Source organism: Elephas maximus, chromosome 3, assembly GCF_024166365.1.
Source record: "Elephas maximus indicus isolate mEleMax1 chromosome 3, mEleMax1 primary haplotype, whole genome shotgun sequence".
Taxonomy (NCBI): Eukaryota; Metazoa; Chordata; class Mammalia; order Proboscidea; family Elephantidae; genus Elephas; species Elephas maximus.
In genome coordinates this window covers 145,626,880-145,868,711 of record NC_064821.1, presented here as the reverse complement: position 1 = coordinate 145,868,711, position 241,832 = coordinate 145,626,880, and the positions used below count along the sequence as shown (strand labels likewise).

Here is a 241,832-nt window from a genome sequence, read left to right as displayed (position 1 = left end):
TTCTTAAATTATGCTTCAATACCTGGTAGTAAGTTGAAAATTGAATTTCATTATTTCATGGACTAGTCTATGTTATGAAAAATAGTAGTTATGTTTTACCATCCCTAAAGGTCACTTTGATATACGCTTTGATATTGGGATGACCCAATAATGCCTTTAAGATCTAGTAAAAACTGCCTAGTTTATAGGTATTTGAGTCAAATTCTTTTCTAAAATTTAACAATCCGTTTGAGTCAAGTCAAATTTTCGCTGAAGTATCTGTTTTTAAATTGTACTCTGAGGTGCACTGGGCATTTGGAGACCAGTTCTTCACGGACGAGAAAGCCAGATTTCCTGTTCTCATGCATGGAGAAACATGTTCTCATGGAGACAGAGGGGCAGGTACTGCTGTAGTATGCGGGTTTCTTCTGTTTTCTTTGCAAGGGAAATAAACGTATTCCAAAAGCATTAAATAAGTGTTTGAACAAATTCCAGTTTCTAGGTTGCCCTTAACTCCAAATATATAAATATGCATTTGCATTTGAGTGGTTTAGTCTATTGGAGGAAATTGACAACTCCAAGCAATGGTTGGCATCATCTATTATAATTCACAGGAGACCGTAATTTTGTGTGTTCTAAATGCCATAAGAAGCAAACAGGTGTAGCGTCATCAGAAGAGTGGCACAGTATTTCCCACAGGTATTGGCCAGCACAGCAGTGAGACCCTCCTGTGTCGAGAGACCCTGGACACACACACCTTTGCAGCCTTAACCACAGTGGGTTGATGACAAACACAGTAAAGCTACTGAAATGAGTTCTGATGCAAAACACACGAGATGTGCGCAAGACCCATGAAAAGTCTGTTGGACTTGGAGTTGGAGGACACACAGTGACTGCTATTCCCTTAAAATCCTCCCTGGATCTACGAAGTTTTCTCTCTGAATCCTTTCAGCCCTTCCATCTCTTCAACAACACCCCAAGGACTTTATCAGCACCCCCTCCCTCACACCACCTTTCTATGTCAACTTTTGAGACCCCCATATACCTGGATGCTTCCCAATCTATTGTGACAAATTTAAAAGTTTACAAGTATGTTATTTCATTGGAAAAAAGCATTGCAGTAAGTTTCAGTAGAGGTCAAACAAACATTTATTAGGAGGCTAGGGGAAGCCAGCAGTTAGTCACTAATACCTGTTTATGAGGCAAAAGTAATCATAATATGGTTTTATGGAAAAACATCTGTAGTATATATTTTTCAAGTGGTTTTACAGCAAGTGCTTTATAATATGTTCCGGCTGGGAATCTGTTGTAGGCATGTCAGTTATCTAAATGTTCTTCCTTAGACCCCATGTCAAGAGAGGGGGAGCTCTGTTGTGAGAGGAGCCCTGGCCTGTGGCAGAATTATTTTAGAGTCTTGCTCTTTAATAGAGCAAACTTTGTTGTTGAGTACCGCTGAATTATTCCAACTCATAGCAACCCCCATGTGGCAGAGTAGAACTTCCCTGTAGGGTTTCCTAGGTTGTAATCTTTAAGGGAGCAGATTGTCAGGTCTTCCTCGCACAGAGCCATTGAGTGGGTTCGAATCGCCGATCTTTTGGTTAGAAGCAGATTGCTTAACTGTTGTGCCACCAGGGCTCCTTGGAGCAAACTTAGTCATGGTAATGTGGTAATGTTTCTTTTAAAAACAACCTTACCAGCAAATGGGTTACTCAGAGTGTTTTCCAAAGTACAACACTCAAGGACTTGAGGCCTTTCTCTTTCTAGCTTATAATTTAAACAGCTGCTGCTTGCTTTGATGAAGTTGGACCTTCATTAAGAGATAATTTGGATTGCAATGAAGAACTGAAGAAAGCTATTAAAGATTGGTTTGTTTGCATTGAAAATGTTTACACTGAGCAGTAGACAGTTTTGATATCAGGCTCTATACGTAAGACAAAAACAATGAGAAGGATTTCTAAATCTCAAAGGTATTATCTCATAGAAGTACAATACCTCTAGCTGAAAACTCCTTAAGCATCAACTGCATATTTTTCTTTATATCTTTCTGTAATTAAGTGTGCATTAGGGTTATTTGCTTCTTCTTGGTTAATGAAGCCTGAAAATATAGCTGTAAATAAAATGTTATGTGCTATATATTTTTTTGGTTCTTGCTTGGTTTGCTACTGGTATGATTTATGTCTACTTTTTATTTAAGGAGTTTTTGCATAGATAATAACCTCTTACTAACTTGTAGGTAGGGTAAGTTATGAGATTTTTTTTGGTAATTATTAGTATTTGTAATAATACTGACTTTTAGACATTATGGACTTTATTTGAAAAAGAACTTTAAAACTGCAGTAAATGTGATAGCCGTTGTGATGTACACGCTTTTTTTTTCTGAGAACATATTAACATTTAATTGATGTAAAGATTTTTATCTTAATTTCTCTTTGGAAGTCTTTCAAAGTACACTTAATATTTTGAAAACACACCTTCGAATTTAGATCCACGAGGCTGAAGACCTTTTATTTACAAAATATTAGAGTAGGCAATTTATGATTCAGTGTTACTCAGATTTCTTAGTAATGAAAACAGCAACTTACTGTTCTTTATTTTGGTTTCTGGTTGTGCATTTTATGGATGGAAAATAAATGTCCTTAGGTATTTCACTTAAAAGTTTGAAATGTTTGTAGACTTTATTTGTATGTATGTCATCTTAAAGTATATGCAAGTTCTAAGCAATAATCTGCATGATATATACAAGGTTGACATACTTTGACATGACAATTTTGTTTAATATCACTGATTTTAAGAATGCGTATAAAATCAACATGCTATAAATTATGTCCCAATGAAAATCTTGGGATTTTTCTCATGCAAGAACTCTACTATAATGTGGTGCAAAGCTTTGTATTTTGTGAGGAAAAAAGTTAATAAAATCACAATTATTTAGTGCAAAAGTTTGAGTCTGAAAGGTGTACACTTCAATAGTAATTAGTGAATAAATTGGTGATAAAAACTACTTTCCTCAAATCAAATCATCTCTCCTAGCACCTGATTCCTAAACGGAAGTTAATGTTTATTTCTCAACGTGCTTGTGGAGCTTGCTTATCCCCCTCCCCCATTTCTCTCTCCCTGTTGAAGTTCGTAGCCTTGTAGCAAACCAGAATGAGTTCCAAACATTTTAGTCATGCTTGCTAATGGAAGGAATGGAGCTATCTAATCAATAGGCTCTTTTAGATTAAGTAAAACTTTGGCAGTTATGTTTTTAAATCTCCTTCCCTTTGTCCCTGAGGCCTCTCATGTGGTGGCTAGTTTTTTTTTTTTTCAAATGTCTTGGCTGGAATTCCTACCTCCTCAAATTGCCTGTGGTCTTAACCTTGCATCTTGGTCCTAGAATAACCAAGAGACCATGAAGCAGAGCACTAATTGAATAGAATGCAGAAGTGGTTTGGCCTTTGGAGTATGTTGAGTCATGCTCCTGAATATGTTTAAAATGTTGTGTCAAGACTGGTAAAGGAACAGCTCAATTTCAAAATTAAAATCGGCACAGCTATCAGTTGAGATAGACCAAGTGTAAATGGCTTCCCCCCTTCACCTCAGGCTGTCTCAAAAATGATTCACCCTTTATTCTCCCATTCCCTAGTCTCTACCAAAGTCTACTGACTGCTTCCCCACCCTTTTGATGTTCCTTAAGCATGTACAAAGTAAACGATATGGCAATTTTACAACTCTTTCCCATGCTAGTAATTTATAATCTGGTAGGTGTTCCTGGATGCTGCTCCCAAATTAGACAATGTGAGGATTGTACCACCACCATCTGCTTGAGTGGCTGTGTCTGTTGTCATTTATGACTTGGAGCTCCTAGGTTCTCCCTGTCATTGCTAAAGAGCCCCCTTCCTCTTCTCATCTACCTCCAGCTAAATTCTGCCACATCTAGTCTTGTCATCTTACAAAGTCATGGATTATACTACTCCAGAAATGACCTGAGCAAAATTTTTTGAAGAAGACTTATAGGGAGAAATGAAAGGTAATACGGATGATGGACTGCATTCCTGTTGAAGGTAAAAATCAAGGATAGATGGAGTTGGGAAAGAATGACACAGAAAAGGAAGGAGGAAAGGACTACAGACAACAGGAAAAATAATAAAATTTAAAAATGCTACGTATGGCTACTAACCGAAAGATTGGCAGTTCAAATCCACGAGCCACTCCTTAGAAACCCTATGGAGCAGTTCTACTCTGTCCTGTAGGGTCACTATGAGCCAGAACCGACTCAATGGCAATAGGTTTGGTTTAGTTTTTATGTATATAAACATTGCATTCTGATACAGGAACTCAGAAAAATATAGGAAATTCCTATACATGGTATCAAGGTATAAGAGTTTTATGACTTTTCTGTGTTAAAATGTAATATATACATTACACTATTCATTATATATACATATATATCTCATGCAGGTATACGTGTGTGTATATATTAGTGATATAAATATTTATACGTACAAATCTGAGAGAGACACACACTCCCAAGTAGGGGATATGGTGTTACTTGCAGTCTAAAAATCATTTATATACGAGAGAGCGCATACCTTATCTGTGTTTCACCCACTACTGGTGATCAGATGCCCCCTTGCAGAGCCAGGAGTGAGGAGGCAGAGCTGTTGGAGCAGTGGTCCTGGTGGGCTGCAGGAGAACTCAAGTCATGACCTGACGGTAGTTACCAAGAACCAAACTATGCCCAACAACTAAGCTCCCTGGAATGATCTGTGTTGTCAGGCAGCCTAAGCGTGAGAGGTGTTAGAAGATGAAATGAGCCCTTATAGATAGAAAGGATGTATGACTGCGTTAGGCACCAGAGGGTAGGATTTTGCTTCAACTCAAAGTTGGAAATGAGCAATTTGGAAGCAGCAAGGTGCCCAGAAGCCTAAGGTAACCATGAAGAAGCATGTTAACCTCTTTAATTCTTAGTTTTGTTATCTGTAGAATAACGTTTGAAGTATCTCTGATGCTCCTTCCAAGTCTCCCATCCTATTAGCAAGAGCTTTAATTTGAAACAAGGCAACCAGGAAGGAGCAAGTGTAGCTTTGAGGGCTTAGTAATGGGATTAAAATGACATCTGAGGAAGATTTTCAGTGTCAAGTTAGATGAAGGGGATACAGAAATAGGTTAATGATGGAGAAACCGGCTGACAGACTGCAAAGTGAAGCCTGGTGCTTGGCCTAAGACAGGAAAATAAATAAAAGGGCTGGATCTGGTAAGTATTGCGGAATGGGAGCCAAAAGGACTTAGAAAAATTGAACATAATTCTCGAATAGGGCTGAGAGGTGACATGCCACAGGTTATGTCAGAATGTAGAGAACCACAGACTCAGCGGGAGGTCAGTGAGCAGGCTGGTGGCAGCATCTCCTATGGATGGGAGAGAAAAGAAGGAACTTAGGGTCTGAGGCATTTTACCAAGAATGAGGAGAGAAAAAGCTTAGTAGAAGAGTGGCGCTCATGACAGAGTTAAAACGATGGCAATATTGTGCAGAAGTCAATCCAAAGGAAAGAAAAATATCTCTCAAAGTGCCTCATTGCTGTGGTTTTGATTCCTTTTCTGATTTCTGACCTACAGTCTTGCCTTGACCCCTAGGGCCTATGTGAGTATTCCAGGTTCCCAACTGGTCACTGACCCATGGTTACTTCGCAATGACTCACTGCTCCCCGTGGTGTCAGCACAGCCTTATCAAGTCAAGGCCTAAGGATGACAGTAAGAGGTCCAAAGTGGTCCATGGCAGAATTCACACCTTCCACATAGGAGTCCCAGCCAATGCACCTCATGTGCAGCCACTGCACATCTCTCAGTGGAGGCTTGTGTGTTGCTATGATGCTGGACAGTTTTCAGCTGAGCTCCCAGACTAAGACCAACTGGGTAGAAAGCCCTGGTGATCTACTTCTGAAAATCAGCCAGTGAAAACTCTATGGATCACGGTAGTCTGATCCTCAACTGATCATGGAGATGGTGCAGGATCAGGCAGCATCTTGTTCTGTTGTACACGGGGCTGCATGAGTTGGAATCCTCTGCGCTGCAGCTGACAACAACAGTGGAGCTTCAGGCTGCAAGCCCAGTACCTGGAGGTGGCTGTGCACGGGGAGACCTGCAGCTTGGCAATGGGATTAGCACTCTAGGTGGACCTTGGGATGATGAGAGGAGTAGCAAAATTTCAAGGAGGGGAGAAGAAGAAACTGTGTCCTGGAGCAGGAGCAAAGGCTGCAGTGATGGTGTTATGTCTCTAGTTTCTGTTTATAAATTGTTAAAAAGTGAAATGGAGAGGCACTCTTAAAAATGTTCAGCCTTAGACTATCTACAGTGTCCTAATTGGCTTCTCTGACTCCACTCTCTCTCTCGCTGCCCATCCGTCACATACCACTGATCGGTTCGTCATTGGGAAACGCTACATTCATTTTTGTCACAGCCCTGCTTGAAAGCTCCCATTGGTACTCCACTCTCAAGTTTTGACAAATTAACTTTTTTTTTTTTTTTTTATCTATTCGGTTATACCTTCCATATGAAAATTCTATCAGGAGACTTCCACTGTCTGCCACGTGCTCATCCAACTCCCAGCGCTTGCACTTGCTGTTCCTCTAGCTTGAGATCTTTTCCTTTCTCACTGATTGGTAGCCTACTCATCCTCAAGACCAAATGTTAAGGGAATTGGTTTATTTTTTCCCCCACTAAAAACAAAACAGGAAAACAAATGTTCAAGCAAAGTTGAAAGAAATGAGCTTATTAAATTTTCTCAGTGTTCATCGAGCACCTGCTAGATTGCCAAGGTGTTTCTGGAACACCAGGATAAATAAACTCATTCTTGCTTGACAGCCTGAATCTCAGAACTTCCTGTCCTGAATAAGCTTTTACAGTCACAACTGAGCTGCTATGTCTTCTTTCAATCTGTTGTTGCTGAGGGCCGTCCAGTCAATTCCTAATCAAGGTCACAAAAGTTAGTTCTTCTACCTTACTGATTGTGGCAAGTACTAAAGTGGTGGGATCCTAGCCCTCTTCAGGCTCTAGCTCAGATTTTGATATTTTTGAGTGGCATCGTCTTATGGGTTGAATTGTGCCTCCCCCCCAAAAGATATGTTGAAATTCTAAGCCCTGGTACCTGTGAATGTGACCATGTTTGGAAATAGGATCTTTGAAGATGTTATTAGTTAAGTTAGCATGAGGTCATACTGGAGTAGAGTGGGCCCTATAAAAAGAAGACACAGATGCAGAGGGAAGACGGCTCTGTGAAGGCAGACAGAGATGGAAGTGACACATCTACAAGCTAAGGGATGCTGAGGATTGCCAGCAGCACCAGAAGCTAAGAGAAAGACATGGAACAGATTCTCCCCTAGAGCCTTCAGAGAGAGCATGGCTTGCCAACACCTTGATCTCAGATGCCAAGCCTCCACACTGTGAAAAAAGAATACATTTCCGTCGTTTTAAACCACCTAGTTTGAGTTACTTTGTTACAGAAGCCCTAAGACAACTAGACCCTTTTCCTCTCAAATTTCATCATTCTGTGATTATGGTGATTAGAATCAAGGATCTGATACTGAATAGGCTATGAGCATAATTCCTGCCAGACAGGAATTCTAGAATATTGGTTTCAGTTGTATAAATTGTTAGGTGTGGCCCCCAAAGGAGACCTAAATCCTAATTCAGATTGTCCCTGTATGTCCTTGAGTGAGGCCACTTGTTTTATGATGTCATCTTCTTCACTTTCAAGAGCAGACGGTATCACTTGCAATCAATAAACCTTGCCAAAAAGTCTGAATATTATATTTGCTGAGTGCTTCAACATTCTTAGGGGAAAGAGATAAAGTTTTAATGATGTGTTTTCCCACTATACTTGAAGCCAAGCTGATTTTTTTTTATACTCTGCCTAATGTTAACCTTTTGAAGATGTAAACATCTTGGTCGTGGACTCCAAATATGGAACTGTTTTCTTTGTTTCCCACAATAAAATATAATCAGTGAGAAAAATAAATGACTAATGAAAATGTAGATAGTAAGTTACTTATTCCTCCCTCATCAAAACAAAAAAATCTGATCCTCCAATTATCTTGAGGAGCCAGTCTGCCACTAGAGGGTCAATTACCTTGGTTAACTCAATATTGGGTAATGAGGACTTTCCGGAAATTTTTTGTATTCTTGGCTGACCTAAACATAGGCTTCTGCGGTTACTTGGTGTGCTTTGTGGAGGGTCAAGAACAGGATAAATTGGAATGAGTGAATTGTTCTGGCAATGTATATTTTTTGTGACTTGGTTGAGTAGTACACTCATTTGTTTCTTGCAACTTTGTTGGTCTTTAGCTGACCGGTGATGGAATTATCCATTCCAAATTTTTACAGTCAATAGATGGACACTCTAAAAGACACTATAACATGAAGGAAAATAATGTAAGAAGTAAATCTGCATTGCTCTAGGGAAAATGTGAATGATTTCTTAGCTTTGTAATGAGCAAAAATGACACTAATTAGGATTTATGTTCTAAAGAATGGAGTGAGAAAAATACTATAGATGTGCCAGGATTTTATTTATTTATTTTTTTTAAATATGACTACACTAAAAGCAAAACTTTCATAACTTTGGACCAACATTTTTAAAAATGGATGTAAGCTGGTTATTAAAAAAACGTGAAGCCAGAAGTCTACAATTTATAGCCCATCACTGTTGTGACTCTCCAACCATAGCATCAACTCTTACATATTTTTATCCTGAATCAACACAAATGTTTACATTTTCTAAGCTTAACGCAGTCTTCAGAGACCTGCTGGAAAATTATTCAACCCTGTTGTGATGGTTAATGTTATGTGTCCATTTAGCTAGGCTGTGATTCACAGTGGTTTGACAGACACTATTCAATCATCTTCCATTTTATGATCTGATGTGAACAACCAATCAGTTGAAAGGGGAGCTTCCTTGGAGGTGTGTCCTGCCTTCGGTATATAAATGGATATTCTGGCAAAGCTGACTCTCTTTCTTGACCTTGCACTCTTCTTGTTGCCTAACCTCTCATTTTGGGGATGGAAGCCTCTGGTCTGCCACCTGACCTGCAGATTTTTGATTCATCAGCCCCTGCTACCATGTGAGCCAGTGGAGGTCTTCAGCCTGTTTCCTGACCCACAGAGTTGGGACTTGCCAGCTGCCACAATTCTGTGACCCATTTCCTTGCAATTGCATGGGCCATTTCCTTGAAGTAAATTTCTTTCTGTATATACTTACATACACTTCACTGGTTTTGCTCCTCCTGGGAACCCAGACTAAGATACTGGTGTATTAGAGCCACGAAAAATTCAAGATCTTAATAATTCACTTAAAAAATATTCACCCCCTAAGTACTATGCAAACTCCCTGTGTGATGTAACTGGTTAGGTGCTTGACTACTAGTGAAAAAGTTGGCTATTTGAACCCACCCAGAGGCACCTCAGAAGACAGGCCTGGGCATCCACTTCCAAAAAGTCACAGCCTTGAAAATCCTGTGGAGCAGCTCTATTCTTCACACATAGGGTCACCATGAGTTGGAATTGACTCAACAGCAACTAACAACAAGTACAAGGCACATGCAACATAAAGGGTATAAGTGGTGAACAAAACTGGCAGGGTCCTTGCCCACATGGAGTTCAGAGTCTGGAAGAGTATGCAGAGCATGTTAAGTGACCCTGTGGGATGTGTCTTTCATCCCAGCATCTCTCATCGTGTTTCACATATAGGAAGTCAGTCAATTGACAAATGTTTACTGAGCACTTACTATATGCCAGCTTCTCTTTTAGGCTTTGGAGATATATCAGTGAATGAGGCAGACGAGGAAGGGTCTGCTGTCTTAGAACTTACATTTTAGCAAAGAGAGATGGATAGTAAAGTTTGAAAACCAGACATAAACATACAAGGTGATTTCAGATAGCATTCTAGAAAGGCCACTCTGTGGAGATGACACTTGCACTAAGACCTGGAGGAATCTGCAAGAGTTGTAAAGAATATCCCAAGCAGAGGAAATAGCAAGTGCAAATTCCTGAGGTAGTGGGGATAGGATAGTTGCATGTGTTCTGTGAACAGAGGCCAGTCTAAATGGAGCATGGTTAGTGAAGAGGATGAGAGATATAAGGTGGTTAGGCAAGTAAGTAGGCACCAGATTGTATCGTATCATAAGGTGTTTGGCTTCTCACTATGTTTAGAATAAACATTCCAGGTCTTAAGCAGTCCAGGTGAGAATACTGGGTCTTAAATCTAGGCTTTCAAACCTTTTTTTTTTTTTTTGCCACAATCTAAGAGAAGAAATATATTTCATGCCGTGACTCAGGACATAAAAAAAAAAACAGATATATATAAACAAAAATTTAATGAAATAACACCCTTACCATGAGTAATGCACCCTGGTGTTTTCTATTCTCTTTTACTGTAAAGGAAAAAAATGCTTGTTGGCACCCACTAAACGGATTTCATTACTCACCAATGGGTTACAACTCTTACAACTCACAGTTTGTAAAACGTTGCTTCAGACTAAAGTGGTGACAGTAGGGTTGGAGAGAAATGGACAGATTCAGAATATATTTTAGAAGTAGAGTTGACAGTAGTTGTTGATAACGATTTGTGAGAGGGTGAGGGAAAAAGTCAGATAAATGATTATTTCATAGTTTTTAGCTTGAATGAATGGGAGAATGGTGGTCCAACACTCTAAGATGGGAAGACCAAAAGAAGAGCCGATCTGAAGGGAGCAGACTCGTTGCCGTCGAGTTGATTTCGACTCATTGCGAACCTAGAGGACAGAGTAGAACTGACCCTTACCGTTTCCAGAGAGGAGCTGGTGGATTCAAACTGCCAACATTTTGGCTAGCAGCTGTAGCTCTTAACCACTGCGCCACCAGGGCTCCTTGAAGGGAGAAGGCGTGGGAAATTTAGGAATTCTTATCCAAACACTTCTGAAAAAAATCTGAGTATATATTTTAACACGCATAGAGATTTGTAATTAATTGCTCAAATTACAAGTCAACTATAAAACATCTTTTGACATGGATTCGTAAAATTTGAAATACATTTTAAATGTTAATTTTATTTTTAGTATAGAATATCCTTACTAAAAAAAAGTGGTCTAGCTACAAAAATGACCATGATTACTTCTTTATGTTTCCTTAATGTAACTTTTTCTACGCATATTTTTTCGTATTGCCTAAACTCTGGTAAAGATAATTGTTCAGGATTGGAAGTATATAAGCAGTGTAGGGATGATCACTAGATTTGCAGAAAGCAAAGGTCAGGACTATTGATTTTTAATGGGTAGCTTTCTTTTCTTGATAATAAGGTGGTTTTAAAGGGAAACACAATTAGTTAGTCTAATGTTTCTCAAACTTTAAATATCCATACACATCATGCTTTCCAACCAGTTTTGGATATGTGCTCAGATTTGGACATATACTCTACACATACACACCTTCAATATCCATCCTCTAGCCCTTATTAAGAATCACTAATTCACAGATTTTTTTTCACTTTTCAAATATAAAATTATAATTAAATATGCTCATCCAAGCTACACATGTCCTTTCTGACCCTTTTGACCTTTCCTTCTGATGTACATCTTTAAAAGCAACATAGTCCTCAACCAACTCCATGACTCCCATCTCTTGAATGACTAATTATTTCATCAAGCCCAGTCAGCATTTATATACAGCAAATGTAATTCCACAGCTGTGATAAGACCAGTAAACACTGCATCTGCAGTCATCAGCTCCTAAGGTTTTCAATGGCTATGACCTTTTGAAAGATGATCACCAAACCTTTCTTCAGAGGTGCCTGTGGGTGGGTTTGAACTGTCGACCTTTCAGTTACTAGCTGAGCACTGAACCGTTTGCACCACCCAGGCACTTGAATGTCGTCTGTAGTAGAATGGGAAAACAAAATATGATATATTCCCACAATGGAATACTACATAGCAATGAGACCGTATGAACTATAATTATAAGATCAATTATTAATAATTATTAACATGGATGAATCATAGGAACTTATGTTACTGTTGAGTGAAAGAAGCAAGATACAGAAGAGTTAATACCATATGATTCTATTTAATAAAATTCAAAAACAGGCAAAACTAATCTATGATGTTAAAAGCTACCTTGGAGTGAGGAGGGGAGCTGGTAATAACTGGGAGGGGCAAGATGGAGGCTTTTGGACATCTGTAATGTTCTGTTTTTTCATCTGAACGCTGGTTACATGAGTAGTTTCACTTTGTGAAAATTCACATAAGTTGTACAAACTTCTGTACGTTACAGAGTTCCTGGGTGGTGCAAACTGTTAACGCACTTGGCTGCTAACTGGAAGGTTGACCGTTTGAGTTCACCCAGATACGCCTTAGAAGAAAGACCTGGTGATCTATTTCTGAAAGGTCACAGCCATTGAAAACCCTGTGGAGCACAGTTCTACTCTGACACACACGGGGCTGCTATCAGCTGGAGCTCACTCCGTGGCAACTGGTTACTGGTCTTCTGTTATACGTCAAAAAAAAAAGATTGCTTAAAATAAAACTATATGAATATCTGGTCCCAGTGGGTTTTGTACCAGTAGCTGAATATAAAGAATTTGAACTTTTGGAGGGAAAACAATGGGCGAAATCTTCTGCTGAGCCCTTTCTTAATTCATTGCTGAAAAGGAGAATGATGAGCCACTCAACTCTAGAATATTAGACGTAAGATTTTGTCATAAAACAAATTCAAAACACTTGTTTATGTTCTACTTATTAAACTCTTTTTCCCCACCCCCAGGACACATTATATTAAGCTCGTGTTTAAAAATGTTATTTAATTGTGGGCAAGTAAAAATCTAGGATGGAAGGAATATCTTTAATAAGTTAAAAAGATAAATAACAATTGCTTAATTATGATTCTATGGAAAAATGAAGTTTTCTGGGATGTTTGGAATTTTATCTACTAGAGGCACCCTTTATTTTGAAGAGGCTGCAAGTTGAAAGCTAAGCCCAGGGTCTGACTAATGAGACCCTTCACACTAAGTATCATGAAGGGATCATTCGTACATGACTGGTGAGTTCATTTACAGAAATTGAACAAGTTAAATGGTAAGCATTTTGTGAATTGCATGATACAAATAATAAATATTAAAATTTAATAGCTATTTAAGTAGTAAACATTCTATAGGTTAAGTGAAAAATATAATTGCCTGAAACAAATGTTTTATAACATTTTTGTTTTTTTCTTTTTTAATTACCCATTTTTGTTGTTATTGTTTAAAATGTACATAGCAAAACACACACTGATTCAGTAATTTCTACAGGTACAATTCAGTGACATTGATTACATGCTTCAAATTGTGCAACCATTCTCACCCTCCTTTTCTGAATTTTTCTGCCTCCATTAACATAAACTTACTGCCCCCTTAGCTTCCTATTTAACCTTCCAAGCTACTTTTTTCACTTTGATCCCTTATACCCAACCCATTGCCCTCGAGTCCGTTCTAACTTATAACGACTTTATACCACAGAGTAGAACTGCCCCGTAGAGTTCCTGGGGCTGAAACCTTCATGGAAGCAGACTGCCACATCTTTCTCCCGCAGCACTTTGGGTGGGTTCAAACTATAGGACCTACAGTTCTTTAAAAGAGCCAATGCTCAAGGCAGACGTTCTTTACTAAATGATTTTACTTATTGATTGGTTTGAAGAAGATTTCAGGGGACATTTTTGGTTTAAGGTTTAAAGGTTAATCAGCAATATAATTTCCTATAACGAATATGTTTTATAATTTTTTAAATATGATTTTTGATTCCCTGGAAATACACTGAGAAACATTTAATTTTCCTGAAATCCAGATTTCTGCATCTATGGAGTTGGAGTGATCCACCCAGGCCATCTGTCCTTAGGTGTCCTTTTGAACCTTGAGCCTTTAAGGAACTGTTTTCCTAAAGCCGCCTTTAAGTCAAGGCAAAAAAAAAAAAAAACCCGTTGCCATCTAGTTGATGCCAACTCAAGTCAAACAATAGCCTAGCAAGCAGCTTAGCAAAGGTTGTTTTGCCTTAAGCATTGGGCTGTTTTGGAGAATTACGATGACCTTCAAGGAGCCCTCGTGGCCCAGTGGTTAAGCTCTCAGCTGCTAACTCAAAGGTCTGTGATTGAAACCCATCAGCCACTCCTCGGGACAAAGATGTGGCAGTCTACTTCTGTAAGGATTTACAGCCTTGGGAACCCTATGGGGCAATTCTACTCTGTGCTACAGGGTCAGTGTGACTTGGAATCAACTCCATGAAGTGGGTTTGGCTTTTTTTTTTTTTTGGTTCAGGAGATTACGCTGCCTGGACCCTTCGTATATAACCTGTTTTTACTATCTCCTACTCTGTCCTATAAGGAATTTTTTTTTTTTTACTCTGTCCTATAAGAGTCGCTGTGAGTCGGAATAGACTCGACGGCACTGGTATTCAGCACCTTCCCTGTTCCTTTGTGTTAACGATGCCACATTCAAATCATGTTTACTCACGATAAATATATTCTGTTACACCAATTTCTGGTGTTTCTCTGCACATTTAGTTTTTGATAAATAAAAAATTAGTAGTTAGCAGTTGAAAATCTCGGAGAACTTCTTGCTCCTCAGTGAACACTGAAGAGAAGAACAGCAATTAAACTTAAATAACTTCTTTACCCCTCCAGGATAGTGCTGTTTATTTACTGCACTTCCGGGTCACAGGAGTGTGAGCACTTGCCAACATTCTCGTCTTTGCTAAGAAGGATGGGAGCCAGCACAGTAATCAGGATTATCAGAGCACTTAAGTCAACAAGATTATCTCTGCTCAAGGTTCATTGTCAAATATCATGGTGACCTTTAGTTTTTCCTTAATTTTACCCTAGGCTGAAAAAAAAAAAAAATGAGGGGTGCTTATAATTTGATTTCACAACTTAAAGGAAGCCCAAATTATAAAGTTGAATAGTGACTTAAAATAGTTTGATTGCTGGCAACTTATTTCCCACCAAAACAAAATGGATGAAAGCTAGTGCTCAACTCTGGTGGGGAATGAACATCAGCAACAATAGCAAAGACAGCTTAAAAACATAAACATGTCGAATTGAAAATAATGTGTACAAATTGCCGTGCTATCTGGGTAGCTAATAAAGGGAAAATATTGGTGATCTTAACTTTAGGTCACAGCTGCCAGCATTTTAATGTAAAATTAATTAAAAAAGATGATTTCTTATACTGTTGTTTTTGTTTTTATATGCTCATAAAAGATCCTGACTCATAGTGACCCTATATGACAGAGTACAACTGCCTCATAGGGTTTTCTAGGCTGTAATTGGGTTTTTTTTTTTTTTTTGGTAATCTTTTACAGAGGCAGATCACCATGTCTTTCTCCCATGGAGCTACTAGGTGGGTTTGAACTTCCAACCTTTTGGTTAGCAGTGGAGTTCTTAACAATTGAATCACCAGGACTCTCTTTTCTTGTACAGCTTTGTCCACATTGTTGTTGTTAGGTGCCATCAAGTAAGTTCCAGCTCATAGTGACCCTGTGTACAACAGGACAAAACACTGTCCAGTCCTGTGCCATCCTCAGAATCATTGCTATGTTTGAGCCCATTGTTGCAGCCACCGTGTCAGTTAGTACTTAGGTTAAATTAGTTGGGAAAAATTTTGTGACGTGATACGAGATATTACAGAATAAAGGGAACAAATACAACGAGGATCATATCATGGACTACACTTAATTTTTTTAATTTAAAATTAAAAAAATATTTTCCTTATCTCATTTTTGAAGTCCTAATAGACCAATTTATTGGTAACCTGATTTTTCAGTGAAGCTTACTTCCTTCCCTCCCTCCTTCTTACCTTCCTATCCTCTCCTTCAACAGTAAATCAGGTGTAGTACTAGACTCACAGTGCTTTTCAATATGCATACAAAAAGCACCAAGGGATTTTATTCAAGTTCAGATTCTCATTCCATAGGTCTGGGGTGGATGCTGAGTGTCTGTTACTAATAAGCTCCCAAGTGTTGCTAATCAATGCTGTTGCACCTTGGACCACACTTTGAGTAGCAAGAATTAGGAAGAATAGTCCATCCTCAATGAGATCATAGTCTAATTACGGCCACTTCCATTCTCCACTTTACTTCAAAAACTTTCAGCTTGTTTTTCAGATTATGTGTACAACCCAGTTGTGAACAGGGGACTTCTTCTCAAGAGCTAGACGAGATTGGATCAAAACTTATCCCCAATTCTATAGCCTGTGAAATTACAGAGATTTTCCCACAATTTAGTGAATGAACCAGAGGTGAAATTTTGTCCTTCTCCAATTTCCACAAAAAACCCACCTGCACAAAGATGTGGTCCATTCATAGATTTTACTGAGAAGGGGGAAGACCCAGGAGTATACATAATGCCCATGTAGACAGCTCTGAGTGGAACCGTGGGCTCCTGCTTCCACAGTATCTGGATCTTCTCACTGTCTGAAGTGCTGTGTTCATCCTGCACTGCACACTGTAAATGTCATTGCTAGTGCTTCCCAGTGTGAGGGAGGGAGCCAGCGCTTGAGCTAAATCTGGTTCAGACATATATTTAGAGCTCTCTTTTAAAACAAACCAGCCAAAAACTTACTTCATCCAGGTAGATCCAGGAGAATGAGTTTCTTTAGTATGAATGTTTAATATGTAAATAAATTAATATTGAAATCGTGAAGACAGGATAATAGGCAACATAAATCAACACATAATTAGTTGGTGTACAAGTCAAACATCAGGTGTTCATGTGATGTCTTGTCAATGCAGTGATATGATTAGATCATCTTAAGATGATGTTAAGAAGTATCATTTTTTAAAGTCACGCCATCGAATAAGCAATAGTAGAAATGTGTTTAGTGTTTTACTTGCATACACGAGAAAATATTGTCAATGCCCTCCAGCCAAAGATGGTGGGGAACATAACTGGGATTGAACAAGTTGGATTTATTACTTCTGACAATGAGCACACTGTGAGAAACTGCAGGGCATCTCAGTAAAGATGGTTTGTGTTAAGTATTTGGGGGACGTAGGACTTTGTCTAGGATAGAAAGTGTCAGGAAGCTGGGATAATTCTATGATTGGATATCTTAACAAATCTTATCTAGGAAGAGAGATAACTAGATTGAGGCTAACATAATTGGTACTGAAATAGCAGTCACTCATGCTAGCTAGGATAGAGGGACATTGAGTCACTTTTGTGGCTTGGATAATGTTCACGTTTTGTCTGTGTTCAGATACAATTGCAAGTGGCCTTGTTTCTATCTTGATCTATCAATCACAGAGTGGCCTTGTCTGATGTCGATGTTCCGGGAAAGCGTTCTCCAGGAGAGCATGGAAGCCTAGCTGATAGTACTGAGCCACTTCCTGGGTGTCAAGACCTGCTTTTCTCTTTCTCAACACATTTTAGAAGAAAAAAATATCATTAGCATTATTTCCCTTTCTCAAATCTATGTAACTTGGAACACCATTTGGGAAATGCTGCTGTGAGCAAAGGGGAACAAATGATGAGTTTTAAGCTGTACAGTAAGGTGATTTATTTTAGAATTATGGGTGGAGAATGGATTGTGGAGAATGGGCTGAAGGGGGAGAGACTAAGAGGAAAGAGAAGTTTCATTTAGATTCATTTATCAATTCACCAAATAATTATTAAATGCCTACTATGTGCTGAACACTGTGCTAGACAATGGAGCTCCAATGATAAGTGAGACAGACATACTCTCCCTTCCAGAACCCAGAATCTAGCGAGAAAGGGAAACAAGAATCTAGGCGGTTGTGATGCAGTGTAATCAGTACTGTGATAAGGAAGTACAGGGTGCATGACAGGAGAGTTCTCTGGCCCAGACTGGGGGAGTGAAGAAGCCTGCTGGAGAAAGAGTGACCTCAGATATGAGTTGGAAAAGCTAGATGCAAGGAATGAGAGATGGGCAGCCTGCTTTGATTAGAGAGAACAGCTTGTTTGGGGAAATATAAGAAGTCAGGAGGCTGTGGCAATGTCCAAGCAAGAAGTAATGAGGGTCTGGAAAGGGACAACTAAGAGGACTCTCATATTTTTTGTCTTAGGTAACCCAGTAAACCCAACCCAACCCAACCCAGTGCCATTGTAGTGCCACTATTAAGGTTAGGAGAAAAGGTTTTTTGTGGGAATGGGGTATGCTTTGAGAAAATACAATCATTTTCAGACAGGTAGAGTTTGAGCTTCTGTGGGAGACCCAAATGAAGTTAAGAAGACAGTTGGAGACAATGGACTGGAGTTCAGAATTCTTTGCTCTAAATAGGAGACATCAAACTACAGAAGATAATAAAGCCACAAGATTGGATGAGATTATCTACAGAAGTAAAAATCTTCAACTATAGCAATATTAAGGACCAGGCAGAAGGAACAGAACTCCCGTGACTGGTGCAACCTTTACAAATTTTTTTTTATATGGTCACATCTTTGATTTCATCAATTGACTGAGTTCATGCTTGCCATAATAGCAAGGAGTTTCCATACTTTTCTTCCTCAAAGTTTTCTAAGAATGACAGGAACTGATTCAACTCAAGGATGAGGGTGTAGGGGGTCAGTCCTCTTCCAAGCATCAAGTGGAAAGAGCACTGAAGTCATTTTTTCTAGAGTCTAAAGGGTATCACCACTGAAGACTGGTTCTACACAGTTTGATGGATGATGATAGCATGCCCTTGGTGGTCCAGATAGATAGTTATGCTGACCACCTTATGGGTACTGAGTCATCTCCTGTCGGATGCCCAGCTCTGCACACCCAAGGGAGAGAGTTTTTGCTAAGACAAAAAGTCCCATGTTTCCAAAATGCCTACTGTTATGAATGAAACTTTGTCCTTGAAAAATAAGTGTTGTAAATCCTAACTTCTATGCCTGTGGTTATAATCCCATTTGGGAGTGTGCTGTCTTTGTTATGTTAATGAGACAGGATTGGTGTAAACTGTATCTGAGTCAACCTCTTACAAGATAAAAAAAAAAGAGCAGATTAGAGAAGCAGAGATGGGGGAAGAGAGATGCCAATCCACATGAAGACTGCCCAGGAGTAGAAGCTAAGAGAGACAAGGACCTTCCTCCAGAGGCAACAGAGAGAGAAAGCCTTCTGCTAGAGCCAGCACCCTGGTTCAGAATTCTCCTAAACTGTGAGAAAATAAGTTTATATTTGTTAAAGCCGTCTACTTATGTTATTTCTGTTAAAGATACCTACTCACCCTACATTTGTGTAATAAAGAAGTTTACCCAAGTGGCCCTTCTCCAGACCAAAAAGCTCAAGTTCTATCAATTTAAAAAAGAAAATAAAATAATTTTAAAAAGGCAAATAATAAGGAAAGTTAAGAGAAGAACAAGAGAGACTGTGATAAGGAAAGGAGTTTATAACCCTTCAGTGACCCAATTACTTTCTGCTTTGAATTTTCTTTGATGGCGTGTGTTTTCAGTATTGGAATGCATGCTTATGAACTGAGTGTGTTAAAATTTTTGCTTGGTAATATGGATTTTGAGAAATATTATGTGATCATGCATGTTGCCACGACACTCTGGGGGTATTCTAGTGCCATGATTGGTGGGGACCATCTGTCCCACCAGACCTGGGTGGCAGGATTTATTATGAGCACCTTCCATTTGATTACATTGGACACCTCTGGTTTTCCAAATATCACACACACACGCACACACACACACCCACCCAAACCCACCAGGGCTCCCTAACTATCACACTACCCATACTAAAGATAACTACCCATTGCTCTCCAGTTGATTCCGACTCATAGCAACCCTATAGGACAGAATAGAACTGCCTCTTAGGGTTTCCAAGTAGCAACTGATGAATTTGAACTGCTAACCTTTTGGTTAGCTGCTGAATGCTTAACCATCGTGCCACAAGGGCTACAATTATCACACAGGAAACCATAAATATACCTACAGTGCTTATCTCACTGTACAAAAGCCAGAAGAGAAAAAGTTTTACACAATCACACTTCCTGGATGCACTACCTCACATTTAAGCCTTCTACCCCAGCCATCTTGCACGACAAACATTTTGTTTTCCACCATTACACAAGTCCCGACTGGGGGGCAGCAAATATTTTTAGTAGGAAAAGTAGAGTCCCAAGAAACCTGAGAAGTGCAAAATATGGGTGAACACACATTGAGAAGTGAGTGGTCAGTGATTTCAATCTTCGTAAGGGTAAATAAAATGAAGACTAAGAATCCACTGGGTTTGGATTATGAGTCATTGTTGGGTAGACACATGACTGTTTTGAAGAGTGAATGAGAGGTGGGGTGAAGACTGTCTATACTTTTCTTACAAGACATTGATCATGAAAGAAAAGAGTTAGAGGGAACACCGTGGAGGTAGACTTTCTCAGAACAAGAAAATGTGGCTCCAACGAAGTCCAGCCTTATCCTTAACATTTGTTTGATTAGGAATTTTGAGTTAACTGACAGCGTGGTGTAGTATGATTAACTAGTGAAATGCTGAAATGATAAATGGATTTTTTTAAATAAACTTTTTTTTAGTACAGTTTTAGATTTACAGAAAATTATAAAGCTAATACAGAAATTTCCCATACACTTTTCATCCATTTTCCTCACTGTTAACATCTTATATTAGTGTGATACATTCCTTACAGTTAATGAACCAATATTGATTGATTATTATTATTATTAACAATATTATTATTATTAACTAAAGTTTATACTTTATTAAGATTTCCTTTTAAAAGTTTTTTTTTTTCTTTTTCCTGATCTCCTGTCCTGTTACAGGATCCCATCAAGGATACTATGTTAACTGTATTTACTCATCATGTCTTCTTAGTTTCCTCTTGGGTTTGACATTTTCTCAGACTTACCTTGTTTTTGATGACTTTCAGTTTTGAGGAGTATGGGTTAGGTGTTTTGTAGACTGTCCCTCAGTTGGGAATTGTCTGATATTTTTCTCAAGATAAGACTAGGTTTATGGGTTTTTGCAGTCCCTGGGTGGCGCAAATGTTTATGTACTTGATTACTAGCTGAAAGGCTCAGGGTTTAAATCCACCCAGAGGTGCCTTGGAAGTCAGGCCTGTACATCTACTTCTGAAAGGTCACAGTCTTAAAAACCCTATGGAGCACAGTTCTGCTTCGACACACATAAGATCACCATGAGTCAGAGTTGACTCGTCCACAACTGGTTTTATTTACCCAGGATAAATAGATTTTTAATCCTCCTGTAAAAGACTCAATGATTTCATGTCTTGCTTACTAACATTAAACATGTAGGATAAATTTCCTCCAGGAAGTTAACTATTTGGCTCATAATTTTCAATATCAATTAACATGCTGACATACCAGAAGTTGAGAGCAGCGAAGGGCCTCACAAAAATAATATTGAAAGTGTCTTATTCACTTTTTTATTTTTTGCTAGTTACTAACATTTCAGTAGGCCAAGAAAAAGTCCCTTAATGGAAATTATTTTTAACAGAATGATTTGAATAATATGAAGCTCAAGTACTGGACTAATATTTTTATTTGTCACCTTTCATTTTCTGATTTCTAAATAGGTAGCACAATTTTTAAAAAATTAGTGAGTTTTATGTCCTTATAATTAGCACTGGGGACTGAAGAGAAACCACAGAATAAAACAAATTGGATGTGTTGGACAGCCGTACTCCATCTAGGCTCTACCACTTATTAGTGTGACCTAGGGCAAATTACTTAACTTCGGTATGTCTCAATTTTCTCACCCACAGGATGAGAATAATAATAATAATGCCTATGTAGCAGAAATTTTTGAGAATTATACAAAATAATATACATTTTACAGTATTTGTAAACCATAAAGTTGCAGTGGTAGTTCTAATTCCTGGGGTTGCTAATCAGCTCGGGTGCACTGCTGTGGCTGGTATAGGTGTTTGTGTCTCATGTTTATAAGATTGATCAAGCCTGTATCAGCTCCTAGGGCTACCATCACAAAGCACCACAAAGTGAGTGGCTTTCAAGAACAGAAATTTATTGTCTCACAGTTCTGAAGACTGGGAGTCCAAAATCAGGGTATTGGCCATATTAATTCTTCTGAGGGCTCTAAGTAGAATCTATTCCATGCCTCTGTCCTAGTTTCTGGTGACAGCCAGCAATCTTTGTCATTCACTGTTTTGTAGATCATTCCAATCTCTTTTCCTGTCTTCACATGGCAGTCTTTCCTCTGGGTTTCCTTTCCTCATTTATAATAACACAACTCATCTTGTGTTAGGACCTATTCTACTGCAGTATGACTTCTTATTAACTGATAACCCCACCAATTCCAAACAAGCCACTGTTATGGATTAAATTGTGTCTGCTCAAAATAAGTGTCATCTTGGCTAGGCCACGCTAGCCAGTATTGTGTGATTGTCCACCATTTTGTCATGTAATGTGATTTTCCTATGTGTTGTAAATTTTACCTCTATGATGCTAATGAGGTGGGATTAGCAGCAGTTATGTTAATAAGGTAGGACTTAATCTACAAGGTAAGGTTGTTTTAAGTCGACCTCTTTTTTTTTTTTAATTTTTATTGTGCTTTAAGTGAAAGTTTGCAAATCAAGTCAGTCTCTCATACAAAAATTTGTATACACCTTGCTATATACTCCTAATTGCAATGAGTCAGCACACTCTTTCCCTCTGCTCTATCTTTTTGTGTCCATTTGGCCAGCTTTTGACCCCCCTCTGCCATCTTATCTCCCCTCCAGACAGGAGATGCCAACATAGTCTCATGTATCTACTTGATCCAAAAAGCTCGGTCTTCACCAGTATCATTTTCTATCCCGTTGTCCAGTCCAATCCCTGTCTGAAGAGTTGGCTTTGGGAATGGTTCCTGTCTTGGGCTAACAGAAGGTCTGGGGACCATGACCACCGGGGTCCTTCCAGTCTCAGTCAGACCATTAAATCTGGTCCTTTTTAAGAGAATTTAAGGTCTGCCTCCCACTGCTCTCCTACTCCCTCGAGGGTTCTCTGTTGTGTTCCCTGTCAGGGCAGTCATTGGTTGGAGCCGGGCACCATGTAGTTCTTCTAGCCTCAGGCTGATGTATGTAGTCTCTGTTGAATAAGAGTGGTGATAAAGGGCATCCTTGTCTGGTTCCTGACGTCAAGGGGAACGCTTTCAGACATTCTCCTTTTAGGATGACGTTGTCTATTGGCTTTGTGTAAATGCCTTTTATCATACTGAGGAATTTTCCTTCTATTCCTGTTTTGCTGAGAGTTTTTATCATGAATGGGTGTTGAACTTTCAAATTCCTTTTCTGTATCAGTTGGTAAAATCGTGTGATTCTTGTCTTTTGTTTTATTTATGTGATGGATTACATTGATTGTTTTTCTAATTTTGAACTATCCCTGCACACCTGGTATGAATCCCACTTGGTCATGATGAATTTTTTTTTTTTTACATGTTGTTGAATTCTATTGGCTGGAATTTTGTTGAGGATTTTTGCATCTAAGTTCATGAGGATATAGGTGTGTAATTTTCTTTTTTTGTGGTGTCTTTACCTGGTTTTGGTATCAGGGATATGCTGGCTTCATAGAATGAGGTTGCGAGTATTCCATCCTTTCCTATGCGCTGAAATACCTTTAGTAATAGTGGTGGTAACTCCTCTCTAAAAGTTTGGTAGAACTCTGCAGTGAAGCCATCTGAGCCAGGGCTTATTCTTTTTTTTTTTTTTTTTGCTGGGACTTTTCTTAAATTACCTTTTCAATCTCTCCTTTTGTTATGGGTCTATTTAGTTGTTCTATGTCTGTTTGTGTTAGTTTAGGCAGGTAGTGTGTTTCTAGGAATTCATCCATTTCTCCTAGGTTTTCGAATTTGTTAGAGTACAATTTTTCATAGTAATCTGATATGACTCTTTTAATTTCAGTTGGGTCTGTTGTAATATGACCCATCTCATTTCTTATTTGGGTTATTTGCTTCCTCTCCTGTTTTTTTTTTTTTTTTTAGTTTGGCAAATGTTTTATCAATTTTGTTAATTTTTTCAAAGAACCAGCTTTTGGTCTTGCTAATTCTTTCAATTGTTTTTCTGTGTTCTATTTCATTTAATTCTGCTCTAATTTTTATCATTTGCTTTCTTCTGGAGCCTGAGGATTTCTTTTGTTGCTCTCTTTCTATTTGTTCAAGTTGTAGGGATAGTTCTTTGATTTTGGCCCTTTCTTCTTTTTGTATGTGTGCATTTATTGATGTAAATTGACCTCTGAGCACTGATTTCAGTGTGTTCCAAAGGTTTTGATAGGAAGTGTTTTCATTCACATCAGATTCTCTGAATTTCTTTATTCCATCCTTAATGTCTTCTATAACCCAGCCTTTTTTGAGCAGGATATTGTTCAGTTTCCAAGTGTTTGATTTCTTTTCCCTGCTTTTTCTGTTATTGATTTCTACTTTTATGGTTTTATGGTCAGAGCAGATGCTTTGTAATATTTAAACATTTTGGATTCTGCTAAGGCTTGCTTTATAACCTAATATGTGCTCTATTCTAGGGAAGGTTTCATGTACACTAGAAAAGAAAGTATACTTGTCTGCTGTTGGGTGGTGTGTTCTGTATATGTCTATGAGGTCAAGTTGATTGATTGTGGCATTTAGATCTTGTGTGTCTTTACTGAGCTTCTTTCTGGATGTTCTGTCCTTCACTGAAAGTGGCAGGTTGAAGTCTCCTACTATTATTGTGGAGCTGTCTATCTCACTTTTCAATGCTGATAGAGTTTGTTTTATGTATCTTGCAGCTCTGTCATTGTGTGCATACATATTTAATATGGTTATATCCTCCTGATATATTATTCCTTTAATCATTATGTAGTGTCCTTCCTTATCCTTTGTGGTGGATTTAACTTTAAATTGTATTGCGTCAGAAATTAGTACTGCCAATCCTTCTCTTTTTTGATTGTTGTTTGCTTCATATGTTTTTTTCCATCCTTTGAGTTTTAGCTTGTTTGTGTCTCTAAGTATAAGGTGTGTCCTTTGGAGGCAACATATAGATAGATTGTGTTTTTTAATCCATTCTGCCACTCTCTGTCTCTTTATTGGTGCATTTAGTCCATTTACGCTCAGCGTAATTATGGATAGGTATGAGTTTAGTGGTGTCATTTTCATATCTTTTTTTGTATGTCGTTGACAGTTTCTTTTTCCCACTTAATTCTTTGTGCTGCTGAGTAGTTTTTCTTTATATATTGTCTTTTCCTCATATTTGTGTTTGTTGATTTTTTTTCTGCTGAGTCTCCATTTTTTTCTTGTATTTTATTTTGATGTGTAAGACAGTCTCCTTTGTGGTTACCTTAATATTTACCCCTATTTTTCTAAATTTAAAGCTAACTTTTCTTTCTTTGTATCATCTTGTCTTCCTCTCTATATGAAAGATCTATGATATTTCTTAGTACCTCTTTATTGTTTTAATGTTGTCCCCTTTTACATAATAACACTGCTTTTTCCCTGTTTTGAGCTTTTTTTAAATCATGATTTATTTTTGTGATTTCCCTGTCTGGGTTGACATCTGATTGCTCTGTCCTGTGTTCTAGTCTTGGGTTGATACCTGATACTATTGATTTCCTAACTGAAGAACTTTCTTTAGTATTTCTTGTAGTTTTGGTTTGGTTTTTACAAATTCCCTAAACTTCTATTTATGTGAAAATGTACTAATTTCACCTTCATATTTGAGAAACAGTTTTGCTGAATATATGATTCTTGGCTGGCAATTTTTTTTTCCTTTCAATACTTTATATAAGTCATCCCATTGCCTTCTTGCCTCTATGGTTTCTGCCGTGTAGTACTAGCTTATTCTTATTGACTCTCCTTTGTAGGTGAGTTTTCATTTATCCCTAGGGGCGCTTAAAGTTCTCTTTTTCTTTGTTTTGGCAAGTTTGATTATAATATGTCTTGGTGACTTTCTTTTAAAATCTACCTTATGTGAAGTTCGATGAGCATCTTGGATAGATATCTTCTCACCTTTCATGATATCAGGGAAGTTTTCTGCCAAGATATCTTCAGGAATTCTCTCTGTATTTTCTGTTATATCTTCCCATTCTGGCACTCCAATCACTCGTAGGTTATTTCTCTTTATACAGTCCCACATGATTCCTAAGGTTTCTTCAGTTTTTAAAATTCTTTTATCTGATTTTTCTTCAAATGTATTAGTGCCAAGTGCTTTTTCTTCAAGTTCACCAATTCTGCTTTCCACTTTCTAAATTCTGCTCCTCTGACTTTCTATTGAGTTGTCTACTTCTGTAATTTTATTGTTAATCTTCTGAATTTCTGATTGCTGTCTTTCTATGAATTCTTGCAGCTTATGAAATTTTTCATAATGTTCTTGAATAACCTTTTTAGTTTCTTCAACTACTTTATCTGTGTGTTCCTTGGCTTGTTGTGCGTATTGCCTGATCTCCTTCCTAATTTCGTTCCTCATGTCTTAAAGAGTTCTGTATATTAATCTTTTGAATTCAGCCTCTGGTAATTCCAGGAAGGCACTTCATCCAGAAGACCCAATGATTTTTTGTTTTCAGAGCTTTTTGAGGCAATCATACTCTGTTTCTTTATGTGACCTGATACTGACTGTTGTTTCCGAGCCACCTATAAGTTATTATATTAGCTTAGTTTATGTTTGCTTACTGTATCCTAGCTACTTGCTTTGTTTTGTTTTGATATGCCCAAATGGGTTGCTTGAGTGAGCTAGCTTGATTATTTTCACCTTCGGTGCTCTTGCGTCTGTCACCAGATTTCTTGAGCTATTATCAGGTATATCAGTTTAGGAATCCATTTGCTTTTCTTGCATGAATACAGCTCAGGTGTCCAGGCAGCTGATCATCAAGTGTGTGGTACAGGCTCTGTCCTACAGTCTTAAAGGGGCAGGGGTGATTGGTGTAGGTACCAGTATCTGGTTGCAGCAGCAGGTCATGCTCTGAACAAGTCTGGGGGCTTAGAATTGTCCCCCAAGTGTCTCTGAGGAAAGTGTGTCCCTCTTCCCTAGAGCATACAGGTGGGTGAATTCTTCAGATGGACTATGGGCACCCAATGTTTTTGTTTTAAGGACTGGGAGGTACCAGTTATCCTTGGACCCCTGTTGTGGGTGGCTGGGTGACCTGATTGGAGCCACCAGTCCTTAGGCCCCTGATGTGGGTTGGTGAGGACCCTGATTAATAGCCAAAGTAGTGTCAAATATAAAATACCCACCTCTCCACTGTACAGCTGAAACATTTGTACCCTGCCAACAAGAGCCTATTCTCCTGAAATAGGCCCACACAGGTCCATGCAGGGGAGACAGGTATATAAAGTCCATGGGCCATTTATGCCTGCACAGAGGCCGCTTCTGTCCTGAGCTCCCCAGGTTAGTGGAGCTGGCAAATTATCTTTACCCCAAATTGCAAATTTATTCCTTTTCCAGGACTGGGAAGTTGGCTCCAGGTACTCAACAGGGCCTATCTCAGGCCCAGGGAGATCAACAGTCACTCAAGCCAGCTTGGGATTTGGGGTGGGGGGCGTGGTAAAGTGTATGCAAGTACTTAGTGTTTCCCAAGAGTGCTGTTCTTCTCTGATTCTGGAGGTGTGAGTAGGCTGTGCAGCTGGTTGCCTCTCCCTGAGGAAACTGCAGCTGAATGCTACTACCAGCCGGCTGTAGCCACTCCCTGGAATGGTGCCTGAGGGATCTGGCAATTCAGGTCAGGCAACTCCTCCCCATTTCTGAACCATCTCTTTTTCCCCCTTCCACCCAGTCCATTTTCTAACTTTGCCTTTGATGTTCAGGGCTCCTAGCTTGTCATAAATATAATCATTTCACTTGTTTTTTTTTTTTGGTCTTTGTTGTACGAGGGTTCGTAAGAAGCATTTGGCTATTCCGTCATCTTGGCTCTGCCTCTTAAGTCAATCTATTTTGAGATAAAAAAGAGAGAAACAAACAGAGAGAGAGAGGTGGACCTAATACCACCAAGAAAGCAGTGCTGAAGCAGAGTGCGTTCTTTGGACCCAGGGTTCCTGTGTGCGGAAACTCCTAAGACCAGGGGAAGACTGATGACAAGGACCTTCCCCCAGAACCAACAGAGAGACAAAGACTTCTCCTAGAGCTGGCACCCTGAATTTGGACTTCCGGCCTACTGAACTATGAAGGAATAAATTTATCTTTGTTAACCACGCCCCCACTTGTGGTATTTCTGTTATAGCAGCACTAGATAAGTAAGACAGTTACACTCACAAATACAGTTAGGACTTTGTCTTAGTCACCTAGTGCTGCTGTAACAGGAATACCACAAGTGGATGGCTTTGACAAAGAGATTTATTCTCTCATAGTCTAGTAGGCTACAAGTCCAATTTCAGGTCATCTTCAGGGAATGACTTTCTCTCTCTGTCAGCTCTGGAGAAAGGTCCTTGTCGTCAGTCTTCCCATAGTTGAAGAACTTCTCAGCACAGGGACCCCGGGTCCAAAGGATGTGCTATGCTCCCCGTGCTTCTTTCTTGGTGGTGTGAGGTCCCTATGTCTCTCTGCTCACTTCTCTCTTTTATATCTCAAAAGAGATTGGCTTAAGACACTATCTAATCTTGTAGATCTCATCAATATAAATGCCACTAATTCATTGCATTACATCATAGTGATAAGATTAACAACACATAAGGAAATCACATCAGGTGACAAAATGGTGCACAATCATACAATACTGGGAATCATGACCTAGCCAAGTTGACAGATATTTTTTGAGGACACAATTCAATCCATGACAGACTTCAACAAATCTTTTTTGGGGCATACAGTTCAATTCATAATATGACCCAAGTTGCATTAGCTGTTAAATGTCTTTAAAATCACCGCTGCTAATAACTGATGAGCACACAGAGAGTTTGCTTCCTCCTGGCCCTCACAGCCTTCTCTGTACCGTTGGAAATAGCACTGAGACTGGCCTTCACTACATGGGAATAGTTAAGATGCTCTATTGCCTGGGCATCTGGGAGTGGGGTACCAGGGATTTACTTTGATAGATTTTGAGATGCAAGCTTTCCTTTTGCAGAAGTCATACTCATCACCCTGACTCAGCAGGCAGTGTTGGTCCAGCTCTGCATAGTGTAAGCACAGTCAGGTAGACATTCCCGCTCTCATACGTGTGGTTCTGTGGCCCCTCATCTGTTGGTGAGCACATTAATGCTGTGCACACAAGAAGCATTCAGTAGAGATAGTTTTGTTCCTTCTCTTGATTTCCTTTTATTAAAACGTTACTTAAAGTAATGGACACGCAAGGGAATGTATGCCCCTGAATAATTTCTTGAGTGTAAGAAAGATATCACTACAAAGGTATCAAAAAGCTCATGCCATAGTTATTACTGATTTTGTAAATAGTTGTCCCAGAGAATTACATGACACTATTAAATACTTTCTCCTCTAATGCCTTATGACTTAAAGGCAGTTTACTTAAGCAATTCAACTTTTGTTGGAAAAAATGCTCAGGGCCTTTGGAAGAAACACTTAATAATATAATTATCTTCTAATCACATTCCATGTTTTGGCTTTCCAAGTTGATATTTTTGGCCAAAGAGTTTAGTTTGCAATTTATGAAATTATCGATTGTCTAAGATTGCATACACAGATATTTTTTATAATTACAAATCACTTTAGATCACCATTTTGGAAAAAAGTAACCATATATTCAGTTTTGGTATTAAAGGTAGAGATCAATAGTCCGTAAGGAAAAACAGAATATTTTAGTCAACTCATTGCATAACTTTGAAGATGTGACTTCAGCTGCAAGAATGTATGAAGCCATTCTGAGGCAAGAAGAGAAACCCAGTGCACCCTTACAGAATGTGGTGATTTTCCTTCCCTCAGTCACAAGTCTTGTCATATGAAAACTGACTGAGATAGTTCCCGGAGATAAAAAAAAAAAAAAAAAGAAAATGTTTATACTATCAATTTATTCTTTTATTTCATCCTTTGGTATTTTAGTTTAGTTTTTTTTTTTAACCACTGAGCAGAACTTTTTTTTTACTTTCATTTATTTTTTTTTATTTTCTACATAATTTATTATTATCACATACTGTCATGTTATCATATGTCATATATTTATATAGGTTATCAATTTCAAATAAAATATTCATTTTCTTCACCTGCTTCTCTTCATCTGTCTTCATGACCAATTCTTCTTTTTTCCTTCCCAAACTGTTGCATGACACACTTGAGGCAATAAATTCTTAAATGCCATGGTTAAGGACGTGAATATTTATCCACAGCATACCTACAGGATGTAACTTTTGGTTCCACTTGTAACATGCAGTTGCGTGGTTCTGGTAGTTTTCTCAAGGCCATCACCTTTGACAAATTTTTGTAAAAACATTTATCATGATGACCCTTGCACATCTTCAAAACTCTTGAAGAGCCTGGCTACTTGGCCTGTGGCTCCTTTGCCAATGCCCAAACGCATGGCAGAAGATGCCTCATACATTCTCCTTGCTCAACAGCAGCGCAGGAAATCTTTCATTTTATATTAATTTTTATCACTTGATAATATAGAATTTGAATTCTATTAAGAAAAAATATATATATTATCAAAGAAACTAGGGGTGGAACAGGCCATGAAATCCACTGGATTTACTCACATGTAGTAGCTCAGGAAATGTCGGGATGGCTTTGATCAACAGGAGCCAAGAATTGTTCAGCCAGAAAGGTTCTAAGGAGGCATCTTGTAATTTGCATCTTTGTGCAGTCTTGTAGGAGGCTGAGTTCCATCAAAGTTCAGCATCTTGATCTAAAACAGAGCTGCTCAGAGGAAAACTGGGTCTTTTGGCCCACAGTCCAGTATTCTTTGGGCTGTATTTTACTGCTTCTTACCTGGTGCTGTTTGGGCCAAAGTTTAATCTCAAAGAGAATCAGGTGCTTCCAGGGCCACCAGCTGTAATTGAAACAGCCAGCTTCATTCATGGTACAGCTTAAGGAAGGGTACCAGCAGGGCTCAACTCTGGCTGTGTTAGTGGTATATAGGAAATAGTATTCACCATTAAGGCTGTGAACGATTACAGTAGCATGCTTTTGATTACAAGTGATAAAATTCCAACCAAATATAGCAAAGGTTAAAAAAAAAAAAAAAGAGCTGGTTTGATGTTAGGATTCTGGGGTATCTCCCTCAAGTAATTGAAAGAACTGCATTGCCACATCAAGGGAGAAGCTGGCCTCAAGAGCAACCTGAACATGGACTGGGCATTGAATGCTGCTGGAATTCTCATTCTCTCTCTCTCCCTGTCTCTCACAGCACCTTCTTTACACTTTCACTTTGAACTTCTGGCGATGGTGATAGTTGGGGGTGGGGGGCAGAGAAATTTACTACACAAAGATCAAGAGCCTTAGGGGCCAGTGAAGACTAGGTTCAAATCCAGCTTTGCAAACTTACCTTGGGCATGTTATTTAAGAACACTGAAGGGACAAAAGTCAAGTCAATAGTAACTTTCTCTCAGGATCTTTTGGGAGAATTGCATGCAATAGAATACACTAAGCACTCAGCATAGCGGTGGACCCATGGCAAGTACTCAAATGGTATTGTTATACATTTAAGACATTATTTAATTATAGTTTTCCCTCCCTGTTCTTCCACCATCTCCCTGGCTGAAAAGCCAACGTACTAAAAACCAACTGACAAAAGTTAGCTTTAATAGAATGTAAGATGCTGTTGTTTGAGATGAACCATTATTTTATGTATCATTACCAAAGAAAATATGCTGTCGATTTTACTGTCACTCACTTTCTTATCATTTGAACTTTTTATTTTATACTTCTTAAAAAAGCTGTTTTAGGCTTATTCATACATAAAAAAATATGTGTGATTAAATATTGCTCTTGTGCACACATTAAAAAAAGGAAGATATAAACAAAATAATTGCTTAAAGTATACCCCTTCACATTCCATGTCTGACTTCTCTGAATCACATTTCAACTCAGAAGCCCTGGTGTCTGTGTGTTTCCACATGTATTATCCTTTGTTGTATCAAAAGCATTGGGGATACACCATGTCTTAAAACAACAGCAGCAACAACAATGACAAAAATGCTCCACTAATATCTCTAGTTGCTAATATTCATTTTGCCATTCTGCAAATTTTGATGTTGGTACTTTTGTGATCTCACCAGAAAACAGGTCACCGAGGAAAGCAAAGAAGTGAACAAATGTGCAAGTAAGGTCAACTACACGTGTCTGCTGCCTGGTCAATGGCCAATGCAAGATGCCATAGATGGCCTGAAGCTTCTTGGTTTCAGAGATGTCAAAATGTGAAAAATATGTGTATCTAAGAATTGATAGACAGGTGGCACTGGACTGCCCGCATCACTATAGGTCTCTCCCTTTGCAAAAAATAAATAAAACAATAATAATAAATTAAAAATATACATAACAATAATTATAAAGCTGTTTCAAATAGCGAGCTCATTTGGTGTGTTACAAATTATTTGAATAAACATGCTTCAGTCTGTATAAGATGGCATGTACTTGATCAATCACATATATGTTTTTAACGCCAACAAACAATGGTAGGGTAATCTTTTAGGCTAAAAACAACCTAGCCTAAGTGAAGGAACAGCTTTCTTCAGTTCTATCCACATCCTACTCACGGAGACAAGTTGGTGCCATTTGAAGACATGAAACTTGCAGCTCTTTCTTGCCAAGATTTGTTGTTATAGCATAAAGATCAAGCAGTACCCACCAAAACCAAACCCGCTGCCGTCGAGTCGATTCCGACTCATAGCGACCCTATAGGACAGAGTAGAACTGCCCCATAAGTTTACAAGGAGCGCCTGGCGGATTCAAACTGCTGACCTCTTCATTAAGAGCCACAGCACTTAACCACTACGCCACCAGGGTTTCCAATAGCAAGGCTTAAAGATTTTTTAAAGAAGAAATTCTCCTCAGTTTTCAACCGGAGAGCTTACTCAGCTGAAATTCCGAAAAAACGGAATCTTATAAAAGCATTATGAATTTACTAACCTGTCTCTTTCCCCTAATACTCATCTTCTTAATCGAGATATGCTATTCATGAAAGTAAGTGCACAAATCTTATAAATGTACAGTCAAATGGTGTAAACTCATATAACCACCATCCCAATCAAGAAATAAGACACAAAGATTGGACTGGACTATAAAACATAAAATAATGCTCATGAAGAGTGTGCTTCTTAGTTCAAGCAGCTCACAAGACCAAATGGGCGGCTCCTGTCTGGAGGCAGGATGAGAAGGCAGGAAGGGACAGGAGCTGGTTGAATGGACACAAGAAACCCAGGGTGGAAAGGCAGAGTGTGTTGTTACATTATAGGGATTGCAACCAATGCCATCACGTAACAATATGTGTATAAATTTTTGTATGAGAAACTAACTTGAGCTGTAAACTTTCACCTAAAGCACAATTAAAAAAAAGAAAAAGAAATAGAGCATTTCCATTGGGTCCGCTTCCAGCAAATCCTCCTACTCCTTTCAGGATAATCTGGTCTTTTAATCTAAGTCACAGTCAACAACATATTGAAGTATTAGACAAAGAAGGGGGAGGGGGATAGGGAAAGAAAGGAAATTTCTAAAGTAATCTTGAATTACATAGTAAAAAACTCAAGAACCTCTTAACTTCTTAATTTTGATTATTATGGTTACTTTATTAAATACCACTACCCTACCTTCAGGAAACCTTGGTGGCGTAGTGGTTAAGTGCTATGGTTGCTAACCAAAAGGTTGGCAGTTCAAATCCAGGTGCTCCTTGGAAACTCTACGGGGCAGTTCTACTCTGTCTTATAAGGTCGCTGTGAGCTGGAATTGACTCGACAGCAATGGGTTTGGTTTACCCTACCTTCAAGTGACTTAGCCATTTTCTAAATGATTGATATTAACCCCACAAATGACAAAATATAATACCTTAGTCACGCATTTGGATGGAAATATATTTCTAGGCAGCCTGGATCAGGTAGCATGTGGTTTTCCGTTTCAATTTGGAACATATAGATCCTGCTACTGCATGACTGCCAGACTTAGCTCAGTAATGTCAAAACTTTATATTGTGAATTAGCTATGATAATTACTTTAAAATTCATTTTTTTTTTTTTTGTACATACTACAGTCAAGTCTTGGAATCTCAATGGGGCAGTTCTACTCTGTCCTATAGGGTCGCTATGAGTTGGAATCGACTCGAGGGCACTGGGTGGGTTACAGTCAAGTAGAGCAGCAACTGTGAGCAACTATTACTCAAATGTTAAAAGTCAATGTCAAGGTGACAATATTTCCCCGTTTTCACTCCCCTATGTGAAACTGTGAACCCTGGTGGCACAGTGGTTAAGAGCTCAGCTGTTAACCAACAGGTTGGCAGTTCGAATCCCCCAGCCACTCCTTGGAAACTCTGGGGGGCAGCTCTAGTTTGTCCTATAGGGTTACTATGAGTTGGAATCCACTTGACAGCAATGGGTGTCTGTGCGTGTATGAAACTGTGGGGCTTTGTTAGGAGTGATCCACTGTTTTCCTTGTCCACTCATATTTCCTTCATTACTCTGAATGTGATCCAAGAAAAGACGCAGGTAATTGTCTGCTTGCTTAACATAAATATGTGCCAACATGTTCAAGGGCATAACAAAAACTCAGCAGTAAGAAAAAAAAATTAAGAGAACTATAATTTACTTATATTCTATAACCATGCATTCATTCGTTATTCATTCATCTACAAATACTGACTACCTTTTATATGCCAGGCACTGTGCTAGGAGCTAGGCATACAACTGAAAATGGCATAGAAATGATCCCTCATTTCATGAAAATCATACTGTCCTGGGGATATAAACATGAAAGCGATTATAATATAGTCTGGCAAGTGGGCGAATAAGATGTGATAGGAAATACAGAAGGAATAGTAAACTCGGACTAAGAAGATGTGGTGGGATTCAGATCTGAAGAATAAATAAGCAAAGAGGTGGAAAAATACCTTACTAAACAGGGGAAGGAGGTAAGCATAAAGTATGTGGTAACACGACTCCAATAGCTGGAAACCTGACTGGGTTTCTTCTAGGACAATGTTCATTTAAAAGCTAAGAAAGCCATTAGTGTGAGAAGTTCCTGGCTAATCAATGACTCAAAGGGCAATGAGAATCACATATAGGATTTTATCTGAAACAACAATAAACAAAACAAAACAGATGCCTTTGAGTCTGTGTGTTAGGGTAGAACTGTGTTCCATAGAGTTTTCAATAGCCAGTGTTTTGGAAGCAGATAGCCAAGCCTTTCTTCTGAGGTACCTCTGTGTGACCTTGAACCTCTAACCTTTTGGTTATTAGCTACCACCCAAGGACTACTAAAACAATAATAGATGATGTATCTTAGCCTAGCCTTTTATTACAGAGAGCTAGGATTCTTAGTTTCTTTCTTTCTTTTTTTAATATCATTAAAAGTGACAAAGAAAGAGTGGAGGTCAGAGAGGAGAGGTGGGAGAAAGAGAGGAGGAATGATAGAGAACGAGAGTTAGAATTCCTTCTAGGTGGTAACATGCCACAAAGGAAATTTTTTCCCCATTTCCTTGACTTGATTTATTCCCCCTACTAAAAACAGAACAAAATGAAAAAGTGAAAAACAATAGGGAAACACAAACACCACCACAAAGGGACTATTGTTTTAATCCAGATTGTGTTAGAAAGACCGACAAAACAAAGCTTCTCTGTTTCAATTGCTGGGGAATACATCACCAACACTGCGAAATTCTTGAGATGCAGGCAGGTGATTTCTTCTACTCCCATGAGTTCAACAGGCTGCAGATTACCAATGTGTGTTCTTTCACAGTCTGTCTCCCCCGCTATACTATGACATCAAGAGGCCGTGTTGCTAACTGCAGTTTCCCCAGGACCTGGCATGATATTTGGCACATAGTAGGTGTCCAATAAATGCTGTCAAGGAATGAAGGCAGGAATCTATCTTTCCAGCCACCTTTTCCTCAAGCTTTCCCCCTTGTCCCCTTACTTCGTGATGGGGAACCTCTAACACAACTGCCAAATGGGGCTTCCCTCCCTTCACCTGGCAGGACACTCAGTATCCCATCTTAGGGGTGGCATTAGATTTTGAGCTCTTGGAGGGCAGTGACTGTGTTGTATTCGTTCATAATATGTGGAACACCTACTAAATTGCCTAGCACATAGTGGGTGCTTGATAACTCTTTGTTGCATAAGTAATTGCATGAAGAACTTGTAAACTTTGCCAACAGTTTGTCTCAACAAGTATCTGTTGAATTTTTGTTTTTGCCAGGCATTGTTTTCGGTGTGGAGAATATAGAGATGGCAAGGCTGATAAAAGTTCCCTGCTCTTGGAAACTTAAATTCTAGCAGAGAAGACAATAAACACATTGTAATAAATAATCTGACTCCATTTTTGATGTTTGACCACAGACAGCTTTCAAGTCCCATGCCTCCTCTCTCGCCCTCTTTCCACATCTGGGCAAGTTGTAAGAGAGTCTGGGTGTTCCCTTCCTTGGAACTGGCAAGGGTGCCACCAGTGGAGTGTGGGGAGACTCTCACCCTGGCCCTACCCTTTAACCACTACAAATACGAAAGCCCTTCCCTTCTTTGAAGCCAATTAGAATTGCCCTGCTCTTCCCAGTGCGAGAGTAATAAGCCACTGCATGCCCTCTTGGTGCAGTATGTTGTTGCCACTCTTGACATCCAAACCAGTTCTGTGGTGGTAGTGGAGGGGGTTTGATCCAGCTCTGTAGAACAACCACAAGACACAGGTAACCAAACAAGGTAATTCACACAGTGGTTATTAAAAATAAAACAGGACAATGAGGTAAAGAATAAGGAGTTGGAGGAGGGGACTAAAGGATGAGGGAAGGATGAGCTGGGAAGAGTTAACATGAGTGACAAATTTGTTGACTAAAGCTCAACTTTATATGGACTGCCAACTGTTCCTTAAAAGTGTTTTTTTCTTTCTTCAATCATAAGAAAGGAATAATAATCTAAATACTTCAGCTTTTCCTCCACTTGTAACTGGATACTTGGCCTCCTGGAATAAAAATGACATTTTCTGGCCCCCTTTTTAGCTGGGATGAAGATGTGGCAGCTGGCGCTCCAGTAGCCACCCTGGGCCACGACATGACCTTGGAAGCCAAAGCTGCACATGCCAAAAAACCAAACCCGTTGCTGTCAAGTTGATTCAGACTCATAGTGACCCTATAGGACAGAAGAGACCTGCCCCATAGGGCTTACAAGGAGCACCTGGTGGATTCAAACTGCCAACATTTTGGTTAGCAGTCGAACGCTTAAGCACTGTACCACCAGGCATAGCAAAACCATAACACGGAAGGGGCCTGGATCCTGACGCTGTGGAGCATCAAAACTCCCCAGCCTGGCTATCTCCAGACTTGAATGTGTATCTTGTACCTTGTTAAAGCCACTGAAGTTTTAGGGTCTATGCTTTTCACACCTGAACCTAATCCTAAATCATACATTTGTTTAACATATCACTCCAGAACCTGTTTCTTCTATCTTCTAACATCTTTCACTAACTCTATTCTATTTAGCCCTGGTTCTGTACTTCTTCTCTTTTCCTTTCTATGTTTTCCGTTTATTTCTGTCGTTTTTCCCCTTAATTGAGCATTATGCAAAACCCAAATATCTTCTTGTATTATTTACTGAATAATTTTAAAATTTAATTTAAAATTTTTATTATAAAGAATTTAAAATACACAAGTAGACAGAATAGGATACTGAACCCTTAGGTACTCATGTATCGGCCCCAAAAATCATTAACCCACAGCCAACCCTGCCCTGTCCGTACCGCCAGCCCCTTCCTCCTTCCTGTATAATTCTGAGAAAACAAACAGGCCTCATATTATTACTCAAAATTTCAGGTCTCATTATTATTTAAAAAGCAGGTAAATCAAACCTTCTTTATTTCTTTAAAGCCAAATTCCTAACTCATGGCTTCCTTCACCTCATAAAAACCATCCTTTCTTACTGTCTTCTGAAGTGTTTATCTTCCTATTTCCCTTCCATTTCCTCTTTCTCCTCCCTCCTTCTCCTTTTGTTCTTTCTTTCTCTCCCCACACCCCCTTCCTCCCTCTCTTTGTATCCAACACATCTTTCCGTATAGCCTCTCCCTCTCAAGAAAAAGACATCCGGGTCTAATTTTCCCAGTCATAGTCATGGCTCTTTGATATAACTCTCCCTATCAATTTTTGACCACTATGAATTGATTTTGCTAAAATGGCAGAGTTTACTCATTTATAGTCCCTTTATGAGTTTGGAGAAAGAGGTTTTTTTTTTTTTTTTTAAGTCACACAATCCTCAACTCCACCTCAATAAAAATTGGGCACACTAGTAACACACAGTGGAAAGTACAATAAATACAAATACTCCATTTACATTACTAACTAAAATGAAGTGTTGGGTGTTATTTTAACTAGACAAAATTTAAAACCCTAATGCTATCAAGGATTTATTTGTGTAACATTGATAAGTCATTAGAACTTCTAGGTCAATAGACCTGTGACAGGTGGATGGTTTCCCACAAATTAAGTTGGAACCGTTTTGATATTGCTCAAGCATAAAAATCAAGATGTCTCTCATAGGTGAAGTGCAGCTAATATTTTGTGGGGAGCATAGGGTCACTATGAGTCAGAATCGACTTGACAGCAACGGGTTTGTTTGTTTGTTTACAGATTACCTGGATGTGGTAGAGGCGAATCTTTCCACAAAAGGGTATGATGGCAGAGTCATGCTCAAATTCCCATGGATCTTATTTGCTTTTGCTTTGTTACCTTGGTGAAAAATACATCTGTGGCTTGTACACTGTAAAAGCACACAAAGAATTATGGCCACTTTCCATCACTGGTTTTATATCCTTTTGGAAGTCCTAGTATGTTCTTGAGTGTTACAAAAGTATTTCCCCTCTGGGAAGTTGTGGGGGGTACATGGTAATCCTCACCCCTTTCCCTCCCCCTGCACAATGATATTGAAATTCACCCCAATAAGAAAATGTGGCAATTCTTGTACCCTACCATACAGCTGTGGTGAAAGACTTCGTAATCGTTGCACATTGTGGTGGTGATTTGTCTAGATTAAGTTTTTGAGAGTGATGACTTGCCACTTTCATCTCTGTGTATTGTACATCCAGGTCAACAGTCTGTACCCAAGAACATTTGTGAAATAAGTAAACACAGAAACCCTTTAGACAGAACCAGTAGCACAGCTTCTTGGAGTTCAGGTTCATTGAACAAGCTGGCATTTAATGCCTCTCTTGTTGTTTATTCTTAGTGGTTCCTGAATGCAATTTTACTTTTCTCACAGTCTTATTATGATAGGTTTTTTTTTTTTTTTATCACACCCTGTCCCAGTTTATTATCATGATTCTCAGCTTTTAAATATATGGTAATGCTTCTCCTAATATTCTTAAAATTGTGTGTTCTCATTTCTATGCTCAAGTGGGTTTTGACTTAAATTTTCAGACTTAGAGTTGAGTAAGTCTATATACTACTCAATGCTTGGCTGCTAACCAAAAGGGCAGCTGTTCGAACCCACAAGCTGCTCCATGGAAGAAAACACCTGGTGGTCTGCTTCCGTAAAGATTACAGCCTAGAAACCCTATGGGGGCAGTTCTACTCTATAGGGCTGCTATGAGCCAGGATCTACTCCACAGCACACAGCAGTAACAACATCAGGAAATGAGAAGCGTGTTCCTAGAAAAGTTAGAAGAACTATCTCCTGGTCTGGTCTAGTGGTTTAAAATGGAGGCAAGAGATTTTAAACTTTAAATGGGGAAGGAACTGTTTAGAAAAGTTGTACATACAAATAACATTATTCTAGCAAATCATACAACGAGGGAGAGAAAGAGAGAGAGGCCATGCTCTAACCGTAGACATTGATTCCACATTTAAATATTTAGAATTTTCAGTAGGCTGTGAATACAAGAAAATTTATTACATTAAGGTAGACTTTAGATATTTGACATGTAGCTGATATTTTCCTAGTGTGAGAAATATCAAGCTGACATTATGCTGTCTCTGTGATCATTACTTCCAAATGTCAGAGTGCAGAAACATATTCATGGGACTTCAGTGTCTTATGATAGTGTCAATTTAAAAGACATTCACACCGACTTCTTTTTTATTTAAACATACTAAATGAAGTATAAAAAAGATGACAGTGGGTTTGGGGTTTAAATGAAGTATGAAAAGCAGTTTGAGAAATACAGGGAAAAAGGAAGAGCAAAGTAGAAATCTATTGACAAGAAAATTTTAAATAATAGATTGATGCATTCTTACATCAATTTCCCTGGACCCCTCGCTGACAGCAGGTTTCAGCGACTGCCTCCTGATATTTCTGACAGCTGGAGTCTTGCTGTTCATATTATTTCATGCATTCGTAACTAAAAGGCGGGACATATCACTTACCTTGAATTTGGGTAACAAAAATTAAGATAAGAACTATCTGATTATTTTGTAATTATCTTTAATAAATAAAATACCTAAATTTTTCAACACTTTTAATACTAATATCGGACTTCAAATGAAAATCAAATAACATAATATTTTAAATCAAAAATTCACTTTTTTTTGCTCACCAATCTTTTTAACAGTTAATTATGAACCGCTGCTATTTTGGAAATAACTCAAAGGAATTTTTTTTTTTTTAAACAAATCGGCCACATCAGAGATAATTATGGGTTTAAATAAACCTTTGTCTTTCCAATTATGTGCACAGCAGTGCTCCTAATTATTTGGGGTCACTGAAATACCATGGATCCTCTGAAAAGCATTCTCCCTGCAGTCCATCTTGTTAGATTTCCTTTCTGTTCTTGGAAGCCAGTGTCTTGTCCTTTTTCAAACCTCTTTTCAGCAACACTGGGACTCATGACGACGATGATCATCAGATCAGCCAAGTTCTTTCTGACTGCTATAGGTCAATGACTGTGCAGCCACCGAAATTCCCTGATTTATCTCATGAAATGTTATTTCTGATTACAAACAAAAGTGGTGGGACCTCTGTGAGCCAAATTCCTTTTGCCCTGTGTATCTCTAACCCCAGTAGCCCAAGGCCAACTCTAGGCAAAAAAAGGGTAGGGTAAATGTTCAAAATCTGGGGCTAATAAGTTAGAGGATTTCGGGCTTTCCTGGGTGGCTTCCCTTTGCTCAGGAAAGCAACAGCAGCTGGGTGGTCCCCTCTAAAAGAGACCCTGCGCGGGGCCTTTGTTGTCGTGAGCCTTAGAGTCATCCAACTCATTAAACTCACTCTAAAGGAAAAAGTAGAGCTGCCTCATAGGTTTTCCTAGTCTATTCTGTCCTGTAGGGTCACTATGAGTTGGAATCGACTGATGGCAGTGGGCTGGGTAGTCTTTATGGAAGCAGATCACCAGGTCTCCTCTCCCATAAAGAAGTTGGTGGGTTCGAACTGCCAACCTTTCGGTTAGTAGGCAGCACTTAAGCACTGCACCACTAAAAAAAAAACTCCAAATCAAACCCGTTGCCATCCAGTTGACTCGGAGTCATAGCGACCCCTATAGGACAGGGTAGAACTGCCCCATAGTTTCCAAACTGCTGATCTTTAGATTAGCACCTATATCACTTCACCACTATGCCACCAGGGTTTCCCTTGCACTAAACCCAAAACCAAACCATACCCGTTACTGCAAATTGCAGGTTTGAGCTGCCTGCCGCAAAGCCAATATTGAGACAGGAGGAGGTAAGCAGTAAGACTGTTTTATTGAATACTAGTATTCAAGAGACAGAGGGGGTTAAATTCCTCCCAAATTCTGTCTACCCTAAAGGGTTGATGCGAGAGTTTTATATGGGGAAGATCAGGGTTACCTAGTGTTTTGAGCACGTAGTCCACAGATGGTCTTATACATCACAAAACAACTACAAAAAACTCTTTATTAGACTAAAGATAAACATGTCAGGCATCCGGACTCTAATCAGTTTATTTGTAACAGGCTGAAAAACTCAAATAAGAATCTCTTGGCTAGTGGAGCTATTTTGCCAAGTCCACTGTGGCTGAGATAGGGAGCAAGAAAGAAAGCCTTCCTGTCAGTTTGCAGGCTGAAGGCCATTTCTCAAGAGAACATAGAAAGAAGAGACCAAGGCCACAGGAGCTGAGATAGCTCCGCACCCCTTTGGAAGAGACCAGTGCAGCTGGTGAAAAAAATGTTTAGGGATTACTTAGAGCATCATTATGGTGTTAATCATATCAAGCTCTCAATCACCTCTTTTGAAAAGGGGAAAACATGTTGTAAGGTATTAGGGTGTTTGTTATGTTTAAGAGTGGAACAGGCTCCTCAGCTATATTTTAAACAGAGCCTGCACCATTTTCCAAGGACTAGGGATTAATCACAGCTTACTAAAACAAATGAGAAAATATATTCTCTCTAATATTAAAACACTAAAAAAAATGCATTTTCGCTACTTCATCCACTGTCCTTGAGTGGATTCCAACTCATAACGACCCTACATTTAGGACCAAACAGAACTGCGCCAAAGAGTTTCCAAGAGGGGCCTGGTGGATTCGAACTGCTGACATTTTGGTTAGCAGCCATAGCACTTAACCACCATGTCACCAGGATTTCTAGGGCTCCTTAGGCCTTCAAAAAAAAAATTCCAAACGACGGACTGAGTCTTCTGTCGAGTTACTATGCAGGAGTTTGTGGGCCGCTGTGCTGCGGCAGGGAAGGATCCCTAGAGGGTCTCCATCCTGCTCCCTCCGGGTCCTGCGCCATTCCCTGCCCCGCCCCCTCCCGCCGGGACCTCAGCGCGCTGCGGAGGTGCCGGGCGCCCCCGGGTGGCCGCCTGGCCGTGCTGCTGCGGCCGGTGGAGACGGGGGCCCCGGCGGCGGAAGGGGCGGTGCTGAGGCGGGCGGCGCTTCGCGGCCATGGCGGAGCAGGTGGAGGAGGAACTCTCGGCCCTGGCCGCGATTTTCTGCGGGCAGGACGAGTGGGAGGTGCTGAGCCGCTCAGGTGACTATCCCCGCGCCGAGGGACTAGGCGCCCGCAGACCGCCGGCCGCCCGTGCTCTCCCCGGGGCCCTTTCTTCCAGCCTGGGCTCCCGGCCCAGGGCGGGGGTCCTCGCCGGCTCCTCCCCTCCGCGCGGGGCGGAAAGGAATGGGGCCCACACCCGGTAGCCGTTTTAGTTGAAGGATTGAAATGACACACGCCGGGACGGGAGTTTGAGGCGACCCCCTAAAACGTGGATAGAGTGTCGCGTTCCTGTATGCAAACCTGCAGTGAACCAAGAATAAAGTGCCGGCGTCTGCGTTGGCATTCAGCCCCCTCCGTCTCGCGGTGGTCCCGCTTCTGAACCCGCCCAAGTCCTTACCCCGCGCTTGAGCTGTTTGTGGCCTCCAGCGGGAATCTTCTATCCCCCACCCCCCGCTTTCCTTAACCAACATATATTTATCCTTCAGATTTCACCATGAAAAGAGGCCTCTCCTGACTTCCTAGGTTACATTCAGCTTCCCCAAATTGCATTATGTCCTTTAACTTCATAGCACTCACCACAGTTATAACTGTTGTTGTTAGGTGCCGTTTTGTCGGTTCTGACAAAACCGACTAAACGGCACCTAAAACACTGCAAAACACTGCAGGGTCCTGCGCCATCCTTATAATCGTTGTTATGCTTGAGATCATTGTCGCAGCCACTGTGTCAATCCACCTCATTGAGGGTCTTCCTCTTTTCCGTTGACCCTGTACTCTGCCAAGCATGATGTCCTTTTCTAGGGACTGATCCCTCCTGACAACATGTCCAAAGTATGTAAGATGCAGTTTTGCCATCCTTGCCCCTAAGGAGCATTCTGGCTGCACTTCTTCCAAGACAGATTTGTTCGTTCTTTTGGCAGTCCATGGTATAAATATTCTTCGCCAACACCACAATTCAAAGGTGTCAACTCTTCTCCCGGGCTTCCTTATTCATTGTCCAGCTTTCACATGCATATGATGTGATTGAAAATACCATGGCTTGGGTCAGGCGCACTTTAGTCTTCAGGGTGACATCTTTGCTCTTCAACCCTTTGAAGAGGTCCTTTGCAGCAGATTTACCCAATGCAGTGCGTCTTTTGATTTCTTGACTGCTGCTTCCATGGCTGTTGATTGTGGATCCAAGTAAAATGAAATACTTGCCAACTTCAATCTTTTCTCCGTTTATCATGATGTTGCTCATTGGTCCAGTTGTGAGGATTTTTGTTTTCTTTATGTTGAGGTGTAATCCATACTGAAGGCTGTGGTCTTTGATTTTCACTAGTAAGTGCTTCAAGTCCTCTTCACTTTCAGCAAGCAAGGTTGTGTCATCTGCATAACGCAGGGTGACCCTGCTGGTATCTGAATATCGGTGGCATAGCTTCCAGCATCACAGCAACACACAAGCCCCCGCAGTACGACAAACTGACAGACAGGTGGGGGGCAGTTTTAACCAGATGTGGGTATTTGGTTGTCTTAAATTGTATAGGAGTGAGGACCTGGTGTGTTTTGTAATCACAAAACTCCAGGCACCTAGAGCAGGCACATGGTAAAACCCAGGCACGTGGTAGGTAGTCAGTAAATATTGAATGAATTAAAGAATTAGACCGGTGTTCAGTAGTGGTAGAATTCTCACCTTCCAGGCAGGAGACCTCCTCGGCCAGTGCACCTCATGTGCAACCACCACCTGTTGGTGGAGGCTTGTGTGTTACTATGATACTGAACAGGTTTCAGTGGAGCTTCCAGACTGAGATGAACTAAGAAGAAAGGCCTGGTGGCCTACTTTTGAAAATCAGCCATTGAAAACCCTGTGGGTCGCAGGGCTCCAATCTGCAGTCTTCTTGGGGATAGCGCCGTTACCCTGGATCGTTGCCTGTGGATCAGCACTGTGTCTGGGTCACCATGAGTCAGTTGGGATTGAGTGGCAGGTAACAACAACTTGTTGAACCTTATGCTTCCAAGCGATGGCTTGTTTCTGCAGACCTTTTTTCGCCTGCTGAAATGTGGTTGCCAGTTAGAGGCTCTTCCCCCAAAAGAGCATTAATTCATTGGTTCCACATATTTTGAATCCCAACTGCTTGCAAACATTGACAGGGGTTCAGAGATGACAATGGCATTGCCCCATCCTCTAGCAGCTTTAACAGTCTAGAGAGGTTCTTTGGAATATTTTTTAGTAATAGCTAAAAGTTAGTCTGTCCCAGTCTGTGGCTTCTATTTAAACAAAACAAACTCAGTTTATGAAGAAGTGCAGGGATGTAGATAATTCTTGATTTTCACTAGCTTTCAAATGCTTTATGTACATTTTGGGGCATGAGATTTACCCTTCCGGTGTTCTTTCAGCTACTGTTAAAATTGGCTTTCTGATCATAAACTGGTTGACCTTTAAGAAGGTAGTCTAAAATGGGCTGGATGTTGTGAGAAAGCCGTCTAGAATTAAGATATTTTCACGGCATCCATGTGGTATGTTATTCACACTCACATCCAGAATTGGCTCCTTTTCAGTAATTTCTTCCGGCATCCACTCATCCACACATTCATTGAGCATGTTATATTTCAGGCACTTCGAACCTATTACTGTACTGTCGCTGCTTTCTTTTTAGTTTTTAGCCTGTGTTGTTTTTTTTTGAAACAATTGTTTAAAAGCTATATGAAAGGGTTTACTCTTTTTTAGTGTTTTCTTGTCATCCCCTCTTCTGATTGGCTAGCATTCCTAATTCTGCGCTATCATTTTCTGTCTGCATTGCTCTCTTTATTGATAATTATGTCTGCCTGAGGTGTCTAATTGAAAGGATCATCTGTTTTTTCCTAAATTCCTCTATTGCGGCTCAGTTGGGAATGTCCTGGAAAAGGGAACCTGTGTTTTTCCTATCACACCTTAAACAGGAGAGTGTGGCAGTAGTCTGGGTCGTGAGTACACTGCTGACTCGTCAGAGAAAACCCCCCAAAAATAAGCATAGAAAAAAAGCAGTTTTTTAAAAATATTGAGAACACTGTGGACCCTTTATCTGCTGTTAAATTGAGCGTGACTTTCAAGCCATGCCTCCTAATTAATTTAATTCAGTGTTCTGGCATCAATAAGTAATCGAATTATAAAAGAAGTCAGTGTAACAATGTAGGACATTTTGTTGCTGAAAGGTTCATTGGACACTAGAACAATTCAGTGACTGAAATAGGGATGTTTGATGTTGACAACTGGGAATTAAAGATAAGGTAAAGGACCCTGATGGTGTAGTGGTTAAGTGCTATGGCTGCTAACCAAAGGGTCGCCAGTTCGAATCTGCCAGGCGCTCCTTGGAAACTCTATGGGGCAGTTCTACTCTGTCCTGTAGGGTCTCTATGAGTCGGAATCGACTCGATGACACTGGGTTTTAAGGACGTCTTTACTGGAACAGAATAAAGGGCGGTAGGTAGGCTGCTGTCACTGTCAGGTTGAGTGGGAGGATATAAGCTTGATACCTGTTGTGGGTTGAATTGTGGCCCTCCAAAAGATACGATCAAGTCCTAACCCCTGGTACCTGTGAATGTGACCCTATTTGGAAATAGGATCTTTGCAAATGTTAAGCTGAGGTCAGACTGGGTGAGTTGTTTTTAGGAGCTGACTCAGCAAACCTTTGTGACAGAGTAGAATTGCTCCACAGGGTTTTCTAGGCTGTCTTTCATCCTTATGGAAGCAGATTGCCATGTCTTTCTCCCACAGAGCTGCTGGGTGGCTTTGAACCACCAGTCTTTTGGTTAGCAGCTGAATGCTTAACTGTTGTGCCACCAGGTGTCCTATACTGGATTAGAGTGGACCCTAATCCAGTACCTGGTGTTCTTATAAGAAGAGGGAAATTGGACACAGAGACACAGGGGGAGAAGGCCATGTGAAGAGGAAGGCAGAGAATCAAGTGATGTAGCTGTAAGCCAAGTAACACCAAGGATTGCTGGGCAACCACAAGAAGCTAAGAAAGAGGCAAGGGAGGATCATCCCCTGGCGCTTTCAGAGAGATCACGGCCCTGCTGACACCTTGATTTTAGACTTCTACCTCCAAGACTGAAAGAGTAAATTTCTCTTGTTTTAAGCCACCCAATTTGTGATACATTGTTACAGCAGCTTCAGCAAACTAATACAATACTAGGACACTCAGAATGCCTTCAGTTGCTTCCTGGCCTTCCCCAAATAAGCTCTCCCTGTTGCCACTGGAATCAGGAGAACGTTACAGAGGGATTGAGCTTCTGGTGATAAGATAGCCCAGGAAGGCTCAGGCTGCCAACCCAAGGGTCAACTATTAAGGCCATAAAATTGAAGAGACTGAATAATTGGGTTCAGTTTAGCTGGGTTAATTTATGCTGAGAATTTTAGAAGACTTCTCTATATTTTGGCCTCTTTACAATGGTTAGAAAAACCTGGTGGCATAGTGGTTAAGTGCTATGGCTGCTAACCAAAAGGTCAGCAGTTCGAATCCACCAAGCACTCCTTGGAAACTCTGTGGCGCCATTCTACTCTGTCCTACAGGGTCACTGTGAGTCAGAATTGACAGCAACAGGTTTGGTTTTGTTTTTGGTTACAACGGTTATAGTAAGGTCATAGTAAGAGGCACCAGGTGTAACTGTGTCTTATGGGTGCAAATTCTTTAAGCCACCGTCTACCAGGGAGGGCTGCCTGTGTGTCAGGTCAGAGATGTTCTCTCCCTCCCTGTGCAGTCCCATCACTCTAGGCACCAGGTTTAATGGTATCACCTACCGTGTACCTGATACTCCAACACATCTTAGACACGTACTCTTAGCCTTATTTTACAGAGAAGACAATATGCTCAGACTTTTTAAGTAACCACCAGGCTCCAGAGTGTATGAACCCTTGCACTGCATCATACATTAACCCATTGCTCCTTGATAGAGCTGGGGCTGCAGCTTCAGGAAACAATTCTTAGAGAGCAAGGATAACACTTGTTCATAGAGAGAGAGCAATAATGAGCACCCAGAGAAAAGACACCAGCATGACTCAAATTATGTTCAGAATAATTCTGAAGAGGGTGCATGTGTGTATGCACCTGTAACACAGGTGAGACTGGTATCGTTATTTATTTTCCTGATGCGGAAATTGAGGGTTACAGAGATTACATAGCCATAGTCAGTGTCCCCCCTGCCCCCCCACGTGTCTGTCAGTTTGTCGTACTGTGGGGGCTTGTGTGTTGCGGTGATGCTGGAAGCTATGCCACTGGTATTCAGATACCAGCAGGGTCACCCATGGAGGACAGGTTTCAGCTGAACTTCCAGACTAAGATACACTAGGAAGAAGGACCCGGCAGTCTACTTCTGAAAAGCATTAGCCAGTGAAAACCAGAACACTGTCTGATACAGTGCTGGAAGATGAGCCCCCCAGGTTGGAAGGCTCTCAAAAGATGACTGGGAAAGAACTGCCCCTCAAAGTGGAGTCAACCTAAATAACGTGGTTGGAGTAAAGCTTTTGGGACATTCATTCGCTGATGTGGCATAACTCAAAATGACAAGAAACAGCTGCAAACATCCGTTAATAATCAGAACCTAGAATGTACGAAGTATGAATCTTGGAAAATTGGAAATCATCAAAAATGAAATGGAGCACATAAACATTGATATCCTAGGCATTAGTGAACTGAAATGGACTGGCATTGGCCATTTTGAATCAGACAATCATATAATCTACTATGCTGGGAGTGACATCTTGAAGAGGGATGGTGTTGCGTTCATCGTCAAAAAGAACATGTCAAGATCTATCCTGAAGTACAGTGCTGTCAGTGATAGGATAATATCCATACACCTACAAGGAAGACCAGTTAATACAACTGTTATTCAAATATATGCCCCAACCACTAGGGCCAAAGATGAAGAAATAGAAGATTTTTATCAGCTGCTACAATCTGAAATTGATTGAACATGCAATCAAGATGCATTGATAATTACTGGTGATTTTAATGTGAAAGTTGGAAACAAAGAAGAAGGATCAGTAGTTGGAAAATAGGAGATCGAATGATAGAATTTTGCAAGACCAACGACTTCTTCATTGCAAATACCTTCTTTCACCAATATAAACGGCGACTGTACACATGGACCTCACCAGATGAAACACACAGAAATCAAATCGACTACATCAGTGGAAAGAGACGATGGAAAAGCTCAATATCATCAGTCGGAATAAGGCCAGGGGCTGACTGTAGAACAGATCATCAATTGCTCATATGCAAGTTCAAGCTGAAAATGAAGAAAATCAGAGCAAGTCCACGAGAGCCAAAATATGGCCTTGAGTATATCCCGTCTGAATTTAGAGACCATCTGAAGAATAGATTTGGCACATTGAACACTGGTGGCTGAAGACCGGACGAGTTGTGGAATGACGTCAAGGACATTATGCATGAAGAAAGCAAGAGGTCATTGAAAAGACAGGAAAGAAAGAAAAGACCAAGATGGATGTCAGAGGAGACTCTGAAACTTGCTCTTGAATGTTGAGCAGCTAAAGCAAAAGGAAGAATTAATGAAGTAAAAGAACTGAACAGAAGATTTCAAAGGGCGGCTCGAGAAGACAAAGTAGAGTGTTATAATGACACATGAAAAGAGCTGGAAATGGAAAACCAAAAGGGAAGAATGTGCTTGGTATTAAGCTGAAAGAACTGAAGAAAAAATTCAAGACTTGAGTTGCAATAGCGAAGGATTCTATGGGGAAAATATTAAATGATGCAGGAAGCATCAAAAGAAGATGAAAGGAATACACAGAGTCATTATACCAAAAAAATTAGTCGATGTTCAACCGTTTCAAGAGGTGGCATATGGTCAGGAACCGATGGTACTGAAGGAAGAAGTCCAAGCTTCTCTGAAGGCATTGGCAAAAAACAAGGCTCCAGGAATTGATGCAATATCAATTGAGATGTTTCAACAAACGGATGCAGCGCTGGAGGTGCTCACTCGTCTATGCCAAGAAATATGGAAGACAGTTTCCTGGCCAACTGACTGGAAGAGATGCATATTTATGCCTATTCCAAGAAAGGTGATCCAACCGAATGTGGAAATTATAGAACAATATCATTAATATCACACGCAAGCGAAATTCTGCTGAAGTTCATTCAAAAATGGCTGCAGCAGTATATCGACAGGGAACTGCCAGAAATTCAGGCTGGTTTCAGAAGAGGATGTGGAACCAGGGATATCATTGCTGATGTCAGATGGATCCTGGCTGAAAGTAGAGAATACCAGAAGGATGTTTACCTGTTTTTTATCGACGATGCAAAGGCATTCGACTGTGTGGATCATAACAAATTATGGATAACATTGCGAAGAATGGGAATTCCAGAACACTTAATTGTGCTCGTGAGGAACCTTTACATAGATCAAGAGGCAGTTGTTTGGATAGAACAAGGGGATACTGATTGGTTTAAAGTCAGGAAAGGTGTGCGCCAGGCTTGTATTCTTTCACCATACCTATTCAATTTGTATGCTGAGCAAATAGTCCGAGAAGGTGGACTATATGAAGAAGAACGGGGCATCAGGATTGGAGGAAGACTCGTTAACAATCTGCATTATGCAGATGACACAACCTTGCTTGCTGAAAGTGAAGAGGACTTGAAGCACTTACTAATGAAGATCAAAGACCACAGCCTTCAGTATGGATTTGTACCTCAACATAAAACAAAAATCCTTACAACCGGACCAATGAGCAACATGATAAACGGAGAAAAGACTGAAGTTGTCAAGGATTTCGTTTTACTTGGATCCAGAGTCAACAGCCATGGAAGCAGCAGTCAAATCGAAAAATGCATTGCATTGGGTAAATCTGCTGCAAAGGACCTCTTTAAAGTGTTGAAGAGCAAAGATGTCGCCTTGAAGACTAAGGTGCGCCTGACCCAATCCATGGTATTTTCAGTCGCATCATATGCATGTGAAAGCTGGACAATGAATAAGGAATACCGAATAAGAATCGATGGCTTTGAGTTGTGGTGTTGGCGAAGAATATTTGAATGTACCATGGACTGCCAGAAGAAGGAATAAATCTGTCTTGGAAGAAGTACAACCAGAATGCTCCTTGGAAGCAAGGATGGCGAGACTGTGTCTCACATACTTTGGACGTGTTGTCAGGAGGGATCAGTCCCTGGAGAAGGACATCATGCTTCGCAGAGCACAGGGTCAGTGGAAAAGAGGAAGACCCTCAACGAGGTGGATTGACACAGTGGTTGTAGCAATGGGCTCAAGCATAACAATTTTAAGGATGGCTCAGGACTGGGCAGTGTTTCGTTCTGTTGTGCGTAGGGACGCTATGAGTCGGAATCGACTCAACAGCGCCTAATAATAACAACGGTAAGTGCCCATTATATGTAGGAGTTGTGTTTCTGGAAATTTTACATTCCAAACTGGTAAAGCAGGAGATACATAAAACCCAACATCATGCATTGTTTGCACAGTAGCTACAGAATAAGGTTTCGTGTTCTTTGAACACTAGTTCTCTCACTGGATTGAGCCCTCTTGTGAAATGAGTCATAACTGTTACACATTGTCTGGTCAACTCTTGTTTCTTGTTGGGTGCTGAGCTCACCTTTGTAAAACTGGTTTAGCCTTGAACTTCAATTCCGAAGGTTGGGATTGCTGCCTTTAGCTTCATTTATTTTTAGTTGTTTGTTTTGTAACCGTATTTTAGGCTTATATCTAAAAGTCCAGCTGAAACATACCAGCAAGCACTAGTGTAAGGGTACTTGCAGTGAGCTGCCTAGGAAGAGGAGGAAAGACAATCTAGTGCACATGAAGTATGGTGGGTGTTGGGGTCTCCTGGTTGTTTTCTGCTGAAATCCTGCTTCGTTGTTGTTGTTCGGTATCGTTAGTCCTGCTTTAAGGATATATAAAATGGGGTGCGGGCGGGGGAGGAGAAAGGCAAGTATAGAGAAAATTAGGTGTATATGGTATGCACATTATTTTTTTGTTCTATTTATATTGTGCTTTAAGTGAAAATTTACAATTCAAGTCAGTTTCTCATAACAGAAACTTGTATACACATTATTATGTGACCCTAGTTGCTCTACCTTCAATGTGACAGCACACTCCTTCTCTCCACCCTGTTTCCCGTGTCCATTCAACCAGCTTCTCTCCCCCTCTGCCTTCTCATCTCACCTCCATACAGGAGCTGCCCACATAGTCTCATGTGTCTACCTGAGCTAAGAAGCATACTCTTCACCAGTATCATTTTATGTCTTACAGTCCAGTCTAATCTTTGTCTGAAGAGTTGGCTTCAAGAATGGTTTTAGTTTTGGGTTAACAGAGAGTGCAGGGGTTCATGACCTCTGGGGTCCCTCCAGTCTCACTCAGACCGTTAAGTCTGGTCTTTTTGTTTGAATTGGATGTCTGCATCCCGCTTTTCTCCTGCACCGTCAGGGATTCTCTTTTGTGTTCTGTGTCAGGGCAGTCATTGGTGGTAGCTGGGCGCTATCTAGTTCTTCTGGTCTCAGGCTGATGGAATCTCTGGTTTATGTGGCCCTTGCTGTCTCTTGGGCGTTGGTGTTCTTCATTCTCCTTTCTCCAGGTGGGTTGAGACCAACTGATGCATCTTAGATGGCCCGCTTCTAGTTTTTAAGACTCTAGACGCCACTCACCAAAGTAGGATGCAGAGCATTTTCTTAATACACTGTGTTATGCCATTTGACCTAAATGTCCCCAGAAACCATGGGTCACCATAGCCCTGGCCCTGCTACTCTGTCTCTTGAAGTGTTTGGTTATATTCAGGAAACTTCTTAGCTTTTGGATTAGTCCAGTTGCGCTGTCTTCCCCTGTATTGTGCATTGTCCTTCCCTTCACCTAAAATAATTCTTGTCTGCTATCTAATTAGTGAATACACCTCTCTCCCCCTCCCTCCCCACCCTCGTAACCATCAAAGACTATTTTCTTCTGTGTTTAAACCTTTTCTTGAGTTCTCATCATAGTGGTCTCATTCAATATTTGTCCTTTGCAAATGATTTATTGATGGGCGCTATATGAATCTTGAAGAACCCATTCTCTTTATTTGCATCTTCTCTTCCAGGGTCTTTTGTCATAGGACAGCATTTCTTGAGCTTGTATTGTGTGTTGTAGGCTATGAAGTAGAGCGAAACCTTAAAAATAACTTGTAGTGTGAAATTGGGAGTTCAGTCTTTCTAGTCAGGATCATAGTTTCTTTCATGTATTTGTACGAATAAGTTTTGAAGCCTATTTCAGTTTGTGTTTCAGTTATGAAATTGATACACTTATTATGAGTCAGAGTGACTTACTAAAAAAAACCCTGTTAAATGTATATGTGAACATTAACTAGGAGGCAAGACCTACATCTTTTGATAGGGTCTTTAGCACAGATGAAAATGGTCTATTCTTAGAACTTATAAGCATTTTCATTTCCTAGGACATTAGCTTGCTAGGATAAGGAGCCCTGGTGGTATAGTGGTTAAGCATGCAGCTGCTAACCAAAAGCCTGGCGATTTGAACCCACCAGCTGCTCTAGAGGAGAAAGATGTGGCAGTCTGCTTCTGTAAAGATTACAGCCTTGGAAACCCTATGGGGGCAGTTCTACTCTGTTTTATAGGGTCATTATGAGTTGGAATCGACTGGATGGCAATGAGGTTTTGGCTTAGCTTTCTAGGGAATAGGTGTTATTGAGTACGATGGGTTTGTGAATTAAAGTTTATGACTAGAGTTTTTGGAGGTCAGGGTGGGGCAGAGATTAGCATTAGAATTAGAGCCCAATCATTTTTCAGTTAATCCACTGTTTCTAAACTGTTAATAGTCTTACAGTAGATTGGGTCAACGTTGTTTTGTTTTTTTATTTTAGGTGAAAATTTACAGCACAAATTAGTTTTTCATTCAAAAATTGTGTATACAAATTGTTTTGTGACATTAGTTGTGTTTTCTTTTTTAGGAAAAAAAAGAAAAGAAAGCAGAAATCAAACTGTTCATACAGGTGTTACATAGAAGTTCTAAGAGAAGGAGCCAGTTCAATGGCAAGTACAAATAAAGGTGGAAGGGTAGGATATATGCTTCTAGAGTTTGCTCTCGAGTCCATTCCGACTCATAGCAACCCTGTAGGACAGTAGAACTGCCCCATAGGGTTTCAAAGGAGCAACTGGTGGATTTGAACTTCAGATCTTTGGGTTAGTAGCCAGCTCTTAACCACTTTGCCACTAGGGCTCTGTTTGCTGACTTGGACCAGGAAATAATTGAGAGAGAAAAATGAAAATTGGTAAGGATTTGAGTGGCCAGCTCGATAGCCTTTCAAGACTTACATCTCAGGACTGCCTGTTTTGGTCTGTTAGTTCATTGTGCCGGGGAGGAACAGGTGGGCATTTATACTGCAGAGAGTGGAGAGCAATGCTGGCCGCAGGGTGCTCATCAGAGAGGATTCTTGCTGCAGTAGAAAAGGTTGCTTTGTAGCCACAGATGCTGTATTAGTTTCCTGTGGCTGCTGTAACAGATTAGCCCAGCTCTTAACCACTGTGCCACTACGACTCCACCAAAAACTTAGTGACTTAAAACAGCACGCATTTATTCTCTTAAAATTCTGGAGGTCAGAATTCTGAAATCAGTTTCACTGAGCTGGAATCAAGGTGTCAGCAGGGCCGTGCTCCCTCTAGAGGCTCTTGGGAAGAATTCCTTTCCTTGCCTTTTCCAGCTTTCAGAGCTACATTACTTGCATTCCTGACTTGTGGTGCTTTCCTCCATCTTCAAAGCCAGCAGCGTAGCACCTTGCTTCAGTGGTTACATTGCCATCTTTTGCTGTGGTCAGAGCTCCCTCTGCTTCTCTTTTGTAACCCCATTTCTGATTAAAGCGATCGACTGCTAACCGAAAGATCAGTGGTTCGACACCACCAGCGGCTCCATAGGAGGGAGATGTGGCAGTCTGCTTCTGTAAAGATTTACAGCCTGGGGAAAACCCTTTGAGGTCACTATGAGCTGGAATTGACTCAACAGCAGTGGGTTTTGGGTTGGTGTGATTATATTTGGAGTCTTTTTTTTTTTTTTCAGATAGTCCCTGGATAATTTTCCCTTCTCAAGTCCTTCAGTTAATCACATCTGCGAATGTAATACAAAGTAATATTCACAGGAGGTTAGGACATGGATATCTTTGGGACCATTGTTTAGCCTACTGCAGGTACCAAGGACTTCTGTACCTGTGAGATTCATGCTTATAAGCTAGCTGGATAATTCTAAGAGATGTGTAATTGTAAAATTTAAAGTTTCTTATAACCCATTGTTTTTGGTCATTATTTAAAAAAGGATATTAAGATAGAGAAAATAGTGGGTGTGGTTCAACCCTAATAATTCTGGGTATGAAAATGCCATAAAAGAAGTTCAAAGTACCAGGGAAGTCATAAAGCAGGTTTTAGAAAGGTACCATCAAGTTTGGCAAAGATTCTGGTAGGTAGAAAGTGGAGAGTTAAGGTCCTTCTTGCCAAACAGATAACAGGAGCAAGGGCCTAGAGATGGGAAAACAGACTGTGTTCAAAGCACAATGTAAGTGTAAAGTGGGCTAGTTGAAGAAAAGAGTAAGGAGAAAAAGCTAGAATGGTAGGTGGCCTCTATGTTGTGGATGACATGAGATGTTGGATGGAGGAAATCATATTTTGTTTGCAGTGGGGAGTTGTTTTGAGCCTTCCATGGGCTCCATTGCTGGTACTGCATGGCCCAAGGCTTCAGGCATACAGAAACACTCTTTATCAGGCAGGATATTCCTAAGGCTTCTAACTCATCACCTAGGAGCTGGCCAAGGGCCGGTCCTGAAGACAAGACTTTTAAAAAAATTTTTGGTATATGCATAGTTTGAGCAATCCAGCCTGCTCAGTTAATCTTTCCTGTACTGTGGCAATTAGTAGGTCACTGGTAAAGTTTAAGAAAGGAGCTTCAGGGAAAAGTGATGGTAGAAGCTGCGGTATAGGTAGTTTAAGGAAAAGACTGATACGTGGGAAAATGGATGCAAGGTGTGAGAGTGGTATTTCAAGAAGACTGAGAATGAAAGGACAGAGAATGGTAATCTGTAGCTTGAGGGAATTAGTAGCATTAAGTTTTATTTTTTGGAACAAACCAAAAAACCAAAAACCAAACCGGTTGCCTTCAAGTTAATTCGGACTCATCGTGACCCTGTAGGACAGAGTAGAACTGCCCCATAGCGTTTCTGAAGAGCAGCTGGTAGATTTGAACTGCTGGCCTTTTGGTTAGCAGCTGAAATATTTTTGTGAGCAGAAGAGAAGGAAATAGTAGAGAGGGAGGGATAGAAAGTGTAAGCACAGGAGAAATGATGATGATTGGAACAATGTCTTAGAGGTGGTAGGGTTCACTTCGGGAAGGGTGGAAGGACGTCTTCCTCAGAAGAAAGAAGAGAGAGGGAGCTAGTGAAAAATATGTGTATTACTGTTAAGGAACAAGTAGCTCCTAGGCAGCAGGGGCTACTGCAGCTGCTGGTTGGCTAGTATACTTCCATGGATTTGACTGGTTAGGGAGACAGTGAGCCCAGGTGGATTTAGACAGTTTATTACTCACAACACAGCAGGCAGCCTGAGTTTCATGTTCGCATCAGCTTCCCTTGTCTCCCAAGTCCTTGAGGTGATGTGGAGGTGGCCCAAGTGGATACTGCACACTCAGTGGGTCTGTGTCTCAGCTGAGGAACCCTGAGCTAGGAAACCTCCAGTCTTATAAGGGAGCCCCTAGCAATACTGCCCATCCTTTGTCCTAGAGGAATAGGTTTTCGTTATCTTACTGATGAGGAAACAAATCTCCACTCTCACTATTGGAGACAACTTTGAAGGCTCCCTGTGTTACGCAAATATCCTTCAACAAAGCTGTCTGTGCCCTTTGCTCAGAAGATTCCTAAATGCCAGACCCATAGAGAATTATGACTCAGCTATGTGTGTGTGTGTATTTATAGGTATATACAATTAATTCTTGTTATTCGCAGTTTTTAGGTCTTATAAAGTCACTGCAAACACCAAATTAGTGAATACTGAACCATAAGGGAAACAAAGGGTTAGCTTGCCATGAGCCTCTTGGTGACAGTATTTTTTTTTTTATATGTAATTTTTATTGTGCTTAAAGTGAAAGTTTACAAATCAAGTCAGTCTATCACACAAAACCCCATATACACCTTGCTAAAAAAAAAAACAAAAAAAAAACCCAGTGCCGTCAAGTCAATTCTGACTCATAGCGACACCTTGCTACACACTCCATATTACTCTCCCTCTAATGAGACAGCCCGCTCTCTCCCTCCACTCTTTCTTTTCGTGTCCATTTCGCCAGCTTCTAACCCCCTCCACACTCTCATCTCCCCTCCATGCAGGAGATGCCAACATAGTCTCACGTGTCCACCTGATCCAGGAAGCTCACTCCTCACTTGCATCCCTCTCCAACTCATTGTCCTGTCCAATCCATGTCTGAAAAGTTGGCTTAGGGAATGGTTCCTGTCCTGGGGCAACAGAAGATCTGGGGGCCATGACCACCAGGGTCCTTACAGTCTCAGACCATTGTTGTTGTTGTTGGGTGCCGTTGAGTCGGTTCTGACCCATAGCGACCCTATGCACAACAGAATGAAATACTGCCCGGTCCTGCGCCATCCTTACAATCGTTGTTATGCTCAAGCTCATTGTTGCAGCCACTGTGTCAATCCACCTCGTTGAGGGTCTTCCTCTTTTCCGCTGACCCTGTACTCTGCCAACCATGATGTCCTTCTCCAGGGACCGATCCCTCCTGACAACATGTCCAAAGTATGTAAGACGCAGTCTCGCCATCCTTGCTTCTAAGGAGCATTCTGGCTGCACTTCTTCCAAGACAGATTTGTTTGTTCTTTTGGCAGTCCATGGTATATTCAATGTTCTTCGCCAACACCACAATTCAAAGGCGTCAACTCTCCTTTGGTCTTCCTTATTCATTGTCCAGCTTTCACATGCATATGATGTGATTGAAAATACCATGGCTTGGGTCAGGCGCACCTTAGTCTTCAGGGTGACGTCTTTGCTCTTCGACACTTAGAAGAGGTCCTTTGCAGCAGATTTACCCAGTGCAAAGTGTCTTTTCATTTCTTGACTGCTGCTTCCATGGCTGTTGATTGTGGATCCAAGTAAAATGAAATACTTGACAACTTCAGTCTTTTCTCCATTTATCATGATGTTTGCTCATTGGTCCACTTGTGAGCATTTCTGTTTTCTTTATGTTAAGGTGTAATCCATACTGAAGGCTGTGGTCTTTGATTTTCACTAGTAAGTGCTTCAAGTCCTCTTCACTTTCAGCAAGCAAGGTTGTGTCATCTGCATAATGCAGGTTGTTAATGAGTCTTCCTCCAATCCTGATGCCCCGTTCTTCTTCATATAGTCCAGGTTCTTGTATTATTTGTTCAGCATACAGATTAAATAGGTATGGTGAAAGAAAACAACCCTGACGCATACCTTTCCTGACTTTAAACTAATCAGTATCCCCTTGTTATGTCCGAAACAACTGCCTCTTGATCTATGTAAAGGTTCCTCATAAGCACAGTTAAGTGGGGTCTGCATCCCACTGCTCTCCTGCTCCCTCAGGGGTTCTCTGTTGTGTTGCCTCTCAGGGCAGTCATCGGTTGTAGCCAGGTACCATCTAGTTCTTCTGGTCTCAGGATGATATAGTCTCTGGTTCATGTGGCCTTTCTGTCTTTTGGGCTCGTAATCACCTTGTGTCCTTGGTGTTCTTTATTCTCCTTTGATCCAGGTGGGTTGAGACCAATTGATGCATCTTAGATGGCTGCTTGCTAGCATTTAAGATGCCAGACGCCACTCTTCAAAGTGGGATGCAGAATGTTTTCTTAATAGATTTTATTATGCCAGTTGACGTAGATGTCCCCTGAAACCGTGGTCCCCAGACCCCTGCCCCTGCTACACTGGCCTTCAAAGCGTTCAGTTTATTCAGGAAACTGCTTTGCTTTTGGTTTAGTCCAGTTGTGCTGACCTCCCCTGTATTGTGTGCTGTCTTTCCCTTCACCCAGAGTAGTTCTTATCTACTGTCTAATTAGTGAATGCCGTTCTGCCACTCTTCCTCCCTCCCCGCCTCATAACCACAAAAGAATGTTTTCTTCTCAGTTTAAACTATTTCTCAAGTTCTTATAATAGTGGTCTTATACAATATTAGTCCTTTTGCAACTGACTAATTTCACTCAGCATAATGCCTTCCAGGTTCCTCCATGTAATGAAGTGTTTCACAGATTCATCACTGTTCTGTATCGATGCCTAGTATTCCATTGTGTGAATATACCACAATTTATTTATCCATTCATCTGTTGATGGCCACCTTGGTTGCTTTCATCTTTTTGCTATTGTAACCAATGCTGCAATAAACATGGGTGTGCATATGTCTGTTCATGTAAAGGCTCTTATTTCTCTAGGATATATTCAAGGAGAGGGATTGTTGGATCATATGGTAGTTCTATTTCTAGCTTTTTAAGGAAGCACCAAATCGATTTCTAAGGTGCTTGTACCATTTTACATTCCCACCAGTAGTGTAGAAGTGTTCCAGTCTCTCCACAACCTCTCCAACATTGATTACTTTCTGTTTTTTGGATTAATGCCAGCCTTGTTGGAGTGAGATGGAATCTCATTGTAGTTTTGATTTGCATTTCTCTAATGGCTAATGATCATGAGCATTTCCTCATGTATCTGTTAGCTACCTGAATGTCTTCTTTAGTGAAGTGCCCGTTGATATCCTTTGCCCATTTTTTAATTGGGCTCTTTGTCTTTTTGTAGTTGAGTTTTTGCCGTATCATGTAGATTTTAGAGATAAGGTGCTGATCAGAAATGTCATAGCTAAAAACTTTTTCCCAGTCTGTAGGTAGTCTTTTTACTCTTTTGGTGAAGTCTTTGGATGAGCATAGGTGCTTGATTTTTAGGGGCCCCCAGTTGTCTAGTTTTTCTTCTGCATTGTTAGTAATGTTTTGTATACTGTTTATGCCATGTATTAGGGCTCCTAACATTGTCCCTATTTTTTCTTCCATGATCTTTATCGTTTTAGATTTTTATATTTAGGTCTTTGATCCATTTTGAGTTAGTTTTTGTGCATGGAGTGAGCTTTGGTTCTTGTTTCATTTTTTTGCAGATGGATATCCAGTCATGCCAGCACCATTTGTTAAAGAGACTGTTTTTTCCCCATTTAACTGTTTGGGACCTTTGTCAAATATCAACTGCTCATATGTGGATGGATATATGTCTGGATTCTCAATTCTGTTCCCTTGGTCCATGTATCTGTTGTTGTACCAGTACCAGGCTGTTTAGACTACTGTGGTGGTATAATAGGCTCTAAAATCAGGTAAAGTAAGGCCTCCCACTTTGTTCATCTTCTTCAGTAATGCCTTATTTATCCTGGGCCTCTTTCCCTTCCATATGAAGTTGGTGATTTGTTCCTCCATCTCATTAAAGAATGTCCTTGGGATTTGGATCAGAATTACATTAAATGTATATAGATTGCTTTTGGTAGAATAGACATTTTCACAAGCACGTTATGTTCTTCCACTTATGTAAGTCTCTTTTGGTTTCTTGCAGAAGTGTACTGTAGTTTTCTTTGTTTAAGTCTTTTATATCTGTGGTAAGATTTATTCCTAAGTATTTTATCTTCATGGGGGCTACTGTAAATGGCATTGATTTGGTGATTTCCTCTTTGATGTTCTTTTTGTTGGTGTAGAGGAATCTAACTGATTTTTGGATGTTTATCTTGTATCCTGATACTCTACTGAACTCTTCTATTAGTTTCAGTAGTTTTGTTGAGGATTCCTTAGGGTTTTCTGTGTATAAGATCATGTCATCTGCAAATAGAGATGCTTTTACTTCTTCCTTGCCAATCTGGATGCCCTTTATTTCTTTATCTAGCCTAATTGCTGTGGCTAGGACTTCCGGCACAATGTTGAATAAGAGTGGTGATAAAGGGCATCCTTGTCTGGTTCCTGATCTCAGTGGGAATGCTTTCAGGCTCTCTCCATTTACGGTGGTGTTGGCTGTTGCCTTTGTATAAATGCCTTTTATTATGTTGAGGAATTTTCCTTCTATTCCTATTTTGCTGAGAGTTTTTATCATGAATCAGTGATGAACTTTGTCAGATGCCTTTTCTGCATCAATTGATAAAATCATGTGATTCTTATCTTTTGTTTTACTTATGTGGTGGATTATATTAATTGTTTTTCTAATGTTGAACCATCCCTGCATGCCTGGTATGAATCCCACTTGGTAATGGTGAATTATTTTTTTGATATGTTGTTGAATTCTATTGGCTAGAATTTTGTTGAGGATTTTCGCATCTATATTCATGAGGGGTATAGGTGTATAATTTTCTTTTCTTGTGGTGTTTTTACCTGGTTTTGGTATCAGGATGTGGTGGCTTCATGGAATGAGTTTGGTAGTATTCCGTCCTTATCTATGCTCTGAAATACCTTTAGTAGCAGTGGTGTTAACTCTTCTCTGAAAGTTTGGTAGAACTCTGCAGTGAAGCCGTCCGGACCAGGGCTTTTTTTCTTGGGAGTTTTTTGATTACCTTTTCAATCTCTTCTTTTGTTATGGGTCTATTTAGTTGTTCTACCTCTGTTTGTGTTAGTTTAGGTAGGTACTGTGATTCTAGGAATTGATCCATTTCTTATAGGTTTTCAAATTTGACTGCAGTTTTTCATAGTAATCTGATATGATTCTTTTAATTTCAGTTGGGTCTGTTGTAATATCACTCATCTCATTTCTTATTTGGGTTATTTGCGTCCTCTCCTGTTTTCTTTTGTCAGTTTGGCCAGTGGTTTATCAATTTTGTTGATTTTTTTGAAAAAACCGGCTTTTGGTCTTGTTAATTCTTTCAATTGTTTTTCTGTTTCATTTAGTTCAGCTCTAATTTTTATTATTTGTTTTCCTTTGGTGTCTGTGGGTTTCTTTTGTTGCTCTCTTTCTGTTTGTTCAAATCGTAGGGATAATTCTTAATTTTGGCCCTTTCTTCTTTTTGTATGTGTACATTTACTGATATAAATTGGCCCCTGAGCACTGCTTTTGCTGTATCCCAAAGGTTCTCATAGGAAGTGTTTTCACTCGCATTGGATTCTCTGAATTTCTTTATTCTATCCTTAATTTTTTTTTTTTTTTATCCTTAATGTCTTCTAGAATCCAGTCTTTTTTGAGCAGGGTGTTATTCAGTTTCCAAGTGTTTGATTTCTTCTCGCTGTTATTGATTTCCACTTTTATGGCCTTATGGTCAGAGAAGATGCTTTGTAATATTTCAGTGTTTTGGATTCTGCTAAGGCTTGCTTTATGACCTAATATGTGGTCTCTTCTAGAGAATGTTCCATTTGCACTAGAAAAGAAAGTATACTTGGTTGCTGTCGGGTGGAGGGTTCTGTGTACGTCTGCGAGGTCAAGTTGGTTGATTGTGGCATATGGATTCCATGTCTTTATTGAGCTTCTTTCTGGATGTCCTGTCCTTCACCGAATGTGGTGTGTTGAAGTCTCCAGTATTATTGTGGAGCTCTCTATCTCACTTTTCAATGCTGATAGAGTTTGTTTTATGTATCTTGGAGCCCTGTCATTGGGTGCATAAATATTTATTATGGTTATATCTTCTTGGTGTATTGTCCCTTTAATCATTATGTAGTGTCCTTCCTTATCCTTTATGATGGATTTAACTTTAAAGTCTATTTTGTCAGAAATTAATATTGCCACTCCTGCTCTTTTTTGATTGTTGTTTGCTTGATATATTTCTTTCTATCCTTTGAGTTTTAGTTTGTGTCTCTAAGTCTAAGGTGTATCTCTTATAGGCAGCATATAGACGGATCATGTTTTTTAATCCAATCTGCCACTCTCTGTCTCTTTATTGGTGCATTTAGTCCATTTACATTCAGCGTACTTATGGATAGGTATGAATTTAGTGCTATCATTTCGATGTCTTTTTTTGTGTGTTTTTGACAGTTTCTTTTTCCCACTTGATTTTATGTGTGGAGTAGATTTTCTTTATATATTGTCCTTTCCTCATATTTGTTGTTGATTTTGTTTCTGCTGAGTCTGTATTTTTCCCTTGTATTTTATTTTGATGAATAGGATAGTTTATCTCCTTTGTGGTTACCTTATTTTTTACCCCTATTTCTCTAAATTTAAAACTAACTTTTATTTTTTTGTATTGCCATGTCTTCGTCTCCATATGTATATGATTACATTTCTTAGACCCTCTTTATTATTTTAATGTTGTCTTCTTTTCTATAGTCACATCGCTGTTACCCTGTTTTGGGCTTTTTTTTTTTTTTAATCTTGCTTAGTTTTTTTGGATTTTCCTGTCTGGGTTTATGTCTGGTTGCTCTGCCCAGTGTTCTAGTCCTGGGTTGATACCTGATATTATTGATTTTCTAACCAAAGAAATCCGTTTAGTATTTCTTGTAGTTTTGGTTTGGTTTTTACGAATTCTCTAAACTTGTGTTTATCTGGAAATGTCTTAATTTCACCTTCATATTGAAGAGACAGTTTTGCTGTATATACGATTCTTGGCAGGCAATTTTTTTCCTTTAATGTTTTTTTTAAATATGTCATTGCATGCCCTTCTTGCCTGCATGGTTTCTGCCGAGTAATCTGAGCTTATTCTTATTGGCTCTCCTTTGTAGGTGACTTTTCGTTTATTCCTCGCTGCTCTTATAATTCTGTCTTTATCTTTGGTTTTGGCAAGTCTGGGTATAATATGTCTTGGTGACTTTCTTTTAACATCTACCTGATGTGGAGTTCGATGAGCATCTTGGGTAGATATCTTCTCATCTTTCACAATATCAGGGAAGTTTTCTACCAACAAATCTTCAACAATTTTCTCTGTACTTTCTGTTATCCCTCCCTGTTCTGGTACTCCAATCACTCATAAGTTATTTCTCTTGATAGAGTCCCCCATGATTCTTAAGGTTTCTTCATTTTTTTAAATTCTTTTATCCGATTTTTCTTCAAACATATTAGTGCCAAGTGATTTATCTTCGAGTTCAGAAATTCTAGCTTCTTCTTGCTCAATTCTGCTCCTGTGACTTTCTATTGAGTTGTCTAATTCTGTAATTTTATTGTTAATCTTCTGAATTTCTGATTGCTGTCTATGGATTTTTCCAGCTTATTAAACTTTTCATTATGTTCCTGAATAATCTTTCTAATTCCTTCAGTTGCTTTATCTGTGTGTTCCTTGGCTTGTTCTGCGTATTGCCTCATTTCCTTCCTGATGTCTGGAAGGGTTCTGTATATTAAACTTTTTTATTCTGCATCTGGTAATTCCAGGAATGCACTTTTGTCTAGAATTTCCCTGTATTCTTCGCTTTGAGAGCCTGTTGAGGTGTTCATGGTTTGTTTCTTTATGTGACTTGATATTGACTGTTGTCTCTGAGCCATCTGTAAGTTATTGTATTAGTTTATGCTTGCTTACTGTGTCATAGCTGCTTGCCTTGTTTTGTTTTAGTATACCCCTATGGGTTGCTTGAATGAGCTAGCTTGATTATTTTAGCATTTGGAGCTCTGCTGTCCTGTCCTCAGCTGGCTAGAGCTGTTATCAGGTATAGCAGTCTAGGAATCCATTCAGTTCTCTTGTATGAATTCAGCTCAGGTTTCCAGGTAGCTAGCTGATCAAGTGTGTGGTACAGGCTCTGTCCTACAGTCTTAGAGGGGCAGGGGTGATTGGCGTATATACCAGTATTTGATTGCAGCAAAGGGTCACGCTCTGAACAGGGCAGGGGGCTGAGAGCTGACCCCCAAGTGTCTCTGAGGAAAATGCGTCTCTCTTCCCTAGAACGTGCTCATGGGTGGGTTCTACAGAGGGACCATGGGCACCCAAAGTTTTTGGTTTTAAGGACTGAGAGGTACTAGTTATCTTTGGACCCCTGTTGTGGGTGGCTTGGTGACCTGAGTAGAGCTACCAGTCCTTAGGGGTGGCAACATTTTTATCAGCTCTTCAATACATAACCTTGTTTTATGTGTATTTCTGTTTAAGGACACCTTATTTAATACGTAGTTTTGGTTCATTAACATTGAACTCATGGCCAACGGCACTATAACTCATGCCTGAACAAAGCTTGTCTAACATACCTGTATTCTTTGTAAGGCACGTCACAGCCTTCTTGTGCTTGGGAATACTAGACAGCACTTCAGAATTATGCTTGGGGGGTGTTTTGAACAGCAACATCACCAGCAAAAAGCACAAACATACACTATATAGACCACGAAAAGGCCACTTGTTTATAGTATGAGAGCTGAAACAAGAATCCAGAGCATTGTCTTGTTTGACCTCAGCTGGGTATGTACACATTGGGCGACTCAAAATTTTTACTGCTCTATGCATGTTTGCAAATGACTGGGAAAACACTGAGCGTATTGATTTTGGGGTTATAATATTAGTGAGTAGGCAAATTTGTGAATATGGCATCTGCAGATAATGAGGATCGGCTTAGTGTGTATATTTATAAAGAGATTTTATGGTGTAGAAAGAGCAGTTGAGGAAGATTACTTGGAATATATCCACCCTTTCATGTTATAACACTTTGGATTGTGTCAATATGGCAGGATCTCTGTCTTACCCAGGTGATGCAGTGGTTAAGTGCTACAGCTCCTAACCAAAAAGTCAGTAGTTCAGATCCACCAGGTGTTCCTTGAAAACTCTATGGGGCAGTTCTCCTCTGTCCTGTAGAGTCGCTATGAGTTGGAATCAATTCGACAGCAGTGGGTTTGGTTTTTGGTTTGGGTATCTTACCCATTGCCTTTCCTCAGAGCCTAGTACAGTGCTTTGGGCCTGGTAGGTGCTCAGTGAATGTTTACTGATTGACAGCCTTTAAAAATTATACCCCCCCTTTGAGAACTCCCTAGATGACTTATGGAGAGTTTATTCAGCCCAATGATCATATGTTATCTGCAGATTTATTTATAGCGTCCGTTTCATGTAACAAAAGATACTAATCTCATGAGTATATTTTGATAAAATATTTAAAAGTGTAAGTAAGTGTGCAGAAGAAGGGTTTTGAGAAACTAATGACAGACTGTAGAGAAACGTACTATGTTAGGTTTGGAAGATTTTTCTTTATACAGTACACATTTTACTTATATAATGCAAATTTACATTATATCATTTTAATATGGCATTTATAATAGCAGTCGCCTGTGTTTCAGGGCAGTGTGCTGAAATAGTAGTGCTTTGCAGTTGGTACTGCAGATTCCATTAAGGAAAAACTCTTGTGTAACAGATGTGTTTTGTCCTGTAGGACTCAATGGCTGTAACCGCGGCTTTTACATAAATGGAATCAGATGGCTAGGAAGCAGCGTTAACGTTCTGTTAGGTTCTTTAAAATGGGGATGAATTCAGGTTTCAGTTGTTGAAGCTGTTGAGCAGCAATTCAGGTATGAAAACGGGAAAGATTTGACTACCTCTCTTGTGAAGAAGAATAGAACAAGGGCATGTCGAGAAAGAAGTAGGGATAGAGAGAGGCAAGTTAGCTTCAAAGAGATTCATGTACACCCAGGTCTGTTCTGCACTGCTGTTTTGATATGTGTGCTTCCGCCCCCTGCAAAATGAATCAGCCTGACGTTTTATCAACTTTTTGAAAAGTGGGGTGAAATGGTGTGGAACCCATAAGAGGGGTGAAGCCAAGCAAATCTGAGAGAGCAGAGTATTTCATCTCATATCCTGTGTGTGCCTCCCCTGCCTTATGGAGCCAGCAGAGGCAGAATTGATGTCCACTCATTTTTAGTGTATCTTGCAACGTTCAGGTTACATTGATGTTACAGGCAGTGCCTGGATGATGAATGAGCTCTGTTCCTAAATCTGTCTTTAAGCTGAATTTGTACTTAAATTGGAACAGTTAGGTATGGTTCGTATCTAATGTCAGTCAAATATTTGTCTTAGTATATAGCATATAGTGTACCTTTCTATGCATAAAAAACATGGGTGAAACACTTCCAGATACACTAAAACATCTTTAACATAACAATACAGTAAAAATAATAGTGTTTTGATGTGTGTTGCAAAGTAGCGCCTGTTTGTTATTACGAACCATTGTATGTACCTTGAATTTTTAATATAATAGGCTTTACAGGGGTTGGTTTGTAACTACAGGTAAGCCGGACATTCGTAACCTGGGGGCTGCCTATGATAGATTTGAAGTAATAAAAAAGCTCACCAAGGCAATTGCTGCCCCATACGCAGTCATCAGTTTCTCTTCAACCCTCCAGTCTCGTGGGATTCCAGTGTTTGCCTGACTTGGACTTGGCACAAAATGACTTTGATTGGATTTAGTGGGTAGTTTGTTCAGTGATTGCTGGGTTGCTTATTTGATAGTTCATAAGAGTTATTAGGGCTTCCCAGAATTATCAGCTAGGTCCAGGTAGAAAAAAAACTGTGGGATAAAAAACCTTACTGGTAATTCTTAATAACGGTGAGGTAATGTTGTTGTTGTTAGGTGCCGTCGAGTTGGTTCTGACTGACAGCGATCCTATGTACCACAGAACAAAACCTTGCCCAGGCCTGTGCCATGCTCACAGTCATTGTTATGCTTGAGTCCGTTGTTGCAGCCACTGTGCCAGTCCATCTTGTCGAGGGTTGTCTTCTTTTCCACTGACCCTCTACCAAGCATGATGTCCTTTTCCAGGCACTGAGCCCTCCTGACAGCATGTCCAAAGTATGTAGGATGCTGTCTCGCCCTCCTTGCTTCTAAGGAGCATTCTGGTTGTACTTCTTCCAAGACAGACTTGTTCGTTCTTTTGGCAGTGCATGGTATATTCAGTATCCTTGGCCAATACCACAATTCAAAGGTGTCAGCTCTTCTTCGGTCTTTCTTATTTATTGTCCAACTTTCACATGCATGTGATGCGATTGAAAATACCATGACTTGGGTCAGGCACACCTTAGTCTTCAACGTGACATCTTTGCTTGTCAACACTTTAAAGAGGTCCTTTGCAGTAGATTTACCCAATGCAATGTGTCTTTTGATTTCTTCACTGCTGCTTCCATGGGTGTTGATTATGGATCCAAGTAAAACGAAATCCTTGACAACTTCAGTCTTTTCTCTGTTTATCATGATGTTTGCTCATTGGTCCAGTTGTGAGGGTCTTTGTTTTTGTTATGTTAGGGTTTAATCCATACTGAAGGCTGTGGTCTTTGCTTCTCATTAGTAAGTGCTTCAAGTCCTCTTCACTTTCAGCAAGCAAGGCTGTGTCATCTGCATAATGCAGGTTGTTAATGAGTCTTCCTCCAACCCTGATACCCTATTCTTCTTGTAGTCCAGCTTCTCGGATTATTTGCTCAGCATACAGATTGAATAAGTATGGTGAAAGGATACAATCCTGACATGTCTGTCAGTTTGTTGTACCGTGAGGGCTTGTGTGTTGCTATGATGCTGGAAGCTGTGCCACTGGTATTCAGATGCCAGTAGGGTCACTCATGGTGGACAGGTTTCATCTGAGCTTCCAGACTAAGACAGACTAGGAAGAAGGACCTAGCAGTCTACTTCTGAAAAGAATTAGCCAGTGAAAACTTAATGAGGTAATAGCAAATGTAAATGCCAGTTTAGTCCAGGGTGTTGGTGTGCATGAACCCATATGTATGGTTGAAGGAAATAATTGCAAAATCATGGCTTTCTTAGCATTTTGTGTTTCTGTACAAAATGACTCAAAGTTTTCACATGAGACATAAATTGACATTTGAAACAAAAATTTTATCGTTAGTATTCCGTTCAAATTGAATTATGTACAGCTAATGATTATTTTTGGATGCCTTCCAGAGACAGATGGCACCGTGTTCAGAATTTACACGAAAGCGGAAGGACTTACGGATGTGGATATACCCTTTGAACTGGTGTTTCATTTACCTGTCACTTATCCTTTGTGTCTGCCTGGTGTCTCGGTGAACTCTGAACGCCTGACCAGGGCCCAGTGTGTGACTGTGAAAGAGAAATTACTTGAGCAAGCAGAGAACCTCTTGTCGGAACCCATGGTTCATGAGCTTGTTCTCTGGGTTCAGCAGAATCTCAAACACATCCTCAACCAACCAGAAACTGGAAGTGGCAGTGAAAAGTGCACTTTTCCACCAAGCCTAAATGTGGACGATGGACTGTGGGTAACTCTTTTGCATTTGGATCACATGAGAGCAAAGACTAAATATGTCAAAACTGTGGAGAAGTGGGCTTCAGATTTAAGGCTGACTGGAAGACTGATGTTCATGGGTAAAATAATTCTGATTTTACTACAAGGAGACAGAAACAACATCAAGGTGCTAAAAAGTTGAATATGAATTTTACTATTTTCTGCTTAAAGTGGTATATTTGTGAGTGTGTTTTATAATGGTGGGGCAGATTAATCATTTAAGATGTTTCTGCTTTCACTATTTCCATGTTTCTTTTTTTCTTAAGAATGTCTTTATTAACTCCTAATTGCAACTACAAACTTGCAAAGCTTGAAGAATAAGATTATATTTTTAAAATCATGCCGTTTTATGAAAGTGACAGATTATTTAAAAAAAAAATCCCTGTGATAATAAACATGAGTGTTGTTTCTGTAATTAGCTGTAAACCTCAACTTTATAAATGTGCACTAAAAGTTAGTGCATGTTAATACTTCTTTCTGCAGTTAGACATGGCAAGGGTATATTTGTGGGTAGTCTATAAAAAATTTCACACTGTGGCAGTTAAAAATACATTCTGACATTTTAATTTAATATCTATAATCCCTAGAAAGAAAAGCTTGTCCCTTATAACCAAGATTTAGTGTTAATAGAAATAGAATCATTAGGGCTGGCAGCTTGTCACCACCTACCTGACTTTCGCTTTCCAGCTGACTTGTCCCGGCAGCTGCTTTCAAAATCATCTTCAGGTTTTTCAAGTTCTTGTTCTCAACTCATCTAAGCTGTTTTAAGTAGAACCAGATGAGGAAAACTGCTTATTATATTTTAGATCTTGGAAGAGCTACAAATCACTTAATAGAGTTTACACTTTTAGACAGGTTGGGTCAGGAATAATTACAGCTGAATTTGTTTAAAACAGATTTCGCTTGTACAAGCTATAATTTTACAGATTTGTAGAATAATGACCTGCATTTTTCATGATGGACTCTTTCCACAAAACTGGTTTAATATTTGATTAATCTGATCAGGGCTAGGTTGCCACATATAGGTACAACAAATAATTCAAATTTAATGTATATTCTGGGTTGGGGCCTGACAAATGAACCATGTATTTTAAGATTATTTATAGTGTATCTATAAAATCTGATCCTTTTGGGTAAAATACTGACTGGCAAAAATGAATACAGATTAATTTCCTTGCTCATATGTCCGCAAAAGGCTCAGATTTTTCTTTAAGCCAACTCAGGCATATTAGGCTAAATGCAGCTGTTTTGCAGATGTTGCTACCCAGATTGGATCAATTACTTAACAACTATTTATTCATATGACTTGAACCTTTTGCTGTAATTTAGAAATCAGACTTTTCCTAAGAGGTTTTTTTTTAATATCTCTAAAGTGGCATACAAATGTAAATATCTTACATTTGTATAAAGTTGTACATTAAGAATGAGAATGTACTGGTACGTATTACTAGACACCATCAATCTGAAGTGATAAGTGCTGTATGCCTGTTAACTTCATTCAGGTGCTCGTTAGTAATAATAACGGTAGGTATACTATTAAGTGCGCCCTAGCACTATATGCCAGGCACTGCTCTAGGTGCTTTGCATGTATTAACTCATTTAATCATCACAACTCCCCCATGAGGTAGACACTGTCAGGATTCTTGTTTTATGGAGGAAGTAACTGAGGCACACAGGGTTTAAGTAGCCAGCCCAGAGTCAGAGTGGTGGTCCAGTCCAGATTCATGAGTCAGAATCGATTTGAAGGCAGCTGGTTAGGTTTTTGGCTAGTCTGATTACCTCACACTTTCCTCGTGCATTCACCGGAACTTGAAGCTGCCAAGTATGTAAAAACGGCACGTAACTCTTACTGCTTGATTCAGTAAAGGGAGTTTTCTTTGTGCATGAAAATAAGCCTGCAGGTTTATGGCTCCTTTAAAACTTTGAGACTCAGAGTAAAATATGTATTTAATGTACTGCTTTATCATTTAGGAGTACCTGATTCTTCAGAAGACCTCCAAAGTAGATGTGGACTCAAGTGGAAAGAAATGCAAGGAGAAAATGATTAGTGTCCTGTTTGAAACAAAAGTACAGACAGAACACAAAAGGTATAATTTAGTACTATTGCAGACAGAAAAGCAACTGAATCGATAATTACACTCTGACAAATCTAGGCATATCCACGAATTTCTCTTGTATAATGCAGGTTCCCGGCATTTGAAGTCAAGGAGTATTCATCGTTGGATGAGTTACAAAAAGAATTTGAAACTGCAGGACTTAAGAAGCTATTCTCCGAATTTGTACTTGGGCTGGTGAAATGAAGTGGAAGACGGGAATCTTTTAGTAATGCAGCAGTGTTTTTGTTTTGTTACTTTTTGTTGTTTTTTGTGTTGGATTTTGAGAGTAGCTAATTGAAATACATGGGAGCAATTTTGAAGTTTCTGTGAAGCAAAATGATAGACACCATCCTCACTTCAGGAATAAAAACCAATTCTGTATTTTTTTTTTAAACTGATTTTTATTTTTTTAACTTTAGATGAAGGTTTACAGAGCAAACTAGCTTCTCATTAAGTAATTAGTATGCATATTGTTTTGTGACATTGGTCCCAACCCCACCACATGTCAACACTCTTCTTGACCTTGGGTTGCCTATTACCAGCTTTCCTGTCCCCTCCTGCCTTCTCATTCTTGTCCCTGCTCTGGTGTGCCCATTTAGTCTTGTTTTGTTTTACAGGCCTGTCTAATCTTTAACTGAAGGGTAAAGCTCAGGAGTGACTTCATTACTGAGCTATAAGGATGTCCGGGGGCCATACTCTCAGGGTTTCTCTAGTCTTTGTCAGACTAGTAAGTCTGGTGTTTTTTTTTTTAACGAGTTAGAATTTTGTTCTACATTTTTCTCCAACTCTGTCTGGGACCCTCTATTGTGATTCCTGTCAGAGCAGTAGGTGGTGGTAGCTGGGTACCATTTAGTTTTGTGGACTCACTCTGGTGGAGGCTGTAGCACTTGTGGTCTGTTAGTCATTTGGACTAATCTTTCCCTTATGTCTTTGGTTTTCTTTATTCTCCCTTGCTCCAATCGGGGTGAGACCAATGGAGTATCTTAGATGGCTACTTAAAAACTTCTAAGACCCCAGAAGTTGCTGACCCAAGAAGAATGTAGAACATTTTCTTTATATTATGACAGTGGAGCTAGATGTTCCCCAAGGCCATGGTCCCCATAGCCCTCAGCCCAATAATTAGGTCCCTCAGGGAGTTTGGATGTGTCTATGGAACTTCCGTGACCTTGCCCTGGACAAGTTATACTGAAAGCCAATTGTTTTATGGAAAAATAAAGATTCAAAAAAAAAAAACCTGTATGCTAATTTTTGCTGGGAAAAGCTAGGCCCAGCTTATCTGAAAGACAAATATAAAATGATTTTAAGTGAGCCTTTTGTTTTTATATACAGGATTTATTTGGGACTATGTAATTTTCTGGCTGATTTTCTTGTAATTAAATCATTTTGTAAATGAGATTTGTTTTCATGTGTACTTAAAAAAACATTTTTAGCATTTGATCGTAATTTTTTTCTTATTCAGCTTATTATATCTAATGATTTAAGTTGAATGTTAAGAAAAATACTACAGTGATTTCAGTGTGGGGTTGTATAAATTGTTATTTTGTTTAAATACAAACCAATGAAGTTGTATAGAACTGGATTTGCAGTTGCTTCTTTTGGGGTCCCAGAGTAGCATGGGACTAGCTATCTACAGGACTAGAGAGTCAATTGAAATCAATCCTTTTTTGAAAAATTCACCTGCTGGTTTTACAGGGAGAGAAATGTTTCATACAAGATGAACTTGGTCTGTTGGATAGATGAAATTATACAGAGATACTAGTTTTTATTTCTTATGAACTCTGTAAAAGCATGAGAATCTTAAAATATATATTTTATGACTTAAAGAGAAAAGCCATAATATAAAAGCTTGTGTTAAAGTTTATAACAAAAACGTAAGCAGGCATTTGTGTCTGAGAAAGGATATTTGTGTGCATGAGGTCGTTTGGGCTTCTGAAATAAGGGGCCAAGTGATGGAAGAAAGGCCAAGTGAACCCTTCTTACTGCAATCTATAAAGCCCACTGATGTCATCATAAAATTACAACGAAAGAGCTAAGTGAGGAAAACTTTGTGGCATGTTGGGTAGCATTTCCTGACAGTGCTGCTCTGTGACCATGGCATTTCAATCTGATGTCTTATTTTCAGACATCATTATAATTAAATTATACTTGCCCAGAGTCACCTCAGAAGACAGGCCTGGGAACCTGCTTCCGAAAGGTCACAGCCTTGAAAACCCTACGGAGCAGAGTTTACTCTGACACATATGAGGCTGCCACGAGTCAGAATTGACTGGCTGGTGACTAAGAACAACAACATTGATCATATTATGGGGCTCTGTTAATGAGAGGGGGATTTTTCAAGTTTATTTGATCTCCTTCCTGAATGTTTATGATTTTTCCTGGAGAACCGGTAAATGTATTTTGATTGTTCTTTGGGAAGAGTGTACATGGCAAAGAGAAGCTACCCCACTGGCAGGCAAAACAGAAAACAGGCTTGAAAGCTTTGGGATGGTCACTATTACCCCTTCATTTGATTTAAGGTAGTTTTAATGAAAATTAAAGTAGTGAAAAAAAGAGTAAGTTTGAAAATATTGACCATGTGGTTGGGACTGGTTGAGAGCAATCCAAAATAACATTAAAAATTATCACCATCAAGTCTTTAGCAGTAACCATAGCAGGAGGTTGGGTCTGAATTTTATCACAGCAGAACCTCTAGTCCGCTTTATTCTACCTTGGCTCTTTTCTGCTAAAGTGTCTTCCCACTCCATCTTTTGTGATACTTCTTCAAACTTTCATCTTCAAATTTGACTTTTTACCCCTAAACAAGAGCTAGAATCAGACCAAATTGGTAACGACTTTCTCCAACTTAATCGTGTTATATTTCCATCTGCTGAAATGTAAAAACAGTGTTGGTTTTGGTTACTGTCTTGCAGGTTTACATTTAAGCCTTTCACAAATATATACATATCAGAATGCAAAACTAAACCTTGACAGTGTTAAGAGATATACATAGATTAAATTTGACCTCTGAATAAAAGAAAATTTTATGTACCAAAAAGCTGTAAGAGTCTTTATTGGTATTTCTTTCATTTTAGTGTTAGAAGAAGAGAATCTTAATTATTTTCATTGATGTTTTTGCCTCAAACTCTTCTGCCATTCTTCTTTCAGCTTGAGGAACTTAAGAAAAAATTATTAGGATTTTTGCTTCAGTAATGAAATGGCACACCAGCTTCCCAAGGAAGAAAGTGAAAGGTGAAATATGAAAAACATCCTCTTAAATGTATCCAGAGTCAAGAAGATAGTGAGAACTGCTGAACTAAACCTGAGAGGGAAGAAGAATCCAGAGAGGTGAGCATAGCACTTGGGGCTATTTTTGCCCATAGCACATTTGCCAATCTGAAAGAAGTAGCTGAAAGGCTGAGTTAATTTATGGCAGCTTGAAGGTCTAGGGAGAAAAATTGTCATCTGGGGGAGTAGAGAAGGTGGGGGAGTGGAGTAGGTGGGGCCAAGAGCTGGGACACTGTAGGAGTAAGGGTGAATAGGAGATAAACCAGTCATCCCTGACCACAAACCAACTTTGAGTTATAGAACCAAAAAATTTTAAACCTTGAACTTGATTCTGATGCTCCCAGGCCCTGCAGATCTTTAGAGGAAGATAACATCATCCTAGGTTTCATATCTAAATAATTTTAAAATTTAATATCCAGCAAAAAAAAAAAAAAAAAACCAGCCAACCAAACCTGTTGCCGTAGAGTTGATTCTGATTCATAGCGACCCTCTAGGACAGAGTAGAATTGCCCCGTAGGGTTTCCAAGGAGCGCCTGGTGGATTCAAACTGCCGACCTTTTGGTTAGCAGTCGTAGCTCTTAACCAAATAGTCAGAGGTAATTGGACGAATGAGGAGACAAGATACTGTACATGAGAAGTGGCAGAAACAAAAGACACAGGGACTCTAAAAAACCCCTTGTCGTCGAGTTGATTCTGACTCATAGTGACCCTATAGGACAGAGTAGAACTGCTCCCCAGAAGGTTTCCAAGAGTGGCTGGTAGATTTGAACTGCCAACCTTTTGGTTAGCAGCCAGTCTCTTAACCACTGCACCACCAGAGCTCCACAGGGACTCTAGATCCTGGAATTATCAAGCATAGATCATGGAACAGTTACACTTACTACGCTCAAGGAGGTAAAAGCCAAGCTGAAACTGGAATAAGAAACCGTCAGAAGTGACATAGTTTATTTCCAAACAAAATAATCTAGAACTGAAAAATGCAAGAATTCAATGGATGGTTCATCAATTAAAGTCCAGTTGGATTAATCAACGGATGGTTAGTCAGTTAAATTTACTCTGTTTGAAATATCTAGATTAGAAATCAGAAACGAATCTAGGTATTTCAGAGTAAATTTAAAAAAGAAAAAAATATATTTTTTATTTTAAAAAAAAAGTGGTTAGAAATTAGAAAAGCTGGAAATAACAAAAGGGAGAAGGAACAACGCTGCATGAGAAAAAAGGGGAGGGGGAGGGCGATACCCTCAGAGTTCAGAAGCTGCTAAGAAGCTGCACCTGCTGCTGTACTATAGGAGACTTGTCACTGGTTCAAGATCTGCTCAAATGGTGCTGTGTGCACCAGAGGTAGAACTGCAGACAGATGGTCCCTGGTCTGTTGGAGTTCACAATCACCCCAGTTCTGCTGCCACTGCAGTAACTGCTCGTAACTACCCCAGTGCTAGAACCAGAAGCTGGTAGTTTTATCTTCTACCTTCTGATTTTCCAGTAGTGCCTCCTATTGACAACACATAACACAAAGAAGTCTCAGAAATGTAGTTTTCAGAATCCCAGCCCCAGCAGAACAGAACAGAGCATAGGAGGATGGGTGTGTGTGAATGAAGTTGGGGGAAAGGGAGCTGAGTGCCCACAGGAAACTAGCACAACCCTCCCTTTTAGCTTTTAAGCGTCCACACCCACCCTTCTCCAAAAAGCGCATTGCCATCCAGTCAATTCTGATTCATAGTGACCCTATAGGACAGAGTAGAACTGCCCCATAAGGTCTCTAAGGCTGTAATCGTTATGGAAACAGGCTGCCACATCTTTTTCTGGTGGAGTGGCTGGTAGATTTGAACCTCCGACCTTTCAGTTAGCAGCTGAGCACTTAACCATTACGCCCCCAGGGCTCCTCACATTATTTAAATTACTGTATAACAGTAACAACAGTTCATGTTTATGTGCAGATGTAACTATCTTACGGACAAATGAAGAAACTGTGTCCCTTCAGTTACCCTATCCTTGTTACCTTATTCTAGTTCAGTCACAGATCTGCCTGGTTATTCTGTAATGTCAAGATTAAATTGTAAAGTTTACTACCACCAATGATCCTTGTATAAAATAATAAAGGGGGAAGAAAACACTTCCATAGTTTTTTTTTCTATATCGTTAACATATGTAAATATGTTCCAAACAAGCAATGAAGCTAATTGCAAAACAACTTTGGTACTTGTTTCTATAACAGGTCTTGAGGCTGTAGTTGATACTTATAACTTCTTCTTGGTCTGTTCCATGTTTTCTTTGCTCCCAGCCAGCACTTCATTTGTTAGGGTTTTTTACCTAGCAGTGTGATCTAGATCTATATTCTGGAAGAGTCGGAGTGCTTAGTGCTGCCTTTATTGGGTTGCTTATTAACTTTCACTAGGAAGCAAAACTAATAACAGGCAACTCAGAGAATTTTGTGGATTCCTGTCGTAGTCCTCTCTGAACTCGTTGTGTAGCAGCAGTCCATTTTCCCTGTGATAATCTGGATCATTCACCCTAGCCAGCACAGGAGCCTTTTTCTTATTGGCTTAGTGCCATGAGGAGCCAAATGTATCTAGATGGTGTTCTTCCAGTTCATTTGAACCATTTTGTGTGTTGTGGTAGAAACACCCCTCTCTTGGAAACTAAGCCACCATAGCTCAAGTTTACAGGGTTTGGACTAAATACTCTGTGAGTGGGTTATTAAGTATAATAGTGAAGGAAACAGTCCTATTTCTACCCCTTGACTCCCGGACCCCTGTATTCTGGCAGTGGGAGAAACAGCATCACATATTAATCACTGGCTCAAAACATGTATACTGCATCTTGTAAAATAGAACCACAACCTCTTAGTGTCTTGTCTTCTACCTGGCATCATAACTGAGTCTTAGTAGGTCATTCCATCATTTTGTCAAGCCAGCTGCTTTTGGATGATTGGATATATGGCAACACCAGTGCATTTCATAGTCATGAGCCCGTTGCTGCATTTCTTTTGTTGTAAAATGAGTAATGAGTTTCTTGTCCAAAAGCTATATTTTGAGAGATACCGTGACTATAGGATCATGGTTGGTAGTACTGGCAGAGGCATTATAGGCAACAGAATAAATGTTTTGTTGCGGTTGTTAGTTGCTGTTGCATCAGATTTAGTGGGTATAAACTGATAGCCCTTCCATAGGGAAGGGATCCAATGTAATCAACTAGCCACCAGGTGGTTGGTGCCTCCCCCCCAGGTAGTGAGGCCTTATCGGCTCAGCATTGGTCTCGGTCCGTAGTAGGTTGGGCACTCAGCAGTGACAGTAGCAAGATCAGCATTGGTGAGGGGAAATTCATGTTGAGTGCATGCATAGTCTCCATCCCTATTGCCATATTTACTTTGTACACATGCACACTGAGCAAGTCCTGGGGTGCTAGGGAAAGAGATTTAGTGACATCTGTAGGAGGAGTCACCTTGTCCATTTGATTAATAGAGGATTTCTCTTCAGTGCTTACTCTTTTATAAACATTCTCATGGAACACAAATATCTTCACACTCTGTGTTCATCCTGAGAGGGCCATTTATATACCAGATCTACTTGTCATCAGTCTTCTCATCTTGTTCTTTCAAAGTCTCTGATCACCTGGCCAACTGCCAGTAAATTAGTAGAGATGTACACCTCAGGCTATCTCTTTACCTAGATAAAGTGGACAACCAGAAGTATGGCTCAAATTTCTGTACACAGAGAGGATTTCTCTTCACCTGTATAGATTTTTCAGAGACATTCCAGATGGCAGTGGTAATTGCTGAGCATATCGTAAAGAACCATTCATAAACCAGGCCTGAGTCCTTTCTTCCTCTGTCGACAAGTTATGAGTGCTCCCCATGAGATCATAAGTGTAGACTAAGGAAGAGGGAGCTGAATAGAAAGAGTGGGTGCTCTAGAAATCTGAGCCACTTGATCATGCAACTTGTGTCTTCAGGACCTGCTTGAAGGTATCTTGTACATATCACTTCATTTGTACATGCTCAACTTTATGATTTTATGGATGAGATAATACCCAATTCATAATAGGTAGCTCAGGTTACGTGGTCAGTTGGTATCCCAGGGTCAAGTGTTCAGTCTCATCTCAGATCCAGTAGCAAGCTAGGAGCTCTTTTTCAAAAGAAGGATAATCATCTGCAGAAAAGGGCATGGCTTTAATTTAAAATTCTGTAGATCTGTGGGCTTGCTAGGGGCTCCATACATCATTGCTACAGGCCATGACTATGTAATTGAGCACCTTTGGATCTTCTGCATAATAAGGCCCCAGTAGCAGGGCAGCATGAACTGCAGTTTATATATGTAGGTTTACTTGCTTTGGGGCCCAGAGTTGTTCAGGAAACTCTAAAGGCCATTCAGTAAGTGAGTCAGAGCATCACATTCCAATATGGAATCTATTGCTGTGGAATCCAAACATACCCAGGAAACATTATACCTTGACGGTAGAAGTACAAGGTGAAACAGCTTGTCTTTCACATTGAGATATCCTGTTATGCCCCAAGTTACTGGCCCCCCACAAACTTTACCAACTTGGTAGGTGTCTACATTTTTATGAATTTTCTCTTACCCCTTGTTAAATATGTGTCTTACTAAGGCATTTAGAGTACTTTTTCTTCTCCAGGTCCAGTCATCAGAATGTTCTGTTGGATGTCAAAATGAATGAAGTCCTTGATTTCTGAATTATAACACAGGACCAGAGAGCTGAAAATAGTCTTAAAGTAAGACATGGTCCTGAAGTAAATGTATACTGCTGTACTTGCTAGGTAAAAATTAACTGCTTCTAGTGCAGGGGCAAATTGATAATAGAGAAAAAAGCATTTGCCAGATCAAGAACTAGATTCCAAGTACCTAGAGCAATAGCAACCATGATTGAATACCTACTTACATTTGATAATCTACAATCATTGTCTAAAACCCATCTGCTTCTACATAAGCCAGCACTTGGAAAGTAGCCCTAGAACAATTGGGTGTCTGTGTGAAAAATAAATTTAAATTTTGCCCCTACTTCACATCGTACTCAAGTTTACTTCCAGGTAGATCAACTCAATGGCAACAGGTTATCCTTTCCATTCATTACCATTCATTTCATTACCAAGAAATGAAAAAAGTTAATGAATGGAATCTCCATTTTTATCACTTTGTCATTTCAGCTAATCTAATGCCTCAGTTTGCTTTCTACCATTTGGTTTTTTACTGTGTTGCTTTTGATCATGTAACCTGGATCCTAGCTTTCCATTTCTTCCGATTACCTGAAGGTATATGCTTTATTCCTCCCACCCCTCTTGAGAAATATCCCATTAATAGCTTTGCTTTTAGTCCCTGGGTGATACAAATGGCTAATACGCTCAGCTGCTAACTGAAACTTTGAAGGTTCAAGTCCACCCAGAGACACCTTGGAAGAAAGGTCTGGTGATCTATTTCCAAAAATCAGTCACCGAAAACCCTACTTGCAATCGCCATGAGTCAGGATTAATTCTACAGCAACTGGTCTGGTGTAGCTTTGCTTTTAGAGGCAGGAAACTTGGCTTTCGATCCATATCTTCATAATTCATTGCAGTCTCTTCTGTACCATGATTTCACTGCTACAAAACATTGAATATTGATGTAAATCTGTAGTAGAATCGGTAAGAACAATGCAGTTTTCAAAACAAGTTAACAGCTGGATGAGCTGTAGTTTACTGTTGCCTGAACTGCTGCTTCTGAGTCAGAACTGGCCACAGTAATAGATTCTACAAGAAGATACATAGCTACTAACCTATGAGTATGAAAAATGTGTACTCAGGGACATATATTGATTTTTTTTTTTTTACTTTTGAAGTGAACTCATCTGCTTTGGAGTATCTTTCCAGAGCTCTAAACTTGTGCTGAGTTCAGTGTTGGCAACAGTCACCCTGAAGTAGTTGTCAGGAGGGAATCCAGGAATTGTGCTCCTTCCTGTATGGCCCCAACCTGATGCATTTCTGCTGTGTCAGCTCCTCCACCATTAAGAGTATCTTGCCTCTGCTGATCTTCCACAATAGACGTTTCGTGTGATTAAGAAGGCAGTGTTCTAAAGTGCTAGTGATTTCTTAAAATTTCATATATGCATTCTTTCATTTCTTTATTCCTTGAGAATTTCATCCATTTCTATAGCACTCTTTATCTCCTCCATATAGTTGAACCTCAAATTTACTTCTGAGATCCTGACCTTTTTCCTGAACTCCAAATACAACATTTCTAATTCTCTCCCTGACATCACAACGTAGATGTCCTATTAAAAAAAAAAAACAAAAATCCATTGCCATCAAGTTGATTCTGACTCATGATGACCCTATAGGACAGAGTAGAACTGCCCCTGTAGGGTTTCCAAGGAGCGCCTGGTGGATTTGAACTGCCAACCTTTTGGTTAGCAGCTGTAGCTGTTAACCACTATGTCACCAGGGTTTCCAGATGTCCCATACGACACCTTAAATCCAACATGATTAACTTATTAATGATCCCATTTCTGTTATCGAAACTACCACTAGGCTCCCAGGATTAACGTTGGATTTTCTTTAGAGCACGTCTTCCTCACCCCTTACGTCCAGTTAGCTGCCAAGGCTACTTCCTAGTGATTCTCCTATTCACCTCGTCATTTCCATTTTCAAGCCCACCACTGTACTTATTTTTTTCTGGCCATGACTTCTGGAAGTCTCCTAACTGGACTTTTCACCTCTCTTCTCCCTTTTCTGTCCCGTCCTATACATGGCTACACTTAATCCCTCTAAAACTCTTGGGGTCAGATGTGTTTTACAATGCAGATTTTTCTTTTAATTCTTGCATATTTAGAAAGGTGACAATGCATTATATTACATTAATGTTACATGTAATGTTAATATATTACATTATTTCACATAATTCCCCCAGCGAAGACTGGGGCAGCATCCTGTAATAAAACACTCATTTCTGCAGCAAAATGTATGGATATTCACACTACGTAAGACAGCTAAAGAAGATAAATTGTCTTACATCAGTTCAGGCTAAACTTTGAGCCAAATGAGTTCAGATCAGATTAGCTTTGTCTCCAAGTAAATTATGAAAATAAAATTCTGTTTTGTTTTTAGAGCTTTTTGGATTTTGGAATTGTGGTAAGGAGTTGTAAACAGTACTAGATCAGTCTTCTGCAAGTAATCATGTCACTCCCGTTCCCTACTGGGTTAGGTGTAAACTTTACCTTGATATTCAAATTCCTTTTCAATCTGACCCCAAACCATTATTTTATGCTCATCCTCTATATACCTTCCCCTTTTTTTTATTGTGTCAAAAATATGTATAACAAAACATTTTCCATTTCAACATTTTCTACATGTACAATTCAGTGACATTAATTACGTTCATCATACATGGTACAACCATTGCCATCATACAATTGCAAGTTTTTCCATTGCCCTTAACAGAAACTCGATGCCCCCTAGGCAATGATCCCCCTTTTGCATCTTCTAACCACTAATAAGCTTCATTCTCTGCCTATTGTCTGCTGACATCTTTTCTGTTTCCAAATCTTTTTCCTCCATGAACTGCTTGATCCCTACTCTTGAAATAGTTGTTCCCTGGTCTGACTTCTTGTAACGAGTTTCAGTTTCTCCTATGTAAAGTGAGAATAATACCACTTTATTACTTCTTAGACTGGTTATTGGATTAAATAATGTACAAATGGACCTAGCACAGTGCCTGATACATAGTAGGAACCCAGTTGAGGTTAGTTCTTCCTTTTTCTTCTTCCTTCCCTATTCTTAATATATACTGTATCTTATAGTTTTAGACATACTTTTTTTGTCCCTACTACTAGATCAGAAGCTTATCGAAGGTTGAAGCTTCCTTATTTGAAGTTTAGTTAATATTGAGTTATATGAAATGAATACAAATGATGATGTTACTAGAAAAAACTTCAACTGCTTCTCTGGATTCTTCTAGGGATGGTACTAACTTGTATACATAAACCCACTGCCGTCGAGTTGATTCCGACTCATAGCAACCCTATACATAGGATACTTGTATACATAGGAATATATATTTAAAAACTAACATTAACAAGCATTAAAAACAGAACAAAAGCACTACCTATGGTTCAGTATTAAAAAATAAGTAAGTTCAGTATTCAAAATTAACATCAACAGCATTCTGAAAGCTTGAGATCATCCAATATGACCTCCTACATGTTCCTTCAGTTCAGATATTCTCTGTTCTGTTATTCCTTTCTCCTTCCTAACCTGGAGACAGAAAGGTTGTGTCTTTTTCAAGGTAAAAACTTTTATCTACACACTTGATTCTATCCTCTGCTTCCTTTGGAATTTTATAACATTAATCATTTCAATCTTGAGCAATGGGCATGCTCGAATCTTCCCTTTTTAAAATAACACCTCTCTAATTTGATTCCCACTTATTTACCAGCCAATCCTTGTTCTTGTTTTTATTGAATTAATATCATGTTATTATGTAGTCACCTCCCTTACCTCTTTAAACCACCACCTGTCTGTTTGTCGTACTGTGGTGGCTTCTGTGTTGCTCTAATGGTGGAAGCTATGCCACTGGTATTTGAAAAACGAGCAGGGTCACCCATGGTGGACAGGTTTCAGTGGAGCTTCCAGACTAAGACAGAGTAAGAGAAAGGTCTGGTGATCTACTTCCAAAAATTGGTCAGTGAAAACGCTGTGGATCATGTCTTAGTCATCTAGTGCTGCTATAACAAATAGCACAAGTGGATGGCTTTAACAAAGAGAAATTTACTTCTTCACAGTAAAGTAGGCTAAAAGTCCAAATTCAGGCCGTCAGTTCCAGGGGAAGGCTTTCTCTTTCTCTGTCAGCCTTTTCATCAATCTTGCCTCAGACTAGGTAGGGATCTGCTCAGGGATCCTGGGTGCAAAGGACGAGCTCTGTCCCTAGCACTGCTTTCTTGGTGGTATGAGGTCCCCAACCCTCTGCTTTCTTCCCTTTCCTTTTATCACTTGTAAGATAAAAGGTGGTGCCGGCCACACCTCAGGAAGACTCCCTTTACATTGGATCAGGGATGTGACCTTAATAAGGTTGTTATAATCCCACCCTCATCCTCTTTAACATAAAATTACAACCACAAAATGGAAGACAACCACACAATACTAGAAATCATGGCCCAGCCAAATGTTTACACACATCTTGAGGGGACATAATTCAATCCATGACAGATCGCAACAGAGTATTGTCAGACATAGTGCTGTAAGACGAGCCCTCTAGGTTGGAAGGCACTCAAAATACACAGCGACTGTAGCAATGGACTTCAGCATGCCTAAGACCATAAAGATGATGCAGGATCTGGCAGCATTTCCTTCTGTTGTACATGGAGTCGCAATGAATCAAGAGCTGATTTGACAAAAACTAACAAAAACAAAACCATTTAAAATTGTTTCTTTGGGCTGGGGAAAGACATATAAGTTGTTGTTGTTGTTGTTTAGGTGCCATCGAGTTGATTCCGACTCATAGTGATCCTGTGTAGAACAGAACAAAACACTGCTCAGTCCTGCACCATGCACATAATCGTTGTTTTGCTTAAGCCCATTGTTGCAGCCACTGTGTCAGTCCATCTCATTGAAGGTCTTTCTCTTTTCTGCTGACCCTCTACTTTACCAAGCATGATGTCCTTCTCCAGGGATTGATCCCTCCTGATAACATGTCCAAAGTATGTGAGACGTCTTGCCATACTTGCTTCTAAAGAGCATTCCTGTTGTACCTCTTCCAAGACAGATTCGTTCTTTTGGCAGTCCATGGTGTAGTCTGTATTCTTCACCTACACCATAATTCAAAGGTGTCAATTCTTCTTTGGTCTTCCTTATTCGTTGTCCAGCTTTCATGTGCATATGAGGCGATTGAAAACACCATGGCTTGGCTCAGGTGCAACTTAGTCTTCAAGGTGACATCTTTGCTTTTCAACACCTTAAAGAGGTCTTTTGCAGCAGATTTTCCGAGTGCAATACGTCATTTGATTTATTGACTGCTGCTTCCATGGGTGTTGACTGTGGATCCAAGTAAAATGAAATCCTTGACAACATCAGTCATTTCTCCATTTGTCATGATGTTGCTTATTGGTCCAGTTGTGAGGATTTTTGTTTTCTTTATGTTGGGGTGTAATCCATATTGAAGGCTGTAGTCTTTGATCTTCATCAGTAAGTGCTTCAAGACCTCTTTGATTTCAGCAAGCAAGGTTGTGTCATCTCTATACTGCAGGTTGTTAACGAGTCTTCCTCCAAACCTGATGCTTCGTTCTTCTTCATGTAGTCCAGCTTCTTGAATAGTTTGCTCAGCATACAGATTGAATAAGTATGGTGAAAGGATACAACCCTGATACACACTTTTTTTTACTTGAAACCACACAGTATTCCCTTGTTCTGTTCAAATGACTGCCTTTTTATCCATGTACAGGTTCCTCATGAGCACATTTAAGTGTGGAATTCCCATTGTTTGGCAATATTATCCATGATTTGTTATGATCTACACAGTCAAATTCCTTTGTATAGTTAATAAAACACAGGTAAACGTCTTTCTGGTATTCTCTGCTTTCAGCCACAATCTATTTGACATCAGTAGTAATATCCCTGGTTCCATGTCCTCTTCTGAATCCAGCTTGAATTTCTGGCAGTTCCTTGTCAATATACTGCAGCAGCCACTTTTGAATGATCTTTAACAAAATTTTACTTGTGTGTGATATTAATGATATTGTTTGATAATTTACACATTCGGTTGGATCACCTTTCTTGGGAATGGGCATAAATATGGATCTCTTCCAGCCAGTTGGCCAGGTAGCTGTCTTCCAAATTTCTGGGCACAGATGAGTGAGCACCTCCAGTGCAGCATCTGTTTGTTGAAACATCTCAACTGCTAGTCCATCACCTATAAGTGAACACATATAAGTTAGTATTTTTGAGTACAATACCATTGCATGTCCTATAGATAAATTTTTTTTTTTTTTTTTTACTATTTATAGAAAAATGTCACTTTAGCACACTCTTAGCATTTGTTCCCAATGTTTCTAATAAAGTACTGGTCAATTTGGTATTCTTTGGTTTGATTATAATCTTCGTTTCCCAGAATTATTACTAATTATTGGAAATTTGCATGGTGCTGAGCTAACCAGAGGTCTTAGAATGACACTATATGTTTTGCTTAGGATTCTCCGGAAGACGCACATTCCTATGAAAATAGCAGAAAAAAATAGAGATCTGTGAATTTAATTTCTGCTCATTTTCCTTAAGCCCACTGCTGAATTTACAATATCAGCACACACATATGTACATTCCCAAGAAATCTGAGCAGAAAGAGAATAGAGAAGGGAAGAATATATTTGATTTCTTCATACAGGAATCAGAGCTTTGTTCTAGGCCCTCAGGGATGAAGTTATTTATATCTGTTTGTAAGTCATCCATGTGTATGTGCATAAACCCACTCCAGGTATGAGGAAGCATCTCAATCATCTGACATGTTGGAGGATTGAGGTTTCTCATGAACCAAAAGTCAGTTCCTTAACAAGGCTCTTTTAGAAACATTTTGGAGATGAGAATAAGTTTAAAATGTTTTACACTCATAGGCAGAGTGGATTGAGCATAAACTAACCTCAGTGCATGGGTGTTGTCACTGTGGTACAAGGAAGCTGTCTCCAGGTCTGCTGATGTTCAGCCATTTCAGGAGGTAGCATTGGATCAAGAACCGATGATGTTGAAGGAATAAGTCCAAGCTGCCCTTGAAGCATTGGTGGAAAACAAGGCTCCAGGAATGCAGCCCTGGAAGTGCTCACTCATCTATGCCAAGAAATTTGGAAGACAGCTGCCTGGCTGGCTGACTGGAAGAGATCCAAATTTGTACCCATTCCAAAGAAAGGTGATCCAGCAGAATGCAGAATTCATTGAACAATATCACATGCAAGTAAAATTTCCTGAAGATCATTCAAAAGTGGTTATAGCAGTACATCGACAGGGAACTGCCAGAAATTCAAGCTGGATTCAGAAGAGGATGTGGAACCAGGGTTATCATTGCTGATGTCAGGTGCATCTTGGCTGAAAGTAGAGAATACCAGAAAGATGTTTACCAGTGTTTTATTGACTATGCGAAGGTGTTCAACTGTGTGAATCATAACAAATTATGGATAACATTGCAAGGAATGAGAATTCCGGAACTCTTAATTGTGTTCATGAGGAACCTGTACGTAGACCCAGAGGCAGCCGTTCAAACAGAGCAAGGGGTACTGCATAGTTGAAAGTCAGGAAAAGTGTACATCAGCGTTGTATCCTTTCACCATACTTAGTCTGTATGCTGAGTAAGTAATCTGAGAAGCTGGGCTGTATGAAGAAGAATGCAGCATCAGGATTGGAGGAAGACTCAATTTTCACCAATCTGCGATATGCACATGACACAACCTTGCTGGCTGAAGTCGAAGAGGACTTGAAGCACTTACTGATGAAGATCAAAGACCACAACCTTCAGTATGGATTACAGCTCAAAGTAAAGAAAACAAAAATCTTCACAAATGGGCCAATAAGCAACATCATGATAAACGGAGAAAAGATTGATGTTGTCAAGGATTTCATTTTATTTGGATCCACAATCAACACCTGTGGAAGCAGCAATCAAGAAATCAAATATGTATTGCATTGGACAAATCTGCAGAAAAGACCTTTAAAATGTTAAAAAGCAAAGATATCACTTTGAAGACTAAGGTGTACCTCGTCTAAGCCATGATACTGAAACAGGCTGCTCAGCCATATCTTGGACAGAACCTGTACCATTTTTCCTTTCTCTAGCCTGTCTCTGTCTCCAAGTATGATTTTGGTGTTAGCTCCCGTAAAAGTTAAATGTTAACTAGTGTTTCCCCTAAAACAAAACAAAACAAAAAACCATGGAAAACAAGCAATGTCAATCTAAGCCTGTCAAACAGGATGAAGGATGGTGCCAGCCACCCCCTGGGCTGATGGGATAATGACAGGAAAAGATCAACATGTTTGAGATACTACCACTGAAACCAAACAGAAGAAAGAGAATGCACATTTCACAAGTTCCTAAATCTTATGGCCCCTTTTCCCTTTAAAACCCTAGCTGGCCTGCAGTTCCTGGAGACAAACAGCTTTAGGAAGAGATCATTCCCCTCTGCCCATATACCAGTATATCTAATCAAGCTCTTGCTACCCACCTCACCCCTGTCTCAAGAGCTGGCTGTTTGCGGCAGGCAGCTCTAACTCTTGAAATTGTGGCGACAATATTTTCAATACCTCATATGCTTGTGAAAGCTGGACAATGAATAATGAAGACTGAAGACTGAAGAAGAATTGATGTCTTTGAATTATGGTGTTGGCAAAGAATATTGAATATACCATGGGCCACCAGAAGAATGAACAAGTCTGTCTGGGAAGAAATACAGAGTGCTCCTTGGAAGCAAGGATGGTGAGACTTCGTCTCACATGCTTTGGACATGTTATCAGGAGGGACCAGTCCCTGGAGAAGGACATCATGCACGGTAGAGGGCAAGTGAAAAAGAGGAAGACTCTTGATGAGATGGATTGACACAGTGGCTGCAATGAAGGGCTCAAGCATAACAGTTGTGAGGATGGTGCAGGACCAGGCAGTGTTTTGTTGTGTTATACAGAGGGTCGCTATGAGTCGGAACCAACTCGATGGTGCCTAACAGGGACAACTCTCTAGGTTTGAAGGGTGGATGAGCCTCAGCTTCCATGTCTGTTGAATGGCTCACCTAACTTTGATGTTCTAGGAGACGTTCTTTCCTTTTTCCTACTCCTGCTTCATTTTTCTCTGCTTTCCCCCTTCCTGGTCAGCATCCCTGATGCTTCTTTTAATCTCTGTCATTGCAGAGGTTGGCTACTTACTGATTTCTTCCTTCATTTTTGCTTTTTTCTCTTTGTTGCTCTCTCTTTTTTGCCACGTCTTTCAAGCTTTATGACTTGACGGCAGCAGGGCTTAGGTTTGATAGCCACCATCACCCAGCAAGAGTATACCTTCTTTCAATCAGTACGTCAGCTAATCACAATGTATCTTTTAAATTTCATCTCTTTTTCCTGTTTATTATGTCTGTCTTAGTTATCTAGTGCTGCTCTAAAAGAAATACCAGAAGTGGATGGCTTTAACAAAAAATTTATTTTCTAACAGTTTAGGAGGCTGGAAGTCCAAATTCAGGGTGCTGGCACTAGGGAAAGTATTTCTCTGTCAGCTCTGGAGGAAGGTCTTTGTTTCTTCTGAGCTTCTGCTCCTGGGCAGTCTTCATGTGGCTTGGCTTCTGTGCTTCTCTTGCTTGCTTTTTTAATCTTTTATATCTCAAAAGAGATTGACTTAAGACATACGTTATAATAATCTTGCCTCATTAACAAAACAAAGACAATCCATTCGCAAATGGGATTATATCTCCAGGTTTAGAGGTTAGGATTTACAGCACAAATTTCTGGGGACACAGTTCAATCCATAATAGTGCCCACTGGTATAATTACAGGCTTTAAAATTATTTCTCAGTTCACAGTTTGTTCTTAAAGGTTGATAGTACTTGACTGGATAAGTGAGTGATCATATATGTAGAAGTCATAGACCTTAGAACTAGAAAGAACTAAAGATTGTCTAATCCGACTGCATTGTCTTTCAAGTGGGTGATCATGAAGTAACTTACTTACCCAAGGCCACTCATACATCTGGTAGCAAAACTTACTGACCAAGACATAGATCTATAAAGCTACGTTTGAAAGAGAATCATATTAGCTCTTTAAGCCAAACAAAAAAACCAGTTGCTATCCAGTCAATTCTGGCTATGACCTTTCAGAAGCGGATTTCTGGGCCTTTCTTCTGAGGTGCCTCTGAGTGGGTTTGAATTGCCAACCTTTTGGTTAACTTTGTGCCAGCCTTTGCCCCTATTAGTCCTTTAATCCTATATATAATGCAGGGAGAACTCAAGGAGCTGAGCAAACAATTATTCAGTAGTTTTCAGCCTTCTAGGGAAAATATCTGCTCCATTCCAGAACATTAGAGAGGAGAAACAATTTCCTTTATTCTTGTGTTGTGGAATTGTCCCAAATTTATATGTACATAAATTCATAGGGTTTTCTCACAAAAGCTAATTCCTTATAATGGCACTTATTTATGTCTTATAGAACATACAGTATCCGATTCCCTGAAATTTGCTCTACTTATTGTTTCACACATGAGTGTTTTAAATGACCAAATGATCCTTTTTGCTGGGGAGTTAACACTCTGTATATCATAGAATCTTATATTTATTTTAAAAAACTGAATTAAAAATATTTTGCTGTTAAAGAAATAATCATAAAATTTCCTTTTGTGTGACACTTACGCATTTTATCTAGAAAAATAGAATCTGAGATTTAGAAAGAAATTTAGAGATTTTTAGTCCAACTCTCAACCCAGCACAGTGATTTTTTAAGATGATAACTTTGATAGACAACCAACTTCTGCTTGAAAACCTTCAGAGATGGGTACCACCCTCAGGAGGCAGCTGTTATAGTTGCTGGACAGCACAAGTAGATAGAGAGTTCTTTTTTGCATTGACTCAGAATCTGCTTTCCTTAACTTCTAGCCCTTTATCCTAGTTCTGGTCTCTGGAGCGACGCAGAATTAGTATGCTCTTCTCTCTATGACAGTCCTTCAGATATTTGAAAGCAGATATTATGCCTTCCCTTATTCTTTCCTTCCCCAGTTCCGTGAATAATGTATCAAAAATTATAGCTTCTCCCATTCACTTGGCCATTTGCCATTTTATTACATTCGAATTGGTCAATGTCCCTCTTAAAATGTGGCATCCAGAATTGAATTCGATATTATAGATGTGATTTAACTAGTCAGAAATACAATAGAACTGTCGAGGGTAGTGATCTGTGGATAGTAATTTCTCAGGGAAGCCTCATTCTTTAGATTGACTAAATCCCTTCCAAGAAGGTGACTTCTAAGAAAACACTTGGTAAACTGTAAAGTGCTTTATAAATGAAATACCTTGTTATAATCCACTTTAAGATTAAAAAGAAAAATACAACAGATAATCAAAGAATATATTTCTTCTGCCATGAACAATTCCAGCCTTTGGATCTTCAGAGTTGGCAGAAAGCCTAGTTGTATTTTTTTCCTCGGCAAATACATAGAAATACTTTAAATCTCAGCTATTATGCTTGGGCCTCGACTGCGTAGAGCTAGTTTTAAATAATTTAGTAATATTTGGAAAAGCTTTTTTTTTGGTGGGGGGAAGCAAATGATAAATGTCACTCTGGGTCTGTACATATATAATGAGACAATAATAGACAAGACTTTTAATAAGTAGTAGTTTTACATTTGAGGTAGAGTTTTAAGTATATAGTCTGTGTTTCTTCCATTTTAAAGTATACTTTTTTCCATTATTTATTTATTTTATTTATGGTAAAGATATACACAGCAAAATATACTCCCATTCATCTATTTCTGCACGTACAATTCCATGACATTGGTTACATTCTTCACGTTGTGTTAACCATTCTTGCTATCTGTTCCCAAAGTATTTCACCACCATTAATTTAGGCTCACAACCCCCTAAAATTGTCCTCTGTGCTACAGATTTCTTATTTTAACTTTTCAGTAGAGTAGAAACCTGGTTTGAATATGGTTTAATTTAATCATCTATCTTATTTATTCATTCATTCTCAGTTTATTGAATATTGATTATGTGTTAAGGACTTGAAAAAGATATTCATAAAGTTTTCTTTTTTCATTCATTATTCCCAGAGATTTTTGAATAGAATAACTCTTTTCTAATGTGCGTGACATGAAGTTATACCCTGAACATTCTCATTAAGGATTTAATCAGAATGCTACTTGCTGAAAGTGAAGAGGACCTGAAGCACTTAGTAATGAAAGTCAAAGACCACAGCCTTCAGTATGGATTACACCTCAACATAAAGAAACAAAAATCCTCACAACTGGACCAGTGAGCAACATCATGATAAATGGAGAAAAGACTGAAATTGTCAAAGATTTCGTTTTACTTGGATCCACAATCAACAGCCATGGAAGCAGCAGTCAGGAAATCAAAAGATGTATTGCATTGGGCAAATCTGCTGCAAAGGACCTCTTCAAAGTGTTGAAGAGCAAAGATGTCACCCTGAAGACTAAGGTGCGCCTGACCCAAGCCATGGTATTTTCAATCACATCATATACATGTGAAAGCTGGACAGTGAATAAGGAAGCCTGAAGAAGAGTTGACGCTCTTGAATTGTGGTATTGGCGAAGAATATTGAATATACCATGGACTGCCAAAAGAACGAACAAATCTGCCTTGGAAGAAGTACGGCCAGAATGCTCCTTAGAGGCAAGGATGGCGAGACTGTGTCTTACATACTTTGGACGTGTTGTCAGGAAGAATCAGTCCCTGGAGAAGGACATCATGGTTGGCAGAGTACAGGGTCAGCGGAAAAGAGGAAGACCCTCAATGAGGTGGACTGACACAGTGGCTGCAACAATGAGCTCAAGCATAACAATGATTATAAGGATGGCACAGGACTGGTTATTGTTGCATTCTGTTGTGCATAGGGTCGCTGTGAGTTGGAAGCGACTCGACAGCACCTAACAACAACATGGAATTATCTCAGGACCAACTATAGCCAGTTATAGTTGGTAAATATAAGTGTGTATAAATATAATTGTGAAATATCCCAAATTGGATGATGGTAAAGATAGGGAGCCCAGTACATTCCCTGGCAGATAATACATTCTTAATCAATATTTGCCATAAGAATACTGCATATTGTTGTTGTTGCATGCCATTGTGTTGATTCTGACTCATAATGACCCTATGGGACACAGTAGAACTGCCCTCTGGGATTTCTGAGGCTGTAAATCTTTATGGGAGCAGATTGCCACATCTTTCTCCCGTGTAGCTGCTGGGTGGGTTCCAACCCCCTACCTTTCAGTTAGCAGTTGAGTGCTTAACCACTCACCACCAGGACTCGTTGTTGTTGTTTTTAGATGCTGCCGAGTTGGTTCTGACTCGTAGCGACCCTATGTACCACAGAACAAAACACTGTCAGGTTCTGCACCATGCTCACAATAGTTATACTTGAGCCCATTATTGCAACCACTGTGTCAATCCATCTCATTGAGGGTCTTCCTCTTTTCCGCTGACCCTGTGCTTTACCAAGCATGATGTTCGTCTCCAGGTACTGATCCCTTCTAATAACATGTCAAAGTATGTAAGACACACTCTCGCCATCCTTGCCTCTAAGGAGCATTCTGGCCGCACTTCTTCCAAGACAGATTTGTTCGTTCTTTTGGCAGTCCATGGTATATTCAGTATTCTTGGCCAACACCACAATTCAAAGACGTCATTTCTTCTTCGGTCTTCCTTATTCACTGTCCAGCTTTCACATGCATATGATGCGATTGAAATACTACGGCTTGGGTCAGACGCAAAACAAGCTAGTTGCTAAAACCCCCGAAAGAAACCAGTTGCTGTTGAATCAGTTCAGATGCGTGGTGACCTTATGTGTTTCAAGGTAGAACTGTGCTCCGTAGGGTTTTCAATGGCTGTGATCTCAAAGGCAGCTGATTAGATGTGTTTATCATGATGTTACTTATTGGTCCAGTTGTGAGGATTTTTATTTTCTTTATGTTGAGGCGTAATCCATACTGATCTTCATCAGTAAGTGCTTCAAGTCCTCTTCACTTTCAGGAAGAAAGGTTTTGTCATCTGTGTAATAGGTTGTTAATGAGTCTTCCTCCAATCCTGATGCCCTGTTCTTCTTCATATGGTCCAGCTTCTCAGATTATTTGCTCAGCATACAGATTGAATAGGTATGGTGAAAGGATACAACCCTGACACACACCTTACTGCATATTAAAACCAGTCTAAACCAACCCCATTGTCATCAAGTCGATTCTGACTCGTAGTGACCCTAGAGGACAGAGTAGAACTGCCCCATAGGGTTTCCTAGGCTGTAATCTTTACAGAAGCAGACTGCCACATCTTTCTCCGGCAGCGTGGCTGTTGGGTTTCAACCCTGGCCGCTGCATGACCAGGGCTCCTTTGGCAATGAACCTGGTGTTAACAGCTGGAGGCTGAGTCCTATAGATTGATGTGCTGTTGTTCAAATGAGGTGGACACACTTGGGATGGCACTGTATTTTAAGACCTCCTATGTGGGTTTGGTTTTTTTTTTTTATGTCTTTTGGAGGAACATTAGTTCTTGGTCAATAAAAACGACTATATTTTCTAAAGCATGATAGTGTGGTGATTACAGTTTGATTTGTAACGTGTCAAATAGTCTAAAGAACATAAATAACTTTTAAATACATAAATATTCAAATAAAAAATCAGTTGTTTAGTACTGTCTACGCTGGAAAGAAATTCACCAAAGAATATAACCCAATAGATCATTTTTGAAGATGATATATTCTGATAGTCACTTAGAAAAATAAGGAAAGATTAAAATTCTGGAAACTCAGTCATCTATTGGGTTCCCCGGGGTTTTTTTTTTTTTTTTGAATTGTGAAATGTAAATTTTCTTTTTTTCTTGTTTAGAGTCCCTGGGTGGTACAAATGGGTAACGCGATTGTCTGCTAACCAAAAGGTTGGAGGTTTGAGTCTACCTTGAGGTGCCTTGGAAAAAAGACCTGGCAATCTACTTCCAAAAAAATCAGCCATTGAAAACCTTGTGGAACACAGTTCTACTCTGACACACGTGGGAATACCATGCATCCACAACTTCTATTTTATTATTACAAATTTTGATGACTGGGGCTGTGTAAGTTGGAGGGGCCTGCTTCATAAAATTAGATTTGGAGTCACATAATTTAAATTTATACAACTAGGTACAGAATTCTTTTAATACAGTGAGAGCTGAAACTCGACAGGACTGCCTTGTTTTTCTGGGTCTCTCAAGTTTTCTGCCTTTGACAGGGTGCAGTTTTTAACACTTTTCTATTGCTTGTTTTAGTGGAAAATTTTGAGTTTTCCTTCTCTGACAGGATTCTGTCTTATACAGGTTCTGATTTTCACAGGTTTTACTGAAATTTTTATTTAAAAAATTATCATCGAACTGGATAAACCTTTCTAGAGAAAGACTGAGCCTTCTTTTTTTATTTTGCAAGTTTAATCTTCTTAAGCTAGGTATTATTTGGTTAATTATACAATTCAGAGGCACACATAAACTGAAAAAATATAAATATTCTAATAGCATCTAGTTATTGTTTTTGGCTATATGGATATATGGGCTTTTATATCAATATTAGTGTTTTCTAATCTCATAGTATTTTCCTCCAGCAAAGAACTGTCTCTTTTCTGAAAAAAGGAAAGAAAAAACTTGCTTATAAATGAGACCATTTTGCATATTAATTAGGAGGCCTTTGAACTCTAAGAATAAAATCCGTTAATACTTTGGGTATGGAACAATTATGTATTCAAGGACTTTAATTTTATGCTAATAATGCGACAAGCTTTACATTTTTCTTTGTTTTGTTTGCATTTCCTAAAGGTAATTTAACGCAAATAATCCATCCGTGTACTGCACAGAGTGTGTCGGATGGTTTTCCTATAGTTAAGATTGTACCAGCACTCCCATTATAAATCTCTGTTACCCGTGGTTTATAATTTAATTGAGAAAACTTACTGCAGGCGGAAACTCAACACTTAGAGTTTCGAGCTAAAAGCAGTATTTCTCTTTTAAAAATGGCTTCCCCTATTTAATTTTATTGTTAATGGAAATATAAGAAGGATCATCTTGGAGCTGATTTTGAATAAAGCCAAATAATCATTGTCTCGACTTGATGGCACTGGGTTTTTGTTTTTTTCTTTATGACTAAAATAGTTTCTAAATAAAGCAGTTGATATCTTATCACTGGCCTAATACCACAACCTTTAACTGAATGAGAAGAGAGAGTAATGGAATCTGTTTATCCTTTCTCTACACAAAAAATACACACTTCCAAATAGAACGAGAAAATTGTGTAAGACCAGACATTTGTAAAATGTATAGCTGACAGTATTATCTGAGGAGTTACACTTTGTGTTTGATTTTAAAATGTGCACCTTACTCCTTTCGGCAGGTCTGGGTTAAGACTATAGAATCTGCTTTTTGTCAGTCTGAAATAGGGAAGAGGGCAGAGAATGGGGAGATGTGTGCTCTGGGATTCTTTACTTTATCTGCCATATAAATCTTCATCTTAGGTTTATGCTTCAATTACCTTGACAGGATCCAGGGGTTAATTAACAGGCATAGCAGTTTCAACCTGCTTACACAGTAGAATTGAGAAGATCAGTCTTTAGACACATGGTGGTTTTGTCATCAGCTTTTGAACTCAAATCGGTAGTGTAGAAAGGTTAACCTGCCAGGTAATATGCAATCTCAAATCAAGACTTCATCGTAGCTTTATCAAGCCCAATGAGACAAAGAAAATGTGAGCTAGTTAGAACAAGATCTACTCTATATCCCTCACCCCGTCAGCCTTTTTCTATTTAATTCTTACTTGTAATGCTGAATATGAAATATATGCCATGATTTCTTAACCCTAAAAGTCACTGGAAACTTGCTTTAAAATGGCCTGTCTCTAACTGTGAAATGTATTATGTTTCTAAATCAGTTGCCTTTGAGACCCTAAGGACAATTATTGAGGACAATCATAAAAACACATTTCTTACAGCACTTTGCAATAGAAAGGTTTTAGTGTGTATAATAAATACAGTGGCTCAGCAAGTAGGAGAAGCTGAAGCTAAGTACCTTGCTCATGCTCATGCAGGTCTCACATATTTGTCATCAGTTTAGTGCTCCTTCTTTGGTAGCCCAGTGGCTTCTTAGTTCTCTTAAAAAACAAAACAAAAAACAAGCTGGTTGCTAAAAACCCGGAAACAAACCAGTGGCTGTTGAGTCAGTTCGGATGCATGGTGACCTTACGTGTTTCAGGGTAGAACTGTGCTCCGTAGGGTTTTCAATGGCTGGGATCTTTTGTAAGTAGATTACCAGACTTTTCTTTCAAGGTGCCTCTGGGTGGATTTGAACTGCCAAACTTTCAGTTAGTAGCCAAGTGCTTAACTGTTTATACCACCCAGCGACTCATTTCCCTTAGGAGAACACATATTTTTAACTTTGAGAAATAGAGTCTAGTGATATTCTAATGAATGTGCCTTGTACTTATCTGACTTCTATTGCCAGAGACCATAAGGAAGTTCATAAAATTTCTAAGCTCATTTATTAAAATATTCCGTATTGGCTTAGATGCACAGGCGAAGGTCTTAGAGCGTAGATAAGATTTATATACGTCTGCCATAGTTATCTGTTGTTGTTGTTATGTGGGGCTGCTGTAATAGAAATACCACAAGTTGATGGCTTTAGCAAACAGAAATTTATTTTCTTGCAGTTTAGGAGGCTAGAAGTGTGAATTCAGGGTGCTGGCTCTAGGGGAAGGCTTCTCTGTCAGCTCTGGAGGAAGGACCTTGTCTTTTCTGAGCTCTGTTTCTGGGCAGTCTTCATGTGGCTTGGCATCTGTCTTCCCACATCTCTGCTTGCGGTTTAATCAAAAGAGATTGACTCAAGACACAGCCTACACTAATCCTGCCTAGTTAACATAACAAAAGACAATCCATTCCTAAATGGGGTTATAACCACATGCATAAAACCAAAAACCAAACCCAGTGCCTGTTGGGTTGATTGCAACTCATAGCGACCCTACAGTGAACCTATGCATAAAAAAAACACACATTTTTGAGGGAAATAATTCAATCCATAACAACATCTAGGTTACCCAATAAAAGAATATCATGGATTTACTATTCCAACTCTTTGACTAAAAATTATTCTTAATGTTGACATTTTGAGTATATCAGAAACATTGTTTAAATGTAAAGGTTTTGAGACAACAGAGTATGTGAACACTCAGTGTGATTGTGCAGTCTTAACAGGTTTTTGAGAAAACAGTAGATAATTATTTTCCAAGGATGATTTAAATATAACAAAGCAGGGAATAAACTAGAAAACTCCTTAGGGTTGCTTTGGATCTGGCAGTTCATATTCCTTACGAAGTGAAAAGCAGACTATCTTCTGATATTTACAAACTGATTAGAAGTTTTTTTTTTTTTTTTTTGGTTTCCATTTTAAGAATTTTAATAAATCATTCATTGACCCCACCCCTTCTTTCTTTGTTGCTTTTGAATAGTATAAATTTAGAATGTAATGAGGGTTTACTTCTGAAGTTTTTATTATGAAAATTAGTTTTTCTGGTCCACTGTTGTGAAGGATATGCGATTTTAGTTCAGGCAGCCAGTTTAGCGACATTTTGTGTAATTGAACAGTCAATGCATGGGCCACGTGAGACCAAATACCCTCTTTTCTCTTCTCCTGCTCATGCTGGGAAACCCTGGTGGCGTAGCGGTTAAGTGCTATGGCTGCTAACCAAAGGATCGGCAGTTCAAATCCGCCAGGTGCTCCTTGGAAACTCTATGGGGCAGTTCTACCCTGTCCTGTAGGGTCGCTATGAGTTGGAATCTACTCGACGGCACGGGGTTTGGTTTGATGTTTTTTTTACTCTGTGCTGAGCAGATGCCATCATTTGGTGCAATTTTACCACCTCCTCTGTCTCTCTTCATTCCTCCAGCTGAACTTGCTCACGCTCTCCTATTTTCTTGTCCCCAAATCCTCTTGCTCAGGCCAATGAAGACTTCCTAATGGCAGCATCCAATAGATAGATTAGTCTGGATCTGGTAAGATAGTGAGATGGACTGGAAAGCTAATGGTTTTGGATTTATACCAGAGTATGACCCTTTTTCTGTAAAGGACCGACCAAACAAAAAAATCCACCTGTCAAGTCAATTCCTACTCATAGTGTTCCTATAGGACAGGGTAGAACTGCCGCGTAGGGTTTCCAAGGCTGTAATCTTTATGGAAGATGTTTTCTTCCCAGAAGAAAATTTCTGTTTTGGGGGGATTATGCTTATTCCATCCTAAACATGTAGGTGTGGTGGTGGTGGTGGTTGTTGGGTCCCATCCAGTCAGTTGATTCATAGCGACCCTAGGTACAACAGAACGGAACACTGCCCAGTCCTGTACCATTCTCACAATTGTTGCTATGCTTGAGCCCTTTGTTGCAGCCACTGCATCAATCCATCTTGTTGAGAGTCTTCCCCTTTTTTTGCCGACCCTCTCCTTTACCAAGCATGACTCCTTTCTCCAGGGACTGGTCCCTCCTGATAACATGTCCAAAGTACATGAGACAAAGTCTTGTCATCCTTGCTTCTAAGGAGCATTCTGGCTGTACTTCTTCCAAGGCAGATTTGTTAATTCTTCTGGCAGTCCATCATATATTCAGTATTATTCATCAACACCATAATTCAAAGGTATCAATTTTTCTTTGGTCTTCCTTATTCATGGTCCACTTTTCACATGCATATAGGTGATTGAAAACACCCATGGCTTAGGTCAGGTGAAGCTAGTCCTCAAGGTGGCATCTTAAAGACTGGTAGTAGGGAGTAATTAAAAAAAAAATTCTTCTGTCTTTAGGCCACAGAATGGCCAATCATCATGCTAGTCCCCTAGCCATGTGATTTGTTCATGGTCGATCACATGATCCAGCTTGTCCAATTCGTGGCATTTGCTGGAAAACTTTTAATTGAAGTACCAGGGAAACCCTTTTATCTCTGGTCATGAAGCTTGAAGAAAATAAATTTAGTATTGCCTTTATGGCCATGGATTGAACTTGTGGGAATAGCTAGCCTGAGGGAAGGAAGCCAGCATGAGGATGCTGTCCTGACAGACTCTGGGAGGAGAAGAGAGACAGACATTGGGTGCAGAGAAGAGAGAGATCATGATGAAGTTTAAGTCCCTGCATCCAGACATTTCTGAAGACAGAGCTACCTCTGGCTTCCCCAAGGTCTGGTGATGGAAGCCTTGACTAAAACCTTTTCCCTAGGCCAGTTTGATTTTTTTCCCTGCCTTTTGCAGTCAAAAGAATATTAACTGAGCAGCTAGAATCAGGATGCAAACCCAGATCTGACTGACTCTAGAGCCTTGAGCTTCCCTCCTAGCCCTCTTCAGAGACAACCACTGCCATGTTATGTATGGATATTTAAACTTGTGATTGTTGTTGTTGCCAGGTGCCGAGGAGACAGTTCCGACTCATCGTGACCCTGTGTACAACAGAATGAAACATTGTCCAGTCCTGCACCATCCTCACTATCATTGTTATGCTTGAGCCCCTTTTTGGAGCCACTGTGTCAATCCGTCTCCTTGAGTGTCTTCCTGTTTTTTGCTAACCCTGTACCAAGCATGATGTCATTCCCCAGGGACTCATCCCTTGTGATAACACGTCCAATGATTAATGAATGTTTGCAGCCCTTTTTTCTCATTTTGGGTCTTGCCACATCGGCATGGACTCCATCCATGTCATTAAGGTTGACTCTACTTTGAGGAGGCAGCTCTTCCCCAGTCATATTTTGAGTGCATTCCAACCCGAGGGGCTCATCTTCCGGCACTGTATCAGACAGTGTTCTGCTGCTATTCATAAGGTTTTCATTGGCTAATTCCTTTCAGAAGTGGACTGCCAGGTCCTTCTTCCTAGTTTGTCTTAGACTGGAAGCTCAGCTGCAACCCTTCCACCATGGATGACCCTGCTCGTATTTGAATACTGGTGGCATAGCCTCCAGCATCACAGCAACATACAAGCCTCCACAGTACGACAAACTGACATATGGATGGGGGAAACTAGTGATATATATTGCCAAATGTCATCCAAGAACGCTTTACTAATTTGTACTTCCCCAGTACTTACATGCTGGATATCTTCTCTTGCCCTTCGGGGGTCTGTGCTCTGAGAAGTGGACCTGGGATTAGAGGTCCCTTGTTGTTGCTAGGTCCCTTACCCTCTGGCTCATGGTAGGGCTGTGTTGATAAGTAGCCTTGGCAGGAGATGCGAGGGAAGGAGAATTGTTAGGTTGAAGTATTGGTGGCGCAAATGGCTAAGTACTAGACTACTAGCTGAAAAGGTTGACAGTTTACATGTTCAAAAGTGCCTTGGAAAACAGGACTGGTGATCTCTTTCTGAAAGGTCACAGCCTTGAAAACACTATGGAGCAGTTCTACTCTGCTCGCATGGGGTGGCCATGAGTTGGAATTGACTGCAACCAACAACAATAATGGTTGCTTCTCCTGGCTTTCTCTCTGGGTTGCTGAGGGCTGGCTCTGTCACTTGACCCAAAGTCAGAGTTCCTGGTATGTGAGTCTCTCTGCTCAGCTCTGTCTCCCTGTTTCTAGCCCTGGGAGCTGCACTATCCCTTGTGGTTTCCTTCTTCTCTGCGCACATCCTTGTGAATAATCTTTTCATTAAAGGCTCTTCAGATTACCCAGTTTGAATGTGTTCTTTGTTTTCTCTCTCTGCTCTGAGTACTACCAGTTGTACGAAAATGTCTTTTCCTTCCACATTTCATGTCAAGATGGGGTTTTACCCACATTTTGAATCATTTTAGTTCTCATAAGGGTAAAAGGATATCTTGTTTTAATTTGTATTTTTTGACTGTTATTGAAGCCGAACATCTGTTCATATGTTAATTGGTTATTTGCATATTTCTGTTAATTGCTTGTTAATATTCTTTGCCCATTTTTCTTTTGGGTGATCTCTCTCTTTTTAAAATTCCTATTGTGAGGGGAATATTTTTTTCTTATTATATTTTCAAACTGGTTGTTGTTGGTATAAGTGAAAATTATTGGTTTTGTATGTTGTCATCCCTCAGAGCTCTTTAGTTTTAATAGATTTTAGTTGATTCTCTTGGATTTTCTCATATCATTTACAAAGAATAATGCCGTCGCTTCCTTTCTAATTTATCCCACGTTTCTTTGCCTTGTTTTACTGCACTGGCTAGATCTTCCAACACTGTTGGACAATAAGAGTATTGGTAGGAGTCTTCGTCTTATTCCTGAGTCTAACTCAGCTTTTCCCTGGTGTTTCACAGAGTGCTAACCCACAGAGATGCCCTTTGAGAACACCTCAGACTCATGTGGGAAAGCAGTGCACACTCTGGGAGAGTCCTAGTGCTCACAAGCATATTAAAGGCTCTGAGGGTTTTTTTTGTCCTTGCCTAATATAGCTCTTGTACTGAATTTTATGCGGTACATTATCAGCCCCATAATTTGCATAGCTCCTGGAGGGCCAAAATATAAACAAAATGTTTTGTAATATAGCTAAACCACTGTGGTTTTATGCAAAAAGTCAGACTGAATTATTCTAAGGTTTATTTATTATGCCTCTTTTCAACGTTTATTAGTGTAGAAACATAACACATTTTGTATCTAAGGGATCGTATGGATCATCTGCCACTTTGACGCTTTTTACCCTATAAAGAAATAACTGAGATGAAAAAAACTAACTTAAATGGAGGGATGGTTGTCAGGACATCATCTGTTCTCTCTCTCTCACACACACACAAACACAAATAAAAAACCCCACCAACCAACAGACCTCAAGATATCATCTTCTGACATGTACTGCCTTCATTCTAAATTCCCTTCTCCTTTCTCTCCTTCATTTCCTTTTTTCCTTCCTCCCTCCTTTTAGGTATCTCCAGAAAAATCTTTTTCAATCATTGCTACTTTTCCATCCCAGTTGTAAGTTAAAAAATTACTCTTATCATTTATCTTAGTTATCTGGTGCCGCTATAACAGAAATACCGTAAGTGGATGGCTTTAACAAACAGAAATTTATTCTCTCACAGTTTAGGAGGGTAGAAGTCTGAATTCAGTGTACCAGCTCCCAGGGAAGGCCTTCTCTTTCTGTCAGTTCTGGGGGAAGGTCCTTGTCATCAGTCTTCCCCTAGTCTAGGAGCTTCTCAACGCAGGGACCTTGGGTCCAAAGAATGCGCTCCACTCTTGGTGCTTCTACCTTGGTGATACGAGGTCCCTCTCTGGTCATTTCTCTCCTTTATATCTCAAAAGAGATCACTCAATCTAATCCTGTAGATTGAGTCCTGCCTCATTAATGTAACTTTCTCTAATCCTACCTCATTAACATCGTTAAAAACCCATTGCAGTCGAGTCAACTCATAGTGGCTCAATAGGACAGAGTAGAACTGCCCCATAGGGTTTCAAAGGAGTGGCTGGTGGATTCGAACTGACGACCTTTTGGTTAGCAGCTGAGCTCTTAACCACTGTGCCAGCAGGGCTCCATTAACATCATAGAGGTTAGATTTCCAGCACACAGGAAGATTACATCAGATCACAAAATGGCAGACAGCCACACAATACTGGGATTGTGGCCTAGCCAAGTTGACACACATTTTCTGGGGCCACAATTCAATCCATAGCATCATTGTTAATAAGAATAAAGTTAATGTTAGAGATATATAGAATCCCTGGTGGCAAAGAGGTTAAGAGCTCGGCTGCTAACAAAAAGGTTGGGAGTTTGAATCTGCCAGTCGCTTCTTGGAAACCCTTTGGGATAGTTCTACTCCATCCTATAAAGTCACTATGAGTCAGAATCTACTCCACAGCAATGGGTATGTATTGCAGCAAGGAAAGGAAAGGCATTTATTTTTAAACTTATCATAACTGCATAAGTAATATACATTGTTATGCATTCACATGAAATTATGCCCTAATATGGAATTGGTGGCAATCACCGCAAAGATCTTGAAATAGCTTGAAAGTCAACTTCAGAATTCTCATAAATGTCTCATTTACGCTTGTTTTCTGTTCCAATTAAACATATTACTCTTAAAGTACTTAAGAATAATAAAACTATCCTTTATTCAATTTAACTTTTCATTTTCTTTAATTACTAGTACTGGAAAAGTTTCACTCTCTGCTGTATTTCATTGCAAGTATTTCAGCTATGCTATTTTTTTTTTATAAGGCTAAATTAAACTTTTATAGATTTTCTTTTTCTAAGGATAAACCTAATCCCCACTTACTGTTTCTAGGGTAATATTCATCTTAAGTTTCAAAAAACTGACGTGTAAATAAACTTTTGGAAAACAACTTATCAATTGACAATTTGCTGTGTGGTGAATAAACAAAATGATGCCAAAAGATGGACTCCTCCATTGTTACAGAATTTGTATGTATGAATTTGAATAATATTTCTAGGTGAATATAGATTTTCAGAAATCCAGTAGTACCTCAACTTAATTGTTATCCCATTATATTAGTCAAAACAAACAAACAAAAAGAACCAAAGCTGTCGCCATCAAGTCGATTCCTACTCATAGTGACCCGATAATACAGAGTAGAACTACCCCATAGGGTTTCCAAGGAATGGTGGATTGATTTGAACTACCAACCTTTTAGTTAGCAGCCAGATGCCTAACCACTGTGCCCCCAGGGCTCCCAATTAGTCAGAGGTTTGTATTATTCATCTTTAATCAAATGTCCATAATTTCTGAAATCGAAATTCCAATATTTAAAAGACGAGGTCCATAAATGGAGTGGCATACTGGAATTTGTTCTTTTTTTTTTTTTTGCTTGGCAGGGTGGGCCGTGGTACCTGGTAAAGGCTTTTCCATTAAATACTTAGCTCTGTTAGGGAAAAAAAAAATCATTGTTAATGAATTCAGGGTTTTTACATACTAGACGTAGTCAAGTAGCCTGTTACAAAAATAAACGTATTATTAGCCGTAGCATTGCTACATTTGTAACGTAAGAGCTGCTAACTGTATTCGAATATCACAAAGACTGTGTTTCTTGCCTGGAGCACACTCTTTGTTATACCCTGCATCTCATATTCTTATCTTTTTCATGAGAAGTAGTGGATCTCAATAAAATCTATGGATTGTGTTATGTTTACAAGCTACTTACTGAAACAATATTTTCACAGATGAAATCAATAATATATGTGTAAACCTTTGAAATTTAGATTGGGGAGAGAATGCTGCCTAATAAAACTCTGGTATTGAACTTTATACAACATATTATCAGTCTTTTAATTTTATATTCAAGTCCTGAAGGACCGGTAAACAAACTGAACACATATGCAGTTATCTGGATTAAACCACAGCAGTTTTATGCAAAAATTCTGAATGTATTTAAAGTTTATTGTGACGAAACCAAAACCAAACCCACTGCCGTGGAGTCAATTCTGGCTCATAGTGACCCTACAGGACAGAGTAGAACTGCCCCATAGAGTTTCCAAGGAGCGTCTGGCGGATTTGAACTGCTGACCTCTTGGTTAGCAGCTGTAGCACTTAACCACTACGTCACCAGGGTTTCCAATGTATTGTGTAATGTAAATAGGTATAAACATAAAACTCTTAATTCAAAATTTTAAAGGTTAGAAAAGGCTCTTAACAAAGAAATAAAAAGAGTTACCACTACACAATATCTTCACATTATCTAACCTTTAAAATTTTGAATTAAGAGTTTTATGTTTATACCTATTTAGTTGGACCATTAGTTCAGGATGCAGACTAAGGGAACACTGTAGCTATCAAGTATGTTTCATTCAACCATTTTTTATAGAGTTGGTATCTAATGTGTATTTGTAAGGCCATCAGTTATCAAACCATGTATGGGCTAAATTCCTTTTGAAGCTTTCAAGAGGTATTTTAATTAAGTTTTCAAAATTGCTTTTGGATTATCTTCACAATTCTTTAGTGCTTTATTTCCATTAACAAAATAGTAATTAAAATTAAATTTTAAAAGAAATAACCACAGTAGGTCATACTTTTATTACCTTGAGATAGATAATGAACCTGTCCTATATAAAGACTGAGCTAAATCTGCTGAGAGGCTAGGGATAGTGTATTTTAATTAAGGTAATCTTTATTTGCATCTAACAAACAGCATTGCTGCTTAGAAATTTAAGACCTTAGTGATGCATATTAGTACATTACCTCAACAAATCTAATAGAGATTTAATACTTATGTTTGAAGGAGCAATTTGTCATAAATTAAGAGCATTTGCATAGTAAATTTCAAGGATGTTATTCTTTGCAGTTTTCTATAATTAAGGAACACATGAAACATTAAAATTTTATAATTTTTGTAGTGCTAGGAAAGCATGCTTTGTTATTAAACTGAGCCTCATTTTCAGCTGTGCATAACCCTATGGAAAAGTCCAGCTTTAATAAAGACGTAATGAATGTTCTGTCACTAGGTTTCTTTCCTCTTAAACGTTGAACGATGGCTTAAGTATTTAAAGAATGTTTTAGCATGCAAAATGCACCTCTGAAGACATCTATTCAGTTGGATGGGAAGAGTATTTAATCATTTAAAAAGCAGCCCAAAGAGGCTTATCCCAACTACACTGCTAAATGGTTATAAGCTGCATCATATATAAATTAAGTGTTCTCTAATTGGGGTGTATGGGTAGAATCTTTCTTTAGTCAGCTAAATGTTTACAGTATTAATATCTAAATTAGTTAGAGTAAAGGAATAAAAAAACCCATTTTAATTAAGAATGACAACTTTATTCTCAAGACTTCTTTTGATGGTCAACAAGATAATTTTAACATTCGCATTTCATTGATACAGAAAGAATGATTTTATGAAATATAGCTTAAGATAAGGCTCAACAGCTCAGTTCAGCTGTGGTCATGTGGATTTTTGACTTATACTGGATGCCTCTGGCACATAGTCTTTTGTACCTGATAGTTATTTAGGGTGTGAAGGGACACCTTTGTCAGAGAAGAAGGAATTATACCAGTTTACCTTTGACTCTTGTGTATTCTTTCTTCTGATTATCTTATTCCATAAACTAAATCACTTTGCTTTTTCCAGCCAAGAGGATAGCATCTAGAGACAATTTGCTGCCAGTTTCCAGAATGTTCATTGGCTCCTCAGGCTTGAGGTAGCTTAAAAAATTTTCCCTTAGCAAGGGGATGCAAGTATTTATTCAATATATATTAAATGAATGTGGTGTTTTAAAGGATTAATTCAGGTGATATAAATTTGGGCATTGCATGCCTTGAGATTTTTAACCCAAAATTGCATTAGTTCTAATAATAATGATAAAATATTTAGGCAGTTTTATCATATACTGGAGCCAGTGTAGAAGGTGTTGTTTCAAACTCTTCTCATAATTCAGAGATTTCTATGCTACCAATTTATTATTATTAAATTGGCTAAAAGAACTCAATAGTTAAAATGTTTTAAAAATCTAAGTGATAGTAGTAATGAAACATGCTATTTGAATTTCTCCTTTCATTAGATGGGCAGCTTGAGGTTGTGGAAACAGTGCGCACCTGGGGACAGTCAGCTGTGGGTTTGAATCTTAGTATCATAACTTACTGGCTGGGGGATCTTGGCCCTTAATTTCTACATTTGTACATTGGAAATAATGTTGTGAGGCTAAGTTCAGTCTTTCCTCAACTTTAGAAACCTCAAAAAAAAAAAAAAAAAAAAAAAAAAAACCAAACCCACTGCCGTCAAGTCAATTCCTTTAGGAGGGTATATTAATTTGGAAGCTCTAGCAGCTTTATAGGAAACTCTGGTGGTGTAGTGGTTAAGTGCTACGGCTGCTAACCAAAGTGTCGGCAGTTCAGATCCACCAGGCGCTCCTTGGAAACTCTATGGGGCAGTTCTACTCTGTCCTATAGGGTCACTATGAGTCGGAATCGACTTGACGGCACTGGGTTTGGTTTTGGTTTACTGGCTTTATGGAGCCCTGGTGGTACAGTCGTTAAGAGCTACAGCTGCTAACCAAGAGGTTGGCCATTGGAATCCACCAGCTGTTTCTTGGGAACTCTACGGGGGCAGTTCTACTCCATCCTATAGGGTTGCTACGAGTTGGGATTGACTCGACGGCAACAGGTTTTTTTCTTTTAGTGGCTTTATCAACAAGGTTTATGGCAATTATTTCCTTCCCTGTCCCATTTCCATTATCACTTTTCCTCCTCTACCCTTCACTATTATTTAAGAGTTGGAAAAACTAATATGATTGACTAGGGTAAAACACTAAATAATGCAGAAATAAAAATGAGCCTCAGACAAAGATGGGCCACTTGGTCATCAAGTCAAGCGTTCCTGTGTAAGGTGGAGCACTGAGTTACACCACTTAGTAGGTTGGATGCTCAATAAAATCAAGTGATTGGAAGCTGGTCAATTAGCAGACGGAACTGTGGGTGACCAAATCAAGAGCTAAAAATAACTTTGAACATTTCTTAAGGACTTTTCTGTGTGTCAGACACTGAGTACCTCACATTGATTAAGCCCATTTAATGATTTAATAATTTTTTTTTTACCACTCTAGTGGCGTAGTGGTTAAGTGTTGCAGGTGCTAACCAAACGGTTGGCAGTTAAATCCGCCAGGCGCTCCTTGGAAACTCTATGGGGCAGTTCTACTCTGTCCTATGGGGTCGCTATAAGTCGGAATCAACTCGACGGCACTGGGTTTGGTTTTTTTGGGTACCACCCTCAGATGTTGATATTATTAACCAGTTGCCATTGAGTTGACTCTAACTCATGGTGACCCCATGTGTGTCAGAGTAGAATTGTGCTCCATAGGGTTTTCGATGCCTGTTTTTAGGAAGTAGATCATCAGACCCTTCTTCCTAAGAAACTCTGGGTGGACTTGAACTGGCAACCTTTTGATTAGCGGCTGAGTGCATTAACTGTTTGCACCACCCAGGGATTCTGCTGGAATTATTACCATCCTCATTTCACTTATGAGAAAGCCAAGGTACAGAGAGGTTAAGAAAATTGCCCAGGTGAGGAAGTGGTAGAACTGGGAAGCTAATCCAGGCCCTCACTCAAGCTGTTAACCACTTTGCCATTTTGCCACTTATATTTTGTGGCCTATCTAAGGAGAATTGCTACAAAGATACATATGGGGCCCAAATCTTCCCTTCAGTGTTTATTTTTTTGGTTTGAGGTAGGTCAAGTGGAGGGCACACATCAGGAGAGTCGAATAGAGAGAAGTCATGTCACATGGAATTTGGTGTCAGCAGATGTGACTGCGTGTTGGCTCTGCACCTCCCTAGCACAACCTCAGGTGAGTTACATAAGCTCTCTGAGTTTCCTGCCCGGTAATATGGTGATCCTAATAGCTCCCTCATGGGATTGTTGTTTTATGTCACCTATTTAGCAGATGAGGAGCCCTGGTGGCACAGTGGTTAAGAGCTTGGCTGCTAACTGAAAGGTTGGCAGTTCAAACCCACCAGTAGCTCTGAGGCAGAAAGATGTGGCAGTCTGCTTCCATAAAGATTTACAGCTTTGGAAACCCTATGGGGCAGTTCTACTATGTCGTATAGGGTCACTATGAATCAGAATCGACTAGACGGCAACAGGCAATGAGTTTGGTTTACTCAGCAGATGCCTGGCCACAATAGGGGTTTTATACACTGTAGCTCTTATTATAGTTTGTCCACTTATTTCATCTTAGAGAAGTAAGGAATCTAAAGTGAACTCTTTTGCCCCAAGTTCTACCATTCAAAAGTGAAAATTTACTTCATTGTTGTTAATATTGTTGGTCTGCAATGTCCCTAGTTTCTATGATACGAGTTTTATAATCATGTTTATATATAAATATAACTTTTTCTTCAGGTGTATAGGCACTAGTATGAGATCAGAAAGTTCAGTGTATGAGGATAAGTCAAAAGGTATTGCTACAAAATCATAGAAACCTATATTAAACAAAAATCTCAAAATATGAAGCTATTGTTTCTTGACATATCTTCCATCTAGGTCTATGCACTTCTTAAGGTGGTGTTTTCATCTCTCTAACCCTTCCCTGAAGAATTCTGTGCTCTTCGATTTACACCGCGTCAAAACGGCAATTTGGGCAACCTCGAGGCACTGAAATCGTGCTCTTTTTAAATGTTCTCTGAGTTTTGGGAACAAAAAGAAATCTGAAGGGGTAAGATCAGAGTTGTAGGGATGGGGTAAGCTTTACCCAAGGAAATTCTCATAGGACAACCCTTGTTAATGTTGAAGAACGAGCAGGTGCATTGTCATGATGGAAAAAAATTCCTCAGCACAACTGTCCTGGCCTTTTTCTCACCAATGCAGTTTTCAGTTTTCTTAAAGCTTCTTCATAATAAGCCCCCATGATCATCCTGTGCCTTTTGAGGAAATCTATCAAGGTTACCCCTTTGGAATTCCCCAAAACAGTCGCCATAACCTTCTAAGCAGTCGTCCCTCTCTTGGCTCATCTTTGAGGTCTTCCCGACCTTCCTTAAAACGCTTGATCCATTTAAAAACTGCTGATTTATGTGGGGCATCATTCCCATAAACTTGTTGCAAAGCTTCAGTGATTTGGGAAGATGTCCATTTGAGTTTTGTTAAAAATTTGATATTATCTCTGACCTCAAAATCCTTTTTTTCCCATGGCACAGAAGTATCTTTTTTTTTTTTTGGAAGATGTCCTAAAGAGACTAAGACAAGTGTATTACTGACAGAACTTGTCTGCAGCCATCCACTGATCGCAGAGACATGTTTAAACACGTTTTGTTTCAAATAAGCCCATGCATGTATGAACTGGAACCCTAGTAGCAACACTTTGTGACTTACCCTCATGTGTGATGGTTAAGGTTGTATGTTAACTTGGCTGGGCCATGATTCTCAGTGGTTTCACAGCTGTGTAATAAAGTAATCACCTCCATGATAAGATCTGTTATGAGCAGCCAATTAGTTGAAGGGAGTTTCTTTGGAGGTGTGGCCTGCATCCAATATACATGGAGTTTCTGGCAAAGCTCACTGGCTTTTGCTTGTTCTGGATCCTGCAGCTGGCTGCTGTTCATCCGACCTCTGGTTGAGCTAGCAATTTACCTGTCATTCTTACCTGCCGATCTTAGATTCACCAGCCCCTGCAGCCACTAAGTCAGGAGAAGCCTCCAGGCTGATCCACGGACTTGGGAAACTTCAGCCTTTACGACCATGTGAGCCATTTCCTTGATATAAATCTCTCTCTCTCTCTATATATATGCTTCACTGGTCTTGCTTCAATAGGGAACCCAGCCTAAGACACTGTATAAGCCCAAAATATTTTTATAAGGCACTTATTTACAGTTAGGAGTCCCTGAGTGGTACAACCACTTGGCTGCTAATCCAAAGTTTGGAAGTTGGATTTCACCCAAAGTTCCCTTGGAAGAAAGGCTGGGTGATCTACTACTGAAAAATCAGCCATTGAAAAGCGAATGAGTACAGTTCTGCTCTGACACATGTGGAGTCACCATGAGTTAGGTTTGGCTCAGTGGCAATGGGTACTATACTATTTGCAGTTAACCTCTGTGATAACACTTGTGGGGATTAGTAGTGATTAAATTGGATGGAGAGTCCTAACATAGTATCCTAACATTGTATGTTTCCATTTGGACAGAGGGGAGGGGGGTTCATTTTTTAATTTCAATAAATATTTTTGGAGCACCTACTATGTGTCAGATGCTGTGCCTCCCCCCTCGATGGTGTGAATGCATTTCATTTTAAGTGACCACTGAGCAATTGGTGGAAGCTGTCTGAAATGCTGTGTTAAGATGGATTGTGATCCTAGCCGGTAAGAAAGAGTGCCAGGCGGTGGGCAAGGGGTGGAGGGGGATGGGGGCAAAATTGGACAATGTATTTGCTGCTTATGATGTAACTACAATATAACCAGAATCCAAACCTGAGTCATCTTGTATTAGAATCTCACTGTATTTTTAAGGTGCTTTGGAGATCTCGACTATTATGAACTTTTCTCTATTTTACAGGCTTACATGATTTTGGTGTATTTTGCCTCACCAATAACATCATTTTATACCACCTGTTACAACTGGTGTACAAGAGTTTACCTTCAAAGAGCAGTTACTAATTATCTTCAGATATATAACAAAGACATATTCCCTGCCCTTCTGGAGTTTAGAGTTTAAAATAGATAGTACTAAGACCGGAACACCATATAAAAATCAAACAGGGACAGAAATTGAATAAAACATTCTGTATTTCCAGAAACATCACTTACCTACCTTAATCAGCATGTGTGCTAGTAATTTTTGCTTCTGTTTCTGCAAAAACTGAAAGAACTAATGATTCAACATAATGGGGAAAGAGCAAAGATGTCACAAGATGATCCAATTCTTTAAATCTGTTTTTTCCATACCTCTTATTATTATTATGCTTTGTATCTATGACTGCTGCTCTAAAATATTAACCTTTTTAAAAACGTTGATCGCACAGTTGGTTGCAGCACTGCTGTCTGCCAAATTGTACCATTCTAAGTGTTTCTAAGTCTTTGGGAATCCCCAGAGGGTCTACCTAAATTCCCTGCCGAGAAAGAAAAATTAAAATCCTTGTTTCCCACTTCCTTCTTCACGGAGGAAACAAACCTGTTTATTAAGAACAAACCCATGGAGGTGAGAGATGAGGAATTTGTCAGACAAGCGGTGGAGTTCTGCTTTGTTGAATGCTATGAGAAGTAGGGAGTCCAACAATCACCAGGAGGAGTCTCGGTGTCTGAGGAGAAATTGTATGAACTGTCAGTTAGTTGAAGGCATTGTCAGTTTTCCATTAGTAATGAATTATGGGAGTAATTTCATTAATTTCTTCACCTCCTCCAGTACATGTTAGTGTAAGTTGCTCAACTAAACATCAAAAGAACCATTGTGTTTTAACCTTTTAGTCTTTTACTGCATAACCAGGAATAGCAGAGAAATAAATCAGTGTAACCTTCCTTTAAAATATGACTGAAGATAAGCAGTGGACATAATTTTTTTTTCCTGTTTTTAATTTAATAGCAGGTTTATGGTTTTATGCAAAACCATTCACATTACATTTGACCCTCTGGGAGCTGCCTTTTTTCCCCCGTGGATATAATTTTGAGTCTTTAATAATCTGTTGTTAAATCTAGACTGAGTTTGATTAATGAATTGTGATGAGCCAGGGCATTAATTTGCAGATTTGGTCTAATGCCCTGAAAGGCTGCTTTGTTGCTGATGTTATTAATGCTAGACTTCAGAAAGAGCCATGGGATGGCAGTGTGCCTCAAATAATGGACAAGCTACCTCTGTGGATGTCCCAATGAAGGAGCTATAGTTCTAGAAGTGACTATGGAGCCATATGGTATCAAGAGAGGAAATCCTAATTTAGCTTTATGCCCTAGAACAGGGAGCACAGGTGTCCAAGGGGTCTCTGGGTGGAATTCAGTGTGTGTGTGTGTGTGTGTGTGTGTGGAGGGGGAGGTGGGAGTGGGGAGCAGGGTCTGTAAATTTACATAGGAAAATAATTATTCTGATTTTCAGTAACCTTTACCTGAAATTTTGCATTTCATTTAATTATAAATGTAGGCAATAAACCACAGTAGTATTAGCAGTATCTGTGACTTTGTCATCAATAGAAATCACAGATCATTTTGAAACCCACTATAGGGTTGTAGATTCCTGACTATATTGTTTATGCTCATCATTACTTTAAAATTATAGTAGTTAGGAATGCTGTAGGTCTCTCTATTTAATGTGTTAATGAAGTATATGTATTACTGTATCACACATTTTAAGACTGTAACTATATTTTAATGTAATTGGTTTCCTTATAATCTTATTTTATGTATTTTAAAACCTGATTCTCTGAAGGTGCCTATGCTACGGTCTTTTCCTTCGGTGAACACATACCTATACTGCTCAGGACTTTATTTTCATAAACAGGTCCAAGGTTCAAACATGTTACCAAAGTGGCCAGATGTTAGTAGCGACTGAGTTGTGCTAACATGACCGATATTTCAATTACTTCCCTCCTTACTTTCCTCCCGGAAAGCTCGAGGAAGTCATGAAATGTTTGTCTTATTCACTGATATTTCCTAAACACATACTATATTGCTTGAAACATAGTAGGCACTTAGTAAATATTTGATGAACAAATGAACACTGACAGCTTTAAGAGGAAATATTTTTCCCCTCATTTGAATGACTCTGGGATTTTAAATCATTTTAAAAATGAAATAGAATCTGGTATCCACATTCTAAAGACTTTATTGCAACATAAAATGTATTTACAAGGCATTAGAAATGTTTATAGGAACTGATATTAACCAGTTTATTGTCCAGCAGCTCAGTTGGGCTGAGCTTATCAGAGCGCTGTTAGACTTTCATAACTGATTTCTTGAAAGCATTGTTATAATTAAACAAAGAGAACTGGAATTCTCTAAAGGCAAATATAGCTGCAGAGAGATACAGTTAGATTAGGGAAACAGATTAGCGTGTGTGTTGGAGTGTATATAAATGTGTAGATATATATGCATGTGTGTCTTTGTGTGTGAATAGACCCAACCTGGTCAGAAAGTCATTACAGCTATACATTGCCTTAGAGATTATTTTTCAATTTAATTTAACAAATATTGAAAGTGAAGCACAAAGAGGTTAAATGATCAGTGACCTCCTAATTACTAAATCCAATAAATCCTATGCATACCTTATCTTACTTGACCACACTACTGCATTTCATGTTGTTTATCTTTCCCTTTTTCTTGAAGCCTGTGTATATGCTGTTTCCTCCACCCAGAATGCCCTGCTTTCCTGCTCCTTCCCCTCCCTGCCCATTGCTCTTCTCCTGGAGAAGGAACGTCCCATTAAGCCCTCCCAGTTCCTACCGCTGAAGTAGAGTTTTGCTCTCCTTTAGTGTTTCTCAAATCTCTTTATCTCCTCACTAAGGAGCCTTTTAAAACATTTTTTCTTTAATTTTCTGACACTCCCCTGCCCACCTCCCCTGGTGGATATTTAATACCAGAGATATACCGTATATCTGCTTACGTACTTCTTATGTACGCAGCAAGCCATCATAATATCTAAGAATTTTTGCCCCCAAGAACCAATTTTCACCTCCTACGATAAATACCACTCCCACTGAGAATACTTGTTCTGTTGTTGTTGAGTGCGTTTCGAGTTGATTTTGACTCATAGTGACCCCATGTGACAGAGTAGAACTGCCCATAGAATTTTCTAGGCTGTATTTTTTACTGGAGCAGACCACCAGGTCTTTCCCCCTCGGAGCCACTGGGTGGGTTCGAACCGTCAACCTTTCAGTTATCAGGTGAATGCTTAACGGTTGTACCACCAAGGTTCCTTATGCGTATTCTAGTAGAACCAAAATGTCGGTAGACTTTGCCTGCCTGTAGATTCAAATGAGGTTACAAAGACCACAACCTCCACCTGTTTGGCTAACAGAAATTCCAGTCTTTTCCATGGGATTTCTTCCCTCTCAAAACTCCTCAGGGGTATTTAACTGTTTTTATGAATTAGTTTTTGTTTCCATCTCCCTGTTGCTACCTATGAGGGAACTGGGAATCCAGACATCACTCTCAAGGATGAACTGGAGAACAGCTGTCCTCCATCTCTCTCTTGGTCATGATGTCTCAAGCCTGGCAATGTGCAGCTGGTGGGTAGTGAATCTCAGAACCCTCTGTCCTTGCAGCCACCACCACTGTCTGATGGGGAGAGGATGGTGGTTGCTGTTACTGCTTTTGCGGCTGCCACAGGGGCCTGTATTTGCTGGCTGTGACATAGAGAGCTCTGGTAGAGAAATTGTTCAGCCAGGTGTGTACCGCAGTACCTGGGATTGAAAGACATAACTCTTTCAATTCCTATCTCACACACATTCTGTAGTGTGCATCCAGATACCAGGCGACTTGCAGCTTCCCAAGTGCTCCCTGGTTTCCCTGGCCTCTGTGCTTAGTTCATGCTGTTCCATCTTCCTGAAAGCTCGCTCTTTTCCGCCTCACCTAGATAACTATACTTTCAGTTACAATGTCATTTCTTTCCTGAAGTTTCTCTGATGCCTCTTCAGAGTATATGTGTGATACCCCTCCTGCATGCTCACATGATGTTTTGGAATCCTAGAGTTATTACATGTTGCTGTTGTTGTCAGCTGCCATCAAGTCGACCCCCAACTCATGGTGACCCCATGTACAACTGAATGAAACACTGCTTGATCTTGTGCCCTCCCCATTAACTATAGGGTTTTTATTGTCTCATTTTCAGAAGTAGATTGCCAGGACTTTCTTCCTAGTCTACCTTAGTCTGGAAGCTCTGCTGAAACCCTTTCAGCATCATAGAGTTTACTCGTCAGTGTACCCCACCATACTCTAAGCTCCTTGTAGGCAGACAGCATATATCTTAGGGTTGCCAGATATAGCATTAAAATACAGGATACCAAGTTAAATTTGATTTTCAGATAAGCAATGAATAATTTTTAGTATAAGTAAGTCTCCTATTTGAATGTTTGCATATGGGACATACATATTCAAATATTTAAAAATGGCACATACTTAAGTAGGCATCCTTTATTTCATCTGGCAAGCCTAAGAACATGTCTTTTTAAAAAACGTTTCTTTTTTTTTTACTGTATTCCTGGACCTAACACAGTCCCAGTCATCTAGGAGGCACTCCATGATGTTTATTGAATGAATGATATTCACTGTGATATAGCAGTGAACAAAACAAACACAAGTCTGTGAATGTAGATAATAAATAAATAAAATCTATAGTATGTTAATGGATAAGAGCTGTGAAGGAAAATAAAACAGAGAAGGGAACTAAACATGTCTAACACAGAATCGATTTTTTTTTTCTTGCCTAACTTGCTGTATGTCTAGTCTTGCTCATCTCAGTTGAGGCAACTGCATTTTTCCAGTTGCTTAGACAAATATCCTGAAAGCCATCCTTCTTTTTCTTACACCACTCATCCAACCTGTTAGAAAATCTTACAGGCTTTAACTTCAAACTATATTCAGAACCTGACCACTGTTTACTGCCTCTACTGATACCTCCCTGATCATCTCTCACCTGCATTGTCCAAGAGCCTCTGAGCTGGTTTCCCTTCTTCTGCCCTTGGCCCTCCGTACCCCGTTTTCAACCCAATAACCAGTATTAGTCTTTTACAATGTAAGTCATATCATGCCACTTTTATCTCCAAAACATTCCAGTGGCTCCCCATGTTTCTCATTTTAAAAGCCAAAGTCCTTAAAATGACCCTCATGCTTCTTCATGGTCTGGCCTCCCATTACCTCTCTGACATCACCTCCTATAGCTCTTTTCCTCTTGGATGATCAACCATCTCAGTTTTCCTAGGAGTCTCCTGGTGTTAGCACTGAAAGTCCCACATCACGGGAAACCTCTCAGTCCTTTGAAAACTGGGACAGTTGCTCACCCTACGTACTGCTCTAGCTATACATGCCTTGTTGCTGCTCCTCAAGCATGCTCCACAGATACTCCTATCTTTGGACCTTTTCACTTGTTCTTTCTGTTTAAAATGCTCTTACCCTGATATCTGCATGGCTAATTTATTACTGCTTTCTAAGTTTCACTGTTGTCATTTTCTCAGTAAAGCTTGCCATGAGCACTCTATTTATTTATTAAAAATATTTTACTGTATTTTAGGGGAAAGTTTACACGCAAATTAGGTTCCCATTTAATAATTTTTCATACATATTTTCCCATGACATTGGTTACAATTTTCACAGTGTGTCAACATTCTTATTTCTATTCTGTTTGTTCTGTTTCCATTAATCTAGCTTCCCTTCCTTTCCTTATCTTATCATCTTTGTTTTAGTCTAAATGTTGACCCTTTGGTCTCATATAGATGAATATTTAAGGAAGCACAGTACTCATGGATGATATTTATTTTATAGGCCAATCTATTATTTGGATGAAAGGTGACCACTGGGCGTGGCTTCAGTTCCAAGTTCAAAGGATATCTTAGGGCAATAGTCCTGGGGGTTCCTCTAGTCTCTATTGGTCCAGTAAGTTTGGCCATTTTTAGAAATTTGAGTTCTGTTCTACATTTTTTTCTCTTTCTATCTGGGACCTTCTATTGTGTCCCTGGTCAGAGTGGTTGGTAGTGGTAGCTGGGCACCATCTATTTCTTCTGGTCTCAGGCTAGATAAGGTTGTGGTTCCCGTGGGCTATTAGCCTTATGAACTAGTTTCTTCTTCAAGTCTTTGGTTTCCTTCATTCTCTTTTGTTCCAGACAAGTAGAGTTGTATCTTAGATGACCACTTATAAGGTGTTAAGACCCCAGGTGCTACTCATCAAACTAGGATGTAGAACATCATCTTTATGAACTATGTTATGTCAGTTGACTGAGTTGTCCCTTGAGACTATGGTCTAAACTCTCAAACTCAGTAAACCAATCCTGTAGGTGTTTGTTTATGTCTAGGAAGTATCCATAACCCTGCTGCCTATCAACCACACTGTTTATAATTACACTTCCCTTCCCATCCCCTCTGAACAGCATGACTAACACTTTTAACCTGCTCAGGTTTTAGTTCCATAGCATTTATCAGCTTTTAGCATATGTATGATTTATGTTTATTGTTTATCTCCCCCACTAGAATGTAAGCTCCATAAGGGCAGGAATCTTTGTCTGTTTTATTCACTGATTTAGCCCAAGCACTTAGAACTCTTCCTGGCTCATATTGATGCTGAATAAATATTTGGTGAATTGAATAGAAGAGGGATAGGAGAGTTTCAGGTTGTTTGGGTGGAGGGAATTACAATGGTAAATAATGGCCTAGGAAGATGTGGTATTTGTACAGAGACCTGAGGAAGTGAGGAATGAGCTGTGTGAATCTGGGGGAAGAAAATTCCAGACAGAAGAAACAGTGCAAAAGTCGTGGATCTGGAGTGTGCCTGGCATTTCCTGGTAAAAGAAGCAGGAAGACTAGAGAAGAGTGAACAAGGGGATGGTGGTAGGAGATGAAGTAAGTGAGGGGTATTAGTGAATGTCCATGTAGGGACAATGGCCGTAAAAATTATTTGGCCTTTATTGTGAGTGAAAGGAGAAGCCAGTTGGACAATTTTGTGGACAGTGGTAACATGATTTAATTCAGCTTTAACAGGCTCATCCTGGTGGCTATGTTGAGAGTAAACTCTAGAGAGCAAGTGCAGAAGAGGAAAATCAGTTAAGAAACTATGAAATAATCCAGAAAACAGATGCTGTTGGACTGAATAACATTTGTAGCTAGTGAGGTGATTAGAAATGGCCAGATTCGGGATATATTTTGAATGAACACCAATAGGAGATATGGATGATCTAGATGTGGGGTGTGAAGGAAAGAGGAGAAAAGTATAATTTCTAGTTATCTTTTTAAAAAACCTTTCGTTCAAGTATAGCACGCATACAGAAAAATACCCAAATCATAAATGTACGGCTTAATGGATTTTTCATTAAATAAAAACATTCCTGTAATCACCTCTCCCATCAACACATAAAACATTGCTACCTCCCAAAATGCCCCTGATTATGTTGCCTCTTGGTTATTATCCTCCCTTCCCAAAGATAATCACTGTCACTGACTATTCCCACTAAGCACAGCTTTACCTATATTCTGTAAGTTTTTATATGTCATATTTTCATTGTCATTTAGTTAAAAAATGTTTTCTAATTTTCCATTTTGATTTCTCCTTTGACCAACCTCCAAATATTTGGGGAATTTTCTAACTATCATTTTGTTTCTGATTTCTGCATTAATTCTACTGGAGTCATAAAATAATTTCAATATTTTTGAAGTTTGTTCAGACTTGGGGACTCGTTTTTATGGCCCAGCATATGGTCAATTTTGGTATATGTCCCATGTTCTCCTATTAGATTCTGTCTTAGTCATCTAGTGCTGCTATAACAGAAATACCACAAGTGGGTGGCTTTAACAAACAGAAATTTATTTTCTCACAGTATAGTAGGTGAGAAGCCCAAATTCAGAGCGTTGGCTCCAGGGGAAACCTTTCTCTCTCAGATCTGGAGGAAGGTCTTTGTCTCTTCTGAGCTTCTGCTCCTGGTGGCCTCTGCTTCATGTGGCTTGGCATCTCTTTTCCCCCATCTCTGCTTCTAGCTTGCTTTTAATCTATTTCATATTTCTAAAGAGATTCACTGAAAATACATCCTACACTAACTCTGCCTCATTAACATAACAAGGACAACCCATTCCCAAAAAGAGATTATAACCACAGGCATAGAGATTAGGATTTATGACACATATTTTGGGGGGATGCAATTCAATCTATAACAGATGCAGATATACATACATACATATGTAAAGTCAAGTTTATTAATTGTGCCATTTAGCCTGATTGTTCAATAAGTAATTTAGAAAAGTGATTTAAAGTATCATTGTGGATTTATCTCTTTCTCCTGTTAGTTCTGTCAATTTTTTCTTTGTATTTTGAGAGAATAAAATTTTTAAATTAATATTTAAACACTGTTATGAAATGCCCTTTTTATTTTTAATAATGGTTAGTGTTTGCATATTTCTTTTTCCATTTTTTAATTGTCAGCCTTTCTGTGTCCTTATATTAAAGATGTGCTTATTGAAATAACATATGGTTCAATTTCTACTTTTTAATTTATTTGGACAAACTTTATCTTTCAATTGAAGTATTTAGACCATTTACATTTAATGTAATTACTGACATATTTTGAGTTATAGCTACCATTTTGGCATTTTTTTCTGTTAGTCCCTTAATGTCTATGTTCCTTTTTCTCTTGTTTCTTACCTTCTTTCAGATCAATCTAGTATTTTTTATTATTTCCTTCTCACCCCCATTAGCTTTATTTGGCTTTTATTGTTACTGAAATGAGAAGCCAGTCGGACAATTTCATGACAAGGTGACTGTCATAGATTGAATTGTGCCCTCCCAAAATATGTGTCAACTTGGTTAGGCCATGATTCCCAGCATTATGTGGTTGTCCTCCATTTTGTGATTGTAATTTTCCAATATCTTGTAAATCTTAATGTCTGCCTGTGGTTAATAAGGCAAGATTGGATTATGTTGAAGAGGATTAGGGTAGAATAAAATACTCTTGTTCAGGTCACATCCCTGATCCAATGTAAAGGGAGTTTCCCTGGGGTGTGGCTTGCACCACCTTTTATCCTACAACAGATAAAAGGAAAGGGAAGCAAGCAGAGAGTGGAGGACCTCATATCACAAAGAAAGAAGCATTGGGAGCAGAGCGTGTTCTTTGGACCCAGGGCTCCTGTGCAGAGAAGCTCCTAGTCCAAGGAAAGGTTGCTGACAAGGACCTTCCTCCAGAGCCGACAGAGAAAGAAAGACTTCCCCTAGAGCTGGTGCCCTAAATTTGGACTTGTAGCCTACTAGACTGTGAGAGAATAAACTTGTTTATTGAAGCTGTCCATCTGTGGTATTTCTGTTATAACAACACTAGATGACTAAGACAGTGACCTTGGTGAACCTAGAGGTAACTGAATAATAGTGATAACAATAATAAAAATAATATATTGTTTTTCTTTTAGTAGTTATCCTACAAATTGCAACATGCATCCTTTACTTAATAGGTTCTAATTTAAATTAGTAATTTTACCATTTCCCAGACAATGCCAGAATTTAAGAACACATTAACTCCATTTATTCCCTTTTGCCATTTGAGTTATTGCTGTTATGCATATTAATTCTATGTTTTTAAACCCTACAAAATATTACTGTTGTTTTATAGTCAATAGTCATTTATACTTATATTCATATTTATCTTTCTATTGCTTTTCATTCCTTCATGCATTTCTTTCCTTCCACCTGGGATTACTTTCCTCCTATATGAAGAACCCTTTCAATATTTTTATTGGTCTGAGTTTACTGACAAAAAATTCTTTTTTTTTGATGCCTTACATTTGAAGGATATTTTCAAGCAATATAGAATGCTACATTGTCAGCAATTGTCTTTCAGCACTTCAAGATATTCTATTTTCTTCTAGTTTTATGGTTTCTGTTGAGAATTTAGCTGTCACTGTTGGGAACCCTGGTGGTGTAGTGGTTAAGTGCTATGGCTGCTAACCAAAGGGTTGGCAGCTCGAATCTGCCAGGCACTCCTTGGAAACTCTATGGGGCAGTTCTACTCTGTCCTATAGGGTTGCTATGAGTCGGAACTGACTCGACGGCACTGGGTTTGGTTTTGTGGGTTTGGCTATCATAGCTTCTTTTAAGGTAATATGTGATTTTTTTTTTTTTTTTAATCTGGGTGTTCTTATGATTTACTCTTTGTCTTTTGGTGTTTTACTCAGAGGTGCCTAGGAACATATTTATCCTGCTTGGGGTTTGATATTTTTCAACTGTTTTGGAAAGTTCTCAGACATTGTGTTTTCAAATGTTTCTTTTGTCCTCATATTCTTGCTAATCCATTTCTGGGGTTTCAGTTAACAGTTACATTAGAACTTTTGCCATTTCCCTTATGTCTCTTGTACTCCTTTCTGTTTTTTTCATTCCTTTTTTTTTTTTTCCTTTGCGCCTTGGTCTTTGTATTTTCTATTGAGCTCTCTCACAGTACTAATCCCTTTTTTTTTCTTTTTTCACTTGTCTCTCATCTGTTATTTAAGCATTTGCTTGCTAACCAAAAGGCCCGCAGTTCCAATCCACCAGCCACTCCTTGGAAACCCTGTGGGGCAGTTCTCCTCTGTTCCATAGGGTCACTATGAGTTGGAATCAATTTGATGGCAATGGGTTTGGTTTTTTTTTAAATCTGTTATAAAGCTCATCATGCAAGCTATTAATTTTAATTATTCTATTTTTCAGTTCCAGAATTTCGTTTTTTTTTTTTTTTTTTTTAATTCTGGTTCTCTGGTGAAGCTACCTTTTCACCTGTTTTCTTGGTAACTCCAGTATCTGGATCACTTGTGGCCCTGTTTCTATTGGCTTTTTTCTTTTTGTCTATTTCTTAATATTTTTAATCAAATTTCAGAAATCTTGTTTGAAAAATTGTAGAAGCTCTAGATGATGCTGTCTTTCTCTAGAGAAGATTCACCTTATAAACAGACAACTAGAGCAGGAGCAGAGCAACTCAATCAGTGTCTGACTGAAAAGAGGTTGGCTTTCAGAATTTGTAAGGTTCTAGGGTCATCTGCCGAGTTCAACTTGCAACCTGGGAAATCTTTGACAAGTTACTTAATGTTTCAGTACATCAATTTTCTGACTGATAACTTAAGGGGAAATAATAGTACTTTCCTCACAGGATGGTTAAGAGGCCTAAATGTGTTATTACATAAAGAGGACTAAGAATAGCACCTGGCACTTGGTAAATGTTTGCTAGTGTAGCTATTATTTCTTGTCCTGAATAGAAAAAAACATAAGGTCAAAGCCGCCTTCTACTAGCCCTGCATTTAACAAATATCAGTGTCAGTGGTTATTGATGGAATTCAATATGTGTAAAGACTAGACCTTTTGGAGGATAACCACTTAACCAGTTGCCGTTCAGTTGACTCTGGCTCATAGTGACCCCATGTGTCAGAGTAGAACTGTCCTCCACAGGGTTTTCAATGACTGATTTTTTTGGAAGTAGATCACCAGACTTTTCTTCTGAGATGCCTTTGGGTGGACTTGAACCTCCAACCTTTGTGTTAGCAGCTGAATGCATTAACCGTTTACACCACCCAGGGATTTCTGTTAGAAGATAGGGTTGGGAAATAAGGTGGAATTAGTGTACACTTAAAACTCTTGCTTTGTAGAAAATAGAGTCAAAGAGGTAATGCAGGTATTTCAGTGCCTGTCCAAGATTATCTCCAGATGATTGGATCAGTTCTTGTAATTTTAGATGAAGTGTCAAGTCTTCCATTGTGAAGGGGATTTCAAGGACCGGTTAGTTTCCTGCATGATGTTCCTGGGGTGGTTAGAGAAAGCAAGACTAAGGAAGGAGGAGTGAATAACCTCTAGTACCCTCTCTAGCTTGTCTGTACTTCCTTTTGGTCTGGTGCAGTCTTCATTTAGGTTTTAGGAAAGATGTTGCATCAAGCCAAGAATTAGACACAACTGCATTAGTGAAGATTCCATCTAATGTTTCTCCCTCACTCTTACAAGAGTCATGCTAGTAAGATCATCCCAGTTTGATCGGATTCAAGGTGCATGATTATGCCACAGACACTGTACATGAAGCAGTCTGTGTTTTGACTGGTGATAAATTGATAATCACCTACCTGACTAAGCCAGTCCACAGAGAGGCAGTTAATATTGTGAAACTTCAATAAAGTCGGCTGTCAATGCAATAGATATTGCAGGTGAACTCCTTGATCTCACAGTGTAATCCTTTGAATCTCTGTTATCCATCACTCTATAATACATTTGTTTAGCAGGGAAATAGGCTTCTAAAATCTCACCATCAAAGTAAGCCTCAACAATAACATTTCTAAATCTGACACACAAGTCTCAACACCACTGTCAGAACACTATTTAGCTATCAAATTTAATGAGGTGATGTAAATTTACAGAGGAATGGCAAGAGATTGAAAAGTGTTCCCCTTTGTTTTCTTGGACAATAAAAAAGTTTTAGAAGCATATTCTTCCCTACTTCACTTACAATCCAGGCATTTGAGCAACAGCTTTTGGTACTAAGCTTCTCCCCTTCCCCTGACAGGTCAAAATGCCGGCTTTCAAAAGTTTATGGGACTTCCCTATTGCTAAGTCTTAATTGGTACAAATGGAGTAAGAACTAGATTATGGAAGGAACAGCTTTATTTTCATGAATGGAAGAAAAACTTTAAGAAAGTAAATAATATTGGCCAGATGTTTTTATTTAGGAAAAGGCATTTGATTATTTTTGGTTATATAACACTTGGTTACATTGTCAAAATGAGCTATCACTGCAGTAATTCTTCTGGGAGAACTTTTATCCCATAAGAGCCAAGAAAACTCAGGAGTAAAATGTCTTCACTTAGTATTTCTACATTGTTACCTTTTTTTGAAGAAGACATTTGCTCTTCCCATAGCATGTTTTGAATTTATATGAACATTCTAATGAATGATCTTATTGTGTGTGGTTCAGTCTCCTGAGGAAAGAATTTTCTTCTATTTAATCTCAGGAAATAGGATCAGCGCTGCCAAAGTATTATAGAGCCCAAGGAAATACTTCATGTATTTAAATTAAGCAGCTTTAAAATTGCTTAAAGGGGTCTTGCTAATTAGAATTCCAATGGCGAAAGCTTGGGAAGGTTTCAGACTGTATCTGAATCCACTTCTACTCCTGGTGGGAATTTTGAAGGGATTTTGAGCAGTTTCCCTAGGCGGTCAATTACAGACCTTCTTTTCCCAATAATTTTTGAATTCATTATTCTCAAATATCAAAATGCATAAAGGAAAAGATATTCTTTAAGCTAACAGTGGGCTCAAACATAGAAAAGACTGTGAGTATGGTACAGGCTGCAGTGTTACCGTTTTGTTACACATAGGGTCGCTGCATGTCAGAACCGATTTGACGGCACCTAAAAAAAATTTTTTTTTTTTTTTTTTAACAACAGCAGCTATTGTATAAGAAACAGTGATTCAACCAAAAGTTTCTTACAGCTTGGAAAAAATTTCAGTCTGTCTCATCTTTATTCAGAAGAGTTTTGGAAAATGGAATCAAAACCTTCCGAGGAAGTTGACTTCATGACAGCGTGCTCCTTGAGGGCAGGGATGTGTGTGGTACACCCTTTACGTTGGCAAATCAGCCAGTGAAAACCCTGTGGATCACAACAGTCTGATCCCTAACCGGGCAGTTTCATTCCTTATTGCACGAGGTTGATGTGAGTTAGACACTAACTCGACTGTAGCTAACGACAACACAACTTTCCTCAGAGCACCGCGCACAATATTTTGTACAAAATTTATGTTCAATGAATGAGTAATTAAGTGTATCAATTTGTGATTGACTTGCAACATACTTCTTACTTAGGTGTTCCAGAGTATTCTTACAGTTCAGACAAAGATGGGTTGTTTCAAGATACGTTTCAAACAATCTTTAGGCTATTTTACCTGTAGTTAATGTGTACTAATAGGACTTTCTTGGAGTCAGTAGAATACTTCTAGATAAGGATGGCTGCTTTGGCTTTTGCCCTGATCCTAAAAAATTTAATAAGAGTGTTGGGAAGCAGGGGAGGAAAGAGTAAGATATTTTAAATATAAGATACATTATTATTTCTAAAAAGAAAATTATATCTAACATGGTAATTGAAGAAAATTTTCATAGACTTATTGGAGGTATTGTGTAATATGTTTAATCACAGTATTAAGCGGTAAGTTGAAAAACTCTGAAGAGAAATAAAAATAATGACTAATATTTATTCAATACTTAAATGAGCTAGGCAATGTGCTAAGCATGTTACATGCCATTATCATAGATATTTTTCCACAGCAATCCTAGAAAGCAGGCACTTTTATAATCCTATTTTTACAAATAGAAGCTGATACAAATAGAAGCTGATATACCAAGAGTTAAATAACCAACCCAATGACACACAGCTGATAAATTGCTGTAGTGGTTTTAAAAATATGTCTGAACATTCTTTGGCATTCTTTCCATTGAGAGATGGGTCTGTGTCCCCTTTCCTTGCATCTGGGCTGGACTCAGTGACTTTATAGTAACCAGTAGAATGCAGTGGAGGTAACACTATGCGATTCTGAGGCTAAGTCATAAAGGTGATGCAGCTTCTGGTCTGATTGCTGGGTCACTTGTTTCTGGAGCCCTGAGATATCATGTAAGAACTCTGCCTGAAGACTGCCATGCTGTGAAGAAGCCCAGGCACATGGAGAGAATGAAGGCCATGTGTAGGGGCTCCCACTGACTGTCCCAGTCCAGGTGCTAGATATATGAATGAAGATGTTACTAAGTGATTCCAGCCCCCAGCCATCTAGTCACCCCCTGCCATTTGAGTCTTTCTACCTGAGGTCTTGGACATCAATAGAACAGAGAATAGCCATTACTGCTTTGCCTTTCTAGAACTTCCAACCCACAGAATCTGTAAGCATGATAAAATGGTGGTTTTAAACCATTAAATTTCAGGCTAATTTGTTATAGAGCAAAAGTGATCAGAGTAGCTCTAGAGGCGACACTAAAACCCATACTTGTGTGACTCTAAAACCCATGTTCTTAACCTCAAGGAATATTGTGTTTCAGAGCTGAGTCACATATTCCATTGTCTGTTCAACAGTTTGCTTTCTCACAGGTAACTAGTTGTATTTTAGGCCTACCTTAATTTCTTTCAGTCCTAGATATGTGATGTTTCCAAAGGCTTGTCAGAAAATACCACACCACTTGTAACTCCTGTTTCTAATTCCTATTCAGTTCTCCGATCGGGGACATCTTCAGTCATTGGACTCTAGGGAATTTGAAGAGCTCACCAAGGCACTTCATTTGTTAAATGTTCTGAGCATGTCTTCATGTGCTATGTGAAAATCCACTAATTTGGAACTTGATAGCATTGGATTCAGACAAGGTCAGTCCAGAGGGCAGTCAGAGGTATTCTCAGGAAGAAGGAAGCTAGAACACTCAAGGGAGGAACATAGACATAATAAACCAGTGTTGTTAGTTACCACAGAAGGGATGAGCTTAAGGAGATTAATACACATTTTAAACCTCTTTGTATGAAAAAACTGATAGATCAATTTTATCAGATTTGGGAAAGACTTTAATATGGTTCCGGTATCCATAATGCTAAGGCTGTGACCAGATAAGCAAGAAAGTGAAAGAACTGGGCTTTTTTGCTCACCACCGTGTAGAGCTGGTGCATAGTAAGCTTCCAATTAACATTTGTTGAGTGAATGAAGGAAATTGGTTTTAAGGGAGATTTTTCAGGACACCAGACCAAAATACTAAAAACGTGATCATCTCAAAAGAGCATTAACCCTCGTTTTACTTGTACAAAGGGGAAGAACAACGAGAGCAGCAATGGGGAGAAACAATAACCAAATGCTTTCTTGCTCCAAGATTCATTGTGTTCCTTCACTAACATATTTTACAATATAAAGATGGGATAAATGGGGACCTGTAGAGCCAATGGGGTTTTGTTTGATCTTTAAAACATTTTTGTTTCCTAATTTTTCTTTTTTTTTTTAACTTGCTACCTACACTCAGTAATACCACTGTGAGAGCAGTGGGGTTGGATAATCTTAGACAAGTCACTTAACTTTGGCTTCTTATCTATTAAAAAAAAAAAAAAGATTGTAACAGATGAAGGTTGAAATCTATTTGAGCTCTAATATTCCTGGATTTTCTCCTTTTTTTTCCTCTTCTCTGTTACTTGCAACCCACCCCCACTGACTGGGTTTTATAAATGTTGGTATGTATGAAGTTTCTGATTTTCAACTTTATCTGCAAATGGCAAGAATACACAGAAGAAAACAAGAGATTGCTTGGCGTGGAATGGTGAAGTATAAAGAGGCAATTGAAGGAAGATTGAAATTCTGCCCTTTTATTTTAGAGTTTAATAAGATGAAGAATGGATTCTCCAATAGGGGAGACTGAGCAATGGTTTTCCTTCCTGCGGTCGGGAAGGAAATGCTCTTGGAAAGGCCAGTCAGAACCTTAAGTCTTCCAGACCATAAGCAGGAGAACTTTTCCCAGTCAGCTCCGGCTCCCCACCCTGACTCAAGCACTTGGCAAGGGGAATCCCACTGCTCCCCTTTAGGAGTCCTGGGGGACAAGACTCTCAAGATGGGGATAATCTTTTAAAGAAAGAGGTCAGCAGACTGCCATACCCAAGGACTTAATGTTTATCTCTATTTCTCTGTGCCAAATAAGGATTTGCTTTGCCTTGGTTTAGAAATTATCCTATTGGTATAAGCAGCTGCAGAGCTAGTATGATGGGCGGGGTGGGGGAGAGGGTATGAAGACGGGAGAGATTATCAAGTTTGTTCAAAGTCTCACTTTTTGAAAATGTAATTGTTTCAGCTCTTGGTTTCTAAGTTTCATAAAGTTATAATTATTGATTTGGGGGGCATTATTTTCAATGAGCTCTGGAATGTGTATGGAAAAACTAATGGAACATATCTGAAAATTAATTCTTTTAAAAATAATGAATAACACTTTATTTCACCTTAAGAGACTTATAGATTAAAAAAATTTATTTTTAAAAATTAGATTAAAAAGTATAAATTAGTGATAATCCTCCAGTGAATTAGGAAACTCGTACTTTTGGTAGTAATAATGTTTACTTGGAACTGAAAGAACCCCTAGTATAAATCTCTACTTCTTGGATCATACTGCATCCATTTGAATACTAATTGGGAACACCTTCAGAACTGTACCAAGGGATCGAAAACTACAGATGGGGATACAGATAGAAACGCAGAAGTGATCTTGGTAAAAGAGGGCTTGACGTGAATAAGATGCCCCAAAAATATTTACTGAATGAGTAACACTGAAGAAACTGCATGTTTGAAATGAGGAGGCTTTTGATACCAAACTCCATAGAGCATAACAAAAGGAAACGATTACTTCATGGAGGAAACCATTGTATAGATGACTGTGGAACTGAAAGAGTGATGAAGTAGGTGTCTGTAGACCTAGTTAGCCTCTGCTATAGACTTGTGTCTGTGGACAAATTATTTCACCTTTATGGGCTGTAGTTTCCTTCCTGTAAACAAAGAAAGAGGTTGTCAGTGGTTTTCAAACTGTGATTAGCCCAGGACCTCTCCCCCCACCCCCAAACTAAGTCTTACAAAGAACTTTAACATATACCATAGGTATTAATAGGCGCTCTCGGGTTGAATCAGGGAACACTTGGAGCCCTGCCTTCTCAGCCACTCCCATGCCCCTTAAGGCACACAGTTCTAAAGTTTCTAGACTCATGATCAATAAGGTTTTCTCTAGCTGTGAGGTTCTTGGGCAGTGTTAATAATCAGTGTTACAAGGAGCCATCTGGAGGCCAGTGGAGGGAACTTGAGGACATATTTTGAGATGCACTTCTATAGAGTGTCATCTTCTTTCCTCAAGCCTATTCTGGTCCCTACAACCTCTAGCCCAGTTGATGACACCACAGTGTACATTTTCTCCTAAGCCTGAAACCTGGGAGTTATCCAAGACTCTCCCCTCACTGCCCTTATCTAATAAGTCACCAACTTCTCTCAGTTTTGACCTCTGAATATTTCTCACATCTACCATCTTCTCTCCAGCCTCATTTCCACCACCAGAATTCAGGTCCTTATCCTCCTTCTCTTGGGCAATCTCAACAAATTCCTAACCAGTCTTCTGACCTTCAGTCTCATTCTTCCCCCACAGAGTCACACTTGTGTCCCTTTTTTACATAATGTTATTTAATTGTTCCCCATGGCCTAGGGGACAAATCCAACCTCCCCAGGAGGACAGACAAGACTCTTGTGACTGGCTTGTATCCATCTGTCATGGATTGAATTATGTCCACCCAAAAATGTATGTATCAATTTGGCTGGGCCATAATTTCCAGTTTTCTGTGGTTGTCCTCCATCTTGTGACTGTAATTTTATATTAAAGAGGGTTCGGGTGGAATTGTAACACCCTTACCAGGTCGCATCCTTGATCCAATGTAAAGAGGGTTTTCCTGAGATGTGGACTGCGCCACCTCTTGTCTCTCAAGAGATAAAAGGAAAGGGGAGCTAGCAGAGAGGGGAGACCTCATACCACCAACAAAGAAACACCGGGAGCAGAGCACGTCCTTTGGACCCAGAGTCCCTGCACAGAGAAGCTGCTAGACCAGGGGAAGTTTGATGAGAAGGCCAACAGAGAGAGAAAGTCTTTCCCTGGAGCTGACACCCTGAATTCAGACTTCGAACCTACTGGCTGTGAGAGAATAGATTTCTCTTTATTAAAGCCATCCACTTGTGGTATTTCTGTTATAGCAGCACTAGATGACTAAGATACCATCTCCTACCATGCATCATCTTGTCCTTTATGCTGTAGCAATATCAAGCTACTTGTAGTGCTTTGAATATACCGTGTTGTTTTCTGCCTCTACCCTTAGGTGATTAGTGATTTCTCCTCCTACACCTCCCTCTGTCCCTCTTTTCTGTAGCTAATTCCTTCTCTTCCTGTAAGATTCAGTGCAAGTGTCATCCGTATAGAAAGCCTTCGTAAACCCGCTGGCTGGCCTGAGTACTCCATTCTGTCTCTTAGGACTCTGTACACCACAACCATGTTGTATAAAAATTATCCAGATATATCTGTTTCCTCTGGTACATTGCAATTCATTGGAGACCAAAAAAAACCCAAACCTCTTGCAATCGAGTTAATTCCGACTCATAGCAACTCTACAGGACAGAGTAGAACTGCCCCATAGGGTTTCAAAGGAGTGGCTGGTAGATTTGAACTGCCAGCCTTTTGGCTAGCAGCTGTACGTCTTAACCACTGTACCACCAGGTCTCCCATTGGAGACCCAGACTTATTTTATTTTTATACGTCTTACATCCCAGTGTCCAACAGAGTGCTTGGTACCCACTAGGCACTCAGTAAGTGACCTCTTACGGGATTATCTCTGATCTCAACACACTAACTGGCTGATTCAGTTTCCACCCGGGATCAGTAACTTCAGGGGCAAATGATGGACTACTGTGAAATATAGTACTGTACTTTTAAAATTTAAATACTGCTTTTTTTTAAAAAAAAAATTTTATTGTGCTTTAAGTGAAAGTTTACAAATCAAGTCAGTCTTAAAAACAACTTTTTAATAAAAATAATATTTTATCCATATTTTAGTAAACTATGCAAAAATGGCTCTTTTTACACGGAAAGATCTATTTTAAGCAATGTAAGTACTATTTGCTTTTCCTCTTAATAAACTACACCATTTAGGAAGAGAAAAGTCAAAATACACAAGTGAAGGATGTTGAGTAAATTTACTCAAGTAACCTTTGAGTCTTTTGAGTAAATTCCCAATTGTTCCTTTGTCCTAACATGAGCCTAATAGGAGTGAATGCCCTCTGTGTCCCCTAGCCCTGACACACTTGAGAATCTCAGTCAGGAAAGCAATCTCCTTCCATCTTGCCTTGCACCAGGGCCACTGTTTGCCTATATGGCACCTTTGTGTGAATTGGTGATGTAGCCCTAAAGGCACAAGACTTAGCAACAGGACCAGCCTTGGTGGTAAGAAAAAGGGGGCTGTGCTCTAGGTAGACATGGCCCCATAAGAAGTGGCGTTGGATTTCAGCCTCCACTAGGCACCTTTGTGAAGTACGCAGACTTACTCTGCCTAATGCCAACATCCCTCCTTGCCCCCAAATGGTAACCTCCAGCTGCCCCAGAAGCAGGAGAGGAAATAGTCATGGGCTTTCTTGTTAAGCAAAGCTTGGTGTTCTGATGGACCAGGCAGTGGCATTCTGTGGTGCTTTCTGAGCTCTGACCTGGAGAAATCCCTTCTTTGCATAAAATTGTCACTTTGCATAGCTCATTTTGCTAAGCAACAAAGCTGAATCTGCCACAACATGAGCCAAACAAAATGGTGATCCCCGGCTCAAGTGTGTTAAGCCTCTTCGTTTCCACGCTGTCTGTGGTTAGCATTATTCACAGGCAGTTAATTATTGGTCTTCATGAATAAAATGCATGTGACATTTGAGATGGATGTTTATTGTTTGTTACATATCTATTTTTTTTTTAAGCCTCCAGCTAAAGAAATGGGCCAAAACGACCATCACAAAGCACTGCGTGTGTACCTTAGGGGTCACATTCTGGTCCTGACCTGTAGGAAGTGCACACTAGTGTGGTCATAGACACAGGGACACACTGGTGTTTTTATTGACAGAATGGATGGAGTTGCTTGAACAACTGTGCTCAGGCTGAAACCACTGCAGAGTTCCACCAGGGGCTGCTGTTGAACTTCTGAAAAATTATATTTTGAAGGAAAAGGGTGGTGGTGGTGGATGGGGAGGGAGGGGTGAGACTGGGGAAGAGGGATATGGAAAAAAGAAGAAAACCTGACATTTCTGTCTGAGGTGGAGCCTGCTTTGCTGATGCCACACATAGAATGTTTCGGAAGTGTCAGTAATAAATACTTCTATCAGAAATCTTCATATTCTGTATCTCTGTATATCATACTCCAAGGAGAGTCCTACAAAGACATAGCTGTCAGGGTCTAATTTTGGATCTGAAAACTATGGCGGTTGTCAGGCATCTTTTCCCATGTGTGGTATTTATCTTCTCTCACAAACAAACTGAGTGCGGCGTTTTTAATTAATTTCCAAGTGCTTCCCATGATAATTTCCCCCCTAATATATTAATATGATGATTTAAACCTTCATTCAGAGGCAGACTTTTGGTTGAAAATCACTAAAGGTTTAGATGATGTTTAGCACTATCAATAAGCTACATGTTCCTTGGTTTGCAGGGAGTCAATAAAGTTGCTCTTTCCTCATTTTTATTTTTAGAGGCATCAATGGGATATTACCTCTTTTAAGTATATTAAGGAAATCACGGGTGAGCTGATTTTGTTATTTTTCTCTTTTTGATTGGAAGCAGTTCTTAGGCTGTTTCTCTTATTGCTTATGGAAGACTTCCTTTAAGAAAAGTTCTTGATTTGATGATGAGGGAGCAAATTTTCTTCTTTAAAGCATTCCCCTTTAGGAAAACTTGATTTTTTAGAAAGGAGCCAGAAATAGACCATTGAAAGCGGCATACCACTGAAATATACAAATCAACTGGGGGACAGCAAATGAGTTCATCTCTTTGCTCCCTGCCCAGTACCCTTTTCTACAGAAAACGCAAAATAAAAAAGACATAATAGAAATTCTAAGGAGAGGAATAAGTTGGAGCTATAATGTATGTTTCACTGGACTTAAACAGCATATTTTTTAAAACAAATGAAAATGAAAGCAATGTCTTCCAAAACAATAAGTCACATTTGGAAAAATTTTATTTGTTTATTTTTGACAATGCCTAGATCTTTATTTAATATTATTATACTCTTGGCTAAAAGGTTGCCTCAAGCTTCATAAAGATTTTTCTCAATTCACCTTTCAGATATTTGATTACAGGGGTGATAGGGCAGTTCTTGAAGAAATATTTATCTTTCTTTGAAAAGGACATTCAAACATCATTGGACAATCATGGCAATAGAAGGTAAATTCCTAGAGTCTTATATGAGGCTTCTAATTATTGGCAATCAAAAGATTAAATTATTGGAAATGCATGAAACTCCTTAAAGGACTGGAGATTACACTGTGACTCTTTTTCTGTAGTGAGGATTTCTTTCTTTCTTTTCCTCTCTAACCTCCAGCCCCTGCCACACAAACACTTTTCCTAGATCTGTTAGGAAAATTTAATACCCAAACACCTTTCTAGTTAGACAGGAATTTTTAAAGTTCAGTTGCTCTGTGTTAGTAATTTGTGTTTCGTTTTTTTTTTTTCACTATCTTGCATGTTGTATATGAGCCCCACAAAATCAACCTTTTAAACACAGATTGATTGTGACAGTTTTTATTTCATGTGATTTCCAAGAATTGGTATAAAAATGCTTCTTAATTGAAATAGCTCTCCTTTTTTTGGTTTTTATTTTATTGTCCTTTACTTCTTGACATCTTGTACATTAAATCAGAGGCTGTTTCAGAAACATGAAATGACAGCTTTTTCAGAGCCCGAGTCTGGGTCCTGATAGATCTGCACTTCTCAAAGCAGACAGGTTGCTCTTGCCAGTCTCGCCGAAGCTTATTGCTTGATGGGCACGTCACCTGGAAACACAACCATAAACTGCAGGTTAATCACGGAGGAACGACTTGTGTCAATTCCCCAGTGCACTGCTTCCCGTTTAACAGGAATAAAGCCAAGAACTATTTTTCTTTGCTATTTAACAGAATCCAGACTCAACTTTCGTTGGAAATTATATTTCCTCTTGGCCAAGATGGAAAGGCTACTCACGTAATTTAGTAGTGTGTTGTAAAGAAAAATCAAAGCATCCTCATGGAATATTTTTCCCCATTGTATCTTCCCGAGATGAGAGAACGTATAAAGTGAATGAGATGTGGCACAGGCATGCACAGAGAACCCATTTATTACACTGAAATTCTGAGAAAAATGGTATTTCAGTTACTGTCATATTTTGGAGTTAGAAAATGGTTATTAAAAAAAAGCATATTTATATCAGTCGGTAGAAATAAAAATGAGACAGGATGCAAAAATATGATAGCACGGTACAGAAAGTGCATCAGACCAGACCAGTCCTTGTTTGAGGTAGAAAGGAAACAGTTTATAATGGGAACGTTCACAAGATGAGTATCCTGGATTTGTTTTTTAGTTCTACCTAACTCTTTATAACTTTACAATGTAAGGTTCAGAAATTGGAGCCAATTACCATAATATGTGGTGGTTTGGTGGGAGCATGTTCTACATCAGACAGTTAAAAGGTTTTATTGCGATTAGGAGCATGTTAATGCCCTTGATAATGTCTCTACTTGCTTTGTAATGTCTCTTGTTGAAGTATAGAATTCTTTTATCTTCTTATTACATTATGCAAAAACTTGAATTGAAAAGATATTTGCAGGAACATTTAAAGTAGTGCATCAATCAGCTTCAAAGAAGAGAAAATGTTCTCGGAATAGCTTATAAAAGGATAACTGTCAGTTTTATTTTGGATGAACAAAGGCGGCAACGTAAAAAAGCACTTTATTGTAAAAGCATACTGTGCAATTCAATAAATATGCCATATAAATATAAAAGAGAAGAAGGTTCATAATTATCTGATGACTTAAATGTAATTTAAGTAATACTTTTAAAATGCATCTAGCAGTGAAGCACTCCTTTTCTACAGGGTTCCTAGTTCTAGCCTCTAAGCCCCCATTAGGTGATAACTTTCTCTTTCTGATAACGCAAGAATTTGAATGGATTAGTCATGGTCCTGTTTTAATACATCTCTGAAAGGTACAGAAAGGAGTGTGTGTGTGGAAAGCATTAGCAAAAATTTTAACAACCACTTAAAGGTGCAAGCTTTTCCAAAGATTCATTCTTATCTGCATGGTATTCAGTTGTTTCTCATTCTGTCATTGCTGCTATAAGACAATTTTGAATTTGAATGTGACTGCATTGTGACTCGAAATAGCATTTCCAAACGTTTTATGTTTGTTTGGAAAATCTATTTGCAGTGTAATTTCTGGACTTTCTAAATCAGCTATGCTTTGTGACTTTTTATACAATGACACTTATACCCTTTCTTATAGTTATTTTTTTTTCTTATTTTAGAAAGATGGTTTTTAACTGTAAATGCTAAATATATAATCTTATTTTTAAAATGTGTTTCCCGGGTAGTAAACTTGAACCTGATAAATGCCTCAGAGATGACTCTTCTTGATGAGGTTTAAAAATCTACAATGGGAGTTACCTATTTTAAAGGAATATTCAGACTAGGACGTGGAAAACATAATATAAGATTTCAGAAGCAGGAAAAACCATCTACAGAACTCAATTCTTATGTAACTTATATATCTATGTATACCTATATGCATCTGGACATGGACAGTCAGTTCTACACATAGAAGTCATTTGATAAATATTTGTTGATTATGGTTAAAATGCATACATACATACATACATATATACATATATACATATATATATATACACAATTATCCCAATCAGCAAAAATCTGTCTTTTGCTTTGTTACCTGAAAAAAGCATGCTAATTCCTTACTAAATATAGTAATGTAAATTTTCTCCCACACTAAGGTCTTTTCAAGATTCAAAAAACTTCATTTGAAGCCAAATTACCGGTCTAATTTACGCCCCACCTCACTGTTGTAGCTTGGAAAATTATGTTAATGCTTGTAACATTTCTAAGAAATCATCTTCATTTTAAAACTGAAAATATGGCACCTTGTAATCAAAATCAATTCACAACTTTATTTGTAACCTCGTTTTGCTGGCAATTTATTTCTCGTCACCATTGTACATGATGTCTAATCCATTAAAACAATTTTCTCCTCATTGCAGTGGGTTTCATACAGGCTCTTTGTAGAAACAGTCCTCAGTCTGCTTCTACTCCCTGATACACCCCATTTTCTCATTGTTCCTTCCTCTTGGCCTGTTTGGGAACACTCTCATTTCGAAAGTACAAGGAAAATTATCTCATAAAAGAAATTTAATAACAACAGAACTTCTGAGATTTCGAAAACGCAGAATTCTTAAGTTATTGAACTATGGGAAAAGCTGTAATTTATAACCAGCAAGTTAGTATGTTGTACACATCTGTGTACTGTTTCAGAAAATAAAGGTTGTTGCCATAGCAACTGCCACATAATATGGAACATACATTATTTGTGAGATGCCAGGCTTCCTGTTAGAAAAAAAAAAAAAAACTGAAACAAAAACTCCGTCTTCATGGCTGCTCCCTGATGTTTCAAGGATTTCTATCCTTTCTTTACTATGATAAAGGATTCTCTTCTTTACCGTGAAGTTGTTTTAAATATTTTTCTTATTTTTGTTTTCTCAGACTTCCCTTACACTTTTTTGGCTAACTTGATAAGTTTGCATAGTACGGCTATGGTTTGATGACTACTTCTGAGACATTTTCCCACCTAGACTTATTTTGTTAATTTTAAGGAATTCTGTTTTAGATACAGCAATGGGTATAATAAAGACACATGCAGCTACTATGAACACGACAGGAAAATGTACCTGGTAACATTTTGAGTCGGCTCTTTTCGGATTTTATTATTTTGTATTGTATGGCCATTGTGGTATTTAGCCACTTCTTAAAAAAATAAAAATGTCACTTAGAAGTATGTACCTGCTTTATGGATATCATATTTCATTTCATTTGAAATCATTGCTTAGACAAGGTTGATCATTTCTTGGTGAAGAAATTCTAATTCCTTGAACAAGGGTAACTTTCTAGCCTGTCTTATTAAGTGGTGGTGTCAAAGAATAAGAAAGTTGACAAACAATTCTGGAATTTAAATTTTTGTAGAGTTCTTTTTAGTTTTATAGGCAGAATAATAAATCAAAAAAAAAAGGTAGAAGGTAATAATTCAAAACAGGGTACTTTTTGAAGTGTTTGGACATAAGAATAGGATGTCCAATTGGTTTAAAATAAAAGTTTGAAAACAACTTGATACTTTAGAGCAATGATTTTCGATCCTTTATATGTATCTGATATCATTGAATTTCTTGTGTGTGGTGATTTTTTGGGTCAGTTTTAATATGTAATTGTGACCATTGACCTATTTTATCAGGCTAGGGGTTTCCTGAGGAGCCCTGGTGGCACAGTGGTTGACGACTGCTAACCAAAAGATTGGCTTTTTGAATCCACCAACCACTGCATGGGGGAAAGATGTGGCAGTCTGCTTCTATAAAGACTTACAGCCTTGGAAGTCCTCTGGGGCAGTTTTACTCTGTTACATGCTATGAGTGGGAATCCACTTGATAGCAGTGGGTAGGAGTTTCCTGGGGAGTAGAGTCTGAGTTTTCCTTTATACGGAACAGGATGCTTGTACTAGATCTTCTTAGGGACAACTACCTCTATAACTTCAGAAGGGTCCTGTTGTAAAAATGTAGTGTATTAATCCTAAAAATAAAACACTCTGGTGAGAATGGCAGAATAAATAATATCCCTGCTTTCTTTTAAAAATATAGTTTGTAGTTAAATCAATAAACATTTATTAAATATTTACCATGTGCCAGACACAGTTTTAGGGATAGGGAGATGAATACAAGAGAACTTCCTTGTCTCCAGGGAACTCACAAATCTAGTCAGGGAGAGAAAAGCACCACTAACCAACACAATGAGATACGTGCAGTAACCTGGTTTCTTCCCTAGGCCTCACCAGCAAGCAACCACAACCACAACAATCATGATCACCACCACCATCATCGTCCTCCAATTGATTCTGGCTCATGGGGACCTCATGTGTTGCAGAGTAGAACATGGGATCAGAATGTTCCACTGGTTTGAAATAGAAGTTTGAAAACAGCTTGACACTTTAGAACAATAGTTTTTGATCCTTGATATGTATATGTGTCTGATATTAGTGAGGCTTGTTACCTAGTCACCCCTGGGTGCCCCATGTATAGAGACTCTTGGGTGTACATCACTTGTTTGCTAGATCTGCATAGATATGTCTGACTTTGTGTTTCATAGGGCTTCCATGTGATGTTTCAGAAGCAGATTGCCAGGCCTTTCTTCCGAGGTGCCTCTGAGTATGTTCAAATTGCCAGCCTTTTGGTTGATAGCCCAGAGCTTAACTGTTTACATTACCCAGGGTCTCCTACACTGATTGAGTGCTTACTTTCTGACAGGTACTGGGCCAGAACCTCAGACGCATTTTGTAATTTAATCCACACAATAAGGCTATGAGGGTTTTACTGACAAGAAAACTGAGTTTGAGTAAGTTGCCTAAGGTGACACAGCCAAGTTGGGATTCTCACGGCTTTCATACCTGAAATAATACATCTTGATTTTTTGTTCCCATTTCTACTGCTGCCAACTCCATTCAAGGCACCTTCACCTCTCACTGAGCTCCTTCTGTAGCCACCTGATTGGTTTTCCTGCTGCCACTTTGCTGGTCTCCACGCACTCCCAGAGCGGCCTTGTAAGAACGTACGTAAATCAGATCACATGTCTCCCCACTTCCACCCGTCCAGGGCTCCCCATTGCACTTAGAATATAATCCATGGTCTTTTCCATGACTTATAAGGTCCTGCAGAGCTTGCCAACCCACCACTCCTCAAATTTCGGTTTCTACTGCTCTCACCTCAGCTCACTCACTATGCTTTAGACCAGGGATCAGCAATCTTTTTTTCTGTAAAGGGCTAGATAGCCAGTATTTTAGGCTTTGTGGGCCCATAGGAGTTCCTAGGCTGTAATCTTTACAGAAGCAAATGGCCAGGACTTTCGCCTGAAGAGCTGCTGGGTTGTAGTGCGAAAGCGGCCACAGTGTATATATAAAGAAATGAATGAATGCAGGTTCCAATAAAACTTTATTTACAAAAATAAGCAGCAACCATTTTTTATTTTGGCCCATGGGCTGTAGTTTACTGATCCCTGCTCTAGACTTACTACCTTTTTGTTCCTCCAGTGTGGAAAGCCCTCCCCACCTCAGGGTTTCACAGGATCTCCAGATCTTTTCTGGGCTGCCTCCTTCTGGCCACGAAGCCCTCATTGTGAACGGGAGATTTTACTTGGCTGTCATATTTAAGTGGCTCCCCTCTACCCCATCTGTACAACATATCACCCTGTTTTATTTTATTACGTTCACAGCTTTTGTAACAGGAAAAATCTCGCTTACTTGTTTATCGTCTGTTTCCCCCTCTGGAATGCAAGCTGTATGTGGGGAGGTATCTTTTTTGCCTTGTTCACTGTGGCATCTCCACCAGCTAGAGGAGAACCTTTGGCGCAGAATAGATGCTCAGTTAATATTGTCAGTTGCAGGGACTGCATGCCTGCCTGAATCCAAAGCTTGTGTTTTCAATGATTTCTCAATATTCCCTTCATGTGAAAATTGGATCACACTAATGGTATTAATTTGAGGGATTTACCACATTGGATTCATAGAGGACCTCTGTATCCTAGCAAAACTCTACCTCCTTGTATTTCTGGCTGAGCTCAGGGCTGGTTTCTCACCTCATGGTGACTACTGAGTATTACCTCTCAAGCTGTTCATCTCTGCCTTTGCTATCACTGCTACTGTGTCCACTGGGTGTCATCAATTCCATGAGGCTCCTCTGCCCCTTCTGCTGCATTCACGTTTATACCTTGGCACTCACATTTATACCTTGGCTCTCTGAGACACCACCTCTTGGTACCACAGAGACCACTAAGCAACAGCCATTGCTACTACTAGGCAGTGTTGCTGCCTCTGCTGGGTATCCCTAGATCTCTGAGCACTGCCCCCTGTGTTAAGAACTAAAGTTCAATCCCACTAGATGCCATCGCTTCAGAGTACCAAATAGCTATTTGATCAATGGTGGAATTGGGAAGAACACCCTTTTCCTTTGTTTTCTCTCAACTTAGTGGACTTGAATTAGTGCTGCTTTTTCCTCAATGTTCTACAGCATTTTCAATTTTTACTTATCACCACTTCTCTAAAGATAGTAACTAACACTTGTTAGTTGCTGTTGAGTTGGCTCCAACTCATGGCACCCCCTTGTGGGCAGAATAGAACTGTTCCATAGGGTTTCTAAGGCTGTGACCTTTTGGAAGCAGATCACCAGGCCTGTCTGTGAGGCATCTCTGGGAGGGTTTGAACCACGAGGTTTTCCATAGTAGTCTAACACTTAACTGTTTGTGCCACCCAGAGGCCCCAGCTAACACTTACATGATGTTTATTGTATGCCAGGCACTGTTTGCAGAGCTTTACGTACATTAACTTAGGCAATCTTCACAACAGCCCCATTAGGCAGGAATTTCATAATTATTATTTCCACTGAGATCAGAAAAAGAGGTTAACTAACTTGCCCAAGGCAACAACTAAGTGACAAAACTGTGATTTGAATCCAGGCAACTGGGCTTTAGGGTTATTAATCACCAGACCGTAAGGACCTAGACGTGTACGTGGGGTTAGGCCAGGGTAGATGCGAGAGATCAATGCCAATACTGCTAATACCAAATCTCTCTTCTCCTGTAATCCTGAAGTTTGTTCCCTAGTCAGTTACCCCTCAGTGTTCTGCGTATGGAGACTCTTTGAGTGTTCATCACTGGTTTGCTATGTCTAGGTATGTCTGACGTTAGGCTCAGGTGAGGACTGCCCCCCTCCACCCGCTACCTCGAGTAAGATGTTAAAATAGAGGCTTGAACAGAGTTCCATAACTCAAAGGACGACTCATAAACTCTTCAGGAAAGGAGATCAAATTTGAACTGGCCTTTGAAAGGTAAAAGATCTGGACTCCAAATGTGACTTTGGAAAAGGATATAACCAGATCACGGGGACAGGATAAACAGTAAGACAGGGACAGGCCAAGACGTGGTGAGAGGTAAGGTTGGGAAAGCACAATGGGGAAGATCATGAAGAGCCTTGAATGCATGCCAAGGAGTTTGGACTTTATATTGTAAGCAAGGATAGGAATGGGAAGATGGGAGAACTTCAACAGCCTGAACATGTGAGTGCTAGATATAATTAATAATAATAATAAAAACCCATTGCTGTCAAGCTGATTCCAACTTATAGTGACTCTAAAGGACAGAGTAGAACTGACCCATAGGGTTTCCAAGGAATGGCTGGTGGATTCAAACTGTTGACCTTCTGGTTAGCAGCCGAACACCTAACCCCAGTGTCACCAGGGCCCCACTAGATACAATAGAGCTCTCTAATATTCCTGACACAGTGACTGCAACAATGGGCTCAAACATAGCAATGATTGTGAGGATGGTGTAGAACCTGGTAGTGTTTCATTCTGTTGTACATAGGGTCGCTCTGAGTTGGAATTGACTCGATGACACCTAACAGCAACAACAATATTCCTGTTGAGTGGAAGTTTTCAGTGTATGGCTCAAAGTCTACTTGACATTTACTTGATCTGTGGATACTTTGTAGACCAACCTCTTATACTATTGATTGGGATAGGACTCTATCTCCATGGTTCTAACATGAACTAAGTATTTACAATCACCTTTATCAAAATCAGTTTCATTTTCCTCATTCCTTGTGACAAAATTTCCCCTCTCTACTTTTTTCCCCCACCCCCTACCCTAGCAGGAGTGGAGGTGATTCCTAAATATCCCGTTCTACTGGAGCGGCCCCATGAAGTTCTAGAAATACTGTTCTTGAGGACCCCAGCTGTGCAGATAACATCAGTCACATCTGATTTTCTTGGATGGCTTTATACAGGTTAACTGGTCTTCTGGGGACCAACAGAGAATCACCCAGCCATCTCTCAGCTGTGAAGGTTGGGAAGGCACTAAACCTTGTCTAGGAAGGCACCTGCCAAGGATGGTCATTTTGAACACCTTTGAAAACTGTCCAGTTTTTACATACACCTAATTAGGCAGTTATTTACATTTTGTTTTGCTTACTCTCATGACTCTCTTCTAGCTGGTGCTCTAATGAAGTTCCTCTGTGACATTACAATGCTTCAACTGAAGTGTGTCTTCCCTTTGGGAATCAAATGCCCATTTGAAATTAATGAGCCTCTTTTACACAAACTGCTTCTGAATTTTGTCAGTGCTGTCTATAAGAAATATTTAGACTTGCCTGAGTCTTGTCAGAATAGAGATCTTAGTTCTTTGGCAAGTCTACATAAAACTGTAGCAGGGGAGCAACCCATCCATCTGTTCTATGTGTTTAAGACTATCTCTATCCCCAAAGAGTAGGAGTTATGGGGTGAATTGTGGGCAATGGTTTGTAAGGCCGAAGGGTAGTGGACCCCAAGGAAAGCAGAGATACTTTAACGACCTTTTGGAGGAGTTAAAAAGACACTATCAGTCTGAAGAAACATTCACTATCCTTATAACTTGTTCCCTACCTTCCAGGGTCATTCAAGGAACATGAATTTTTCTATTCCCAAGGTTTTTCAAGTTTTTAAGATAGTGGGATCCATTTTTCAAATAAAATCTTCCATGATTTGTATATATAAAACAGGCAGAAGCAGAGTGGCTGTGGTTGAAGGGGGTGGTGGGGCCTGGAGTACTTTTACCTAAAGCCCCTCTCCTTTTCCCTGAAGACCACCAGGCTCCCCCACAGAACTGTAGGGCTCTGAGCAATTTGGTGTGAAAATCCCTGATCTATCCCGCCCATTCATTCTAAATTTGCTCTAGGAGGCATTGTTGTTGTTGTTAGGTGCTCGAGTTGGTTCTGACTAATAGCAACCCTGTGTATCAAAGAAGGAAACACTGCCGGATCTTGCACCATCCTTACAATTGTTGCTATGCTTAAGCCCATCGTTGCAACCACAGTGTCAACTCATCTCGTTGAGGGCCTTCCTTTTTTTCATTGACTCTGTACTTTACCAGGCATGATATCCTTCTCCAGGGACTGATCCCCTCCTGACAACATATCCAAAGTATGTGAGACACAGTCTCACCATTCTTGCTTCTAAGGAGCTTTCCAGTTGTACTTCCTCCGAGATAAATTTGTTCATTCTTTTGGCAGTCCATGGTATATTCAATATTCTTCTCCAACACCACAATTCAAAGGTGTCAGTTCTTCGGTCTTATTCATCGTCCAGCTTTCACACGCATAGGAGGAGATTGAAAACATCGTGGCTTGCGTCAGGCGCACCTTAGTCTTCAAGGTGGCATCTTTGCCTTTCAACACTTTAAAGAGGTCCTTTGCAGCAGATTTGCTCAATGCAATGCATCTTTTGATTCTTGACTACTGCTTCCATAGGTGTTCATTGTGGATCCAAGTAAAATGAAACTCTTGACAACTTCAAACTTTTCCCTGTTTATCATGATGTTGCTTATTGGTCCAGTTGTGAAGATTTTTGTTTTCTTTATGTTGGGGTGTAATCCGTACTGAAGGCTGTGGTCTTTGATCTTCATCAGTAAGTGCTTCAAGTCCTCTTCACTTTCAGCAAGCAAGGTTGTGTCATCAGCATAACGCAGGTTGTTAATAAGTCTTCAATGCTGATGCCCCATTCTTCTTCCTATAGTCCAACTTCTTGGATTATTTGCTCAGCATACAGATTGAATAGGTATGGTGAAAGGATACAACCCAGACTTACACCTTTTCTAACTTTAAATCACACAGTATCCCCTTGTTCTGTTCGAACGACTGCCTCTTGATCTAGGTACAGGTTCCTCATGAGCGCAATTAAGTGTTCTGGAATTCCCATTCTTCGCAATGTTATCCATAATTTGTTATGACCCACACAATGAAATTCCTTTGCATAGGCAATAAAACACAGGTAAACAGCTTTTTGGTATTCTCTGCTTTCAGCCAGGATGCATATGACATCAACAATGATATCCCTAGTTGTGTGTCCTCTTCTGAATCTGGCTTGAATTTCTGGCAGTTTCCTGTTGACATACTGCTGCAGCTGCTTTGAGAGATCTTCAGCAAAATTTCACTTGCGTGTGATATTAATGATATTGTTCAATAATTTCCACATTTGGCGGGATCACCTTTCTTGGGAATAGGCATAAATATGAATCTCTTCCAGTTGGCTGGCCAGGTAGCTCTGTTTCAAATTTCTTGGCTTAGACGAGTGAGCACTTCCAGCGCTGCATCTGTCTGTTGAAACATCTCAATTGGTATTCCGTCAATTCTCAGAGCCTTGTTTTTTACCAATGTCTTCAGGGCAGCTTGGACTTCTTCCTTCAATACCATGGGTTCCTGCTCATATGGTACCTCCTGAAATGGTTGAATGTCGACCAATTCTTTTTAGTATACTAACTTTGTATGTTCTTTCCATCTTATTTTGGTGTTTCCTGAGTCTTTTAACATTTTCCTCACAGAATCCTTCAATACTGCAACTCGAGGCTTGAATTTTTTCTTCAGTTCTTTCAGTTTGAGAAATGCAGAGAGTGTTCTTCCCTTTTGGTTTTCCATCTCCAGGTCTTTGCACATGTCATTGTAATACTTTACCTTCTCAAGCCACCCTTTGAAATCTTCTGTTCAACTCTTTTACTTCATCATTTCTTCTTTTCTCGTTAGCTACTGTGCATTCAACAGCAAGTTTCAGAGTCTTTTCTAACATCCATTTTGGTCTTTTCTTTCTTCCCTGTTTTTTTTTTTTAAAATGATCTCTTGCTTTTTTCGTGTATAAAGTCCTTGATGTCATTCCACAGCTTATCTAGTTTTGGTCATTAGTGTTCAACTGCTTCAATTTGTGATGGTCTCTAAATTCAGGTGGGATATACTCAAGGTCGTACTTTGGCTCTCGTGGACTTGTTCTAATTTTCTTCAGTTTCAACTTGAACTTATATATGAGCAATTGATGGTCTGTTCTGCAGTCAGCCCCTGGCCTTGTTCTGACTGATGATATTGAGCTTTTCCATTGTCTCTTCTCACAGATGTAGTCAATTTAAAACCTGTGTATTCCATCTGGTGAGGTCCACATTGGTGAAAAAAGGTATTTTCAGTGAAGAAGTCGTAGGTCTTGCAAAATCCTGTCATGCAATCTCTGGCATGGTTTCTATCACCAAGGCCATATTTTCCAACTACCGATCCCTCTTCTTTGTTTTTAGCTTTCACGTTCCAATCTCCAGTAATTATCAATGCATCCTGATTGCATGTTAGATCAATTTCAGACTGCAGAAGTTGGTAAAAATCTTCAATTTCTTCATTTTTGGCCTTAGTAGTTGGTGCATGAATTTGAATAATAGTCATATTAACTGGTTTATCTTGTAGGCATATGGATATTATCCTATCACTGACAGCATTGTACTTCAGGATAGATCTTGAAAAGTTCTTTTTGACGATGAAGGCAATACCATTCCTCTTCAATTTGTCATTCCGAACAGAGTGGACCATATGATTGTCTGATTCAAAATGGCCAGTACCACTCTATTTCAGCTCATTAATGCCTAGGATATCAATGTTTATGCGTCCCATTTTATTTTTGACAACTTCCAATTTTCCTAGATTCATACTTTTCACATTCCATGTTCCCATTATTAATGGATGTTTGCAACTATTTTTTCTCATTTTGAGTCGTGCCACATCAGCAAATGAAAGCTCGACTCCATTCATATCATTAAGGACAACTCTACTTTGAGGAGGCGGCTCTTCCCCAGTCGTATTTTGAGTGCCTTCCAATCTGAGGGGCTCATCTTCCAGCACAATAACAGACAATGTTCTGTTGCTATTTATAAGGTTTTCACTGGCTATATCTTTTCAGAAGTAGACTGCTGGGTTCTTCTTCCTAGTCGGTCTTAGTCTGGAAGCTCAGCTGAAACCTGTCTTCCATGCGTGACCCTGCTTGTATTTGAATACCGGTGGCATAGCTTCCCGCATCACAGCAACATGCAAGCCCCCACAGTATGAGAAACCAACAGATACGTAGAGGGTAGGAGGCATAGCTTATGTAAAAAAGAATTATAGAGACATTTTAAGAACCATCTATTTTCTCTTAATGGTGGATTACTCTAGACTTCCCTTCAATACCATTGAAAATGACATAAAGTATTCAAGATAGTGCAAAGAACACCAAAATACAGCGGTTCTCAGTCCCTCTTGTGGGTTTTCTTTTGCTTCATCCACTCCCATAATTACTTTTGTAATGTATGACGGGGACAGTGGTGTTCAGTGGTAGAATTCTTGCCTTCTATGTGGGAGACTTGAGTTTCATTCCCAGCCAGTGTACCTCATGTAGAGCCACCACCCATCTGTCAGTGGAGGTTTGCATGTTGCTATGATGCTGAACAGGTTTCAGCAGAGTTTCCAGACTAAGACAGACTAGGAAGAAATGCCTGATGATCTATTTCTGAAAATCCCCCAATGAAAACCCTTTGAATTCTAATGGTCCAATTTGCAACCGATAATGGGGATGGTGTAGGGCAGTGTTTTGTGCTGTTGTTCATGGGGTCATCTTAAGTCAGGGCTGACTCCACATCAGCTAACAACAGTAAATGTATGACATGTATTACTCTCCCACCAAGAGGAGACCACAGGATCCTTTATTTCAGCACTAATTTTTGCTCTATTTTCAATGGCAGGAGGGGGATAGATACACAATATCTATCCTATCAGTTGCTGTTGAGTTGACTCTGACTTGTGCTGACCCCATGTGTTTCAGAGTAGAATTGCACATAGGGTTTTCAATGGTTGTGACCTTTAGGAAGTAGATCACCAGGTCTTTCTCCTGAGACACCTCTCAGTTAGTAGCCAAGCACGTAACCTTTTGTGCCACCCAGGGGCTCCAATACCTATTGTAGGACCACATGTATGTGAAAACAATTTATTACTATTTCTAGCCTAATTCTAACCTTTTTGGTGGATCAGAGATATAAAATATTAACATGACCCACATTTAAAACTCAGAACAGAAAACACAAAACTTTATAGAAGAAATTTAATAATGAAAAAATAGATCTCTATTTTAAGGAACCCTGTTGGCACAGTGGTTACTGTTTGTTTGCTAACCAAAAGGTCAGTGGTTTGAATCCTCTAGCTACTGTGTGGGAGAAAGATGTGGCAGTCAACTTTCATGAAGATTTACAGCCTTGGAAACCTTATGGGGCAGTTCTAATCTGTCCTAAAAGGTCACTATGAGTCAGAATTGACTTAAGGGCAATGGGTTTGGTTTGGATTGGTTTTTGGTGGTACAATGGTTAAGTGCTCAGCTGCTGACTGAAAGTTGGTGGTCTGAACCCACCCAGTCATTCTTCGAGAGAAAGACCTGTTGAACTGCTCCCATAAAGATTACAACCTAGAAAACCTGATGGGGTAGTTCCACTCTCACATGGCATCACTACGAGTCTAAATCGACTTAATGGCACCTAACAACAACATTCTGTTCAGATGTTCAGATAGTTCAGTTGGCGTAAGAGAGAAGAGGAAAGAAAGGGAGGGAAAGAAAGTAATGGAAAGAGGAGGGTGAGCATGAGATATGAAGGAGTGGCATGGAACATGGGGAGAGAAGCCTGGCTGGCCAACAGGTACACCCTTGTTTGCCTCCACCACCACCCCGTCATTTGTGGTCTGCCCTTACCCTGTGATCAGCACCACTCCATCCTGCCATGATGTGACCTGTTGAGCCAAACAACTTGCTTGAGGCTCTCCTTTACCCCTTCCTATCTTGGTTTAATGGGAAGTTCCTTCTGGAACAATTTCTGCATCTTTACCTCTCTTTCTAAGAGGTCCAGCTCTGAATCTGCTCTGCGGATAAGGAAAGTCCCTGTGCTATACTGCTTTTTGTCTTTTTAAGAAATGATTGCCTTGAATCAAGAAGAAAAGTAAAAATATTTTGCCTTTCATTAGGGTTTTAATTTTCTTCCAAAGATCATTTTTGTGAAGTACTTTTTTAAAAAACAGTATTTTATTGTGTTTTAGGTAAAAGTTTATGCAGCAGATTAGGTTCCCCCTTAACAATTTTTGTACAACTTGTTCTGTGCTGTTGTGGACTGAATTGTGTCCCCCAAAAATGTGTGTCAACTTGGTCAGGCCAAGATTCTCAGTATTGTGTGATTGTCCACCATTTTGTCATCTGATGTGAATTTCCTGTGTGTTGTAAATCCTACCTCTATGATGCTAATGAGGTGGGATTAGAAGCAGTTATGTTAATGAGGCAAGACTCAATCTACAAGATTAGGTTGTATCTTGAGTCAATCTCTTTTGAGAGATAAAAGAGAGAAGTGAATAGAGAGATAAAAGAGAGAAGTGAATAGAGAGATAAAAGAGAGAAGTGAACAGAGAGACAAGGGAATCTCATTACAACCAAGCAAGAAGAGCCAGGAGCACGAGTGTCCTTTGTACTCAGGGTCCCTGCACTGAGAAGCTCTTATACCAGAGGAAGATTGATGACAAGGACCTTCCCCCAGAGCTGACTAAGAAAGAAAGCCTTCCCCTGGAGCTGCATCCTGGATTCAGACTTCTAGCCTCCTAGACTGTAGGAGAATGAATTTCTGTTTGTTAAAGCTATCGCCTTGTGATATTTCTATTACAGCAGCACTGGATAACTAAGACATGTGCCATTGGTTATAATTTTAACAAAGCATCAGCATTCTTATTATTTCCATTCTACTTGTTCTGTTTCCATTGATCTTACTTCCCTTCCCTACTTTGCCTTCTTATCTTTGCTTTTGGGTTAATGTTGACTGTTTGGTGTCAAATAGTTAATTACTTAAGGGAGCCATTACTCATGGGTGGTAGTGTCCATATTATAAGCCAATCTATTATCTGGCTGAAAGTTGACCTGCAGAAAGAGCTTCAAACCCAAATTCAAAGGTTATCTTTGGGTGATAGTCTCAGGGGTTCCTTGTATCTCTGTCGGCCTAGTAGGTATGGACATTTTTGTGAATTTGAGTTTTGTTCTTCATTTTTCTCCCATTCTATCTGAGACCTTCTATTGTGTCCCTGATCAGAACAGTCGGTAGTGGTAGCCTGGCACCATCTAGTTCTTCTGGTCTCACGTTAGAAGAAGCTGTGATTCGTATGGGCTGTTAGTCTCATGGACCATAATTTCTTCTTTGAGGCTTTGATTTCCTTCTTTGTCTTTTGTTTCATACTAGTAGAGATCAATAGTTGTATCTTAGATGGCCACTTGCAAGCTTTTAAGACCACATATGCTGCTCACCATACCAGGATGTAGAACATTATAAACTATGTTATGCCAATTGACTGAATTGTCCCACAAGACTATGGTCCTAGGCCTTCAAACCCAGTAAACCTATCCCATGAGTTGTTTGGATATGTCTAGGAAGTCTCCATAATAGTGCCCCCCTATGTGGTTTGTTATGTATTTGGATATATATGCAGCCCAGACAAACATGCCTACAGATATACCTATGTTTGCATTGTGCATTTACCCCCATATGCCTTCCTATACGTGTATATACATCCACATCTATTGCATAACCACACCATATTTTTTGGTTGTTTTTACTGTTGTTGCAAAAGTGTATATGTTATAGGATTTATTGAAAGTGTTACTTTTTCTTGTGTACTTCTTTGTGTCTTTATTTACCTTGATCAAGTTGTGCTGATTCACTCATATTTGGGATTGCCTTCCCTATCACTAAAGGGAACAAGTGTCTCCCGTCTAGAAGGTGATTTCCCCTCCTTTTGCCTCCCGTACCTGGTAACTATCAAAGAACTTTGCTTTCTGTGTATATATCTATTCTTGACTTTTCATAATCGTTGGGCCATACAATATTTGTCTTTTTGCGATTGACTTATTTCACTTAGTATAATGTCCTCCGGATTCATCCATGTTGTGTTTTGTGGACACCTCATTATTCCTTTAGTTACCTAGTATTCCGTTGTATGTATGTACCACAGTTTTTTTATCCATTCATCTGTTGATGGCCACTTAGGTTGTATCCATCTTTTTGCTACTGTGAATTATGTTGGAATGAACATAGGTGTGCATATGGTGAAGTACTTTTTTTTTTTTTTTTTTTAAAGAACTTATCCCCTGGTGGAGATGAAATGGGTATTCTCTAGAACACTGTTTTCTAAACTTTCATGATTTACATACCTTTTTGATTATTTTTGCTATGTCTGCATACCATCCATGCTATTATTTTCTCAATATTTCTCTTTAAATATATTTGAAATGAAACTTAGTTAGCTTTATTCTAAGTCGTGTTGCTGTTAGGTGCTGTCAAGTCAATTTGGATTCACAGCAACACCATGTGACAGAGAACTGTCCCCATAGAGTTTCCTTGGAGGCAGACCACCAGATCTCTCTCCTGAGCTGCTGAGGGGGTTTGAACTGCCAACCTATCAGTTAGTGGCTGAGCTCTTAACCATTTGCACCACCAGGGGTCCTTATTCTAAGTAATAAAATTGGCAAAATCACAAGTGTGATGTGGTCATTATATATATATATTTTTTAAAATAGATAATTAAATTCTTTGTATTTATGGCAACTAAAATGATCTCACCAGTGGTAAATATTCCATTGTTTAGGAAATACCATTCTAGGAAATGACCTGCTTCTAGCTTATGACTCTGAATACAAATTTAGGGTCTGATACAATTATCCCCTCTGCATCAAAGAGGAAAGACATGGAAAAGCTGGTGGGCCAGAAAGGTAGTCAGGAGCCTAAAAGCCCCAGGATAAAATTGATTAAAATCCTGAAAATTTTTCAGTATAAATTGATTTTATATGTATTTATTACATTTATGTCCCAGTTTTGAATGATGAGATTATCGTAGGTCTGTTTTACAAAAGAGCATGATGTAGGTAGTTTTAGCAAGTCATTCTAAGTAGCTGTGCATTGATTGAAGGTGGTGTGGTCTTTTCATTGTCCAGTATTTGTTATTTCTTAATAAACAGTGGTGCTATGATTAAAAAAAATTGTGCTACTTAATAATACTTTCATCTGACTGAGCACCTTAGCAATCGCTCAGGAAAACAATAAAGCAAGGTTATATGATTACTTCATGTTTTTCTGCCTGCCACAGAATTTCTGTTTCAGATTCCAAGGCAAATAGAACAAAAGACCTGCTTTCATGATTCATTTTTTAAAAGAGCATCTTATGGCATCTCATTTTTGGAAGATACCTGTGAAAAGAAGGATTAGAAAAACAGAAAGGCACAGTTAAGTGTAATTCAGAGTAATAATATTTTTTTAGTTTCTATGTCTTTTTGAAGCATCTTTTTTTCAAGGAAAGATTGAATGGAACAATTTTCTCCTTTTCCTCCCTTTTTAAAAACTCATTGAAGTGACACAATGCATGTTACATAATAATCTCAGTTCTCATGCCTTTTCGGGAAGCAGTGCTTCATGTAAATGTGCTTGTGCAAAGTATTTTATGAAAATTTTGATTCTCATGTCTGAGAATAATAAAAAGATTCCTCTGCTTCTTAGAAAAGAAAATGCAAAAACAAACAAATGAATGGACTCAGTCCTTGGACACCTAGCTGAACCCGTTTCGGGGAAGAATGACATGCCTTCAGTGTGAAGTAGCTGTTAAGAAAAAGGCATGTAATTAAGGAGGAAAGGGGGCAAATCAGAAACTGGAGCCATTAAAGACATTCTGATATGAGGAAAACATCGTACAGGAGATGTGACCAAAGAGCTCAGATCTGAGAACTGAGAAGGAATGAGACTCTTTAAAATCCCAGGGCTCGTTCACTCTGCGGGAGAAAGAATGCTCCTGTGTGTTGCCACTTCATTTTTAGAAACAATTAAAAGATGCAAATATTTATGAATCACTGTGTATGTTGTAATCCTATTTTCAAAACAAACACTGCCTGGTACCTTCGGTTCTCAATGCTGGATACTGTTGGGATTCAGGGCTTAAACAGAGCCCTTCAAAATGAGCTCACTATGGCTACCCAGACAAAGAGATGCAACTCTGAGAGTGTCTTCTGTTTGGCTGCAAGCTGTTGCTTATGCCAAATGAGCATTTTAAAAACCATTCAAATTAAGTTGAAAATTTGTGATTATATTTTCCCTGTTAATTGTAATTTATGCAAATGTTATATTCCAGCTGTACAAATAATTTTCACTTCAGACTACAACATTCACATTAAATCTAGCATGGAACACCCTGCTACAAGATTCTTCCCAAGCTGTAGTTGCAGATATAGAAGACTGGGGTTGGCTCTGTTAGTGATGGCTTCTATTGCCGTTATGCTGTAGTTAAGTATAGATTGCAAAGTGGCGATAGAGAATGGAGACACCTTTGCTGTAATTTGCTGGCAACAATTTATGAATAGAACACCTAGAAAGAGAATGAGAGAGCAAAAGAAAAAGAGAAATGGAAGTCTAAGAAACCTGGAGGTTTGGTAATATGGATAGCGCATCCTCGCTGTAATTGATGAACCTGGCTTGCAGTGCATTAGTTACAGGAAGGGATGGCATGTGGCTCATTTGTTAATTGTCATGCATTTTAAAACACTCAGTGCAAACAGAAATCAAGTGTTTTCCATTTTCGATGGAAATTTCACTTGGGGTAATTAGAATTGTTAACCAATCAAGAGTGTAAGAAGCCTAGATTGTTTTATATATATATATATATGTATATATATCTACATACACACACGCTCACACACACTTAAGTGATCACAAATATCTGAGAAATAAAACAGGGAAGAAAAACCAAAATTAATGCAGCATATCGTTCTGTTTACTGAAGACTGTTCTTTACATAAAAATTGTGAAGGTTTTTCACATTCTTGGTGGGGAATCACGGGGAACCTTGATTTATTTCAGTCAGGTTGAAGGCCAATCAGTTTACTGTATGTTTGATGGTGCTCTAGGAGTCATGGACGAGACGACAGAAGAAAGTTTAGGACAAAGCCGCAAGTAATTCACAAGCTTGTTGATGAACAAGGCAAACTTACGGAATAAGATGAACTACAGAAAACCTGTGAAAGCCAGAACCTGTGTAAGGCAGCAACCTGCCAGAGAAGGAAAACTCAAATATTTTTCATTAAGAGGAGAGATAGAAACGTGGTAAGACTGCACCCTGTCAAAGGTGGAAAACTTGTGAGACCCAGAAAAACAAGGCAGTCCTGTTGAGTTCCAGCTCTCACACGTTTCACTATATAATAATAAGGCACATGTGTGTTTACGGAACTACAGAGAGTTCAACACTTCACTTTTTAGTTGGGCAAACTGAGACATACAGTGGCTCAGTGATTTGTTCAGTCAGTAGTGGGAAAAACATGTTTGGAACTTAGGAGATCTAACTTCTCGTCCTTTGCTTTCCATCATTAAGGCACAATGAAAGAATCCATTTGGTAAACACGGGTCTTTCCTATACTCACTTATGAAATGAACTCCAACTCAGTTGAAAATTGTGTAGGTTTTTTAATGTAATTTTATTTATTTTGTTGTTGTTGAGATGTACGGAGCAAAATACACACCAATTTAACAGTTTCTGCATGTACCATTTAGTGGCATTGATTACATTCTCTGAGTTGTGTGACCATTCTCACCCTCTTTTCTGAGTTGTTCCATCTCCATTAGTATAAATTCACTACCCTCTAAAGTTCCTATCTAATCTTTTGAGTTGCTATGGTCAATTTGATCCCATATAGATAGGTTTTTTTAAATAATTTTTACTGTGCTTTAAGTGAAAGTCCACAAATCGTCAGTCTCCCACACAAAAACCCACATACACTTCGCTACATACTCCCAATTACTCTCCCCCTAATGAGACAGTCTGCTCTCTCCCTCTACTCTCTCTTTTCGTGTTGCCAGCTTCTAACCCCTCTACCCTCTCATCTCCCCTCCAGGCAGGAGATGCCAACACAGTCTCAACTGTCCACCTGATCCAAGAAGCTCACTCCTCACCAGCATCCCTCTCCAACCCATTGTCCAGTCCAATCCATGTCTGAAGAGCTGGCTTCGGGAATGGCCCCTGTCCTGGGCCAACAGAGGATCTGAGGGCCATGACCACTGGGGTCCCTCCAGTCTCAGTCAGACCACCAAGTCTGGTCCTTTCGTGAGAACTTGGGGTCTACATCCCACTGCTCTCCTGCTCCCTGAGGGGTTCTCTGCTGTGCTCCCTGCCAGGGCAGCCATAGCCCGGCACCATCCAGTCCATATAGATAGTTCTTAAATTAAAAGAGCATAATGCTCAGGGCAGACATTTTTTACTAATTAAGCTAAACTATCTTTTTTATCGTTAGGTTTTAAGAAGACTTCAGGGAATATTTTTGTCTTAAGGTTTAAAGATTATCTCAGGGCAATAGTTTCAGGGGTTCATCCAACATTTATGGCTCTAGGAACTCTGGGGTCCATGAGACTTTGAAGTTCTATTCTGCATTTTCTTCCTTTTGATCAAGAGTCTTCTATAGAATCTTTCATCAAAATTTCAATAATGGCAGCCGGACACCATCCAGTTCTTCTGGTCTCACAGTAAAGGAGGCAGTAAAAATTGTGTAGGTTTCAAATAGTTTCAGAGGTGCTATATGAGGTCGCTATGAGTCAGAATTGACTTGACTTGGGTGCAGTGGGTTTGGTTTATTTATTTATTTTATATAGAGATTGAAGAGCCCTGGTGGCACAGTTGTTAAGTGCTGGGCTGCTAATGGTAAGGTTAGCAATTTGAACTCACCAGCTGCTCTGTGGGAGAAAGATGTGACAGTCTGCCTCCGTATAGATTTATAGCCTTGGAAATCCTCTGGGGACAGTTCTACTCTGTCCTACAGGGCCACTATGAGTCAGAATTGACTCCACAGCAATAGGTTTGGTTTACTTTGAGGATATAGAGATTGGAAGATTTTGTTGATCTCTAATTAGCTCTGATTAGGTAAAACTGATCTTAAACTATGGAAAATCCAAGACAGAGATTCCATAGCCCTGCAAAGTATGCTGTAAATCCATATGCTTCAGGTCAAAGAGCAAATGATTAAAAGTCCAGATTGATTCTGGCAGTGAAAGGGCAGTGCAAGGAAATGCCAAAGACTAATGGCCATAGACAAAATGGTATCTGAGTCATTGCCTGGGAATGCCCATGGCCTGGGCTACAGTTATCGCTGCTCTCAGCACATTGTTCTACAAGCAGCCATGGCAATAACTATACCCCCTTTACTTGTGCTTAAGTGTGGGACCTAGGTCTGGCAAAAAGGGTTGATAATGGCAAGGTTGGTGTATTGATCTGAATGCAGTGATTTTTCCTACAGGTAAGTTTGGGGATGCTTATTTCTTTATAAATGGGTTCATTCATTTATCAGTTCTTGTATTTATTTACTTGTTCATCATGGATTTATTGGACACTTACTATGTGCCAGGCAATATATGTTTGTTGTTTTTGGGTACAATCGAGTAGATTCAGACTCATGGCAACCCCCTGCGAAAGAGTAGAACTGACCCATAGGGTTTTCTTGGCTGTAATCTTTACGGAAGCAGATAGTCAGGTCTTTCTCTCACAGAGCCACTAGGTGGGTTCAAACCTCCGACCTTTCAATTAGCAGCTGAACACTTAACCATTTCATCACCAAGGCTGCTTATATTTTGTTTAACATTAAAAACATACAGAAGTGATGGAGATACAATTAAATCATGTAACTAATGAATATTTATTGTCTACATGCAACATATGGTCTGAACATGTTTCAGTGGAGCTTCTAGACTAAGATGGACTAGGAAGAAAGACCTGGTGGTTTACTTCCAAAAATTAGTCAGTGAAAACCCTAAGGATCTCAAAGGTCTGATCTGAAACTGTTCATGGGGATGTCGCAGGACTGAGCAGCATTTGGTTTCATTGCACAAGGGGTTGTCATGAGTCGAGAACTGACTTGACGGCAGCTAACAACAACAACAATTTATGGCCTCAACTGAACCAGGGATTTTTCACCTCTGGTCTCAGCCCTCATCCAGAAGGTCAGCTGTGCTGCTCATGTGAGGTAACAAATTCATATGATGGTAAATCAGGTGCAGCAGGGGAAAGAGGAGGCAAGGAGGCCATTAAAGGTAACTAGGTTTACTGTACTCACAGGTCCCAGAGACAGGGAGGCATAGCACACCAAGAGGCAGGGCCACACAGGGGGTTGCACCTGGGGACAAGTAACAACCAGGTGGAATTGTAGGAGTGGCCTTATGTATAGCAAGCACGGTGGGGTTAGATAGGTTGTATGGACTTCCTGGGGACTGGGCATTTTGAGTAATTCTGTGGGCTAAGGGGGCATAGGGGCCAACCCTAGTCGTTGCTTCCTGGCTCCAGGGTGATTAGGACGGGTGCATAGTGTTTTTTTTTTATAGTGGTCCAGGGGTGTGAGAACCCAATAAGGGGAGTGATTGTAGAGTGAACTTAATCAGTGCTCAAGAAGGGGAATGGACTAGCCTCCAGCTAGGGCCTCCAAATTGTGTCAAGACAACATTTTAAGAAATTGTGTTATACCATATCCAAAATCAGTTTAGTTGCCTTAGATCTCTGAAAGTCTCTCACCGAGCCAAACTGATGAGACTCAGAGATGCAGACTCTTTTCTCCTGTGTATCTTACCAGAGGGGTAGCTTTCAGCCCTATGCCAGTGAAGGAATATAGCATCTTCTGTACTATTATTGTTGTTAGATGCCATTGAGTCTGCTATGATTCATAGAGACCCCATGTACAGCAAAATGAAACACTGCACAGTCCTGTGTCATCCTCACGATCGTTGCTATGTTTGAGCCCATCGTTGCAGCCACTGTGTCAATCCATCTCATTGAAGGTCTTCCGCTTTTTTGATGACCCTCCACTTTACCAAGCTTGATGTCCTTCTCCAGGGACTAGTCCCTCCTAATAACATGTCCAAGGTATGTGAGACGTAGTTTTGCCATCTTTGGTTCTAAGGAGCATTCTCGTTGTACTTTCAAGACAGATTTCTTCATTGTTTTGGCAGTCCATGGTATATTCAATATTTTTCTCCAACACCACAATTCAAAGGTGTCGATTGCCCTTTGGTCTTCCTTATTCATCATACAGCTTTCTCGCACATATAAGGCAACTGAAAATACCATGACTTGGGTCAGGTGCACCTTAATCTTAGACATCTTTGCTTTTCAACACTTTTAAAGATGTCTTTTGCAGCAGATTTGCCCAATGCAATGCGTCTTTTGCTTTCTTGACTGCTGCTTCCATGGGTGTTGATTGTGGATCCAAGTAAAATGAAATCCTTGACAATGTCAATCTTTTCTCCATTTATCACAATATTGCTTATTGGTCCAGTTGAGAAGATTTTTGTTCACATTAAGAAGTAATCCATATTGAAGGCTGTGGTCTTGGATCTTCATCAGTAAGTGCTTCAAGTTCTCTTCACTTTCAGCAAGCAAAGTTGTGGCATCTGCATAATGCAGGTTGTTAATAAGTCTTCTTTCAATCATGATGCTGCATTCTTCATAGAGTACAGCTTCTCGGGTTATTTGCTCAGCATACAGATTAAATAGGTATGGTGAAAGGATACAACCCTGATGCACACCTTTCCTGACTTTAAACCACACAGTATCCCCTTGTTCTATTTGAATGACTGCCTCTTGATCTATGTACAGGTTCCCCACGATCACAATTAATTGTTCTGGAATTCCCATTCTTGGCAATATTATCCATAATTTGTTATGATTCACGCAGTCAAATTCCTTTGCATAATCAATGAAACACAGGTAAATATTTTTCTGGTATTCTCTGTTTTCAGCCAGGATCCATCTGACATCAACAGTGATATCCCTGGTTCCACATCCTCTTCTGAATCTGGCTTGAACACTGGCAGTTCCCTGTCAATATACAGCTTTTGAATGATCTCCAGCAAAATTTTACTTGTGTGTGATATTAATGATATTGTTTGATAATTTATGCATTTGGTTGGATCACCTTTCTTGGGAGTAGTCATAAATATGGATCTCTTCCAGTCAGTTGGCCAGGTAGCTGTCTTCCAAATTTCTTGCCATAGATGAGTGAGTACTTCCAGTGCTGCTTCTATTTGTTGAAACATCTCAACTGGTATTCTACCAATTCTTGGAGTCTTGTTTTTTGCCAATTCTTTCTGTGTAGCTTGGACTTCTTCCTTCAGTACCATCCGTTCCTGATCATATGCTACCTCCCCAAATGGTTGAATGTTAACCAATTCTTTTTGGCATAGTGACTCTATGTGTTACTTCCATCTTCTTTTTTTTTTTTTTTTAATAACTTTTATTAAGCTTCAAGTGAACGTTTACAAATCCAATCAGTCTGTCACATATAAGTTTACATACATCTCACTCCCTACTCCCACTTACTCTCCCCGTCTTGAGTCAGCCCTTTCAGTCTCTCCTTTCTTGACAATTTTGCCGGCTTCCCTCTCTCTCTATCCTCCCATCCCCCCTCCAGACAAGAGTTGCCAACACAATCTCAAGTGTCCACCTGATATAATTAGCTCACTCTTCATCAGCATCTCTCTCCCACCCGCTGACCAGTCCCTTTCATTTCTGATGAGTTGTCTTCGGGGATGGTTCCTGTCCTGTGTCAACAGAAGGTCTGGGGAGCATGGCCACCGGGATTCCTCAAGTCTCAGTCAGACCATTAAGTTTGGTCTTTTTATGAGAATTTGGGGTCTGCATCCCACTGATCTCCTGCTCCCTCAGGGGTCCTCTGCTGTGCTCCCTGTCAGGGCAGTCATCGATTGTGGCCGGGCACCAACTAGTTCTTCTGGTCTCAGGATGATGTAGGTCTCTGGTTCATGTGGCCCTTTCTGTCTCTTGGGCTCTTAGTTGCCGTGTGGGTTTGGTGTTCTTCATTTTCCTTTGCTCCAGGTGGGTTGAGACCAATTGCTGCATCTTAGATGGCCGCTTGTTAGCATTTAAGACCCCAGACACCACATTTCAAAGTGGGATGCAGAATGTTTTCACAATAGAATTATTTTGCCAATTGACTTAGAAGTCCCCGCAAACCATGTTCCCCAGACCCCCACGCTTGCTCCGCTGACCTTTGAAGCATTCATTTTATCCCGGAAACTTCTTTGCTTTTGGTCCAGTCCAATTGAGCTGACCTTCCATGTATTGAGTATTGTCTTCCCCTTCACCTAAAGCAGTTCTTATCTACTGATTAATCAATAAAAAACCCTCTCCCACCCTCCCTCCCTCCCCGCCTCGTAACCACAAAAGTATGTGTTCTTCTCAGGTTTACTATTTCTCAAGATCTTATAATAGTGGTCTTATACAATATTTGTCCTTTTGCCTCTGACTAATTTCGCTCAGCATAATGCCTTCCAGGTTCCTCCATGTTATGAAATGTTTCAGAGATTCGTCACTGTTCCTTATCGATGCGTAGTATTCCATTGTGTGAATATACCACAATTTATTTACCCATTCATCTGTTGATGGACACCTTGGTTGCTTCCAACTTTTTGCTATTGTAAACAGAGCTGCAATAAACATGGGTGTGCATATATCTGTTTGTATGAAGGCTCTTGTATCTCTAGGGTATATTCCGAGGAGTGGGATTTCTGGGTTGTATGGTAATTCTATTTCTAACTGTTTAAGATAACGCCAGATAGATTTCCAAAGTGGTTGTACCATTTTACATTCCCACCAGCAGTGTATGAGAGTTCCAATCTCTCCGCAGCCTCTCCAACATTTATTATTTTGTGTTTTTTGGATTAATGTCAGCCTTGCTGGTGTGAGATGGAATCTCATCGTAGTTTTAATTTGCATTTCTCTAATGGCTAATGATCGAGAGCATTTTCTCATGTATCTGTTGGCTGCCTGAATATCTTCTTTAGTGAAATGTGTGTTCATATCCTTTGCCCACTTCTTGATTGGGTTGTTTGTCTTTTTGTGGTTGAGTTTTGACAGAATCACGTAGATTTTAGAGATCAGGCGCTGGTCGGAGATGTCAGAGCTGAAAATTCTTTCCCAATCTGTAGGTGGTCTTTTTACTCTTTTGGTGAAGTCTTTAGATGAGCATAGGTGTTTGATTTTTAGGAGCTCCCAGTTATCTGGTTTCTCTTCATCATTTTTGGTAATGTTTTGTATTCTGTTTATACCTTGTATTAGGGCTCCTAGGGTAGTCCCAATTTTTTCTTCCATGATCTTTATCGTTTTAGTGTTTATGTTTCGGTCTTTGATCCACTTGGAGTTAGTTTTTGTGCATGGTGTGAGGTATGGGTCCTGTTTCATTTTTTTGCAAATGGATATCCAGTTATGCCAGCACCATTTGTTAAAAAGGCTATCTTTTCCCCAGTTAATTGACACTGGTCCTTTGTCAAATATCAGCTGCTCATACGTGGATGGATCTATGTCTGGGTTCTCAATTCTGTTCCATTGGTCTATGTGTCTGTTGTTGTACCAATACCAGGCTGTTTTGACTACTGTGGCTGTATAATAGGTTCTGAAGTCAGGTAAGGTGAGGCCTCCCACTTTCTTCTTCTTTTTCAGTAGTGCTTTGCTTATCCGGGGCTTCTTTCCCTTCCATATGAGATTGGTGATTTGTTTCTCTATCCCCTTAAAATATGACATTGGAATTTGGATCGGAAGTGCGTTAAATGTATAGATGGCTTTTGGTAGAATAGACATTTTTACTATGTTAAGTCTTCCTATCCATGAGCAAGGTATGTTTTTCCACTTAAGTATGTCCTTTTGAATTTCTTGTAGTAGAGCTTTGTAGTTTTCTTTGTATAGGTCTTTTACATCCTTGGTAAGATTTATTCCTAAGTATCTTATCTTCTTGGGGGCTACTGTGAATGGTATTGATTTGGTTATTTCCTCTTCGGTGTTCTTTTTGTTGATGTAGAGGAATCCAAGTGATTTTTGTATGTTTATTTTATAACCTGAGACTCTGCCAAACTCTTCTATTAGTTTCAGTAGTTTTCTGGAGGATTCCTTAGGGTTTTCTGTGTATATAATCATGTCATCTGCAAATATTGATAACTTTACTTCTTCCTTGCCAATCCGGATACCTTTTATTTCTTTGTCTAGCCTAACTGCCCTGGCTAAGACTTCCAACACGATGTTGAATAAGAGCGGTGATAAAGGGCATCCTTGTCTGGTTCCCGTTCTCAAGGGAAATGCTTTCAGGTTCTCTCCATTTAGAGTGATATTGGCTGTTGCCTTTGCATAGATGCCCTTTATTATGTTGAGGAATTTTCCTTCAATTCCTATTTTGGTAAGAGTTTTTATCATGAATGGGTGTTGGACTTTGTCAAATGCCTTTTCTGCATCAATTGATAAGATCATGTGGTTTTTGTCTTTTGTTTTATTCATGTGATGGATTACATTAATGGTTTTTCTGATATTAAACCAGCCTTGCATACCTGGTATAAATCCCACTTGATCAGGGTGAATTATTTTTTTGATGTGTTGTTGGATTCTATTGGCTAGAATTTTGTTGAGGATTTTTGCATCAATGTTCATGAGGGATATAGGTCTATAATTTTCTTTTTTTGTAATGTCTTTACCTGGTTTTGGTATCAGGGAGATGGTGGCTTCATAGAATGAGTTGGGTAGTATTCCGTCATTTTCTATGCTTTGGAATACCTTTAGTAGTAGTGGTGTTAATTCTTCTCTGAAAGTTTGGTAGAACTCTGCAGTGAAGCCGTCCGGGCCAGGGCTTTTTTTTGTTGGGAGTTTTTTGATTACTGTTTCAATCTCTTTTTTTGTTATGGGTCTATTTAGTTGTTCTACTTCTGAATGTGTTAGTTTAGGTAGGTAGTGTTTTTCCAGGAATTCATCCATTTCTTCTAGGTTTGCAAATTTGTTAGAGTACAATTTTTCATAATAATCTGAAATGATTCTTTTAATTTCATTTGCTTCTGTTGTGATGTGGTCCTTCTCATTTCTTATTCGGGTTATTTGTTTCCTTTCCTGTATGTCTTTAGTCAGTCTAGCCAATGGTTTATCAATTTTGTTAATTTTTTCAAAGAACCAGCTTTTGGCTTTGTTAATTCTTTCGATTGTTTTTCTGTTCTCTAATTCATTTAGTTCAGCTCTAATTTTTATTATTTGTTTTCTTCTGGTGCCTGATGGATTCTTTTGTTGCTCACTTTCTATTTGTTCAAGTTGTAGGGACAGTTCTCTGATTTTGGCTCTTTCTTCTTTTTGTATGTGTGCATTTATTGATATAAATTGGCCTCTGAGCACTGCTTTTGCTGTGTCCCAGAGGTTTTGATAGGAAGTATTTTCATTCTCGTTGCTTTCTATGAATTTCCTTATTCCCTCCTTGATGTCTTCTATAACCCAGAGTTTTTTCAGGAGGGTATTGTTCATTTTCCAAGTATTTGATTTCTTTTCCCTAGTTTTTCTGTTATTGATCTCTAGTTTTATTGCCTTGTGGTCTGAGAAGATGCTTTGTAATATTTCGATGTTTTGGACTCTGCAAAGGTTTGTTTTATGACCTAATATGTGGTCTATTCTAGAGAATGTTCCATGTGCGCTAGAAAAAAAAGTATATTTTGCAGCAGTTGGGTGGAGAGTTCTGTATAAGTCAATGAGGTCAAGTTGGTTGATTGTTGTAATTAGATCTTCCGTGTCTCTGTTGAGCTTCTTACTGGATGTCCTGTCCTCCGAAAGTGGTGTGTTGAAGTCTCCTACTATAATTGTGGAGGTATCTATCTCGCTTTTCAATTCTGTTAAAATTTGATTTATGTATCTTGCAGCCCTGTCATTGGGTGCGTAAATATTTAATATGGTTATGTCTTCCTGATCAATTGTCCCTTTTATCATTATGTAGTGTCCTTCTTTATCCTTTGTGGTGGATTTAAGTCTAAAGTCTATTTTGTCAGATATTAATATTGCTACTCCTCTTCTTTTTTGCTTATTGTTTGCTTGATATACTTTTTTCCATCCTTTGAGTTTTAGTTTGTTTGTGTCTCTAAGTCTAAGGTGTGTCTCTTGTAGGCAGCATATAGATGGATCGTGTTTCTTTATCCAGTCTGTGACTCTCTGTCTCTTTATTGGTGCATTTAGTCCATTTACATTCAGGGTAATTATAGATAAATAAGTTTTTAGTGCTGTCATTTTGATGCCTTTTTATGTGTGTTGTTGACAATTTCATTTTTCCACATACTTTTTTGTGCTGAGGCGTTTTTCTTAGTAAATTGTGAGATCCTCATTTTCATAGTGCTTGACTTTATGTTAGTTGAGTCGTTACGTTTTTCTTGGTTTTTATCTTGAGTTATAGAGTTATTATACCTTTTTGTGGTTACCTTATTATTTACCCCTATTTTTCTAAGTAAAAACCTAACTTCTATTGTTCTATATCGCCTTGTATCACTCTCCATATGGCAGTTCAATGCCTCCTGTATTTAGTCCCTCTTTTTGATTATTGTGATCTTTTACCTATTGACTTCCATGATTCCTTGTTATGTGTATTTTTTTTTAATTAATCTTAATTTGTTTGTTTTTGTGATTTCCCTATTTGAGTTGATATCAGGACGATCTGTTTTGTGACCCTGTGTTGTGCTGATATCTAATATTATTGGTTCTCTGACCAAACTATATCCTTTAGTATTTCTTGTAGCTTTGGTTTGGTTTTTGCAAATTCTCTAAACTTGTGTTTGTCTGTAAATATCTTAATTTCGCCTTCATATTTCAGAGAGAGTTTGGCTGGATATATGATCCTTGGCTGGCAGTTTTTCTCCTTCAGTGTTCTGTATATGTCGTCCCATTCCCTTCTTGCCTGCATGGTTTCTGCTGAGTAGTCAGAACATATTCTTACTGATTCTCCCTTGAAGGAAACCTTTCTTTTCTCCCTGGCTGCTTTTAAAATTTTCTGTTTATCTTTGGTTTTGGTGAGTTTGATGATAATATGTCTTGGTGTTTTTCTTTTTGTATCAATCTTAAATGGGGTTCGATGAGCATCTTGGATAGCTATCTTTTCGTCTTTCATGAAGTCAGGGAAGTTTTCTGTCAGGAGTTCTTCAACTATTTTCTCTGTGTTTTCTGTCCCCCCTCCCTGTTCTGGGACTCCAATCACCCGCAGGTTATCCTTCTTGATAGAGTCCCACATAATTCTTAGGGTTTCTTCATTTTTTTTAATTCTTTTATCTGATTTTTTTTTCAGCTATGTTGGTGTTGATTCCCTGGTCTTCCAGATGTCCCAGTCTGCATTCTAATTGCTCGAGTCTGCTCCTCTGACTTCCTAGTGCGTTGTCTAATTCTGTTATTTTATTGTTAATCTTTTGGATTTCTACATGTTGTCTCTCTATGGATTCTTGCAACTTATTAATTTTTCCAGTATGTTCTTGAATAATCTTTTTGAGTTCTTCAACAGTTTTATCAGTGTGTTCCTTGGCTTTTTCTGCAGTTATCCTAATTTCCTTTGTGATATCATTAAGCATTCTGTAAATTAGTTTTTTATATTCTGTATCTGATAATTCCAAGATTGTCTCTTCATTTGGGAAAGATTTTGATTCTTTTGTTTGGGGGGTTGGAGAAGCTGTCACGGTCTGCTTCTTTAAGTGGTTTGATATGGATTGTTGTCTCCGAGCCATCACTGGGAAACTAGTTTTTCCAGAAAATCCGCTAAAAAAAAATGCAGTCAGATCCCTATCAGAGTTCTCCCTCTGGCTCAGGCTATTCAGATGTTAATGAAGCCGCCTGGGGAGGGTGGGGGAGGGAACAGAGAGCTAGGAGACTAGCACCTCAGAATATAGCCAGAGTTGCTTGTCTTGCTTGGAATGACTATTATATCTGAGATTCCCGCGGGCGCATCGCCTATGTGTGCTGGCTGTGTGGAGATTGCCCCCGGGCGGTCTGGCCCGCTGGAGTCACGGTCAGATCCTCCGCTTCCAGCCCCACGCCCAGCGTCAAGGCTCCCCTACTGGGACGGTGCACTCTCGACTCCAAAATCTGTCGCTGCCTCCCGGGGACTTCTCGTCCCTCCAGCCGCGTGGCCGTGCCGCCCCCGTGAACCAGGTGGGCCCCCTCCCGGGGTTAGTTCAGATGGGTGGAGCAGCTCCCCGTGCTTGTGCCGTGACTGAGAGTCCTGGCTGGGATGCTGTTCTCCCCGCTCCAATACCAGTCGCTGCCTCCCGGGGACTTCTCCTACCGGCTGCGTCCCACACCGCCCACGCGACCCGGCTGGTCCCCTTCCCGGGGTTAGTTCAGGGGGGTGGAGCAACTCTCCGAGTTTATGGCGTACCTGCGTCCAGTCCAAATCCCTGCGGGATGGTATCCCGGCTCAGATGCTGCTCTTTCTGCTCCAAGACCAGTCACTGCCTCCTGGGGACTTCTCCTATCGGCTGTGTCCCACGCCGCCCATGGAACCGGCTGGTCCCCCTCCCGGGGTTAGTTCAGGGGGGTGGAGCAGCTCTCTGTGCTTGTGCCGTACCTGACTGGTACGCTGGCTCCAGGCTCTGGAAACAATCGCTGCTTCCCCGTATTAGTTCGTTCTCCGTCTCTAAGTCTGTGTTTGTTGTTCAGGGTTCGTATATTGTTATGTATGTGATCGATTCACTTGTTTTTCCGTGTCTTTGTTGTAAGAGGGATACGAGGTAGCGTCTGCCTAGTCCGCCATCTTGGCTCCGCCCCCCCATCTTCTTTTGATGCTTCTTGGGTCATTTAATATCACAATCTTCTGTATTAGGATTGTGGTTAAAAGCATGAATTTTGGAGTTAGATATGTTTGGTTCATATCCTGGCTCCACTACTCAGTAGATGAGCCTTATTACATTTTCAGTTTTCTTATCAATAAAATGAATGTAATCTGGAAAGGTTGCTGGGAAGATTAATTTTTTTATCTTATTTTATTGCCATGAAGTATGTGTAACAAAACATTTGCTATTTTGAAGATTACACTTTAATAAATATAAGTGCTTGACATATAGTTAGGCTTATGAATGGAGGCTATTAGTAACATTTTACTTATTTTCATTTGCAAGTGATGTCTCTTGCCTGCCATGTACTATCCTAGTGTGTCCATGACGTTTTGCTGTGTGAATAGTAACTTAGACACCTGGAGTGTGCACTAGTCCTCTTTCTCTTTTGTTACTTTGATATGCTGCTGATTGATTTTTCTAATGATGGTAGTGGCAGGAGCTACTGGTCACATCAATGGCTACTTCATGGAAGGCATCTGAGCTGCAGCCAGGAAGAAAACCACTCCAGGCAGCCTGGGCGGTGCTCCTTCCCCTCAGCAGAGTGATGTCTGGGATGTAAATTGTGTTAGAGTTTCTAGGTCTTTTCTCCTAGTCCCCTCCCCCATTTCAGTTTCTACTTTTCTTTCTCCCTTCCTTTCTCTCTCTCTCCCCATCTGCTCTTGAGACATTTACAAATATACATTAACTCCACAGTTCCTAACTAGGGCATTATGTTTATTAATGCCTGCAATTTGTGTGGATTTTTTAGATCTTTTCATGGCCTCTTCAAGGCCCCAGGATATGTCACTGCCATTTATTTGTATAGTCTTCTACTTTGATGAAATGCAGATAGATTGAAAAATCTGCCAAGATAGGTTGTCCTCAGGGTATGGGGAAACAAGCACTTCCACGGTTAATTGTGTGTGCGTTTTTAATTGTAGCCTAAAAAATTGGCTTTTCTTTTTTATTCCTTTAAGTTCGCTCTTAGAAAAGTCTTAGAGTACTAACATTTTGCATAACATGGTAAGAATTTGCTCATCCTAAGAGTATGCATTGAAATGAGAGAAGCAACCAACTAAGTTGGGGTGGGTTAGGCGAAGAGATTTTCCATATTGCAGAAGTAGGAGAATTTTTTTCTTTTAAAACCTTGGAACCATAGTAGGCATTTAGGGTAAGAAAAAATTCACACACAATATTACAGCATACCAGTAGACCAGGATTCACGACATAACATTTTCCGCATCTTGTTGATTTTCTTTCTCTGAAAGTTGTCATTGTTGGTAGCTGCTGTTGACCAGCCCCTGACTCACATCGACCCAATGTACAATGGAACTAAATATTGCCATCCCCATAACTGGTTAGGGATCAGACTGTTGTAATCCATAGAAGTGTTTCATTGGCTGATTTCAGAAGATCACCAGGCCTTTCTTCCTAGTCTGTCTGAGTCTGAAAGCACTTCTGAAACCTGTTCAGCATCATAGCAAAATGCAAGCCTCCACTGACCAAAGAGTGGTAGCTGTGTATAAGGTGGACTGACTGGGAAACAAACTCGAGTCTCCCACATGGAAGGCGAGAATTTTACTGCTGAACACCAATGTCCCTAATTTAAAGTGTCTCAGGCTTTAGGGCACAAAAGAATCATTGGGATGTCTACTAAAATGTTGGGGTTATGATTCACTAGGATGAGTTGGGGCCTGGCATCCCGGATTTTGAACTATCACGCTGCTTTACTCTTTCCTTTCGTCTCTACTCTTGGCTTTGCCCATTTCTCCAGGTTTGGCTCAGAAAAGCTGGTGTAAGAGGAGGTGCCTGGAAGAACAGATGCAGCTGTGTCAGAGCTGTTTATTCTGAGCTCACACCCCTGCCTAATATACAGTGCCATAAGGTTGTTGCTTAGGGAGACACCTATGATTCCATTAATTATTTAGGGATCCAAAGTAGCCACCATTAATGAATTTGAATGTATTACAATGATCCTAATCAGAGTAACAGATGCAAAATGACAATACGATCCACACAATTTCCCCCCAGCGAGTTACACACCATTAAGGTCTGTTGCAGTCAACGAAACCCAATGCTTCAGCACTCTTCCTGACCATGAAAGATCCTGGTTTCATTACATGAAAGAAAATAAGTTCATCCTGTCATCTTGCAGAGTTAAAGCGGGATCCAATTCAGCAGCTGGTAAGGCATCATAAGTTGGTTTGCAATAATCCTGCTTCCATTTCAGGACTGACTGAGTGGAAGAATTCTCGTGCATCTGGGCTTATCCTTCTCTTTACATTATTTTTATGCTTTCCCAGATGAGATGGTTTACTCTTGCTAAGAAAGCCCCTGATAGACTAAACAAGTTTTATACACACATGGTGTGAGGAGAAAGTGAACTATGTTTATAGAAGGTGAATGCATTAAAATCAGAGTAACAAAACCAAAGTCTACCATGATAAAATGGGAAGCATAAAACTTCTCAAGGGTGTCTTCCTAAAAATGTTGTCAGATTTCTGGTACAAACCAGGTTACGGATGACAGCATTTTCCTCCTTCTTGTCCTAGAAATCATACAAAAGAAAAAAAAAAATCGAAGAGGAAAATTCTCTGCCATTTTCAGAAAAAACAGGAGACAAATATAAACCACAGACTCTGAGACACCTGTACGGGCTGCCAAGAGAAGCTGAAATTGCACAGAAGCAGCACAGGAGGAAACAAAAAGCAGCAGCACAGATGGTGGTGAAGGGGTCCAGGGAAAGCAGATCACAGAATGTGCCAGCAAAAACACTCTTCCTGTAGGTGAAGGACTTACTTGGAGTGCTGAAGTTAACAAAATTGTTCAGGAATTGAGGCGATCCACATGGGTACAGAAGGGCTCACCCTTGGTTTGGCTCTGAGAAACACAGTGTTATGGATTGAATTGTGTGTCCCCCCCACCCCATGTGTGTTGGAGTCCTGACTCTTATACCTGTGGATGTAATTCTACTTGGAAATAGTGTTTTCTTTGTTATGGTCATGAGGCCATATCAGTGCAAGGTGTGTCCTAAACCTAGCAACTTCACAGTGATTTAGACACAGAGACAAGCAAGCACAAACAGGGGAAAGGTAGGTGCCTCATGAAGGTCACCAAAGAACTGAGGAACAGTGGGACCACAGAAGCTGAGAGAAGGATCTTTCCCCAGAGCTGACAGAGAAATAACCTTTCCTTATAGCCAGGGTCCTGAATTTGGATATCTAGTCTCCTAAATTGTCAAGAAATAAACTTCTGTTCTTTTAAGCCACCCACTTGTGGTATTTCTGTTGCAGCAGCATTAGGAAACCAGGGAAAGGAAACACAGGAAGGAGGGCTAAACAAAGAAGAATCTGAAGATGAACTGGCCCCCCTCTGGTCAAGGAAGCTTGTTTGGAAAAATCAAAGTCATTTAATAATGAATAGTTAAAAAAAAGACTTTGATATTAATGAAAAATGTGGGAAGGTCCAGCGAAAGTAACCAGTAGATGGACACTCACAAGAGGAAATGGAAAATACGCTGTAAAAATTTGTCATGAATTAAAACAAAAACAAACTTAATGAAGTAGCCACCTTGATGAAGGAAGACCACAGAGCAGAAATATAGGGACTCAAAGAGGTGAGGCATCAACATGAAACATGAGCTGAAATAAAAAAAATACAGAGAAACAAATAATAACAGAATGAATACACAATTGGAAGAAACATGAGGGGAAAAGACACCATGAAAACAGTGATGGAAATGATGGATGTAAAAGGCAAGTAAAGGAGTTTCTGGATGTACTTAATTGGAGTTCTATAAGAAAAACACGAACAATGGGGAAAAAAAACCCCGAAAGTTTAAAGATACAATTCAGGAAAACTTCTGATTATTAAAAAAAAAAAAATGTATCTACAAATTGAAAGGGCACAGTGTGTGCCAGGGAAAATTGACCCAGACCATCAACCACAAGAAATATCCTAGCAAAATTTTTAGACATGAAAAATGAGGGAAGAATTCTTTGGGCAGCAGAAGGATGAAGTAACTTATCAAGGGAAAAAAATCAGGCTGACTTCATGTTTCTTCACAGCAACATTGAACACAATAGGCAGGGAAGCAATACCTACCAGAATCTTAGGGCAAGAAGGTGTGTGGGGCAAAGATAGTACACCTACCCAAACTATGCATGGAAGATCTCAGGAACACGTTTGCAATAAGCCTTCAATGAATAACGGACTCAAGGGAGAAGTTTCACCAATCAAGTGATGGCTTACATAATGTGGCTAAGGATTGGCAGTGAGCTTGAAATATATTAAAAAAAGTAAAGCCGAGACAAAACCATTTTGGAAATCAGACTAAGAGAACAGAATCCAACTGTTAAATGCCTGATGTAGGTATGATACAACTAACTACAATTGAGAAAAGAAAGGGGCAAAGAAGGTAGGAGGTAGAGTAAGTTTGCTGAGTCCTCATTGGTAATAGCAATGGGCTCAAACATAGCAACGACTGTGAGGATGATGCAAGACCAGGCAACATTTTGTTCTATTGTATGTGAGTTGGAACCAATTCGATGGCACCTAACAGCAACAACAATAGTCAAGTAATTTCATTTAAAGTTGACAAATGAAGTAATAAAAATAACTTATTTATCAGTACAAAGATGAAGACTGGAAGGATAATATTGACATACCACTGGGTGGTGGAGGAGAGAAAGAGAGTCAATGAGGTGGGGGAGGAGAAAGAAAAAAAGTGAGGAACTTGTAAGTATTGTTTAAAAATAGAAGACTATAAAAAGAAATATTTATAATGGTGGCCAACAGAATGAAAATACAAACTTTTCTAAAAAAAGTAAAATAACCATACACACAGAAACTCTCTCTCCCTCTCTCTTGAACACACACACACACACACACACACACACAGCTGACAATGTAGTGGAAAACTAAACTTAAAAAGAGAAAATACAAATAATATAAAATAATACAAGTGAACTGACAGAAACCAAACATATCTGTCACTTTAAAAAATAGAAATGAGCTTGACTCAACTACTAAATGATGATTTTCAGATTGGATTCTAATGAAAAACCTGACTCTATGCTGTGTTCAAAAGAGAGACTCAAAGCGATTCAGAAAAGTTGAAAATAACAGGACGAACAAAAAGAGTAGCTGGGAAATTTCAAGCAAAAGAAAATAAGGACTGTAATCTAAATATCAGACAAAGTTGAATTCAGGCCAAAAGGCATTAAATAAGACAAAAGAAGATGCTTTATAATATTTGTTCCAGTTATCTCTTGCTTCTTAACAAACTGCTCTAAACTTAGTGGTGTAAAATCAAAACCATTTTATTATATTCTCAGATTCTGTGGGAATTTGAACAGGGCATAACAACAGAGATGGCTTGTCTCTGTCTACAATGTCTGGGGCCTCATCTGGGAAGACAAAAATGACCAGGGACTGGAAAAATCTGAGAGATTCTTTACTCACATGTCTGCTTGGGCTGGGCTGCTGAAATCTGGGTTTAACTGAAACTGTCTGGCAGAACCCCTAGGTGTGATCTCTCCCCATGGCTTGGGCTTTCTCACAGTGTGGAGGCTTCATGACTTCTTACATTGGCAGTCCAAGACGGTGTGTTCCCAGTAAAAAATGTGGAAGCTGCATGGTCTTTGATGACCCCACTTTGGAAGGCACACATTGTCACTTCTGCAGAGCTCTATTTGTTGACGTACTCACAGACTCAACTAGATTCAAGAGAAGAGACATAGACCCCACTTCTCTAGGGGAGAAGTGTCAAAGAATTTGTGGCTGTGTTTTAAATCAGCCACAGTGTTGAAGGTGGCAAATTATAGGCTAAAAAAGCAGTTATGAATATCTAGGTACTCAATAAAATAGGGAGAGATGAATACTTTCTCAAAGCGATAAAATATATCAGGCTCAGTGCAAAAGCCAGAATCAAGCTTAATTGTAAACAAGAGAAGCATTCCTTTTAAAAGCCAGAAAAATTAAGGATGGCCACTAATATAATATCAATTTTGCCATTATTGGAAAGGTACTAGCCGAAGCAAGCACTTGAACAGGAGGGGATAAAAATAACATTATTTGAAGATAATGTATTCTTTTACCTGGAATTACCAAGGGAATTAGGTAAAAAAAAAACAACTACAGATGATTTGAGAAATTGGTAATTAGTGGGAACAAAATTAATACATAGAAACTAATAGCTTTCATATACAAACAACAGAAGTCAGGATGAAAGAAAATATCCTATTTATGGTAACCCAAAATATTAAATATCTACAAGATGTTTTAGAAGAAATGTGACTAGCTGCCACCGAGTAGATTCCAACTCATGGTGACCCATGTGTGTCAGAGCAGAACTATGCTGCCCCACAGGGTTTTCAATGGCTGATTTTTCAGAAGCAGATCTCCAGGCCTTTCTTCTAAACCCTCTGTGAGTGGACTCAAACTTCCAGCCTTTAGGTTAGCAGCCAAGCGTTTTAGACCTATTAAAACAGAACAAAACAACACAGCGAACAAATAAACTTTAAAACACCCATAAGAAATGAAAAAGAAGTCTATTAGAAAACCTTGAACAAATGGAGAGAAACATTTAACATCATAAAGATGTCAATGTTTATTAAGTTAATTCCAATAAAAATAATTTGTGTTTTGATGCTAGGAAATTGAATTCCAGAGTTCACATGGAAACATAAAAAGAACAGCTAACAAAACCGACAAAGAAGAACAATGTTAGTGATGCGGAAATGAGAAAAGCCCTACCACGTATAAAACCTCAGCAGTGTGGTAATGGTACATGAATAGAGACAGATTAGCAGAACAAAATAGAAAATTTAGAACTAGACAGATATATACAGTCAGACCTAAATATATACAGGAATTTGGTACCCGGTAGAAGTGGACTACTAAAAATTTAGTGTTAGGCCAACTGTGTAGAAAAAAATTGGATCTTTTTCCTCACACCATTATGACAGAATACATTTCAAATGGTTCAAAAATTAAAGGTAGAAAAGAAAGTCATGGGAGTACTACAAGAAAACATTGGGAGAAAGAAACTCCTCCAAAGCCTTGGAGAGAGAAAACCTTTCTAACTATGGCACAAATTCTAAAAAAAAAAAAAAAAAGAACGAGGAATTTAACCACATTAAAACAGAAATCAAAAGTCCAGCAGAATAAGACAACATAACCAGGGTTAAAAGACAATATACACTGCAAAAATCGTTTGAAACTTAAAGGACCGTTAAGGCCATTTCAATTTATAGTGATCCCATGAGATAGAGCAGAACTGCCACATAGGGTTTTCTAGGCTGTAATCTTTGTTGTTGTTATTAGGTGTTGTCAAGTTGGCTCCGACTCATAGCAACCCTACGTACAACAGAACTAAACACTGGCCCTGCATTATCCCCACGATTGTTGTTGTGCTTGAGCCCATTGTTGCAGTCACTATGTCAATCCATCTCACTGAGGGTCTTCCTCTTTTTTGCTGACCCTTTCCTTTACCAAGCATGATGTCCTCCTCTGAGACTGGTCCCTCCTCATAACATGTCCAGAGTATGTGAGACAAAGTCTTGCCATACTTGCTAAGCAGCGCTCTGGCTGTAGATCTTCCACGACAAATTTGTTTGTTCTTCTGGCAGTCCATGGTATATTCAATATTCTTTGCCAAGAATTTAATCAATTCTTCTTCAGTCTTTTTTTTTTTTTAATTTTTATTGTGCTTTAAGTGAAAGTTTACAAATCAAGTCAGCCTCTCATACAAAAATTTATATACATTTTGCTATATACTCCTAGTTGCTCTCCCCCTAATGAGATAGCACACTCCCTTTTTCCACTCTATTTTCGTGTCCATTTGGCCAGCTTCTGACTCCCCCTGCCCTCTCATCTTCCATACAGACAGGAGCTGCCCACATAGTCTCATGTGTCTACTTGATCCAAGAAGCTCACTCCTCACCAGTATCATTTTCCATCCCATAGTCCAGTCCAATCTCTGTCTGAAGAGTTGGCCTTGGGAATAGTTCCTGTCTTGGACTAACAGAAGGTCTGGGGACCCTGACCACCGGGGTCCTTCTAGTCTCAGTCAGACCATTAAGTCTGGTCTTTTTTTTTTTTTTTTTATGAGAATTTGAGGTCTACATCCCACTGCTCACCTGCTCCCTCAAGGGTTCTCTGCTGTGTTCCCTGTCAGGGAAATCAAAGGTTGTACCCGGGCACCATCTAGTTCTTCTGGTCTCAGGCTGATGTAGTCTCTGGTTTATGTGGCCCTTTCTGTTTCTTGGGTTCATAATTACCTTGTGTCCTTGGTGTTCTTCATTCTCCTTTGCTCCAGGTGGATTGAGACCAATTGATGCATCTTAGATGGCCGCTTGCTAGTGTTTAAGACCCCAGATGCCACTCTCCAAAGTGGAATGCAGAATGTATTCTTAATAGATTTTATTATGCCAATTGGCCTAGATGTCCCCTGAAACCATGGTTCCCAAACCCCCGCCCCTGCTACACTGGCCTTCAAAGCATTCAGTTTATTCAGGAAACTTCCTTGCTTTTGGTTTAGTCCAGTTGTGCTGACCTCGCCTGTATTGTGCATTGCCTTTTCCGTCACCTAAAGTAGTTCTTATCTACTATCTAATTAGTGAATACCCCTCTCCCACCTTCCCTCCCTCCCCCCTCTTGTAACCATCAAAGCATATTTTCTTCTCTGTTTAAACTGTTTCTCGAGTTCTTATAATAGTGGTCTCATACAATATTTGTCCTTTTGCAACTGACTAATTTCACTCAGCGTAATGCCTTTCAGATTCCTCCATGCTATGAAATGTTTCACAGATTCATCATTGTTCTTTATCAATGCATAGTATTCCATTGCGTGCATTTACCATAATTTTTTATCTATTCATCTGTTGATGGGCTCCTTGGTTGCTTCCATCTTTTTCCTGTTGTAAACAGTGCTGCAATGAACATGGGTGTGCATATATCTGTTTGTGTAAAGGCTCTTATTTCTCTAGGATATATTCCAAGGAGTGGGATTCCTGTATGGTACTTCTAGTTCTAGCTTTAAAAAAAAAAGAAAAAAAAAACCCTTTGCTGTTCTAGCTTTTAAAGGAAGTGCCAAATCAATTTCCAAAGTGGTTGTACCATTTTACATTCCCACCAGCAGAGTATAAAGTGTTCCAGTCTTTCCACAACCTCTCCAACATTGATTCTTTTGTGTTTTTTGGATTAATGCCAGCCTTTTTTTTTTTTTTGTGGAGTGAGATGGAACCTCTCTGTAGTTTTGATTTACATTTCTCTGATGGCTTTTTTTTAATGGCTAATGATCATGAGGATTTCCTCATGTATCTGTTAAAAAAAAAAAAAATTTTATCTGTTAGTTACCTGAATGTCTTTTTTAGTGAAATACCTGTTCATATTCTTTGCCCATTTTTTAACTGGGCTATTTGTCTTCTTGTAGTTGAGTTTTTGCAGTATCATGTAGGTTTTAGAGATCAGGCGCTGATCAGAAATGTCATAGCTAAAAACATTTTCCCAGTCTGTAGGTAGTCTTTTTACTCTTTTGGTGGTCTTTGGATGAGCATAGGTGTTTGATTTTTAGGAGCTCCCAGTTATCTAGTTTCTGTTCTGGTGTTTGTGCATCATTAGTACTGTTTTGCATACTGTTTATGCCATGTATTAGGGCTTCTGGTGTTGTCCCTTCCACGATCTTTATCGTTTTAGATTTTATATTAGATCTTTGATCCATTTTCAGTTAGTTTTTGTGCATGGTGTGAAGTATGGGCTTAGTTTCATTTTTTTGCAAATGGATATCCAGTTATGCCAGCACCATTTGGTAAAGAGACTGTCTTTTCCCCATTTAATTGACTTTGGGCATTTGTCAAGTATCAACTGCTCATATGTGGATGGTTTTATGTCTGGATTCTCAATTCTGTTCCACTGGTCTATGTATCTGTTGTTGTACCATTACCAGGCTGTTTGACTACCGTGGTGGTATAATAGGTTCTAAAATCAGGTAGAGTGAGGCCTCCTCTTTGTTTTTCTTTTTTAGTAATGCTTTACTTATCCAGGGCCTCTTTCCCTTCCATATGAAGTTGGTGATTTGTTTCTCCATCTCATTAAAAAATGTCTTTGGAATTCAGATTGGAATTGCATTGCATCTATAGATCATTTTTGCTGGAGTAGATATTTCTACAATGTTCAGTCTTCCTATCCATGAGCAAGGTATGTTTTTCCACTTAGGTAGGTTTCTTTTGCTTTCTTGCAGTAGTGTCTTGTAGTTTTTTTTTTTTTGTATAGGTCTTTTATGTCTCTGGTAAGATTTATTCCTAAGTATTTTATCTTCTTGGGGTCTACTGTAAATGGTATTGATTTGGTGATTTCCTCTTTGATTGTTTTTTTTTTTAGAGGAATCCAACTGATTTTTTTATGTTTATCTTGTATCCTGATGCTCTGCATAACTTTTCTTTAGTTTCAGTAGTTTTCTTGAGGATTCCTTAGGGTTTTCTTTGTGTAAGATCATGTCATCTGCAAATAAAGATACTTTTACTTCTTCCTTACCAATCTGGATGCCCTTTATTTCTTTATCTAGCCTAATTGCTCTGGCTAGGACTTCCAGCACAATGTTGAATAAGAGTGGCAATAAAGGGCATTCTCTTTGCAGTCTATGAATTTCTTTATTCCATTCTTAATGTCTTGTATAACCCAGTCTTTTTTGAGCAGGGTATTATTCAGTTTCCAAGTGTTTGATTTCTTTTCCCTGCTTTTTCTGTTATTGATTTTTACCTTTATGGCCTTATGGACAGAGAGGATGCTTTGTAATATTTCAATGTTTTGGATTCTGCTAAGGCTTGCTTTATGACCTAATATGTGGTCTATTCTAGAGAATGTTCCATGTGCACTAGAAAAGAAAGTATAATTGGCTGCTGTTGGGTGGAGTGTTCTGTGTATGTCTATGAGGTCAAGTTGGTTGATTGTGGCATTTAGATCTTGCGTGTCTTTATTGAGCTTCTTTCTGGATGTTCTGTCCTTCACCAAAACTGGTGTGTTGGTCTCCTACTATAAGTGTGGTGTTGTCCATCTCACTTTTCAGTGCTGTTAGAGTTTGTTTTATGTATCTTGCAGCCCTGTAATTGGGGGCATAAATATTTAATACGGTTATATCTTCTTGGTATATTGTCCCTTTAATCCTTATGTAGTGTCCTTCCTTATCTTTTCTGGTGGATTTAACTTTAAAGTCTATTTTGACAGAAATTAATATTGCCACTCCTACTCTTTTTTGATTTTTGTTTGCTTCATATATTTTTTCCATCCTTTGAGTTTTAGTTTCTTGTGTCTCTAAGTGTAAGATGTGTCTCTTGTAGGCAGCATATAGAGGGATTGTGTTTTTTAATCCATTCTGCCACTCTCTGTCTCTTTATTGGTGCATTTAGTCCATTTACAATCAGTGTAATTATGGATAGCTATGAGTTTAGTGCTTTGCTTTTGATGCCTTTTTTGCGTGTTGTTGACAGTTTCTTTTCCCACTTAGTTTTTTTGTGCTGAGTAGTTTATATATTGTCTTTTCCTTTTATTTGTTGTTGATTTTGTTTCTGCCGAGTCTTATTTTTTTCTTGTATTTTATTTTGATGAGTAGGATAGTAAATCTCCTTTCTAAAAAAAAACTAGTTACCTTAATATTTACCTTTCTTTTTGTGAGTTGAAACCTAAATTTTATTTCTTTATATTGCCTTGTCTTCCTCTCCATATGAAAGATCTATGACTACATTTCTCATTCCCTCTTTATTGTTTTAATGTTTTATTTTACATAATGACATCACCATTTCCCTGTTTTGAGTGTTTTTTTCTCTGGATTTATTTTTGTGATTTCCCTGTCTGGGTTGACATCTGTTGCTCTGTCCTGTGTTCTAATTTTGGGTTGATATGTGATATTATTGATTTTCTAACCAGAGAACTCCCTTTAGTATTTCTTGTAGTTTTGGCTTGGTTTTTACAATTCCCTAAACTTTGTTTATCTGGAAGTGTCCTAATTTCACCTTTATATTTGAGAGACAGTTTTGCTGGCTATATGATTCTTGGCTGGCAATTTTTTTTGTTCTGTGCTTTGTATAAGTCATCCCATTGCCTTCTTGCCTGCACAGTTTCTGCCAAGTAGTCCGAGCTTATTGTTATTGACTCTTTCTTTAAGTGACTTTTTGTTTAAGTGACTTTTTTGTTTATCCCTAGCTGCTCTTAAAATTCTCTCTTTATCTTTTGTTTTGGCAAGTTTGATCATACAATGTTTTGGGGACTTTCTTTTGAGATCTACGTTATGTGGCGTTCGATGAGCATCTTGGATAGGTATCTTCTCATCTTTCACAATATTGGAAGTTTTCTGCCAACAAATCTTCAACAATTCTCTCTGTATTTTCTATTATCCCTCCCTGTTCTGGTACTCCAATCACTCGTAGGTTATTTCTCTTTATATAGTCCCACATGATTCTTAAGGTTTCTTCAGTTTTTAAAATTTTTTTTATCTGATTTTTCTTCAGATATATTGGTGCCTAGTGTTTTATCTTCAGTCTCACTAATTCTGGCTTCCACTTCCACAATTCTGCTCCTCTGACTTTCTATTGAGTTATCTAATTCTGTAATTTTATTGTTAATCTTCTGGATTTCTGATTGCTGTCTCTCTATGGATTCTTGCAGCTTATTAAATTTTTCATTATGTTCTTGAATAACCTTTTTAGTTTCTTCAACAGCTTTATCTGTGTGTTCCTTTGCCTGTTCTGCATATTGCCTGATCTTCTTCCTGATCTCGTTCCTGATGTCTTGAAAAGTTCTGTATCTTAATGTTTTGTATTCTGTATCTGGTAATTCCAGGTAGGCACCTTCATCCAGAAGATCCCCTGATTCTTTGTTTTGAGAGCTTATTGAAATGATCATGGTCTGCTTCTTTATGTGATTTGATATTGACTGTTGTCTCTGAGCCATCTATAAGTTATTGCATTAGTTTATTTCATGTTTGCTTACTGTCTTCTAGCTTTTTGCTTTGTTTTGTTTTGATATGCCCAAATAGGTTGCTTGAGTGAGCTAGCTTGATTATTTTCACCTTCGAAGCTCTACCATCCTGTCACCAGATGGCTAGAGCTGTTGTCAGGTATACAAGCCTAGAAGCCCATTCAGTTTTCAGCTCAAATGTCCAGGTAGTTGGTCATGTGGTGCAGGCTCTGTCCTACAGTCTTAGAGGAGCAGGGTTGATTGGTGTAGGTACAAGTATCTGGTTGCAGCAGGTGGTCACACTCTGAACAAGACAGGGGCTGACAACCATCCCTAAAGTGTCTGTGAGGAAAGCACATCCCTGTTTCCTAGAGTGCCCAGGTGGGTAAGTTTTGCAGAAGGATCATGGGCACCCAGTGGTTTTGGTTGTAAGGACTGGAAGGTACCAGTATCCTTGGACCCCTGCCGTGGGTGACTGGGTGACGTGAGTGGAGCCACCAGTCCTTAGGCCCCTGTGGGTAGGTGAGGACTCTGTTAATAGGCAAAGCAGTGTCAAACATCAAACACCCACCTCTCCACCACACAGCTGAAACAGTTGCAGTCTGCCAACAAGGGCCTATTCTCCTGAAATAGGCCCACACAGGTCCGTGCAGGGGAGCATTCAAAGCCCATGGACCATTTATGTGTGGACAGGAGCCACTTCTGTCCTGATCTCCCCACGTTAGTGGAGGTGGTAGATTTTCTTTTCCCCCGTTTGTGAATTTATTCCTTCTCCAAGGCCAGGAGAATGGCTTAGAGCGCTCAGCAGGAGCTATCTCAGGCCCATGGAAATTGACAGCCACTGAACCCAGCTCGGGGGCAGGGGGCATAGTAAAATATATGCAAGTACTTAGCTTTTGCCGAGAGTGCTATTATTCTCTGGTTCTGGAGGTGTGAGTGTGTTGTGCAGCTGGCTGTTTCTATCTGAGGAAACTGTGGCTGAATGGTACCACCAGCCTGCTGCAGTTGCTTCCGGGAACAGTGCCTAAGGGTTCCCGGTGATTCGGGTCCGGCAACTCCTCTCTGCTTCTTAACTGTCTCTCCCTCTCCCTGCTGCTCAGTCCATTTTCTAACTTTGCCTTTGTTGTTTGGGGCTCCTAACTTGTCATAAATATAATCATTTCAGTTGTTTTTTGGAGTCTTTGTTGCAAGAGGGATCACCAGAAATGTCCAACTACTCCACCATCTTTGTCCCACCTCTCTTCTTTGGTCTTCTTTATTCATAGTTTAGCTTTCAAATGGAGACACATCGTTTCTATCACCAAGGGCATATTTTCCAACTACGGTTCTTTCTTCTTGGTTTCCAACTTTCACATTCCAGTCACCAGTAATTATCAATGCATTTTGATTGCATGTTTGAGCAATTTCAGACTGTAGAAGTTGGTAAAAATCTTCAATTTCTCCATCTCTGGCATTAGTGGCTGGTGTATAATTAACTGGTCTTCCTTGCAGGCATATGGATATTATGCTATCACTGACAGTGTTTTACTTCAGGGTAGATCTCAAAATGTTCTTTTTGATGATGAATGCAGTGTCATTCTTCTTCAATTTGTCATTCCTGGCATAGTAGACCATATGATTGTCTGATCCAAAATGGCCAATACCAGTCCATTTCAGCTCAGTAATGCCTAAGATATTGATCTTTATGCCTTCCATTGCATTTTTGACGATTTCCAATTTTCTTAGATTCATACTTCATATAATCGACATTTCTATTATTAATGGATGTTTGCAGCTGTTTCTTCTCATTTTGAGTCATGCCACATCAGCAAATGAAGGTCTGAAAGCTTGACTCCATCCACATCATTAAGGTTGACTCTACTTTGAGGAGGCCACTCTTCCCCAGTTTTTTGAGTACCTTCCAACCTGAGGGGCTCACCTTCCGGCACTGTATCAGACAATATTCCATTGTTTAGATATGAGTGGTTCTCTTGGCAGGAGTGATTCAACAGAAATTAGGGGCTCAGTGTATCCTGCTTCCTGATTATCTGTCTATATGCCCCCATTTCAAGTATTAGGATCCCATTTCTTCCCAATAAATGCCCTCACTTTAACTTCAGACACCTCTTGAGGTTTGCAATTGAGCTGGTATTGTAATTCAGCCACTCTTATAATAAAAGCCTGGGCTTGGTTTTCAACAATATCAGCTCTGTTACTGCAAGAAATAAGGCTTTCTTTCAAAACACAAGTGGAAGCTTTGAGGTTGTTTATATGGCACTTGAGCCAAAGCTCAAGTGAAGCTGAAGCCCTGGATGCATCTTTTTCTTTAACCAGTTTGTCTAGTGAAAGTAGGACCAACCAACCAGCTTCCTTATACTTCTCATTCTGACAAAACTATAGAAAGGTAACACACATGTGTGCACTCAGAGCTTTTCACCAATGCCTGATCTACTGGTGGCAATATTTTGAGTATTTGTATTATCACCTTACACTATGGATTGGCAGTGCCGTCTTTACTACTGGAAGCAGAGTCATCAACATCTTTAAGACTAACCAGACTTCAGAACCAATTTAGAAAACTCATCCTTACAATTTTGTTTCTCTAGAACCACTCTCCCTACCAAAGGTCTTAGGCTGGGTTCTCTAGAGAAGCAAAACCAGTAAAGCGTATCAGTATATACATAGAGAAATTTATATCAAGGAAACAACTCACACGATTGCAGAGGTTGGAGTGTCCCAAGTCTGTGGATCAGGATAGAGGCCTCTCCCAATTCATGCAGCCACAGAAGCTGGCGAACTCAAGATCAGCAAGTCAGAGAGTAGGGCTCCCGCTCACAGGCTGTGAAGGTTGAGGTATTCCAGGATTGACAGGCAAGCTGCTAGCTCAAGTCCCAAGAACCAAAGGTCAGACGAGAGGCAGCTGCTGGCTCCAGAACAAGCCAAAAGCCTTGGCAAGGCAAGCAGGAAGGAAGTAGGTGGCAGAGGATGGATCGAAGAAGGCTGAAGGGGCAGTGAGCCACCACAGGCCCAGCCCCTGCCGGTACCACACAGCAGATTCTATCACGGGGGTGAGCACATATCAGATTTCAACAGAGAAGTGGTCACAACATTATATAACTGCCGAAACACTGAGAATGATGGCCCAGCCAAGTTGACACACAATCTTAACCATCACAGTATTCTTAAGGTTTTCACTGGTTAATTTTTTCAGAAGTAGACTGCCAGGTCCTTTTTCCTAGCCTGTCTTAGTCTGGAAGCTCAGCTGCAACCTGTCCACCATGGGTGACCCTTCTGGTATTTGAAATACCAGTGGCATAGATTCCAACATCACAGCAACACGAAAGCCACCACAGTACGACAACGGACAGACTTGTCAGGAGACTCTAATCTGTATGGAAGCAGAGTTGTCGGGTGGGTTCAAACTGCCAACATTTTGGTTAGCCACTGAGCGCTTAACCGTTGTGCCACCAGAGCTTCTTTCTAAAGGGCTAATCACTCTAAATCACTCTGAAATATATATGTAATGGATAAAAAACTGGCCAACAACATAGTAGGAAAATGGGAAAAAATATAAGCAGATTACAAGAAAAGAAATTCCAGTGTTCCTAAACGTATAAAAAACTTTTCGCTTTCTTTGACCTTGGTCAAAAAACTATGATCAGCTTTACCTTCTTTTGGAAAACTGCTTACTTTGACTCTGGGTCATCCACATATTTTTTGTTGCCTGTGTTGCAGCTTTGCTCTCTATCCTTCTACTGCAGCTACAACGATGAATCCATCCAATGACCAAACCAAAAGTTCTCACCCAGCAATCAAAAGCTCTTGAAACAATCTTTTTCCCGGACTGCTCCTGCATTCAGCACTGTTGATTCTCTTTCTTGTAGCAACTACCCCACTTTCCTGTTTTTCCCACTTTTCTGTCCTTTGCTTCCCTGCCTTTTTCTGGCTTTGCTTTCTTGTTATTCCTCTCATCAGTATACACGTACTCCAAGGTTTACTCATCTTTCTGTTCTTTCTCTTCATTACCTTGCTTCTCATGATTTCAACTTCTAGAGCACTATAAAGAATTCTCTACAAGGGATCAGCCTCTCTCTTCAAAACAAAACTCCAAACCCTCCAAGGTGGAGGCTGAGAGAACTCTAAAACGTTACTTTTCTGGGGTGGTGGAGTGGCCTTGCAAGCATCCCTGACTCTGCCTGCCTTCTTTCCTTGTTTGTTTTTTTTTTTCTTTTATTAAGTATTCTCTAAATGTTTTCTTCCTCTTCAGAATTATCCCTGAGTTTTTACAGTATAGGAGGGCATTTTTATGAAAAGATACTTGAAAAGTCCCGAAGAAAAAGAAAAAAATTATAGAAAATATGTATGGCACAAGAACAGTCATATTTTTTTTTATTAACTTTTATTGAACTTCAAGTGAACGTTTACAAATCAAGTCAGACTGTCACATATAAGTTTATGTACACCTTACTCCGTACTCCCACTTGCTCTCCCCCTAATTAGTCAGCCCTTCCAGTCTCTCCTTTCATGACAATTTTGCCAGCTTCCAACTCTCTCTATCCTCCCTTTCCCCCTCCAGACAGGAGATGCCAACACAGTCTCAAGTGACCACTTGATATAATTAGCTCAATCTTCATCAGCATCTCTCTCCCACCCACTGTCCAGTCCCTTTCATGTCTGATGAGTTGCCTTCGGGGATGGTTCCTGTCCTGTGCCAACAGAAGGTTTGGGGACCATGACCGCCAGGATTCCTCTAGTCTCAGTCAGACCATTAAGTATGGTCTTTTTATGAGAATTTGGAGTTTGCGTCCCACTGATCTCCTGCTCCCTCAGTGGTTCTCTGTTGTGCTCCCTATCAGGGCAGTCATCGATTGTGGCCAGGCACCAACTAGTTCTTCTGGTCTCAGGATGATGTAAGTCTCTGGTTCATGTGGCCCTTTCAGTCTCTTGGGCTCTTAGTTGTCGTGTGACCTTGGTGTTCTTCATTCTCCTTTGCTCCAGGTGGGTTGAGACCAATTGATGCATCTTAGATGGCCGCTTGTTAGCATTTAAGACCCCAGATGCCACATTTCAAAGTGGGATGCAGAATGTTTTCATAATAGAATTATTTTGCCAATTGACTTAGAAGTCCCCTTAAACCATGGTCCCCAAACCCCCGCCCTTGCTCCGCTGACCTTTGAAGCATTCATTTTACCCCGGAAACTTCTTTGCTTTTGGTCCAGTCCAGTTGAGCTGACCTTCCATGTGTTGAGTATTGTCCTTCCCTTCACCTAAAGTAGTTCTTATCTACTAATTAATCAGTAAAAAACCCTCTCCCACCCTCCCTCCCTCCCCCCCTCGTAACCACAAAAGTATGTGTTCTTCTCAGTTTATACTATTTCTCAAGATCTTATAATAGTGGTCTTATACAATATTTGTCCTTTTGCCTCTGACTAATTTCACTCAGCATAATGCCTTCCAGGTACCTCCATGTTATGAAATGTTTCACAGATTCTTCACTGTTCTTTATCGATGCGTAGTATTCCATTGTGTGAATATACCACAATTTATTTAACCATTCATCCGTTGATGGACACCTTGGTTGCTTCCAGCTTTTTGCTATTGTAAACAGAGCTGCAATAAACATGGGTGTGCATATATCTGTTTGTGTGAAGGCTCTTATTTCTCTAGGGTATATTCCGAGGAGTGGGATTTCTGGGTTGTATGGTAGTTCTATTTCTAACTTTTTAAGAAAACGCCAGATAGATTTCCAAAGTGGTTGTACCATTTGACATTCCCACCAGCAGTGTATAAGAGTTCCAATCTCTCCACAGCCTCTCCAACAGTTATTATTTTGTGTTTTTTGGATTAATGCCAGCCTTGTTGGAGTGAGATGGAATCTCATCGTAGTTTTAATTTGCATTTCTCTAATGGCTAATGGCTAATGATCGAAAGCATTTTCTCATGTATCTGTTAGCTGCCTGAATATCTTCTTTAGTGAAATGTGTGTTCATATCCTTTGCCCACTTCTTGATTGGGTTGTTTGTCTTTTTGTGGTTGAGTTTTGACAGAATCATATAGATTTTAGAGATCAGGCACTGGTCGGAGATGTCATAGCTGAAAATTCTTTCCCAGTCTGTAGGTGCTCTTTTTACTCTTTTGGTGAAGTCTTTAGATGAGCATAGGTGTTTGATTTTTAGGAGCTTCCAGTTATATGGTTTCTCTTTATCATTTTTGGTAATGTTTTGTATTCTGTTTATGCCTTGTATTAGGGCTCCTAAGGTTGTCCCTATTTTTTCTTCCATGATCTTTATCGTTTTAGTCTTTATGTTTAGGTCTTTGATCCACTTGGAGTTAGTTTTTGTGCTTGGTGTAAGGTATGGGTCCTGTTTCATTTTTTTGCAAATGGATATCCAGTTATGCCAGCACCATTTGTTAAAAAGACTATCTTTTCCCCAATTAACTGACTCTGAGCCTTTGTCATATATCAGCTGCTCATATGTGGATGGATTTACATCTGGGTTCTCAATTCTATTCCACTGGTCTATGTGTCTGTTGTTGTACCAATACCAGGCTGTTTTGACTACTGTAGCTGTATAATAGCTTCTGAAATCAGGTAGAGTGAGGCCTCCGACTTTCTTCTTCTTTTTCAGTAATGCTTTGCTTATCCGAGGCTTCTTTCCCTTGCATGTGAAGTTGGTGATTTGTTTCTCTATCACCTTAAAAAATGACATTGGAATTTGGATCGGAAGTGCATTATATGTATAGATGGCTTTTGGTAGAATAGACATTTTTACTATGTTAAGTCTTCCTATCCATGAGCAGGGTATGTTTTTCCACTTAAGTATGTCCTTTTTAATTTCTTGTAGTAGAGCTTTGTAGTTTTCTTTGTATAGGTCTTTTACATCCTTGGTAAGATTTATTCCTAAGTATTTTATCTTCTTGGGGGCTACTGTGAATGGTATTGATTTGGTTATTTCCTCTTCGATGTTCTTTTTGTTGATGTAGAGGAATCCAGGTGATTTTTGTATGTTTATCTTATAACCTGAGACTCTGCCAAACTCTTCTATTAGTTTCAGTAGTTTTCTGGAGGATTCCTTAGGGTTTTCTGTGTATAAGATCACGTCATCTGCAAACAGAGATAATTTTACTTCTTCCTTGCCAATCCGGATGCCCTTTATTTCTTTGTCTAGCCTAATTGCTCTGGCTAAGACTTCTAGCACAATGTTGAATAAGAGCGGTGATAAAGGGCATCCTTGTCTGGTTCCGGTTCTCAAGGGAAATGCTTTCAGGTTCTCTCCATTTAGAGTGATATTGGCTGTTGGCTTTGCATAGATGCCCTTTATTATGTTGAGGAATTTTCCTTCAATTCCTATTTTGGTAAGAGTTTTTATCATAAATGGGTGTTGGACTTTGTCAAATGCCTTTTCTGCATCAATTGATAAGATCATGTGGTTTTTGTCTTTTGTTTTATTTCTGTGGGGGATTACATTAATGGTTTTTCTAATATTAAACCAGCCTTGCATACCTGGTATAAATCCCACTTGATCGTGGTGAATTATTTTTTTGATATGTTGTTGAATTCTATTGGCTAGAATTTTGTTGAGGACTTTTGCATCTATGTTCATGAGGGATATAGGTCTATAATTTTCTTTTTTTGTAATGTCTTTACCTGGTTTTGGTATCAGGGAGATGGTGGCTTCATAGAATGATTTGGGTAGTATTCCGTCATTTTCTATGCTTTGAAGTACCTTTTAGTAGTAGTGGTGTTAACTCTTCTCTGAAAGTTTGGTAGAACTCTGCAGTGAAGCCGTCCGGGCCAGGGCTTTTTTTTTTATTTTGGGAGTTTTTTGATTACCGTTTCAATCTCTTTTTTTTGTTATGGGTCTATTTAGTTGTTCTACTTCTGAATGTGTTAGTTTAGGTAGGTAGTGTTTTTCCAGGAATTCATCCATTTCTTCTAGGTTTGCAAATTTGTTTCGAGTACAATTTTTCGTAATAATCTGATATGATTCTTTTCATTTCAGTTGGATCTGTTGTGATGTGGCCCTTCTCGTTTCTTATTCAGGTTATTTGTTTCCTTTCCTGTATTTCTTTAGTCAGTCTAGCCAATGGTTTATCAATTTTGTTAATTTTTTCAAAGAACCAGCTTTTGGCTTTGTTAATTCTTTCAATTGTTTTTCTGTTCTCTAATTCATTTAGTTCAGCTCTAATTTTTTTTTTTTTTTATAATGACTTTTATTAAGCTTCAAGTGAACGTTTACAAATCCAATCAGTCTGTCACATATAAGTTTACATACATCTCACTCCCTACTCCCACTTACTCTCCCCGTCTTGAGTCAGCCCTTTCAGTCTCTCCTTTCTTGACAATTTTGCCGGCTTCCCTCTCTCTCTATCCTCCCATCCCCCCTCCAGACAAGAGTTGCCAACACAATCTCAAGTGTACACCTGATATAATTAGCTCACTCTTCATCAGCGTCTCTCTCCCACCCGCTGACCAGTCCCTTTCATGTCTGATGAGTTGTCTTCAGGGATGGTTCCTGTCCTGTGTCAACAGAAGGTCTGGAGAGCATGACCGCCGGGATTCCTCCAGTCTCAGTCAGACCATTAAGTTTGGTCTTCTTATGAGAATTTGGGGTCTGCATCCCACTGCTCTCCTGCTCCCTCAGGGGTCCTCTGCTGAGCTCCCTGTCAGGGCAGTCATCGATTGTGGCCGGGCACCAACTAGTTCTTCTGGTCTCAGGATGATGTAGGTCTCTGGTTCATGTGGCCCTTTCTGTCTCTTGGGCTCTTAGTTGTCATGTGGGCTTGGTGTTCTTCATTTTCCTTTGCTCCAGGTGGGTTGAGACCAATTGCTGCATCTTAGATGGCTGCTTGTTAGCATTTAAGACCCCAGACGCCACATTTCAAAGTGGGATGCAGAATGATTTCATAATAGAATTATTTTGCCAATTGACTTAGAAGTCCCCGCAAACCATGTTCCCCAGGCCCCCGCGCTTGCTCCGCTGAGCTTTGAAGCATTCATTTTATCCCGGAAACTTCTTTGCTTTTGGTCCAGTCCAATTGAGCTGACCTTCCATGTATTGAGTGTTGTCTTTCCCTTCACCTAAAGCAGTTCTTATCTACTGATTAATCAATAAAAAAACCCTCTCCCACCCTCCCCCCCTCCCCCCCTCGTAACCACAAAAGTATGTGTTCTTCTCAGGTTTACTATTTCTCAAGATCTTATAATAGTGGTCTTATACAGTATTTGTCCTTTTGCCTCTGACTCATTTCGCTCAGCATAATGCCTTCCAGGTTCCTCCATGTTATGAAATGTTTCAGAGATTCGTCACTGTTCTTTATCGATGCGTAGTATTCCATTGTGTGAATATACCACGATTTATTTACCCATTCATCCGTTGATGGACACCTTGGTTGCTTCCAACTTTTTGCTATTGTAAACAGAGCTGCAATAAACATGGGTGTGCATGTATCTGTTTGTATGAAGGCTCTTGTATCTCTAGGGTATATTCCGAGGAGTGGGATTTCTGGGTTGTATGGTAGTTCTATTTCTAACTGTTTAAGATAACGCCAGATAGATTTCCAAAGTGGTTGTACCATTTTACATTCCCACCAGCAGTGTATGAGAGTTCCAATCTCTCCGCAGCCTCTCCAACATTTATTATTTTGTGTTTTTTGGATTAATGCCAGCCTTGCTGGTGTGAGATGGAATCTCATCGTAGTTTTAATTTGCATTTCTCTAATGGCTAATGATCGAGAGCATTTTCTCATGTATCTGTTGGCTGCCTGAATATCTTCTTTAGAGAAATGTGTGTTCATATCCTTTGCCCACTTCTTGATTGGGTTGTTTGTCTTTTTGTGGTTAAGTTTTGACAGAATCATGTAGATTTTAGAGATCAGGCGCTGGTCGGAGATGTCATAGCTGAAAATTCTTTCCCAATCTGTAGGTGGTCTTTTTACTCTTTTGGTGAAGTCTTTAGATGAGCATAGGTGTTTGATTTTTAGGAGCTCCCAGTTATCGGGTTTCTCTTCATCATTTTTGGTAATGTTTTGTATTCTGTTTATACCTTGTATTAGGGCTCCTAGGGTTGTCCCAATTTTTTCTTCCATGATCTTTATCGTTTTAGTCTTTATGTTTAGGTCTTTGATCCACTTGGAGTTAGTTTTTGTGCATGGTGTGAGGTATGGGTCCTGTTTCATTTTTTTGCAAATGGATATCCAGTTATGCCAGCACCATTTGTTAAAAAGGCTGTCTTTTCCCCAGTTAATTGACACTGGTCCTTTGTCAAATATCAGCTGCTCATACGTGGATGGATCTATGTCTGGGTTCTCAATTCTGTTCCATTGGTCTATGTGTCTGTTGTTGTACCAATACCAGGCTGTTTTGACTACTGTGGCTGTATAATAGGTTCTGAAGTCAGGTAAGGTGAGGCCTCCCACTTTCTTCTTCTTTTTCAGTAGTGCTTTGCTTATCCGGGGCTTTTTTCCCTTCCATATGAAATTGGTGATTTGTTTCTCTATCCCCTTAAAATATGACATTGGAATTTGGATCGGAAGTGCGTTAAATGTATAGATGGCTTTTGGTAGAATAGACATTTTTACTATGTTAAGTCTTCCTATCCATGAGCAAGGTATGTTTTTCCACTTAAGTATGTCCTTTTGAATTTCTTGTAGTAGAGCTTTGTAGTTTTCTTTGTATAGGTCTTTTACATCCTTGGTAAGATTTATTCCTAAGTATCTTATCTTCTTGGGGGCTACCGTGAATGGTATTGATTTGGTTATTTCCTCTTCGGTGTTCTTTTTGTTGATGTAGAGGAATCCAAGTGATTTTTGTATGTTTATTTTATAACCTGAGACTCTGCCAAACTCTTCTATTAGTTTCAGTAGTTTTCTGGAGGATTCCTTAGGGTTTTCTGTGTATATAATCATGTCATCTGCAAATAATGATAACTTTACTTCTTCCTTGCCAATCCGGATACCTTTTATTTCTTTGTCTAGCCTGATTGCCCTGGCTAAGACTTCCAACACGATGTTGAATAAGAGCGGTGATAAAGGGCATCCTTGTCTGGTTCCCGTTCTCAAGGGAAATGCTTTCAGGTTCTCTCCATTTAGAGTGATATTGGCTGTTGGCTTTGCATAGATGCCCTTTATTATGTTGAGGAATTTTCCTTCAATTCCTATTTTGGTAAGAGTTTTTATCATAAATGGGTGTTGGACTTTGTCAAATGCCTTTTCTGCATCAATTGATAAGATCATGTGGTTTTTGTCTTTTGTTTTATTTATGTGATGGATTACATTAATGGTTTTTCTGATATTAAACCAGCCTTGCATACCTGGTATAAATCCCACTTGATCAGGGTGAATTATTTTTTTGATGTGTTGTTGGATTCTATTGGCTAGAATTTTGTTGAGGATTTTTGCATCAATGTTCATGAGGGATATAGGTCTATAATTTTCTTTTTTTGTAATGTCTTTACCTGGTTTTGGTATCAGGGAGATGGTGGCTTCATAGAATGAGTTGGGTAGTATTCCGTCATTTTCTATGCTTTGGAATACCTTTAGTAGTAGTGGTGTTAACTCTTCTCTGAAAATTTGGTAGAACTCTGCAGTGAAGCCGTCCGGGCCAGGACTTTTTTTTGTTGGGAGTTTTTTGATTACCGTTTCAATCTCTTTTTTTGTTATGGGTCTATTTAGTTGTTCTGCTTCTGAATGTGTTAGTTTAGGTAGGTAGTGTTTTTCAAGGAATTCATCCATTTCTTCTAGGTTTTCAAATTTGTTAGAGTACAATTTTTCATAATAATCTGAAATGATTCTTTTAATTTCATTTGGTTCTGTTGTGATGTGGTCCTTCTCATTTCTTATTCGGGTTATTTGTTTCCTTTCCTGTATTTCTTTAGTCAGTCTATCCAATGGTTTATCAATTTTGTTAATTTTTTCAAAGAACCAGCTTTTGGCTTTGTTAATTCTTTCAATTGTTTTTCTGTTCTCTAATTCATTTAGTTCAGCTCTAATTTTTATTATTTGTTTTCTTCTGGTGCCTGATGGATTCTTTTGTTGCTCACTTTCTATTTGTTCAAGTTGTAGGGACAGTTCTCTGATTTTGGCTCTTTCTTCTTTTTGTATGTGTGCATTTATTGATATAAATTGACCTCTGAGCACTGCTTTTGCTGTGTCCCAGAGGTTTTGATAGGAAGTATTTTCATTCTCGTTGCTGTCTATGAATTTCCTTATTCCCTCCTTGATGTCTTCTATAACCCAGTCTTTTTTCAGGAGGGTATTGTTCATTTTCCAAGTATTTGATTTCTTTTCCCTCGTTCTTCTGTTATTGATCTCTAGTTTTATTGCCTTGTGGTCTGAGAAGATGCTTTGTAATATTTCGATGTTTTGGACTCTGCAAAGGTTTGTTTTATGACCTAATATGTGGTCTATTCTAGAGAATGTTCCATGTGCGCTAGAAAAAAAAGTATATTTTGCAGCAGTTGGGTGGAGAGTTCTGTATAAGTCAATGAGGTCAAGTTGGTTGATTGTTGTAATTAGATCTTCCGTGTCTCTGTTGAGCTTCTTACTGGATGTCCTGTCCTTCTCCGAAAGGGGTGTGTTGAAGTCTCCTACTATAATTGTGGAGGTATCTATCTCGCTTTTCAGTTCTGTTAAAATTTGATTTATATATCTTGCAGCCCTGTCATTGGGTGCGTAAATATTTAATATGGTTATGTCTTCCTGATCAATTGTCCCTTTTATCATTATATAGTGTCCTTCTTTATCCTTTGTGGTGGATTTAAGTCTAAAGTCTATTTTGTCAGAAATTAATATTGCTACTCCTCTTCTTTTTTGCTTATTGTTTGCTTGATATACTTTTTTCCATCCTTTGAGTTTTAGTTTGTTTGTGTCTCTAAGTCTAAGGTGTGTCTCTTGTAGGCAGCATATAGATGGATCGTGTTTCTTTATCCAGTCTGTGACTCTCTGTCTCTTTATTGGTGCATTTAGTCCATTTACATTCAGGGTAATTATAGATAAATAAGTTTTTAGTGCTGTCATTTGGATGCCTTTTTATGTGTGTTGTTGACAATTTCATTTTTCCACATACTTTTTTGTGCTGAGGCGTTTTTCTTAGTAAATTGTGAGATCCTCACTTTCATAGTGTTTGACTTTATGTTAGTTGAGTCGTTACGTTTTTCTTGGTTTTTGTCTTGAGTTATAGAGTTGTTATACCTTTTTGTGGCTACCTCATTATATACCCCTATTTTTCTAAGTAAAAACCTAACTTGTATTGTTCTATATCGCCTTGTATCACTCTCCATATGGCAGTTCAATGCCTCCTGTATTTAGTCCCTCTTTTTGATTATTGTGATCTTTTACCTATTGACTTCCATGATTCCCTGTTATGTGTATTTTTTTTTAATTAATCTTAATTTGTTTGTTTTTGTGATTTCCCTATTTGAGTTGATATCAGGACGTTCTGTTCTGTGACCTTGTGTTGTGCTGATATCTGATATTATTGGTTCTCTGACCAAACAATATCCTTTAGTATTTCTTGTAGCTTTGGTTTGGTTTTTGCAAATTCTCTAAACTTGTGTTTGTCTGTAAATATCTTAATTTCGCCTTCATATTTCAGAGAGAGTTTTGCTGGATATATGATCCTTGGTTGGCAGTTCTTCTCCTTCAGTGTTCTGTATATGTCGTCCCATTCCCTTCTTGCCTGCATGGTTTCTGCTGAGTAGTCAGAACATATTCTTATTGATTCTCCCTTGAAGGAAACCTTTCTTTTCTCCCTGGCTGCTTTTAAAATTTTCTGTTTATCTTTGGTTTTGGTGAGTTTGATGATAATATGTCTTGGTGTTTTTCTTTTTGGATCAATCTTAAATGGGGTTCGATGAGCATCTTGGATAGATATCCTTTCGTCTTTCATGATGTCAGGGAAGTTTTCTGTCAGAAGTTCTTCAACTATTTTCTCTGTGTTTTCTGTCCCCCCTCCCTGTTCTGGGACTCCAATCACCCGCAGGTTATCCTTCTTGATAGAGTCCCACATAATTCTTAGGGTTTCTTCATTTTTTTTAATTCTTTTATCTGATTTTTTTTCAGCTATGTTGGTGTTGATTCCCTGGTCCTCCAGATGTCCCAGTCTGCATTCTAATTGCTCGAGTCTGCTCCTCTGACTTCCTAGTGCGTTGTCTAATTCTGTTATTTTATTGTTAATCTTTTGGATTTCTACATGTTGTCTCTCTATGGATTCTTGCAACTTATTAATTTTTCCAGTATGTTCTTGAATAATCTTTTTGAGTTCTTCAACAGTTTTATCAGTGTGTTCCTTGGCTTTTTCTGCAGATATCCTAATTTCATTTGTGATATCATTAAGCATTCTGTAAATTAGTTTTTTATATTCTGTATCTGATAATTCCAAAATTGTATCTTCATTTGGGAAAGATTTTGATTCTTTTGTTTGGGGAGTTGGAGAAGCTGTCACGGTCTGCTTCTTTAAGTGGTTTGATATGGATTGTTGTCTCCGAGCCATCACTGGGAAACTAGTTTTTCCAGAAAATCCGCTAAAAAAAAACTGCAGTCAGATCCCTATCAGAGTTCTCCCTCTGGCTCAGGCTATTCAGATGTTAATGAAGCCGCCTGGGGAGGGTGGGGGAGGGAACAGAGAGATAGGAGAGTAGCAACTCAGAATATAGCCAGAGTTGCTTGTCTTGCTTGGAAAGACTATTATATCTGAGATTCCCGCGGGCGCGTCGCCTATGTGTGCTGTCTGTGTGGAGATTGCCCCCGGGGGGTCTGGCCCGCTGGAGTCACGGTCAGATCCTCCGCTTCCAGCCCCACGCCCAGCGTCAAGGCTCCCCTACTGGGACGGTGCACTCTCGACTCCAAAATCAGTCGCTGCCTCCCGGGGACTTCTCGTCCCTCCAGCCGCGTGGCCGTGCCGCCCCCGTGAACCAGGTGGGCCCCCTCCCGGGGTTAGTTCAGATGGGTGGAGTAGCTCCCCGTGCTTGTGCCGCGACCGAGTGTCCCGGCTGGAACGCTGTTCTCCCTGCTCCAATACCAGTCGCTGCCTCCCGGGGACTTCTCCTACCGGCTGCGTCCCACGCCGCCCGCGCGACCCGGATGGTCACCTTCCCGGGGTTAGTTCAGGGGGTGGAGCAACTCTCCGTGTTTATGGCGTACCTGCGTGCAGTCCAAATCCCTGTGGGACGGTTCCCCGGCTCGGGTGCTGCTCTTTCTGCTCCAAGATCAGTCACTGCCTCCTGGGGACTTCTCCTAACGGCTGCGTCCCACGCCGCCCGTGGAACCGGCTAGTCCCCCTCCCGGGGTTAGTTCAGGGGGGTGGAGCAGGTCTCTGTGCTTGTGCCGTACCTGACTGGTATGCTGGCTCCAGGCTCTGGAAACAATCGCTGCTTCCCCGTATTAGTTCGTTCTCCGTCTCTAAATCTGTGTTTGTTGTTCAGGGTTCGTAGATTGTTATGTATGTGATCGATTCACTTGTTTTTCCGTGTCTTTGTTGTAAGAGGGATCCGAGGTAGCGTCTGCCTAGTCCGCCATCTTGGCTCCGCCTCTCAGCTCTAATTTTTATTATTTGTTTTCTTCTGATGCCTGATGGATTCTTTTGTTGCTCACTTTCTATTTGTTCAAGTTGTAGGGACAATTCTCTGATTTTGGCTCTTTCTTCTTTTTGTATGTGTGCATTTATCGATATAAATTGGCCTCTGAGCACTGCTTTTGCTGTGTCCCAGAGGTTTTGATAGGAAGTATTTTCATTCTCGTTGCATTCTATGAATTTCCTTATTCCCTCCTTGATGTCTTCTATAACCCAGAGTTTTTTCAGGAGGGTATTGTTCATTTTCCAAGTATTTGATTTCTTTTCCCTAGTTTTTCTGTTATTGATCTCTAGTTTTATTGCCTTGTGGTCTGAGAAGATGCTTTGTAATATTTCGATGTTTTGGACTCTGCAAAGGTTTGTTTTATGACCTAATATGTGGTCTATTCTAGAGAATGTTCCATGTGCGCTAGAAAAAAAAGTATATTTTGCAGCAGTTGGGTGGAGAGTTCTGTATAAGTCAATGAGGTCAGGTTGGTTGATTGTTGTAAGTAGGTCTTCCGTGTCTCTATTGAGCTTCTTACTGGATGTCCTGTCCTTCTCTGAAAGTGGTGTGTTGAAGTCTCCTACTATAATTGTGGAGGTGTCTATGTCACTTTTCAGTTCTGTTAAAATTTGATTTATTTATCTTGCAGCCCTATCATTGGGTGCATAAATATTTAATATGGTTATATCTTCCTGATCAATTGTCCCTTTTATCATTATGTAGTGTCCTTCTTTATCCTTTGTGGTGGATTTAAGTCTAAAGTCTATTTTGTCAGAAATTAATATTGCTACTCCTCTTCTTTTTTGCTTGTTGTTTGCTTGATATATTTTTTTCCATCCTTTGAGTTTTAGTTTGTTTGTGTCTCTAAGTCTAAGGTGTGTCTCTTGTAGGCAGCATATAGACGGATCGTGTTTCTTTATCCAGTCCGAGACTCTCTGTCTCTTTATTGGTGCATTTAGTCCATTTACATTCAGCGTAATTATAGATAAATAAGTGTTTAGTGTTGTCATTTTGATGCCTTTTTATGTGTGTTGTTGACAATTTCATTTTTCCACTTACTTTTTTGTGCTGAGACGGTTTTCTTAGTAAATTGTGAGATCCTCATTTTCATAGTGTTTGACTTTATGTTTGTTGAGTCTTTACGTTTTTCTTGGCTTTTATCTTGAGTTATGGAGTTGTTATACCTCTTTGTGGTTACCTTAGTATTTACCCCTATTTTTCTAAGTAAACACCTAACTTGTATTGTCCTATATTGCCTTGTATCACTCTCCATATGGCAGTTCTATGCCACCTGTATTTAGTTCCTCTTTTTGATTATTGTGATCTTTCACGTATTGACTTCAATGATTCCCTGTTATGAGCATTTTTCTTTTTTAATTAATCTTAATTTGTTTTTATGATTTCCCTATTTGAGTTGATATCAGGATGTTCTGTTCTGTGACCTTGTGTTGCGCTGGTATCTGATATTATTGGTTTTCTGACCAAACAATTTCCTTTAGTATTTCTTGTAGCTTTGGTTTGGTTTTTGCAAATTCTCTAAGCTTGTGTTTATCTGTAAATATCTTAATTTCGCCTTCATATTTCAGAGAGAGTTTTGCTGGCTATATGATCCTTGTCTGGCAGTTTTTCTCCTTCAGTGCTCTGTATATGTCATCCCATTGCCTTCTTGCCTGCATGGTTTCTGCTGAGTAGCCTGAACTTATTGATTCTCCCTTGAAGGAGACCTTTCTTTTCTCCCTGGCTGCTTTTAAAATTTTCTCTTTATCTTTGGTTTTGGCAAGTTTGATGATAATACGTCTTGGTGTTTTTCTTTTTGGATCAGTCTTAAATGGGGTTCAATGAGCATCTTGGGTAGATATCCTTTCGTCTTTGATGATGTCAGGAAAGTTTTCTGTCAGCAGATCTTCAACTATTCTCTCTGTGTTTTCTGTCCTCCCTCCCTGTTCTGGGACTCCAATCACATGCAAGTTATCCTTCTTGATAGAGTCCCACATGATTCTTAGGGTTCCTTCATTTTTTTAAATTCTTTTATCTGATTTTTTTTCAGCTATGTTGGTGTTAATTCCCTGGTCCTCCAGATTTCCCAGTCTGTATTCTAATTGCTCGAGTCTGCTCCTCTGACTTCCTATTGCATTGTCTAATTCTGTAATTTTATTGTTAATCTTTTGGATTTCTACATGCTGTCTCTCTATGGATTCTTGCAACTTATTAATTTTTCCACTATGTTCTTGAATAATCTTTTTGAGTTCTTCGACTGTTTTATCAGTGTGTTCCTTGTTTTTTTCTGCAGTTTGCCTTATTTCATTTCTGAGGTCATCCCTGATGTCTTGAAGCATTCTGTAAATTAGTTTTTTATATTCTGTATCTGATAATTCCAGGATTGTATCTTCATTTGGGAAAGATTTTGATTCTTTTGTTTGGGGGGTTGTAGAAGCTGTCATGGTCTGCTTCTTTATGTGGTTTGATATCGACTGCTGTCTCCGAGCCATTATAGTAGTGATTTATTCTATATTTGCTCACTGAGTCTTATCTTGTTTTGTTTTCTTTCAATATATGTGGATGGGCTACTAGATTGTGCTGTCTTGTTTGTTGTAGCCCTTGACTTACTTATGACCTATTACCAGGTGGTTTGGGCTGTTGCCAGATATATATGCCTGAGTCTATTCACTATTCTTGAGTAGAATCTGATTTTGGGTCATCAAGTGTGTGCTGCACCCTAACACCTATCCACCTCAAGAAGTAGTGGTGATAGTTGTGTGCACCAGATTCTATTAGCAGCTGGGGTTCACCCTCCGGGGGGGCAGGATGCTGACAGGCTTCCCCCAAGTGTCAGTGAGGTAGGTGTGTCTCTATTCCTATAGCAACTTGGTGGGAGGGCACTGCAGCTGTACCTTAGGCCCCCAATGCAAGTAGGTGTCACCCTCCTTAGACCCCTAAGGCAAGAGGCTAGGTGGTCTGGGGGGAGCTTCAGCCCTCAGTTCCCTGTTGTGGGTCAGTTAGGGCTCTGTTGAAGAAGTAGAGATATCAGACCTGGGAAACTTGTTTTTCCAGAAAATCCGCTAAAAAAAAAAATGTAGTCAGATCCCTATCAGAACTGCCTTTGGATTATAACCACCACCTTGTTCCCTGTAAGGATGAAAGTCTGAGATTTGGATCATATATGCTTGGCTGTAGCTGGTTCTGTGTTTTTAGTCCAATTAGGGATGGATTTTTGGTCCCTGGGTTTTTTGTGGTTCCTTCTCTCAGGCCGGAAGAATGGGTTAGGAAAAGACCAAAAAAAAAAAAAAAAAAAGGAAAAGCAAAGCCGCCGTGGAACCGGAGCCGTTCTTCCTCTGGCTCAGGAAATTCCAATGTTAATGAAGTTACCTGGGAAGGGTGGGGGAGGGTTCAGAGAAACAGGAGAGTAGCACCTCGGAATATAGCCAAAGTTGCTTATCTTGCTTGGAGTGACTATTTTATCTGAGATTCCCGAGGGGCGTGTCACCTATGTGTGCTGGCTGTGTGGAGACTGCCCCCGAGGGTCTGGCCCACTGAAGCTGCAGTCAGATCCTCCGCTGCCAGTCCAAAGCCCAGCGTCAAGGTTCCCCTGCTGGGACGCTGCACTCCCGGCTCCAAAATCAGTCGCTGCCTCCCAGGGACTTCTCGTCCCGCCAGCTGCGTCGCCGCGCCGCCTCCGATGACTGGCTGGGCACCCTCCCGGGGTTAGTTCAGGGGAGTAGGGCTGCGCCCCGTGCTTGCTTCATGACAGCGCCCAGTCAAAAGCCCAGCGCCAAGGTTCCCCGGATGGGACGCTGCACTCCTGGCTCCAAAACCAGTCACTGCCTCCCGGGGACTTCTCCCACAAGCCACGTCACCACGCCGCCCACGCGGACAGGCTGGGCCCCCTCCCGGGGTCAGTTCAGGGGGGTAGGGCTGCGCCCCTTGTTTGTGCCATCACAAGATTTTGTGTTCAGCTCCCCTGGGCCCAGCCCTAAGCCTGGCGCCAAGGTTACCTGACTGGGACACTGGCTCCAGGCTCCGAAAACAGTCACTGCTTCCCCGTATTTGTTCATTCTCTGTCTCTAAATCTGTGTTTGTTGTTCAGGGTTCGTAGATTGTTATGTATGTGATCGATTCACTTGTTTTTACGAGTCTTTGTTGCAAGAGGGATCCGAGGTAGCGTCTACCTAGTCCGCCATCTTGGCCCCACCTTACAGTCATTTTTTTTTAAATAATTTTTATCGTGCTTTAAGTGAAAGTTTACAAATCAAGTCAGTCTGTCACATATAAGCTTATATACACCTTACTACGTACTCCCATTTACTGTCCCCCTAATGAGTCAGCCCGCTCCCTCCTTCCAGTCTCTCCATTTGTGACCGTTTTGCTAGTTTCTTACCCTCCCTACCCTCCCATCTCCCCTACAGGCAGGAGATGCCAATATAGTCTCAAGTGCCTACCTGGTACAAGTAGCTCACTCTTCATCAGCATCTCTCTCCAACCCATTGTCCAGTCCCTTCCATGTCTGATGAGTAGTCTTTGGGAATGGTTTCTGTCCTGGGCCAACAGAAGGTTTGGGGACCATGACAGCTGGGATTCTTCTAGTCTCAGTCAGACCATTAAGTCTGGTCTTTTTATGAGAATTTGGGGTCTGCATCCCACTGTTCTCCTGCTCCCTCAGGAGTTCTCTGTTGTGCTCCCTGTCAGGGCTGTCATCGGTTGTGGCCGGGCACCATCTAGTTCTTCTGGTCTCAGGATGATGTAAGTCTCTAGTTCATGTGGCCCTTTCTGTCTCGGGCTCATAGTTATCGTGTGACCTTGGTGTTCTTCATTCTCCTTTGATCCAGGTGGGTTGAGACCAATTGATGCATCTTAGATGGCCGCTTGTTAACATTTAAGACCCCGGACACCACAGTTCAAAGTGGGATGCAGAATGTTTTCATAATAGAGTTTTTTATGCCAATTGACTTGGAAGACCCCTTAAGCCATAGTCCCCAAACCCCTGCCCTTGCTCTGCTGACCTTCAAAGCATTCAGTTTATCCTGGAAACTTCTTTGCTTTTGGTCCAGTCCAGTTGAGCTGACCTTCCCTGTATTGAGTATTGTCCTTCCCTTCACCTAAAGTAGTTCTTATCTACTAACTAATCAGTAAAAAACCCTCTCCCACCCTCCCTCCCTCCCCCGCTCTTAACCACAAAAGAATGTGTTCTTCTCAGTTTATACTATTTTTCAAGAACTTATACTAGTGGTCTTATACAATATTTATTTTTTTGCCTCTGACTAATTTCGCTCACCATAATGCCTTCCAGGTTCCTCCATGTTATGAAATGTTTCACAGATTCTTCACTGTTCTTTATCGATCGTAGTATTCCATTGTGTGAATATACCATAATTTATTTAACCATTCATCCGTTGATGGACACCTTGGTTGCTTCCAGCTTTTTGCTATTGTAAACAGTGCTACAATAAACATGGGTGTGCATATATCTGAAGAACAGTCATTTTTTCAAAGCACAGATTTCCCAACTTGATAATTCTATAAAAGAAGTATAGTATCATTTTAGGATAGCTAGCCCTGGTGGCACAATGGTTAAGCATTTGGCTGCTGGCTGAAAGGTGGGTGATTTGAATCCACCCAGTAAGTCCACAAGAGAAAGACCTGGTGATCTGCTTCCATAAAGATTACAGTCTAGAAAACCATATGGGGCAGTTCTACTCTGTTACATAGGGTTGTTATGGATCAGAATCGACTTGACGGCGCACAGCAACCACCACAACAACAGCCCTGCTTGAGGGTGAAGCCTGGCAGCAAGCCAGTGTGAGTGGAAATAGTGAAGTTAAGGATGGTTTTAAGGTGGATAATGAATTTGATTTAGAACATACCGATTTTAAGCTCCTAGTAAGACATTTGAAAACAGGAATAAAGGAACCATGTTACTGAAACATTGTTTTAACTTTTTTTTCTCCCCTGGGACCAGAATAAGAATGATCTCATCCATCCTCAGGGCTTCAACTATTACCTGTATGATAGTGATTCTTGTAGTAGTCACCAGTGCTGCTTGCTCAGTACTGCCAGGTTTCTGCTTTCTGGCCATATAGTAGGATTGCACTTTCTGCCCCTTTGAAGTAGGAGTGACCAAGCGGCTTGATTCACCTAATGAAATATGAGAAGTGACATGTGTCACTTCTATGCAGAAACTTGCAGAACCAAAATATTATTCTCCACACCCTCTCCTCAGTGCTACAGTGACTGTGACAGCATACTTCAAGACAGAGCCTTCACTTCACCAGACAGTGAACCAGGATGCAGAACACATGGACATGTAGTGGTTTTGAGAAACAAACTTTTGTTATTTTATGCTATTGAGATTTTGGGGTTGTCTTAGTCATCTAGTGCTGCTATAACAGAAATACCACAATTGGATGGCTTTAATGAAGAGAAATTTATTCTTTCACTGTCTAGTAGGCTAAAATCCAAATTCAGGGTGTCAGTTCCAGGGGACGGCTTTCTCTCTCTGTCAACCCTGGAGGAAGGTCCTTGTCCTCAATCTTCTCCTGGCCAAGGAGCTTCTCAGGTGCAGGGACCCCGGGTCCAAAGGATGGATTCTGCTCCTGGTGCTGCTTTCTTGGTGGTATGAGGTCCCCAACTCTCTGCTTGGTTCCCTTTTCTTCTATCTCTTGAGAGATAAAAGGTGGTGCAGGACACACCCCACGGAAATTCCCTTTACCTTGGATCAGGGAGGTAAATTCCCTTTACCCTGACCTGAGTAAGGGTGGTGTTACAATCCTAACCTAATCCTCTTAACAGAAAATTAAAAGCACAAAGTGAGGATAACCACAACCAAGTTGATATACACGTTTTTGAGGGGACATAATTCAATCCATGACAGGGGTGTTTTTTTACCACACTATTGCCTACTATTCTGATTAATATAACTCCTAAATCTTTATCTCCAGCACCCATCTCTGTATAGGGGGCATTGGTGGGTCAGTGGTAGAATTCTCACCTTCCATGCTGGAGACTCTGGTTAGATTCCCTGCAGATGCATCTCAAGAGCAGCCACCACTCTTCTGTCAGTGAAGGCTTGCATGCTGCTATGATGCTAAACAGGTTTCAGTGGAGCTTCTAGACTAAGATGGACTAGGAAGAAAGGCCAGTGATCTACTTCCAAAAATTAGGCAAAGAAAACCCTATGGATCACAATGTTTCTTTCTGCAATCGATCATGGAGATGACACAAGGCCTGGCAGCATTTCATTCCATTTTGCATGGGTCACCAAGAGTCAGGGGCCAACTTGATGGCAGCTAACGGCCACAACCACAACAAGTCTCCTCTGTATAGTGACCGTGAATCCCCAGACTTTTCAGAGCAAACCTGATTTAGGGAATTTTTATTATTTTAAAAACAAGCCAGTTACTAAATGTAAATCTAAATATGACTTCCTTTTTTTATACCTTTATAATATCTTATAATATTATAACAATGACTTTCAAACTCTTTTAACCATGATACACAGTAAGAAATAATTTTACCTCAGTAGATACATAAATTAGAAACAAAACTTTCATGAAACTATACTTAGTGTTACTGTGTATGAAGCATGATTATTTTTATTCTATTTTATCTTATTCTATTCAAAAACACTTATTGTAATCCACTAAGTGGACGTCATAACCCAGTAATGGGTCTTAACCTACTGTTTACAAAACCCTGGCATAGGGCATGGGCTTTGAGGTTGGAAAACCCGAGTTCATTCTAATTCCTCCATTTATTACTGCTATGTAACATTTAAAAGATGTGTAACCACTGAGCCTCAGATACCTCATCTATAAAATGGGATACTAATTCCTACCTAATTACCTGTTTTATAATTAAATTAGATTAAATAAGATAATATATATAAGTTGCCTGGCATATTTCTTAAAACATTTTAAGTTATCATAAACCATAAACTTGATTTTTGGTTAGAAAGATTTGCCTGACATGAAAGATCAGAGGATCCAACTTTTTAGGAGCTGTGGTGGGACAGATACATCACTCGTTGACATATCAGACCTCTGTGACCCCCTTTGTTCCCATGGCCCTGTGACCTCCGCCACACGTAGTTACCTAGCACATTCCTTCTATGCAGCCTCAACTTGTGGGATCCCTCTGGGAGTGGGGCTGAGCACTTGCACCTCCTCCATCACAGGGACCCTGGGTGTGATGGGGATCAGAGTCTGAAGTGTATTTGGAGACAACCTGCACTTATTATTATATCATGTTGCTTTCTCAGCCTTCTTCTTGTCAGTGTGAGTGACTTTGCTATGGAAGAAGACCTCCTTGTCTCAGTAAAACAAAACAAAACAAAACAAAAAACCCGTTGCCATCAAGTCAATTCTGACTCGTAACCGTACAGGACAGAGTAGAACTGCCCCATACGGTTTCCAAGGAGTGGCTGGTGGATTCAAACTGCTGATCTTTTAGTTAGCAGCTGAGCTGTTAACCACTGTGCCACCAGGTCTCAGTACCCAGTTCAAATTATTTACCTCCCATACAGATCATCAACATTTTGTGTGTTCTTTCCAATGGCCTGTGGTTTCGTCTCCCTAAGTGATTATAAGCTTATAGAGATTGTGACTCCACATCTCTAACAGAGACTTGAACATAGTAAGTGCTCAATAAATGTTTATTTATGGAGTCTGCCTATAATACCCGGTACCCATGCAAAACTCTTTACCCTTTCCCTGTTTTCCGGGACGATTCCCATTAATCTTTCAGGTCTCTGCACAAAATCCCTTTCTCTGGATGCTCCTATCCTGAGTTCCCAAGGCAATCCTTGGTCTTCCCATCTTAATACTTTCCAACTTTACTCAAACTACTTGTTTGTCTTTCGTGCTATGTTAAATAGCACAATAACTTTCAAACTCTTTCAATTATGAGGGCAGAAGTTGTTCCGATTTGTTGCAGCCACCTTGGCATAGTGGTTAAGAGCTACGGCTCCTAACCAAAAGGTTGGCAGTTTGAGCACACTGGCACTCTTTGGAAACTCTATGGGGGCAGTTCTACTCTGTCCTATAGGGTCGCCATGGGTAGGAATTGACTCGACAGCAACGGGTTTAGTTTTGGTTTGGGTGCTAAACACAGTGCTTCTTTTTAGAGCATTTTGTAATATGTCCATCTAAATCAGACATCCCACACCTGAATGTTTGCATGGGCCAGACAGCTCATATATCTGAATCTTTGCTTGGGCCAGACAGCTCATATACCTGAGTGAAGCCAGTCATATGGAATTTGGGAAAGTGGGTATTGTAGATCTCATCTAAATGTGTAGCCACTACTCAGCATTGGCAGAATGTTACCAAGAAAAAGTGGCCCCTAGTTGCTAGAACTTTCGGATTTTAAACGTTATTAAACTGTGTTTTTTAATTAAAAAAAAAAAATCCATAGACTTCTAGTCAACAATTTTTGCTCAAGACTATATACCAGCTGCTCCTTGGAAGCTCTATGAGGCAGTTTTACTCTGTCCTATATGGTTGCTATGAGTTGGAATTGACTCAACAGCAATGGGTTTTTGTATATAATGCATATTTATTTATAAACAGAAAACAAAAACCCTCACAACTGGACCAAAAAGCAACATCATGATAAGTGGAGAAAAGATTGAAGTTGTCAAGGATTTCACTTTCTTTGATCCACAATCAACACCCATGGAAGCAGCAGTCAAGAAATCAAAAGACTCATTGCATTGGGCAATTCTGTTGCAAAGGACCTCTTTAAAATGTTGAGAAACAAAGATGTCACCTTGAAGACTAAGGTACACCAGACCTAAGCCATGGTGTTTTCAATCGCATCATATGCATGCAAGAGCTGTGCAATGAATAAGGAAGACTGAAGAAAAATTGGTGCCTTTGAATTGTGGTGTTGGCAAAGAATATTGAATATATCATAGACTGCCAAAAGAATGAATAAATCTGTCTTAGAAGAAGTACAACCAGAATACTCCTTAGAAGCAAGGATGGTGAGGCTGTGTCTTACATACTTTGGACATGTTATCAGGAGGGATCAGTCCTGGAGAAGGACATCTTGCTTGGTAAAGTAGAGGGTTAATGGAAAAGAGGAAGACCCTCAACAAGGTGGATTGACACAGTGGCTGCAATGATGGGCTCAAGCATAACAACGATTGTAAGAATAGCTCAGGACCAAGCAAGATTTCGTTCTGATGTGCATAGTATCGCTATGAGTTGGAACCTACTCGACAGTACCTAACAACAACAACAATATTTATAATATTTTTCCCTTAACAGAACTTATTTTCCTGTCAATGTTACATGTATCTTCAGTTGCTTATCTGTAAAATGGTGATAATAAGATATTATTTCACAGAATTGTTGAGAGGATTAAATCAAATAGTGTTTCCAAAGCCCAAGAACAAAGCTAGGCCTATAGTAGATGCCCCATAAATGGGAGCTCCCTCTTCCCCTCTCTGCTGCTCAGTCTTTGTCAGGAAAAGAGTAGCCCTAGGAGTAACTGAAGAAAATGTGTTCCCCGGGATGCTCCTGTGAGGTGTTAATAGATACTGGGGGGCGGGGGTTTGTGAACAAACACATTTGAATAACATGACCTAAACCTATTTAAGCATAACATCTTTACAAAAGGATTTCTTTGAGACTTTAATATGCTAATATGCTTTGTGAATATTTAAAAAGGAGATAGGGATACAGCATTTCTCAAATAGCATTGACCTGAACGAGTGTCTCATTAAGCCCACTGTGAAATGTTGAATCCTAATGCCTCATTCCACTCCGGTCTTGCTTTAAGGTCAGCTTAGAAGCAATGGTCACAGCCCAGGAGACAAGCTCCAGCCAAGTGGGCCTACCTCACCCGCTCACACTGGGTCTGCGCTAGTAGTTCTGAAGAGTCTTTGCTTATTTTCACTTAACAGGCGAGAACCCAAGGGCCCCAAACAACTTTATTGATCCTGCAATGCTTTAGCAGCAAAGCCATAAACAAATGCACCCACTGAACAGCGGTAAGTTGATGCTGGCTAACGAGTCCACCCCTCTTGCTAGCATTGATTTTTATCCTTAACTAGCTATTCTCCCAGCAGAACCAAAGGAAGCGATTTTATTTCTGTTGATTCCATTCTTGAGATCGTTGTGTTGATTATGTGTATTCTCTTTTTTCGTGTAGAGGTTTGAAATTTCCCTAGGAAACATTTCCTTCTGCCTGAGATTGCATAGAGCATCATTTTCACACATAGTAAATGTTGCTGAGTAGAAAAATGCATGCATTACCACGTATTTTTGCAAAGTAAGAGGTTTATATCTTTGTAATTATTTTCAATGTGTGTTTATTGATTTTTATAATACAGGGATATTAACTTGAAAGAGAACAAATTACATACAACAAATTAAGCACTTGCATGGATTAAAAAATCGAGGTAGTGCATTCAAGGCGTGCCTAATATGAGAGTGTTGCACGACAGGAGAACTGCGGGGTTTTAGATCACGTCTGGGAGGATTTCATCCAGCCACTTGTTCAAAAGGATCTTTAACTGAAATGCAGGTGCAGATAGGCATGCATTTATAGAACCATAGAATTTTAGAACTGGGAGAGAACCTTAGGTAAGGAAACTGAGGACAAGAAGAATTAAGAGTCATCCTCGAGGTCACCGAAGATTGGTGGTAGAGCCAGAAGTGGAGCCTGGGTTCCTGGACACCCAGTCCTGTGTTGGCTTCCCAACTATATACTGCCTCCCCGAGTCCCAGTGTCAACATTTATCAGCTCTGTGACATTGGTCAAGTAAGTATTTCATCATGTGAAATAAGAATAACACCTAATAATGAGCTGATATATATGGATATTGCACTGTGTTTGGCATAAATCAAAAAATGACAACAAAAACCTGTTGACATAGAGTTGATGCCAACTCCGAGTGACCTGACGTATGTCAGAGTAGAACTGCTCCATGGGGTTTTCAATGGTTGATTTTTGGGAAGGAGATCACCAGGACTTCCTTCTAAGGTGCCTCTGAATGGGCTCAAACCACCAACCTTACAGTTAGCAGCTGAACACATTAACCATGTACACTGCTTAGGGACTTGGCACTAAATATCATTTCATCCATTCATTTGACATATTGTTATTGAGTCCCTACTAAGCTTCAGGCACTAATTTCATTAAGAACAGGCTTTCTTTCCAGGACAGATAATTACTTTAATAAGCATTTAATTAATTTACATGACATGTTTTTAAATGTGTAGGCAAAATATTTCACATTTGAATTTCAGGGTGGAGGGGCAGGAAGAAAAAGGCTAAATTCAGTAATTCAAAGATTCTAAAATCCAAAGATTAGTGATGTGATCCTGGAACTCTTTGGACTAAAGTTGCTATATAAACTAACTTACTAATGTTATTAGCATTGTTGTCAGCCAATGTCTTTTTAAAAAGGGCAGTGGCAATTGATCCTCACTCTCTATCCTCCAAAATAGTGTATCAAAAGGGCTTTGCCCCAGGAAGGTGGGAGGGGAGCGTAGCTATCCCAGTGGGGGCAATATTTTTCATGTGATGGAGTAGCTGAAAGGATTTGGGTGTTTCCTCCTTGTCCTGTAGCTCAAGGTTTCTCTTTCCATTTGTACATGGGACTTTAGGGCAAGATAATTTCAAGATGGGTGATAAAAATTCATCAGGATCCTGGAAAGACTTGGTTCATGGCACGCATGGCTTCTCTCTAGGGGTTGAAATGTGCAGAGACAGAAGAGATAATGAGTAGAGATGTGCATCATTTGTTGTTCAGTACTAGATACCTCCTCCCAAGATGACTTCGGATCTACTCGTAGTTTCTTAGAACTCTATTTGTTGAGGTGGGAAGGAGTAGGGCTTTGGAAGCCATTATGGATTCATTTGAACATTCTCTTCAGCAGCACCTGATTTGTTTCTTAATTTTTTAATGTGACAGATGGGTCCATGACATATCTTGGTTGGCTCTGGGTGGGGAAATGTCTGCCCCAGGATTGCAAGAGACTGGGGAGCCCTTGGAATTGCCTCATGGTTTCAGACTGAGAACTGGGGACTTTTGAGCAGATCATATCTATTCTTCAAGGAAGGATCACCTCTAGATCTGTGATTAGTTTTTCACAATTTTCCTTCTGTTTGGTTGCCCCTCTTGGTTCTAAATGATACAGAAATAGTGTTTGTTCCTAGAAGAACACTTTTAAAAAAGAAGTGCTAATAATATCATTTCTAATAAGTTGGATTTTATTCTTTAATTTATAATCATTAATTCAAATTTGGAAAACTCTGGCATGACAATGAAGTCTTCCATTTTCATGGAGAATCAATAATCATATATGGCTACTTGCTCTATGCCTCGCATATGTCTCTTCCCTTTGTTCAATTTGAAAATATGGTTTTTAAATATATTACCTCAAATCTTAAATATTATACAGGGTAGTTCTCAACTTGTAGAGCACTCAACTTGTAGAGATTATTCTTAAAAATTTCTTCTTTGAAACTCAGCATTTTTCCCAGAGAAGTATTATGAATATGATTAAATTCACACACAATCCTTTCTATTCATATGTATCTGAAATATTGTTCATTTATATTGAAAAGTAGAAACAAAAACAGTCTCTAAAATGGTAAACAAGACTAAAAATATGAAGGCTGAAAAAGAAGCCAATATTTATATTAAATGCTAGATCTTGGGAAAAACAATTTTAATTAGAGGGAAATTTTGAGAACTTTACGCGAGAACTTGAAGGGGTTTACAGGCTCATTAAAATGTTTCATTGCGTGGGCTCTTTATTATACCTGTTTTTTTGTTTTCCTCTCTATTCTTTTATACAAGTATACTAGTACTATTATTCTTATATTACCTTAGCCATGACCAAGACAATTCTTTAGTTTCATATATAAACTTAAGGAGGAAGAGTAACAAGAATAAGTAAAAGAATTTGCCGTAGCACAGAATTGCCGTAGCACACCGAAGGCCCTGTTGAGGTTGTATACCAGGAATTGGAAAAGGGGCCAATTTATGGAATCCTGTTTGGAAACACTGGTGGTGTAGTGGTTAAGTGCTACAGCTGCTTACCAAAAGGCCGGCAGTTCAAATCCACCGGGTGCTCCTTGGGAACTCTATGGGACAGTTCTACTTTGTCCTATAGGGTTGCTATGTGTTGGAACTGACTGGATGGCAAGAGGTTTGGTTTTTGTTGGTTTGGTGTCTTTTCCAAGGTTGAAGAATGTGGATTGTAGCATGGCTCTAGGGTTGGGTTTTCATCAAATCGCAGAAGGAAAGGACACGTATACAATGAAGCTGAAGGCAAGAGAGAGTGAATGATTCAGGTGACTAAATTTGAGGTCTAGATTGAATGGGGCGGAAAAGAGTCCAGAATTCATTCTGGGAGGAAGTGAAGGTTTGAAGGGACTGGAGGTTTGCTGTTGGACTTTCATCTTCGGGAGGGGACTGTATCTAAGGCTGTTATTATGCAGCATTGTGAACAAACCTGGCTTTCCAGTGATGTTCAGACTTAGAATTTGAAGCTTTGTATGTATTTTTTTCCGAGTAAAACCCATGAATTTTCCATTTCTCTGCTTTTCACATTAGAATATTGTGAAATATTTTACAAGACATCATAATAAGACACAGCGTCAGGTGTAGTTCTTTTGTTTAATGGTGTTTATGTTTCGGTTCTTTTCTTTGAATAATTTTTGTATTTGGTGCTTAAATAAGGCATCACAGAGTCTTGTGCAATTGCCTAATAAACTACCTTTATATTTCTTTGAAAGAAAAAAAATTGAAGACAAAGACTGTTCATTGTAGTCAAACGTGAATATGTTGGGTCCTGGGCAAGATGTTGCTGAAACACTCCATCATTCTACCCGGTAGTGAAAGGGAGTGGGTGTGGACAGGTTTTCAGATTTTTTTTTCGCGACATTTCATAGATGTTCCCAAATGCCTTTTTGCTGCTGTAATACTCGAGTGCTATTCTCCATTTGTCTCCTGGAGTTATTTTGAGGATCAAGTGAGATAATGCCTGTGCAAGCGCTTTGTAAATGGTCAAGGTCTATGCATGTGTTAATTCTTCTCTTCATTGCTACTTAGATACAATGGCTGTACTCAAACAAACGCACTGAAGGCAACTTCCAGGGCCAAAAGCTATAGCTCTGCACTCTTCCCTGCTACACTCCTGGGTTTACTTCTTAGTGAATGCTAAATGCATGTGGCAGGATCCTGACCCCAAATCATTACAATGGATAGACTGTGCTCACAGAGCTTAAACTATCCGTGTGCTTGCTGCAACATGATGGATATAACTGCTTGCTGAGAATTTGATTTATTTTCCAATAGTTTAGCATCCCTCTGCTTTTATCTGATATGACTATTTTACAAGCGTGTGTACCAAGCATGGCTTCAAAATTGCAGGTTATGAAATACAGAAAATGGAACAATTGCCGTGCATAGCAGAAATCTTCCTGTTTGGTCTGTGTGCCGTATATTTTAAAGTAAGATGGACTGCTGAATGGCTTTGGGGGCTTGCCTTTGGCTTCATCATTTTTTCCCCTACATGTGAAAGAAAGTGCAAGACTTTCTTCTTCATTTTCAACTTTGTATTGTTAGTTGGTTTTTCACAGGCTGGTTTGTGATGATGGGTTTTTGCCTTATCATTTGTTGGCATAATAAAAATGACATGATGATGGGGAAGAGAGCAGTTCCCCTTTAGGATGGAACAGAGCAGCTGATACTCACGATGGGAACATAGCAGGCTGATGGGGATGGCTCCCCCTTTCCCATTTTACCTCAACCCAAACCTCTATTTTTCAATAACACACTTGCTCCCTTAGAAATGCTCGTCAGGAATTCACAGCTATTATGGGTATGCAGACATTTGCGTGTAGAACTGACTGGCTCATTTTCAGTCTGTGCAGCTGATGTACCAGCATCCGAACGCTGTTCCTAGAAGGAGGATAGCTTGCTTCATTGGAAGGTTATATTTATTTCAGGGTTCTTCCTGAAAATATCCCTCCCGTTCCCTGCCCCACGCTAGTGATTGCCTCTGGACTCTGATAGTTGGCATCTAAGAACAGAGCAAATCGAGGGCTGGTTCAACTCTGATAGCATCTTTACTCTGTTGGAGGCTTCCTTCAGCCCAGCTCTGGAGAAGGGATTGCTGGCAGTGTGGGATGGTGATTACTATCATTCTGAGCGAACTTAGGCAGAATCCAAGTGTGACGGGCCTAGGACATCTGCCCTGGCATAGTAGAGACAAGGCATGTTCATAGGCAGTACAAAGAGGCTGTGATGATTAGAGGTACAGCTTTCCACGGGATAGATCTGGGATGTCAGTCATCTAGAACCATTCACTGGGACTAAGTATTCACCAGTGCGTTACAATGTTTGCTGAAAACCCAGATTCAGTCCTGATAGATAACTAGCTCACTTTCACAGTTAGGTGACTCCCCGTCAGATCATGTTTGTTATACACCTCAATGCCCATGAGATTTTCCAGTTTGGGGACACACTATACTACACTATGCATCTCTTTCGATTACTTTACTCTTTAACTTGGGTGAGTGATCATTTGGTTATTTTAAGCAAGTTAAGTCTGTAACAAACAGAAATTAGCGAACTCAGAGAACCAAATGGTTTCCTATTGACAACAGTTCCTTCCATGGCTTCCTATAAAGGATGAATGCCTAGAATTTATTGAGCATTCTCTATATGCCAGACACTGTGCAAAGTGATATACGTGGTTCTCACAACACTCTTATGAAACAGATACAATAATCACCTCCATTTTATAGAAAGAAAACTAAGGTACAGAGAGGTTAAGTGACTTGTCTCAGGTCACACAGCTGTGTGAGGTGGAGTGGGGATTTAAATCTAAGCATTCTGACCCCAGAGTCTGAATTCTTAACCTCTACTCTATGCTCCTTGGCATGGTGCTTACTTAGGATACAAATATTTGTTGAATGCTTTCAATGTACTGGATTCTGACTTAGGTGCTGGAGTTACTTTTAAGGTAAATAAGGTATCTCACCAAACTCCAAGTGGGAGGGGGGAGGTCAGACATCAAAGTAAACAAAGCAATATAATTAGATAGGAATAAGGAAAAGCAAAAACAACGAAAAAACAAAAACAACGAGGGTGATGTAATTGAGTGACACGTAAAAGGGAAGAGTAGATTGGGTGGTTAGAGAAGGCCTGTCCCAGGAGTTAACATTTGAACTTAATGAGTAGAATTAGCCAGTCATGAAAATTTCCGTGGGAAGAAAAGAGCTAACTGCAAAAACAAAGACCGTGTGGTGGGAACACATCTTCCGTGTGCTAGGAACATAAAGCAAGTGTCCTGAATGGAGGGGAAGTGGTGGGAGTTGTGAGCAGAGAGGTGAGTAGGGACAAATCACACAAGGCCTTGGGCTGACCAGTGTCTTTAAGAATGACCCAGTCCATGTCAGTGGTCCTGTCTGTCCTGATACCATAAGTCGTACTTTGCGCTCAGTGTTGTGCTCATGCCAAACTGCTCTTGATTCCTCAAAACCTGTGCAGTTTCACTGCTCTGTGCCTTGGCCTGTGTTCCTCCTGCCTGGAACATCCTTCACCAGCTTTTGTACCTGGCTAACTTTCACTCGCCCTTTAAGACTCAGTGCAAGGGTCATTTCCTATGGTGGAGCTTCTCAAAACTTCTGGTTGGGCTGAATTTTTGCTTCTCCCCTGAATTTCCGTGGTGCCTCTCTGAACACTTAACATGCATTTTTTAAAATAATTTTTTTTATTGTTGCTGAAAATGTATATAGCAAAACATACACCAATTCAATAATTTCTGCATGTATAATTCAGTGACATTCTTCAAGTTGTGCAACCATTCTCATGCTCCTTTTCCAAGTTATTCCTCCACCATTAATGTAAAGTCACTTAGTATGCATTTTTAAATTTTTCATATTATGCCCCTCTGCAAGACTGTGAGCTCATTGAGGACAAAGAATGTGTGTTGCTCACTCTGTATTCCCAGTGCCCACGCTAGCGTATGGCTTATAGTAGGTAATAAGTGCGTGCTGAACTCACCTGAAGGCAAAATTATTTTCAAGAATATGTTACGGGAAATGGAAGCATGGTAAATTCAGTGGAACTTGCAATTCCCTAGACTTAGGTGCTAGGTGGAGCCCTGGTGGCACAGTGGTTAAGAGCTTGGTTGCTAACCAAATGGACGGCAGTTCAAATCTACCATCCTTTCCTGGGAAACCCATATGGTCACTTTGAGTCAGAATTGACTCTATGGCAATGGATTTAAGTGTTTTTTTTTTTTTGGTTTGGGTGCTAGGTATATTTTTCATTTTTCTATCCATGCTCCAGTCCAAGGCTCACCTGGGAGTTCCTAGCTTCTTCATAACAAGATACAACTATTAATAATGGATAGCATAGCATTTTCACTACCATATTTAATTCTCACAGTAAACCATGGGTAAGGCACTATTATCTTTCCAATTTACAGTTGAGGGAACCGAAGTTTAAAGAGATTTGGTAATTTTCCCAAGGATACACAGCCTCGTAGAGGTGGAGCTGGGATTTAAGTTGAAGTTTAACTCCAAAGGCCATGCTATTGACCTTGACAAGATGTAGCCATTCCAGGCAAAAGATGATTCTGTTAGTCTTTTCATCATCCACAAGGCTGATCACTCTGGAGGTCTCTAGGCTGACCTGGAACATTTAGATGGAGACAAAAATGCTCAGTGGTATTGATCAGAAAACTTTGTGCTTGGGTGTGTCTATTTAATGCAGCACAGTGGTGGCCATTGGGTCTACCCCTCAGGGAATGTGGGGCCCAAAATCATCTCTAAGAAGATATAAGGTCTGAGAGAGATGAATATTGAAATTACAGTATCTCTTTCTGCCACCCCCAAGTTTATACAGTTAGAAATATGGCTATAACATTGAATTCTAATCCTTGCTCTGGTGTTGCTTTATATAAGACTTTATTTTGACATGCCTGATTTCAGATGTTTACTGTTCTATTGTTCCAAATTTTTAAATTCTAGTAGTTAGTGGTATAACCGAATTAATAATAAAGAAGGGATTTTTTTATGTTTAGATAATCACCAAGGACAACCTGGAAGGGAACAAAAAGTATCAAGAACAACAACAAAAAGCCCTAATCTGCAGCCTTCGGGTGAATGAGGGTGGGGCAGAAGAGGAAAAGGAATTGTTTCACACGCTTTGATAGGAATGGTGGCGGGCTTTGGGGGCTGGTTGTGGGATTATGCCCCTCAACAAGGGAGGTCTATTTTTCCTAGCACATCTAGGTGGTGTACACTGTTTCCTTTCTCTTCTTAACCATCTGGTTTTCAGACCCTCTGAAACACTAAGCATGGGGCATTTGACAAATTCTAAGTTCAGCTGGAAATTAGCCAAGGACGATTGGATGACTCACAGTCCATCTTAACTCATCTCTCTGTAGTGGACTATTGCTGTTTTTGCCCAGTACCTGTTGACTTTTTTTTTTTTTTTTTTTCTGTTAACAACAATCTGATTTAATTTGGGAACATTATTCCACTATTCACACTCCACATGGCTTGGTCTATGACCTCACTCTCAGCTTTTGTGTGGGCACATGGTCTAGCCAATGGGATTATTTTATTCCTCAGGCCATGGTAATAGAACACAATCCTAAAATCTTCTTCAGAACTGCTGAGAAGAGGCTGTCTTTCCAATAGGCTTTCTGAGATGGCAGAAAATGGCAGCCATCTTCCCATGCAATGGGAGACGGGATTACATAGAGTCATTGCCAAGACTAGGGAGAAGAATCTTTCTAACTACAGCATTGCAGCACCTGAACCCAGCCTTGCTAGTCCAGAGCTACCCACAGGCTTTTCACTGACTTGAACCAATACGTTCTCTTTTTGCCTTAAGCAGCATAGTTCCTAACAGATCCACCCACCAAGAATTCTGACTAGCTCCAGGGTCATGGCACGCTACAGAACAAAAAAAATGGGACTCTACAGAACAAAGGGAGGGTAAATTTTGGAGACAGAAACTCTCTCTCCAAAGTGCTTCTTGTCTCCTTCACTTCTCAGCTTGTCTGCAGAGACCAGTGGAGAACAGCCAGAGAAGAGGTATGGTGACATCTCTGTCAACTCGAACTAAAGTAGAAAGGCTCTGAGCAGGTAGGTAATCAAGGTGAGATTCACTGTAGGAATGTCATCATGGTATGGGAGGAGCTTCATGGCTTGGACTATAGTAGAGAAAGACCTAGATTGTCAACAACTAATTGAATGAAAGAAAAGAAAAACTTCCTTTTTTCTCTCCCTCTTACTTACTTGCTTTTTTCTCTTTTTCTGAAGTTCCAAACGTTAATTTGGGAAACTTGAATTACCAAAGACAGATGATTAGCTAGGCAAATAAGTCTAATTTCCCCAAATGGGATCTATCTAGCGTATTTAACACCCAAGGCAGATCATTTTTTAACACCTCTCTCCTCCTTACAACAGAATAGTAAACCAGGTGCACCCACACTTGCCCCCTCTGCCAGCACTGCCAATTACCCTTTTCTCCTTTATTCTTCTCTGAGGCACTTATTACATTTGACAGGCTATATATTTAACATCCCTCACGTGTCTGTCAGTTTGTCTTACTGTGAGGACTTGCATATTGCTGTGATGCTGGAAGCTATGCCACTGGCATTCAAAAACCAGCAGGATCATCCATGATGGACAGGTTTCAGCTGAGCTTCCAGACTAAGACAGACTAGGAAAAAGGATGTGGCAATCTACTTCCAAAGAAAATAGCTAGTGAGAACCTTATGAATAGCAGCGGAACATTGCCTGATATGGTGCCGGAAGATGGGCCCCTCAAGTTGGAAGGCGCTCAAAATATGACTGGGGAAGAGCTGCCTCCTCAGAGTCAATCTTAATGACGTGAATGGAGTCAAGCTTTTGGGACCTTCATTTGCTGGTGTAGCAGGACTCAAAATGAGAAGAAACAGTTGCAAACATCCATTAATAATAGGATCATGGAATACATGAAGTATGAATCTAGGAAAACTAGAGATTGTCAAAAATGAAATGGAATGCATAAAGATCGATATCCTAGGCATTAGTTAGCTGAAATGGACTGGTATTGGCCGTTTTGAATCAGGCAATCATATGGTCTACTATGCCAGGAATGACAAATTGGAGAGGAATGACATTGCATTCATTGTCAAAAAGAACATTTCAAGATCTATCCTAAACTGCAATACTACTAGTGAAAGGATAATATCCATATGCCTACAAGGAAGACCAGTTAGTAGGACTATTATTCAAATTTATGCACCAATCACTAAGGCCAAAGATGAGGAAACTGAAGATTTTTACAAACTTCTACAGTCTGAAATTGATCTAAAAGGCAATCAGAATGCATTGATAATTACTGGTGATTGGAATGTGAAAGTTGGAAACAAAGAAGAAAGATTTGTGGTTGGAAAAAAATGGTCTTGGTGATAGAAACCATGCTAGAGATCGCATGATAGGATTTTGCAAGACCAATGACCTCTTCATTGAAAATACCTTTTTTCACCAACATAAACTATGCACATGAACCTCACCAGGTGGGATACACAAGAATCAAATGGACTACATGTGTGGAAAGAGACAATGGAAAAACTCAGTATCATCAGTCAGGACAAGGCAGGGGCTGACTGCAGAACAGACCATCAATTGCTCATATGCAAGTTCAAGTTGAAACTGAAGAAAATTAGAACATGTCGACGAGATCCAAAGTATGACCTTGAGTATATCCCACCTGAATTTAGAGACCATCTCGAGAATAGACTTGACACATTGAACACTAATGTGTCAAATCACCAGATGAGTTGTGGAATGACTTCAAGGACATCATACATGAAGAAAGCAAGAGGTCATTAAAAAGACAGGAAAGAAAGAAAAGACCAAGATGGGTGTCAGAAGAGACTCTGAAACTTGCTCTTGAACGTTGAGTAGCTAAAGTAAAAGAAATGATGAAGTAAAAGAGCTGAACGGAAGATTTCAAAGGGCAGCTGGAGAAGACAAAGTAAAGTATTATAAGGATATGTGCAAAGAGCTGGAGATAGAAAACGAAAAGGGAAGAACACATTCGGCATTTCTCAAGCTGAAAGAACTGAAGAAAAATTCAAGCCCCGAGTTGCAATATGGAAGAATTTTTCAGGAAAAATATTAAACAACACAGGAAGTATCAAAAGAAGGTGGAAGACACAGAGACACTATAGCAAAAAGAATTGGTTGACATTCAGCCATTTCAGGAGGTAGCATATGATCAGGAACTGATGGTGCTGAAGGAAGAAGTCCAAGCTGCACTGAAGGCATTGGTGGAAGACAAGCCTCCAGGAATTGATGGAATATCAGTTGATCAGTTGAGATGTTTCAACAAATGGATGCAGCACTGGAAGTGCTCACTTGTCTATGCCAAGAAATTTGGAAGACAGCTACCTGGCCAGCTGACTGGAAGAGATCCATATTTATGCCTATTTCCAAGAAAGGTGATCCAACCAAATGCAGAAATTATCGAACAATATCATTAATATCACATGCAAGTAAAATTTTGCTGAAGATCATTCACAAGGAGCTACAGCAATATTTCGAAAGGGAGCTGCCAGAAATTCAAGCTGGGTTTAGAAGAGGATGTGGAACCAGGGATAGCATTGCTGAAGTCAGATGGATTCTGGCTGAAAACAGAGAATACTAGAAAGATGTCCACCTGTGTTTTATTGATTATGCAAAGACATTTGACTGTGTGAATCATAACAAATTATGAAAACTTAATTGTGCTCATGAGGAACCTGTACATAGATAAAGAGGCAGTCATTTGAACAGAACAAGGGGATAGTGCATGGTTTAAAGTCAGGAAATGTGTGCATCAGGGTTGTATCCTTTCACCATACCTATTCAATCTGTATGATGAGCAAATAATCTGAGAAGCTCGACTATATGAAAAAGAACAAGGCATCAGGATTGGAGGAAGACTTATTAACAACCTGCGATATGCAGATGACACAACCTTGCTTGCTGAAAGTGAAGACAACTTGAAGCACTTACTGATGAAGCTCAAATACCATAGCCTTCATTATGGATTACACTTCAACGGAAAGAAAACAAAAATCCTCACAACTGGACCAATAAGCAACATCATGATAAATGGAGAAAAGATTGAAGTTGTCAAGGATTTCATTTTACTTGGATCCACAAAAATCAAATGACACATTGCATTGGGCAAATCTGCCATGAAAGATGGCTTTAAAATGTTGAAAAGCCAGGATGTCACCTTGAAGACTAAGGTGTGCCTGAGCCAAGCCGTGATGTTTTCAATCGCCGAACATGCATGCAAAAGCTGGACGGTGAATAAGGAAGATGGAAGAATTGATGCTTTTGAATTATGGTATTGGTGAAGAATGTTGAATATACCATGGACTGCCAGAAAAACGAACAAATTTGTTTTGGAAGTAGTACATCCAGAATGCTCATTAGAAGCAAGGATGACAAGACTTCGTCTCACATACTTTGAACATGTTATGAGGAGGAACCAGTCCCTGGAGAAGGACATCATCCTTGGTAAAGTAGAGGGTCAGCAAAAAAGAGGAAGACCCTCAGTGAGATGGATTGACACAGTGGCTGCAACAATGGGTTCAGGCATAACAGGGATTGTGAGGATGGTGCAGGAAAGGGCAGGTTTTCATTCTGTTGTACTTAGGGTCGCTATGAGTGGGAACCAACTAGATGGTACCTAACAACACCATATTTAATGTGTGTTGCTCTGTGTTTTCTGTCCTTCTGCTAGAATATGAGCACCACATGGGATATGATTTTATTCTGTCTTATTCATTGCTGTGTCGAGAGCCTAGCACAGAGCCAGGTATGTCGTGGGCTCAGTAAATACTTGTTGAATGTTTATTGGCTGACTGACTGAGGAACTCGATTGTTATGACAATGCCCTATTCTCTTATCTGGCACTTAAGTTTTTTAACAAATAGCTTTCACGTATATCATCTTACTTAACTCCCCACCAGCTTGGAAGGTAGACAGATGTTGTGGGTTGAATCGTGTCCCCTCAAAATATGTTTTGAAGTCCTAATCCCTCAGTACCTGTGGATGTGATTTTATTTGGAAATAGGTTCTTTGAAGATATAATTAGTTAAGATGAGGTCTGTTATGGTTTGTATTGTGTCCCCCGAAAATGTGTGTCTACTTGGCTAGGTCATGATTCCCTGTTTTGTGAGGTTGTCCACCATTTTATGATCTGATATGATTATCTTACGTGTTGTAAATCCTAGGCTCTATGATGCTAATGAGGCAGGATTAGAGGCAGTTATGTTAATGAGGCAGGACTCAATCTACATGATTAGGTTGTATCTTGAGTCAATCCCTTTTGAGATAGAAAAGAGAGAATCGAACAGAGACACCAGGGACCTCACACCATCAATAAAGCAGAGCCAGGAGCAGAGCTCATCCTTTGGATCCAGGGTCCCTTTGCTGAGAAACTACTAGACCAGGGGAAGACTGATGACCAGGACCTTCCCCAAGAGCTGATGGAGAGAGAAAGCCTTCCCCTGGAGCTGCCACCCTGAATTCAGACTTCTAGCCTCCTAGTCTGTGAGAGAATAAATTTGTTTCTTAAAGCCATTCACTTGTGGTATTTCTGTTATAGCAGCACTCGGTAATTAAGACAAGGTCATACTGGAGTAGGGTGGGTCCTAATCCAACCTGAGCGATGTCCTTATGAAGGAGAAGACACAGAGAGAGATAAGGAGGGAAGATAGAGGCAAAGACTGGAACACTAAGGATCGCTGGCTTCACCAGAAGCTGGAGAGAGGCATGGGACAGATTCTCCCTTAGAGCCCTCAGAAGGTATGAACAGGGCTGACACCTTGATTTTGGATTCGTAGCCTCCAGGAGTGGGAAACAATACATTTCTGTTCTTATAAGCCACCCAGCTTGTGGTACATGGTTACAACAGCCTCGGGAGACTGCCACAAGCAGAGAGGAAGCCTCAGTGTGGTGATATAGCCTCTCTGGGTATCTAACTGATAAGTCGTCAACATGGGGGTTTGAGCCCTTGTCTTTTGATTCCAAATCCAAAAGTGCCCTCCCCACTGCATATACCAAGTCACAGCAAACAAGTGTTGTTTGCACAAAACATAACAAATATTTTGGGGTAGGAAGAGTGATGGAAGCATTCTGGGCCAAGGATTACATAGCATCTCCATTGTCCCATTATCCTAGTCTGAAATGTTCTGCTGGGAGGGTCCTGCCTGCCAAAGTGAGGACAGGTACCATATACATCATAACAGCACCACACCAGCTGCAGTCTCAAATGCCTAGGCTTAGTGCCAAATTTAACAAAACCAGACCAGACTCACTGTAAGCCTTCCATGTTCAAGTCTTAACCAGCCCAATAGTGTTAGGGGGTCCTACAGAAAAGAATGAACTCCTGAGGGTGGATGAGTTTGGGGCTCATGTTTATAATAATAAAAACTCACTTTGGTATAGAGATTTATAGTCATCGCTTTTCTTTAACATTTGCTGTCAAATTTGATTTTCTTTTTTTTAAACAAGCCTTTTGGTTAAAAAGGGTAGGAGTGAATTTGTCTGCTTTACAGATGAAGAAGCTGAGGCCTGGACAAAACCCATTGCTGTCAAGTTGATTTTGACTCGTGGTGACCCCACATGCTTCAGAGTAGAACTGCGCTCCACAGGTTTTTTTTTTTTTTTTTTTAAACTGTAATCTTATGGAAGCAAGATTGCCAGGCCTTTCTTCTACAGTGCTGCTGGGTGGATTCAAACCACCAATCTTTCAGTTAGTAGCTGAGAGCAAATAGTTTGTGACACCCAGGGACCCTCCATTATTAGTAAGGGACAGAGTTGAATTTTCAGTTCAAGATTGTTGAAGCCAAGATTGATGCTTTCTTCTTTTCATTACAAGCGGTGGTTCTCAAATTTTAGCACACTTAAGAGTCATGTGGAGAGTTACAATACCCCCAGGGATTCTGATTCAGTAGGTCTGGGGCAAGGCCCAGTAATTTACATGTCTAAATACTCTCAGGTGATGCTGATGCTCTGGTTGGCTGACTATGCGTTAATTAGCACTGGCACAGAGGGTCTGACCAACTTTACAATTTCCTGTGCCATGGGGCTTCCCTCTGGCTTCCCGTATTCCCTACATTACACCTCTGACCTCATTTCCTAGTAAAACCCCTTGCTCACTCCACCCTAGCCACATGTCTTCCTTGCTGTCTTTTGAGCATTCCGGGCATGCTCCTACCCCAGGGCCTTTGCACTTGCTTTTCTTTCTGCCTGGAATGTTTTTATACCTACCTGTCCACATGGCTCACACCTTCTTTCCCTTGAACTCATTGCACAGATGTTACCTTTGCAGTGATACCTTTTGTGACCATCCCCACTCCTAGAACTTTGTGTCTGTTATCCTTGCCAGTTACTTTCTACAGTATTTATCATCTTCTAATGTACCACATGTATTAGTTTCCTCTTGGTACTATAACGAATTACCACAAATTTAGTGGCTTAAAACAACACAAACTTATTATCTTACAGTTTTGGAGGTCCGAAGTCCAAAATGGGTCTCACCGGGCTAATTGGTGGGACTGTGTTCATTCTGGAAGCTCTAAGGTAGAATCTATTTCCTTGCCCTGTTCCAACTTCTAGAAGCCACCCCAATTCTTTGGTTTTTGGCCCCTTCCTCCATCCTCAAAGTCACCAGTATACCATTTTCAAATCTCTCTCTGGCTCGGACTCCCCATCTCCCTCTTGTATCAAGGATCTTTGAGATTACATTGGGCCTCCTTAGCTACTCCAGGATAATCTCCCCCATTAAGATCCTGAGATTAATCACATCTGCAAAGTCCCTTTTGTCATGTAAAATGCACATTCACAGGCCCCAGGGATTAAGACATAGTCATCTTTGGGGGCCCATTTTTCTGCCTCCCACATCCTCTCATTTACTTGTTTAATTTGTTTCTTGTCTACCGACCCACTCCCTCATAAGACGACAGATCTTTGTCTTTTCACTGCTGTATCCTCAGCACCTAACCTGGCTCCTGGCACCGACCAGGCTCTTAAAAAGTCGTGTGAACAAGAAGAAGGAAGGGATGAGTGGAGTCAGTGGCTCTGCAAACTTGTGAACACAGATTTTTTCCATTATACACAGGGTCTCATCTCTCAAAGGGGAAGGTTTTATTCAGAGCCAGTTTACCGAGGACCCACAAAGAAAACGGGACAACACCAGGCAGTATGTGTGCGTGGCCACAAGCCTGAGAGAGATGACCCTCTTCCGCCAGTGCCTAAGGAGGAGGAGTCTGGGAGAAAGGTCTCAGAGTACAGACGGGGCATCAGGAAGGCACTTCCTGTCACGGCCTGCTACGGGCTGTGTCTTTACTGCAGTTCACGCCCTGCTGATGCCCCAAAGCCAACAGAACCCATGTGGCCGCGTAGGTGGGCCTGCACTTGCCCTCCAGCAGAGCAAGGGCACGAGGAACACTAAACAGCCAGTAGCCATCTTTTTTTTGCGAACGTTTTAAAAACAGTTCCTCATATAAAAAGAGGAAAATTGGTCTTTGTTAACTTAAGTGAGAAAGGAGGGATGTATTTTCAAATCCTTAATATATTTACTGAATTTTGAGTTAAAAAAAATTCAAATTGCAGAAACGTATAAGGGATCACCCATGTATACAGGATCCATAGTTAATAATTGTTGCCATTTCATTAGCTTTGCTTCCATATTTACTAAAAGAAGCAAAACATTTCAGATGAAGTTCACGTTCCTTTTGTCTGCCATGCCCTGTCTCACTCCTTTGCCATTTCCTCAGAAACAATCTCTATCATGAGTTTTAAGTGTTTTCTTCTAGTCAGTTGAAATAGGTGTATATGTAGCAATATCTGGAGCCTGGTGGCACGGTGGTTAAGAGCTTGGCCACTAACTAGAAGGTCAGCATTTCAGATCCACCAGGAACTCCCTGAGAATCCTACAGGGTAGCTCTACTCTGTCCTATAAGGTTGATATGAGTCAGAATTGACTTGATGGCAATGGGTTTTGGTTTTGGCAGCAATATCTGCAACAACCACTACCATCAGTTGCCATTGAGCTGATTCTGACTCTTGGTGACTCCATGTGTGTCTGAGTAGAAACGTGCTCCACAGGGCTTTTGATGGCTGATTTTTAAGAAATAGATTGCCAGACCTTTCTTCCGAGGCACTTCTGGGTGGACTCAAACCGCCAACCTTTTGGTTATCAGCCAAGCTTGTTAATTGTTTGCATGACCCAGGGGCTCCATGTAGCAATACAAATCTCAAAAATCACAAGTTGGTGGGAAGAAGAAAGTTACCGAATGAGTTTTATGGTATGATGTCTTTAATTGAAACACACAGCCACTAAGCAGTGCTATGTATTGTTCATCCATTAAATAAAAACTTCTTTAAGTAGAAGAGAGCAGCTGGGAAAAGTTTTGAAAGATTTGAGCTATTTAAAAATAACTCTCTGCAAGGGAAATCTTAATAAAACAGGAGGCAATCATGGTCTAATACTCTTTTAGATAATGTCAGTTTCCTTTAACACATTCTTTTGAGCTTCTAAGAATTTTTTAAAACTTTATCATGATAAGATCTAGAGAAATACTAACATAGGTGAATTTCATTTTATTCATTGAATAATTGTAGAGTTTCGAGAAGCCTTTGGAATGTACTAGATACATGATTGATTAATGATTAGTTTCATTCACTCTTGGCTTATGGTATTTGAGGATAAAGCTTTCCATACTGTGTTTGTCTGCAGAACTCTATTTAGCAAACCTTTGGTCTTGGTGACTATATAAATTGGCAATTACATGCACTTTAAACAGAGGAAGATTGTGTTGAATTAAATTGTACAGTGGTTTCAGTTGAGACTAGCTCATGCTAGCAAGTCTTTTGCTTATTAAAACTGTGCAATAGCTATAAAATCTTTATATTATCTGAAGAGTTTTACTCTTTTACAAAACAATCTCATTATCAGAATGGTTTCTCAGAGTGTGAAGAGAATAAGATATTAAAATACATTTGAATCATGAATCATATTTGATAGCACATGTTCTTTTCTCCTTGCTTTGTTTACACATAGTGCTTAATGCTGGCTGGAGCCTCTCAGAACTTCTGTCAAAGTTCTCCTCATGTCAGAGGACAGAGAGATACCTCAGGGACTCCGGGGGCTTTGCTCAGAGCTGCCTCCTGCAGACAGCAAACACTTCTTTTGAACGTTCATGTTTTTCTAAAAAAATTTTATAAGATTCTCCATCTATTCTAAACCATTTAAATAATTTGACTATGCTTATATTAAAAAAAAAAAAAACTAGTTAAATTATTAAAAATTTTTTTGCCCCAAAATCTTCAAGGAAAATGAATGCTCCAGAGAAGATGTTGTTGTTGGTTGCTTGACTCACAATGATCTCATATGTGCACAGTAGAACAGCCTTTCGGGTTTTCAAGGTCATGACCTTTTGGAAACGGATCGCCAGGCCTGATTTTTGAGTTGCCTGTGGGTGGGTTTGAACCACCAACCTTTTGATTAGTAGTCCAGCACTTAAGCTTTTGCACCACCCAGGGACTCCTCCAGAGGAATAAAACCAATACCCTTTGCTGTTGAGTTGATTTTGAGTCGTAGTGACAGTATAGGACGCAGTTGAACTGCCCCATAGAGTTTCCTAGGCTGTAATCTTTAAGGAAGCAGACTGCCACATCTTTGGCCCGAGGAAAGGCTGGTGATGTGAACTGCCAGCCTTTCAGTTAGCAGCCAAGTGCTTAACCACTGTGCCACCAGATTCTGTTTATTCTGGTGTGTTGTCATATTTTGCTGTGGTGATGGTAACACCAGGGTAACAAGTGTGACTACGAGAAGTTATATTAAATTTGTGGAAGAAACTATATTTTCATCTGACTTTCACTGCCTTAATATTTCTTGTGGTGATCTTATTGACAGCAGATTTAGGTTTTGTTTAACCTATTTTTGCCATGTCTTGGTTTGCCCATCTAAAAAATGGGATGAGAAAAATACCCTGAATTCCTCAGATTACGGTAACCACATACAAAATTATATGAACTATAGCAAACATTTACTGAATGTTGCTTACGTATCAGGTACCACTCTATGTGCTGTTATGGATTAATTCACTTAGACCTCACACAGCCCCGTGAGGCAGGCACTCATATCATGTTACAGATGAGTCTGCAACACCAGGAGGTCAAGGAACCACTCCACTACAGTGCAGAATTTCTCAGGAGTTCTTAGAATTACGGTCAAATAGGTTTTGGAAATGCCATATATTATATAGCATTGGAGTGTCACAAGGACAATACAATGTTGTTGTTAGGGGCCGTCAAGTCGATTCCGACTCATAGTGACCCTGTAGGACAGAGTAGAACTGCCCCAGGGATTTTCTAGGCTGTAATCTTCATGGGAGCACAGTGCCAGGTCTTTCTCCCACAGAGCTGCTGGGTAGGTTTGAACTGCCAACCTTTTGATTAGAAGCTGAGCACTTAACGGTTAGTATCACTAGAGCTCCTTACAATATAATACAGGCCCTGAAAAGTGTTGTAATGAAAGACAAAACAGATGATCTCCTCTTTGTTTAATCCAACATTATTTCCTAAACTATTTTGATCACAGGTCTTCTTTTCTCCTTTCCCTTTTCCAGAACAGCTATTGCAATCTACCAGAAATAATGTCCTCTGAGCATACTTGGAGAATCAGCTGATACAGCCCTGTGACTCTGGGAAGGGACATGTGGCTTGTGAGGTTGGGGGCTAAAATTCTCACTTCTGATACCCCCCAAATTAAGGAAGTAGTTTGCTGGGTCCTTCATTGGCAAGTTCTTTGGAGAGAATTTTAGTTAATTCAACATAAGCAGAATCTATCAATAAAGTAATGATAGCTGAGAATTAGTAGAGCTTTTTCAATTCAATCTGAAGAACACTGAGCACTTCTATGTGACAGTGTTCTAGGTGTTTGGAATACAATGGTGAGTAAAACAGACACGTATCCCTGCCCTCATGGAAGAGGTAAATAATAAACAAGATAGGTAAGAAATTATTATCATACAAGACAGAAAATTGTCCCAAACCAAATGTTTTCAATTTCCAATAAAATGCTCTATAAATTTTAGCTGAGCATACTGAGGGCAGGACAATGGGAGAAACCACCCCATGGAAGCAGTAAGGGTGCACTGAGAATTACAAAACAGCAGTAGAGCGGATGAAAACTGTTCTGCTTGTTGTTATCATCATCCACCTGTACTTGGGAACCCCTTGGTGGTACAAAGGGTTAATGTGCTTGGCTGCTAATTGAAAGGTTCGAGTCTACCCAGACGCACCTTGGAAGAAAGGCCTGGTCATCTAACTTCTGAAAAATCAGCCTTTGAAAATGCTATGGGGCACAGTTCTACTCTGACACACATAGGGTTGCCTTGAGTTGGACTGACTTGATGGGGCCTGGAAACTGGTATTTTAAATAATGCCTGTAGTAAGATACTCTTCCCTGGAAAACTCTTTTGTTGGCATAAGTTCCAAACAATTATTATGGCTACTACTGAGTTTTTTAGTATACTTGTAAGCTTCAAATTAGCGTATTTTATTATCTATTATTTAATAAACATTATATTCTACATGTAATGGAGCCCTGGTGGTGTAGTGGTTAAGAGCTTGGCTGCTAACCAAAAGGCTGGCAATTCAAATCTACCAGCTGCTCCTTGGAAATCCTATGGGGCAGTTCTACTATGACCTTTAGGGTGGCTATGAGTTGGAACTGACTTGACGGCACCTAACAACATCAACATAACCTACATGGAGCCCTGGTGGCGCCATGGTTAAGAGCTGCAACTGCTAATCAAAAGGTCAGCAGTTTGAAACTACCAGCGGCTCCTTGGAAACCCTATGAGACAGTTCTACTCCATCCTATAGGATCACTATGAGTTGGAATTAACTCGGTGGCAATGGGTTTTGGAGTATATTCTACATGAAAATTAATTCAGTTATAAAGTACCTCCCCCCTCCCCACAACAGAAACAGATTTGGAATCATTAGCTCTTGTTTCAGGACCAGTGCATGTCTCCTACCCTTAGGTTACTATATGGGCTTGTGTTTAAACAGTAGGTTTGATAAAAATAACAATAGCAGAGTAATTGTAGCGACAAAGAAATAGAACTTGAGTTATGTCAATTTTGCCCTGCCGCATGATCACTTGGGGAAAATAGTGGAAGAGAGTACAAATGGTGAAGTGCAATATTTTTGTTTAGTAAGTAAAAATTTTGGTTTATACATGAAGTACTTTACTAAATTTTGTTAATACGTTTAAAATGGAAATTTGTTCTTTAAAAATTTTATTATTTAATTATTTGTCATTAAACTGCAATGTTATTCTTTTCTGGGACAAAAACATAAGTTTTCCTAAAAAAAAAAAAAAATGTTCATGTAATTAAAATTATTAACCCATTGCTTTTGCTCCTTTTTGCTACTGTAATGTTTCGTTTTTTTCCCTGTCCATTTTTAAATTTTATTAACAATGTGCTTATGCATATGAAGTTCAACTTAAGAAAATGTTCTGGTCCTTTCCTGGCCACTATTATTATTAATTTCATGATTATTCATAAAAAGAATTCTGTTGTAAGGAGGAGAGAGGAGTTAAAAGATGATCTGCCCTGAATGTCAAATATGCTTGTTATGTCACTGGACTTGAATGAGAATCAGATCTTCTTTCCGGAAGCTGGAGCCCTGGTGGCCCAGTGGTTAAAAGCTTGGCTGCTAAACAAAAGGCTGGTGGTTCAAATAGACCAGCCACTCCTTGGAAACCCTATGGGGCGTTCTACTTTGTACTGTAGTGTCACTATGAATTGAAATTGACGCGACGGCAATGAGTTTTTTTGGGAAGTTAGACTTATCTGCCTAGCCCATCATCTTGTGGTAGGCTTAATAACATTTTAATCAGACGTTCCTTTATTGTAGCTAGCCTAACAATGTTATCTAACCACCTCCCCACCGAAACATCTCTAATAGGAGAGAAATTTCTGAATTGGCTTTCTCAGGAACCTTTTCTCTTGTGGCAAGTTTGAAATAAAACTTGGAGATGACTTCACAATTAATTAGCCTAAAAAGTTGCTTTAGTATATGTTAGATAAGAGCTATGGTAAAAAACAGAATGAAACAAAAAAAAACTACAACAGAGGAAGACAAGAGCAATTGGCAGTGTTGAGGGGAGGGCTGGCGGGTTGCAATTTAGAATGAGGTGGTCGGGATAAGCCACACTGAGCAGGTAACATTTCAGCAGACCTGGAGGAGGTGAGGGAGTTCACTGTGTGACTATCTGGGAGAAGAGCATTCCAGTCAGAGGACTAGCCTACACAAAAGCCCTGAGGTACGCGAATTGCCAGTGAGTTTAAGAAAATAGCAAAGGCTGGTGTGCTGGTATGGAGGGAGCGAGGGGTTTGTCCCTCTGATCAGGGAGTGGCCTTGGGAGCCACTCTAAGGACCACAAAGGCTCTGCTGGCTTTTCAGATGTCATTCTCTGTTTAAAGACTTGTTTATACTCTTAAGATGGTTTCCTCATTTAAATTCCCATAGATCTCTGGTCATACCTTTATATATATATATATAAAACTTTACCTTAAATCCTTGGTTCCTAATCTTACACACCTTTGTAGATTACTAGCTGTTGAGGCAACTGTTCTTTATTTCTCTTTGCCCGGGTGGCACAAATGCTTAAGTGCTCAACTACTAGCAGAAAGTTGGCGCTTGGAACCCACCCAGAGGCGCCTGGGAAAACAGGCCAGGCGGTCTGCTTCTGAAAGGTCACAGCCTTGGAAACCATATGGAGCAGTTCTACTCTACACACATGGGGTCACCAGGAGTCGCAATCGACTCAACAGCAACTAACAACAACAACAACAATCTCAGTCATTAACTCTTGTTCATTAGAAGTTTACTGAGTGCTTACTGTGTACTAGGCACTCTGCATAGCCCTGTATCTTCAGGGAACTAACTCATCGTCTATTAGGAAGACAAACAAGTAGAGTAGTAATTATAACACTGTGAAAGAGCAGTGCACAGGTTGTTACCACGGCACTCAGAGAGGCATCCAGTGGGAGACTATCATAGGTTGAATTCTGACCCCCCCAAAAATGTGTGTATCAACTTGGTTAGGCCCTGATTCCCAGTATTGTGTTGTTGTCCTCTATTTTGTGATTGTAGTTTTATGTTGAGAGGATTAGAGTGGGATTGTAGGGATTGTAAAACCACCCTTACTCAGGTCACCTCCCTGATCCAAGATAAAGGGAGTTTTCCTGGGGTGTGGCCTGCACCACCTTTTATCTCTCAAGAGATAAAAGGAAAGGGAAGCAAGCACAGAGTTGGGAACCTCATACCACCAAGAAGGAAGCACCGGGAGCAGAGTGCGTCTTTTAGACCAGGGGTTCCTATGCAGAAGAGCTCCTGGTCCAGGGGAAGATGGATGAGAAAGACCTTCCACCAGAGCTGACAGAGAGAGAAAGCCTTCCCCTGGAGCCAATGCCCTGAATTTGGACTTGGAACCTACTAGACTGGGAGAAAATAAATTTCTCTTTGTTAAAGCCATCCACTTGTGGTATTTCTGTTATGGCAGTACTAGACGACTAAGACAGGGATCTAGAGGAGGGACAGGTGTGATGGAGAAAATCATACAAAAGAAACTTGTTGCACTGAACCATACTCTGTGCCCACTGGAGAACTTTCTCTCTTTTGTAGAGGAGGTATGTGTTTTGGGGTGACTTACTCCTGCAGAGTAAGGGTTATAGGTGGGAGATAGAAGGTGCAAACCCTTCATTTTTGAATAAGGGTACTTAAAACTGTTGAAGACTCACCTCCAGACACCCTTAATAGCTCAGTAATGAAGTCACTCCTGAGGTTCACCCTTCAGTCAAAGATTAGACAGGCCCATAAAACAAAACAAGACTAAATGGATACACCAGTCCAGGGGCAAGGACAAGAAGGCAGGAGGGGACAGGAAAGCTGGTAATAGGGAACCCAAGGTCGAAAAGGGGAGAGTGTTGACATGTCGTGGGGTTGGCAAGCAATGTCACAAAACAATATAGGTATTGTTTAATGAGAAGCTTGTTTGCTCTGTAAACCTTCCTCTAAAGTACAATTAAAAACAAACAAAAAACTGTTGAAGACTCCTGTAAGCAGCCCAGGCTGCAGCAGACCTGGATCCTTTCACTAGGGAGGACATGGTCCCTGGACTCAACCTTTCTTGGCTCAGTTCCATTGATCCTACTTGCTATGGCCTTTTCCATTCAGCTGATGCTCCTGAGCAGTCTGACTCAGGTGGTGCTTTAGCTCCCAGGACACGACATCCCTGTGGTTTGGGACTGCCTTTGGTTAGTAGTGGATGTTTCCTTCTGAGGATTGGGAAGACTTTTGAGCTGCATCTCACCAATATTCATGAACTTTCTGGAAAGATAGCAGGGAATTTGAAATTATTTTGAATGTATTGTTTTGCTTTTATAGATGGAAAAATGGAGATGAAAGGAGGTTATGTGCCTTTGTTAGTTTCACATGGTAAGTTGATGACTGAAGTAGGAGTAGATCTTTGGAATCATAACTTGGGGGACACTGTCCACCACAATGTGCTAGCTGGTAAGGAGCCAAAGACCTTGGCTTATAGTAACTGCACATGTTCAGACTTTTGTGTTTAAAATGCAGAAAAGTAATGATTCATTAACTTTGCATTACAAGGTTAATTTTCTTGTTGCTTTTGTATGTGTGAGGGCATTTATTTATTTAGAGTGAAAAAGAGAGATCTGTGTGCACATAATTTGCTTGATTTGGAGACTACGCACTGTGTGCATTCATTTGAATGGCTGTGTAATTTATTATTACTCACTTAGAAGATATTAACTTATTCTTCATTCTTAGCTTTCAGAGAAATGGAGGAATGTCTCCCACATGCTATTTGTTATTATTATTATTACTTAATTTTTATTTTGTATCAGGGAGTAAGCCAAGTAGACAAAACTTGCCCAAAGGACTCAGGGTAGGGCCTGGCCAGTGTTTTGTAAGACCTGGGCGAAATGACCTCTGTGACCAAACACGCTACGGTAGAGTTCTTGGCTTATTTTTCACTAAAATGCTGTAACTTGGGGGTGGGGGGATGGGGAGGGCCTGGCTGGTGGAAGACAAAGGTAAAAAATTATCAATAGACTCTTCCCCGCCTGCTAGAGTTTGGACCGTCTTTTCCAGGCTACAGTGGGCTGAATGGAGGCTCCCCCAACCCCAGCCCCCGCCCCAACCTACATAAAGAAGAACAGCATTTCTGGGTCACTCTTTCAAAAAGAATGTGTTTGGTTAGAGAAGATTTTATCCAGGGTTGCCTTAAAAGCGGTATGGAGCAGGTTAAATTGTTCTGATTAGAAACAGATCTTCCCCACCAAAGGGAACCCTGTTTAAATCCCATCCAGGGACTATGCTCTTTCAATTTGAATTCAGCATCTCTTAACCACACCCCCCCATTTGGATATTCAAAAATACTTGTAGATTTATTTTTTTATTTTTTTGGGCTAAGTGACTGCCCTCTCTATTTGGCCTCTTTAAAATGCACAGACACCCTGGAGAGAGAACCTATTAAGTTGTTGATATTTACTCCTTAGAGGCAATGGTGCCCTGGTGGCACAATGGTTAAGAGCTTGGTTGCTAACCAAAAGGTCAGCTGCTCCTTGGGAACTCTGTGGGGCAGTTCTACTCTGTCCTTTAGGGTTGCTATGAGTCGGAATTGACTCTACAACAATGGGTTTGGTTTCATTTGAATAGTGATGTGGCTTACGAGTTTGGTCTTTTTTTTTTTAAGAGGCAATAGGTTTTTAACAGTTTTTTTCCTTCCCAGGTGAGGGAACATTCATTCAAGCAGAGGAAACCAGTTGCCATCAAGTTGATTCCTCATGAATGTCAGAGTAGAACTGTGCTCCGTAGTGTTTACAATGGCTGATTTTTCGGAAGTCAATTTCCAGGCCTTCCTTCCAAGGCACCCCTGGGTGCATTTGAACCTTCAGCATTCAGTAAGCAACTGAGAGTGTCAATCATGTACACCACCCAGGGACTCCTAAAGAGAGGGAGGGGGTAAATTGATGCTTGTAGAGAGGTGTTGAAAATGTGGAAATGTTTAGTTTCACCCACAGTTTTGGGGTTGGTAATAGTGATGTAAGGAGCTTTGATGGCACAGTAGTTAAGCACGTGGCTGCCAACTGAAAGGTGGGCAGTTTGAGCCCACCAGGTACTCCGTGAGAAAAAGATGTGGCAGTCTGCTTTCATAAAGATTACAGCCTTGTAAACTCTATAGGGCAGTTCTACTGTGTCCTATAGGGTCGCTTTGAGTCGATATTGATTCGATGGCAATGGATTTGGTTTCATTTGAATAGTGAGGTGGCTTAAATAGGTTGATTGGCCAGGTGTACTGACGCTGAAGTTGGGTGCTAGGGACCTGAGGCCTGCAACTTGAGACCAGGAGTGTAAGGTGATGAGAAAGAATGGGAACTAGATGGGTGATGCCATGCTAGGAGTAGATGCCAACACTGGAATAGACAAGAGATTTATTAGGGGATATGACTGTGAGGGATCACAGAGAGGGAGCTGCAAGATACCAGGAGATTACAATGCAGGTCTATCCCTGGTGAATGAGAGAAGGAAGGAAAGTTGAGTGGAAGAGTCTTAGACTGAAGTGCAGTCTAAGGAGGTTTGGCAAGGCCAATGGGGAGGGAGTAAAAGGAGCCTGTCAGAGGAGTTCCCTGTCTCCCAGAAATAGGTTTACCTTAGTGGTTCTGCCATGGCTGGGAGCAACCTTTTGAAAGCATGGTTTCAGGTGATTGTCCTGATGGATTTCAGAAAGCAGCCACTGGGGCAGTCAATCAATTACACATCTATCTGTCAGAGGTCTGAGAGGTGTATTTTTATGCCAAAGTGTTTTCTACACATGAAGTAGGCCCTCTTAGAGCTCCTCCTGGGTTCCGGCCGCATGGAGTGTTACAGCACATGTCTGGAGTGGCCCAAAGGGGGACAAAGGGAAAATGAAGAGCTCTGAAGACATCGATATTCTACCGTACAAAGCAGTGTTATGCAGTTGCAAGGATCTGGGGAGACGGAAATTGGGTCAACTTTTAGCTCTGCTGCTTGCTGACTGCATGGCCTTGGGACAGGTACTTTGGATCTTTGAGCCTCAGTTTACTCATTTGTAAATTGGGGATAATAACACCCATCTTACAGGATGTTGCGATAATGAAATGAGATAAAGTATGTAAGTTGCCCTCTACTATGTCTGTCACTGAATGGATGTTCCATAAGTGGAAGATGTCTGAGATTCTGTTTTAGAGTTGGCCCAGATTTTCTGCTTGCCCAACATCTTTTGTTTTAAATGTGCTTAAATACACTTTTGAGATACATCCGGTTGTCATGGTTAAGATGATGACCCTAAACATGAATATATTTTTGTGATCAGGCCCAGCTGGGAACTCTAATATGTGACCAAGTTCACTTTCTATATCATCTGCCCCAAGGCTGACCTTTGGCTTGAGAACACATCAGAAATTTAGCGGAAGCTATTATGTTTGTTTGTACTGTATTAGATAGACAAGAGATTTATTAGGGGAAATGACTATGAGGGATCATAGAGAGGTTATGTGCTTGGCTGCTAACTTAAAGGTTGGCAGTTTGAACCCACCCAGCGGCTCTGTGGAAGACAGACCTGGTGGTCTGCTTTCATAACGATTAAAAAAAAAAACAGTCAAGAAAATCCTATGGAATAGTTTAATTCTGTCACGTGTGGTCTCCATGAGTTGGAATTGCCTTGACAGTGCCCCAAAACAACAACATTATGTTTGGAGACCCTTTTTTTTTTTTTTTTTGTACACAGGTTCATGATGGTTTTTAACATGTCATGATGATAAGTTGTCCTGGTAAGAGAAGTGACATGGGCTGCCAAAAATAGTACCAGACTAGGAATCAAAAGATAATGACAAGTCATTTTTGTAAAGTGCTTCACAGTTTACAAGTGCTTTCACAGAAGTTGGGCCTCTGGGTATGGTAGCTAGTATTATCCCATTTCACAGATATGGAAACTGAGGCATAGAAAGTCTCAATATACATGACTGCCTGTATGCTATGCAATGTCATGGAGGGCACATGAAGAAATGAGAACCTTGTTAATAATATTCTGCTAGGAGAGAGTCAGTGCACTATACTTCACTTTATGGGCATAAGAGGCATGGGCCTTGGTGTGGGGATGGAAGATGATATTCTTTGTGGAAAACCACTGGGCCTGAAACTTGGGCTGGCGTGTACCCAAAATTTACTTAGGAGGGAGGTTAAAAAAGGTGACATGATGGAATACTATACTATATAATATGGCTTTAAACATACGTGAAGGTCTTTTAAAGAGGTATTTCTTGAAAAATGAGGATAATTACTATGCCAGTCATTTGTCCATTTGCTTGCAATTCCATTCCCTGCCCTTCTCAGCCCTGCCTTATATAGCAGGGAACTACATTTCCCAGACTGCCTTGCCTAAAAGGTTTCCAAAGAGGTTTGGTCAGTGGGGACATTGGCAGAAGAATATGGGGCAGGAAAAAGGAGAAGCTGGAGTATTTCTCCCCTTCTCTCTGCTTTGGGCAGCTTCTCTGGCAGCAGATGAATTTCCTCCTTGACATCCATTCCCACTCGACAGGCACACTGTGGTTCCACCTTCCACTCCAAAATGGGGGTGGTAGCAGCTTCCCGTTGTTGCTAATCTCTGAGTTGCCTCACTGTCCCTCTCTGTTTGGATTTTTAGCTCTTTCATCTGTGTAATCAATTTCCTGTGTTAAATTTCCTCTAGTTGAAATACCTAGAGTGGTTTATTCTTTCTGACTGGATCTTAACTGATAGAATATATACTTTTATTGAGTTATTAATACGTAGCAATTATTATTCTCGATTTTTTTTTTGGTATTACCTCATTTAATTCTTACAACAGCCCTAGGAGTTAGTATTGTCATTATTTGCCCCAATTTACAGAAGAGAAATGAGAAACCTGAAGCACAGAAAGAGAATGTAACCAGCTCAAGGTAAAAAATAGTGAGTAGCCATGGGAGGACTTAAACCCAGGCACTCAGGTTCAGCAGTACATCACGTGGCTTCTTAATTACAGCCTCCGGAAGCTGCTGAAAGAGTAGAGTGGCCCCACATCTGCCATGAAGGGCTGTAGCCTTCCCTCTAGAGGGAGCGTGGGGACACATGGAATCGCATATTTCCTCCCTGAGCTTTTACCTTGTTTTTCATTTCTGATTAAAAAGAAATATAGGAACATGAGGAGCCCTGGTGGTGCAGTAGTTAACCGCTTGGCGGCTAACTGAAATGTGGGCGGTTCGAACCCACCAGCTGCTCCATGGGAGAAAGATGTGGCAGTCTGCTTCTGTAGAGATTTCAGCCCAGGAGGCCCTATGGGGCATGTCTCCTATGTCCTATACAGCCACTATGAGTTGAAATCGACTCGACAGTAATGGTTTCATTTGTTTGTTTGTTTTTAATGAGAGAAAATGGCAGACATTCCAGAAATAAGAGAAAACAGAGGTAGAAAAAAGTCACACATAATAACTTCATCTAGCAATCATTATTAATACCTGGGCTTTTTTTTTTTTTTCTTCTAGTCTTTTTTCCTATGGAAAAAAAATTCTTTGGAATAGCTTTTGCATAATTTAATTTTAAAGGAGAAAATTGACTCCTTTAGGGATTATGCCTTGCAAATACAAGCATCTGAAAAGAGAAATTGATACACAATAAAAATGTTGTGCTCTATGGATTGCATTTGCCTTGAAAGTTTGCTAGTGTGACTCACCGTAGGTGTTGGGCCAGGTAGACCTAAGGTTAAAGAGGAAGTGTAAAATCAGCAAAACGCAGGCTCTGTGCATACCCTGGAAATGTGCCTACTAAATCTTATTCAGTATGTGTCAGACTCCTTACATTTCGGTTTTCCCAGAAGATGACTTTGGGATGAAATATTGGTGCATTTTCAACTGGAACAAAACATTCTCTATTTGTTATACCAGCATGCTTTAACTTCTTGCATTTTACTGGTGTTCTCCACCTGAATTCTCCCTATCCACCTAAACAAGCAAAACCCAGCAATAATTCAAACCCTCTGAGGTGCATTATGAAAAACACGTGCAGCAGAATGACTGCGTGCTAAGGTAGGCACCAGGGATGAAATCCTGAATTTTATTCCCTCAACTCTCTCTGCTATTGTGTCACATGGTAGGTGGCTCACTCCACCTTTTACCATGCTTCAATGTTCCCCATCATGAAAAGGAAAGTAGATGATATACATCGCAGATAACTTTTTATTAGGCATTGTGGGAATGTAGAGGATTACAGGAGGGACTCTTTGTAGCATTTGTTGCACCTCTTTCATGTTGGGATCAGGTTCTAATAGTCCTAGCAGGGAGCTCTGACTTAGAGGCAGTGGTTTGGGATGCTTTCATGAGCTTAAAGGTTTGACTTGGAATCCTCCCTAAATTGCAAATGCTTGTACTTATTCATTAGTCTTAAAAATTTCCTTGCAGCTGTCATTGTACATGGGCACATTTACTTTCTGTCCTGCAGTGTTTTGCTTCCTTCGTGATAGCCCTGTTTACTCACCAATTCTCACCCAAGGACTGTCCCAGTGATTACTTTGGTATAGTTTTTTTTCCCAGTTGCTGTCGAGTGGATTCTGACTCATGGCATCCCGATGTGTGTTAGAGTAGAACTGTGCTCCATAGGATTTTCAGTGGCTGATTTTTTGGACGTAGATTGTCAAGGCTTTCTTCCGAGATGCCTCTGGGTGGACTTGAACCTCCAACCTTTTGGTTAGCAGCTGAGTATGTTAACAGGCAGAGAAAAAAAGGCAAGAAAGGCAGCCAGAGGCAGCTGCCTGATAGGGTTTGGGATAGATTCTCCCTGGGAAATGGTAGAGCTGGATGCTTTTCCATCTGGAGGAGGAGAAGACATAGAGAAGGAGGATGAAGGCAAAGAGGGCACAAAGGAGTTGTAGAAACCTGCAGGTGGGAGTCAGAGGCAGGTTTTGGGTCTGGAGATAACTCAAAAAGACTAATAAAGATTGCAACAAGTTTTGTTCCCAGAGTCTACTTAATTGAAATGATGAGGGCTGGGTAAAGAGAGGAAAGAACCAGCTGCAGTCTCTTCATGGCAAACAAAAATTCTACGAGGACCGTATTTAAGCCTGGGATCAAGGAGTTGGAACAAGGAAAGGTCTTGATTCCAGCATTTACTGTACTAGTGCAATCCCTGGCACTAAAAAAAGGCCTCTGGAGAGAATAAACACCCGTTGCCTTCAAGTCGATTCTGACTCATAGCAACGCTATAGCACAGCCCCTAGGGTTTCCAAGGAGTGGCTGGTGGATTCGAACTGCTGACTTCTTGGTTAGCAGCCATAGCTCTTAACCACTGTGCCACCAGGGCACAGGCATACAAATTCAGATAAAACAATTTTAACATTTTCTGGGATAGCGAGAGGAGGATGCAGGAACTGGCTACTTTGTAAGACCATAAGATCATCAAATGAGAACACCCTCAGGATGGTCCTTCTGAATGATTGAAATGCAAAGCAATATTAAAGAAAAAGCAAAGCAATATTAAAGAAAAAGGCAAAAACAAACCCTTATTTCTATTTACCTAGAGGTTTTTCAGAATTTTATGTTCCACTTTGTTGTGTATCCATACTTTTTTGTCTGTTTATAGAATTTTTTTTTTCATGGGTGATTGTTCCTTGGTGACTGTTATGAACTGATGTCTTATGTCCAATGAATGTAATACAAACAACAACAACAACAACAAACAGTTACTCTCAAGACAATTTTGACTCATGGAAACCCCATGCGTGCAGAGCTGAACTGTGCTCCATAGGGTTTTCAGTGACTGATTTTTTCAGAAATAGATCACCGGGCCTTTTTTTAGATCACCAGGCCTTCCTCTGAGACACCTTTGGGTGGACCCGAGCCAACAACCTTTCAGTTAGCAGCAGAGCACGTTAATCATTTGTACCACCTAGGGATGACTTGTAGATACCTATTATTTGGGAGAATTCCACCCCCTTTATTAGGGAATAGCAGGCCTCCTGTGATCCTGTGAAAAAGACTGTATGTGTCCCCCCAAACCCATTTCCTTTTCCTCCTGTACTCTGGATCCCTAATCACTACATAGAAGAGTGCCATCTGACCAAGACTGTGTCATGAGTGAGGAATAGACTTCTATTACATTAAACCACAGAGATTTAGGGGCTTGTCCATTTCTAACAATTATTATTATCCTAATTTAAATATCCTTTATTTTAGGAACTGCTTTTAGGATGCAAAGCTGTGTTCTTAAAGTCCACACCTCACCCTCACCCCCAGCTGCACTTTATTGATTCAGGGATGATCACCTGACCCAAAGTGAGCCAACCAGTGTCCTATTGCAGGATTTTAAAACTCAAACTGAGAGAGATAGGACTTTTCCAGGCGTGGAAGATATAAGATGTTAATCTCAGGTGTCATCAAGAGAATCAGAGTAAAAGTGAGAGAAAATGAAGGCAAGAGAAAGAAAGAGAAAAATAGAGAAGTAGGGGGAAGAAGGCTTCTTCTATGAATCTCTGAGTCCTTTTGAACTCTTGTTCAACTTGTATCCCTGCCCTTCCCATGCAGTAGGTGTAATATTCCCTAATACCTTTTCAATAAATTCCTAATTGTTGCCTAAGCTAGTTTGGGCTGTGTTTCTGCAATTTGTGACCAAAAGACTAGTGACTAGTACATATCATAGGATATTACTTGTTAAAGTCTAATAAAATGTTGAAGCCCATAATAATAAACCAAAAAAAAAAAAAAAAAACCCATTGCTGTCAAGTCCTTTCAGACTCATAGCGACCCTATGGGACAGAGTAGAACTGCCCTATAGGGCTTCCAGGGAGTGGCTCGTGGCTTTGAACTGCTGACCTTTTGGCCAGCAGCCGAAGGCTTAACTACTGTGCCACCAGGGCTCCCCCATCATAATAAAAATAGATACCAAAAAAATCAATCTCCAATGAGTTTTCAATAGCTAATATGACAGCTAAGAAAATACAGAAGCAAGACAATAAAAAAACATATGCTTCGAGTTCTAAAACTTGCATCCTAGCCTGGGAATTAAATACACACTATATAAATCAGTTGTCAGATTCCAAAGTACAGAGAAGTAGAAAAAAAGCAACATGCAAATTGTTAAGTATTTGGCATAGACAATATTGACAAAAATAACCATTTTCAGTCAGGAGAGAAGTCCTGCTGGAGTCATTGGAAAATGCCTGAGGAGAAAGGCTTGACTAAGGTATTGCTTTCTTTCTTTGCATTTGAGACACCAATTGATAATATTTTTAAATAATGGGGAAAAAGGATTAATAAGTTCTAATTTAAAAAAAGCTGAAAGTATACAAAAATATATTTTAAAAGATTTAACTGACAACACTTTATAGAGTCATGTCTATACGTACACACCTGCTGGCATTCTCCTCTTGTTCTTTAAGTTTCAGGAATACCAAGCTACTGAGAGTTCAGCTGTCATATACACAACTAGGATGTCTGCTCAACCTACTTCCTCTGCTTGGAAATGCCATCTATCCACAGTGGCTGTGGAAGGATCAGGCTTGAGTAGACACGGTACCTGGCTGATGCACCGCGTGTGCAGCCACCTCCTGTCTGTCAGTGAAGGCATGTGTGTTGCTATGATGTTAACAGGTTTCAGTGGAGCTTCCAGACTAAGATAGACTAGGAAGAAAGGCCTGTTGATCTACTTCTGAAAATTATGCAATGGAAAACCCTATGGATCACAAAAATTCAATCTACAACTAACTGACCATGGGGGTGGCGCCGGACTGGGCAGTGTTTCATTCCATTGTGCATGGGGTTGCCATGAGTCAGGGACTGACGAGATGACAGCTAACAAGAATAACAACAGGCCACAGTAGACCTTATCAGTTGCAGCTGATTTGAGCAGGGATGTTCACCTGACTCAATCTGAACCAACCAGATTACTTTTCTCTCTACATACACCCACTCCTCACTTATCAACATGCTTAATGCCAAAGACCAGGTCATTATGCAAAAATCAGCATTATGTGAAAATGGAAGGTGACCACATCAGGTCACAAAAGGAGGTTGACTACATCATTACCAAATTACATCATTACATAACTGTCAAACCATTGAGAGTCATGGTCCAGCCAAGTTGACACATAACCTTCACAGTCACAGCCTGTATTATTCTTGCCTCACACCTCAGCATTTATTATGGTCAGACGTATATCATTAATGTGCCAAATCATCTGATAGTAGATTTTTTACTATCGTTGTAAATGTGAAATGTTGGATAATGAGACAGTAAATGAGGAGTAAAAAAAGCAAACAAAAAACCATTGCCATCGAGTCGATTCCAACTCATAGCGACCCTATAGGACAGAGTAGAACTGCCCCATAGGGTTTCCAAGAAGCGGCTGGTGGATTCAAACTACTGACCTTTTGGTTAGCAGCCATACCTCGTAACCACTGATGCCAGGGCTCCAAGTGAGGAGTAGGTGTATAAAATGTGAACTATGAGCTACTGAAGCTATAAGGTCTGTGGCCTTAGGCCTAACGTTGTTTCCAGGTAGCCCAACCCAGGGGTGCCAAAATAATGGGACCAGGCAGAAAATATCAGGCTGAGGAAGCTGATTACCAGGGAGAAGAACAGGGTGGACACACAGGTTGAAGTGGACATGAGAGGTCCTACGTATGGCACCAGTTCTTGGATTTACTGCCTGAAACTGATTTCCTTTACATTCCTATAAACACTAATAATAACCTTCCTTTTACTTGAGTTTCTTGGTGTTGGTGTCTGCTTCTTATGGGCAAATGATCCCTGATCAGGAGGCCCCCAAACACTCACTGCACGGTGTCTTTCCTGTCCACAGCACTCTTCATACTCCCGTGCTCCGATCGGCAGTTAGTCCCCTTCTCTGGGAGGCAAGTAAGATGTTTATTGAAGAATGGATAGGTGATAGTAGGACAGGGGAGGGACTTTCAGACAGGAAAGGATAACAGGAGCTGAGCAACAGAGAAGCAGTGGGCAAGGGAATAGGGCAATGGGAACAATGATGAGAGCAGAGGTTTTTGTGTTGGAGAACAGAGGAAAGACCGAACAAACTTCAAGTATTTTGAAGGACAGATAGATACTTGTGATGCTGGCGCCATCTTGTCTGAAGACAAAAGGCTCTCACATGCTGGGTACCACGGAGAGGTCATGCCGTAATTTATTCCAGCCGGGAGAGAAGCTGTCACTATTCCCAGGCTTCAGTAATAACTCATTTCTGTAGCACCGCAAGGTTTAGCTCAGGACAGAGGACCACCCAGATGTACCTAAAACGTTTCTGCTAGAATTCAAATAAATCACATTTGAAGACCCTATACTGCTTCACATCAGGGGTGAGAAGTATATGTGCAACACAGCATAACCTCTGAGGGGCTGGGAGGAGCGGTTTCCCGGCTTTGCCGAGGAGGGCCTTAATGAAGAGTGTCTTCCTGCTGAGAAGCACCAGAACGCGGTTATTGATTGAAGGTGAACGCAGGGAATGTAAAGTTGGTGAGTTTTGCAGTTTAATCTGACATCTGTCATTCCTGGAAGAATGAACAGTTCAAAGTAAAACCTCATCCATATTGATGTGTAGGAAGAACTCTGGGTTAGGAAAAATGGGGCCCATAAGATCAGGACTGGAAGAGCTAAGACACAGCAGAGGTCTTCTCAGTAGCTCTTCCTAATCTATGGGCCAAGCAAATTCCCCCGTAGTTTTGTTTTTTCTAGGAATAGAAGGTGAAGATCAACTAGTTCCTTAATGTCATCTTCCCTCGCCTGTAAAAAAAAAACCAACCAAACCCACTGCCATCGAGTCGATTCCGACTCATAGTGACCCTATAGGACAGAGTAGAACTGTCCTACAGTTTTCAAGGAGTGCCTGGCGGATTTGAACTGCTGACCTCTTGGTTAGCAGCCGTAGCACTTAACCACTACGCCACCAGGGTTTTGGCCTGTATAGCAGGGATGATTATGCCCAGCGTGCAGCGTTGTTGAGATAACGAAGACAACGACAGACTTAAAGCAGCTAATATAATACCTGGCTGAAAATGGATATTCAAAAACTGGTTCTCCTCTCAAATCAGGAATAGTAGGGAAAAGCTTGGAAAGACTGATAGAAAAAAAAAAAAAAAAAGATCGGAAAAACACAGATATGTAGTTCCGGGGTGCAGAGAAATATAGTTTTCCATTTTTGAGAGGAATTTTTTTTTTTTTAATTTCTCTCTATATTTTAGTAGTGGGGGGAGCAAAGGTAGTTTGATCCGTTGTTTTTTATCCCTCACCTCTGCAGTGGGTGGAGAGAATTTCTGGGCCCAGATGGCCCTGATCTCTCACCCTCTCATGGATTATATTCTGGTTGGTGTGGCTAACCGGATTGGCAGTCCAAATCCACACGCCTGTGCATCCGGGCTCTGTAAAGTCCTGCCGGTCTCGGGCCCTGTCTCAGGTAAGTAATGGGCACTTTGGGCTGCAATTTCTATTCCTGAATAGGCCTCCTATCTCAGAGTCATGCTTCAACAAACACTCAATTAAAAGGAAAAAACCTCTGGGTGATGGAAGGCACCCTATTACTGAGAAGCAGGGGATGTTTACCAAAGAAAGCGACTTCTCCCTAGTTACTAGCAGCCTAGAGAAGATTTATGAGCCAGTTTGTCCCACTGCGATCAAACCTGAAACGTGAAATTTAAACTGGTGCATTTTTTAAATCAACAAAACAAACTAGGCCATGAGAGTTGCTTCAAATTAGGAATTAGGCAAAGCAATGAAGTGTTAAGACCGTGGCTCAGAAGGAGCCTTGGGCCTGTGGTTCTGATAGCAAAATCCACTAATTTTAGCATCAGACCCTCCCAAGGAAAGTCAGTATTATCTTTTACTAAACACTCATTCATAG

At 39.9% G+C, this 241,832-nt stretch overlaps 1 protein-coding gene across 6 annotated transcripts; it reads left to right on the top strand.

The window, feature by feature from the left end:
- Nucleotides 1–42,765: 42,765 nt before the first annotated feature.
- On the top strand, nucleotides 42,766–213,865 carry RWDD3 (RWD domain containing 3). Of its 6 annotated transcripts, none has more exons than XR_007516696.1 (5): nucleotides 42,766–42,861; nucleotides 68,555–69,042; nucleotides 70,887–71,002; nucleotides 74,156–74,335; nucleotides 213,848–213,865. XR_007516696.1 is itself a non-coding variant. In XM_049879711.1 (4 exons), the coding sequence occupies exons 1-4, from the start codon at nucleotides 42,777–42,779 to the stop codon at nucleotides 71,213–71,215; spliced, it is 804 nt and encodes a 267-aa protein (XP_049735668.1). In that variant the 5' UTR covers nucleotides 42,766–42,776; the 3' UTR covers nucleotides 71,216–74,033. The 6 variants fall into 6 exon arrangements, 2 of the variants coding, with proteins under 2 accessions (XP_049735668.1, XP_049735669.1); XR_007516697.1 differs by lacking the exon at nucleotides 213,848–213,865 and adding an exon at nucleotides 152,612–152,629; XR_007516695.1 differs by lacking the exon at nucleotides 213,848–213,865 and adding an exon at nucleotides 108,079–108,090.
- Nucleotides 213,866–241,832: the final 27,967 nt, after the last annotated feature.

Coding starts and splice junctions, on each gene's coding strand:
- RWDD3 (XM_049879711.1), top strand. CDS start 42,777: ATGGCGGAGCAGGTGGAGGAGGAACTCTCGGCCCTGGCCGCGATTTTC. Junction 69,043..70,886: donor GAGACAGAAACAACATCAAG/GTGCTAAAAAGT, acceptor TTTATCATTTAG/GAGTACCTGATTCTTCAGAA. Junction 71,003..71,100: donor GTACAGACAGAACACAAAAG/GTATAATTTAGT, acceptor TGTATAATGCAG/GTTCCCGGCATTTGAAGTCA.